The sequence below is a fragment of the Apodemus sylvaticus genome, chromosome 22 (assembly GCF_947179515.1).
Source record: "Apodemus sylvaticus chromosome 22, mApoSyl1.1, whole genome shotgun sequence".
Classification (NCBI taxonomy): Eukaryota; Metazoa; Chordata; class Mammalia; order Rodentia; family Muridae; genus Apodemus; species Apodemus sylvaticus.
The window spans coordinates 52427232-52715589 of NC_067493.1; the positions used below are offsets into that span (position 1 = coordinate 52427232).

A 288358-nucleotide genomic window follows, 5' to 3' on the forward strand; every position below is an offset into this window, starting at 1 on the left:
GCTGCTTTCATGGTCAAGAGAGAGATACCTCAGACCTGCCGGTCACCTCCTAACATGTGCACAGGTGTGCTGACAAACGTGCTCTCATCTGCAATTTCATGGCCTCTGCTTCAGTATCGCCACTTCCTCCTAACTCTCCTTCAGTGTCCGCATTTAAAGTGCCTCAGCCCATATGCAATCCTCAGCAGCTTCCAACGCCTCCTTGAACACTCCCTTCTGCACCATGCACTGGAATATCAGCAAGACTTTCCCCAGGCACAGGCTTTTCTTAGAAGATCTGTGAGTTGGAGTGGCTGTGTAGTAATAGGGGATATAACTGAAGAACACGTGTGGCACTGGGGGGATATGTAGGGATCTTACTCTCAAGCCAGCACTGATTCCTGCAAGCTCTGAAGACCAGCAGGCTAACTTCCAGTGCCTGGCTTGGCCAATAGATACACTGTTTCTCCATACTCAGGGCTTTTTTTCTTTAGACCTGGAAGAAGATAGCAGGGCGGTGAAAATGGTCCTTTCCCGTGAAAGATCAAGAGCATGAAGAAGAGAAAGAGGAAGGGATGCAGGAAGAGGAATAGAAAGAGGACAAGGAGAAGGAAGTGGGGGAGGAGGATGGGGAGGAGAGAGGGGAGGAGGGTGACTAGAAGGAGGAACAGAAGCAGGAAGAAGAGGAGAAAGTGGAAAAGATTGCTTGTCAACCTCAGTCTAGATGAAAGTTTGGTGGGGTTTTTTTTTTTGCCTCAAAATTATGTTCTTGGACAGATCCATCGAAATTAATCATCCCCTTCTCCTGCCATTGAGTAGAGTAAGAGTATGGCTCAGCAAACTTACGTCTACTTTTGATTTCTTCCCCCTATCGATCAAAATTTCCAGCCAGCCCAGCAGATTGTAGACACCTTGAAAAAATAAAACCGAATTCAGCAATTAGTTAGTACTTGAAAAGATAACAGATGCCCTCCCTGGGTATCTCAGGAAGGTATGTCTGCAGGGGATAACAAACTCCCTGGCTCTCCATGCAGTTGGGTTTTGTAAAGAGTAGGAGTTTCTCCAATGGTCCTTGTGTGTATGTGTTTTTTTTTTTTTTTCAGATAAAATTGCATTAGGAAAAGCTATTCACAACAGCCAAGGATCTAACAAGACTTCATAACCCGGAAAATAAAACAACTGTCTCTTTTAGGATGTCTTGGTGAAGCTGATTGCAGACTCAGAAATCACATGCTAGGAAAACATGCAAGAAGTAAGGCATCATACTACAGATGGGTTATGTAATAATTTCACTGCATAACGACCCCCACCACTGACAAGTGACTTGGAACCATAACATTTATGATATTAACATACCCAGAGGTCGCTGGGAATTTCACAAGATGGCCTGATGTCAGCTGGGTTTTCTTGTGAATCTGTGGCTAGACTGAAGTGGAGAGGAGGAGAGAAGGGGAGGAGAGGAGGAATTTCCCTGATCTCCTCACTCATACATCTGGAAGTTAGTTGGCTACTGGCCAAGTAGCAGGTGGAACTGAGCTGTGTGTTTCTTATCATCTAGCAGACTAACCTAAGCTTGTTTGTAAGAGAAAGTGGAGACATGCTGGACCGCAGCCTCTTAGGCTGGTACCTTACAGTGGGCACACATTCATTTCTGATGCGTTCTTTTAATTAAAATCAGTCACAAGAGCACTCCACATCCAGGATGTAACTTCTCGGTGAAAGGCCTTGCAAGGCTGCCTTGCAAGAGTTTGAAATGCAGGGAGAGCTGGTGGATACTTTTGCAATTGATCTACCACAGGCCCAAAGAAAGCAAATGATTTTTGTTTACAAAGGGTGGCAGAGGGTTTTATAAGCTATGTAACTGGCTGCATGGATTTTTTTTGACAGATCTATCACCTTTCTGAGGGGTATGACACTCGCCCCCTTCTCACTCTCAGAAGGCAGTGTATGGTGGGAGCACTCATCCTGCCTCCCACAAGCTCCTGCTGCCTGCACAATGCTATGGTGCTCCCCCATGGTGCTCCATACACCTTCAGTGCGTGTTGAGCAGAGTCAGAGAGAGATGAATTCCAACAGATGGAAGGAAAATGCTAAGATACGCCCGAGGTCACAGAGACACAAAAGCAAGAGTCTCATTCTTCCTCTGCCAGCTGCTCGTGCCCCCGACTCCTCGCCGATGAATCAGAGCTTTTCCAGAGGGCCCCGTTCACGCCTGCCATTACCACACAGGTATTTAATATGGGGAAATTTTAATCACGTTTGTTTGCCCATGTTTTCTTCCTCACGACAAATCATTTTTAATGGGAGATCAGGGGGTGGGAAGAAGATGTAGCAAATCTCGATGATGTTTTTATCACCAGCTTTGCATCTTCCGTCTCCGGGCTGGGTTTGCCACCAACTGCAAATCATCCTGACTGAGTGAGCTCCACGGGAAATGGAGAGAGGAGCCAATCCAGGCCTCTCCCTGAGAACGCGGGTGGCCCTCTGTCTCTCAGTTGCCTAGCATCCCCATCAACAAGAATCTGGGGACAACTATTTCTAGGGGTCATTCCATTTTAATCCTTACTAGAGTCAGAGTAGAGATCCCTTCTTGGCCCTGAAGAAACTGATGTTAGGGGTCTCTCAGGGTTCACCCAAGGTCAGGCAGAGTAAGCTGTGGATCTGTGGCTAACCCAGATGTGCATGAGTCATGGGCCTGTGTCCTTAATCATGGCCCATTGATGGCCCCTTTCACCCACCAACTTGTAAGGCATTCTGAATTTCTTGGTAAGCTTGATCTCCTTCAGAGGAGCCTATTTTCCTAGAACAAGCTTACATATACAAAGAGATTGAGCTCAGCCTAGGCAAATGTGCCATTTATGGGTCCTGGAGGGCCGAGTCACCAACTCAGAATTCTTGTTTGGGGAGTGGTGGGAATTAAACATAGGGACTCTGTGCACACTAGATGATACTGTCACTGAGCCACATCCCCAGTCCAAGAAGGCATGACTCTTGACAACAGCTCCTCTGGGATTTCTTGATTATAACATAGATTCCCCTCTGGTCCTTTACCTTCTATGAATGAGGCAGAGCCTAAAAGACCCTGCCTCTGAGTAACAGCTCACCTGGATCACCTGAGATACATTGGTCTTTGTGGTGGATTAGCTTTAGGCTTCAAAGATCTGAATTTCTGAGATGAAATCAGCGCAACAGCAAGTCATATACTATTTACCATTTTTCAACTATGCTCATTGCCTTTTGTAAAATTTCAACTACGTCTGGAGTATTTAAAAGCCATTTTCTAAGGCAGTGTAACCCTTTATGAATACTTCAGGGACGCTTTCAAAAGGAGATGTTCAAAAAAAAATCACACGGTATACTGTACTCACTTGTAAAGTGTAGTGCATTGCAGAAAAGGTTCTGTGAAGCGTCCTAGATGGGAAATCACAGTCAGAGATGTAAGTAAAGAGTCAGGAGATGTTGCCTAAATCAAAGGATCAGAGAAGGCCCTTCAAACAGTGATGGTTTGCACGTGAATTGCCCCCTTTAGGCTCTTCTGCTTGTATACTGTGCGTCTCCAGTCAATGCGGGTCCATTGCAGGGAAGGTTATGGAAGCTTTAGGAGGTGCAACCTTTCTGGAGGAAATAGGTCACCAGGTGTGACCACTGCAGCTCTGAGGGTTTACAGCCCACTTGTTTTCTCTGCTTCCTGTGAGTAAAGGAACTTAACCAGCCACCTACCCAGCTGCCATGCTGTCCCCATCAGTATGAACTCTCTCTCTCTCTCTCTCTCTCTCTCTCTCTCTCTCTCTCTCTCTCTCTCTCTCTCTCTCTCTCTCTCTCTCTCTCTGTGTGTGTGTGTGTGTCTAAAATCTGAAGCCAGATTAAATTTCCTCCTTAAGTTGCTTTTGGTCCTGGTGTTTTATTACAGCGACACAAAAGAACCAACACGGTGCTCAGCTGCGTTAAATGATTGCCAAGCGGGAAGAAAAGCCGGCAAACTGGCGCTGAATTTGGTGTTTGGAGGTTTCCAGGGCTTTGCCGATTGTCTTGAGGAAACCCTGTGTGCTGTAGAAATGTTTATTCTAGACCAGGGGTTTCAACTTCCCCCACCCCCTTAGTTAAACCAATTAGCTCCCCGATAAAAGACATACACAATCTTTATATTTACAAAATGCCTTAAACAGCACAAGAGCTGGGCAAGTAGCTACCCTCTATCTGTTAGAATCTACTTTCCTATCGCTACCCCTAATTTATTACTTACTATGTTTCATCCGGGCTGCTCTGAACTCCAATCGGCCAGCCCTCGGGGCCATGTTTTCACACCCCACTTAACCCGTGGAGGCTTCTCTCTCCTTCTTCTCTCTCCTTCTTCTCCCTCCTTCTTCTCTCTCCTCATGGTTCCTCTCCAACCATAAGCCCAGGGAAACCTAAACCCCACCCATGTCTCTTCTGCCCAGACATTGGCTGTTGGCATCTTTATTTACCAATCAAAAATGACCTGGGTGCAGGGTCACACAAGCCACTCAGGTCTGTGTGCAAACAGGTCTTGGGGGCCCACACATAGCATTACAATAGACACCAAGACCAGACCTCAGCTCCCGTGGACATCTACACTTAGAGGAAACAACGGGTGAGAGAGTAGAAATAGAGAGCACAGACCTTTGTCTTCTAGTTGGTTCACAGGGTGGGCACAGATGGCATCTTCAAGGCAGGGAACTATGAATGTCTTGTGAAGTGTAGTGCTATGGTAGCGAGCCTGGATGTATAATAGGGGAAGTTGAATGAATATACCTTAAACAGCACACAAGCGCTGGGCATATATCTACCCTCTATCTGTTAGAATCTACTTTCCTATCAATAACCCTAAGTTATTACTTCCTATGTTTCGTCTAGGTTGCTCTGGAAACCCAAACCCCACCCATGTCTCTGGATGTATAATAGGGGAAGATGAATGGCGTAGGGTCTTGCAGAAGAAATAAGAGTGGTTTGCAACAGCATAAGACGGTATCCTTAGAGAGGGAGAAGACCTCTTAAATACATGTTTATTGAGATCTTGATACTGTGCACGATCACAGGTACCTATTCTGTAGGGTACTGAGTGGGCATGTGAGATAGGAATTCCCATCTTATTTTCTTGGTTTATGTGGTTGCTCTAATGCTTATTAAGAGCAACTTCAGGCAACTAAAAGCTTGCCATCTAAGCTAGTTCTTCATAGATGAGCACTCACAATCTCCAAAGAAACGCTTGAGATCTTGAAAGCTGAGAAAACACAAAGGATGTTCCTGGCAGAAGAAGCAGTGTTTCTAAAGGAGTACAGACACCGAAGCAAATGGAGGCAGATGTGGCAAGGAAGGAGATACCAGTGTGTCTGGGATCAGGGATGGGGGAGATACAGGTGTGTCTGGGAGCAGGGATGGGGGAGATGCAGGTGTGTCTGGGATCAGGGATGGGGGAGATACAGGTGTGTCTGGGAGCAGGGATGGGGGATACAGGTGTGTCTAGGAGCAGGGATGGGGGATACAGGTGTGTCTGGGATCAGGGATGGGGGAGATACAGGTGTGTCTGGGATCAGGGATGGGGGAGATACAGGTGTGTCTGGGAGCAGGGATGGGGAGATACAGGTGTGTCTGGGATTAGGTATGGGGGAGATACAGGTGTGTCTGGGATCAGGTATGGGGGAGATACAGGTGTGTCTGGGAGCAGGGATGGGGGAGATACAGGTGTGTCTGGGAGCAGGGATGGGGGATACAGGTGTGTCTGGGAGCAGGGATGGGGAGATACAGGTGTGTCTGGGAGCAGGGATGGGGAGATACAGGTGTGTCTGGGAGCAGGGATGGGGAGGTACAGGTGTGTCTGGGAGCAGGGATGGGGGAGATACAGGTGTGTCTGGGAGCAGGGATGGGGGAGACGCAGGTGTGTCTGGGAGCAGGGATGGGGAGGTACAGGTGCATCTGGGAGCAGGGATGGGGGAGACGCAGGTGTGTCTGGGAGCAGGGATGGGGGAGATACAGGTGTGTCTGGGAGCAGGGATGGGGGAGACGCAGGTGTGTCTGGGAGCAGGGATGGGGGAGATACAGGTGTGTCTGGGAGCAGGGATGGGGGAGATGCAGGTGTGTCTGGGAGCAGGGATGGGGGAGACGCAGGTGTGTCTGGGAGCAGGGATGGGGGAGATACAGGTGTGTCTGGGAGCAGGGATGGGGGAGATGCAGGTGTGTCTGGGAGCAGGGATGGGGGAGACGCAGGTGTGTCTGGGATCAGGGATGGGGGAGATACAGGTGTGTCTGGGAGCAGGGATGGGGAGATACAGGTGTGTCTGGGAGCAGGGATGGGGGAGACGCAGGTGTGTCTGGGAGCAGGGATGGGGGAGATACAGGTGTGTCTGGGAGCAGGGATGGGGGAGATACAGGTGTGTCTGGGAGCAGGGATGGGGGAGACGCAGGTGTGTCTGGGAGCAGGGATGGGGGAGACACAGGTGTGTCTGGGAGCAGGGATGGGGGAGACGCAGGTGTGTCTGGGAGCAGGGATGGGGGAGACGCAGGTGTGTCTGGGAGCAGGGATGGGGGAGACGCAGGTGTGTCTGGGAGCAGGGATGGGGAGATACAGGTGTGTCTGGGAGCAGGGATGGGGGAGATACAGGTGTGTCTGGGAGCAGGGATGGGGGAGACGCAGGTGTGTCTGGGAGCAGGGATGGGGGAGATACAGGTGTGTCTGGGAGCAGGGATGGGGGAGACGCAGGTGTGTCTGGGAGCAGGGATGGGGGAGACGCAGGTGTGTCTGGGAGCAGGGATGGGGGAGACGCAGGTGTGTCTGGGAGCAGGGATGGGGGAGACGCAGGTGTGTCTGGGAGCAGGGATGGGGGAGACGCAGGTGTGTCTGGGAGCAGGGATGGGGAGATACAGGTGTGTCTGGGAGCAGGGATGGGGGAGATACAGGTGTGTCTGGGAGCAGGGATGGGGGAGACGCAGGTGTGTCTGGGAGCAGGGATGGGGGAGACGCAGGTGTGTCTGGGAGCAGGGATGGGGAGATACAGGTGTGTCTGGGAGCAGGGATGGGGAGATACAGGTGTGTCTGGGAGCAGGGATGGGGGAGATACAGGTGTGTCTGGGAGCAGGGATGGGGAAGATACAGGTGTGTCTGGGAGCAGGGATGGGGAGATACAGGTGTGTCTGGGAGCAGGGATGGGGGAGATGCAGGTGTGTCTGGGAGCAGGGATGGGGGAGATGCAGGTGTGTCTGGGAGCAGGGATGGGGAAGATACAGGTGCATCTGGGAGCAGGGATGGGGGAGACGCAGGTGTGTCTGGGAGCAGGGATGGGGAAGATACAGGTGTGTCTGGGAGCAGGGATGGGGAGATACAGGTGTGTCTGGGAGCAGGGATGGGGAGATACAGGTGTGTCTGGGAGCAGGAATGAGGAAGATACAGGTGTGTTTGGGCGCAGGCATAGTAAGTTCGGTAGAGATACTGGTGTGTTTGGGAGTAAAAAGCAGATTTTCCAGGGCACATGTTGAATGGCTCAAGTTTCCTTGAGGACTTTGATACTGGGAGATCGAGTGAAGGTGATGGAGACGCACTGAGGGAAAGCCACAAAGATGGAGAGGAGAAGGACCCATTATGTGTTTAAAGGACACACGGTGACTATGTTGTGGCTCCAATGTCATTTTTTCCAAGTGAGTCTTTCCTAGAGTGACTCACGCCGCTTCTGTCTGTATCCACCCATCCACTCCTGACTCCTTATGACCCCATCATCCACGCAGATCCGTCCATCCACGGTCTTTAAGGCACACCTGCACCTACCTTGTGCCTGTCCCTCAGATTACCTCCCCACTGCATTTAAAGGCAAGTCTAAACAGCCTTGCTACGTCTTACAAATCCCCAGGAGATGTCTCTGCCTAGTCCCTAGCCTCCACCTCATGTTCTCTTTGCTCTATCTCACCACCTGGCCTGGACGAACACCACCTCGTTTAACTCAAATGCATTTTTTGTCTGCATTGCCTCTGCTCTCCTGCTTCATCCCCAGCCTTGTTGGCAGCATAGGATTCGATCTTTAGATCTTAGCTTCACCATCTCTGAGCCCAGGCAGCTTTCTCTTATCTTGGGTCACAGGTCAAATCTTCCAGTTCTCCTGACAAGTATATCAAGCTTATTTATTGTGGAAACTGCACAGTGGGGGTGGGGGGATTTTTCATTTGATTGCCTGGGTTATTTGACTGACAGCCCTTTCCACTGTTATCACTGATTCAATGAGAGGAGAAATAATACCCGCCCCTGTCACCAATGAACCCAGGACTCAGCACTGGATCTGACACACAGCAGGCACTCAATAGTGACCTGACAAGTGGATAGATGATTGCTTGCATTTGTGGGTATTTCCAAAGACCACTGTACCCTTAGGAAATCCAGGACAGCCCCCCTGGACCACAAGCAACCTTTCTCTCCCCAACATAGCCACAGAATGGTTATCATTACTTTCGCATAAGCAGACCAATGCCACGCGACCCCACGTGCACAGGTGTACCCAGCCCCAACCCCAGTAAACACATCGTTTAGACACGAGACCAGACATACTCTCATCAAATCCTTCGAACAGGAGGGAAAGCAACCCTTGTTGCTTCAGCACACATGTTTATTGATGATGCAGATTAAACTTTAATCATATTGCACAGTTTCAATTTCCAATTGAAATTGAAAGTCTGAGCCGTGCGCAGGTTTTTATTACCTTCCACTTACACCGCTGATGGAAGCGATCGGAGGGGAGCCATCTTCTGGAGGCCTCAGGTGGGGTGTCTGGGCCATAAATCAAATTAATACCGTAATGTTGCTGAAGTGGTAATGCATAATCGGAGATGAGAAGGGTTAGGGGCAATTTAGAGAATGCGGTGCCTTGTTGTCAGGAAAGGATGGTCTATGATGGGATGGAGAGCGGGGTTGATACCTCCAGTTATCTCCTTGCAAGCGGCCAGCATTTTTATTTTTTTATAAACTATGGAAAATTGTATTCAACCATGCTTTCAAAACAATTGCAATGGCGGTAAGTCACTCCTGGGGAAGATCGGGAGGCTCTTACGTGCAAATATTTTCAGGTCGGAAATCCCTAAAGGCAACAGACAATGCCGAAGGGGATGGCAGCTGATTTTTAAAGCCAAAAAAATCTTATATTGCCATCAGTGTCATTGTGTAACTAGTATTATTGTGGTGACACCTGGGGCTAACAGTGTGCATCCGTGTCCCCTCAAACACAGAGCATCTTTACTTGTGACTCGTGGCTGAACTGTGAGCTTAAATACCAGACCTGTCACTCATCGGTGGGTCAGGCAGTGTTCACGAAGTCACCGTGGAGATCAGGCTGGTGCTAGACCAAGGAGTAGAACTTAAGGGAGCCTCCAACAATGTGTATTGTTCATTGAGTACTTACTGGGCCCAGCCTCTGGTTGAACACCTACTGTGTGCATAACAACAGATAAATGAGAAGCATTCGTGATAAAGCTAAGTGTTCCCTTTCTGTCAGTCCTGGGCACATTGTGAGTACCTGCCCTGTGCTGGTTCTTGCATGTGGTTGGTTGGTGTCCTTGCTGTGCTATGCACTTAGAAGAATGAAGAGACAGAGATGTGATGTATCTGGACAGAGGTCACACAGGTAGGTGGTTGGTTCCAACTGGCTTCAAGATGTTTGGCTCTTACTTTGAGACATTATACTCATTCAGAAATCTTCCATGAATTAATGCTGATTACTGATACCATACTATGTCATCTATGTCATACAATGTCAGTGCTTATAGTTCTTGGGGGATTATAACTGTTACTTACCTCTCTTGCTGTCCCCAGACTCTAGTAACTGGTATTCTATTTTGAACAGACTCAAAATATACATGATAAAAGCTTACATGACATTTACTCTAATTTGCCTGCATCAGCCACAGAGCTGTATGTACGTGAACCAACATAGTGCATCCATCACATCTCCAATTAGGTGTCGATGTTATGCAGCAAATATATTTTAGAAAATACATGAACTTTAAAAAAATTTTTTTCACTCCGAGGAACAGATGCTTGAGAAAACCCACCTGCACTGGGAGAGTCAAGGCAACTCTCAGTCGACTCAGACTCAAGGTTGATTCAGGGTTCCTGGCAATTGAAGACAGAGTGAATGGCCAACAGGTAGTTCTGAGACCAGGAACTCCTGTATACGCATCTGCATGACAACAGGCTTTGAGATTAGAAGCCTGGAAGGATGTGGCCCTATCTGCAAGGAACAAGGAATGGCATGTGTGTGCCAGGGCTTTGCTCAGTACTCAGTACTCAGTACTCAGTTGGCTTCTCTGGGGGCCTCCCACTTGTTGACATCTTTCTCCTAACATACATGGCAGTGAGTTACCTTCCCTTGTGTGGCTTCGAGCATGCTCGGGTCTGTCATGTGCACCATGGGGGAGGCTGCCTTGAGTTTTAGCTCATGCATCCGTAAAGAGCCAAACTCTCTTCTGTCACTCAGGAAAAAAAAATGGTTAACAACTCAAACCCAGAAAGTTCCAAACCATCAGAATGGGAAGAAGGAATTGGGGAGACACTCTCAGTGAAAACACGCCCAAATCTTGCAAACCAAAAGATAAGCAACTCCATTGGCTTGGGTTGTCAGAGATTGCGTGCTAAGAATTTCACTGTCATGTTAGATGACGGCGTCTTATTTGAATATCAGAAAAGGCTTTGAAGGGAGTTGGAACTAACCGCATTTTATAGAAGAAACCAGTCGGACAGTCACAAAGCTGGACTCTCAGGGCACAGATGTCCAAGATTAGTGGCAAAGTCCAGACTCTTTCTGCTCCAAAATGCCAGCTCTCTCCATCTTATGTGAGTTTTAAATTCTCTCCCCATTCGAAGGAGTAATGTACACAGCGCCTTGTAAGGGATCCATTTTACAGACAAGAATACTAAGGTCCACTAGGGGATAAAGACTTTGGAGATGGTCCATAGTGATCCCAACTTTCTGGAGCCCCTACTTTCGAGTTATTTCTCCATGTTGAGTGTGGACAGATAGGGAGTCAATCCCATGATCAGGTTACTACACATTGGCGACTTTTGCCTTGATGGTAGACACTTTCAGCTGCCTCCTCAATTGGAAAGCATTCAGAAGATGGCTGCACATGCAAAGGCCAAGTGACAAGGCCCAGAGGCTGGCTTCCCACCAACAGCCATGTCAACACTGAGACCCTCAGCCCAAGACCCCTCAAGGGTCTACTGTTGCCAAACTTGAATGAGTGTAGTTGCAACTTCTCCTGCCAAAATTCTTGTGTGATGAAAACTATCATTGACACATTGATGCTGTGGACTTGAGAGGAGGCAACTAGGCTGTGGGCGTTGTATTCCTTATCCATAGGATCTGTGGGATCGTAATATATATATATATTATATATAAGCTCTAGGATTATTTGTTATATAGCCAGAGATAATCAATACAACAAAACACTAATTGATTATCTTGCCCAGAACCTAGACCTGAAGGCAGGCAATTGACTCTAGAATAGCTTGTGTATTTACTATGCATTGTATTGTACGTCTTGATATTGTTCTTTACCCTTCTATTTAATTTTCATTTTTGGATTTTTGAGACCAGAGCTTCTATAGCTGATGATCATCTTGGATTTCTGATCTTCCTGCCCCGCCTCTTTAGGGCTGGGATTGCACGTGTGCACCACCATACTGAGGTTCTGCAGTGCTAGGAATCAAACTCAGGATGTTGTGTATAGCTGGGCACTCAGCCACTGAGCTACATCTCTTGGCCTGATGTGTTCCAGTTTTTGTACATGTATGTGATTGTATGTTGAACATATCCCTATCATGCTTTCCTGTCTCTCTCCCATCCACTAGTTCCCTTTGTTCTTCTGGGCAGCTTTACTTCTGCTTCCACAGTGTGTGTGTGTGTGTGTGTGTGTGTGTGTGTGTGTGTGTGTGTATGTGTGTGTATGTGTGTGTATGAGTGTATGTGTGTATGTGTGTGTGTGTGTATATGTGTGTGTGTGTATGGTATGTAAGTTTGAGAGAAAGAGAGGGAGGGGAAGAGAGGGGGAAGGGAGAGGGATGGAGAGGAAGAAGGAGAGAAAGAGGTGGGGAGAGAGCTTATTATTCGAAGGTCTTACTGTAAGACCCAAAACTGTTAGAGGAAAACCACTTCAAGATGTAGGTGGCAGCAAGGACTTTGTCAATAAGCCTCTAGTTGCTCAGGAGATAATGCAGCCATTGATAAATGGGACCTCATGAAATCAAAGCTTCTGCACAGCAAAATAAACAAGTGCAGGGTGGGCCAAAGAACAAGAACGGAAGGCCATCTTGGCTGACTACACCTCAGACTGGGGATTACTATCTCCACGATACCGAGAACACAGTCTAAGTCTTTACTGGAACGCAACAGTAGCACTTCTGGTTCGTAGTTCAAAGGGTCTCCTAAAAAGTCCATGGGTATAAAATGCTTAGCCATGGCTGTGCAGACTGTTAATTACTGTTATTACAGAAGATGGGGTTTGGGTACCTTCAAGACCTGGGTAAGGAAAAGAGAGAGCCCCGGAAGTAGGGGTTGGGGAATAAGATGTTCATGGTGGCTACATCCCTTCACTGAGAACCATTCCAAGGAGGGAGTTTAATAAAACAGTCCTGAGCCACTGTGTGCGCAGTTGAAGTGGCAGTCCCTAGGTGACCCACAGCTGCAGACTAGCCACTGTCTCTTTCAGTCCCTGAGACAGAGAGGGGAGGAACTGTCTGAAACTGATTAGACATTTTAGTTGGGCAGTCATTGGTTTGAGAATTCTAGACAACACACTGTCCAGCGGCTATTGTCCTTGGGAAGAGTGGGAATGGCCTGGGAGTTTGGACTTACTCTTCTGGATCTTTTGGACACTGTGTGCTGGCAGCCCATGACTTGGGGCCTGTGGGTGTGTTTGTCTCAACTGAGAGATGGCCACCTCCATCAGATTGGCCTGTGGGTATATTTGTCTTAGCTCGTGTTTCTGTTGCTGTGATCTCATTCTCAGCTTGCATTCCACCATCTCGGACATCAGGGCAGGAACCTGGAGACAGGAACTGATGGAGAGGCTGTGGAGGATCACTGCTTACTGGCTTGCTCCTTGTGGCTTTCACAGACTGCTTTTTTTAAATACAGCCCAGGACCACCTGCCCAGGGGTGACACCGACTGAGGGATGGTCCTTCCCATATCAACCATTAATCAAGAAAATGCCTCCCAGACATGTCCACAGGCCAATCTGATGGCGGTAGCCATCTCTCAGTTGAGACAAACATGCCCACAGGTCAATCTGATGGAGGTGGCCATCTCTCAGTTGAGAGTCCTTCTTCCCTGGGGTGTTTGGGTCTCTTTCAAATGGACAGAAACATTGACAGAGATCTAGAAGGAAAAGGAGGACATACTATTGCCTTCTGAGGCCTAGTTTCTGTCTTCCTGGTCATCAGGGTATACTATAATAACAGAATTGTACAATCATTACCAGAAATGCCTAATATTCCGACAGAATTAGAATTCCCCTTCCCAGCAGCAGACAACCCATGAAACATATTCCATTTCCCCTTTGTCTGTGTTGCTGTACAGCATGGAGCTGGGTTGCCCATATCTATGTAATAGCTTTTATTAGCTTTTCTTGTCTCCTTCTTAAAGTCTACCTAGCCCCCTCTGATGCCACTTGTTTTACCCCCTCCTGATAGGTGCGTCCTTCCCCCTTGCTGTGTGTAGACACTCAGAACACTTTAAGTCATCTGGTATGCAACTGCAGCCATTTAGGGAACTGTAGACACGTCCACTGCATTATGAGAATCTGATAAATCCCGAATGTTTGAAGACACCCGCAGCTGGTCTGTTTGGAGCATAGCTTGGAATGTCAAAACGTATATCCACAGAAGTCAATGCCTGAGTCTCTTCCTTATTTGTTGTTGCCTCTAAATTTTCATTATATAGTGTGGGTTGTTATGGTGACGGGGCAGCCAGAATACTGAGAGGCTCTTGGAGAAAATACATCATCTGTGTGAAGCGATTCGCTTCTCAGTCAGGTTGAGGAAGGCAAACAGGCTGTGCCCATGTTCCAATCAGTCAGGGAGCACAAGGTTAATAAAATCCCTAAACTAAATATTACTTGATGTCTTTAAAGAACTTGGAGCTTTAAGGGGTTGTGGCAGTGGGACAGGAAATGTCTTCTGTGTACGCAGGGGTTTAGTAAGGTCTCTGACCAATTATGAACTTCTTCTGAACACGTTCAGAATGATTTTTGCCTGCATGTGTATTTGTGTATTAGTACAATTGGTAATTAATCACAGAGGCCAGAGGAAGGTATTGGGTCCCCTGGAATTAGAGTTACTGGTGGTCGTGAGCTGCCATGTGGATGCTGGGAAACCTGCCCAGGTCCTCTGCAAGAGTAGCCAGTGTTCTTAACAGCTGAGACATCTCACCAGCCTTCAAATGCCTGGGTGTCTATCTGCAAGCTGATGTCTTATTTTAGAAGGGGGGGGGGGTTTGTAATTCTTCAACCTCGTCTTTCTTCCACTCGAAGCCAGCATAGTGTTGTTGAAACATATGTTCCCAGAGTTGAACAAATGCCCGTTGAATGAATATGTGTCTGGTATTATTATCTCACTGAATCCCATTAAGTTCAAAGGATACACCTATAGCCACATTTTGAGAAGGAAGGGGGAAATTAGACACCTGCACCTCTGACTTATCTGACAGAGATAAAGGAAACAGAACTGGTCCATGCGGTCTTCACCTCAGCCTTTGCAAGGTAGACTCTCTTTGTCTCCATTTGGCAGGGATAAGACGCCAGCTCCTTCAGGCTCCCTCCACAGGGAAGGAGCACTATTATTAGTGCGATTGTGAGCTGTAATTAGAACTGGGTGCAGTTGATACCCTAGGCCTTTTCTAAGAGCCGAGTCTCCTTTATTCTCTCTCATCCTTCCTCTTGTTCCAATTTTCTGTCCAACCCCCTATTCTCTCCTTTGGTCATGTTCCCAGTGCCCTTTTATGCTCTGTGAAGATTTGACTTATGCATGTGACACACACCCCAAACCCCAGCTCATCCCTTTCCCTCGTGTGCACACAGTTTCTCACCTTGATAATGCTCAACACCTCAGAGGAATTTGCTTGGCTGAGTATGTCTTTTTAGCCCTGACTGTAAAGGTGGTAAATCATTGGCCATATATCAAAACCAGCATTCTTGACCCATGCATTCCATACATTGCTCATATACCTGGCTGGGAGGGTCAGCGAGACTGAAGTTGTAGACATAAATGTACATTCTATAGAGCATGGCTACTGCTTGATTTTGGAAAAGAATTCAGCATCTGTGTGGCTTGTATCCCTAGTTCTTATGATATTACTCTCATTTGTTCCCTCGCTGGTTCACAGTTTGAACACTTTGTCCCCAACAGGTGTCACAGTGAACCTAGAGAGGTGGCCCTGACTGTTAAAAAGTAGGCCACCAGGGATGATCCTGAGAAAGGTGTGCCTCTTTCTACTCCCTGCCTCTGTCTGGTGTGCTGTGGTCTGCCTGCCGTGATAAAAAGAGCCATTGCCACCCCTTCCCGGGTACTGAGATAGTTACAGCTTCCCATCCCCGTGGAACCATGAAGCCACATAAATCTTTGCCCCTTGGGTTGTGTCTGTCAGATGGTAGGCGGTGTGAAACTAACCTATATCAGTTCAAGACAGAGGATGAATCTCACAAGCCTTCATGACACACACACACACACACACACACACACACACTCGTGAAAGAGAGACAGAGACAGAGAGAAGATGAATCATTTCTCTGAGCCCCTGGCTATCAGGCAAAGTCTTAGTTATAAGGAACCATACCTCACTCACTGAGAGCAATTGATTAAGACCAGCTAATTCACCTGAGGGTAAAGCTAAGCAACAGAGGCAGAAAAATGGCTTCCTTGGGCAGAGATCATCCTGTCAGCTCTCAACCACCACTGGAGCTTGTCATCATCAGAATTCCTCACTAAGTTTTCTCCCTTCCTCTTTCTTCATACTCATTCCATTTGGGTCTGTTCATTTAAAAAACAAGGCTCACTAATAAAGTGATAAATGACCCTGTCATCAAGAAAGAGTCTAGGGGTTGGAGAAATGGCTCAGAAGTTTAGGGTCCTTATTCCTCCTACAAAGGACATGGGTTCAGTTCCCAGCACCCACATCAAGTAGTTATAGGTCTGGGATCTGATGCCCTCTGTCTTCTGTAGGCATACATACACATGTGGTGGCTTCTGTAGGTATGCATACAGACATAGTATACATAAACTCATGTAGGCGCGTGCGCGCGCGCGCGCGCGCGCACACACACACACACACACACACACAATCTATTCTCAAAAAAGAAAAAGAGCTAGTAGCTCGTGTCTATCTTCCCTCTTTCCAACTCAAAAGTATCAGTTAGAGATATTAGATGTTTAGATTATAGAAACAGACTCAGGCTTATTTAGGCAGTGTTATGGTTTGTATATGCTTGGCCCAGGGAGTGGCACTATTAGAAGGTATGGCCCTGTTGGAATGGGTGTGGCCCTATTGGAGCAGATGTGTCACTGTGGGCATGGACTTAAGACCTTCATCATAGCTTCCTGGCAGCCAGTATTCTGCTAGCAGCCTTTAGATGAAGATGTAGAACTCTCAGCTCCTCCTGCACCATGCCTACCTGGATGCTGCCATGTTCCCACCTTGATGATAATACACTAAACTATGAATCTGTAAGCCAGTCCCAATTAAGTGATGTCCTTCTAAGAATTGCCTTGGACATGGTGTCTGTTCACAACAGTAAAACCCTAGCTAAGAGAGGCAGAAAATATATCTATTGGAAAAAGAAGAAGAAGAGTAAAAGGCTAGAGAGCCAAGCTCAAAGAGTAAAGGAATGCTTTGATATTGGTTTCATAGATTCTTTAAAAGACAAACAAGCACAACAAAAACAACTGTCACTCCAAAAGAGAGGAGACAATCCCTGTCCCATCCGTGTGACACTGTGGAGCCATGGGCATCCCAGCAGGAAAGGACTGGTCATCCACACGTGGATCATGTGTCTTCAGGGTCTTTGAGTTGGGAGGTCAATTGCCTGGCTTTTGATATCTGTACATTGAATGAGAGAAAATTTTTCCAAAGAAAAGTATGTAGCTATTATTAAACTTTAGGGGACTGGATACCAGATGCTGGACTGGTATCCAGCAAAACCACTTTTTTAAGGCAGGGGCTGGGACCACAGAAAGCTCACATCACAGAGCTGATGGGGGCCCTGTGGGCAGAGGTTCCCTCATGCAGATCCCATCCTATCAGACCCACATTGCATTTTGTCTGATCCCCCACACGCTAAGAACTGAGTGGTTTGTTCTTCACTCCCAAGACAGTGACTGTTCACTGAAGCCAGACCGGCATGTAATCAGAGCAGAGGACCATCTGCAAGCTGGGGTTTGGTGAGCTTATGGAAGAGGTCTCTTCTCCCATCACCATCGCTCTGCCCCTGGCTACTTGATATATGAACTCACAGCGTGCCTGGGCTAACTCTTTGGATTCAGGTTGGCTATCTCCATTTTCACATTCAAAAGCAAGTCAGACGAATGGCCTCTTACACACCCTGCGGATGAGGCTGGCCAAATATGTAACTCACTCACGTTAAAGGAAAGGGACACACCTTCCTTTTTTGTATACCAGATTCACTGGTGCATAACCATAAACAAACAGAGGCAGTCTCTGTACCCATGGACCTTGCAAACTAGCAGATAGGACAGATGTATCAGAAAGCAACTTCATCAAAGGCTAAAGGCTCTGGGAACTCTAGGACTCTGGGGGAAGAGGCAGAAATAGGCAGGGAATAAGGAAGGTGTAGGCGGCACCCTGGTCCTGGATCCAGCTGCTTCCTGATCCTGTAAGACAATGAACAAGTTCCATTGCACCCTCCCCCAATAGCCAGGGGTGAATCTCTTCCGCCACCACACCCTCCACAGTACAGTGGTCCCTCTCTACTGCAATGCTATGCCAAAATACACTTAAATGGGCTGTCGGGGATTTTGTTATAGTGATCGTGATCAGAAAAGTACCATTGGTGAGCCCACCGTCCCTGGGAAGCTGTTCTTCATTGTCACCTTCTGCTGAGCGCTCTCTGAGGTACTGAACCACCTCATGAACCACCTCATCTGTCTGCACAACCCTACCCCCAGTTGGAGCCCAGCAAAGACTTCCAGACCTGAAGCCTAAGATGAGTCCTTTTAGGCTTTGCACTAAGAAAGAAAGCCCTTCACTATCCCGTCAGCTGCCAATCAACCTGCAGTCAGCTATTCAAACAGTTTTGTTTTTGTTTTGTTTTCTCAGTTGTGGTCTCAGCATTTTTCAATCAAATATTAGTTTGGCATTTTTTTTCTTTCTACCAGATCATTAATTCTCATTAGTTTGTCATCTAAACATTTTTTGCATGGATATCAGACAACTGGCTTTCAGAGGGAGAGGCTTCGAAGAGTGAATCTGTCCAGGCTGGACACACGGGCTTAAATATTTTCTTGCCTGTGTTATTTTGGGGGGGGGGCTCTCTTGCCCCCTTTTTCATACTCTCTCAACCACAAAGCTAATGTGGTTACAATAACAAAATTAGCTCATCATTTACTAACTGTTAATTTAATTTTTAATTGTCCATTAAATCAAAGCACTGGGCTGTTTATATTTTAATTTTTAATGTCAGGGTTTTAAATTGCTTCCCAAATGAAGGTTAACGAGGGAGGGCTATTCCTGACTCTGAAAATGAGTGGAATCATAAATGGGGTGCTGTGATTTCCCAGGACCAAGCTGTGGAACAGACAAGATGGGGGGGGGGGGAAGAAGCAGGGTCCACATGTCTTAGTCCTCATAAGTATCAACTGTACCCGTGATTTAAATACAGCAACTCATTGATCCAAAAGAGTATCATCTGTTTGTCATGTTAGTTGAGATAAGTAAAGGTGTCCATGAGGGTAGGCTGGGGCACAGCCAAGGCAGGAGCTGGCTCTGTCTCCCCATCTCTAACCCCAGTATACACCCTGAGCTACACCATACCGAACTGTCTAGATGTTTTGCAGATATAAGTGTGAGAAGACAGAGCTGTTGTAAAGAGGAGGGTGAGACCTCAGTGGGACATTAACGCCTGGATATGATCTCCAGAGCAGAGTGTTCCCAAGCGTATGCTGTCTGACCTGTTGCCACTTCCTAGCAACAGATGAAGTCCAGAGAAGACACAGGAGCTGTGGGCATCACTGCAGCCAGCAACAGAAGGTGCCAAGTGCCTCTCCCTTTTGAGGAAATTTTTTCAGGTGCTTTGTAGAACAATAAAAATGATAGTGCCTTGGCTAGGTGAGAAGCTGCATTCTCTCTCTCTCTCTCTCTCTCTCTCTCTCTCTCTCTCTCTCTCTCCTCGCCTCCTCCCCTCCCCCTCTCTTGTTCTCTCTGTGTATGCCCGTGAATGTGTGTTTGACTTCATAACTATTGATACTGTTCAGCAGTAAATGTGCATTCTGGTAAAGCAAGGGGAAGAGATTTCAAGGGAAAGAGGCCAGAGAAGACACAGCTCTTATCCACTTCTGAAATTTTTATTCTTTTTAGAGGGTCTCTAGGTGACTTTTCTTAGAACATCTCTGCGGGCAACAGCACGTTAGATCCTTAACAGCTAAGCTTTGCCTGGGGATTACATAATGAACATTTGAGGTCTTCCCTCCCTCCCTCCCTCCTTCCTTCTCCCCTCATCCTTCCTTCCTCCGCTTTCTCTTCATTCCTCCCCTCAATCCTTACAGCCTTCTCTTCTCCTTCCCTCCCTCTCCTCTCCCTTCCTTCCTCCCCCCTCCTCCTCTTCCTCTCTGCTTCCTTCTCTGCTAGTGCATACCCCTCACTGCCTTAGATTTGGTAGACAGCACGAGTCACCTTTCTCCGTGCTGAGGATTCACAGCCTAGACATTTTAAAAATACCCCATGAAATATAGGAAATGCATTTCAGACATCCAACCTTTATCTCTGGTATGGTATCTGCACCATTCACCCTCAGAGGAGCTGAAACACAAAGATAGAGTATTCCACTGTCAGAGAGACTCCACCAACCTCAGGATTTGAACTAGGTCTGACTCTCTTGGAACATTGTATTACAGAAGGTCCACACTAGATACAGCTGCTGGGATTGGGTGCCGCCTGCCTGCTGTCTCTTGCTAGCCTGCCTGCGGTGGGTTCTTCAGTCTCTATGTGCTTCTGTTTCCTTGTCAGGGGTAGTGATTGTGCCTAACCACATGGCTGTCAGTATCAAGTAAGTCAATATTTACAAAGTTCTTAGGAAACTGTCTGGCACATACTAAATGTTAGACAAATGTTTCTTAAATAGAAAAGACATCTTTCGTGTCTCCCCTCCACAGCTTCTAGATCGCTAGCTGTGCGCACTGAGCCCAATGCCCGTGCTTTCTCCTGCATGCTACTGGTGGGCCTAAAAGGAAGGTGGTGGTGGTGGTAAAACTCCGCTAACCTCTGCTCTCTCTCCTGCCTCCTCACGAGCGAGCCCTGGCTACAACCAGCCTTACTCAGTCCCAGAAGGTGCCCAAGGACATTTGTTTTACAGAAATTCTTGGAAACATTGTTGGATGGTCAGGTTGCCTGGGAGACATGGGCCATTTATTTCCTCATAGGCTCGATAGTCATGAACCATATTTTAACTCCTGGGAATTAAATGTTTATTCTCTGGGCTATATCCCAAATGAAGAAGCTATATGAATGTAGATGTACCCGTTCGGGAGCATTAACCCCTGGTGGCATGTCCTCAGCGCCCCCCACCATGTCCCTAGTCCTTTCTGTCTTTACAAAGAGTACCAAGGCCGGACAGGAAGAACAAAGGGATGGATGGAGGCTCTTTGGTTCCCGTCTCCTCAAGTGCTTCAGGCCCCCCAAGGGCTTCCATTAAAAACAACGGAGTCCTAAAAGGACACAAGAGGAACTGTCAATAGGGTTTGGTGGTATTGGCTATATTCCCACTGTGATTAAATTTCATATTTTGCCCTGGGCTGGGATGGTTTCCAAGGATCTGTTTGTTGAAAACAGCTCTATTGAGCCAAGACTGTTTTTTCCTAACTAACTGTGGAAATCAGAGGCCCCTTCTCCTTTGGCAGGGGCTCAGAGAGGAAAGGGCTCACAATGAAGAGGCTCCAGCTGGAAGTCTGCCCCCACACAGCTTCCCAGCGTACTCCAGGGCACGCACAGAAGAGACATTTTCTTACACTAGAATGACGAGAATGTGGTTTAGGCTTGAAAAATCTGGAGTTCAAGTTCCTAGGGAAATTCACTTCTCTTGGTGAATCTTAGATTTTTCACATGTAAACTGTGTGTTGGTCAGCCAAAGCCATGTTTTATGTGTGTTGGTCAGCTAGGGCCCTATTTTGTGACTCCTTCCTGGGGAGGCACAGACAGATATCTACTCATCCCAATAAAGCATTGATGACAGACCGAAGACACAATGCTATCACAGTCAACTCAATGGGCCAACACATTTACTATGGTTGGTTATTGACAGGGACATGGATGATTCAACGTGTGTTAGATTGTGGGAGAGCCCATCTCAGCATGAATGACAGACATTCATAAGACTGCAACCTGGAAGGTAGCTGCATGAGTTGCAGGTAGCACCGCCAGAAATCATCTGCTTGGTTTTTAAATTGCATTTGTTTGTTCATATATCGTGTGTGTGTGTGTGTGTGTGTGTGTGTGTGTGTCACAGTAACAAGGTTTGTTTGTAACCCACACAGTGGTCATGCTTTAGCTCTCAGCTGTGGTTCTGTGACTCTGCTCCACACAGATCCTTCAGTCTTGGGTCCAGAAGTAGCTTTATTACCTTGGCTTTATGAAGAGGAGAATCAAGAGCAAAGGCAGTCATGCCCAATAGTCTTCTAAGCTCACACTCCATTTGTGCTGGGGAAAAGGAGATTATATCCCCCCCCCCCCCCCCCCCCCGCCACATACACACAGACAGCACAGTCTACATGGAGTAAGCAGGGTGTCTAACTCTCTTACAGAGAAAACAACAAATAATTTGAAATAATATCATAGACTATCACCATGGGGGAAATAATACTCCCTTCTTCACAGGGTACTTATGAAGCTCAAATGAAATCATGTGCATGAAAGTTTATTACAGACTATAAAGTACTTCCTTGTGCTGTTCACTCCCCAATGCCAGGGTCACTGTAGGTCCCATAGAGAGTGAACGGAGGTGGATTTTTTTTTATTTGCATTTCCCTGTTTGTATGGAAATCTATTTCTTATCAAATAGACTCCCACACATGCATTGAGAAAATGAATTGGGTGTGGGCTTCAGTCCACAGTTCTTATTACAGGGTCCCAGAATCCACTCAGCTGAGTTCTGCACGCAGATGAATATCCAGACTCTCATTTAAAAAAAAAATATTGACTGACTTTGTGTCAGTAAGAATGGCAGACTCTCCAAAAAGAAACTAACTGGGTTTTGCCAGGAGAAATGGGACTTCTCACTGGCAACCCCCATTAATAAATACTTGGTTCTTCATCCTGTGGAGGCATTTATAGAATCATGTGAGACATGGTGACAACCTCTATGGACAGTTTGTTTAACTTACATATCCCTATCCTATCATTAAGGGAACTCAGAACAGAGATCTGGAGGCAGGAACTGAAGCAGAGACTATGGAAGAGGAGCCCTGCTTACTGACTTGCTTTCCATAATTTGTTCAGTTTGCTCTTCTTGTACTGTCCTTGACCCACCCAGGGGTTGTACCACCCACAGTGAGCTGGGACCTCCCACATCCAAAACAAAGCAAAACAAGTTCACATACTTGCCCTGAGTCAATCTGAGAGAGGGATTTCATCAGTTGAAGTTCCCACTCCCTCTGCATGAGTCTAGTGTGTGTCAGTTTGTCAGATACCAACAAGTATGCTAAATAATTGATTAAAAAAAAACATGGTGAAAAAAAAACTTGGGTTATCAAAAAGAGTTATTTGAGGCTGGCTTTGTGGCTGGTTGCCTGGCATTCTCAAAAACCCTGGTTCTGCCCCCTGGCACTGCCTAGATGGTCATCACAGATCCCTGTAACCCCTGTATTAGGAAGAGAAAGTAGGAAGACCAGTAGTTCAAGACCATCCTTAGCTACCTATCAAGTTCAAGGCCAGTTTGAGCCACATGAAATCCTGTTTGAAAAACAAAAACAAACAGGAACACAAAAGTGACTTTATTATTAGATCCATTTGTGCAATATTGAGTGGTCACTATGATAGTTGTATTGGCTTCCCAGTTGGTATTCAAATATTTCACCTGTTCATTCAGTCATTCCCGCATCTGATAGACATACTGGACATCTATTATGGGTCAGGCACTGTGTAGGCATAGACATTTATCAAGTGCTCAAAATTCTGGTCAGTTGGGAGTCTTAGAAATGGAGAAGTCAGGAGACACATGAACAAACAGATAACCCTGTAATTCTCAACCCCATCATCAGAGAGACTTCTCCTAGCAGCTGATGGCAGCAAATGCAGAAACCCACATCCAAACACTGGGCAGAGCTCAGAGAACCCCACAGAAGAGGGAAGAGGAAGGATTGTAGGAGCCAGAGGGTTCGAGGACACCGGGAGAATACGGCCCACAGGAACAACTAAGCAGGGCTCATAGGGGCGCCCAGAGACTGAGGTGGCCATCATGGAGGCTGTGAGGGTCGGCAGTAGGTTCTCTGCCTGCGTGCTGTGCTTGTTCAGGGTTTTTGTTTTTGTGCCTCCTGACAGCGGGAGTGGGGGTGTCTCTGACTCTTTTGCCAGCTCTTACGATACTTTTCCTCTTACTGGGTTGCCTCATCCATTCTTATCTGAGGGTTTGTGTCTAGTTTTACTACATCTTGTTATGCGCTGTCTAGTTGATCAGCGGGAGTGGGGGCAACGCTCTTTCCTGAAACAAACTAGCAATGGATCTGAGGAAGAGGGAAACTTGAGGGCGGGTGGGAAGAAGTAGAGGGAGGGGGAGGCTGTGCTTAAAATGTATTATATGAGAGGAGAATAAGTAGAAAAAAATAGATAAAATATTCAAGGAAATATTTGTTATGACCCCACAAACATTAAGATAATAAAGGAGAGGTGAAGGTAAAGATTCAATCAGTCTTCAGAGTATTTGAGAGGGCGGATGGTCTAGTGAAATTTAGAATCCCTGGGGGAGGGGGGAGGAGACTCAGGGAAGAGGAACAGACAGCAAGAGGAACCTGCACCCACGCAGAGGTAAGAGGTACATCCCTGCTGGCTGTGATAAGATGCCTGCAAGGCCACTGGGCCTGGAGTAGCAGGAATTGGGAGAACAGAAGAAGATGTCAAGTAAGGATAAGCAGTCGGATCACGTAGGCGACTGCAGGAATGAAAATATTTTCCCGAGCAAGTGGGAGAGACATTTAAGGTTTTCAATAGCAAATCAACAAGAGTGGGTTGCGTTTTTAGAGGATCAATTTCGAATGCGATCTCAGCAATGGTGCTGAGGTGCTGAGGAAAGCACCTGCCAGAGGGTATGCGTGGCACAGTAGGCGTGGTGCTGGGTGAGGCCCAGTGGTGTTTTTATGTGCTTGTTCTGGGAACTTCGTGTAAAGCTAAAGGTGTCTGAATTTGCATAGGGCTGGGTTTGAGGTATGGGAGAAAGAATAAGGCCATTTGCACTCATGAGCCAACCAATGGAAAAGCAGATGATGATAATGACAGGAGATAGAGTAACATATGAACCCCATTGGGGTATCTCACGCACAAGTACTTATGATGCTTTGTCTGAGTGTTAACAGATGATCGGGGCCTTCTCCAAGAGGTCTTAAGATGATGTGAGAACTTGAACAACTCCCCATACCCTGCCACTCATGTTGAAATATAATGATCACACAGTTCTGTGAGTGAGCTTTGGGAAGTCTAGGTGCTAAGTAATCTATGCAGGCTCTTTCTCCACGTGTGGGATTGAGGGCTCTTACAGAAAGGTTTGGAACAGAGAGTTCACTGTCTCTTTCCTCAATACATTCTGTCATGTGAGGATATATTCAATAACTGATCCTAGAGACAAGTAATACAACCTTCATTTCTTCATAGGAAAACAATCGTCTTATTGGTTAGATTCAATCTTTTGACAATTTCATAAAAACATATAGTGTGTTCTGTTCACCCTCATCCCTCAATACTCTCTGGCCTCTGCCCAGCCCCTTCATCCTCCCTACTGTAGAGCCTTCATCCTCCCTACAAGGACACTTTCCCACATTCACACATGTTTAATTTGCTTGGAACCCTCTCATTTTATTTGGGACCATCTGTGTGGCCACAGGTTTAAAACTATCCACTGGAGCCTCGTAGGCTCAGATTTGGTTGCACAACTGAAGTAAATCACTACCCTTTACCCGGAATCCATCTGTTGTCTATGGCTCAGTGGCGGATGGGAGAGCCTATGAACCTCCACCTGATTCATGATTGCCTGTGGACCATCTAAAGGCAACCACAGCTGCTTAGGGACTGTATTAGTCAGGGTTCCCTAGAGTCACAGAACTTATGGGTAGTCTCTCTATAGTTAGGGAATTTGTTGATGACTTACAGTCTGTAGTCCAACTCTCCAACACTGCTCAGCAGCAGCTGTGGATAGAAGTCCAAGGATCTAGCAGTTGCTCAGTGTCCTTATGTAGGTCTCCAGCAGAGGGTGTGGCCCAGATTAAAGGCATGTGCCACCACACCTTTAATCCCATATGCCAGATGACCTTGAACTCAGAGATCTCCTTGTCTTAATATTCTGGAATTCATAGCCACTATGCTTCAAGATTTCCATGCCAAGATCCAGGTCAGAGATCTGTTATCTCTGAGCCTCCAGATTAGGATCATAGGTGAGCCTTCTAATTCTGGATTGTAGTTCATTCCAGATAGAGTCAAGTTGACAACCAGGAATAGCCACTGCGGGGACCATGTTTACAATGACTGTGTTATACCCCAAAGAGAACATCTCACATTTTGATTCTGTCTTCTCATTCTCTCTCTCTCTCTCTCTCTCTCTCTCTCTCTCTCTCTCCCCTAATGTCCTATTAGTTCTGAAACTAAACAATCATTTATCCAAGCGTCTTGAATCTCTCTATTCACTGCTGTTTGTTGCAAAGACTAGTTCCTCAGATTAAAACTGAGACTAGAAGTTGTCCATTGGCATAGACATAAGCATTTAGGCAGTGGTTTGGTGCCATATTCATTTAACAAAGCCACAATATTAAGGTCCTCCCTAAGGTCTGTGACACCCACCGTTATAACATTTTTAGTGGGTTTACATGGATTCCCTCCTGTGGAATGGGCCTCAAATACATTCTGAGAGTGGGTGATGTGCACCATAACAGCTGTGCCATGACTGCCCCAGTGAGCACAGCTTATGTGGTGCTGTTACTTCATAGGGTTTACAACTCAGTACAACCACTGATGTCTTATCTGCCCCTGTAGAAATGCACAGCACCTTGCAGAACTATGAAAATCAGTAGTGGGGAGGAAGGTTCCCGGGCAGTGCCAGCCTTCTGTATATCTTACAGCCAAAACATGTGGTGTTTTCAACAGTAAGGTTTTATCATATAGTTCTGGTAAGCAGCCCATAGTAACGGCAGTAGCCCGTACTCTCTTGGGGACCTCTGGGACCTCCTCTGATCAACAACTCAGGGGGAGGTGTGGTGGTTTGAATATGATTGGCCCAGGGAGTGGAACCATTAGGAGGTGTGGCCTTGTTGGAGTAGGTGTGTCCCTGTGGGGATGGGCTTTAAGACCCCCTGCCTGGAAGCCAGTCTTTTAGCAGCCTTCAGATGAAGATGTAGAACTCTCAGCTCCTCCTGCACCATTCCTGCCTGGATGCTGCCAATGGACTGAACCTCTGAACCTGTAAGCCAGCCCAAATTAATGTTGTCCTTCTAAGAGCAGCCTTGGTCATGGTGCCTGTTCACAGCAGTAAAGCTCCAACTAAGACAGGAGGTATTCTACACCAAGCACTGTGGCTTTGTTTAGTATTAAACACCATGAATAATAATAATAATAATAATAAGAATGACATTATCCAGCAATGCTGGACATCTTCCTCCTACTTTCTCACTAAGCCCTGCCCACAAGTGGTAAACCCTGCCCACTCCAATACTAGGATCACCCATTCACTGAATAAGCCCCACTCGCTGAAAGACTACGTTCCACCCACTAGTGCCTATGCCTCGCCCACTCTAAGACAAAGTCCCAACCCACTAGTGACTAAGACCTGCCCACTAGTAACTAGGACCTGCTCACTCTAACACCAAGTCCCACTCACTTGTGACTAAGCCCCACCCACTAGTGACTAAGTCCCGCCTGTTCTAAGACTAAGCCCCTCCCACTATAGCACTAAGTACCACCCACTAGTGGCTAAGCCCTGCCTACTAGTAACCAGACCACATCCACTCTAAGAATAACATAACCCATGCCCACATTAAGAGTAATTTCACCCACTCTAATACTAAGCCCACCCACTAGTGACAGCCCTGCCTACTGTAACTCTAAGCCCCTCCCACTCTAACACTAAGCCCTGCCCACCCTAAGGCACACCCACCATAAGACTTAGTCCCACCCACTAGTGGCTAAGCTCCACCCACTCTAAGTCACTTATGTTTTTCATTAGTTTACAATGGGTTTCTATATAGCTTTTCCATATGTCCTTTGGTTAACTTCTGTCCTTGTCTCTTGTCTCTCCTGTGTGCCCCTGACTTCAGCCCAGGCTTGACCCTTTCCATATCTACTATTCTCCATTCTACTTTCTGATTACCTCTATTCTAGGGCCTCTCCTCACCAAGGACACCCCACCCAGCAGCCCCTAGTCTCCTGGCTTCCATAGATATTACAAACCAAACATAAAAGTAAAGATTTGAATCTAGGATCCACATAGAAGAAAGAGCACATGGCATTGGTTTCTCTGAGCCCGAGTTACCTCATTTGGCATAATTATCTCCAATCCCTTCTGTTTGCCTGCAAAATTCGTAATTTCATTTTTCCTTACAGCTGAATGGAGTTCCATTATGCACAGTCCACGTTCCCCTCATCATCCACCCATCAGTTGATGAACACCTACGCTGCTTCCATGAACTGGCTATTGTTAGAAAAAGTGGTGGGCATGGATGAGCACACATCTCTACACTAGGAAGCGGAGTCCTTTGGATATATGCCAGAGAGTGGAACAGCTGAGTCACATGGTGGTCTATTCCAACTTTATGGGGACTCTCCACATTAATTTCTACAGCGGCTGTGTGAGCCCACACTCCCGCCAGGGGTGAATAGCTGTAGACAATTTGGAGGATTTTAGGTTAAGCCTGAGAACCAGGACGCCTCTTTGCAGGTGGCACACCTTGATTTTTAACTGGTCAGACGTGGGATCCAAAGGGATTTGGGCTCTGCAGTGTATGAGTTGACTGACTGGGCATGGATACAAACATAGTGACCCAGATGCAGGCTAAGTAAATCTAGAGGTGGGGAAGGGATGAGGATTCACTCAAGGTAGCAGAATTGTGTAAGCAAGTTTGCCATAGGATGAGGAATGGCCGTGAGAAACAGTGAATGAGAAAAGATACTTATTGGCAGCCTTGTTTTCCTCCACGTGATATGAGCTTCCAACATCTAGAATTCCCCAGGAGTTTGCACTAGGCAGATACATGCTGAAAAATGTGGAGGTTTTGGAGCATGTACCAAATCTCCCCACCTTGTTTAGTCATTGTGACCATCTGCTTGACAGAGACAGTGTGAGACAGTGTGAGGCTTATTCTGATTCATCGTTTCAAGGAATTAGGCACATGGTCGTTTGCCCCCCCCCTTGTGCTTCAGCAGAGGGAGGCAGCAGAGATGGTGGGGGCTGCGCTCTTGTGCTTTGTGAGCAGGAGCAGACCGAGGTGGAGTGTGCGGGTGCTGAGCCAGCTTGCTCCGTTTTCCCTTTGATGCTGCCTGGGTCCTAACCCACTGAGAGGATGCAACTCACATTCACAGGGAGTTTTCCTCTCCCTTGACATTCCCCGGAAACGCTGTGATAGACACACCCACAGGTCTGTGTTAGCCAAGCTTCTTTCTAAGTGATTCTCCATTCTGTCAAGTCACAATCAGAACCGACCGTGATGGAGAACAAAGGGGCTAATTTAAACCACAAAGTTGTGGGAGGATACAGGGTCAAGTTCAGATCTATACTTTTATCTGCTTCTCCCCTGTAGGAAAAAAAATGATAGTTTTCTTGAAATACAACTCTATAAGAAGTATTGCAAGACAGCTGTAGAGACAGCATAGTTGTGAGGAACTGAACTCTGTCCTCAGGACCCATGTGAATGCTGGGTACAGTAGACTTTGCACCTAGAACCACACTTCTAGGGAAGTTAAAACAGGTGGATGGATCCCTGGGGCTTGCTAACCATCCAACTTAGGCCAGTGGGAGATCCTGTCCAGACAGACAGACAGACAGACAGAGATGATATAGTTAGATGGATGGATAGATAGATAGATAGATGATTGATAGAGATAGATAGATGATAGATTAGAGAGATAATAGATGATACATAAATGATAGATAAATAGACAGATGTGATAGATAGATAGTAGATAGACAGATGTGAATAGAAAGAAAGAAAGAAAGAAAGAAAGAAAGATAGATAGATAGATAGATAGATAGATAGATAGGTTGGTAGGTAGAGATTGATGGATGATAGATTAGATAGATAATAGATGAGAGATAGGTAAACAGACAGACAACAGACAGATAGATGGAATATGATAGGTCTGTGGCATCTAATTAATGACACCTGAGGTATGCTCTAGACTCACTTTAAATCAAATGCACATACACACACACACACACACACCTGCATGTACACAGACTTGTGCACACATGCACACATACACACGTGCAAAAGTAAGACAGGTAAGATAAACGCTGTTGGCTGTGTTTCAGTCACATGATCAGCCCTGTAACAATAACAGTAACCAATTCATTATGAAATGCAATTGGGTGAACCGGGGTCACAGGATTAGCCCTGAGGTCCAGGAGGAAGTGCCTCCACAGAGAAAGGAAAGTTCGAGAGTTCACTGAGTGAAACAGGAACAGCGGCTTCAGGACTCCAGGGCAGCTTTCTCAGGAAGGATGGAGAAGACAGCCTGTCTGGCATCTCCAGGAGTCTTCAGCTATATCTCTTGGCTGAACACTAAGGCTGTTATCAGGGTTGGAACAACTGTCACCCAACAATGATCAGTCAACTCCAAGTGAAGACAGAAGTTCTAATACTGAGGAGACAGTCCTGGGTAACCCTCCATTGCTGGACACCCGAGCCCACGCAGACTTGATCTCCTCCCAGACTCAGTACCAACGTCCCCAGTTGCTACAGGCGAGAGAGAGTTCATTCCAGATCCGTGTGGCTTGTCTTCTGGCTTCCTGGGGACACTGCTTCCCACCTCTACCCTCGCTCAGGGAGCACTGCCTTCTCCTCAGCTGTGTGCTCTGTGAGATCGTCCGAGTCTTGTGTGTCTTGTATCCACCTCCTGTGGACAGTAATAGACACATAATAGACACCCGAAAATGATGGCTAAAAATGGTGATTGCATTTTCAAGCCTTTGAAACGGGTTTGTACCCAATCAGCATTTCTTAAATAGCTTTTCCTCCAGCATGAGGAAATGCTGCTAAGTGATTGGAGGGTAGTCACAGCTGTTGTCACAATCTAGATGATTCTGTGTCTGGTTCATTCCATCCAGTTAATCACACCACACCACACTTCTGGCCACAGGGGTTGAATCACCTGTAGGTCTGTGGCCTGAGGTGGTTCATTAGTGAGAAATGTTGTCTTTGCATCTTAGTTTGTAAGCTTAAAATGGTCACGGTCAAATGCGAAACCTAAGGATAATAACAAACAGAAGACAGGTTCTGGTAGCTGAGGAGAAAGGAGGAAAGGGAGACAAACGAGATTACACACATATGTAACAACACACATATGTAACAGACATGCAGCTTGGTCTCCATGTGGGTCCCGAACAGCTAGAGCGGGGGCTATCCCAAGCTGTCACCTGTCCATGGGATACGCTCTGCTAGCTGGGCTGCCTTGTTTGGCCTCAGTGGGAGAGGATGAGACTTAAGTGCAAGGGTGGGGGGCCACCCAGGGGCCCCTACCTGCTCAGGGGACAAGGGGAGGAAGGATGGAGGGAAAGATTGTGAGAAGAGGTGACTGGGAGGGTCACAGTGAATGGGATGTAAAGTGAATAAGTAAAACAAAACTTTTTAAATTATTTAATCAGCTACTTTTTGAAGCCAAATATGAAAAAAAAAACCAAACAACAAACAAAAGAAATGAGATTACAACCAGAATGGAGGACGGAGGGTCCCAGGAGGGAGCGCAGATGGCATAATTGAAACCCAGACCCAGTTAACTGGGAGTATATGAAATCCTAGGACTTCAAGCCATAGGAACCAATTCATTCTTGTTTAAGCTAGATTCTTCTCTAGGCAACTAAAATGTCATTTCTTATAGACTATAACCACTCCTCAGAGAAGCACAAATAAAAGACTCTGACAAGTCCTGCGGTACGGTGCTTGTTTTCTCTTTCGATTTTGTTGTTGTTGTTGTTCTTCTTGTTGTTTAGTCAAGTATCTCCCAAACATAAACACCAAATCCCTTTTCACACTGACAAATATTAATATCTGAAGGTCTAAAGATTTTACACGTTATAAAATATCCACAGGAACCTGTGTTATCTTGGGCTGAGAGAAGATATATTAACTAGTCTACTTGGGATTTGAACCCATGACCTGGGACAACTGAGTGGGGAGAACTGAGGGCTGAGCTAGGGAGTCCTCTGTCCTAGGACCATTCCTAGGCAATAACAGAACTGCACTGGGATTGCCTCTACCAGTTATCACTGCTATTTACTGAGCATAGCAATTAAAATATTAGTATCAATTAATATTAAATTAATGTAAAATACTGGATTATGTTGGAACCATGTTCTTTCTGTTGAGAGCTTGTGAAGGATCTAAAAAGCACCAGATGTAGCTGTAACTACTGCTGAACCACTCTTCGTGTTCGTCCAAGCATCCAGTCAAAGACCCTCCTCTCCTTACCCTCTCAGCCTATGCTCCCTTCTCCCTCAATCAACATGTATCTTGGGGAATTGTAACATAGGCTGTCACTGCTAAATTTTGATAGTATGGTCTCCATAGAGGTGCAGTGGGAAATAGAACCTTCAAGAAAACCAAACCAGCTTCCATCCGAAGCCTGCTCTGAGGAGGGTGGGCTGTGTTTCGAACACAGTGAGGGACATGGCTGGATCCCTTGTGTCAGTCAGGGGTGTTTCCCTAACAACACCTCACTAAAGTGGGGATGAGGATGTAACAAGCAGAGAGAAGGGACCAGGGCGGGAAGCAGGGACTTCAGATCTTGCCTCTGTCACCTGTGAGCTGAGTGGCTTTCTTAATAATCCATCACGTATCTCTGGGATTTACGTGAGTTTTCTCCTCAGGAAATTAGGAATGACAAAGCTTTTATTTTTCCCTTCACAAGACAAGGCACCCATTGCCACAGTGATTTAAAAAAAAAAAGCCACGTGAGACATTTCACAAACTTATGTAGCCTTAAACCACAAAGTAGCCACATGCTAGATTATTAATATTGGTTATTTGGAAAGGTCCAGGTGGGTTTTTTTTTCATATAAAACATGGGAAGCTTTTAAAATCAGCTATAAAACTGACATTAAAACATACTGTTTACATAAAATATCCAAATATGTGTTTCTGCATAGAAAATAAACGTGTTTTCCAAATTACTAGCAGTGGAAAGTGGCTTTAACCTTTTCCAATTTATTCTTTTATGCTATTCAAATTTTTATAATGGACACGGATTGTTGGTATGGTATTTAGAAAGGAAAAAAAAAATACCTCTTTTCATTCCGGAGTTATAGCAGACGAAGACATAATTTGCTCAGATCGCCCTTCAAAAGTGACCCTCCAGCCTGCTGTGAGGAAGTGGAGACAGCCAGTGCTCTCCCCCTGTCCACTCCCTCAGCACCACAGCTTTATTCAGCGTGAAATGCTAACTGCACGGACATCGATGGTACACCATGTTTGATCTATGCACACCCTGTAAAAAGATCCCACCAAGTTAATTAACATACTCATCTCCTGATATGCAACATGCAGCATTTTCATTGAACCTAAAAAAAATCTATTCTTTACCACTTCCAAGTACAAAGCCTATTACCGACATTGTTCTCGCCGTGCAGATGCACTAATCTCAGCCTCTGAGAGCCAGGGTTGTAGACGCTCTTGGCCATACCCAGCTTTTAAAGGTGTACTCGGGACCCAAAACTCAGGTCTCAGGCGTCGTTTTCATATTTCCAAAGCTAAAATGTCTAACTCTGAACCCATCCGTGACCCTCAAACTATAACCTTGACCTTCAAGGCACCCTCCTTCCCAGTGGTGTTTCTTTCTCCGTCAAAGTGAGCAAAAAAATCCCGGGCAGTGAACTCGCCTAAGCTGCTGGTGCAAGACTGTGTTTCGCTGAGGCTCCTTGGGTGCACCCCTTCATAGGTGCACCCCATATGTAGCTGTTTACCCTGTGTCACTTCCTTCTAACCCCTCCCTCCACTTGGCCTGAGGGGCTCCCCGGGGGTGGGGTGGGGCATAAGCACTGTTTAGGGGTTTTACCTGGATTCAGAAAGGGACTATATTTGAATATTAATCTACTGCGCCCTAGTCGCGAACCCTTCCCAGATGAATTCACCATCGCGGTTCATTCAGTAGGAACAGCAACAGCCACTTCACAGGGCTATTGTTAGAAACTGCCTGCGCAGGAATAAGGCGCCATTCTTGGCGTAGTCGCTTTTGCATTTTAAGCATTTAAAAGTTTTCTATCATTACTGTGATTATGTATAAGAGTACACGGGGACTGGCAGTTACAATGAAGAAATCACCGATATTATTTCTATCATGCGAGGCACGTGCGGTGGGCATGTTGGTGCCCTGCCTGGATTCCCCAGCTACTCCAGCTGCTCCAAGTGCAGTTGGCAACGTTCAACCAGCGCTCCCGGAACCGCTGCACTGCCGGGTGCTGCCTCACCCAAAGACAGACGCCTCAGGAGCAGCCCACAAAGAACTATCAGTCCAAGTGGAAGTAGGAATATGTGGCCAAGTTCAGAGAACTCTGAGGCCATTCCAGTTTCAAAGCGTTTCGCAGGGACCGGCTGTGGCTAGCTTGGAGGCTGCTTCTCAGGTCACCCCGACTCTTTCAGTGACCCAATTCCTTCCTTCTGGAGGCAATGCTTCCTCCACAAATCGTACCGGGTCCAGCTGAGAGTTGGAATCCCCCAGAGAACCTAACCTGTGACTATGTATATATGTGCATATGTGTGTATGTTATACGTGTATGTATGTATGTGCATATGTATGTGTATAGGTATGTGTACCTATTTATGTATATGGTGAGCTATCAAGATGGTAGTTTCAGGGGTCCATCCCAGCAGCCCGGAAAAACCAAGATGAAAAGGAAAGAGACTTTCTTGTGGTCTCAGTGAAACACCAGAGTCAAATCTCACTGGACCAGCCTGGTCATGTGCTCACTTCTGAACCAATCATAGCAGCCAGAGGAAACATGTGACCTGCACAAGCTGAGGTCTGGCACTCCTCCTTGGAAAGAAAGGAAATGTCAACTCCACCAGAAACTCCAGGAGGGTTGTGAAGATTGAGATAGAGAAAGAAATAACTTGAATTCTGACTCGGAGAACGTGTATAGGCCAGGCATGGCCAACAGTTGCCCAAGGACTATGTGTTAGGACCACGTGCAGAGAATGGAGAGAGTGATCGTGGGAGAGCATACTGCAGGCGCATGCGTGATTCTGGGAGTCAGCTGGACGAGAGAACAGGCTTTCATTTTTTCAAAATCAATAAGAAACTTTCTCCTTCACTTTCTCTACAGGAATATATTTCAGTATTTGCTCTCAAATTATCAATCACACATCTGTCCATAGAATCGTGTGTGTGTGAGTGTGTGTGTGCATGTATGTGCTGTGTGTATGTGAATGTGAGTGTGTGTATGTGGTATGGGTGTGGGTATGTGCATGTGTGTGTCTACATAGGTTTGTGTGTGTTGTGTGTGTGAATGTATGAGTGTGTGTGTATGTAGCATGTGTGAGTGTATATGTGGTATGTGAGTATGTGTATATATAGTGTGTATATGTAGTGTGTGAGTGTATGTGTGTACATGTGTGTGTCTGCATAGGTTTGTGTGTGTAGTGTGTGTGAATGTGTGTGAATGGGTGTGTGTGTATGAATGTGTGAGTGTGCATATATGTGGTGTGTGCATATGTAGTGTGTGATGTGTCTATGTGTTGTGTGAGTGTGTGTATATGTGGTTGTTCACACACGCACCTTGAGGATGTTGCACAAGCATTAAATTATATTCTTTTTAAATGGGAAACTTTCTACAATCACTTCTTGACTTCATTTTTTCTTGTCTGACTTTCCATAAAGTAATAAACTGGAGACATGCAAAGTTTCCCTCACTCCCGCAGGCACAAGACAGCGCTGCTGCACAGCAGACAGTAATATCAGTGGAGAGGGTTTCTGTGATCAAAGTTCAGGATCCGTGGACTCAGCAGAGTTCTGTGGATGTTTTTCCAGGGACTTCTCTGAGCCCTTAATATGTTCATCATCCTGAGGTTTCCAGGAGGGGTGCTAGGGATGACACAATTTCCTGCCCTTAATTTTTTTTTCCTCCAACACCAAACCCTTTTAAGGATGTGAACTCACAGGGCAAGCGTGTGAAGAAAATATTTTTGGTTGGCTCTCTAGTACCATCTTTCAAAACATTTCACAATTCTAATTTGGGAGTTTGATTGTCACCTCATCGGGGCTGTCAGAAACAGAAACTGATTCCTATTTTTGTTTGGCAGACACTGGTTGCTCGCGGGCACAGCTGTACAGCAGCTTCTTCTCGAGGAGAGTTTTCAGTGGGTTTGTGGGAGCATCAGCATAAACTCAGAAGGCAGCACATCCTTTCATGGTCCAGGAACTTGGCCCTGGGTCCCCAGCATCAGTAAATCCCCAATTTCTCTTCTGCTTCACATCCCAGACCACTGGCATCTCACTCTCTGTGCCTGCTCGCTCCTGCCCCACGCCCATCCTTTGCTCCCTCAGCCCGAATCACCTTTCTCTGCAGCTCATGAGATAACCCAGAGTCCACTCATCCCCCTCCCTTGCACCCAGGTCCCGTTTGCCCGATTATAGTTGAAGGGGGATGAGCTCAGCGTTGGAGAGAGCGGAAGAACACGCAGATGTGCGTGGATGTATTGGATGTATCCAGATGTTACTGTTTGGGAATCCGATACAGTTGCAGAACTGTCCAGGATAGGAAGGCTCCTGGGGCCCTTGCCTGAGCATCACACCCCTTTTTTAGCCCAGAGAGATACTAAAGCACACTTGAGGAGTAATGAGTACTAACTCTGAGGTAGCAAGGGGCTGCCAAGGTGGAGACCTCGGAGATTGCTCCTTTCCTTCTATTCCTTGGCAGTACAGCCTGAGTGAATTGGCTTTCTCCTTGTGTCTCAGCCTCTTCACTCGTAAAACATCTGGATCCGAAAAGGCCGGCCACCTCCATGTCCAGTTGCTCACTGCGGTCATCTGGGAAAGATAGTTAACAAACAAACAAACAAACAAACAAACAAACAGTGTTCTGGGCCTCTGGGGAATGCAGATACTCTTTGAATATGGGTTTGTTGCAGAATTGGGACTTAAATGATTTATTTGATTATGTGTGTGTGTGTGTGTGTGCATGTGTGTCCAGATGTGTACTCGTGGCGTGACATGCCTTTGAAGATCAGAGGACAATTTACGGGGCTAGATTTTCTCCTCTCATCTTGTTGAAGCCAGATCTCTCTCGCTTCTCCCACACTGACTGTGTGGAGTCTGAGCTTCTAGTAGATTCTCCTCTCTCCGCCTTTCATTTCCCCAGAGGAATGCTGGGCTTACAGATGTGCACCACACCAAGCGGCTTTTTAAAAAGTAACAAATGAGGTCCATAGATCGAACTCAGGCCATCAGGTTTGCGCAGCTCATACTTTGATGTGTTAAGCCATCTTGCCAGCCCCAAAATCTGGACCTTTAACTAGTTCATCCACATGCTCTATCACATTCTCTCTGCATACTCCTGCTGTGTAGTGGCTGTCAACCACAGAGTACCACTCCTGAGCCATTATTATCCAATCACAGAAGTACAGGAAGTCACATGGCCAAGCCAAACCAATCAGAGTTCTTCTCTGGGACTTTGTATTTGCAGCTAGAAGAGACATAGCCTGTTCTCTGGAAACGTGAACCTTGGAGGTCCCTAACCAGACCTTTCAGGTTCTGTGGGACCTCGAGAAAGCCTACTTGCAGCAGGAGAGTATGAGCATGCGCAGATGAGAGGTTAAAATTTGACGAGTCTTCAGTCTATCGCAGGGGCCTCCAGATGTGTATGCCCAAGAACTTCCCAAATTACTAGTCTACTGAGTGAGCTCTCCTCTGCCTGCTTCTGAGAACCACCAAGCCCCTTTTGCTTAAACCAGCCCAAGGGGTTATCTGTAACAAAGAACTCTATGACTACAGAGCTTGTGCTTGTAGCGACTGTTCAAACTTGTCTTCTAGACAAGCAAAGGCGCCTCCACTCCCTGCTAAGGAGAGGCCTTGATCTGAACCAGCCCTGGCAACTGTTACAGGCTCTTTCCTCGCCCTAAGAGTTTCCTTCTCCTCTTTTCTGCATTTATAGGACTTCCTTTTACTTTCTGATGCTCATTTAGTGCCACGGGCTTATAGCTCTCCACCTTTGTGATGTACGAGTCACTCTTCCATTGCGGTGAAAAAGCACTGCCCACGCCCAAGACAACAACAACAACAACAACAACAAAGGAAGCATTTAATTGAGATTACAGTCCCAGAGGGTTAGAATCAATGACGGCAAAATGAAGGCACTATAACAGGGACAGCTAAGGGCTTACATCTCATACAGCAAATGGGAAAAGAGAAAGCATACACCGGGGAAGCCAGGAGTTGTTTGAAACCTCAAAGGCGGCCATGTCCTTCAACAATGCCATACCTCCTAATCCAAACAATTATGCCAACTAAGGACCAAGTAAGTCTGCAAACATATAAGCCCTGGGGCCCATTATCATTCAAAACCACCACATACCCTAAGTCTTTAATTCTTGTCTTCAATAGTCCTGGTTCTATGCCTTCAAATTACAAATTCCTTGAGGGCAGAGAATATGAGTTATCAAACAAACAAAAACAAAACAAAACAAAAATTTGCTAATTTATCATTTGGGTCACAAGAATGGTCAGGAAGTATGTTGAATCTTAAACGTGGGAGAGCCTGGATCCCTCTCTAGGTTTTGCCAGTTCGTTAGTGGAATTTGAACCCCAGAAGGTCGTCAGCTCCAGAACACAGTTGTGCAGGATGGAGTCTCCACAGGGAGGGCACCCAGAGACCTACCTGTTCAATGGAGATAATTTGAAGGAAGCATGTAGCCTCTTGCATAAGCAACCACATCTGCCCAGCAGCAGGCAGACTCCCAAAGGGAAAAGGAGGCCTCATTTATAAGCCTGGCACACCGTCTGTGAGTGAAAGTCATTAACCTTGATTCCCTCCCCTCAGATCCCTGGAACACCAGGAGTGATGGGAGCTGTTCTCCCAAGATGCAGAGCTCAGGCCTCACAGTGATAAAATGTTTGCAGCTCTCCCAAGACACCGCCTGGGGACAGTCATTCTGCCTGGCTTTCTGCCCCAGCTACGAGGAGCCCTCACTCAGAGGGGCTGCACCTCATACTGGGGGATCAGAAACAGAGTCCCAATGAGAACCAGGGACCTGGTCCCTGCCCTCAACAAGTCTGGCTTTTGCTTGAGGACACAGCTCACATCTGTGTGTGAAAACCACTTTGGAATGCTTATGAAGCTGCCTTGTGTCCCTTGCAAACAAACACAGGGCACAGGATACCAGCAGGGACAACCTGTCTTACAGGAGGAAGGGACTTTGCATGTTGGCTGCTCTGAAGATCACTAAAACAAGATTTATGGGCTACATTTGACCAGGTGGTGTGTTATTTGATGCACAGAATGTATTTATTATTATTATTAAGTGCATTTGTTTTATCTTACGTTAGTTTTATCTTGCTTGAACGTGTGTTTGTGCATTATATGCACGATGGTGGCCATGGAGGTCAGAAGAAGACATCATACCCACTGCTTTTAGAGTAATGGATGGTTATAAGCTACCATGTAGGTGTTGGAAACCAAACCTGGGTCCTCTGCAAGAGCAACATTCCTTCCTGACAACTAGTCAGACCTAAAATGCCTACTCAACACAGGGCACCCATTCAACAGTTTTGATTTCTTTCTGTCTTAGGGTTTTATTGTAAAGAGACACCATGATCCAGGCAACTCTTATAAAGACAAACATTTCATGGGGGCTGGCTTACAGTTTCAGAAGTTCAGTCCAATATCATCAAGGCAGGAAGCATGGCAGCGTCCAGGCAGATGTGGTACTGGGGGATCCGAGAGTTCTTCAACTTGATCCGAAAGCAGTCAGGAGGAGACTCGATTCAACACCGAATACAGCTGGACCTCAAAGCTGGGTCCCCAAAGTAACACACATCCTCCTATAAGGCCACACTTCCTCCATCAAGGCCACACCTCCTCCAAGGCCACACCTCCTCCAAGGCCACACCTCCTCCAAGGCCACACCTCCTCATTAATGCCACTCTCCATAGGCCAATCATTCAAACACATGAGTCGATGGGGGTCAAATCTATTCAAACCACCATAACTGTAAAGATGGAGTAGCTGTTGGTTAAGTGTATACCATACACACATCTGTACTCCAACTCTGATTCCCCAGAACCCACGTAGAAAACCGGGATGTTGTGCCACATGCCTTGGACCCCTGCACTGTTGTGTCACGTGCCTAGGACTCCAGCACTGGGGAAGTACAGTCACGAAGATCCCGAGGACTGTTGCCCGCCCGGTCTAAATGACCGACTTCAGCAGAAGACTCCTTTTCTAAAATAAAATAGAGAAGGGACTGAGGAAGACAGACATCAGTCTCTGCCTTCCACACGTGCACACTCACCCCATATGTGTGCATTTACGCCAACACTTATAAACATACTAATGACTTAAAGTGGAGTAAGGCTTCAACAGATTACATAGCTTGCTCAAGATCACATGCTGACGACTCATGGGTTAGGCTTCAAGCTCAGTTTCATCTAAACGTGTACCTGTAAGGTCTGAGCCACTCAGCCTTGCCACATCTCAGGGACTCTCAAAACTGCAAAGCACTAAGCGAGCCATTTCTTTGTTTAGCAGGTTAGGAATGGGTGTGACTTTTCAAATAGGCAAAATACTATTCATCAGACTCATTAATTCACATATCCATTTCATAGATGTTCATGGGAAGTATTCTTTCTTTTGTTGGTCTTCTGGAAGCAAGTTGCACAGCTGAAATTCCATACCTTGTAAATGGGAGAATGGGACACAGAGCCTGGACCAAGATGCAATGCTTCCTGACCACCAAAGGTTGCTTTGAATGTTATAAGCCCCGAGCATCCTGATGTGGCTTCTCCCTGACTGAGAGAGCAGACCGCAGTAAGTGCCAGCTTCCTCCCTCAGAACAGCTCTGAGCCCTGGAGCAGACAAGCATTCAGACCTGTGAGGAAAGCTCAGCTGGAGCTCTGAGTCAGATCTCACAGCGTTGCTAATAATGGGCATCAGCTCTGCAGCCAAGCATGGGCCATGGGTGAGAGAAATGTCAGACAGGCCCGAGAAATGGTGCTGAGACCACTTAATTAATAAGGAAATGCAAGCCAAGCCCTACAACCAAATACCACCTCTCATCCATTAGCTAGTCTCCCTCCCTCTCTGTCCATCTCTCTCCCGTTCTCTCTCTCTCTGCCTCTCCTCTCTCTGTGTGTGTATCCTGTGTCTCTCTGTGTCTCTGTCTTATTCTTTGCCATTCTGTCTGTCTGTCTGTCCCTCAGACTCTTTGTCTCTCTGTCTCTCTCTTTTTGTCTCTCTTTTTGTGTGTATTTTGCTCTCTGTATATCTCTGTCTGTCTCTCTTTTTTGCCTCTCTCTGTCTCTGCCTATCTTTCTCTCCATCTTTCTGTCTCTGTTTCTCTGTCGATCTCTCTGTCTCTCTGTTTCTCTGTCTTTCTGTCTCTCTGTTTCTCTGTCGATCTCTCTGTTTCTCTGTTTCTCTGTCTTTCTGTCTCTCTGTCTGTCTCTCCCTATCTCTGTCTCTGTCTCTGTCTCTGTCTCTCTCTCTCTCTCTCTCTCTCTCTCACACACACACACACACACACACACACACATCCCAAACAGAAAGTACAAGTACTGGCAATCTTGTAGAGAACCTGGAGCACTCCTGCACTGTGGCCATACATGGAAAGTGGTGACATCCTAGAAACACATGTGATGAGGGGCTGGGGTGCAGCTCAAGCATCAGAAAGTCACTTAGCACTTTTGCATATGACCCGAGTTTGGTTCCCAGCACACACAAATCAGGTGACTCATAACCTCCTGTAACTTCAGCTCAAGGAAACTGACGCCTCCTTCTGTCAGGGAGCTAAGACGCGGAGACTACCTAATAAACAACAATGTGCAAATCATGGGCACATCCACAAGATGAAAAACAAAAGTCTTTCTTAAAAAGGAAAATTCAGAACAGAATTACAACACACAATTACGATCCAGCAACTCCACGTGTGAGTCCGAGCTTAAAAGGATTGTAGGTGGGATTCTCAGAGAAGTTATTTGTATACCCACAGTCACCATGACATTCTCCGCGATAGCTAAACCGTGGAAGCGGCTGAAGGATGAACGAAGCAATGGGACCTGACCTGTGTGTACAGTAGGATGTCAGCTCGGAGTAGCCAGGGAATTCTATCACCTGCCATCATATGGACCAGCCGACATGATCAATGGGGCAAGCTAGCTGCCTATAGAACACATGCTCACCTGGGGTGTTATTTAAAGTCACGGACAAGGAGTAACTTGCTTATTGTCAGGGACTTGGGGCGAAGGGGATGGGGAATTCACACTCAGGTACTGGATCAAGGTTTTACAAAAATGAAGAGTTCTAGAGACAGAAGTGGGATATAGTTTGTGTCACCAAACAAACACATGTTGCGTGAGCTTCATCACAGTGAGAAAGATATCTTATTGTGTCCTTGAAGGTCATGATGGAGACAGCCCTACTTGAGGAGACAGCTTATGGGGAAAGCTGAGACACTCCGCTGCTTACCCCGGACCACAAGGCTGGGAAGGGGCAGAGCTGGGGACATCACTGGCAAATCTTTTCTCCTAAGAGATAAAGCTGTGCTTGCTCCTGGATTTGCTGCCGCAGGGGAGGCCCAGGAACAGTTCCTGGCCACTACACGGGGCCACTACAGCACCTCATTAGTTACTGCATGCCTCTGGGAAGCAGTTGGCTTTTATGGTCTGAGATCAAACTGTAAAGAAGGAAGGCTGGCACTCCTTGATTGGGGATGTCAGAAACCAGAGCCACTGCCTGCTGGCAAGGCAGCTCGCTCTATAGTGGTTCAGCTGGGTGGAGACACAGTAGGGATAACTGTCTCGTCTGGGACCATGGAAAACAGTGTTTATGGTTCAGCTGATGCTGTCAAATATCTCCCTGCACCAACTAGGCCAGATTTACTCAGCTTTAAAAGCATCTCCCAAGATACTGGGGATTGTTTTTGTTTAATTTGTGGGGGAGGGATGATGTATGTAGCAGGATTGCTGTTGGGGGGGGGGAGGAACTGAGGCCTGACTGGGGGGTGGGGGGCTCTCCCCTTCTCTCTTTCTTGCCTTCTGAGTTCCTTGCTGGTCCACATCACCTGCAGCCTCTCACTGGGAGAAGTGACACTTTAATTCCCAGCCTGCGAATAGGAAGCCACTTTAGGCTTAATAGGAAGTGACCAGAGGACATGCCGGATTAAGCAAGGGAGATTGTAAAGCGCTGGGTAAATATCAGCTGCTGGTCCAGCAGGGTGAGGAGGAACTTGTGCCAGTCTGCAAGCAGCATAGATTCCCAGAGCCGCCAGAATCAGATACTTGCTGGAGGCTGTTGAAGAAGGACAGGATGATTCTGGGAGCTTCCAGTACTTTCTGGAGCAAATGGGTCTTACACTTAGAGAAATGGACCTACAATCATGAACAAAAAGAAGAAAATTTTTATTTGCAGAGGAGTTATGGGTGAAGATCTGAGTCATGTTTCCACCTTTGCTAGCTGATACACTGGAGCTACTGGAGCCTCCCTCGGGAGTCTTCTGATGTCCTAACTGAACTTGAATTTGGCTTTTGGCTTCTTTAAGCCTCAAGCTCACCATGTTTAAGAGGAACTAACAGCACCTACTTCATGGATCTGTTGAGAGAATCACAAAGGTTTGGTGGGATGATTTTTATAATGACTGTTCAACTCACAAACAGTTGTAGAAATACATCAGTGGACAGGCATGCTGTGTCAATAAAACTTTGTTTATAAAACATTGGCAGGCTACTGGATTGGCCTTGTGGTTATAGTGTGCTGATTCCTGTCTTATAGGAGTTTAGGAAATCTTGAATTCTGCATCATTTTATTTTACCTTTTATGAAACACAAAATTTTCTGTAGTATTTTATTTATTTATTCCCTGTACATGTGTATGCAAGAACAAACCCCAACACTGTGGAGTTCAGGTAACGACTTGCAGGATTCAGTTCTCTCTTTTGCTGTGTGGATTCCAGGGATTTGATCTGACCATTGGGTTTGGCATCAAATACCTTTATTCATTGAGCCATCAAACCAGCCCCCTTTTCAATCTTTTAAAGAAAGATTTGTTTATTTTTACTTTATGTGTACAGTGTTTTCCCTGCACATATATGTGCCCTGCATTTGTGTCTGGTGTTTGAAAACAGAAGAGTACACCAGGTCCCACAGAACTGAAATCACAGATGATTGAGAGCCTCCTGCTGGGGGCTGAACGAGGGTCCTCTTGAAGAACATTGAGTGATCTTAGCCCCTAGCCATCTCTCCAGTCTTTCCAGTGTTTGTTTGTATGTTTGTTTGTTTAAGCAGCTAGTGACAACTGTGTATGATCTATGTCAAGTCAATTTAACCTCCTTGGACTCAGAATACATTCTGGAAACACCTTTGTGTGCCCCCAATGTCTCCTAAAAGAATCCCTCCTGACAACAAGAAGAACTCAAGGGAAGATTCAGAGTAGTAAAATGATTCAAGGCACAGGGCTCAGAGTGCTAAATCCCAAGGCTCAAATCCTGGTTCCACATCGCCAAATCGTAATTTCCTAGATACAAAAATGGAGATGTTCAGAGTACCTATCCTATCGGGGGTTAGAAGGACTGAAAGAGGCAGTGCTGAAGTCTGAGCCCAGATCCTTCCACATGCTATGCTGGCTGAGACTCAGTGCTGAAGTCTGAGCCCAGATCCTTCCACATGCTATGCTGGCTGAGACTCAGTGCTGAAGTCTGAGCCCAGATCCTTTCACATCCCATGCTGGCCTTTACTGCTGAGTTATGCCACCAACCCCAACATGAAATGTTGTTAATGTCCTGCTTGGCGGGGACAAACACTTAAGCTCTAACAGATCCATCAGCTTAAGTGAAATGCTACGGATGCATCCTGTCTATGTGAAATGACTAATGGACCCTGAAGGAAAATATCTCTCTTCCCCCTGGGCTCGGTTTCCTCATGTGTAAAATGGCAATGGGATGTGTTTCTAGGTTGCTGGTGTTCTAGTGAAACCTTTGGCTAAGAACAGTCTGTCATTCAGACAGAGCTGTGCTCTCTCTCTCTCTCTCTCTCTCTCTCTCTCTCTCTCTCACTGTGTGTGTGTGTGTGTGTGTCCCAGCTCTCTTTCCTGTCACTGTAATACAATATTCTGATAAACACAAATCAGAGAAGAAGGATTTACAGTCCAAGGCACAGTTCTCGGGTCATGGGTGTCAAGGTGGCAGGAGGTGGAAACAGGGGTTGACATGGCGTCTGCAGCTGGGAAGCTGAAGTTGGGTGAACGAATGCAAGTGTTCAGCATGATTGCCCCGTTTACACAGTTAACCCAATCAGAGAATTCACACGCCCTCAGTGGGAGGGTCTTCCCACTGCAATGACCACAATCACGATAACCCTTACAGTCCTGTCTCCCAGGTGAGTCCAGACCCTGTCAGGTTGACAGAGACACCCATCACACCCAACACTTTCAACATCTTCTGCCTTCTTCTCCTGTCTCCCCAGTCCTGGCCCTGGCTTTCTCTTCTCTAATCTCTTAGAGGAGGGGGCCATGGATATTTTAAAGGAGTAGGGGCTGTCTCATGTACTCTAGGATGCTGGGAAGGATGCACGCCTTCTAGTGTCTCCTGTCCCCAACCACTGAGACAGCAACAACAAAATCATTACAGGGGTTGCCAAATGTCCCTCAAAGGATGCGATCTCTGCCTCCTGGTTAGAAAACATTACATCAGAACAAACAACATAAACGAGGGGGTAATGTTTGAGGGGGAGGGGTTTTGTAGATGTCTGTGGCTCTCTGTGCTTTGTAGAGACTATGGAGAGGGACAATGAGTGGTTTCGCATCCAGCAGCCTCAGTTTCCCCATATGTGTGTTGGGGTAAGAGTTCACGATGACTTTGAGGTTGTGTTGAAGCTGAATCGATGGCCAATCCCACGATACGTATCAAAGCGCCTCGATGCCCATTTCAGAATGCCGCGTTTTCATCATTGTCACTGTGGACACAGTAAGTTTCCCTTCGGCCTCTGCAGTTTCTGATTCTTCAAGAGCCTCATGGAGCGGCTTCCAAATGGAAAGGAGTGCACTGGCTTTGACCTTCTGGTGTGTTTTCTTTGGCCTTTGACGTGATTTAGACGTATTTGAATTCATAGCTTGCATTTTAACAGAAACCATGGCTGAGACTTCCACATCTGGAGTTTTCTTCGGAGAACCTGGCAATGAGCCAGTGCTGGGCACACTGCTATGTGGAACTAGAAATGCCGCCCACCCCCTTGTGAAGGATGTGCACTCACCTGTGCCCCCTGAAGCTACCCCAAGCTCACTTTGACAAATGATGTTTTCTGCCTGGTGGCTAAATGTATCTGAGGTGGAAACCCTGATATCTGAAATACTTTTTTTTTTCCAAGGCCCTTAAAACTAACGATTTCCCCCCAGGTTGTGAATCTCTTGGAGCCAGAAGGCTTTCCAACCTCTGAGGGTCATAGCCATCTCCCCTGCCACAATCTCAGTGTTCCTTTGACTTCTGAAGTCTTCACAGAGATTCGTGCAAGGCTGTCTCTGAGCCGTCAATGCAGTTTGGGGTGCTATTTAGGTCTGAGGCTCTGGGCCCCCAGCCCATTCTCCCCTTCCCGATCCAATCTCCCCCCAGAAAAGCCAAAGCATTCCCAGAAGCTTCTCAGCAGCCATTTATCAGACCCAAGGAAATAACAGCTTTTAACCACGGTTCTCTCACTTGAAGACAGTGATCAGATTCCGAACCGTTTCCAGAAGTGCCCCTTGGGGCCCAGGGAGACGTGGTTTCCATGATAACCAGCCCTTGCTGTCTCCCGTCTCCAGGTTCTGAGAAGGGACAAGTATCTTACTGCTCAATAATGCTAGAGAAAATGTAACCCCAATCCCAACCAGGTACGATACATAGAGACTTCTGCACCACCATGGTGGGCATCTGCAATCCACCTTGTTGACTGTGACTGCAGGTATAATAGATGCCCTCTAGATATCTCCTCCAGGCAGAGCTGGTCCAGTGTAAGGCAGGAGACAGAGGAGAGCAAAGATAATTTTGTCTGTGTGTGTGAGGGGTTTTGGGCTGTTCTTCTGGTGATACTGGGTTGTAAATACTTTCACAGAAAGAAAGGGCCAGCAATATGGTTCAGGGGGGAAAGCAGGTTGCTGCCGAACCTGATGACCTGAGATCAAGCCCTTCCCTGAGTCTTATACAGTGGAGGGAGAGAACTGAGTTCCCCAAGTTGTCCTCTGACCTCCACATGAACACTGTGGCACACACATATACCCTCATAAATACATACATACATACATGCATACATACATATAATAGATACAATAAAATGCAATAGAAGCTTTAAAAACTAAAGACAAAAAATTATACTAGAAAAAGGGAGGGAACAGAGAAAATACTTTTTAGATGTTAATAAAAGATCCTACACTCAAGCCATTGGGCATATGTCTACAACCTAGCACTCAGGAGGATTGCAAGTTCAAGGCCAGCCTGAGCTACAGTATCTGTCCCTGTCTCAGAAAAAAAGAGAAAATTGTATCTGCAAATTACTGAGAGTCTCTCATATACATAGAGCACTTTGCATTATCGGTAGTGATCTTTGTGACTGTCATTATGTCATTGGCTCTGCCATGGAGGAGGTGGGAGGAGCCATCATGAATGGCTGCCAAGTGTTTATGTCCATGCTCATTATCAAACCTGCTTTTCACAGCTGTCTGACCCAGGGATGAGCGCCGCCATTTTAGACACCCAAGGAGGCTGGTTATATGGCTTATCTCCTGTCACAAAGCCAGTCTGGGGCAGAACCTGAGCTAACATCCAGCTTCCCGATATGACCATCCACACTCCATACCTGGTTCAAACCATCACACTGGATCCAAATAACACGTATAAGTTAACCAAACACTAAATGGAGATCGAAGACCCTTCAGTGACATCTTCCACGCCACATTATACTCATCTGACCTCAGGTGGAACACAGGGTTAAGTTTATAGGGAGGTGTTTGTGAGTGTGTGAATTTCAAAAGGCAAATGTATACCTACCTGTCTTTCATTGTATTTTCTGGGCCTGGGATAGCATCAGGAATATCATAAGCACTCAGCAATTATCAGTGGGTTAAGGATAACCCAATGGGTAGCCCAAATGGTTGTATCTCTATCTGTGGGTTTTCTGGTAAGGTAAGTAGATGTGCTTTTCCTGTGATCATCTGTCTGATTTGCTTCTCCTGTCTGCGGTTTGTGAACAGCTGAGCTGTCTCTGGGATGGTATCTGTACTAGTTTGCACCAAACATGGGCTGCTACAATGTCTTAATTAGGGTTACTACTTCTATGATGAAACATGACCAAAAGCAAATTGGGGAGGAAATGGTTATTTGGCTTACAGTGCCACAACACACAGTCTATGACTGAGGGAAGTCAGGGCAGGAACCTGGAGACAGGAGTTGATGCAGAGATCATGGAGGGATGCTGCTTACTGGCTTGCTCCTTATAGCTTGCTTAGCCTGCTTTCTTATAGAACCCAGGACCATGAGCTCAGGGGATGATACCACCCACAAAGGGCTAGGCTCTCCCACATTAACCACTAATTAAGAAAATGCCCTACAGATGAAGTGGAAACACCTGGTTTATTTGGAAAGCCAGTTATGTCAAATGATGTTTTGCTGGCGAAAGGATGTTTTGCTATAGCAGACACGTGAAAGGACTCATGGTAATTAGAAGGACTGGAATATGACTCCACAGACAGTGGGAGCTGGAGCATTGGTTTGCTTTACTGCACCTCGCTAGCCTTTGCTAATGACACCACACACATATATTGCTTTGCCTTACATCGCATTGCTGAGCTCTGCTTTCAGTGATGTCATAGAGAGAAAGTTGCCAAAGAACTTCTCCTGAGGTTCCAGTGGCTTTTTGATGCTTCCGCAGCCTCAAGGTCCATTGGTGAGCCTAGCTTGAGGTTTCTTCTGGATTGAACTGCCCCTGCTGGTTCCTGTGTAGTGACTGCCAAGTGGACTGGTCTGCAGCTGCTGATTCACATTGGTGTTTGGTATTGGATTCATCTGTGGATATCCTGACAAAGAACATTGGACTCACCCCCCAAAGAACAATTTCTAAACAGGTCCACTTCCGTGTATCCTAATAACTTCTCTTCAACTACCTCTGGTGGGTGGTGGGCTAGAGGAGAGGTTGAACACTTATTAAAGTAGGTTGTACTTTGAAAAATTGTATGCCTACATATTGATTTGCCTACAACCCAATCCCATGAAGACATTTTCTTAATTGAAGTTCCTTCCTCTCAGATTACTTTAGCTTATGTCAAGTTGACATAAACTATCCAGTAAACACAGGAAAGGACTCCAGGCTCTGTGTTTAGCTTAAATAGTGGAAAGTTATATTTCCTTAAAGTTCTCCTCAAAGTCGCTAGCATGGCTGGACTCCTCCTAGGTCTCTCTCCCAGGCTTGCAAGTTGTAACACAAAATCATCTATGTTTGGTTTCTCTACATCTGTCCTAATGGGCTCCTCTTCCATAAGGATACTGATCATTCTGGATGAAGGCATACTCTGATGGGTGTGTGTTTCAACTTAATTGCTTCTTGCAGGTCCTGTCTTTAGCTACAGCCATACACTAAGTACCAGGTAATCAGGGCTTCAACACACACATTCATAGGGTATCTTGCTGTTTTCTGTTGCTGTGAATGAGTACTAGGGACTCGGAAATTCTAAAGAGGGTGGGTTTATTGTGACCATGGTTATTATTACTTTCTTCTTCTAATTATTATTTGACTTTGGGAGGAAGAGCGAGGCCTCACACTCCCTTCTTGTTTCTGTCCCTTGGTGATAAGAGGATGTCTGTCCCCTGAGTGAAGAGCTGGCCTTCCCCACTCGTCGGTCAACCAACCCACCTGCCAGTGTCTCCAGAGCTCATAGGCTTATCTGAGGAAGTCCAGCCATTCCAGACACCCATGCCTCCGTTTCAGCAAAGGGGTAAGCTCTGTGACTACGGAATCACCGAAAACATTTACCAGCTACCTGAGCACTCTTAATTCAGCCAAATTGACACCTAAAATAAACACCATCTTTGTGTATACATATTCATGTGTGTGCATGTGCACATGCTATGTGTGTGTGGAGGGTAGAGGCTGACTCCAGGTGCCATGTGTTCTCCATCTGCTTATTTGTTTGTTCTCCCTCCCTCCCTTTCTCTCCCTCCCTCTCCCCCCCCCCTCTCATTGGCCTGGGGCTCTCCAAATGAGCCAGGCTGCCTGGCCAGCAAGTCCCAAGGACCAGCTCATCTCTGCCTCCCCAGCCATGGGATTACAAATGTGCTCCACCACTTTCAGCACACCAGCTTATAATCCAAGTATTTTGGTGTTGTAATTTGCTAATTACCCATGTTGCCCAACTACATCCACGAGGGGAGGTCTTTTGTCTGTTTGGTTCATGGTTCTAACTTTAGAGCCTAGAAGGAGGCTAACACGCAAAGCAAAAGGATGGAGCTACACGTTAGCCCGGTCCTCTGGTTCCCGTCTAGCTCCTGTGAGGGCTGGAAGACAGGGCTGTCCCTTAAGATGCCCTCCCTGGAAATTCGGATGGCCAAGAGGCACCTTAAGAAGTGCTCAACATCATTAGTCATTAGGGAAATGCAAATCAAAACAACCCTGAGATTTCACCTTACACCAGTCAGAATAGCTAAGGTCAAAAACTCAGGAGACAGCAGGTGTTGGCGAGGATGCGGAGAAAGAGGAACACTCCTCCACTGCTGGTGGGGCTGTAAGATGGTACAACCACTGTGGAAATCAGTCTGGAGGTTCCTCAGAAAACTGGACATGACACTTCCGGAGGACCCTGCTATACCTCTCCTGGGCATATACCCAAAGGATTCCCCAGCATGCAATAAAGACACATGCTCCATTATATTCATAGCAGCCTTATTTATAATAGCCAGAAGCTGGAAAGAATCCAGATGCCCCTCAAAGGAGGAATGGATACAGAAAATGTGGTATATTTACACAATGGAATACTACTCAGCAATTAGAAACAATGAATTCACAAAATTTTTAGGCAAATGGTTTGATCTGGAAAATATCATCCTAAGTGAGGTAACCCAGTCACAAAAGAATACACATGGAATGCAATCTCTGATAAGTGGATATTAATTAGCCCAGAAGCCATGAATACCCAAGGCACAAATCACATAACAAATAACTCCCATGAAGAAGTATGGAGAAGGGCCTGATCCTGGAAAGGATTGATCTAGCACTGGAGGGGAATATAAGGACAGAGAAAAAGAGGAGGGAGGTGACTGGAGAATGGATGGAGAGAAGAAGGTTTATGGGACATATGGGGAGGGGGGGATCCAGGAAAGGGGAAATCATTTGGAATGTAAACAAAGAATATAGAAAATAAAAATATTTAAAAAAATAAAAGACGCCCTCCCTGGCCACTGGAATCCTCTATGACTCACTCTCCAGTTGTTAAATCTGCTTGGGGTTATCCATGTACTCCAAGCTTTAACACGACATTATTAAATGATGGATATACTAAAATAGCCTGTATGTCTATTACATACACTGAATCCAAATTTGTGAGGGGCAGGCTTCTAGACATCTTACCGCATATTCTGAATCTCACAGTTCCTCCGAAACCCGAGGCACCTGTGGAAAAGCAGACGTTAGGGGCTGGGGTCATAACTGCAAATTTAATCCAGTATTTTGTATCCTCCCCCACCCTATCCCCGTGAACAACCTCCTGGGTGTGTTACCGCACTTTAGCTTATGAGTTTGATTTCCTTAGATCTGTTCATGTGTATATGATGTCACATAGATACGATCTCTGGTTCCTGATGCTGAACCTAAAGAAGGTGCTGGAGCGTCAATAGGTTATAGGAGGCCCAAACTTTTTGGGGTTTCTGTTATAAAGTCTCCAGTAGTTACAGGAAGTAGGCATGAGAAAATTAGTTGCCGGGGCAAAGGTCCCAGGTGATTGATTTCCTTCCTCTGTCCCCTCTCAGCCCTAGCCCTGCCTATGAGCTTGCAAGGTGGGTGTTGCGCTAGGTTGGGAAGGGGCTAGTGGTGGAGAGAACTGTGGAATATTCCTCTTGGGAAAGACTATTTCTTCCTTGTTGTCTTAGAAGTGTTTTTGAATATTCAGGAGAAGTGGGAATCCCAAATCTTCCTATCATCTTACTTGATTGATTTTTATAAGTACCAAATAATGTTTAAATTGTGCACATTAGACCTGCCTACAGATGCTATCCCATTTGTGGACCACAGACGTGTGAGCTCTGCTTCAGATAGAGCAGAGTGTGCATCTGTGTGTGTGTGTGTGTGTGTGTTTATGTGGGTGTATGCATGTCTATGTGTGAACCCAGCTGCCTGGGTTCAGCTCCCCTGGGCACAGAGCTCTGTGACATTCATCTGCTGACCCAGGTGAATCTTGGCGTTCTGAGGGTGGCACTGCCCAGCAGGGCCCTGTCTCTTAATGTTCAATCAGCTCCCGCACCACATTACTGGGAGCAAGCCCCCAACATGTGGACCCCGTGAGGACCAATCTCATCCGAGCTACACATTCCCTTGACTCACAAACAGCTTGGCCACCACTGTACAGGAGGATGAGCCAGATACCCTTTGCCTGGTGCTGTGGAGAGCTGCATTGTCTACTATAGTAGCTGTGGGTCCCATGATGGGTCTCCTGTGACTATATTTACGTTACCTGAAGTAAAATGAAAACCTCAGCCCCCGGCTGCATGACTGCCCATCAAATGGCACACATGGCACATTTTAATCATCACAGAACAGTCTTCTGAGAGCCCGGTCAGCCATCAGAGAGGAGACGTGCCTCTTTCCTGTGCCCATTCCATGAAAGACCTCTTTCCGTGTGCTGTTCTAAGAAAATCTCTGTTAAAGCTGAGATAGATCACCCCAAGAGCAGAAGGTGAGAAGATCTATTAGTTACTGGGAAGAAGCCATATATGTGCAGCCCAGTTTGCGCTCTCGGTAAACGTGTACATGACCCTCTGGAGACTTTTGCCACCTTCAATTTGTTCAGAAGAGCAGTCCTTGGGGAGTGTTTCAGAATGGAGGCACACAACACATACTTCCAGAAGGGTGTTTTGGGGATCCATGCTTTCAACTGTCTACAGATTGTCAATTGTCTGGCACCCCTCATCCTGGTTTTGTGGCCCCCCATTGCCTCTGCAGAGATGTTGCTGCAGTCATTCAGCCACTGTTTGTCCTAGCATGGAGATGGAAAAGACAACGAGGCAAGTAGGCTTGCCCACAGCATCAAGGAAAATAAGAGTCCTCAGGTATGTGGAATTGCTAATTAAGAAAGATAGGCCTGGGGCTGGAGAGATGGCTCAGTGGTTAAGAGCACTGGCTGCTTGCTCTTCCAGAGGTTCTGAGTTCAATTCCCAGCAACTACATAGAGGCTTACAACCATCTGTAATGGGATCTGATGCCTTCTTCTGGTGTGTCTGGATAGATACAGTATGTGTGGGTGTATATATATTTATATACGATCTTTTAAAAGAAAGGAAGGAAGAAAGGCTTGAAATGAAAATGGTTTACAAAATGCAGAATTATGAAGTATTAAATTATTCAAAGAGAAAGACAAAAGTAGAGTGTAGAGGGCAGACCATTTGCCAGACTTGAGAAGCCAGGAGAAGTTGTTATCATCCACCACGAGGCAATTCAAAAAGAAAAGAAAAACTTGGATGAGCCTGGAAGTCTGCAGTTCCTGCGGGTTGGCAGAGGGCAAGGCACGCGTATGAAGTGAATCTGCCACATTGCTGTGTGATTCAAGACTCGAGTGGCTGGGAGAGTCAGAGCGTCAAGGGGAGAAGAAGCCAACGGAGGACCTATCTCTGTAGAACTTAGGCATCTGGGACACATGACAAGCGGCCTAATGATGACACAGAGGGAGCCTCATAAAGGGAAGGGGGTGCTTTCCAGTGTGGGAGAAGGGACTGGGAAAGGCACCAGCTAGGGAGAAATGCCAGGTCTGTGACTCCCCATACAGTCCGGATGCCATGGTAAAGTCTCATGAGGCCCGCTGGCTGGTGCAGTCCCCTGACCCAGCTAGTCAGGAGAGTGAGGCAGAAGACTCGCAAGCCAAAGCTTGCCTCTGCCTCCGAGCCAATACCTGGTTAGTCTGGGCAGCTCAGAGAGATTTTGTTACAAACCATTTTTAAAAGGGTTGTGTCTCAATGCTAGGGCACCCGTCTAACCCATGAGGAGTCCAAGAATCAACATTCTAAACACATATAAAATTTGTCAACAGATATTTGAGTTAGATGAAGACTAGATGTGTTATTTATCTGAAAACCTTTTTTTCCCTCTAAAAACAACAAAATTTCTGTGGCTCAGCAGTCTGGGCTTACTTTAGCTGTGGCCTCTGGTTTTGGGTTTTTCCCAAGGCTCAGACAGGAAGGGTCCATTTCCAAGATCACTCAAGTGGGGTGCTTGGCAGGATACCATACCTTGAGGATGGTTGGACCCAAACCTTCCTGAGCTGTTGGCCACGGTGCTTCCTTGGTTGGCTGCCATATGGGTCGCTCCAGAGAACATCTCACAACACGGGAGTCTGCAGAGTGAGCACGAGAGGAGGAGGCTGATGACACTAGCTAACCACTGGTGCGTTTGCCCCTTAGGTGAATGTTCCTGGGTACCACGAGCATCCAGGGAAGAGGACTGACGTCACAGGGTCGGGGATGACCAGGGGCTACATGGGCAACTGCCTGGCACAGCTAAAGACAGAAAGGGTGCACCAGGAAAGTGGTTCGGTGAGTTGAGTCCTTTCCACGAAAGCATGAAGCGCTGAGTTCCGATCCCAGAACCCACAGGAAAGGCAGACGTAACACAGCACACCCAGCGCTGTGGGCACCTATCGTAACAATCCTAGTGCTGTGGGCACCTAGCGTAACAATCCTAGCGCTGTGGGCACCTAGCGTAACAACCCTAGCGCTGTGGGCACCTAGCGTAACAATCATAGCGCTGTGGGCACCTAGCGTAACAATCCTAGCGCTGTGGGCACCTATCGTAACAATCCTAGTGCTGTGGGCACCTAGCGTAACAATCCTAGTGCTGTGGGCACCTAGCGTAACAACCCTAGCGCTGTGGGCACCTAGCGTAACAATCCTAGCGCTGTGGGCACCTAGCGTAACAATCCTAGCGCTGTGGGCACCTAGCGTAACAATCCTAGTGCTGTGGGCACCTAGCGTAACAATCCTAGCGCTGTGGGCATCTAGCGTAACAATCCTAGCGCTGGTGGGTAGCGGTTCAGAGGGTCAGATGGGTTCCAGAGGGCCCACTGCTCAGCCTGTCTGGTTGAAACAGCGATTTTCATGTTCAACGAGAGACGCTGCCTCAAAAAGTAAGGTAGAGAAATGATTGAGAAAGGGACCTCCATGCCAGTCTCTAGCTTACACACACACACACACACACACACACACACACACACACATACACACAAGGACTAGCACACCCACATCTAAGTGCATGTACTTACATATACAATGAGAATACGAAAAACAAATGGATAAAATGGGATGGGAAGAAAATGGGAGAAAAAAATTACGGGAAGAGAAAAATCAAAGGGAAAGGATGAGGGGGGTGGGGTGGGGAAGTGTAGAAGGGGGGCTGCCGGGGATGAAGGTCAGTGGTAGGGTGCTAACCTGATATGCATGAGACCCTGGATTTGAGCTATAGCACTGCAGAGAGAAGTGGGGAGGAGTGTGGGGAGGAGGGGTAGATGGAAGAGAGAAAGAGAAGGTAGGGAGGAGGGAAGGAGAAGGTAGGGAGGAGGGGGAAGAAGAGGTCAAATCAACAAACGCTGCTCCTGTATCCTCGAGTAAAGTGATGTAAAAGACACAAGTACCATGGAATGGTACCTCCACAGGAAACTGTCGGGACGGGAGCTATCCATATGTGAGGGGGATTATCCACAGGCTCGGGTCCATCTGCTGCAGGAGCCATGCGATTCATCCAAACCCTTGGGCTTGAGACTGAGGGGAAGACGAGCTCATCGGGTCTGTCTGGGAAGGGCAAAACTTGAACTCAGGGCTGTGACATGGATATGTCTGAGATGGGAAGATAGAGTAAGAGGCCCTGGAGGGGTGGCTGAGGAGGTAAAGTGCTTGTTATGCTAGCAAGAGGCTGTCTGTTCAATTCCCAGTGAGAAAGAAGGGTGTGGTGGTGCGTAGCCATCCTTACAAGGCTAAAATAGGGAGCCCTGGTGTTTACTGTCTGGCTGAATTGGTGAGCTCTGAGTTCAGTGAGAATCCCTACCTTGAAAATAGGGTAGAAAGTGACTGAAGACAACACCCAGTGTTAGGCTCTGTACTCCTCACAAAGACACACAGACAGACACTCAGACACACAGACAAAACAGTACCAAAGGGCTCGGAATAGGACGGCTGAGGAAAGAGTATTCAAAGCACCTGCCATGGAAGATTCCAGAAGTGCAGGAGTGGAGACTGATGAGGGAAGGAAAGGAGGCAAGCCTTTGAAGGCATCCTGAGGTCCTATGCGATTATTTGAATGCAGTCTGGTGGGCAGCTAGGGGGTGTTCAAAGTAACTGGGTAGGAGCCCTGAAATATTTAGAATCAGGAACCTGGTTTCCTAATTCCCAGCATGCATACACACACACACACACACACACACACACACACACAAGCACACACACCATAGGCACACACAGACACAGTCACACACAGACACACACAGGCACACACAGGCACACATAGGCACACAGACACACACAAGCACATACACACAAGCCCACACACAAATACACATGGGTACATACACACAGACACACCCAGGCACACACACATGTAAACACAGACATACACAGAGATACACATATACACACACACAGGCACACACAAACATACACACAGACACACACACACACACACACACACACACAGGCACTCGTGCAGTCGTGCACTCCTGTGTTGTGCCCTGCCCTGCTCTTCCCCTTCCACCTCACCCCACTCCCCACCCCACCCCACCCCAGCCTCTGCCATCAGAGGATCCTCAGAGTGTTTCTTTGTTTGTTATTGGGAAGACTGAGGAAGCACTGTACATAAATTATCCATCACAGTTCCTGCCACACAGTCAGTCCTCAGCAGCAATCCTCACCACTGTTACACGTCTGACATAAGGGCGGGAGACAGTCTCAGGTGGGGAACTTTCAATGTCAGGCTGCCTCTTGGTAAGAAAACATTCATTTGGATCCTTCTTTTGTGTCATCCTGGTTGTGGGCTGTGACAGATAAGCAATGGGGACTTAAAAGTGACAGATGCATCTACACAGAGAATAGGACAGAGCAAGGAACCTACAGAAGAGGGCAGGGCTGAGGATGACCTCAGGACATTCTCAATGGCAGGTCAATGACATTGAGGTGAGTTACAGACCCCTCTCTTCATAAACAGGTCTGAGGTGTAGTCAGAGTGAGGTCCTGGCATCTGTGTGGGGCCTTGGCCTCCAGTTTTCATTCAGAGAGAGGGGTCAGCCCTGATTCCAGAGACAGGAGGCCCTGCTGAAGCTGCAGATAGGTACCTGTCTGGTACTGTGGTGTTCTCTGAGCAAGGCTGTCCACCTTAGCAAGACCAGGAGGGACAACAGGCAGGAAGGGGCTGCTCTGGTCAAGCTCTGCCTTGGGTAGGTTCAGAGATAGGGGAAGCCCACTCCCACTGTGTGTATGTGTGTGTGTGTGTGTGTTCATGTGTCCATGTGTGCATGAGTATGTGGTGCATGTGTGTGTCTCTGTGTGTGCATGTATATGTGTGTTCATATGTGCATGTGTGTGCATGTGTGTGCATGTGTGTGTGTGTGTTCATGTGTCCATGTGTGCATGAGTACGTGGTGCATGTGTGTGTCTGTGTGTGTGCATGCATGTGTGTTCATATGTGTGTGAGTGTGCATTGTGTGTCTGTGTGTGTGCATGTGTGTGTGTGTATTCATGTGTCCATGTGTGCATGAGTGTGTGGTATGCGTGTGCCTCTTGTGTGCATGCATGTGTGTGTATGATATATATGGTATGTATGTGTACTGTGTTCATGTGTCCATGTGAGCATGTGTGTATTTGTGTGTGTGTGTGTGTGTGTGTGCGTGCGTGCGTGCGTGCGTGTGTGTTCATGCAGAAGCCAGAGGTCAATCTCAGGAGCTACCTAGCTTGTATCTTGAGACACGGTCTCTCACTGTCCCCAGGCTAGGTTAGGCTAGACTAGCTGGCCACTGAGCCACAGGGACCCTCTTGTCTCTGCCTCTGCAGTGTTGAGAATACAAGACTGCACCATTGAGTCAGCTTTGTATGTGAATGCTAGGGACTCGAACTCAGGTCCTGACTCTTGTACAGCAAGTACCTTGCTGACAGCTACCCTCCCATTCCAACTGCTTGAAAAAGAACCCATTATTGCACCTGCCCCCTCCGTCCGCCCTCCCACTCGCCCACCCCTCCACCCACCCCTCCACCCACCCCTTCCTTCTGCTATTTTTGTTCAGATGAAATTGCATCTGCCAAGCCTTTTCTCAAACATGTCTCTTTCCCCTCCGTTTCTTACCAACCATAGATTCTATTGCTCTAGTTCTCATTTTCACTCTGGGATCTAAGGGGTCCGGTCCTCACCCTTAGGATTCTCCCCCTCAGTGTATTTCCGGGTAGAAAGTTCCGTGTTGAGATGCAGACCCAGCGGCGGCAACGACACTAAGATGCCTCATCGCAAGGCTGCCGACTCTCCGCTTTGTGAAGAAAATGCCTTTTGAAATTACTCTCTAAATAGCAATTTTAACTCCAGATAAAGAAGAAAGGGAAAAAAAGTATCTCAAACAAAAGGCGGTCCTTTGAGCGGAAAAGTTTTTAGCTTTGTAGGAAATGCCCCTCACCGACCTCATGGTTCTGTGCTGTGCATTACCATTTGAAACCACAGAGGAAGATAATTTATACCGGAGTGCTAATGGCTTGATAGCATTTAGGAAACATGAAGATCGCCTCTTTCTAAGCCCCGTGCTGACTGTGGGGATGCAGGATGCTTCTAGCCGATGTCAGAGCGTTTATAACCCGGTTGGGAAAAATAGCCGTAAACAGAAATGGAGAAGCCTCGTCGTGTTTGTCAACTTGACCAGGTTGAGAGACACCTGAGAGATTACGTCAGCACACTCTTGTGTCTGTGGGGATGTCTTCAGGGACAATCAGATCACACAGACCCTGACCTCATCAGTGGATTGAGGATTCAAAATTTGAATGGATTCTTAAGCCATCACGGTGCCTCCTGCCACAATGGAGAAAGCAGGTGACTGAAGCCTGTCTGGAGCGGTATTGTCGTCTGCTGGCTCTTCCCTCTTGGCTTTCTCTTACTCCCTGTCTGCTTTGACGTGACAAAGCTCTTCTGGCCCATGCTCCCTCTCCCATGAGTTCAGGCCAAGCAAGGCAGCCATGAGCTGAACCTTTGAAACGGTGAGTCAACATAAACTTGACCTTTTAAGTTGTGTGTGCTCTATAACCGCCACTGTCTCAAAGTCTGACATAATGCCGCTGACAGTGTGAGCCCGTCAAGGCACCAGGCTCCTCCCTTGACCTCCAACCACCTGGGTCCACCCACAGAACATTCTCGACTGCCCTAATGACTGGACCTAGCCCCAACCCTATAGAGTAAGAAGCCCAGGACTTGAAATCCCACCAATCCTCACCCTGGAAAACTCCACCCTGGAAAACTCCACCCTGGAAAGCTCCACCCCCTCCAAGAACCCCTATAAAAAACCCACCTTCCGCTCCTCCGTTCTCTGCTACTTCTTGCCCGAGCAGAGAGAGCCACCCTCCTAGGTTCTTCCTTCCCAATCAATCTCTTATGTGAGGTTTGTTGTACATTGTGACTTTGTGGTATTCCTTGTCTCCTGACTGCTGGGATACCTTTCCCCTCGGAGCTGTAACACTTAGCGATCCCAGCAGCCTCAGAGCGATGCGGGTGTGTCTAGAGACAGAAGTCTGTGAAAGGTCAGAAGAGAACAGCGGGAAAAGACTCGCAGGTGGAGCAGCGTGGAGGGAGAGCATTCCAGGCAGAGGGAAGAACCCAGTACCTGGGGATCACTTGTAACATGGCTGTTGTCCGGGACCGAGAGCGCAGTTGGTTCTAAGTGTCTCCTCATGTAGGTGGGTATTAAGATTCCTGTTTTAAGCTGAGGATATACAGCTCAGTCAGTAAAGCCGGAAACTTGAGTTTGTTCTCAAGCACCCATGTCAAAGCCAAGTACATAGCTTATGATCCTAGTGAGAGGAAGAGGCAGGTGGGTCCCTGGCATTGTCTGACCAGCCTGTCTAACTGAACCTGTGGTCTCCAGCCTCAGTGAGAGGCCGTCTCAGAAAATAAGGTGAATCTGGGTTTGGAAGCACACACTTTTAATCGCAGTACTTGGGAGGCAGATGCAAGCAGATCTTTGTCAGGTCTAGGCTGGCCTGGTCTACATAGTGAGGTCTGGCTAGGGCTACATAGGGAGACACTGTCTCCAAAAAATGGTGGAAAACAATTGAAGAAGACAGCTGACATCAACCTCTGGCCTCTACATGTACATGCATGTGCATACTTAAACACAACACACACACAACTACATGCATACATGTATAGACATACATAGACACACATACAAACACATACACACAACACATATATACACATACATACACAACACTCACATGTGCACACCCTCACACAACATACACAAATATACACAGCACACACAGCACATATACAGCATATATGCACACATATACACACAACACTCACATATGCATACACCCACACAACACACAACATACACATATACACACAGCACACACAACACATAAACATATATGCACACATACATACAACACAAAGCACAATTACACATACACACAACACACATATACATAACACATACAACACACACATATCACATATACAACATATATGCACATATACACACACAACACAGAATACTTACACATATATATGACACAATCATATATATACATACATCACATACATATCACACACACACAATGTACATGTATACATACAACACATATCACATGTGCAATATATATGCACACATGCACACAAAACACTCACACATATACACACATACATACAACACACATATACACAACACATACAACACACACATATATATACAACACATATGCACACATACACACACAACACAGAATATTCACACATATACACAACACACTCATGTATGTATATATATATACACACACATATATATGTATATATATGTATATACACACACACACATATATAATGCACACATACCACACACACATGCAGGGAGTCCTATTTTACCATAAAGAAAAGAGCCTCTGAAGGAGGTTGTCATTTGTGGGACATAAAAGAAACAGGTCTATGGTTTAAATCTGGGGCTGAAGGGAGGACTCTGTTAAGGGTTCACTGGACATGGCGGCTCACAACCATTTGCAACGCCACCTCTAGGGGTAAATATGAAATCTGGCCATGCCTCACATCAAAACCCATGGGCCAAACCACTTTCGTGGCATCCCTCAGAGGCACCTGATCCAGTCTCTCCCTGCTTCTCACAAGTCGATTCGACCGGAAATGCAATCTGGGCTTAGATTGTCACTGGGCCAAATAAAATGGAAGATGTCCAGGTAAATTTGAATTACAGACTCAGAACGAAGAAATTCTCAAAATGTAAATGTGTCCTGGGTAATACTTCTGCCATGATATTTTTTTAAGTGTTCATCTGCAATTCAAATTGAAGTAGGTGTTCTCCATTCTTAGTTTCTGCCCAGATCACCAGTAAGCCAGCACAACCTCAACACTCCGTGGGGGGATATTCCCAAAAAGCAATTGTAATTTGGGGTAAAGGGATTCTACCTCCCATGGACACCCAACATGCCACCCCTGAGTTTTAGCAAAGCAGGATGGATTTAGGTTAGACTTCCCTCTCCCCCGGCCCTCCTGATAGCTTCCTGTGTAGACTGCTTTTCACAGGGATGAGATTCTTGTGTTTGGAGAATGTCACAATGGTTTCCAGTGTCACCATGTTCCTCATGGGAACATGAGGGATGCTAGGACACTGGAGAGTCCTGGAGGGTCTCAACCAGGGGTGTGGAGGGTTCTGTCATCAGCTGGGAGCCTTTCCAGGTCTCCTCATTCCCTCTTCCCATTTTATAACTCCCGTTCCAGTGTTTGAAGTCCAGTTGTACCTCCTGTCTGGTGGATCCCTTTGTGGGGTGGTGCTTCAGAGAACTTCACAGGGGAGAGCCCTCCTTTCTTCCAGCCTTCGAGCTACTTGACAAACAAGAGGCTTACTTAATCACAGAAAGCAGCCCCAAGTGGAGGTTTTTATCCTGTGCCATCCGCTAAAGGGATCAAATTCAGGCTTCCTTTGAAGTGATGGAGAAAGGGCTGCTTCGCCCCTTCTTTTTCTGTTCTGGCAGCTTTAACAAAAACAGCGCTAGACAGTCTGAAGGGGAGAAATGCTGGCACCCCGGAGAAGGCCTCACAAGTGTCCAATGGCAAAGGATGCATCCATCATCAAACCTCCGGGGCTAAACTGGATCTCCATGCCATTACACAGCGGGGCTTCCCCTGTTGCAGCCCTCTGACACGGACGCTTGTGGCTTTGCCCTGTGTCCTGATGATGCTTCTACAATCTGGAGCTTCAAATCTAGACCACATGACCTTGATGGTCCCTTAGTGGGGTAGGTTGATGGATAGGGAGAAGGGAAGTAGAAAGGGACACGCTTCACAGAATTGCTTTAAAATTTTTATCTGCCACTGGCTCTTGTCTCCACTCTGTGGAGAAAGGACATGAGGCCAGAAAAGGTGCAGGGCGGAGGAGGTCAGGTCAAGAGTTTGTGGTGTCACGGAATTTGGGAAGAGGTGCAGCTGATTCAGCACCCATGGGGAGAGAGTAAGGAGACGACTCCATCTTCCAAATCACTCATGCTCAACTTGAATACTATGAAAGCCAGATCTGTTACTAGAGTGTAGGTGTTTTCTTCTCTTCATGTGTGGGGATATGAGAAAAAAATACAAATTATTCCGTCTTCTTCCAAGATCTGGCGAGGTATCATTTGAAAATTTATGCTAGGATCTCAACAAGAAAAAGAAAAGTTGGGGAAAGGGAGGGAGAGAGGAAAGGAGGGAGAGATGGAGGGAGGGAGGGAAGAAGGGAGAGAGAGAGGGAGGGAAGAAGGGAGGGAGGGTGGGAGGGAGTAAAAAGGAAAAGAAGGGTATAGTTTCTGGTCAGTGATGGGGTTTGTTGTCTTCTTCACAAAGGTCCTAAGATTTGAGCACATCCCACATTCGCTAGGCAATTAAGAACATCCCTATATCAGTGACTGTTCTTTTTCAGACCCATATTGTGACCAAATACCCAACAAGAACCAATTTGAGGAAGGCTTTATTTTAATTTTTTGTGTGGTTTAGATTTATTTATTTTTGTTCTGTGTATGAATGTTTTGTCTGCACGTGTGTCCATGCACCTTGCATACGCCTGGTGCCTGCCGAGGTCAAAAGAAGGCACTGGATTCCCTGTGACTGGAGTTGGGATGGTTGGGACCTACCTACCGTGTAGGTGCTGGGAACTGAACCCAGGTCCCTTGAAAGAGCATCCAGTGCTCTGAACCACTGGTCCTCCACTCCAACTCCAAGAAAAGTTTTATTTTGGCTTGTGGTTTGAGGTGCTATGGCCTGTCATGTCACAGTAACAAGACAACGAGGTGACTCTTCATAGTGTATCTGACGTCAGGAAGCAGAAGGCATGTGAAAAGTGGGGTTGAGGCCAAAAGACCCACCCCCAATGACCCACCCCCAATGACCCACCCCCAATGACCCACCCCCAACGACCCACCCCCAACGACCCACTTCCTTCAGTGAGGTTCCCTCTCCTGAAGGTTCCACAGCCTTCCCTGAAACAGTGCCATCTACGCACTGTGGACACCAGCAATTCCATACACAGCTACTGGGCTGGCTTTGGAGTCTAGCCTCTTAGGGTCAGCTTTCCACTGGAACTGTTTCCTGCTGTGCCGTGGGCAATGAGCAGATGGCCTTAGAATCAAAGCTTCATATGTACAATGTGGCGTTGCCTAGGAGTTCAAGTCACCGTGGCGTGGCGGGAAGGATACTGATCAGATCCATAAACCTACTCATTAATCTGTTCACTTAGTCAAGTAATCATGTGACTGATGAGACCATTGTTGAATCCCTACTATGTGCCTGAACTGGTCTGCGAGTGTGAGACCCAGGCACCAGACCTGTCCGAGTTGTTTTAAAGTGTACTCAGTCTCTAGTCACTGAGTGACTAGAGTCACACTAGTGAGCATGAAGCCAGAGATCGTCCCTGTAAACCAGGCAAGCTGTGCATGCCACAGAGGCACACTTGCTCTCCTAGACGGGAGGACTGCAGAGAGCTGTGAGTGACAAATTACATCATTAGGCAATTACAGTGTGTGGAGATGGCTTGGGAGGAGCTGTAGGGTGTGGGGTGAGATGCTCTGACATCAGGAGTGAGGCAGGCTACTCTTCCCAAGACGGGTAGCTTTGGGATGCGGATTCGAAGAAGGGTTAAGAGTGAATTAGGTAGCTGGACAGTGGTGGCACATGCCTTTAATCCCAGCACTTGGGAGGCGGATTTCTAAGTTCGAGGCCAGCCTGGACTATAGAGTAAGTTCCAGGACAGCCAGAGCTATACAGAGAAACCCTGTCTCAACCCCCCCCCCCAAAAAGGAGTGAATTAGGTGATGTGCGGTGTTATCCTGGGGGTGAGAGCGACAACTGACCTTGTAAAGGAAAGCAATAGAGATCAGAGCATACAGGCTTCCTGGCGCTCACCCCGCCCTAGTGTTTGTAGCATCCCTCATCTCTACAGTGTAAGCCCTCAGCGGGAATTGAATCCCAACTTGACTGGATTTAGAATCATCCAGGAGTCAAATCTCCAGATGGGTTAGTGGGTTAGCTGAGCTCTCCTCTGGATAGGACACCACACCATAGACAGGGGTCCCAGTCTGAACAAAAGAGAGAAAAGGACTGAGCAATAATATTCCTGACTGCAGATGCGGTGTGACCAGCTGCCTCCCCTCCCACTACCATGAATTCCCCTCTACAGGGCACTGAGCCATCAAACCAGGGCTCCAGACAGACCCATCCTTCCATAAGATGCTCTTGACAGATATTTTAATGGAATGAGATTAACTCATCTAACCCTAAGCAATGGGAGATTTGGACGCTATCAACAGCTCCTAGGGGCTTCATACTTTACTGGGAAGCTTAAAATCCCTTGGAGACATTGCTGGAAACACATTAACTCCTGAATAATGCACATGGACCCAAAATGGCAACCTTTTCAGAGAGCTTCAGGAAGGCCATTGACTCCATTAACCTCTGGCCTCGAAAGCACAAATGCCTCAGTGGGACATTTGACACGCCATCTCCAGATCCCTGTCTGTATCCTCAGCTCCAAGCATCTGTGAACCTGACCATGTCTAGCAAGAGGCTGTGTTTTCTCTTGTCTCTTGCCTTACATAGTCTTGGATTCCCTGTCTATCTTGATCCTATCTCTGTCCCATCTGCTATGAAACTCTTGCTTTCATTCAAGGCTCAACTCTGCCATCACTTCCCCTAGGGATCTTTCCACGGTCACCCCAGGCTGAGCAAACCCTTTTCAAAAGCTTCTCCCTAAGAGTGCTGATGGTAAGGTTGGGCTGGGGAGATAGATCAGAGGTTAAGAGAACTGACTGCTCTTCCTGAGATCCTGAGTTCAATTCCCAGCAACCACATTGTGGCTCACAACCATCTGTAATGGGATCGGATGCCCTCTTCTGGTGTGTCTGAAAACAGCTACAGTGTACTCATATACATTAAATAAAGAATATTTTTGAAAAAGTGCAGTCTACTATTTAATGTCCAATCTTTAGAGCAGAGCCTAGGCTCCCAGTTAGACCCCACTCAGGTCCGGACTACAGGGTTGTTCTCTACCAGATCCTTAGCAGATATTTCTTGTGTAAACACATGGACTACCCTAGCCTTGCCCTGAGCATCTGTCTGCCCCTGAGCCCTGTAGCTTTGACTCTCATGCAACACAAACAAACCATCATGTGTGAACAGAGACTGCAGCTGGCTTCCAACAAGGGACTCCCTCTTGTAGTCATCAGCCCTTGATCTCCTGGTCCCCATCCCTCTAGCCTTGGGATCTCAGCCTTTGGAACAGTGGGGGGGGAGGGGAAGACACAAAGTAATAAATGTTTGATCCACTTCCATGAGCATCCAAAATCTGGAAACACAGAGTCAGGAAACAGGATAGATAGAAGTCCCTAACGGCTAGCAGGATTGAAGAGACGGGAGTTACTATTGATGGGGTACAGAACTTGGGGTGATAAGAGCATTCTGGGAAGCGATATGCATTTAAATTATGCAACGTGGTGAATATACTCAGTGCCTATGAATCATCTAAAATTATTAAAATTGTAATTTCTGTTATTTTTCTACATTGAAAACGGGAGGGGGTGGGGAAGAGGGGCTCGTAAGGTTAGCAAATCTGTGAGTTGAACCTTGACTTTCCAACCAGGGGAAGAAAGCCCACCAGCTCTGGTATTTTTGAGTGGGCTCATTCAGTGCCCGTCACCGGTGCTTGTGGAATCAGCTGCATCCCGAGCAAGGCAGTGCTCCAGAACGTAGTCTCCTGAAGGCCTTCCTCACCGTTTTCTTTGGCAGAACAAGGGGGAAAGCAACATAGAAAATGCAATGAATTTTTCAGCACATAAGATTTAGCCAATTTAGGAGCAAATTCTTTATTCAGAGCTAATGGGTCTCTCTCTTTCTTTCTTGTGCTTTATATTTAAAATGCACTTCTTTTGTGAAATGACCATGAGGTACCACAGCTGACTCTTAAGAGAAATACCTCTCTGCTTGACGGGGGTGGGGTGGGGGTGGGGGATGGGGGTGGGAGGGTGGGGGAGTAATCATTGGCCTCCGTTCCATCATTCCCACGTTAATTCTTTACTTGGTTATTTTAATTGATGCATGATGGCTGTGTACCATTCTGAGGCTCCATTCATGTTGCAATTACTGACAGCAAAATCAGGGTAACTGACTTATCCATCATCCCCAAGATTATCATTTCCTGCCGTGGGGATCATCTCCAATTCTCTCTTTTATCTATTTTGAAATATATGGTAAAGCATTGTTAAGGACAGTTATACTTTATCCTGCTGGCTGTTCCAGTTTGTACAAGCTGGAAGCTTCTTCCTCCACTCCTTTCCCTATCTGCAGCTTCCATAGCCACAATTATTCCTCTCTCAACCTCTCTCTCTCTCTCTCTCTCTCTCTGTCTCTGTCTCTCTCTCTCTCTCTCTCTCTCTCTCTCTTTCTCTCTCTCTCTCTCTCTCTCTCATATATGCAGTATGGTATATATGGAATAATGAGTGTATATGTGTCATATGATGTGTGTGTTGTTTGGCATGTATGTATTTGTGTGTATGTTGGTACAATGATGGTGTATATTTGGTACATGAGTGGGGGTGTGTGTGCACACGCACTGCACACAGGTTCCTGATTTTGGCTAGGCTTGCAAGCCAGCTAGCTCTCTGTACCCCCTCCCCCCATCCCAGTGCTGAGGTCACAGGCACACACAACCATGCCTGGATTTCTAGGTAGGTGTTGGGGATTTGAACTCAGCTCCTTGTACCTGCAGTGTAAATGCTCTTAGCCACTCAGCCGTCTCCCTAGACTGTTGGCTTTCTGTGCTTATGAGAATAATCATCTAGGCTCCTATGGAAGAGTGAGAACGTGTGGCATCTGTGAAGTTATATTCTCTGTGGAATCCCGACATCTAGGTGCCTTCAGTCCTAACTGGGAGAGCTCCCAAGCAGAGTGAGTGGGCAGAGAGACCCAAAGCTCTGTGTCACCTGCCTCCTTTCCCTGCCCACCTTCACCATGCACCCTTCTCTGCCGTGCCCTAACACAACCAGTCTGCTTGCTATGATCTGTGTGCAGCACCTCAAAGAGCACCTGACGCTTCCTTGGATCCTGCATGCAGCAGGGCTTGCTGGAAGGGTCTGGGAGCAGGTGTTTTAGTAGCAGCACCAAGGGAAAGGACTGATGGATTTTCTCCCATGAGAATTAGCTCCCCGCCCCCATTTTCTCTTCCTTAGGTACTATACCTGTTTTTTTCTTCTACTTCATCCTGCCCTGGTATGAAGCAGTATGAGTCTCCCAGCAAAGGCATGTGCATAGTGTTGGGTTTCTCTGCTTTTAGAGCCATTAACCAAGATAAAAACCTTTCTTCTGTAAATCACCCAGTCTCGGGTGTCCAGTCATAGAGCAGGAAATGCACTAAGACAAGCTCCTTGCACTCCACTTGGGTTGATCACTGAGGTCATTTTGGGTCTTCTTTACAATTCTTCCTTTCCTTTCTGTGCCTACCTTTACTCGATGTCCGGAAGAGAAATGTATGTCATCATATAAACGCGTCTAGAGAGGGCTTTCTGGAAGGCGTGCCAGGTAACCTTACCGGTGCAGCAGTCCTCCCCTCCCCCACTGACTGTGGGAGTTTCACGGTGGGCATTGTTCATCCTTCACCCACACTAACTTGGCTATTGAAGGCACTGACTATGGGCAAGGCACTGACTATGTGCAAAGTACTGAAGTTGGCGGTGGGCACACACCGGTAGACACACACACACACAGGATGAATGAGGCAACTGTTTCAACTCTTCCCCCCTTTTACAAAGATACATTTTAGAAGAGGAAGCCACACAAGATGGACACAATAAACAAGAGGTGGTGGTCAGAGGCAGCTATAAAAATCAAACACGCTGACGTTAGAGACAGGTTCAGAAGGACACCAGGAGTGAACAGAGGAAGCAGCCTCTGAGCAGAGATCTAAATAAGGACGTGCTCATACTTTAGAAATCAAGAACTAGAACGTTCCAGGTTAAAAAAAAAAAAAAAAAAAGCATCAATGCATCCCAACGCTTCGATGTAGGATCAGGTCAGCAGCAAGAAATTCAAGGGCGCACCCGATGGCAAGGTCTGTTCATTCCTCTCCTCTTCCCAAGCATCTGACCATGCAACCCCGATGTTCTGAACACCATGTTTCTCTGATTTAAACTTGACTTACAGTCACTGGAGAGTCACTCGATGGCTGAGTTCTAAACACATTGCCAGAGTGCTGAAGACAGTAAGTCTAGGAAGTTTCCAGAGCTACTGCTGCAGCTACTGCTGGTGGTCCGGGCTCCATATAGGCAAACACCACTAGAGTCTAAGCAAGGAGAATTAAGCCACATCTCTGGATCTTTATACACGGAGAGCCTGCTTCCTAACCAAACTTCTTCACTCCCCTTTCCCCCTCTCCCCTCCCCCCTCCTCCTCTCTCCCTCTTTCTTCTTTTTCCTCCCCCTTCCTCTTCCCCTCCCCATCCCGCTCCTCCTCTTCTCCCCCCCCCCCCCCGCCTTTTCCTGGGTGATTGACACTTCAGTCTTGTTTCTCCCCAGTTACCCCAACAGAGAAGACCGCTCCTTTAAGTACATCTTTATCCTCTGAGTTTAGCTCATTAGACCACAGATCACGTGAGCAGCTAATCTGTAGAAAATGTGTTTATTGAAGGAAGAGAGATTTTTCTTTCATGTTGGAATATCAGGTGTCGGAACAATCCCTAGCATATTGTCTGCACCAAAGAAGTTTTGTAAATGTGCTGTGGTAATTAGAAAGGCTTACGACTTGAATTATTTTTCTAGCAGTCAGCCACACTTTGTATAGCGCCAGGGCCTTGTTGAATGCTTATGCGGACCCACATAAGTGACTGTCCAGACCATTGCCAACTCCTCCTCTTACTGGTAAGTTTCCTGAAAGCAGAGTCCAGCTGCAGTTTCTGAGTTGTTTTCTGTTGTTGTTTTGTTTTTTGTTTGTGTGCTTTACCTTGGGAGACCTGGCCTCTTCTCTCAGGAGACCCCGCCTATGCTAAGGATCATCTGTCATTGCTAAAGTCTGTTCTATACCACATGCTGGTTCTAAGAAATGATTGATGTGCCTAGGGTTCAGTTGACAATAGAGTTGGAAGTGGCTCCCACTCAGCCAGAGCCTGTGGTGATGGGCACACGTGACGCTCAGTTTAGAAACACCCATCTCAGCAAACACCTTTTGATAAGATGCACCCACTGCAGAGAGCTGACCACATCCGCTGTTCTGAGACCCACTTTATACCCATCATCCATCTGACCAGTCATCCCCAACGCCCTGCTGGTCGCTGAAGACTTTAACTATCATTCTTGGATCCTGGACTCAGAAAGACCTAGATTCACAGCCGAGGCTCTCCATCCTACCACTGTTGTGTAGCCTCAAGTGACACATCTTCTCCACCCAAGACGCAAAAGTGATCCACAGTTGGATCCTGAGCCCTCCGGGGATTGGTTGGAGTCTGGAGAGTTGGAGGCTGTAGAGCGTTCAGTCCCCCGTAGGTACCGCAACGATTGCTTGACAGATGTTTGTGGCTGCTTTATAGCAGTGGATATTTGGTCTCCATGATTACAGTGGTTCTTGTAAATATTCTAAGGAAAGTATAAAGAAGCATAGGCTATCATTCCTGAGAGCATCCTTAGAGATCCCCAGGCTATGAGACTGCAGCAGGGATGGGTGTGTGCACATACATGAAGCCTTGATAAAACATAATTAGGAGGGGAGAGAGTCTTTGGTAAATAAATAAAGTATTTGGCTAACATAGCTATTCAGATTCCTTGTTTATATTAATGCAGTAAACTGACCTGTAGGCTAGCTTTCACCCTGTGGGCCACTAGCCGGAAGTTTGTGGAAGTTTAGCCTTCACCCTGAATCTGACCTCTGAGTAATATGGTTTCACTGCCTCATCTGAAGTCTTCTTTGAAGGCAACAAGGCTGGGAGATGTAAGCTTATTTCTCAAATTTTCATGCAGTGTAGTCAAGAGAGGTTTTTTTTTTAAAAAAAATAGCGTTTATCACTTTTCCAGAAACAAAATCCTGTGATACATGTATTATAATCCTCTCCTTTGCCAAAGAAAAGTCAGAGAAAGGTACCCTTGACACGCCAGCTCCCTGACCTCACTCCAGGCCCCCCCCCCCCCCCCCCGACTTCTAGCTGAGCCCACTTCAAAGGGAAACAGCGAGAACGAACAGGATTCTGCTCATAACGTGCTTGTTCACTGGGAAGATTAAATGCTCTGGACATTATTCTGAGCTGCTGGGTAGGCTGGGACCTGCGGCACATCCAGTCTGAATGTGACACAAACTAAGTTCCCAGGAGTGAAACTACGCATTACCAAGGATGCTCAGACCACAGCACGGACTATTGATTTGTTTGGTAATTACATCTGCAGTGTCCAACCCAGGCACAAGGAGGGAGGACAGGTTCTGATGCAGAGAACAGCCGCACAAATTCCTCCAGCTTCAGAGGACAGGAGTTTCAATTGTGTCCCCAAGATCTTTGGCTGTGTACCTGGGCATACATACAGACGTGGTTTGAGAATTCCGCATTCTTTTCTTTTCTTTTTCCCCTAAACCAAAGGTCAGTTGCCTTTGTCTTCTGCCTCAAAGCATTCTGGGAGTGATTTCTTTATTCTTTTCAGTGGAGAGGAAATAGCACACATGACCAAGCTAGCTGCATTCAGAAACTGCAGTCTGTCTATAGCAGAAGGCACTTGAGGCCATACAGAATACCTACACATGCAACCTCCCCTAACTACACACACAGAGGGAGCCAAAGACAAAATAGAAAGAAAGAAAGAAAGAAAGAAAGAAAGAAAGAAAGAAAGAAAGAAAGAAAGCAAAAGGAAGGAAGGAAAGCTTTTAAATGTAAAATTGAATTCTCATTTTGTCTCTGTCCATAGCAATATAGATTCATCCATCCACATTTAGATATTATGTAAGCAGATGAGATGCCCAAAATGTGGATATGCCCACCTCATGCTGTTTGGATGCAAAGGGAACTGGGCTATACACCTGTGTGCAAAACGCCCACTGAGTTGCAAGCTAGGAATATCCCCCTCTAGCCTGGGAAACTGCAGCATGGGGCTATAACACCCGGACAGATATTACAGCCCCAATGGTGATGGCTTTGTCAGGTTCACACCATCTAGAATCACCTGAAAGGAGTCTCAGTGAAGGATTATCTAGATCAACCTGGTCTCTTGGCAAGTGTGGGGGGATTAACTTGATACAGTAATTGAGATGGGAAGATCTGCCCACTCTATGTGTCACCATCCCGTGACTGAGGTCCCAGTGAGTGGAGTGGAGACAGTCAATCCTCGCTCTACCTGTAGGGACAATGGGAGCAATGCGACCAGTACTTTAAATGCAATCACTGTGGTCTCTCTCACAGGACAGTGTCATCTGGAATTTTGAGCCAAAATATACCCTTTCCTCCCTTATCTTGCCTTTCTGGAAGGTGTCTTAGTTAGGGTTCCTATCATTGTATATAACATCACCACCACAACAACAAAAAAAGATCAATTTTCGGGGGGGTTGGGGCACAGGGAGAGTATATTTGGCTTACACTTCCATATCATGGTTTATAACAGAAGGAAGTCAGGGCAGGAACTCAAGCAGGGCAGGAACCTGGAGGCAGCAGCTGATGCAGAGGCCAAGGAGGGCGCTGCTTACTGGCTTGTTCCCCATGACTTGCTCAGCCTGTTTTCTTATAGAACCCAGAACCACCAGCCCAGGGATGGCGCCACCCACAGTGGGCAGGGCTCTCTCTCATCAATCACTAATTAAGAAAATGCTTTACAACTGGATCTATCTCATGGAGGCATTTCCTCAAATGAGGCTTCTTCCTCTCTAATGATTCTAGCTTGCATCAAGTTGATATACAAACCCAGTCAGTACACAAGGATTCTTTTAAAGGCTCTCTCTCTCTCTCTCTCTCTCTCTCTCTCTCTCTCTCTCTCTCTGTCTGTCTCTGTCTCTCTGACTCTCTGTGTCTCTCTGTCTATCTCTCTGTCTCTGTCTCTCTGTGTATGTGTGTATGTAGGGGTTAGGGGGTGTTTGTGGGAATGCGTGCACATGTACATGGAGAGGTGGAAGACACTCTTGGATGTATTTCCTCCATAATTCTCATTTTTTGAGGCACAGAACCTAAAGATCATCAATTAATGAGGCTGACTCACCAATGATTATTAGTACCTGCCCTTGCCCTTCCCCCACCTTTAACTCCAACCCCAAAGCTGGGGCTGTAATAGCTGAGCCTACTGAGTCAGGTTTCACATGGATGCCAGGAATGAACCTCATATTGATCTATAGGGCACCTCATATCGACCTATAGGCATCTCATATCGACCTATAGGCATCTCATATTGACCTATAGGCATCTCATATTGACCTATAGGCATCTCATATCGACCTATAGGCATCTCATATTGACCTATAGGCATCTCATCTACTGAACCATTTCCCTGGTTTCTACTTCAGTTTCCAGGATGTCGCAAGCCTCAAGTATCACTTAGCACCAGCACTTTAAATCACAGGATCATTTTGAATCAGATGTAGTTCAATGGTAAGATGAACTACCTCGTGTAAATCACTTATCGAATGGGAGAAGCCAGAGTATTCAGGATGAGGCATCCAAATTTGTCTGAATATCATTTTAGGGTCATTTTCCCTTCATTCATTGTGCCTTCAATATTTTATATGACTGAAAAGATAAATCTCAAAAGCAATCCCCCTACATCAAAAGTAAATAAGCAAACTTTGGTGCGATCCTTTGAATGCACAACCAGAGCGAGAGACAAACAACAAACAAACAACCTTTATTTGATCTCAGTAATTATAGATAGCCATTATAAATGTGTTTTTGTGGTGTGTGTGTGTGTGTGTGTGTGTGTGTGTGTGTGTGTGTGTGTGTGAGACAGATGAAACTAGTGATCATTTTTGCCATGACTAACTGTAGCTCTCTGGTATGGCACGAAGGAAGCCAACTTTAACAGCAACCCACCCACAGAGCCGCCAACCCAAAATGTGTCCTGCCTACGAGATGTGCGGGGAATAAGATGAAGCACAGGCTGAAAGAAGAGCCATCCAATGACTGCCCTAACTTGAGACCCATCCCACGGGCAAGAACCGATCCCTGACACTTAATCATACTCTGTTACGCTTGCACACTGAGAGGCTCCACCCGGCAGCCAATGGAAAGAGATGCAGAGATACACATCCAAACATTAGATGGAACTTGAGTCTTTTTGGGGGGAGGTGTTGAGACAGGGTTTCTCAGGGTTTCTACACTCACTCTGTAGACCAGGCTGGCCTCAAACTCAGAAATCTGCCTACCTCTGCCTCTCAAGTGCTGGGATTAAAGGCATGCACAACCACCACTGCCCAGAACTCAGGGAGTCTTATGGAAGAGTTGGGAGAAGGCTTGAGGGACCTGGAGGGGGCAGGGACTCCACAGGAAGACCAACAGAGTCAACTAACCTGGACCCTTGGGGGCTCCCAGAGACAGAATCACCTACCAAAGAGTGAGCATGGACTGGACCTAGGTCCCTTACACATATATAGCAGGTAAGCAGCCTGGTCTTCATGAGGGTTCCCCAAACAAATTGGAAAGGGGCTGTCCCTGAGCCTGTAGTCTATCTGCCCGCCTGTGGATCCCACACCCCTAAATGGATAGCCTTGTCTGGCCTCTGTGAGAAAGGATGTGCCTAGTCCTGCAGGGTGGGGATTAGGGAATGGGGCAGGGGTGTGGAGGTGGATACCCAGAGGGGGTCTCCTCAGGCCCTACTTGTCGATTGGTGGACTGCTGCTTCTTGAGCTACCAAGTCATCAATGACAGATATTTCTCTCTGGAAAAGTTATTTCTAATACACGGGAAATAAGCGATAGCTTTAAATATCACCGGTGATGTAGTGTTGATCCCCGTTGTCAGCATCACAAGAAAAGACAAAACCCACACATTACTCACTCTGTGGTGGAACTTATTTTAAATTTGACCTTGATTGAGCTCTTACAATACTTCCCAGGATAGAGAAAATGGAGGGAACCCCTCCTGTCAAACCACAGCAGAACTCAGTGGAACAATGACACTTCTCACGAAGAGTAAAGGCGACCGAGGGATGGCTGTGCACAGTGGGGAGGCGTCCTGGTTAGCCTTCATTTTGTGGCACAATGTAGAAGCATCTGTGAAGAGGGAGCCTCAATGAAGGAATTGCCCAGAACTGATTGGTCCACGAGGAGCTATGTCTTGATTGCTAATGGTTGTAGGAGGGACCAACCCTCTATGGGCGGTGCCATTCCCTACACAGGTGGGACAAGCTGAGCTTCAGCCAATGAGCCAGTTCTCATGGCAACAGGAATGAGAACAGAACAGAGGGACAGCAGCGAATACTACAGACAGGATGCCTGTAGGGCGTGTCTTCATCAACAACAAACCTTGCTGTCAGCATTCCAGCACTGTGACAAAATGCCTGAGACAACCCACTTTTAAAAGAAGAAAGGTTTGTTTGAGCTCATGATTTTGGAATTTTCAGTCCATGGTTGATTGGCTTTATTGCTTTGAAACCTTTAATGGAAAGACGTCAGGTGCTGGAGCAGAAGAGTTTGTCTTACAGCATGTACACACATACACAAATACACACATGTGTACACACATATACACACATACAGGCAACACACACAAAGGAGAAGAAAGAGGAGAAGGAGGAGAAAAGAAAAAGAAGAAGAGGAAGAAGAGGAGGAAGAAGAGAAGGAGGGAGAGGAGGAAGAAGAGGAGAAGGAGGAGGAGGAAAAAGAAGCATCCAAGTATCCAGATCCCAGTCATCTTTTGAAGAGACCTAACATCATTCTGCTGGTGACCAGGCCTTTAATACATAGGGATGAGTCAATACCCATTCAAGTTACCAGATCAAACAATCAAATGCTCAGAGAACACTGGGGCAAATGGTTGTTGACTGAATAGTAGTATTAATGAATAGGTATCAATTTTGTCTAATCTGATGCTAAATCATATTTATACCAAGAGGACTTTTAGAAAGAAAACCCAGGATAAGTTGGGCAGCCCTAATACAAAACCCCAAATCTGGAATTTTAGTTTTAGGGTGATATATATATATATTTAAACTTTAGAGTTTGAGATGAGGGATGGATGCTCAGCCTCTAACATTTATGCAAACAATTAAGAATCTGAAAAAACTGAACTCTGAAACATGTCTGGTCCTGAGCGTTTCTGACCAGGAGCGTCCACCTTCCTCCAGGGGCTGTAATGGAAAGTCGCTGTAAAAGTTAACTCAACTCAGAGAAAACATTGCTACCTACTTCTAGCTGTCTGGTCAACTTTCTAACCATTTATTCAAATGAGACCTTTTAGGGAAAGTGAGGCTGGGAAGTAGAGTTTTGTGGATGAGTCTGGGGTGGAAGCACATTGGACAAACTTCTGGTTGTCGCTGTTCTCTTCCTGACAGTACCTCCAGGTGCTTCCAGGGTGTGCTGCTAGGATTCCAAAGCACCTGGCTTTGGGAATCAATCACTCCATTGTTGGCCGTCAAAACTTGCTGTGATCACCAGGTTGTGGTGGCCCATGCCTTTAATCCCAGCACTTGGGAGGTGGAGGCCACAGGTGGACCTCTGTGAGTTCAAGGACAGCCTGGTCTACAGAGCACATAGGACAGCCAGGACTACACAGAGAAAACCTGTCTCAAAACAACAACAACAACAACAAACCGTGGCTAACAGTGTGGCTCTCTGAAGGAGACTTGTTCGCCAATCGTGTTGCAGGGAGCACGAGCTTCCATTCATCCCCAGCTCCTTCACTTGGCTCTGTCCCTTGAGCACCCAGGCACCTCCCCACGTGTGTCTGCACCCTCTCTGTCACTCCACAGCTTCCCCTTCCCACCTGTCACCCCAGCTGAGAAGCCTCTGAACACAGAGGTGTCACCCTTTGACACTCAGCTTGGCGAAAGCCCCGGATCTCCAGGTTCACTTTATTGTACCGGAGACATGGTGTTGACTATTATTTCCTTAGCATTTAACACCTGTCAGTCATTGCTGGGCTGTAACTCCACAAGAACAGGCTCCAGCTTTGTCCCTGCCCACGTGCTCGGCTCCAAGCACACTCTCATGACAATCGATGACATTTGGGGACATAAAGACTCTATCACAGGCCATTAGGTCAGGGATGCTAAATCACAGGGCCTCTGCAAGTCACACTGACTGGGTTTAGGTGCAGAGTCTACCTTGTATGGCCATGTGTCACAGACAGCTTACAGCACCTCTCTGTGTTTCTGCTTCCTGATTAATAGTGGATTGTAATCCACAGGGGTGGGGTGGGGTGGGGCTTTTCCCTCACATGATGAGTCAGCATTTGCAAGTCATTTAAAGGATCCTGATACAGAGTCTCAGACATTCCAATACTATTCTGTATAGTAACTATCATTACTATTGTACATGGTCAAACGTGCATACAGAAGATACAAAGTTTAGTTCTTTTTTCCCAGGGATACATACATCATCAGTAAACACCATGGATGCCATACTGTTGTACCATAGAGGTGTGATGCCTCCTTCCTTCTCTTTAAGCTACTATGACTGGAATGTTTGTGTAGTCACTATCAGATATGGGATTTACTCATTAAACCCATGTTGGTGGCACAGATAAGAGACAAACAGGAGGCTACACACCAACACAATGGGGATGGGGGCTCCTGCTTCATCCATGTTCACTCAAGGGCATTGGAGGTCTAGAAGAATATGGTCAGTAAACAATAGAGGTAGGATTCAGATTAGACACAAAATAGAACTTCCCAGATGTGGCAATCAACAAACCCTGAGTAATAAGTACAAGCTTGACTTTTATTCTCCCCAAACCCCTGTCTGAGGAAATAAAGAGTCTCATCATCTGAATGGTTTTCATGAGGTCCTCTTTAAGGCCACAAAGACAGATTGGTTTCATTATCATATTTCCCATGGACTCTGTAATTATTTGACTTTTTCACTGTTCACTGGACTTTTGGAAATGAGTTTAGACTGTCAAGGTACCCGAAGTCCCCGCCATGCAGGTAGACCATGATCAGCTCTACCGTATTCAGAGGAGTACAGAGAAGTTAAGGGGTTTCCCCCAAGGTAACACAGCACCATGAGCAAGGCTGAATTAGAACCCAGAATGTGGGCAGCTCTCTCTGAGTCAGGGATGCTGCCTTAGGGACATGGAAGCGTAGAAGTCTCTTCAGCTATGGCTGGAGGGATACCTAGGTTACTGGACTCCAGAATCCCTTTTGCCCTGTGCTCCCACAACTGAAAGGATACCACCATCGAGGACAGAAGTGTCCAGAAGGACTGGATGGAAATAGATCTTTATACAAAGAGTGCTGTCTTTAACTCACTGGGGAACTCCATCCAGAAGTCAGTTTGGGGAAGGAATTCTGAGGTCTGGTCCCAGAAGTGCAAGTCATAATTAGCAATGTCTTTCAGTGATGGAACACAGAGGGTAAATAGCAGTTGTGCCCCCGGTGTGTGTTCATTGTTCACTAACCAACATGCTGATGCATATTAGCTCTTGATCTGGCTTATCCGCTGCTGGGGAAGCAGAGATCAGGCACACTGTGAGGGAGACAGAGATGGCTCTACTGTATAAAATGACAGAGGAATGGGGCTTTGAGTTCTATTAGAGAAGTCAGCCCTTAATGTTTACGTCATGCAACCCTCACAAGAGTCATGTGAATATGTATTAATGTCTCCATTTGAGTGGGGAGAGGTTGGGTAGAAAAATTGAGGCAGGAGTTAGTTGCTAGCCTGAGGTCATCCAACTAAAAAGTGGCAGATCTGAGCACCACACCCAGCTCCATCTGATTCTAGAGTCTGTGCTTTAGCCTCTGATAATAATTGATTTTCTTTACTAAACTTGTTTCCATAAACTGCTTTGTAGCCTGCCCGTCCTGTCGATTCTGTTAATACCCTAGCCAGTTTATTTAAACCAGAAATATTTGGTCTTTGTGGACTATCACGTCAGGCAGCTCTGGCGGTACTGGGTTATCATCCAAGAAACTTCATGTAAGATATTGAGATGGAAGCTTTGGCGAGGGTGAGGGACATCTTTCTATAAAGATCTCCAGACAGTTTAACCTTAAAGGGAAGACCCACTTTTGTGGGGCAAATGGATTGTGACACCAGACAGAAAAACTGTCTGGTTGAGCAAGTTTAAACCCCCCAGAAACCCCAGAATTGTGAGGGTATGAGGCCAGCTCCCTGCCAAACTACCTGATCTGGAAAACGTAACCATGACACCCCACTGAGAGGACCATGAGAATCGGTCACGTAGCATAAAAACCTGGAGTGCCCCATGCTAATAAGGTATCTAGATAGGTCCCCGGGTGTTTAGCCAATGAACTCCCCTTCCTGGGCATTCGTTCCTGCAAAAAGTATTTAAAACCCCGTTCACCCTGAGTAAGATGTATGCCTTCACATCCGCCATCAAATAAAGCAGTTTGGACAAGCAAGGTCCTTCGTCAAGATTGCCCAAGGCTGAGAAAGGAAGGTCTAGGTCATAAAGAGTCACACCTAACTCTTCCGGAGAAGACCTTCTCTCTTCAAGCCCAAGCTCTCTTGAACCCTTGGCATTCACCCAGAACCAGACTGGATTCCACCCCTGTCCTGGTACCCAGTGACCCCAGTTCCCAACTCCCTGAGGTCCACAGCAGTGTCTGGGCACACAACAACACAGCAGGCCGGGAACCACAGCATCCATCCCAAACCCCGCTGTTTCTCATCGTCATCTGGGAAAACACAGGCCAGGACCCCTATTACAGACTGTGTTCTGCCTGTCCTGAGCAGTTTGCCGGCTGCACTCGGGCACCCCAGTGGCGAGCCAGACAAGCAGCCCGACATGCTTTGAGTACAGAAGGAACTGTCCCATGGTCCTGCAGTTCCAGACTTTGTAAAAAAGGATCCCCCAAAGAAAAAACGAGCATCAGCTTTCGTCTCCCTTGGCTTCCTACCTCGATGTAACAGGACCAGCTCCCTCACAGGTTCCCCCACCCCCCAAGCCCCTGCCATGATGGACTCAAACCATGAGCCAGATAAAGTCTTCCTCCCCTAGTTTGTTTCTTGTCAGGGATTTGGTCACAGTAACAAGACAACTAATACAACAATTGAGGTCACTCACTGGCAGTCTGGGTGCCAAGCCCTGAGGAGCTTGGCACTACTTGGAAACCACAGCACCGTGTGCTTCAAAGCACAGGATCACTGGCATCTTGTAGACTTTGCCTAGTTCCAGCCTGGTATGCCTCCTCTGCCCGGAGTTCTTTCCCAGACCTGATTACTGTATTTTCTCCCAGAGTCTCATTACTCCATTTGAGCCACACGGACACGTTACTTGGCCATCCTAAACTTCTGTTTCCTCATCTGTACACAAGTTTAAAAAAAAAAAAAAAGCATCCCCTCTCACCTCACCTGGTTGTTCTGGGTTTCCTAAGAGGCAACTGAGATGCCCAACTGAGAGCAGACATAGTTGAGCTGAAGAGGTGGAGCATGGTTAGAGGACTTGCTGCTTTTCCCAAGGACCCGAGTTTGAATCCCAGAACCAACATTGTGTGGCTCACAACCACCTCTAACTGTAGCCCTGGCTAAGTCTAGCACCGTTTTCTGACTTTAGTGGGGCACCAATACAGAAGACATCTGTGTACTTACACACTAAAGGTAAAATAAACCCTTTTAATGAAAAGGCAGACAGACACACCTCTGCAAGGTGTTGGTTGATTGGTGGAGGTAAGGTCCCACCTACCCATTTCCGGAAAGCAACTCGGTTCAGATCCTACCCAGGATTAAGGGACTCTTTAAATAGCCAAGGCTAAGAGAAAAGACAACTCAACCGCTTCTAAAGTGACAGCTATCCAAGGGTTGCTAGGCCCTAAAAGCAATCTGAGAATGGAGAATTTGAATGCAGGAGATCAGGGAGAGGGAAATGGCAAGTCCACGCCCTAACTTACTTTTCTCTGTTCTCAAGTCTCCCATCCTAACACTTACTCTCTACTACTCCCTTTAAAAGCCAACAAATGCACTTCTAGTTATTGGCCAGAAGGGGTCACTGCGTAGCGAGCTCTGGGAGCTCCTAACCCGCTACACAGCCATCCACTACACACAAACTGGTCCTATGCTCACTCCTTAACCCTGTGTCCCAGCTTCTCTCGCCCCATCCTCTTCTCCTCTCCCCCACCTGCCCCACCCCTCGTACTTCTTATTCTCTTGCAGAGAATTTGCTAAGTTCTTACCGATGTTGGGGGTCTTCGCTCCACACTGCTACTAGGTTAACAAAAACTAGAGATTTTTCCCTCTTCAGGGTGGCACCCGGTGTCAGTGCTTGGAGGTCGGTAAAGACTTAGCAGAGGCTCCTTCTAGGAGTTTCAGTTTTAAACTCTGGAGGTAGGTGAAAATGGTCAGTGTATCAAGTATTCAAAGGCTCCAGAGGAGAAATGGGCTGGGGAGATCTTATTAGGAGATCCTCCCTAAAAGGACCCTTCCGGCGAAATGAGGAGACATTGTCGTCTACATCGCATCTGGAGTTTGAGATTCTGAGCCTCTGCTGAGATTGGGAGGGGAGGGGAGGAAGAAGATGGAAAGACCAAAAAGTTACTTGTAATCCTCGGAATCCGCCCCCCCCACCACACACACACACCCCACCGCGCGCTTTCTTTGCCAAATCGGACTGTTGTTTCACACACAGGCTGCGGGTTCTCAGGGGGTTGGGGAGAAGGGGTGGGGGAGGGGTGTTCTTTTGGAGGGCTTTGGCAGCGGGGACGCGAAGCAGGCTGGCTGCGAGGGACAAAAGAGATACCCTTTATAGCGCCGCGAGCACAGATGTGACGCTGCGCCCCTCTGCGGGTGGGGGCCGGCTCGACAGATGGCGAGAAACCGCGCTGGTGACGGATTGTCCATCAAATGGCATTTTCTGAGTGGGGGGTGGAAGAGCCCGCGGCCCCCAGGCGTAAAGAAAATCATAGGGGCGCCCCCACTTTGCAGACCTCCGCAGTCCATCCCAAAAGTGGGGCGGGTGAAGGCAGGTTGGCGTGAGTGAATAGGTGGGGCATATTTTAGTAGCTCCCTCAATGGAAGATACGCTCCAAGTCTTGCAAAAAGATAGGGAGGTGGCCCAAGCCGGGGGAGTGCGCACGTAAGGGTTGAGGGGCAGGCCTGCGACGACGGAGGAGGGGTGAGGGCTAAGAGAGAGAGGGTCTCCTTTTTGGTTCTGTTTGAGGTGTTGGGGTCGCTTCTCAGAGAGGTCAGAGCCGCAACTCAGTGGCCACGGGGCCTTGGAGACAAGCGCTCGCCCCTCCCTTTCTCTTCCTCAGACCTGCGGGCTTTTGTTATGCAGATGGCGGCGGGAGGCTGAGCCAGAGAAGGAGGGGTTGCTGGGGAAGGAGGAGACCAAGAAGGGGAGGGAGGAAAGTACAGCTCGCGCGACCAGCCTCCTCTTCCAACGTCATATTGTGCAAGAGACAAAACCCGGGCGCGCCGGAGCTCACACGCGCACGCACGGCAGACGCCCCGGTCGCCTCCTCTCTGTTCTCTGCGCGGTAGAGAAAGCCTGCCCAGCTTTCTTTGCCGAGGACGCTGAGCTCAGCCTGCTCCCAGCGCAGCTCAGAGCCAAGCCAAGAGGTGAACCCAACCTTTCTCCGCTGCCTGCCTAGCCGGAGCCGTCCCATTCTATCCCATCCCCCGCCCTGAACTCCGATCTCTCCCCACCCCACTCCTTGGGGGTTTCACTCGGACAGCGCCCCGGAGCCCAGGGCGTGTCGTCGGGTTTGGAATCCACATTTCAGCACTTCGGACAGCGCCCCAGGCTCCCGGGCTCCTTGGGCTGTCTGTCAGGATGGCGAGCCTGCAGCAGGGCGAGAAACAGCTGTTTGAGAAGTTCTGGAAAGGGACCTTCAAAGCAGTGGCCACTCCGCGTCCCGAGAGCATCATCGTCGCCAGTATAACAGCCCGCAAGCCGATGCCAAGGTAATAACCTCGTTCGTGAGTTAGGAACACTGGGAGGTTCCCCTTTTCTTGCCTGTGCCCCAGAATCTTGACAGGTGGATGCAGGCAGCTGGACCAGGGTGCCTAAATTAAGCCCGTCGTAATGGGTATCTCACGCCGGAACATGAGAAATTATCGCTTGTGTAAGGAAGAGGCTGTTGAAAAGGGACAGGAATTCTTTGCCGGGGAACAACAGACTCCCACAGACTCCGCACCTCCTATTCAAACCCCTTTGCTTTCTTAGGGTGGGCGGTGTGGCTCGGGGTATGTACTTGACTGAAAACTTTTCTAGCTATCGCCAAGTTCATAGGTCAAGGGGGGCAAAGCAGTGGTGGATTTGAGGTGGCAGGGGATGGCGTACAAAACATGAACTCAGCTCAGCCGGTGTTCAATACACACATTCTAACCCTCGGCCCAGAAACTAGTGGGCTCTGAACATTTCAACAAAAGCCCATATGTTGTTCCTCAGATACGCTCGCTCCAAGCAGCACCTTCCCCCGTGCCTTAGCCGGCTGCTGCTGGTGTTGAATTCTTTCCTTTCCAGTGCCCAGAACCAAAACTTTGAGCTCAAAAGTCAGCATGATGAGAATATTGAAAGTTTTACTTTATTTTATTTTATTAAGGATCTGGTGACTTTGAACTTTGGAATGAGTTGGGGTGCTGGAGCGGTAGTTTAAAAAAAAAGACAGGAAGATAGAGGAAGGTAAGATATAGGAAGGCAGGAGAAAAAGAACAAGGTGCAGGTGGAAAGAGAAGAGGTGATTGAGGGGCACAGAACCTTCCATGGTAGAAAAATAACAATATTTTCCTAGATTGTTAGATTCAGAAGACTTTGAGAAGGCTGTGCCCTCTGTCAGGGAAAATCAGGGCTGTATGAAAACTCATCTCTTGCTGCTGCCGCCAGCTGAGTGGTTATGAGAGTTAAAGGGACGATCTGGGGGAGTGGAGAGAGAACCACTTGCAGGATTGATTAATCCTGGCAGGCTGCATTAGGGACTAGATTGAAAACATGTCTGGGAAAGAGACGCTGACAGAACGCCTCACCCAGCTCCAACTCTGAACTTCCCAGCAAGTGTGGGGTCAGAGGAAGGCTGATTGGAGAAATAGATCTGAGACAAGTAAGCCCACATCCAGGAACTTTTCTTTGTTCTGACTGATGCTCGAACAGGTCTCTCAAACAAATGGAGCACCCAGGGTGGGGAATGGGTGGACAGGAAGCAGGAAGGACCACCAGAACGTAGATCCTGTGAGCAGAGTGGACTTGTGCACAGGAAGGCTGGAGAGGTGGGGGCTCTGAGGGTGCACGTGACATCAGATGTCATTAAAGGTGGCACGGTCTGCTTGCTCAGAGGTTTTTAGTGGAGAGTTTGACGTCAGCGCTTTTATGTCCCTGGTCTTCTGCCACCGGCTTCACCTTCCTGCATCTACCGTTGACACATCAGTGCTACACTGGCCAGAGAAAACGGCCTTGAGGGTGGAACCAGGGGAAATTTGTCTGGCGGCAGAAGTGTTTGGTCCATGGTCTTCTGTTTTATGGGCACACGGACAGGAAATCAGGTTCTTGCTGTTGTTTTAGTTTAGATGAGTGTCATGCTTGGAACCTTCATGGTTCGGCCTGTCTGCCTGCTTGTCTGTCTGTCTGTCTGTCTGCCCGCTACTACCAACATACCATTTTCTTGCTAATAGCAAGAAAAGATCATATGACTGGACTGAGAGACATCCTAGACTCCAGCTTTTGCTCATTTTAATTCAAGCTGTGTGTGACTTTACAAGAGTCTCATGGGCCCTCGGTATTTCCTCACGCTTGATACATTTTAACGTCCTGGTGTTTCTATCTGCTGAAAAACACCTTCGAAGTTTATGTCAGAGTTCTATAAGTTCTTGATTAATATTATACAAGAATACTCCTGTGATTGGCAGTTCCTCTCTGCAGAGCACGTCCTGGCTTGCCAATGTTTTATCTAATCCAGGGTAGAGATTTTGGGTCCCGGAAAGGACTGGGATTAGTCGCGTTTCAACAGACTGATTGTTTTAAGATCTGACCACGCAGCGATGGTCAGGTCCCTGTTCCTTCTGGCATTCTGTATTACCTGAGGGTGAAAATGTCAAGCTTCCAAAGTCAAGCTCTTAGGAGGAGAAGGGGAGAAGATGAGCCCTAGTTAGTTAGCTTCATCAGAACCCCGTGACTCTTTTTCAGGCAAGACTTGTTCTCATCAGAAATGTTAAGCTGTTTGAGTCAAGCCCAGCTCAGTCGGAGGACTGGCACAAGTCACTGTCTGGGCAGATGGGGGAGGGGCGGGGCAAACCACCAGCCAGTCTTGTCAGTTACACAATTAATATTTGATTGGAGATGGGGGTCTCTCCCTGTATATTGCAAGTCTGTGGCTGAACACAATTTAGCACTGGGGCAAGGTATGGATTTTTAAGTTGTTAATTTCACAGCAACATACGTACACAGCAGACAACTGCTTCCTAAGCAGAATCCCCCTTGGCTCCTCCCTTTCCCCACCCCCACCCCCGCCTCACTCCCCCTCCTGTGAGGCATTCTGATGAGGCAGAGTTTTGTCATGTGTCAAATTTCCAGCAGATGTCTGTCTGGCTCAGTCGGCAGGATGGCCGAGCGCTGTGAGACACCGTATACCATAGTGGTTGCTTAAGTGCTTCTGTGAGCGAGGCTCAGACAAACCCAGGTGCTGTCCTGGACCTTTTGAGCCTTTACCTCACCTCGCTTGTTTGTCAGTTTGAAAATATAAACTGTACCCATGACCATCTCAGCCAGCGCCAGGACTGAGCCAGGTAAAACTCTGCAGTGTGTGTGTGTGTGTGTGTGTGTGTGTTGTGCAGTGTTTGCTTGATAGACCTTGGTCCTGGAAGGAACTTCATAGTGGCTAAAAGGAAACAAAAAGTCTCCAGTTCTGTTTCATTTCTCCCTCAAATAATGTTAGCAACGGGCATTATGAAAGTTCAGTTCTGGACTGCGTTGAAACTAATACGCATCAGATCAAGTCGGGATGACTCCAGAGTTCTCCCTCCATGTAAGTGGCTTAGTTTATTTCTCTTCCTGGTACTCTGATGAAACAAACAAACAAACAACAACAACAAAAATAAAGACAAGAACCTAAAAAGCAACCCAAGAGTGAAAGGGTTAATTTCAGCTTGTAGTTCAAGGTGTAAAACAACATGGTAGGAGGTCATCAGGGTTGGAGTGTCAGGAAACTGATCACGTTGAATCCACAGCCAGGAACAGAGTGGTAACACTCAGATGCAGCCATTTTCTCCCCCAGCCCCAGCCCAGGGAATGGCACCACCCACAGTGGCGGTTTTCCCACATGCAGGTGCAGAAGCCCACCTCCCTGGCTGGCCGCTCTAGCTCTCCCCAAGTTAACAACTGAGATTAACCAGCACAGAAGGCTAACTCTTTTCCCATCTGGTTATTGAGTAGGGGTGTGGGGCACAATGAAGACGTATCTGGATTCTGAACTGATCCCCAAACACCTTAGATAATAATAGCCTTTGGTTTGTATAGGTGACATCAGGAATTGACAATCTTAAACTTTTTGATACCATAAATTTACTTTGAGTTTTATCAAATCATGAGTAATTATAGAATTTCTAATTCACATCAGGAACATCTTAAGAGTAAAATAGGAAACCCAGGCTTAATGGTGCACCCCTGCAGGCCCAGCACTCGGGACACCGAAGGAGGCTAGTGAGTTCACCATCAGCCTGGATTGCATGGTGAGATTCTGAGAGAGAGATAGGGTGAGGAGAAAGGGAAGGCACGTAAGCGACAAACCAAGAGAGGGAGAAAGAAAAGGGAGATTCTAGATTGCTTCCCTGCTGCTGTTATAAACCACTGACCATATATTACCTTGGGAAAAAGGGGATATTTCCTCTTACATTTCCACATCACACTCCATCCCTGAGGGAAGTCAAGGCTGAAACTCAAGGCAGAAACCTGGAGGCAGGAGCTGATGCAGAGGCTGTGGAGGGTGCTGCTCCCCGTGGCAGCTCAGCCTGCTTTTTTATAGAACCCCAGGACTATCACTCCAGGGATGGCCCCACCCACAATGGGCTGGGCTTTCCCCCATTAATCAAGAAAATACCCCCCACCCCCCCACCCACCCCACCCCCCGCAGACTTGCCCATAGGTCAGTCTGTTGGTGACAATTTCTATATTGGGACTCCCTCTTTCCAGATGACTCTGGGTTGTGTCAAGTTGACAGCTGAAACTGTATGGCAGTGGTGGTGGGGAGACACACACACATATATATGCATAGAGAGAAAGAAAGGGAGAGAGAGGGGGAGGGAGAGAAAAGGGAGCATGAACAATTATTTACAATAGAAATTCTAACAGAGATAATACTAAGAAATCCAAGAAAAGGTTCAGTAAGGTCAAACCTCACCCGTAGTACCTGACAAGGACCCCACCCCACCCCCAGGAATCAGTAAGAGCAACAACATTTAGGGAGCTCTCTCATCCCCACCAAAGAACATTGTTAGATGGTCCCTTACTTCCTTTGTTAATTTTCTGAGCCTTGGAGAAAGTTTATACCTAAGAAGTTCCTGATCAGCAGAAGCCAGCCCAACCAGTAATAATCATATCAATAAACAGTCAGAGCAGGGGACTTAATGGACGTGTAAAATCATTTTAGGTTAGCATACGAATTGTTTGTAGATGAGCATTTGCTGAGGGCTGGAACGGCAGCCCCTCCCCCCACTTAAATAGACTATTTCTTCTTCCTATTTGTTTGTCAAGCTATTTATTTTCTTCAAAAATCCCTTCCATGCAGAATACTCCAGAAGCCGACTGGAGCACAGTCCCTGTCCAAAGACTCATGAATTCCAAACTATTGGAGGTTTTACTGCATGAGGGGAAAGATGGCCAAATTGTAAAGCAGGAGGGGGGAAATGCCTCTGAACCAGTTAATCCGAGACTCCCCTTGGTGCCAGGCAATCAGCTCACACAACTGGGCTCACTCCATCTTTGGGATCAGGGTGAGGGGCATTTGGATAGCTCTTTACTGACAAGCCGTGTTTAAGAGCCACTGTTCTGAGGGTCACAGAAAATGCTTGCCTTGGCGGTGAATACATGTTCTTGGAGAAGGGAGTGACTTTGCTTGGGTCAAACATTTCTCCATCTGAAAGATTGAGATTTGCCAAATGGCACACAGGGGTTAGTGGCGGGGACCCTTTATGACATTTCCTCTGTTTGCCTGGCAAATGCGGTATCTTAAAGAAGCACAGCATGGAGATGTTCGAGGAACATTGGATGAGTTGTTAGAATATGCGAGGCTCCAATCTGGAGAAAGCTGAGCTCTGTCCCAGCCCCACCTCTATCTGACACTCTGAGGGTTCTAATCAATGCCATTGAACGTTATATGCTACAAACAAACTCTCCCTCTTCTCAGAATGAGGCTCCCCAGATAAAGATGTCTGTCTGGCTCAAGGAGTGGACATGTGACCCAGCAGCGGTCAGGAGCTTAGATCGAATGCCTTCGGACTTACGAGTCCCCACGGGCTTCCATTGGCAGGCAGCTGCATAGTGGGGAGCAACCCCCCAAATCCTAATTTCTGTAATAAGGCCCCAGTCATGGACCTTATACTCTATGAGTACCTCAGCTATGGTACAGGGTCACAATAACTAAAAACCTGTTCCTGTTTTCTGGGCAGCTGGATCTGTTTGCCCTTCAAGGCAGAATAGGCTGGGGTTTAGCGAGAGTTCTTCAATGGCTTGTTATTGAGACTCTTCTAAGGCATGGAAGGATGCTTGTGGGGTGCCCAGACTCCCTAGCTTTGTAGCTCCCTCATGCCAATACCCTGCCTGGTCTCTGTCTGTCTATATGTCTGTCTATATGTCTGTCTCTGCCTCTGTGTGTGTGTGTGTGGTGCATGTGCACATGTGTGTGTGTGTGTGTGTGTGTGTGAGGTGCATGTGCACATGTGTATGTGTGTGCACTCAGAAGCCAGAGGACTAAGTTGGGTATTATTATCCAGGAACCTTCCACCCGTTGTTTTTCATTTCTTCTTTTTGAAACAAAGTTTCTCCCTCCTCTAGAACTTACCCAGTCAGGTAGACTGACCAGCCAGAGTGAGCCCTGGATCTGCCTGTCCCTGCCTCCCCAGCACTGGGGTGACAATGTGTGCCATCAGACCCAAGTTTGCTATGTCGTTGAGCACCTTCTTATTTCTGCAAGTGACTTTGCAACTTTCCAAAGAGACAGAGCCCAGTGTCTGTGTGCAGAATCGGCCAGGCAACGGAACCAAACCACCCCTTCTTACTACCTACAAACAACAGTGGCTAGGAGGCTTCTGGCAAGCGACTCCACCTCAGTCTCAATTTCCTCATCCATAAAATGGGGCTAATAATAGCATCCACTTCAAAGAACCCTTGAGAGGACTGAATGAACTCATTTATGGGCTGCACTGCCTGCTTGGCACATGGAAAGGACTCCTTCTGTGGTAGTCCTTGTTATCAATAATAGATCACAGTTTTTATTATTCCTGCAAGCCAGGCCCATCAGGGAGGAGAAGTTGAATGAAGTGCGGCTTCTCTCAGTCAAGGGCTTCATAATTTTCAGAAAAGGAGACTCCCGGGTAGTCAGTCTTATGTCCTCCAGAGGGGGTGGGAAGGAAGGGACAGGGATGTGGTTCAAACAGGGAAGAGAGACCGCCAGCGTGGCACAGGCACACTTGCTCATGCCTACAGTTCTCCCTAAGTATCTGACCAGTTTAATGGATATGACTTTATTTTTTCCTTATTTTAATCTGCCAGTGAGACGTGATGAGGAGGAAGGAATGGGGTCTTTGTGCTCGGGAGGGTCTCAGAGAGTAAAAGCAGAGCCATCACCTGGGTGGGCATCACCTGTGGGGACATCACCTGCGGGAGGCATTACCTGTGGGGGGCACTGGAAGGGAATGGCTTATTTAATACAAAATCTCCATCTTCCCCGCTGTTGGCTCAAGGGCACTGTCTCTGGTGTGGGCCATTAGGTTTCCAGTCCTTCATGGTCTAGATAGCTAATATAAATGCATTCTGTGTTCTTTGAGCAACCAGGGATGGTTGGGGGAGGGGTGACAAGGAGCCCACAGACATCGAACATAGCACCGCCACCAGGGGAAGAGAATACACAACACAAAAGCGACTGCACTCGGCTGCGACACTAAGTTGTATTTCCACCCATGCAAGCCTGCAACGGTTTTATTGAAATACTACACAGTAAGGTAGCAATCGAGCAATGGGAAGTCCCTACTCTTCTGGAAGAAATAAAAAAAAAAAAACATGGAATGAAGAACCAAGGAAATAAACAAATAAAAAATCATGTGACGTTTCTGGGTGTAGGGGGAAGGGAGGAACCACTTTGTGGATTGTATTAGTTGTCAGGAATCTGGATGAGAGAGAGCAGGCTAGGGGGACAACTGGGAACAAAGTATCTGAGTTAGAGGAAACAGGGATGATCAGGCCCTGGGGAGGAAGTTCTTGGACCATCTGAAGAACAGGAGAGAGAGAGGAGGAGTCGCAGTTATAGATGCCTCCCAAGACGCAAGGGGAGCTAGATCAAGGGAAATGTTGTGTGCCTGGTAAAAAGTCCCTAGGCTCTCAACTCCTAATACCCCCAGGGGTGTCCATCCCATCATCCTGGGACCCCTTTTTAAGTTGGTCCTGTGGTCTTCTGCCCAGACTCTAATGCAGCCAGGGGTGACTCTGAGCAGCACAGCTTCTGCCTGTGTTGAAGCTAAGTAGTGAATTTGCCAGTCTCTCGGATCCTGATCATGACCCACCAAATTAGGACACTGGAAAAGATGTTATTTAGGCCTCTGAATCCTGGTGGTAAATCACATTCCCAGCGAGGCAGGGGGATGAGCCTTGTCTAAGTTTTATGCCCTGGTGTGTGAACCTCAGTGGTTCCTTACACCACTCAGAGTTCTCTCTCTCTCTCTCTCTCTCTCTCTCTCTCTCTCTCTCTCCTCCCCCCCCCCCCCCCGTCATCCCCCCCTCTGCCACCTTGACATCTTACACAGGGAGTTCCCATACACTTCAGTCTCTGCGTGGAGCTCCTTTGAAATAAAATTCTGAATTAAAATGTCATAGAAACAAAGCCAAAGCAAATATAGGAAAGGGCTGAAGCCTAAAACAGTTATTAAGTAATTTATGTCTACATGTGTCTGTTCAATACAAATATTAAGATCCTCCGGACACAAATGTGTCTCATGCAGAGAATCCCTTCCTTGGGGGATTCTCATAGCTCAGATCCTGCTTCACAGAGCAGACACCCACCTATGGACCACCGTTCACTGGCTTCATTAAAAGTTAAGCTTAGCCAGAGAGCTAGAAGTCTGAATGACAGTTACAGGCCCTAGGGAAGGGAGGCATGGACCTGCGAGATGGTTCAGTGGGTAGAGGCACTTGCAGCCAAGACTGATGGCCTGAGTTCAATCCCCTGGATCCATACTGTAGAAAGAGAAAACTATGAGCCAAATAAGCTTCTTCTGTCTGTGAGTGTGATTAACTCCGGTGTTTGTTACAAAGATGCCAAGGTTACCAACACAATCTCCAAAAGTCAGAAGTTACAATGTTTCTCTATGGGATTCATTAGAGAAGGGTTTGATCCAGAAGTCAGAGACTGGGTCTTTACCAGTCTTTGTGGGATCCTAGAACTTCCTACAGGGATTCACTGTATGATGAGCAAGGCTAACACAGTCAAAGAGAAAAACAGAAGCCTGCAGAGGGGCAGCCCCGGAATGCTAGGGCTGAGGGGCCCGGAGGCCTTTCCATGCCTCCGTTTCCAGGTTGTGGGGACACGGTTTAGAATTGCATAACAGGAGGCATATGCAGTGCATAAATACGTGTGTGTTGACGTTTCATGATTCTCCTGCTGAGATGTGTGTGAGTGTGTGTGTGTGTGAGAGAGAGACAGACAGACAGACACACGCACACACACACACACACACACACACAGAACAAACCCCTGATCTAGGGAGATGGCTCAGCGGTAAAGAGCATATATCGCTCTTACAGAAGACCCAAGTTCAATTTCCAGCATTCACATTGGGCAGCTCACAGGTGCCTGTAACTCTAGCTGCAGGAGAGCCAACGCTCTCTTCTGGGCTCTATAGGCACCTGCACACTCACAAGCATGCATCCCACCACACAGACATGTGCATAATTCAAGGGAAAAACTTTTAAAAGAGGAAAGCTGGGTGTAGTGGGACATGCTTTTAATCCCAACACCAGTGGTGTAGAGGCAGGTGGATTTCTGTGAGTTGGAGACTACTCTCATCTACCTGGTGAGCTCCATGTCAGCCAGGACCACATAGTGAGACTCTGTTGTGTGCAAGCACACACACACACACACACACACACACACAGTCAGTGCTGTGGTCACTGGTTTGAATGAACATCTCTGTTGTAGTCAGCTGACCAAACACCAGTCCTCTCTTACTCTCAGGCTTCGTTCCTGCCCTTTAAGGGTCTCTCGAGGCATATGCCGTCTGTCCACTGACTGAGCTGGGGATCCTGATGAGATGCCCACTGCCCCAGACTGTGCCCAGCAGAACAGATGAGCAGCTACGCTGTTTCAGGCATCAGGTTTCAGAGCTCCCAGGAGACAATGAGCTTTTGTTTGTCCAGTTTGCTTGCCCAAACCTCCCTCCCACAGCCAGGTGGCAGGTGATCCTGGGGCCCTGTCCACTTTCAGAGATGGGGTAGGTGTCTGAACGCTGATCCTGTGTGGCCTGGAGGCCGTGTTACAGGATATTTGGAACAGAAACGATGAGAGGTCATTATCCTCCTGGTGCTTTCTACAGCTCAACCTTTTATGCCCCACCCCCACTTCCCCCCTGTCACCTCACTGCGGCAATCAGTCCACAGCCAGAGGGCACATTTCAGGAACTGAAACATAGCCTCAGTAATGTAGGGACAGAGAGACCGAGACACCGAGCAAGTGCAGCATTTTAGGACACATCAGAAATTCTAAGAGCTACGTGCCACTTGGCATCCAGTCCCAAGACATCACGAGGCTCTGCGGTCCTTGGAGAAAGAGGCAAAAACTATTGATCCATTTTCCTTGTACAAATAGACACATGGAGCTAAGAGGTACTGGATGAGTTGCCTGAGGTCAGACTATGAAACGATGGCCGCGCTCTTCCTGCTGTCAGCACTGTCAAACCCCTACTGTGAGCCCCCTCAGTCTTTACATCAGTAGGTATCAATTTACGTCCATTTTACAGGAAAAAAACCCTGAGGTCTTATAATGTTTGTCCCAAGTTTGTTTTTCCATCCCTCCAAGTTACAAAGTATCTAGATGCATGTGCAGTATACCTTTAGTGCAGACCACAGAGCAAGAAATGAATGACCCAGACACCTCTAGCTATTAAACAGGCTGTATGCCAGGGCAGCCCCTGCAAACATCAGCGTGTCTGCTCGGGTCACCACGGTGAGGACCGGTATGTAATAAATCAATTCATCCATCCTCCTGCAGTGGTTTTAGTCCAGGAGCTGAGAGTGAAGATGGAGGTATTGCTTCCCCCACCCCCCATGCCATCTCAGGATGAAGAGGATGCAACGGAGATCCTAGCTGTGGGTCAGGTGACTTGCTACTAAGGACATCTGATGTTTGCCACCCACACTTGGGTCCCAGGTTCTACCTGCTACAGCCTTCCATATTGTGTGCCCTGTGTCCCCAGACCTCTGCACACACACACACACACACACACACACACACACACACACACACCGCCACAGGAAAGCCTGGGTGGTCCTTCTTCAAGCAGCTGTTCATTAAGTGCCTGGGGTAGGAGGGCATGTCGCTGGGAGAGCTCCAGTCCTCTGGGTAAAGCTGTGTGGCTGTGAGCATGTCCTTAGCTGCCCCTGAGCTGAGCACTTGAGTCTGTTACATGGAGATGGGGTGGCTGATTATTATTCCTCAGGGGCACCTGCGTATTGGGCGTGGCTGCTCTCTTCTGCTCAGATTCTTGTCCGAAGAGAATTTGAGTGTGGATTAGAGAGCTGTGTAAGACACAGCAACGTTTCTCCCTTCTCCCCCCATTGGGGTAAACTTTCAACTCGAGAGTTCTAAAGGTCTATCTGTGACTACAAAGGCGGAGAAAGATAGTCATGGGAAATGCCCAGGTCACACGGTATAAGGAAATCCCAATCTCCCCACTCCCAGAATTCATCCATCAAATAACATAATCATAACTACAGGGGGTAGTTTTTGAGTGTTTTGGTATTTGCCCAACCCTGAGCAAAATGCTTTATCTGCAGTCAGCCGTCCTTTGAGGTAGCTAAGTACTGTGACACTTTGTGACTGAGAAGATCAGAAAAGTGGGCGGTTTACCTAAGGTCACGGAGCTTTAGTGCAGCTAGGGCTTGAACCTTAGGCTGGTAACGCTGTCTGGAACACCTGCTTTGCTCAGCAGGCACAGGAAGGAAACTGGAGCACATATGGAAACACCGAAGCTCTTGACAAGCTGCGTTTCCTCTCCAGTGTGTGTCTCCATCCTGCTCCATCGTGGTACCACAGTAAGGCACGGAGAGAACACCGCTCAGGACACCCATCCGCTGGGCACTGCCTGCTGCTTCTGTCTGGGGACTTGTTAGTTTGATGCTACATTAATGTCGTAGCCTAAGCAAGCTTTCCAAGGAAATAGAGACAAGTAGAGTAAGTTTTACCCAAGACCACCTACCCCAGGCTAGCTCTCCTAGGCACAAGCACCATCTACCCCAGGTTAACTCACCTAAGCCCAGGCACTATTCACTTCAGGCTCGCTCCCGTAGGCACCATCTACCCCAGGCTAGCTCATCTAGACCCAGGCACTGGACAACTGTGGTAAGTTTTTCCATATATGATTCCTCACAATTGCTGAGAACTTGGCCCAGTCCTTATTTTATTTCTAGTACATTCATTCATGATACATCTTATATCCATTGATTATTTATCCATCATCTAGTTACCATCCGACTGTCCTTCCACCCATCTACCCTTTATCCACCTAGTCATTCATTCATTAATTCATTCATTCAATATGCAGGAGAATTAATTCTCCCTGTATTCATGATTTCAGACTACTATTTTTCTATCCATTCATTCACCCTTTCCTCCACTCACTCATTCATCCATCCAGCTACCCATCTCTTCATCTTCCCATCCAACTGATACTAATTGAGCATCTACTTTATTTAACTAATTATAAAAAGTTAACAGTTCATATCATCTGCTTCTATCTATCTTCTAATCCCAAACACTTAGCAGCCAAACTCAGTAGGACACGCCTGTAATCCCAGCGTTTTGGGAGCCTTGAGGGGGGACACTCAGGAATTCAAGTTCAGCCTGAGTACTGAGCAAGATGCTGTCTCAAAACCTAAACAGCAGCCTGAACGCAGACACACACACACACACACACACACCAGTTTCCTTTCTGCTCTGGGTTTATTTTTGCTCTGAAGATTTCTATTCCTGTCACAAACAAACAAAAAACAAACAAAAATCACAGCATTTGCCGTGGTCCTTTCCCTTAAACCTGTGTCAAGGAATTTCACATCTGGCTTCGGTTGCTCACCCACGCCTTCACCCAGTATTGATCTCCTATCACGAGCAAAGCCTAGCAATTAATAAAACACCTCCATTCTGAAGCTGCTTACACTAGGGTCCGGGAGACGTGTTTATAAATAATTAGCTGTGAGAGAACAGACTGGCAGTCACCGCTGTCAGAAACAGAGCCAAGACCACACCTGAAGCCAAGTGACTCCTGGAGCCTTGGGAGCCTTGAAGGTGACCCTTGGGCTCACGCTGTCACCTGGACACTCACCTGCCTTCACATTGAGGCCAGCTAGGCGTGGCCTTCACTAGGTTACTCAAAACCTCCGTTCTCACACATGGGCTACATTTTGGGGGAGGAAAAGGAGACAGATGGCATTAGCTGTGATTCATATTGGTTGCTTTTTAAAGACGTACTTAGCTTTATGTTGTACGTATGAGTCTCTTTCACCTGCAACCACATACCTTGTTCATGCCTGGTGTTCATGGAGGCCAGGAGAGGGCATCGGATTCCCTGGAGCTGGAGTTATAGACCTCTGTGAGGTGTAGAGGCCAGAAGCTGAACCCAGATTCTCTGTAAGAGCAGCAACTGTTCACTGTTTAGTCAGCTCCTCTATACCAGTGGCTCTTAACCTGTGGCTCGTGACCCCACAGGGGTCTCACAGCAGACATTTACATCACGAGGGTCACATTTACATTATAATGCCATAACGGGAGCAAAATTACCATTGTGAAGTAACAATGAGAATAATTTTGTGGTAGTGGGGGGGGGGGAGGTCACTTTGACACAAGGAACTGTATTAAAGGCTCGCAGCATTAGGAAGGCCAAGAACCACTGCTCCCGACCTTCATGTGTGTCCTAGACCAGAGTTAAACTTCAAGATGGCATCCCAGAGAGGCATAGACCCAGAAACAAAGTAGAGAGTGGGGCGGGTAGACATTTCTTAAGCCCCAGGGTTTACCATCCATTCACACTTATTTATATACACATTGAAAACAGCCTTCATATGGCAAGTGAAGACAGGTTCAGAGAGGTTATTCTGCTTGCCCAAGGTTGCCCAGCCTGGTCGAGCTCTAGCCATTGGCTATCAGTTGAAACATATTATGTTACCATGGTGACACACATCATCCCTGCCCCTGGGGCACCTGACTGGCTTCTCTCTCTCTCTCTCTCTCTCTCTCTCTCTCTCTCTCTCTCTCTCTCTCTCTCTCCCCCTCCCTCCCTCCCTCCCTCCCTCCCTCCCTCCCTCCCTCCCTCCCTCCCTCCCTCTTTCTCTCTCTCTCTCTCAGAAGCAATTTCTTTGTTCGGGGGACTCTTTCTTCCTTTGTATTTCTTTGAGCCTCTCTCCTAAGTGCCCCCTCCCAAGGGCTTCAGGGCTCCTGAAAAGCAAACACTTAGATGTGTTTACATCCTTACTGTCTGCAGCCTTGACACAGCTTCCCTGGGCAGAGAGGGTAGAGCCACAACCTGACTAAATGGGGAAAATAGAGAGAGTAAGAAATCCACAGAGGCTAGTATCTCAAAGTGTTATTCTGCTGCACATGCAATAGCCCCTAAGCCCCACCCCCAGGCCTCTGAGATTGCATCTCTGGTGTGCAGATAAGGATGCATGGATGTGACAGAGCTTGGGAGAAGAGCCACAGTGCAAAGCCACACCCCAGAGATGCCAGCCATCCTGATTCCCTCCGTCATGCAGTGATCTTTTACCTGCGAGGGGAAAGTAATCTGGAGAGGAAAAGTGACTTCTCCAAGATAATCAGCAAGTCGGCAGAATGGATGCATTTGTGCCCACCACAGTGCATGGTTTGGTGCCTGCCTTTAACTGGCTCCTCCTGTGCATTCCTGAGCCTGAGAGCTACACAGCTCAGCAGCTGGGGAGGTTATCCCAACACCCAAGGATTGTGCTCCAAGAGGAAGAGGATGTGCCTTAGAGTGACAACATACTGAACTCTGTGGCTAAGTATGGGATGGTAGAACTCTGCAGATGGTCAACAGCTACAGTCAACTTATGGCTGCCAGAAGCACTGTGTTGAGGTAGTTTCTGGGGTTGTATCTAAGATCGATTAGTGATGTCTGTCACTGGTGCAGCATATGGAGGCTGTTGTACACTGTAAGATCCATTAGTGATGTCTGCCACCAGCACAGGATAAGGAGGGTATGGTGCACATGATATGCATCTCTTTCTTGTGGAAGGGGGCATTACTTTGAGGGCTCATATCAACTGGTCAGTATCGAGGAGTCACTATGCATGCCATTGACGCCATGTCATGCTTACTCATTCAAGATCTTAATGTCCATTGCAGGATATACATTTCCCCACCACAACACATTCTACAGAGGAGCAAACAGTAACTCAGGAGGCTAGATCTCATTGGCCTTAGGCTAAAGAAGCTAGTCAGTGACTAACCAGCTCTGATAATTACTGTTAAATACATAAACCATTAGGCTGAGAGATAGAAGTGTCAATAGAGAATCATGGTGGAACGTCTTATTACTGCGAGGATGTATACATGTGGCCAAGGGTCTTTGCCTTATTTATCTCCACACTCCCATCACAGCACAAGGCTTAGGACACAGCTCACATTTACCAAGAACTGTGAATCTATAGTGTTCAACACCCCAGAGTGGGACCAGGGTGGGCGAGGACTCGGAGATTAAAGTACGTAGTATGCACACACCAGGAAAGCATCCACCCTGGCGTTTGGCACACGCTGGGTGGACGGTAAGTGTTTATTGAGCCGTGGAGTGCTGGAGAAGCTGAGTGCTGGGTAGTATTCAGGATCCTTGACCGTCTTGGAAGGGGGGAGGCCTTGTTTGAACTCTCTGGTAGGGTGGGAAGAGCTGGAGGAGCAAGCGGGGCACGGGCTGCCAAATGTGAGGACGCTGAACCGAGAAGAGTACGCATTTCACAATCACCTCAGGCGAGTGATGGAGGACACGTCCTGTATCCAGGCGCTATTCCTGGCTTGGTGTGCTGCCAGCAGGGTGCTAGGGAGCCGCAGAAGCTAGCCCCACTGCTGGGACCCTGGGACTTTGAGTCTAGACAGTGCCAGCTTTCTCTCACCTGGAGCACCTGAGTGTCACGCAGAAGGTGTGTGTGTGGGAGTGTGGGCTCCTAGGGCCTGAGTCTCTCTTGCTGTGTCTTTCCCCAGATGTGTTCTGCCTGTGTGGAGCTTAAGGGTGATTTATCTTATCTGCAGAGTTGTGCAGTGCATTTTTTTAAAGGGTCCCAAATTGGGAAAGAAGGAGACTTGTTTTTCCTTTCCATTTCCGAGATGAGAAAACTAAGAGTTATTTATGAAAACGGCCATCGCATCAAGCATTGTTCTGAGTATATCACGTGGGTTCATTCATTTAATTCACAATACCTACAAGGCATGGGGGTTCTTCTTGGGTTTTTTTTGTTTTTGTTTTTGTTTTTTTTATTTTCTATATTCTTTGTTTACATTCCAAATGATTTCCCCTTTCCCGGTTCCCTCCTCCCCACAAGTCCCATAAGCCCTCTTCCCTCCGCCCATTCTCTAATCAACCCCCTCCCATGTCTCTGTCCTGGTAATCCCCTACATTGCTGCATCAAGCCTTTCCAGGACCAGGGCCCTCTCCTTCCTTCTTCTTGGGAATCATTTGATATGTGAATTGTGTCTTGGGTATTCAGAGCTTCTGGGCTAATATCCACTTTCCAGTGACTGCATTCCATGTGTGTTCTTTTGTGATTGGGCTACCTCACTTAGGATGATATTTTCCAGTTCCAACCATTTGCCTAAGAATTTCATGAATTCATTGTTTTTAATTGTTGAGTAGTATTCATATATACATATATATACATATATACATATATATATACACTCACATTTTCTGTATCCATTCCTCCATTGAGGGACATCTGGGTTCTTTCCAGTGTCTGGCTATTATAAACAAGGCTTCTATGAACATAGTGGAGCATGTGTCCTTATTGCATGCCAGGGAATCCTCTGGGTATATGCCCAGGAGTGGTATAACAGGGTCCTCCAGAAGTTTCATGCCCAGTTTTCTGAGGAACCGCCAGACTGATTTTTTTATATATTTTATTTATTTATTTATTTTTGGTGTCCTTAGACAGGGTCTCACGTAGTCCAGGCTGGTATACTACAGCACCCTCCCCCACCCTTGCCCATTCTCACATAGAGTAACAGTAAATAAAAATTTAGCTGGGTGTGGTGGCATATGCCTTTAATCCCAGCACTGGAGGGGCAGAGGCAGGCAGATCTCTGTGAGTTCAAGACCAGCCTGCTATACAGAGATTCCAGGGCAGCCAGGGCTAGATAGCGAAACTCTGCCTTTTAAAACATTTTTGAAAATAACGCCAAGCTTTGGGAAGGACCTCCCTTCTGTGCTTTGGGCTGAGCTCTGTGCGGTGCTCTGGCACAGGACACCTTGCGCCAGACTCGTGGGACCTGACAGTACAGCAAGGGGGCCTCCACTGCGTCACATCACCCCCTCCAGCATGAGTTCTATCAGCCACAGAATAGGACCTATCAATCTCCTGCAAGGATACAGACATCAAACTGGGAATGAGCCCCTCGCAGGGACACATCAGAGATGTGCACTGCACCGTCAAGACCTAGCCTCACACCTCGGGCCATCTTCCAGGAGAAAACAATAGTTCTCAGACTGTCTCTCCTTAAAGATAGGTGTGAGAAATTGGCAGGAGACTGGCCGGAGTTGGCCTTGTCATCTGTAACCAAAGCGTATCCACTCATATTTATCACTCCACCCACCCCACCCCCCACACGCACACAAAGCCTAATGACTCCCTGGCAAAACCAAGCACTAGAACCAAGAAACCACACACATCCCCAAAGTATTAATAACTGAACGCTGTAGATCCCATGTTTTCAGTGGCGGCTTTGTAATCATGGTTCCAGGGTTGTTGGGCTGTATTTGTTAGAGCCATGCACAGACTCCCGCTGGGCGATGCTGTTCTAAGTACAAGAGACGTCTCCCAGACAAGCACAAAGGAAGAAGAGGGAAGGCGTGTGCGCCTTTCAAACAGATTCTGGGATCACAAACCATCCAGCCACATGTAGCCCTGTGCCCTGGGCTGTAATTACATTTGCTGTGAGTTTTCACAAGAAGCAGCTTGAAACAGAGGTGACGGGACTGACTCTAGCTAAATCAGGGCTTCATGTGATCCAGCCATAGGATCCCAGCCACCCTCACCCCCCAAACCTCTAACGTCAATTCCCAATGTTCCCATTCTGATGAGTAATATTTCCTTCCTCTCGAGGTAGCTCTTTCTTGGCTGTGCACACACATTTTGGACCTAAAGTGCACATACGATTGTGAGTTCTTTGGTATCAAGAGTAATAAAGGTTACTTGACATTCAGCCCTGTGACAAGATTGGGATCATCATCCTAATGACTCTGCCATCTATTAAGTGACTCACGGGGGTCCGGTAGCATATATGGCCTGGATTAACGAAACCAAGGAATGGTTCAGGTCCCAGGTAAAATTACTCAGTTGACTCTTCTGAGTGGGGACTGAATTGGTCCCTGAGGGCTCTGACGTCATCATACATTGATAATGCTGTGGCTGTTAGCAGATGGGTCTGGTTGGAGACAGTAGGTCTCAGAAAGCCAGGCTTTCTGGAAACTTGCCTTTCTGCTTTCTGGTCAGCCTGAGGTAAACAGTCTTGTTCCACAAGCTCTTCTCTGTATTAAAACTCCAACTTCACCCCAGGCCCATAACTACAGGGCCAGGTATAGACTAATGCCTCCGAAATATTGTCTCCTTAGAGACCTGGAGCTCAGATACACCTGTCTTCCTCTTTAATTTCTTCTTCTTCTTCTTCTTCTTCTTCTTCTTCTTCTTCTTCTTCTTCTTCTTCTTCTTCTTCTGGGGGGGGGGTGTTTGGATTTGTTTGTTTTTGAGACAGGGATTTTCTGTATAGCCCTGGCTGTCTTGGAATTCACTCTGTAGACCAGGCTGGGCTCAAACTCAGAAATCCGCCTGCCTCTACCTCCCAGAGTGCTGGGATTACAGGCATGTGCCACTACCGCCCAGCTTAATTTCTTATCATAGACATCTGCCTCTCCCCCCTCCCCCCCCCCCCGGGCTAGGAGAGTGACTGACAAATCTTATCAGGACACAGCCTTCGTCTCATCCAATTCTCAATGACGACAGCCAGTCGGAACTCGAGGACACTCAGGTGCAGTCTAGATTCTGAGACAGCTGATCCCCACCCTTGCCACAGAGGGCGACTGTTCCCTAGTATGAGAAGCCAAACTGATGGGAATATGAATGGTAATACACCCAGAATTTATTGAGTGTCTATTCAGCTACGCAGCTGTATCCTCACAGCCACCCTCTAGGGTAGCCACATCTTCAAGTCTCCCTTCTTCTGTAGAGAAAGCTTGTGCCCAGAGAGATGCCGCACCTCCTTCTGGACCACACAGGATCACATAGCTCCAGGCAGTCCCGCAGAGGGCTAACTTCCAGCCCTGGTTTCATAAGCACCATGTCACAGTGATGTTCATGATCTCTGTGCTTGCACCTCTGGACCAAGGAGGAAGGACACGGGGGAGGGTGAACAGGCTCCCAGTACCCATTGTAGCCAAGAATCAGACAAAGAAATGGAGACAATCCACTTGAGCTACTTCCTCGCCCCGTCCCCAAGCTACTGATGCCTTCCAATCACAGGCCACAGATAGTAAGCTCAGAACCTTCCTGATACCATCCCATCTTGAGTCCTAGACTCCAGGGCTCTGTGGCATCCTTAACCCTTGATTCATCACACATACTGTTTGAAGGATTCAAGTCAGCCATCAGGAAGCTCATGAGTTAAATCAAGGGAGACTTTTTACACACATCTCCAGTTCCATTTTCCCTATTCCCCTCCCCTCGTGGGTCTTGGATGTGTTTGGAGGCTTGTGGAGGTTGTGAAGTGGGAGTCACTTACTAAAAATGAAGTACCCCATAGCTAAGACTAAAGGTGCTGTCTTCCTGGGCAGTAGAAAGACAGAGAGGAAATTCTGGAAAGGCTGATCTTTCTGCAAGTTCCCAGAGGGCTCGAGTCTGCCTTTTTCACATGTCCTTCCGAATTTACTTCTCTATAGTCTTGGGACCTCCACCACCCTGTCCTTTTCAAAGCCTCCATTGTGGTGAATCGCTGAGGTAAGGGGGCCTCAGCCTCCTGTGCTACCAGGCCCTGGCTGTCATCTGCCTCCTGCAGAGCATCCTTCTATATGACATGTGATCCTCCTTTGTGTCCGCACATTGACAGAGCAGATGCGAGGGTCCCACAGAGGCAAACTCTCTCCCAGCTTGCCCTTTTACAAAGATGCGGTGGGTTTGAAGCAGCTGCTCCTGACAGCGGTGTGATCTGGGAGGCCCGACTTCCTCTGGATTTCTCTGTGCCACTCAGATTCCCTCTTTCTACCCCGTGGATAACAGATGTTGCCAGCACATCAGCTTTGGCAGAAAGGATACATTAGAGCCAGACGGGCTCCAAACGGACGGACCCGAGACTGTCCGCAGCCTGGTCAGGCTCAAACCCGCTTCACAAGTTGCTTCACACGGGGAGTCAGGACTGACATGCAAGATAAAGACTGTGTTCACTCTACAAGGATCCCCCAGACTCACTTAGCTTCCTGTCGGGGGCAGGGTGGGGTGCAGGGTGGGGCATAGAGCCTGAGGGGCAGAAACGGAGATGACTGGGGAAGAAGTTCTCCCAGTTGTCCCCAAACCACTATAGTTCTCCGGGTTCCTGTCTCTTCTTCAGTAATATGAGGAGTGTCCTCTCTATGGTTACTCTACTGAGTTGCTGTGGCACTTGGCATGTGCCCAGAGATGAATGAACCCCATCAGAGGCTCCTGTGGCGTGGCGCTACTGTCAACTCCACAGATCACGAGACCAAGGCTCACATGACGGCAGCCATCACTCACTAAAGGACACAGCTTTAAAACAGAGGTGGATCCATTGGCTTCCCACCTATAAATATGGAACCTTGGCTTCTGCAGTTCATGGGCTTCAAGCTCTCTGCACAGAAGCGTTCTTCCCAGAGCCCCTGGCATCCCCCACCCCCTAAGAAAGAAAAAGTTTGGGAAGCACCACAGCAGGCTCCCCAGGAGAACTTTTATTGCTTATTTATTCATATGCTTATTTCAAACTAGGCTTTAATGCCAACTGCCACCCAAGGCCAAAAATGGGTATTAAATGAAATATATCTATACATCAGGTGCCTAAAGCAACATTTACCACAAAGCGAGAGGCATGTGTTGGCTTTATTACTATTTCTGTGTCTCTTTTATCACTAGATAAATAAGTTAAGGGCACCAGATTAGCACACTAGAGGACTGGACTCCAAATACATGGCCGACTGGCTTTGGATTTGACCTGACTCTTTTGTTCAGTATCCTGACTACAAACGAGCTGTGTGACCTTGTGTAAGATGCTTAACCTCTCTGAGCTCGGTTGCCTCATCCTGCCAGATGGGTCTCACAGCCGCTGACCATCTACTGTCCAGGGAAGTCATGAGATTCTAATAAGGTAATGGATTTGAATGAGCTTTGGACACAGGGATGCACCAGAGGAATTTGGGATATTACGATTACGGTGGCCATTTCAACCCCCTGGTGCCTTGACTAGCCCATCTGTTCCGGGAGCTTTCCCTCCCCTCCCTCGCTCCTCTTGGCTGTCAGTTCTGAGCTGCGGGGTTGACATTTGGGCAGTTTCCAAGGTGTCCTCTTCCACCTGCCTCTCAGATTAACTCCTTTCTCGCCTGTCTCTGCGGGGCTATGATCTACAGGGCTCTGATGAAAGCCTGGTACTGGTGACAGCGCTGAAGAAGAGGTGCTAAACGCGGGCCCCGCCACCTTATTCACTTCCTGGGGCTCAGAGTACAAAAGCCCTGGGCTCTCCTGCTGTGGACAGAGCAGAAGCTAGGGCGGAGATTCGAACCGGTTCCCCGAGTTCCTCTGGGAATGGGATAAGGCGCTTTGCAACAACACCTCTGGCGTCTCTGCTTATTCTGAGAGAGTTTCTGCCTTGGGGGCGGGGGCGGGCGGGGCCGAGGGCGGGGCAGGTGAGGTATATGGAGTCTTAGGCCTTGCGTGTTCAGGTGGGGTGGATGTCTTTCCCTCAGGAGTCTGAACTCTTTCCTAAGAGTTAGGTCCTTGGGCAGACAACTGAGACTCAGGGACTTCATTCTATGACGAGGGAGACGGTGACCATTAAGCAGAGAAGCTCGGGTGACCCCCGTGGTGGTCGCAGAGGCCGATGCGACTGCTGGGGTGGGGGAGGGACGGAAGGGAGTCGCCAGGCGCCCTGGCGGCAGACACAGAGCCCAAGGCCAGGGAGCGGGTGGGCTGCTGTGTGGGCTGAGAGGAGCCTGCAGAAGGCGGGGTCTGCCCGTGATTGGCAGCAGGCCTGCTGGCAGATGGTCGCCTAAGTGGGCCACCCCAGGGTCAGCTTTATGGCTTTGTGGGTTAACCCTTACGTCCCCAGAAGCCCCTGGGCCTCTAAGAGCTTTGATTCCAGCCGGAACCAGACAGCAGTGGCTGGGTGTCCAGCTGAGCTGTGGACTCTGGTTTCCCAAGGTTCCCCGAGCCCTGGCTTGTGTGGGACACCCCGGGGGGTGCAGAGCCAGGCCCTGAATCCTCACCACAGGCAGCTGACCAGGACCTGGGAGGGAGACTGATGGTAGGGTCAGCTTTTGTTAACAGTTAGCTTTGGAAATGTAAAAGAAGGGTGAAAAAGGACATCGTAGTGTCACGTGACTCGGGACTGTCTCTTCTCCTTCACACTGCTCCTTAACCAACGCGGAAGTAGGCTGAGCACTTAGAATACTTTGACAATACAGGGAAAGGTATTGCTTTGTAGCCCTGGCCCCCTGATAGTTGTCATGCAGCCTAAGCTGGTCTAGAATCCATAGCAATCCTCCTGCCTCGACCTGCCCTCCCTGTTCATTTCACCCACCATTTTTAATGCCCACATAGTACTCTATGACACATATGTAGCAGGGGAAAAAAAAAAGTCTCCCAACCACCATTGCTACAGGACTTTCATCAAGACACAGAGGAAACAAACTCAGAGAGGCCAAGACATTTGCCTAAGGCTCAGTGAGTCAGTGAGATCAGCCTGAGCTTAAATTTTGGTCTCAGGATGTGAAATTCAAGTTTCTCTCTTTACTTGATGATTTTAGGGTAAAAAGTGAGGATTTAGAGCAACTATTTCTTTAGACCCACAGGGCCCCAATCCCATGCTAGGAGGGAGTTCTGAAAACCCCCGCGGTTTTGATTTGTGTAGCTCAGTCCTGAGTAAGAATGGCAGCCCATGCTTGATGGCTGTGTAGCTTTAGGCAACCCGACTTCCCTCTCTGGGCTCCAATTCCTTTGTCCGTAAAACAAGTCCCATCAGGCCACTGAGAGGTTTAAATGGGAATCACCAGAGTGCCTGGTCCACACGCCGTGTTCAACTGAGAGATTAATAGTAGTCTAAATTCGATGTTAGAATTTTTTTTAATATATTTTCAGCCGCAAGAATATGAAGGAGATTAATAAAACTAATGCCTATTAGTATTGTGTAAATCTAATGTTATTTAATGGCAAAAACATTAACAGCACCTCATAATATTCCAGCCGGAACAGGATTAGCCCAAGCCTCCAGCTGCAAGATGGAAGCTGGCCTTTCTCCCCTTGAGGCTTGTAGGAGAGGCAGGTGCTGCCCCAATTATGTAAGGGTGAATCTGTCTTAGCCCCCTCCCCCCCCCCGTGGGTCATGCAGAGTATCCCCTCCTCCAGCCAGCTCCCTGGCCCCTCCCCCACCAGCCAGAGACAACTGGCCGCCCCTCCCCCCTCCAGCACCCGGCCTTTGACACTAATTGATACGGAGTTTCCCCCTCTAATCCTGCCTGTGCCTCCAGGCCTCATTCTGAGGGCATCTGCTTGGTGAGGGGAGGAGGAGGCAGGGCTGACAGCCTCCCTCCTGGCTGCCATCTGCTCCTGTCCCCTCCCACCCCTCAGCGCCAGCAAGAGAAATCTGTAATGAACCCACAGGGTGGGGAGAGTCTGAAAGCCTGGTGGCCCTGTACGCAGACGGAAATGCACTTGTGAGCACGTGCACGTGTGCGAGCACACACACACACACACACACACACTTGCTTACTCCAGGTTGTAGACACAATCATTAGCTAAATTTTAGTGCCTCATGCCAGGTAGGCAAAAGCCTAACTCAATCCAGAGAAGAACTTCTGAGTTCTCCACCCGCCAGCCCCCAGCCTCAGCACCCTGTTCCAAGGGCCACTGTGGGGGTGGGTGGCAGGTAGTGGTAGGAGAGCCTAGCGGCTAGGAAGGTGTGGATGTGCAGATTGATTGGGACAGGGCAAGGGTTCCCAGGCTTCCAACCTCAGAAGAGCCAGGCCTCTCAAACCCTGGACAGAGTAACGGTTTAGAATTTGCAAAGTCCTTTTCCCTTTGTCCCCAGCTACACTCACTAACAGCCAGGAGCCTGTCACACTGCCTGGGCCGAAAACAAGTCCCAGAACTGGAACTCTACCATAACTGTAACCCAGATCAACCCGTAACCCCTGCTATGGTTACAGTAGAGTTCCGGGGCTCTGATTGGCTGTGTTCCTTGCTGGCTCTAAGTGACATTCTCTGCCACCTGCCTCACAGCTCTTTGAGCCTTGGGATTCCTCTGGACGAGGGTGATTGGACACCAGGTCTCAGGGAGGCTAATAAGGAGGGACATCCCACTGCAACAGCGCCTACCTGCCTATTGAGTGCTGGGATGAGAAGACAGGATAGGACAGGTGCTTGCTGGGTGCGAGCCCGAGGCTAAGCACAGGAGAAGGCGTGCACAGGGCCAGGACCCGGTTTTCACACGCATCCTTCCTGGGGTTGTCCAATTCCTTCTTAATTCTCCAGCTCTGCACTGCGGAAGCCATGGAGTCTTGGGCAGTGGGAGACTATTTTCTGTGTGGAGAGAAAGCCTCAGGACCTGTGCCTAGCACATAGTAGGTGCTCTTAAAATACTTTCTGAGACAAGTTGGTCCCACCCCACATGTGTGTGTGTGTATGTATATGTATACATATTGAGATACACACACACACACACACACACACACACACGTTGGTAAAGGGTGAAAAAGACTGGAGAGTCCTTCAAAAGTGAATCGCATCTTTGCCTTGTAGTAACTTGTGGTGGTTAGAACAGGTATGGCCCCCATAGACTCAAGTGTCTGCTTGGCACTTAGGGAGTAGCACTATTAGGAGGGAGGTGTGGCCTTATTGGAGGAGGTGTTGCCTTGTTGGAAGAAGTGTGTCGCTGTGTAGATGGGCTAGGAGGATTCCTATGCTCAGGCCCCGCCCAGCTGGGAAAGACAATATCCAGGCTGCTGGCTGACTTTTATTTATTTTTTTGTTGTTGTTGTTTTGTTTTTTTGGATTTGGTTTTTTCGAGACAGGGTTTCTCTGTATATCCCTGGCTGTCCTGGAACTCACTCTGTAGACCAGGCTGGCCTCGAACTCAGAAATCCGCCTGCCTCTGCCTCCCAGAGTGCTGGGATTACAGGCGTGCACCACCACCACCCGGCTGCTGGCTGACTTCTGATCAAGATGTAAAACTCTTTGCTCCTTCTCCAGCACCATGTCTACTTGCACGCTGCCATGCCTCCCACCATGATGACGATGGACTGAACCACTGAACCTGTAAGCCAGCCCCAATTAAATGTTGTCCTTGGTCATGTTGTCCCTGCACAGCAGTGAAACCCTAACTAAGACAGGGTCTTTCCTATTTAGCCCTCCAGACTGTCTAAAACTAGAAAGTGTGATAATATTCCGTTTTGATGGAGATGCGGCAACAGGCATACACATTCCTGGTTGGAGGATAAATTAGAAAGTTTGGGGTGATGGTATTTCTGCATTTACCAGTGTTTATGGCGGGTCTGGATGTGAATTCCAGTGGGAAACAGGGACTGCAAGAGGTTCCTGGAAGCTGTGTCTGTTGGGAAACCCAGACCACAAACAGTCCCAAGTGCTGTTTGCCAAATAAACAGAGGAATACAATGTATCTATCAAAAAGAAAGCATTGGGACAAAAAATGATCACTCAGGAGACCAGCAGCATTCGGCCTAGCAGGCACCAGGACTCACTAAAGGGCATCAGGTTTGCATGCAGGCCCACGTGGGCCTCCCAAGGAGAGGTGGCTCAGTGGTTAAGAGCACCTGATGCTCTTACAGAGGCTCGGGGCTCAGTTCCTAGCACCCACATTGGTGGGTGACTCGACTGCCTCTTACTCCAACTGGAGAGAATCAGATGCCCTCTTCTGGTTTCTGTAGGCACCTGCACACATACAACAACAACAACAACAACAGCACACACACACACATGTAAATACAAATAAATCTTTGAGAAAAGCAACCATCCCATAGAACATGCAACAGGCTACTGAATGACTTGTCTCTGTGAGTTGCATATTAATGCCAGTGCTTCACCATTCACCAACTTTCCCCCTATATGCATATAAACACATCCACACACAGATATATCTATATTATCATCTATATCTATTTAAAGCACATGTAGGGCAAGCTCTGATTCATCTTTCTGGTGAGACCCATGGCAAGAAATGGAAAAGTACTTGCTGTTGATGAGTGAATGTGTGTGTGTGTGTGTGTGTGTGTGTGTGTGTGTGTGTGTGTTCTTTTAAAAAGAAGAACTGAAGAACACACAAGTAACCACAGTCATCCTCTGAAGCCAGGGCCTTGGGACCAGGCCAGGCTCCCCATGGAGGACTGACTGTCCCACCACTGCAGAATCCTTAGCAGGATCCCACCTCGACTCAGGGGGTGTCATTAGCACCACCCTCCCTCTGGGTTGTGCCAATCAAAATTCTCTCTAGCCTGGGCCAGATATCCCGGGGCAGCAAGAGTCTCCAGCGTTGGCATCCACTGAGCTAGGCGTGCATTCCTGACAATGTTGGATGCTGGCCAGAATGACCAGAAATGCTGACATTTTCAGGTCTTTAAGACAAAGTGCACAAATAAAAGATGGCTGAGCCACAGGAAGTCCTGTCTCTCGGCTTGCCCTGAGCTTGGAGAGGTGTGTATTGGCAGACTGAAAGCGGCACAAGGCTGGAGTGCCGCAGTCCTCAGAGTTTGTGTGCGCTGAGCTCAGGCTTCTTATCAAATCTAGAGAAGAGCATACCTCACACAGGGGCACCTTTGTCAGCCTTTGTCTTGTTAGTGACTGCACCTGGGGGCTTTCCCAGCGCCACACACTTCTAGTCCCTGCTGAACACCCTGGAGTGAATTGCTATACCTTGAAAATAGAAACACCACCTCTCTCTCTCTTTCTCTCTCTCTCTGTGAGTGTGTGTGTGTATGTGTGTGTGTGTGTGCGTGTAGATGTTCATGCACAGAGTCCAGAGAGATCCTAGAGCTACAGTTACATGCTGTTGTGAGCGACCCAACCTGGATGCTGGGAACTGACTCCAGTCCTTTGAAGGAGCAGTCAGTACTCATAACCATTGTCCCATCTCTCCAGCTCCCTCCCTTACCCATTCCGTCCTTCTAAACCCTAGGGTCCCACTTGCTATGCTGGACTTAGGATTAAACTAAATTAATTGTGATTAAATGAGCTATTAATCCCTGAAGTATTTGTCACTGTTCTGAGAGTGGGTGGAGCAGGGGCAAAGACAACTTAAGTGGCCATGTTCGTTAGATGCACGTTAGCCATGGTCTGGTATAGCTGATAAGATGCATGGGGATAATCGGAAGTTATCATCTGCCCGACAGGAGGACAGGACCCATTCACTCATCTATAGCAAGTATTTTTCCATTTGCTCGCCACAGGTCACTTCCTCACCAGAGACATGAGTCAGAGCTTGGCCCACAAGAGCTCTGACACTCCCCCGTAACCTGGCATCCGAGCTGGCACTTGCCCATACATCTTTCTCATCAAGGTCCCCATGACGTAACTCTCAGGAGGATGTCCCCTGTCATAGCAACATCCCAGGGAGACAGAGCTTTCCTCAAACACTTCTCTCCTGACACAAGCCCTGTCTCCACACGCCATCTTTCCCCATTGTGTACTGATTGTAAAGATCACAATTTTGTTTTTCTTATTCTTTGACTTGTCTGTCAAAAAGAAAAAAAAAAAAAAGAAAAGAAAACAGAACTCTGCCAAGATCATCTTTGTTCCCTGGGACTCCTGTTCTTTCTTCTGAAATACCCCTATTTGCAGTGAGCTGATTCTCTTTAGCCCCATGGTGGCCCCTGTCTTTCTTTGGTAGCCCATGGTTCTTTGACAGTTCTCTGCAAAGGCCCTCTGTCACTTTTCTGGGTGCTTGCGTATTTGTATGTATGGAGGATAACACATGCATGTGTGTGTGGAGGCCAGAGAGGACACTGAGTCTCTCTCTCTCTCTCTCTCTCTCTCTCTCTCTCTCTCTCCATATCATTCTCTGAGCCTAGAGCCAATCTGGTAGCCAGCACACCCAGGTCCTCATCCGTGCACAGTAAGTACTCCTATACCCCGAGCCACCTCCCCAGTCCCCCACTTCCTGTTCATTGCCTCTCCCCAGCCCAAGAATCCCTAGTGTTTGGTTCCAATTGATGACACCTTCCCTGCTTTGAGATCTTCCCATGTCCATGAAAAAAGCAAGAAAGGATGAACCAACCAATGAGAGAGAGAGAGAGGGGGGGAGGGAGAGAGAGAGAGAGAGAGAGAGAGAGAGAGAGAGAGAGAGAGAGCAAAAAGCAATTGCAGCAGACAAGACCAAGGAAGAGACAGAGGACAAGGTACAGACACTCATACACACACATAGACATGGGGGCATCAACAAATGTGACTAAAAGAAGACAAAAGCTGAAATATTCCCTAAGTCTCTTCTGAATCTTACTGGAGACCTGGAATAATTTACCTCCCTTTAACTTTTGAGGAAGTCTCCAGAGAAGAGGCCGGGGGTAGATCATATCCACTTGGGAGCTAATGCTGTCTGCTCCCAGCGTGCACCAGGCCACAGGTGGGATTACAGAGGGACCTATGGAACCAGGACAACAGTGGGAACACCATGTTGCTTAGGTGTAATAGGCATGAATTCACGCTGCGGTTACACTATATGGCCAATGACCTAGTTTTTTTGTTTTTTGTTTTTTTTTTTTCCTGTAGTATTTTGCCCTCCTGACAGCATCAGGGACAGCTATGAGTGTCGTGTGGGTGTTGGGAACCAAACCTGGGTCCTCCACAAAAGCATCCAATGCTCTTAACCGCTAAGGCATCCTTCCTTTGTCTAATCTGTGTTCATTTAGTAATGACTGGAGAGCATACCCCATTGAGTGTTCTTGTAGCCATTTTGAGTTTTTCTCTGGTGGTCTTCTCACGTCTTTCATCAGTTTAGTAGATCAGGATTAATATTTTTAATTTGTAAAAGCTCTTTGTATATTAAAGAAAGTATTCATTTTATTACTTGTGGCTTAAAACTTCTCACGAATCCTTTCTGCTGAAGTTTATGATTGAGAAGAGATGAACTCCTCGTAGGTGCTTTTGGAGAAGGGACAGGAAGCTGGGGGGGAAGGGCATGTGAGATCTAATCTCCGCCCCAAGCCTCTCTCCCTTTCTGTCTCTTTTTGTGGGAACAGATGGTGGGCTGTGAGTCAGAGCAGGTAAGAGGCAATAATCTCTCCTCCTGCTGGACCCAGGATCAAAGGACAAACATCACAGGAGAGACAATGGTCTTTCAGGAGGACTGGGCTGTTTCCAGATCCAAGCTGCACTTGGCAGTCTGGTCCCCTTCCCAAAATGTCACTCCGTGTTTTTAGAGACCAGGCACACAAGGTGGCATATGGCTCTCAGCCTTGTTAAAAATTTAAATTTAGGAGGGCAGAGGAAGGAAGGAAGGAAGTGGGAAGGAGGCAGGAGGGGGATCCTTCTGACTGTCCCGCCGCAGAAAGGAAGGACAGACCCTTTTGCTTAGCAATAGACCATTCCTAGGACCCCGAGACCTTGGGATTGTGTGGTATAGACACGTACAGTCCTTTGAGAGCAAAAACACTCCGCACCCCAATTACATCCATTCTATTCTGGAAGGAACCTGAAACACATGCGGAAATTCTGTTCAATAAATCAAATAAGTGAACAACTGGATTAATATTTGGGTTCATGTTTGTTGAAACACTGATACAATGCTGAGAAATCAGAACAAACCTAAATGCTCAGCAGTAGGGGATTCACAGTTGTTGTCATAAAAATGTGGAACCTAATGGAGCAGCAGAACCGAGTGAGGCTAGATTATAAATGTAGATACTGAGGAGAGGACTAGACATCTGTCAAATGAAGAAAGAGACAGGTCAGATGTAATACTTGGGGCCACAGGATCATCATTTTTATCTCTCCAGTATAGAATTCAATCATCTACAAGTCTCTCAGAGATAGAGAGGACCCATCTTCTCCCAACTGCTTTGGAACTGGACAGACCTGACAGACAGCATTTCTCATCCGGGCTTAAAGGCCGTCAGCACACACCACTCTACTGTTTGCAGTGTTTTTCTCTATGGGGTGTGCTTCGCAGGGTGGCCAACGTGGTCAACCGTAAACCAAATCAGGTTCATGACGTTGCTCTGCTCCACCCTGGCCTAGCCCCTGGCAGCCCCTCTTCCTCCTTCTTGTTACTTCTGTCTTTATCGAAGACTAAGTCCTCAGGCCTCATCCTGGACCGTTACTCCTCCATGTGTGTAGATAGCTGGGTCAACTATGCCTTTAGGTCAAGAGAAATGTCACCTCCTCAGAGAGGCTGTCTCTGACAACCTACCCTTAACTGAGTAATTTATCTCCACCCAGAACCTCTGAACCAGATATTATATGTGCATAAAGTGGCTGCAGGTATTATTTAAATTAAAATGGCATCATTTTGCAGGAAACTAAACCATAATCCAGTATGACCGAAACCCTTATGAGAAGAATAGAGACACATGCACGCAGGGAAGCGGCCCCGGGAACATGAGGAGGAGGATGGAGGGTGTAGCCACAAGCCAAGGAGAACCGGAGCAGGTAGAATCTAGACAAGGCAGAGAAGAATGTTCCACTAGAACTCACTGCTGGGCAAACACAGAAGCTAATATGCTACCTGAGTTTGCAAAAGAAAGGGCTGGACAAAGAGGAGTTTCACATCTATCTCCCAGTCCCAAGTGCCCAGCAGTAAAAGCTGGTCACTAATTGGCTGTAGCTAGAAGTCCTGAGAGAGTCCGCCCCATCTCCATTCAGCCCCACCCCATCTCCACCCAGCCTCGCCCCTCTGATAGCACAGGTAGAACTTATGGGTACTTAGATGTTGAGATTTTCCGGTGCTTCCTGCAACTGTCCTGGGTGCCCCTTACTTCTGTCTAGGGCCATCCGTGAGGAAGTTCCACTCAGAACCTTTGGGTCCCAGGGACCTTTGGCTCTGCCAGGCACTTAAGGTCATCACAAGGCCAGTCACAGGCTTCTGTGCCCGCATCCCAAAAACTGAGTTTGAAACAGTTCGGGGGAAACAGAAACCACCCATCCTGTGTCTCCATTTTCCTGCCAGCGTCTTGATTTTAGACTTCTGGCCTCCAGAATCGAGGGTTAAATGTCTGTTGTGTTAAGCCACTCACTTCTGGAGATGTTAGGGGAGCAAGGGAAACCGATCCCGCCTCCCTCCCACAATGTACTGACCACACGCCCTGTGTGTCTCAGGATGCACTCCACAAACAGCAAGACACGGCCTTGGCCTGTAACAGTTGAGGGGGTGATAGACGGTTTGGTTTTGTTTAGAGAGAGCCAGCCTCATGGAGCCTCAAACTCACTGCTTAGCCCAGGCTGGCTTTGAACTCCTGATCCTCCTGGCTCTGGCTTCCTCCAGAATACAGGAACGAGCCACCACATCTGGCTGAATATTCTTTCTTTAAATATAAGCAGGATCAACGGCCGCACGTCTCAGGAGTAGCTTAGTTCTCTAACCAAGAGTGGTGACAGGCAGCACCGCTTGGGATGCTCTGTTTCTGTCAGGAGACTCATGCTGAAAGTTATGGTTCAATGCTGGTAAGTTTAGAAAAACATACACCTGTGGGTCTCTATCCTGGTTCCCTCCATCACTGCAGACACTGTCTTATTTTTTCCTCTTAATTCTTTTATTTTCAGCTTTTTGTTTGTATTTTTACCATTTCCTTAATTCCTGAAAATTGAAGAGCATATTTGTAACCCCCTATCCCAATGTCATGTCATGGACGTTTTTGAGGAACATAAACTAAATTTGAGTTCCCGCTGGGCAAGTTCTACCTAGTTGACCTTTTTCGAGTCATTTCATACCTCTGTGCCTCAGTCTTCCCATCCACAAAATGGATGGCCACAAACACTCAAGAGGTACCATGTGATGTTGTGGAAGATGGCAATCATAGGATCCTTGTTAAATTAACAAATTTAACATCCTCAAGGACCAAACTAAAATTCGCTGAAGGCGGGAACTATGTCATTGAACAACCACGAGATTAATGCATTTGTCTCCTGTGACTGACAAAGGACATAGCTGCTGAGTGGATGGATGACTGAGAACCAGGCCGTCCCCCTGGCAGGGTCATGGTGGCACAAAGCCATTTTCTGTCCCTGGACCTGTTCTCTCTTTTCCACACTGGTGTCCTTCTGTCTTCAAGTTCAAGGGTTTCCCGATCCCGTGTTTGACATCATCCCCACTCCCTTTCCTCCCCTTCAGCTGTCTGTCTGTCTGTCTGAGCTGTCCATTTCAGTCCCCCAGCTTCCCTCCCCAACTCTCTAGAGATGTAGTGCAGTGAGCCTCTGAGTATCATTCCCCTGCCTGTGTGTTCCGTTTCTCCACAAATTAGTGGCTCCACTCTGTCGTCTAGACTTGGGGACAAAGTCCTCATGGATCATGGCCTGAATTCCAGCCTGCACAGCTCACGGGTTTCATTCTCTTGGGCAGGTTATCTAAGCCATTGGAAACCCAGTGTCCCCATCATTAACACAGAAGGAAGATAACTAGCAGGTTTTGTGTGTTAGAAAGAAACAATATCATTAACAGATACAGTGTAGCGTATGGACATACTATGAGCAGAGAGAGAGAGAGAGAGAGAGAGAGAGAGAGAGAGAGAGAGAGAGAGAGAGAGAGAGAGAGACTCTTCAAGAGCATGAACCAGAATGAATGGGTTTGATTGCCAATGCTGGGACTGTGAGCTTTAGCAGAGTCCCATCATGCTTTGCAGCAATGGGAAGAATTTCTCTAACTTTGCACTGCTTTAAGTGGGAAATATCATAACCAGGATTCACCTGAAGTTGGATATTTCTACCTTAGAGGTTATGAAGATCTCACTGCGAGCTTTCAGTGGTTGGTGTGTCTGTGACCACAAGACCCAGAAGTTACGACCCCAAATGGGGTGACCTTGGCTCCCGGTTTCAGAAGTCTGGGGCGTTCATGATTGCTTTGGGCCCTTGTGATTGAGCGCAACACCACACAGCTCACATCACACCAGACAGGAAGAGGAAAATAAGAATAGCTGGAGGCAGCTGTCACAGTGCGGCAGGTCATCCCCTGGCCAATCTACCCCACTGAGACTTGCTTCCTCCAGCTAGTCTCCGCCTCCCAAAGTTCTCAGAACATTCGAAAATAGCGCCACCATCTGGGGACCGGGCATATAAAACCTGAGCCTGAGGGAGGACATTTCAGTCCAAGCTATAGCAGCTGGTTTGGGAGACCCTCCAACTTAGTCAATGAAACTGAAGTAAAAGTCGGGATGGGAGAATATTCTAGAATCCACCTGTTTCCGGTTAGGTTGCCACCCTTCCGCCGCCTTTCCGAGCTTCCCCCCAACAGCTGCGAGACTCAATCTCCTGGCCCCAATTTCACATTGACTGCGGAGAGGATCTGATTGGCAAAGGTAGTGTGTAAATCAATTTGACATAAATCAAAACCTAATTTAAATGCCCTAGGGACCAGCTACTTAAATATTTAATGGAGGCTTAAAAAAAAAAAAGCTGAGTGCAAATGCTGAAGGTTGGTGTGGGTGGGGTAGGGCAGGCTGCCTGCTAACCCGAACCTCTTCACTCCATCCCAGGAGTCGGTCTGAGCAAAGCCAGAAACCTCAGTGTGACCTCAGTGTGACTCTGAAGACTCGGAGTTTGAGTTTACTCTCCCTCCAGCTTTTCCCCTCCGCCCACCCACCTCAGCTGCAACTGTTGTAATTTTTGGCACTCAGCCGGAAACCTCAAATAACAGTGGCTTCTCGCCTCCCCTGTCAGCATCTCCCTGCCACCCCCCACCTCCTCTAAATAACACATCCCCCCACATACACACACACACTCTTTATCCCTCCCTTTCTTAGGGCTGCCTTCTCTGCTGGTGAACATTTGGCCTCTTTCTCCCTGGAGTAAGAGCATTTCACAAAGCAAAGAAACTTTTGCTCTGCCAGCCATCCCTTTTCTGTATTTTTTTTTTTTTTTGAGAGGAGTATGGCTTGGTGGCTATCGATCTATCTTAGGGTTTCCATTGCTTTGAAGAGACACCACGACTAAGGCAATTCTTACAAAGAAAACATTTCACTGGGGCCAGCTTACAGGTTCAGAGGTTCGGTCCATTATCATCGAGGCAGAAGCATGGCAGCATCCAGGCAGGCATGGTGCTGAAGGAGCTGGGAGTTCTACATTTTGGTCTGAAGGCAAACATGAGAGGACCGTCTTCTAGGCAGCTAGGAGGAGGGTCTCTTCTGCAATGGGTGGAGCCTGAGCATAGCCGGAGACCTCCAAATCCCACGTCACAGCGACACCCTTCCTCCACCAGACCACGCCCCCTAATAGAACCACTCCCCATGGGCCAAGCATATTCAAAGCACCACATGGTCACTTCAGCATTAGAATGGGGAGGGGCCTCGGGGTGGGGAGGGGCAAAAGGACATATTAACCGATATATAGAGTGTTAGGTAGTGTGTGACTTTTCCTGGGGTGGTAAGAACAAAAATCAGTTCACCACAGTTAAGGTACCAATGATAAGTATAAGAAATGATTCAACCAAGGTGAGTCTAGGAAAACAGTGAGCTTATTGGGTGGCTAATTAGGAGTATGGGCCAGGGGTAAAACAGCTGCATCCCTGAAACATCCCACACCCCAGCAACGGGACAACTCACACAGGCTGCCTCTCCAGAGCTCCCTGCCTGGCAGGAGGCTGGCCTAGCCTCAAAGTTTCTCTGCAACCATCGCTGCTGCTTACCTAACCCAGAGGCTAGGGCATCGTGAGTCTTACTGTTTTCAAAGAGTTGCCTGAAACTTGTAGCTTTTGTTTACTTCCTGAGCCTTGTAAGTTGTGTTTCCTGTCCGAGTCTCCGTGGTCCACCCTTCAAGAAGGAATGTTTCAATTTGAAGGAAATAGATTGGCAGCATTCTGGAAGTGTGGGGCCTAAGAGGCCACATCACTTGATACACTTCAATCCTTCCAGACCATGTAAATGCTTGGAGAAGCTGGAAAGCCCCAGACTGTCTTTTCATACAGCAAAGCAAATGTACAAACAATATGTGTAGTCTTCACGGTGCTGTGGTGTGAGTTAGGAAGGACTCCCTGCTCTGGGGGACTTACCTAGCTTGGTAAGTGCTGGCTCTGTAACCACGGCAGGAACATGTCGTTCACCATGTTAGGGAAGAAGCAGAGTCAGAGAGAGACTGCCCATTGAAGGCATGCCCCTGCCTTTCTCCAGTTGGGCCCCGTCTCTTTATGATCCCACAACCTCCCAATAGCTCCTCAGTCTGAGGACCAAGCCTTTGGTAAACATTCCAGATCCAAAAACCACAGCCGCCACCCTAGTGTGGCCAGGTCTTACAGAGTTGAGGCTGTTGTCCCTGGATGAGCCCTCCTCCCTAGAGTTTTCTTTCCCTAAGTTGGTTCACATTCCCTTCATTTCTCTGTTGGGACTCTAGAGCCAGAGCAGGGAAGTGACATTCTCAAGGTTGCACAGTAGGTCACGCACCTGGATTGAGAGCCTTGCTGCTCCAACCTGATTCTATCGCCACACCCTAAAGACTCAGACACCCTCACTTAGCTCCTGATTAAATCGCCCATGGATTATGTTCCCTCTACCCAGAGGTACCATGGCCAGGGTTTGAGATAAAAATCTGGTGTTTACATTATCTAAATTAAATCCTCATCGAAGATGCTTACACCGAACTGTTGGTAAACCCAGAGGCCCCAGGCAGGCAAGAGCAACTGCTCTTATCAGTGCCCTCTGCCTTGAAAATGATCTATTTTCAACAGCACACAGGGTGAAATCATGAAAAGGTTGAGAGTCCCCAATGGAGAGGGTGTGAGTCAGGAGCCTTGTAGCTTTGAAAAGGTGTAACGGAAGGGGGGCAGGCTGCCCTGAAGAGGATCATTCAGTTGTGTTAAAAGACAGCCCCAGTGTGAAAGCGTAAATGAATCTCCCGGAATAGATGAGATTTCTCTAGGTGGTAATTGCAAGTGGAACCAGGAAAGGTTTTATATCAGAAGTACCGGATGGGAAGAGCTGGGGAAATAAGGAGGATTTTATGTGGGAGTCAAGAATGAGGAAGGGCTTTAAGCAGGGTGGGGTGGGGTTTTAAACAGATGATGGTTCTGCTGGGTATGTGGGAAATAGGCACACTGGTTTACCTCAAGGTTGCGCTGGAGGGGCAGTGGGAAAGGCATTCCTAGAGACCATAGCACAAAGCCCGCGGGCTCTGATGATCAAGCTAGTGAGTGACCTTGGCTTGTGCTTGAGCCCTCTCTCGGAGCCTTCGTTCCTTCACAGCACGAGAGTAAGGGCAGCACCTTAGCACGCAACAGTGGCGGCCTGCAGAAGGTCTTGAATCAAAACAAACAAAAACTCCCACAAAAGCACCTGCTGTGTAGTTCCATTTATATCCATCCCTCAAAAGGCAAAATTCATCCAGAAATCAGAAAAGTCAGGGAAAGGATGAAGAGATCAAAGAGGGAGAGGGTGTAGAGGTCATGCAGCACTTCTAGGAGTCTTTGTTTCCCTCTCTCTCCCCTCTCCCTGCCTCTCCCTCCCTCTCTCCCTCTCTCTCCCCTCTCCCTGCCTCTCCCTCCCTCTCTCTCTCTCCCCTCTCCCTGCCTCTCCCTCCCTCTCTCTCTCTCCCCTCTCCCTGCCTCTCCCTCCCTCTCTCTCTCTCCCCTCTCCCTGCCTCTCCCTCTCCCTCCCTCCCTCCCTCCCTCCCTCTCTCTCCCCCTCTCCCTGCCTCCCTCCCTCTCTCCCTCTCTCTCTCCCCTCTCCCTGCCTCTCCCTCCCTCCCTCCCTCCCTCTCTCTCCCCTCTCCCTGCCTCTCCCTCTCCCTCCCTCCCTCTCTCTCCCCCTCTCCCTGCCTCACTCTCTCTCTCTCCCTCTCTCTCCCCTCTCCCTGCCTCTCCCTCCCTCTTCCCCCTCTCTCTGCCTTTCCCTCTCCCTCCCTCCCTCTCTCCCTCTCTCCCTTCTGAGTATTCCTCTGTATTAGAGCATGTGTACACGTGCATGTATGTGCCTACATGTGCCCACATGTGTGAAGGTGCATAGGAAGGCCAGAGGCCAACCTTGGGTTTCTCTGTTCAGGTACTGTCCACCTTGTTTTATTGAGACAGGATCTCTCACCAGACCTGAAAATCACCAAATAGGCTAGGCTGGCTGGACAGTGAATCCCAGGGGCCCTCCTGCGTCCACTCCATGCACTGGGATTCCGGGAACAATCACCATGACTTTCTTTCTTGGTTCCTGAGGATCAAGCTCAGGTCCTCAAGATTGCATACCAAGCCCTTTACCAACTGAGCCATGCCCACAGCTCCCTGTGTTTCTCAACCAAGTGGAAATGCATTAAGTTCCCATTTGATACTCTGGGCACTCTTCTGTAAGAATGCCGTAGCTTGTTTAAATGTTTACGTTAAGAAGTAAAGCATTTCCCCGTGCTCTTAGCGCTACAGCGCAGGTAACTTCTAGCTCTGAGACTGCAGAATCTGTAGACAAGCAACTGCCTACACCCAAGAAAGGCAGTTGGAAGAGGAGGGGGAAAAAGAGACACTACAAGAAGACATCATCTAGGGGAGGATGCCCCTTCTTCAGGGCTGGCTTTGGAGAACCAGGGCTTGTGAGACAACTAGACAGAGTAGAGCATCCCAAGGACAAAGGCTGAGGTGTGCACTTGTGCCTGGCCATGTGCCATGTTACCTCCTAGTGGTCCCTGTGAGCGAGTACAGTCTGAGCAAAGTCCTTGTCCAGATTTCTGAGAGTTCCAATCTGTAATCCATTCCACTGGGGAACCCCAATATCTGAGCTGAAGCTAGTAGACAGGGGTGTGTCTGTGTCTTTGTCAAAGAGCAGGATGCTGGTTTATTCTTCTTCCATTCGACCCTCTGGTGAAGATTTCATGTTCACTTATTCAGTTGGAAATCTTTACTCACAGACCACTCTACCAAGCAATGATCTAGATTCATTCAGTGGCCAAAATTCCAAGTGGTGCTTTAAGTCAAACAGGAAGTCCTCACAGCCTGCCCTCTCGTAGGGAGATGGTCCCCAAAGTAGCATGTGAACAAATGACACGTCCATATTCCGACTACATTACCAGCGGTCTATCTGATGGCCAGGAGGAAAGCTTTGTCAGACACAAATTTCACTCGGTACAGAGCTATTGGTAGGTGTGAATTACATAAATTCTGGTAGGGTAGTGTGAACTTCATAAAGTGTTAACAGAAACATTACCAATTTAGGTTCAGAGATTCTTATGCCAGTTACAATGTTTAGCGAGCCCATGCTAGTTACAATGTTTCTGGCTGCAATTTTGAGAGGACACGGTGGAAAAAATGGCTTAAGAATAAGTGAAGTGTATTCTCCCGCTTACCAGAAGTCCTGAAGGGTCGTCAGCTCATTCAGCAACTTAAGTAGAGCTTAAGGTGCTGATGCTGCTTCTCCTCACGGCTACAAAGGAGTTGCGGTGTCTCTTGTCTTTTGATGCAGAGGCAATGAGCCCACATGATCTTCTTTGTGTTCATCTTTGAAAGGCAGCCTCCCTGTAAGCTTCCTGGCTTGCATCTGAGCCAATCAACTGGTGTTGGGCGTGTGCTTCACTTGATCAATTAAGATTCACTGGGGCTGGAGAGATGGCTCAGTGGTTAAGAGCTCTTGTTTGTTCCTCCAAAGATCCTGAGTTCAATTCCCAGCAACCACATAGTGGCTCACACCCATCTGTAGTGGGATCTGATGCCCTCTTCTGGGGTGTCTGAAGACAGCTACAGTGTGCTCATATAAATAAAAGATTCATTACCTGGGACAGTGGAAGGCCCACTTTCTAATGAGGCATACTGCTTCCAATGTAAGTCCTTAAAGACAAGGAGGATTCAAGCAAGTGATTCCTTGATTCCCTTGTATAGTGCAGAGTCTGCTGAGTGGCCACGATGTGTGCCTCTATGTGATGCTTTAGAGCTCATGGGATGATCCCTAGGTCACAAAACACAAAGTAGTCTGCTTGGCGTAGAGGATTATGCTCTAGGACTCATTTGCCCTTGGGTGCTGTGGCCATCCATCCCTCCCCCAGACCAGCCTTCCATTGGAGGAAGAACTATGTCTGCTAAGGTAGCCAGGAACCCAAAAGACACACTCAATCCTCCGGGGACCACTGGGGAATCAGATGATAAAGGGAGAGCTTGTCTATCTCAGGTCACCTGACTAAGATTGGGATATGATAGGGCAGTTCTGAGTGCCCTCCCCATGGCATCCAACAGGCTCCGGGATCTCAAAAGCAGCTGGTGTTATCTGCTCAACATGTAAATCGTATCCTGTCACAGAGATGCATAAATCATCCCTGGCACGCTGGGTCTTAGCTCCTAGAATCCGGAGGCTCTCCATGGTCCTGAAAGTTCTGCCACCTTCCACCTTCTGCTTCAGCGGACCGGTCTTCCTATTGTTTCTTTTGTTTCTGCTCCAATGGGCTCTTTCCTCGCGGACCCAGACCCCAGCAGATAACATATGCTCATAAATACTTGCTGAATGGATAAATGTTGTTCCATAGTCAATGTCTTACCCTGCCCACATTCTAATTAACTCTTGCTCATGTTTCTTCCTTTCAGCCCTTCTCAGCTTACAAATGAACCCTTTTCTATGATCCCCTCTCATAGATCTCCTGACTTTCCTGTGCAGTGCTTATCACTGTTGTCCTGATTTATTTATGTGATTATTTGTTTCATGCCTACTTCCCCACCTATTAGTGCACTTCAGGGGGACCATTTGTCTTCCTGTCACATCTGTGCTATATTGCCTGTGTCTAAACACAGCTTCTGGTCCACTGTGGGACCTCAGAAATACTATCTGAAGCTCTCAGGAGGAAGTGATTCCCCCAGCACTCTTGAGCCTATTGGAGACACAGAAGGACCAGGACTCAGTTCTGTTGTCTCCTGCTTCAAGTCTTTCTCCAACACCCTTCTTATCCAAGATCATTGCTGGAGTCTCATGTGGCTGATGCAGTCTCATAGCTGAATTCTGGGTGGGATGTGGGCTGGGTTTGTGCAACCATTAGCTTCACTCTCCTCATCCCTCCATGTAGTCTACTCCAAACATCTCTCATATGTCCCGCTACCCCCTCTCTTAACAGACCGCTTGTCAGCTTTGATCTTTTAATCCAGGATTCACCAAAGCATGATTGACATCCTTTTAAACAGAGCCTCCCTGGGGCTGAGACCAGCTCTTGTCTAAATCCAGGGACAGACATGCTGGAAAGATCTCTATGCTCAATTGGGGAGTTTTTTTTTCAATCCCTCCATATCCAACTAGGTTGGTGTTGGGGGTGGATGCCAAACATGTCTTTCAGGGATCTGTTGAGATTTTCTGTATCCCCCACAGTCAAGTGCTGATGACACAGAAGGAGAAGGAACCATCAATGCATATGCCAATAATGTATGCTGGGCTCTCTTCTGAGCAGTGGGCAAATGGGGGGCAGGGGGCTGTGAGAATATTATCCACCCAACAAAGAGCTCACACTCCGTGTCAAGATACAAGAGTCAAAACTTGCAACAGACCAGTGAGTGCTTTGTTGTCGGCCTGGAAGCATATTCTGAGCTCCAGTGTAGAGACAGGTACCTGGGTATGTGACGACAGGGAGTAAGTGCTTGTTTGTGCTATGTGTGCATGCATGTGTGTGTGCCTATGCATATGCATGTGTGTGCAATTGTGTGTGCATGTGCAGATACACATGCATATGTGAGATGAAATTCACAGAGAAGTTGCAGTTATACTGAGATGTTGGAGTAGGGTGTGGTGTTCAGGCACCAAAGAGACACATGTAAATATCACCAAGTGAGGGGACACTGTCATCAGGGTAGCTGTAACTCTGAGTGTGAGAAGTAGGTGGGGATACCAGGCTGCACAGGGGACACCAGGCTACACAGGTAGGCAGAGCCAAGGCAGGCTATAGTGTTTTGAGACATGGATACAAACATAAGGATTGAAGTACAAACATGAGGATTGGAAGGGTGTGTTCTACACTCCTGAGAGCATCATAGAATATGCTGTAAATCTAGATGCTATAAACCAATCACGGGATGAATTCTCTTTCCCTATTAGTTGACTTAATTAGTCAACTAATTGGTTAATTTGTTTAGTGGAGATGGAGTTAAGCATGCTACCTAAAGGTTGTCTTGAACTCCTGGACTCATGCTTATCTTACTGCAGGCTCCTAAGTGATGGAGTCACAGGTCCACACTGCTGTGCCTGGCATTGATTTGTGCTCTTGTCTTATCTTTAAGATTTGTGTCTTTAGAGTGGGGAGAAGGGGGAGGGGAGGGAAAGGGAGAGGGGGAAAGGATGTATGTTTGTGTGCCGTATATGTGAAGTTCCCAGAGGGGCCTGAAGAGGTCATAAGGTCCCCTGGAATTGGAGTTCCAGGCTGCTCTGATCCGTCCAACAAAGGCACCAGGAATCAAACCAGAGTCCTTTGCATGAGCAACACATTTTCTTAACTGCTGAGATATCCCTCCATCTCACAATTTCTTCTTTTTATAAAAAAGTAAATCTTTCTGTCACCCTGGTGATCAAACTCAGGACTGGGCTGCTCCTCCACCATCAAGCTAGACTCCAACTACTGACATGGTCTTAAGAATGCCGAACAGATGTGGGAGGCACCTCTGTGTGTGGCACAGACTGAGGATCTGAGTTCAGAGTCCCATGCTCATATAAAAGCCACATGCATCTATAATCCTGGGGGAGGATCCTTAGGGTTTGCTGAGCAGAATCTCTAGCCACTCCGTGAGTCCCATGTTCAGTGAAAGTCTCTGTCTCAAAGCAAGCAAGCAAATAAACCAACAAATAAATATAACGGAGAGCAATTAGGGAAGAAACGCAACGTTGCCCTCCGGCCTCCCCAAATATATACCACACATACTTCACAAAAATAACAAAGAAGATTAGGAGCAAAGCTACCAACCCAATGTGCAGTTTGTCAGAGATTCAGCTGAGGGAGGGTTCACAGGGAGCCTAAAATCAAAGAACCAGTATCTGAGAGCAGGATGCAAACTCATCTTAGTATCCAGCCGCCCAGCCACTGACTGCAAGCAACCCGTGGGAAGTTTGATCTTCTGCAAGGTCGGGGCTCAGCTCTGAAGGTCTTTGGTCCATTAATTGCTCCTTGTGGTTGAAGTTCTGGGAGATGCATTCTTGTACCTACCACACCTGGGTCTAATTTGATTCTATGGAAAATGGGAGACCACAGAGGGTTTTAAAACAATTTGTTATAAAACGATCACTCTGGTGGCTGTAGCGGAGATGGGCAGGGGTGGATCAATAATAAATGTTAAGAAGATGTTGTGGGGAGGAACCTTTGTGGAGATTCAGGAAAGAAAATGTTGGACTAACTTGGAAGGCAAGAAGGTCAAATGGAGGGGTCATATTACAATTACATGGAAGAAGTGGGTGGGAGAACATGAGGAATGACCCCAAAGATGAAGATAAAAGGGGAGGGAGGGAGGGAGGAAGGAAGAAAGGAAGGAAGGAAAGGAAGGAAGATAGGGAGGGAGGAGAAAAGGGATAAGGGAAAGAGAACAAAGGAAAGAAGGAAGGAAGGAATAAAAGAAAGGAAGGAAGGGAGAGACGAAGGAAGGAAAGGAGGGAGGAAGGAAGAAAGGAAGGAAAAGGGAAGGGAGGAAGGGAGAGAGGAAGGAAGGAAAGGGAAGAGGGAAGGAGGGAGGAAGGAAGGAAGACAGTAAAGAAGAAATGATGAAAAGAGGGAAGAAGGATGGTGGTCATGTTTAGAAAATTATCTCATTTAATTGCAACAGAGATCCTGGTTACAATTTGGTAACCAGGGGAATGAGATATTCTGTTACATTCACACCAAACAGAATGATTTGCCTAAATTAACCTTGGTAATCTTGGTCTTATATCTGTAGTGGTCTTGGGACAGAGAGAAATGGGCTGAATAGATTTTCCCCGAGGGTATACTAGATTATTTTCTAGTTTTCTCTCTGGCCTTCCTGGTACTTCTAATTGATTCTTGGAACTACTACCAACTTGTAATTAGGAGAGGGACACCCTGAAGGCACAAGGGGCCAGCCATGGATGGGTGAGCAAGAAGGAACCTGGGCTCCTATTGACAGTGTCAAGCCGGTGTATGGAGCAGTAGTAGAACCACCCTGACCACGGAATTCCTTGGAATTTAAATCATATATATATCATTTTAAATTGCATGTGTGTATTCACATGTGCATGGAGACCAGAGTTCATTGCATATGTGTATACACACAAACATGGAGGACACAGGGTAATGTTGGCTGTCGCTCTCAACTGTTCTCCACCTTATAATTCAAGACAGTCTCTCACAGCACTTGAAGCTTGCTGGTGCAGACAGACACCTGGCTAATCTCTCACCGCACTTGAAGCTTGCTGGTGCAGACAGACACCTGGCTATCAAGCCCCGGACTTCACCTCCCCAGGTCTGGGATTATAACCATGCACCACTGAATTGGGTTGGTTTGTTTGCTTTTGTTTGTTTGTTTTATCTGAGTTTGGGGGAGCCAACCCACATCTCCATGCTTGCAAAGGAAACGCTTTACCCCAACAAATGACTCTATGGCTTGCACCAACTTAAGTCTGGGATCTTCCATCTATGGCCGTATGCAGTAGACCATCGCCGTATTGTGGATAGAGCACTGGAATCTTAAAGTCACGGGAGTACTGGAGGGTAGCAGAGTGAGGTCATCCCAGGCCATTCTGTAGATCACCCTCCATTCCCGGAGATTTGTTTCTCGATTCTGACAGAAGCTATCTGATGGTGATGAAGTTATAAATCTTAACATCTGGGGAACTGAGAGCCAATTCTACAAGTGTTAATTGTGCCTTGGCTGCATGTATGGAACAGTGCAAATCACCACAAGCAGTCTATCAGGGTTGGAAAGAGGGCTCAGGAAGAGCACTCTATGTGCTCTTGCAGACTTGTTTGGTTCCTGGCACCTAAGGCTAGCAGCTTACAACCACCTGCAACTCCAGCTGCAGTGGACCTGTCGCCCTCTTCTGGCCCCCATGGGTACTGCATTATATGTGCACATGGCCAGGGCATAACTGAGTTGAGAGGAACACACAGAGAGACTCTAATGATAGATTACTTGGGGTGAGGCACTTTCTGCCCATCAGACAGTAGATTAAATATTTCCCAGGTCTTATCTGCTCTGCTTACCACACACAGTGGAGCAGCCATTGCTCCTACCTACCACTGTCTCCATCTTACAGGCAGGGAAGCACAGAGAGGTCTTATGGTATACCTAAAATCTGAGACAGTGTTAGCCTGACTCCACAGTCTGGGAGTCTCTTTATAACCACTGCACTATATTGCATTCCCTAAGAGATTAATGGATGCAGGATACATGGCACTTGGTGGTGTGTATAGTTACAGGGATAGGAAAAACAGAGTCCTTCTCATTCTTCCTCCCCTCTCCCTCTCTGGGTGTGTGTGTGTGTGTGTGTGTGTGTGTGTGTGTGTTATGTATGTGTATAGTGAATGTATGCTCACACGTGTGTGTGTACCCATGTGTGTGTATGCACGTGTGTGTTCATGTGTGTGTGTATGTGTGTTTGTGTATGTGCACAGCATGTGTGTTCATGCACATGTGTATGTTCATGTACTATGTGTGTGCATGTACATGCATGCATGTACACATATGCATGTGTAGGTGTGCATGTGTGTATGTGCATGTATGTGTGTGAGCACCTGTGCATGCATGCGTGTGTGCATGTGTGTGTGTGTGTGTATGTGTGTGTGTGTGTCTGTGTATGTGTGTCTGTGTCTGTGTCTGTGTATGTGTATGTGTACAGGAGGGGTATAACTGGTATCTTTCTTGATCACACCCCAGCTTAGTTTTTGAGGCAGGCTCTCTCAGCAAACCTGGGGCTCATTGTTAGGCTGGAAGGCCCTGAGCTTCAGGAATCTACCAGCTTCACCTCCACACTGACGGAACTGCAGGTGAGCGCCATTTGTCTTGCTTTTGTGTGCAAGTGCTGAGGGCTGAACCCAGGTCCTCACCCTTGCACAAAACACACTCGACCAACTGAGCCATCTCCCCAGAAATAATAATATTAGGTTTGAAACAGTTTGCCCGGGCCCTTTGCTTGAATGGTTTCTGTTTTAATACTAGTTTTCAGGCTTGACCAATTCGAAGCCACTAAAGGGTTTCCTAAGACTCAGCTTTCTGTGCCCCTCCCCCAGCATTCCCAGACATATGCAGTGTGTGCCAGGGTTTGTACTTCTGTCAAGCCACCAGGTGATCCCAGATGTCCAGGGGACCTGCTTTGAGAATACTGCTTTGGAATAACTGCAGAGGGGAGGGCCTCATGTGCCCATTTGACAGATGTGGGAAAGAGGTCTAGGAACAGACCGCATGCTCAGGGAAGAAGCTCTTTGAGAGGAATAGGAGACATTATGGAGAACACATGTGAGCTGGCCACCCCAGGTGTTTTAGATAGGGTCCTGTTACTGTGGTAACACCATCATCAAAGGCAACTTAGGAAGTAAGAGTTCCTTTTATCTTATAGCTCAAGATAAAGGGAGGCTGGGGCAGGAACCTAGCCCAGGCTTGGAGAGCACTGCTCACTGGCTTGCCCCACATGGCTTGCTTGGCCTGCTTTCTTGTACCATGCACAACTCCCAGCCCAGAAGGGACAATGCCCACACCAATTACTAATTGAGAAAATGCCCCACAGACATGCCCAGGGGCCAGTCCTGTGGGGACAATTCTTCAATCAAGGTTTCCTTTTCGACTTTACTTTATGTCACATAGACATTATAAACCAACCAGCACACCAGGCTACAGGCCCGACCACTGGGCTTACCTTGATACAGTCCTGCAGACATCCTTGCTGTGGGATTGGAACATGATCCCCAGAGGCAGAGATGAGGACCAGGCTATGTCTTTTCGCACAAGGAGAGACACAAGGGCCTGCTGTCACTCCGAGGTGAGAAATGAGGAGCAGGACTCAGGTGCTCCCAGCGGAGCACTCCCTTATTCCCTTTTTAATTTTCTTAATCAAAGCAAAGGACAAGGACACTGATTTCTCCTTTGTCACCCAGTGAAAAAAATGGCATTATTCTAAGAGTGACAGAAAGCCGCGGCAAGGTTAAGCCTCGGGGAAGCACGTAATCAAGACATAAGCGTGATGGGTAAACACTTCAAAGGCCCTGTGCACACGAGGGAAAGGTTGTTCTGGGTGGCCGCGAGGATTCCAAGTTCTTGGGGGCTGGAGGGATGGCTCAGCAGTTCAGAGTGCTGCACTTGCAGAGGACCCAAGTTCAGTTCCTCGCACCCAGGTAGTGTGGCTCGCAACTGGGTCTAACTCCAAATCCAGGCGATTTTATGCTGTCTGCTGGCATCTTCAGGAACTGGAACATGTGCACACACACACATGCGCATGCACATGTGCACTTGTGCATGCACACACACACAAATTAAAAATAGGAAAAACTTTTTTTTAAGGTTACAAGTTGGCTCAACAGTTTAAAAAAAAATAGCAAAGTGTCTGTGGGGCATTCTTCATTTATATTTACTGTTAATCAGCCACTCCAACCATGACCTCACAGAGGCCCTACTCATTGCCCAAAATGGTCACAGGTGTGTAGTGAATCAACCAAACACCTGGGCTAAGCCGTGTTCTTACAACTTTGGGCTTAGCTGTGAGGCTGAAAGTATTTAGAGGGCTTTCTGGATGCAAGGAATACAAGGAGCATCTCCAGCTCACATGTCCCTGCCTTCCTGCGCTTCCGCCAGCAGGTACTGTGTGTGCCTTGATTGTAATGACAGCAGCTGTCACTCAGAGTCATTCTCCTGGGTGTGGGAGTCTTGGATTTAACACAGGCAAGATGTGGCTGGCAGAGTTGTGGGGAGCAGACTGCAGGGGATATGCATAGTAGGCATTCAAGCTGACCCAGGGCATGCCCTGTCCCTCAGTGACTCATACAGCTGTCCCAAGATATTTTTGAGGTCTGAGGGAAAAGAAAATATTTATTGGCCACTCTCAAGCTGGGGAGCCTTTCCGCTTTCTCATAGGGCCATTAGCCAAGTAAGGGGCGAAACAGAGCAGGGACAGGACAGAGCTAACCAAAACGGGAGAGAGAAACCGTGTTTTTTTTCCACGCGCCCTCAGAACACACGTTATTCCTCAAGGTCCCTCAACTGCCCGGCGTCATGAAATGTCAGAAAGCAAGAGATTTGGAGAGAGCGGCTCAAGGGAACAGGACTTTACCACAAGTCGAGGAGAAGAGGCTGTCTACACAGGAGGGAGATGGATTTCCAGATAGCAGAGAGCTAATCTACAAAACCGCGGAAAGGGGGGCTAACGCGCTGTCCGTGGTTCTGAAGCCTGGGGACTCAGGAAGAAGGGCTTGGGAGAAACAAGGCGGAAGGTTCTAAGCAGCGAGCTTGGTGTGGGCGTATCAGTGCAGCCCATTGCCTGCTTAAGCTATTTAACCTCGCTTTCTGATTTCTGTTACTGTCCCCCTCCTCCAGTAACAACAACAATATAATCTGAGGCGTAAACATACACGGTAAAGAAAAATCAGCGCAATCCCATAATTTGAATATAAACGTTATCACTTTTTTTTTTTTTTTTTTTTTTTTTTTTTTTTTTTTTGAGACAAGGTCTTACTATGTTCCTCTGCCTGGCTCTGAACTCCCTATATAGACCAGGCTGTCTTCAAACTGGCAGGCAGATCTGCCTGCCTCTGTTTCCTGCAGGCAGAGATTGAAAGTGAATGCTTCCATAGCTGTTAGCTTGATGGTTTTTCTTTTCCTTTCTTTTTCCTTTCTTTTCTTTTCTTTTCTTTCTTTCTTTCTTTCTTTCTTTCTTTTTTTTTTTTTGGATTTGTTTTTTTTTCAAGACAGGGTTTCTCTGTATAGCCCTGGCTGTCCTGGAACTCACTCTGTAGACCAGGCTGGCCTTGAACTCAGAAATCTGCCTGCCTCTGCCTCCCAGAGTGCTGGGATTACAGGCGTGCACAACCACCGCCCGGCTTGATGATTTTTTAAAACTGTATCTTTACCCCTCTTGAATTTTTTTAAATTGTACTTTCAAGCTTTTGTGATCTTTTTTTTTCTCACATAGGGGTTTCATAGAATTTCTTTTTAACCTGGTTCTAGTTGAATTCCAGGAGCACTGTCTTCTAATTCACTGTGCGAATGCATTAAAACGAAACATAAAACCACAGTGACCTTTTTCACCTACAAGGATGATTCTGTGGTTCACCTGTGTTATAATTGATTTCTTTAGCTTTTACCCATTGACATTTAAACTGATCCCAGATGTTCAAAATTAGAACAATGTTTTCGGGGAGCGTCTCAGTGTCCAGGCCTTTGTGCACATCTATCTGTAAGTCCTTGGACTGTGGTTAAGCATTGATGTGTATAACTGAGAACAGAGGCCCAGGGCGATGGCTCAGCAGTTAATGCGACATTCCACCATGCCTGATAACCTGAGTCTCATCTCAGAGCCCATACGGTGGAAAGAGAGAACAGAAACCTGCAGTTATCCTGTGACCTCTACACGTGCACCATGTGTCTGTGTCTACATGTATCACACACACACAACACAATACAACACACACACACACAACACACACAACACATAACACAGCACATACACCACACACACAGCACATACAACACACAACACACAGCACACATATAACACACAACACATAATACACACAACACACACAGCACACACAACACTCAGCACACACATAACACACAACACATAATACACACAACACACACAGCACACACAACACTCAGCACACATATAACACACAACACACACAGCACACACAACACTCAGCACACACATAACACACACAACACATAACACACAGCACATATACACCAAACAACACACATAACACATACACAACACACAGAACACATAGCACACACAGCACATATCACACACAACACACAGCACACATACAACACACACGACACATTACACAAACACACGACACATAGCACACATATCACACACAACACACAGCACACACACAACACACACAACACATTACACAACACATAACATACAACACACACTACACACAACACACATTACACACAACAGACAACACACAAGACAGAGAGAGAGAGAGAGAGAGAGAGAATAGTATGTGAAGAGTCAGTAGCTTGAACAGTACTGTCTTTTTCTTACAGTTTGTACAACTTAAATGTCTGAGTCCTCTGCTCCAGGGTATTCCTCAAGGCCAACATGTAGATGCAGGTCTCACTGGGAGACTCGAGTTGGGGAGAACCTGCTTTTCAGTTCATGTAGAGGGCTGTTGGCAGGATTCAGTCCCTTGCAGGCTGTGGATCTGCTGTCTAAGTCAGTTGGTAGCTGTTCACCTGAGGCTTCCTGAAATTCCGCGGCATGTGTGTTTCTACACGGGTCAGCTCGCAGGTGGCAGCTGTCTTCATTGAAGCCAGTGTGAGCTAAGGGTCATCCACGGTGTGAAAAGAAGTTAAAATCTCACATTACAGATGCCACTGTGCGATCTGGCGTCTCTGTTGATGGACGGTTCAGAGCAGGTCCTGTCTCCTTGACCTCGAGGGAACAGTGGCGTAGCAGAGTGAGCTCCAACAGGGGCAACCTATTATCGGAAAATCCAGGGCTGAGGACAGAGCTGTTTGTAATAATTTTGAGACAGGGTCTCATGTGGACCAGGGTGGTTTTGAAATCACTGTGTGGCAGAGGCTGAGCTGAGCTTATGATTTTCCTGTCTCTACCTCCTGGGTACTGAAGTTTGGGGTTTGCTGGGAATTTAAAATTTATTAGGTAAAAGTTCTGATGATGACCGTATAATATTTAAGCCCAACTTCAGTTCTGTAATAAGATTCCTTATTATATGCATTCATTTGTTCATTCTTGAGCCTGGGTTAGATAGGATGAATTGTCTGTTTGATAGCTGACTTTTAAAAGATATAATTTATTCATATATTCACACAAAACATTCACGTGTTTTTCTAACGAATTAATGTTTTCATTTCTTGTCCTCTGTTCAGTCTGATGTAAAAACATTCAAATTAAGAGGTACAGTGTAATTTCCATCTATGTACAAATATGTCTAATGTGTCTATATATTATTAGACATATAATATATGTATATAACTATTAACATTTTCACATTTTCTTCACCTTTTTCACTTTCTGAAATACTTAAAAGAAGTTCCTAGAAACCCTGTTGTTTTGCACACTTTTAAAATACATTTTAAAAAATCTCTGTCATTGTCTTTGACTGTTTTTCTTCTCGTGTAATTAAAGGCGTTTATAGGTGTGACTTGGCTTCTGAATTCAGAATTATCAGGTCCTATAATAAGTTTGATATATGATAGCCTCATTTACATTTGCATGTCTAAATTGACCACAGCTTTGTCCAATTACCATAATGAGTGAGCAGGTGCAGGAATGTGTACCCCTCAAATGCCACACAGCCTTGTTCGTTGGGAAGGGGAGGCCAGTTGTACAATTTGTATCAGGAATGTCTCTCATAGGCCCGTATGTTTGGTTTGGTCTGCAGATTAACACTCCTAGGAACCCAAACAAACATTCCTATTCTTGCACGGTGGTAGGATGGTTAGAAAACCTGGGCAAATGGGATCGAAGATGGGGATCTGCACGCAGAGACTCTGAGGTCAGATGACATTTGTGCAAAGAAGGAGAAACCGGACTGGATAGAGGAGGGGGTAGAGCTTCGGTGGAGCCTCAGTGGGTGCCTCAGCACACCCCATAGATAGCTGGAGAATGCTTCAGAATGGCCTTTGTCGGGGCGAGGAGATGGTCTTGTTCCCCTGTCAATCACTGCATGTGGGTAGCTGCAGGAAGGAGCCTTTCTGTTAGATGTAATCCCCAACTCGGCTGGTGGCTGGGTGCGGGCTGCTGGGTGTGATCTACAGGCCGAGGGAGGATCTGGGCTGGCTGTCTCTTGTGCTTTGAGGGGGAAGTGGACCCCAGGGTACATGGATGTACCAATGGATGTTCCAATTGATCTCCAGCAGATGGCGCTGTTCTGAAAAGGTCGTGGAACTCTGAGCCAGCAGAATGCGGCTGGAGAAGTGATCCACGAGGTCAGGCCTTGGGCTTCGTAGCCTGGGCTCATTTCTTGTGCTTCTAGACTTCATGTGACCTGAAGCCTCAAACTCCCGCCTCCAAGTCTTAGCCTCCGTGGTGAACTGTAGTCCCTCTAATTGAGCCAAATAACAATGTTTCCTCCCTTTAAGTAAGTTTCCTATTGGCTGCTTGGTCTCTGCAATTTAAAAAAAAAATTTTTTTTTTTTTTTTTTTTTTTTTTTTGGCTGAAGCAGAATCCACAACCTTGGTTAGAATTTCAACGTCTTCAGAGTTCGTTGTTTGTTTCCCCCTAATCACTGAGCCATCAATGTTCAGAAATCACATTTCTCTCTCAGAGAACTGAAAACCCCATACATTTTATTCAAAGTCGCTAATTTTTTACTCACTTGGTTTGTTAGAAGATGTTAACATTTATTCTAATAAAATTATGCTTTGGCTATTTTTCCTGGTGTCTTCCCATTTATAAAATGCCTCTCGCAGCTGTGACAGTCACTACCTAAATACAGTATTTTATCTTCATTACGGTTTGAATTTCCTGCTTCTGCAAAACGCTCGCTTTGAACCATCTTCCCACTTGCTTTGAATTTTATATCCATTGATATTTTTCATTTTTGTCTTATCTATCTTTAGCTGCACCCTATTTTCTGCCATTTCCTATCATTTCCGAGCCAAATCTGTTAAAAGAAGCGCATAACAGATTTGTAATTTTGTGTTTGACCTACAACAGAGAACACAGGCTGGTGTGCTAGTGATGGCGGTTAACCCCTTCCCCATGACAACTGGAGCCAATTTAACATCTTTTTTTGTGTATGTGAACATTAGTTTTCAGATTGTTAAAATATTTACCCCATCTCCTATTTATGGTTATGTGATCTATAGTCATTTTGACTAGTCTCATACTTGGAGACTGTACATTGTTGGCTTTTTTTTCAGAATGTACACATGTAAGAGTTAGTGTTTGGACTGTTATGTCATTTTTATTTATGCATGAATATGTTTCTCTCTCTCTCTCTCTCTGTGTGTGTGTGTGTGTGTGTGTGTGTGTGTACATGTGAAGGCAGTACCCATGGAGGCCAGAAGAGGGCACCAGACCCCTCCCCCAAACTGGAGTTTTAATAATCAGCTCCAGCTGATGTGGGAGCTGGGAACCAGACTCTGGTCCTCTGCAAGGGCAGCAAGACCTCTTGAGGGTGGAAACTATCTCCAGCCCCTGTATTTAAAAAATAAAATGCAGAGACTACTTTTCTATCAGATTATTAGTGTTTCTTTTTTGTTTTGTTTTGTTTTGGTTTGGCTTGGTTTTGTTTTGTTTTATAAATCTCAGATCACATTTTCCCCTCAAAGCTGCCTTTGTGTGTATGTTATAGAGGGAGGATTTGGGGGTTGTTGGTTTCTTGGCAGTAGCCCCACCGCCACCACCACTTGGTTTATAAAGTCTCTTGTCACTGAGACTGAAAGAATTCACCAACACAATAGCCTGTTCTCACTTTTTCCTGAAACTTGCTGCATCTGTTAGATTGGCAGGTGGATTTATCTAGATCAGTTCTTATGTGTGTCTTCTCTGTTACACACATGTCCCTGTGGCTCTTCTTTCCCAGTTTTATATCTGTATCCTGTGTGCATGGAGATTTTTCATAAGCATGCGTACAACCTGCTGTTCAGAGCCTCCATTGTACTGTTAGGGTTTCTTTCACTTGCTTTGTAGGGACAAGAACTCCTGTGATGGTGGGGCTTGAACACAGGGCCTTAGGTATGCAGGGGCAGGGCAGGTGCTCTCCCGTGGAACATCCTTCCCAGCTCTGCAAGTTTAATTTTAGTTTGGGCAACATTGTTTCCATTTCCAGAACAAATTCTCAGTTTCATTGCTACCTAGTTTAATGATATCACCTAGTTCTATAGATACAGTGTTCTTTTATATCTGGTGTGTGTGTTTGTGTGTGTTTGTGTGTGTATGTGTGTATGTGTGCCCATGTGTGCATGTGTACCTGCATATATGTAGGGATCAGAGGTTGATATCCTTTGTCTTACTAGACTGTATTTATTAAAGTAGGGCTTCTTGCTGAACTCAGAGCTCATCAATTTGTAGAGATAACCCCCTTGCCCTGGAGATCTCCTTCCCCCAGCTTCTGAGCACCAGAACTTTTATGTGGCATCTGGGGACCAAACTCTGGTCCCCATGGCTGTGCAGCAACTGCCTTATCGACAGAACCATCTCTCTAGCCCCCAATCACAAACGCTTCTAAACTTTTCTTCTCACGGTAGCTCTCCTACTGAGCCTCTTTCATCTTCTTCAAGCGTTTAGGACAGTTTTAGCTGCTTGCTCATGCCTGCAGAGCCTGCTCCGTCCTTCGTCCTTCTCGTACATCGGTAGCCCATATGACTTGTCAGAAGAATTTAGTAGATCTTTGATTGGCTATTCCAGTCCAGGGAAAAGAGAACGCTGATTGTATTGTAATTTTCCTTTCCCTTTCGGAGATTCAGCTGCTAGGAGAGATAAGAAAGGTGTCCAGAGCCAAAGCTATTTTTGGCGCCTGTGTGAGAGGTTCCCCTTTGTTCTCTGTGGGAAGCCAGATGTGGCCTCTGCTTTTGGTCAGCAAGAGCCCTGCAATGTCTCCAGTACCCACTCCGACGACATAGCCTTAGGCTCCACCTGCTGTGAATATTTGCTCCTGTTTCAATTTCCAGGATACCGGTGGGCTCCAAAACTGTCACTCAGTGAGTTTATAATGTGCCGCGTACCTCTGCCAGCTGCTTCCAGATCCAGCCAGGGTTGCCTCTAATAGCACCAAGACCATTGTTCTGAGCATATGAGGGCTCCCAACTAAGCCCAGGCCTCCATCCATGCTCAGCTCTACGTTGACAATACTTTCTGTGTTTCTCTGAACGTTAACCTTGCCCCGGAGCCCAGCGGAAGCGGTGTCAGGGGTTGCATACAGGAACAAGACATTCCCCTCACTGGCCATCTTGGCGGATATTTGGGGACCAGAAAAGGAGAGTGATGTGTGACACCCATGGGTTTGTTTTTTGGGGTAGCCAGGGGGAAATTGAGGTTAAGGGAGAAGGGACAGCTGGGTGCAGAAGAGACAGGGAAAGAGGAGAGAAGAAAGGAGACATAGAACAGAAGGCAGAAGGAGTCCTACCAAATGGTCCACGGTCCCCATGTGCACCGCCAACTGTGGAGAAAGCCACATGTCCTGCGAGGAATTCTGGGTAAATTCCTCACCGATCTTTCCCCATTCCTATTCCTTCAGCCTTCTTGTGAAAGGAGAGGGAACAAGGGATTTTTTTTGTCACTTTTTAAAAATTAATTATTTTATTTATTTACATTCCAGCTGTTGCCCCCTACCCCTACAGTTCCTCATCCCATTTCTCCTCCCCCTTGTCTCCGAGAGTCCAGGCATTTCAGGCCCTTAGGTCCCAGAGTGCTTGAAAGCAGTGTGTTTCTCCATCTTCTTATTTCCCAACTCTAGCAAATGTGTTAGAGATGCTCCGCCCACTCCACATCCCCATAGAGATGCTCCGCACCCCCATCCCCATTAGCCAGTTGTCCCCCTGGTGATCAAAACTGCAAGGCCTAACAGATATCCACAGTATGCGCGCACGCACACGCGCGTGCGCACATACACACACACACACACACAGATACATCAACCAGACTGACCCATAGAGAGATAAACACATTCCATGTCATTAGGTGGCCCTTGGCAGTGTGATCTTGATTTGCAAAGATCTATTTTCCTTAGCGGGCTGGGTATAATCTTTCATCTGAACTGTAATACCATGAGGAGGCATACAGACATCCATAAAAAACTCAGCAGACATCCAGCCTTCATTCCCAAGGCAGGGAAAGCCCGTCTCTCCTCTGCCTCCCAGCCTCCCGTCCAGCCCCACCTACAAGCCCCTCCCACTCGCTGTTTTGTGTTGTGGACAGGAAAATCTGTTTTCTGATAATGGGCCTTAACTCCTGTGACATTAGCTAAGGGCCTGAAATGCCTGGACTCTTTCTGTCGTGTTCAGGTCTGTGAACTTGGGTTGACTGTAGGCCCAAGTGTGTACTGAATCTCACACTCTTCAAATGTAAGGTGAAGGTAGCCATGTTTCCCACTGAGGCCATGAATCGTGACGGAAACTGAAGAAAGCTAGGGATGTTTGACATGGGTTGGAAGTTAAAATACCATTATATCTGGTTATTTATTTATTCAGCAGTTACTTGCTGACCAGCTTTTGCATGCCATTGTAGATGCCAGAATCAGAAACAATAGGTATACCTATTGGTTATACCCCCACCCCCACCCCTGCCGTGTTCCCAAACCGCCCGCAGAAAAGTCAGTCATCTTCCCGCCTTGCTGATAGAGCCACATCTTCAGCCTTGACACTCAAAACTCTCCCCGAAAATTCTAGGCATTTCTCGTTCTTCATTATTCGTTCCCGGAACTTGCTAAGTCTATTTAACTTGCTAAAACAAAACAAAACAAAACAAAAAAACAAACTAAAAAACATTATTTTTTTTTCACCTCAACAAAGTTTTCTCTATTAGTTCTGCGTGTTCTCTCATCTCTGTCCTCTGGGCAGTAACTGAGCATGCTGGATCCACACCTCCCGTGTCTCTATTTTTCCTCGTCACTTTCCCATCTCCGCGGATCAGTGCAAGGGGCTGGTATCCCCGTGCGTTTGCTAATGGTATTCTTGCTGCCCTGTTTGACCCAATTTATTATCTGCCCTTTATAGCAAGATGTGCCAATCCTCTCTCACTGCCTCTATCATCCGAGGATATAGTATGGAGAGGGGAGTCAAGAGGGTGCAAATGGAGAGCGGAGGTGGCCGTTAGACGCCCACTGTTTTGTTGATGTGTTACACGCTGCCCCGAACAGCTCGCATCCGATTCCATTCTACTTCTCAACACTCTAAGTCCAAGGGCACGGAACGGGAAGCTGAAGAGATGGAGCAAAAAAGGTGAGCACTCAGGGAGGAAACAGGCACAGGACATACTTCCTCTGTGTGTGTAGGGATTCCACACTCCCATGGCTTCTCCGCTACTTCTTTCCATTTGCTGGTTTGCTGGACTCACACCTCCAAGCATCACCGTGGAGTGCATTCATGAGTCCTGTCAGCTCTGCTCAGTACCAGCAGCGGATACCTCAGCACCTCCGGGATGCGGGGCTGTCATGGAGACTCGTCCTTCACTCCTGGGAACACAGAAGAAAGGCCAACTCAATAAGACAAGCAATGCTTTGGTTGAGGGCTGACACCACACAGTGTGACACCAAGCAGGTTACTTTCACACTACGGTCTAAGCAAGCGGTGTAGCATCAAGCACATACAGCAGTATCTTTGTGTGCCCGGGCCTGCCTGGGGAATCACTGAGTGACGGGATGGGGGGGGGGGGGGGGGTGACATCCATTTCTTCTCTGCGTCTTACATGATTGTTGGATATTTCATGTGACTTGCTGTTTTGGCATTTACCATGAATATTTCTTTTGTTATCATCTTGTTCATTACTTCAAAGTCTGAACCCATGGGCCCAGTGATAACTGTTCTTAGTTTATATAGATCTTGGGTTCTATAATGGAAAATTCCATAACCCGAATCTCCTTAGTCCTGGACAAATCATGGCTGTTAGATACTTAGATAAGAAACAGCACAGTGATTAGTCACCAGTGAGAATCCAGGTGCCCACATAAATACTCAAGATAGCCTTCGGAGAGCCGCCGTAGAAATGCCTACCGGCTCTAGGTCTGAATTGGGAAAGTCACCTTTGATACCCAGACCGCAGAGACAGGCTTTCCGATTGGAGAGTGGAACCTTTGATAGACCTCAGAAACAAGCTTTCTGATTGGAGAGCAGAGAAGTTTCCTTACCCACAAAGCACTGGGGGAGGAAACAGGCCCAGGACACACTTCCTCTGTGTGTGTAGGGATTCCACACTCCCATGGCTTCTACTCTACTTCTTTCCATTTGCTGGTTTGTTGGACCTTCCGCAGGGAAAGCGATGGGTATGGGGAGGAGAGAAGGCAGGGGTGACATCACCTTCTCAGGGTGGACAGAGATCGGATGGAGGTCAGCATCCCCCATGGACGAGATATGATGCAGGAGAAGAAGGGGAGGGGTCTGTAATAGTGATAGGAATATGAAAAATAGTAGTTTTTTAATTAAATTTTATTTTTAAAGATTCCACCCTCCAAACTCTCTCACACCCTCTTTTCTCTCTTTAAAATTCATGGCCTCTTTCTTCATTAAACATTAATGTGTGTGCCTGTGCATGTGTTGATATTTTTATATATTCCATATATTACTAAATACATAAATACAGCCCACCCAGGCTGCATAATGTTACTTGTATGTATGTTTGTAGTGTTGACCATTTGGGCAACCGGTTGGTTTGCTCCTTTCTGGAGGAGACCATTTCTCCTGCTCTCAGAGGCCCCTGAACTACAACTGAGCCAGCAGTTGTAGCCCCAGAGGAGGAGGCTACCTTTCATGGTGCCAGAAGTCACCGTGCAAACATCCAAAGCAGGGAGACAACCAGCAGCCCTACCCTGGTAGGACACCTATGAACCACAATGAACAGCACGGCAGAATAACCCTAAGAGAGTAGTAGTGGCAGCCACACCTTGGCTGTAACCCATGACTCTCAACTTGAACTTCAGATGGAGTCAATGGGAGAGAAAGCATACCTCACTCTGGAAACCTACACACCTACACAGAGGCAGTGGTCCAGGCACTGGTCACACTGCCTTCTTCACATGCATCAACTTGTGTTCTCTCTTGATGGTTGCATAAGAGGAACAGTCATGACATCATTATTCCAATTAGGGAACGTGGTGCTGAGAAGAGAAGCCACTTAGGACCTCCAACCAATAAGTGAGTTTGGATTCAAAGCCACTCCTGTGTAGGTCTAATTACAGACATGCCTCAGATCTGAGCTGGTGTCATTGTCTGGATGTGAAATGTCCCCTGACTCCCAACCCAACCCATACATCGCCCATGCCCAGCCCACATGTTGACAGCTGGGTGCTCATTACAGCAGGGCTCATCAGTCAGGCTTCTGTGCAGTGACTGGCTCTTGAGGATTCTGATTTTTATCAGCAGGTTAATGCACTCATGGACTTGGAATTTGGTAGTGGTTGCAATTAGAGGATGGTCCCCTGGTGGTACACCCTGAAAAGACAAGTCTTATCTCTGGCCAAATACTGTCTCCTCTCTCTTCCCTTGCTATCACGGTGTGAACAGTTCAGCCCCAGTCTAACCTTCTGCCTAACACTCTCCCTCACTACTGCCCAGAGACGGAACCAGCCCTCATGACCTCTGAAACCATGAGCTGAAATCTGCATTCTCATTAGATCGCTTTTTATGGTGTGTGTGTCGGAAAGGGGCGCTCAGGCATAGTTGGGTGTTCCGTCCTAGTAACAAAAAAAGCTAGCCAGGCTGGTCTGACTCTGGCTCAGCCCCTTACTTTACTAGTGAAGTCCCGGAGGCAGCCGAATCTTGTTCATGGTCTCATTTGAATTAGTGTGTGTGTGTGTGTGTGTGTGTGTGTAACACAATACAGCATCATGGGCATTTCAGGTTTCAAAATTTTAAGATGGATCACACAGGTTCAAAGCCCAGCTGGTGACTTGACAATCATGAATGTTTCTAGCCCACTGTTGGTCCTGTGATGAGAGGTGGGAAAACCACTAATGTCTTTTGTGTGTATAAAAGCCTGTGCATGATGGCTTTGTGCTTTAGGAGGAGCCAAGGTCTAGGGAAGATTCAAATGAGATTGTTGGTAGATAGTTATGCAGTGATGAGATGCCTGCTTGCAGAATGGGAGACAGAGCAGGTGAGCCACCCTGGAATGGGGAGGAACACAGCTTGGCTTTACCAGTGGCCTTGCTTGAAGGCCCGAGGAGATGCAAATGGCCTCTCCGGCACTTTCAAACTCTGGGTCTTGTTGATGCCCTTTGAGATTGGTGCTGGAGCTAAAATCACCTTGGGAATCTTTCAGTCCAGTGCTTTCCTGGGCAGATGATGAGGCTCAGAAACATCCCTGGAGCTTCTCCAGAGAGATGGTGACTGGGCCACAACCAAGACCTTAGTTTTGGGGAACCCCCAGGCCAGGGGTCTTCTCCGAGCAGCAGAGCAGACTATGAGTTGGATTCTAGGTTGAGGATGGCTGTGAAACAATTGGCAAGTGGCCCTTGGAGTGATGTCATCAGGAGTCATGGAGGGGGGGACAAAGTCAGAGGGTGGGAAGGAAGCAAAGGAAAAGGCAAAAGAAAGGAGGAAGGGGAGACGTGCGGAGGGCAGGGTGAGGGGAGGGAGGCAGACAGAGCCAAACAGAGATTTGCGGTAAATGTGAGGGGTGCTACGGAAATTACTTTTTGAATGGCGTTTAATTGGCTTATTAGTGTAATTCAGTTGCAGTTTGATTTGATTCAAACCTCTGATGTGTTTGATCTCCCGCCCACCAAGGGCATTGTCAGCCTCTACAAACAGCAACAAATCGCAAGCCTGGAGGGGTGGGGCTGGGAGGGAGGGGGACAGGGGTGGGGCTTGGAGGGAGGAGCAGGGGTGAGGTTGGATGGGGGCAGGAGTGGGCTGAGAGAGAGGGGGACAGGGGTGGGGCAGGGGGGGAAGGACAAGGGTGGGGCTTGCGGGGAGGGTGCAGGGGTGGGGCTGAGAGGGAGGGGGCAATGAGGGAGGAAGGAAGAGCAAGAGATGAGGGAGGGCAAGGAAAGGAAGCCTGAGAGAAAGAAGAGGTAAGAAAGAGGAGGGAGGGGGGAAGGAGGGAAGGAAGACGTAGGAGATAAGTATTAGGAAATAAAGATGTGGATGAAAGAAAGCAGCGGAGGGAGAGTCAGAGTGGACAAGAGACCGAAGGGAAAGAAAATCAGACAATAAGGAAAGATGAGCTGGGAAGGACGCAGAAGAATAGAGGCTGTGAGATATGGATGTGTGAAAATAAAGAAAAGACACAGACGGCAGATGAGAGAGAGTGAGAGAAAGAGAGAGAGAAGGGGGAGGGAGGGAGGGAGACAGAGACAGACAGAGAGACAGAGACAGAGAGACAGACAGAGACACAGAGAGAGGCAGAGACAGAGAGCAGATTCTGGGCATCTCCTGGTAATTTAATGGTCTCATCGTCTAGGTGTAACTCCTGACACTACAGTGGCATTAGGAGCCCACCACCTCCATTCTCCAGTGTCCTTCTGTGTCAGGGACGCTAACCTTACAGATGCCAGAGATGCTTGGTAGAGCAGCTCCCACTGGAAATCTCAGGATACTCAGAGGGTGGGGCTGAGGAAGCATCCCCAAGCCCCAAAGGTCTGAAGATTTTACTTGAAGCCAAGCCCTCTTCCTTGCACAGATAGATGTGAATATAACCAGAGGCAGCACTGTGTGGACAACCAGAGGCAGCACTGTGTGGACAACCAGAGGCAGCACTGTGTGGGCAGCCAGAGGCAGCACTGTGTGGGCAGCCAGAGGCAGCACTGTGTGGACAGCCAGAGGCAACACTGTGTGGGCAGCCAGAGGCAACACTGTGTCAACAGCCAGAGGCAACACTAGCAAACGTGCCCATCCAACTGCGGAGGTCCCACTGCAGGCTGTCTGTGGATACCATGATACAGTTGTAGGCACGTGATTTCTACCCAGACCTGCAGCATTGGCCAGGTCCTTTTAGCTGTCTGAGGTTCACTTTCTAGAAGCACTGATTGAGAGCGTATTGGGGCTGCTAGGAGGAACTGGACAAAACAGGAACTATCTAACAAAAACTTCCACACACAAACATGCCTGGTGATTATGACATTTTGCATTAAGGAAAGAAGGAAGCTGTGGCCTGTGAACCCTCGCTCAGCTCTTCAGCTCTAGAACCCATGTGAGAGTTAGCGCAGAGATTTGAGTCCCCTCTCTCAGAGAAGGAGAGACGGGCATTACCTGGGGGCTCACTGGACAACCAGTCTAGTCAAAAGGTTGAGTTCTGAGTTCAGGGAGAGATGGTTTCTAAAATATAAGGTGGGGTGCAGTAAAGGAAGAAATCTAACACCAACCTCTGGCTTCTAACTGGCTGACAAATGGCAAGTGTGCTGACAAACACAAGCATGCAATGTATGCACACACATGCACACCCCAACACATGCATATGCATGCACATACATGCACATGCACACACCCTAACAAACACACAGACACACATATGCACACACCTCAACATGCACTTGCACACACCCCAACATTCATACATGCACACACACATACACATATCCTACCACATGCACACACACACATGCACATGCATATGATACCCAGGAGCACACACACATGCATATACCCCAAAGAGCACACAAGCACACACACACATGCACACACACACATACACACACACATACACACAAGCACGCACACAAGAAAAGTCAAGACATCCACTAGAGTTGTTTGAGCCTTCCTGGGGTCTGAGAAGCATGTAGAACCCTGTGATTATAAGTGAATGTAAATCCTATAAACCAGACTTGCTGGGTTCAAATACAGCCTTGCTAAAGTGTCTTTGAGCCGATTGCTTCTCCCACTGTGCCTCAGTTTCTTCATCTGTTCACTAGGAGCAGAACTAGTGCTACATTCCTCGGGTTACTCATGATGGCCACAGGGTCTGATGTACATCTGTTGGCAGACCAGTTATTGTCATTGTTAAAGTCATCTCTAATTTCAGCTGCCTGGGGGTAAGGGCAGACAGGGGACTTGCCTAGAGTACAGGCAGTCAGTGGAAAGCAAGCTGCATTGTCAACTAGGTGTGTGCCAATTCAGAGCTTCTCCAGGCTCCATGAACCCTGTTCAGGAATCTCCCTACTTTGTCAATCTTTCCAAGGATGAGACATCATCACAGCCCTTCCCCATGGCTGGCACTACAAGGTTTGTTCCTTCTGTTCTAACCTTCAGTCGTGACCTTGTTGAAGAAGCCTCCTTTGCAGAAAGCGACAGGGCAGAGGGATCTGCATTGAACACCATTAATTATCCCACGACGGGTTCTCAAGGGTGAGAGGGATGAAACTGGGGCAGGCTTCACCTTCCTGGATGGGCCTCCACACAGACAGAGCAAGTCTGAGCTGTCAGTCAATGACGGGGCATCTTGTGGTTGCTCTATACATTGGAGCCCAGCTCCATGTTGGATGCTGGAACTAAGACCCAAGACTGGAAATCTTGTGTGAATTCCACCTGCCTGAGCTCAAGTCACTCGATGTCTGAGTCCTGGGCTGCTACAGATCCTGGAAAGATCACGGGGTGATGACTTGGGCTTAGGGGACATCTCAAGAATGGGTTTTGTAAGGTTCAGTCTCAGCGTTATTACTAAGCAGTTCAGAACCAGAGACGGAAGGAAACATGACCAAGGACACACAGCTGGGCTGGTTTACAACAAAAGCCTGCTGGTTGTTTACGTGTGCCGGGTGTGGTGCCAGCTGCTGGCGGGGGCAGCGGTAAACAGGATCACTCTGCTCTCAGCTTGCTCTCGGGGACTCTGTTTGGTGCAGCTAATCATGTCAACAAGATGCACCAGTGGGTGTTAATGAACTGCCCCCTCACACACACAACTCCACTAGCACCTCTGGAGGTGTCTCTAGGAAGCCTTCTCGCTCACTGGGATGCACGCAATGGGATTTGAAGGAGCCACATCCTCTTTGGGGTTGACTTGTTCATCTTGCAAGCTTAAAGCACACAATGCTTCATCTTTCAGCTTACTCGATAACATCCGCTAGTATGCCGAACACAAGAGCTGCCCCAATTCTTGTCAGTGGTTTTTTTTGATTGGCATATAGTAAATGCTTAGTTAAAATTTGGGGGTTGCATACATAGTTATAGTTTGAGTTAAATACATAGTATTTAAAGTATTTGTTTAGAACTGTGTTATCTAATATATTAGCTGCCAGGCACCTGCAAATTATCTGTCTATCTATCTATCTATCATCTACTCTCTATCTCTATCTGATAGATATGTTATCTATCTATATGATTATAGGTATAATAGATATGCTATATAGGTATTGATTATATATCATTATATATATATATATATATATATCAGAATTGTTTCCTGATATATATTTTTTATCTTTACATTATTATTATTTTTAAAAAGAGATACAGTGATTCCCACTGCCGCCACAGTCACATTTCAGGTGTGCTAGGGCTGTTTATGGCTACTGTACTGGAGAACACAGACCAATGCATATGGCCACAGAAAGATTGGTCTAGAACAGTGGTTCTTGTCTGAGAGCGATTTTATTCTCAGCCACTTGGCAGTGTTTGGGAGGATTTTGGTTCTCAGGGCTAGAGGTTAGCTACAGGCATCTGGTGGATAAAGGCTAGGAAGGGCTTCAATGGGATTCAGTATACAGGGCAGCTCCTCAAAGCAAAAGTGACAAGGTTGAGAACTGACGGTTTGCATGGTCTGTCTCCAGGAAGGTGGGTCCACGGGATTTCTAACTGGAGCATTTTACAAATACAGGAGATTGCGATACTAACTATTGGGTGGCAGTTCATGTATCAGCAGTTCAGGGTGCTTCAAGGAGAGTTCTTGTTCTCCTATGCAGTTCTCCAAACCTTAGGGGATCACTGAGGCCAGAGACTCTATTCCCCCCAGGAAAAGGAGAGAGATGTGTGTCAGGAGGGCCGGAAGTGAAATTGGTGTGTGTAAGTCCTGGGAAAGCCATTTCATCTTGGTCTGGGGAAAACTGGCTGCAGTTTGCTGAAAGTGGAGGGAATGAGTTCCTTCCCACTGCAGGTTTCCATGTGAGCGCACCTCACAGAGCCGTGCTCCCTGAGTGTGCTCCCCATGGGCACATGGAGTGTTGACCCAGTAGACCAGGGCAAAAGTTCTATAGTCTTTTTTTTTTTTTTTAAGAAAGCCAGTGAAAGATATTTCCATCCCAACTTCCAAATTACACTAACCTATGAAAAAACTCCAACAAGTGCAGCAATTAGCATGCCTGATTACTGTTTACTGTTTACTGTGTTGGTTCTTGGTGTCCTCCAGGTATGTAGCCCACCCTCGGTGCATGGCAGAGACACATTATGTATGGCAGAATCTGTGTTTAGCGGGACATGTTTTGGAAGTTTCTACCTCATGGTAGAGTCAGACATGGAATGTAATCTGTGTGTCTAATAGTCTCTGTGTACCCCCTGCCTCTCGAGCTCCCCACCCCGGGTCTCTCTATACTTTTGTGGCATCTAGATGGCCAAGAACAAGGAATGGTGTTGGGTAGGGACAGATAGGGTGCCTGGCTTTGGACCAAGTGAGTTCCCACAGCCATGCATGTGCCTTTGTAGAGCTTGGCCAGTCTCTGTGTGCAGAAAGGTTTTCCTCTTTCTGGTTCCTGGAGGACGGTGAGGATGGGCGCAAATCTTTCTCCTCAGGAGTCTGAATCACGTGCAGCGTGTGCTTGATTCTCCTGCTCGATACCACACTCCCAAGGAGAATTACATCACCTACCTTGTTTAGAGGAATCACCATGGCAACCGTCGCAGCTCTTGTTGTGTGGATACAGATGGCTCCTGCGGAGCAGGGGATGGGAGCTGGCTCACCCGGAAGAGAGGGAAGAGAGGGATGGGGCAATGAGGCTTTAGCTTTCCTGTGTGTCTGTCTGGTGACAATTAAATGTCTCTGAGAATATAGTTCAGGGTTTCTTAGACTCACCTAGAGGAAGACTCACAAGCTCACTCCTCCTCCTCCTGTTTTCTCCCCAGTGTGTGTGTGTGTGTTTAGCTTAATCTCAATCAAATCCCAACAGGGAGAGAATAGAAAGAATCCATCAAGATGATAGGTAGATAGATAGATAGATACATAGATACATAGATAGACAGATGATAGATGCTGCTGCTGATAGATAGATAGATAGATGATTGATAGATACATACATAATAATAATGATGACTAGATACATACATACATACATAGATGATACATAGATAATAATGATGACTAGATAGATAGATGATAGATAGATGATTAATAGGTAGATAGATGATAGATAGATGATTGATAGGTAGATAGATAGGTAGATAGATGATAGATAGATAGATAGATAGATAGATAGATAGATTGGTAGATTAATTGAGAGATTGATTGATTGATATTTGGGGCCCACTGTGTGCACAGAGAGATTCTTACGTGACTCCATAAACACAAGTAAGAACACCAAGGGACCGCAGGCGGACAGGAGAGTTCTGTTTTGGTTCACTTTCCCGATTGGTGGCATTCGCTCAGTTTGCTGTTAGGCCTGCCAACACCTGCTCATCCTTTATTAACAGAAGGGAGGCCAGGTGTCGGGCCTCAGCCTGGGGCAGGCAGCTGCTGGAGCTGCAGTTTCATGACACTCCTTTGTTTTCATCCTCTCCGTTTCCAAGGCTGTCTCCCCGCTCTGCGACTGAGGTGCTTCCCTCCCATTTACAACCATGATAAGACGTTCCCTCTTTAATTAAATCTCTTGGGTTAAGAAAGCAAGTCCATCACAAGAATAACGATAGGCAGGTGGAATCGTGGGAAACATGCTTTCGTGGACGGGAACTGAGCTCGGTCTGGGAGTGGCCAAGGCAAGGGAAGGGGAGAGAGAGGGTTGGTGTGATGGAGTGGAAGGCGTGTGTTTGTGCTGTCCTGAACATTCTTACTAGCCTCTGCTCATCTCAGGCTCGTTGTCAGTCAGAGGACAATAAATATCTCGCTGTGCATAGTGGGTGTGAGATAACCCTCCAGGATCCTGAATACAGGCTAAGTGAATGCCAACTGTCCTTGTGTGTGTTTTACAACCAGCATCGCCATGTGCACACATGGTGCCTCAGAGAGTCCCAAATTGGCAGAGGAAAAAAACCCAACAACTTGTTTGTGAATAGGCATGTCCCCTGAGTTCTTACTGTCAGCAGTCATAGCCTTAGGCACGTCTGATCTCACTTAAAGTCCCCCTTAGTCCAGTGACGCAGGGCTGTTCTTACAGTGCCATAGAGAGACACAGGGAGGAAGAGCGTTTACCAAGAATCTCAGATGGGAGAAAGCAACAGACAAGCCATAAACCAGAATCCCATACCTGTCTGCAAGCTGCTCTCGGGCACAGCAGGCTTGCGCCTCCCAAACCCACAGTGACATTTTATGGTTAATGATGATGACGATTTGGTGAGTAAGAGTCTGCTGGTTAAGACCTGGGGAGGTGTCAGCAAAGCTGGATGCTGGAGTTTGTGTGCCCTGCGCTCAGGAAAACAGCCTGGCATGGCAGCTCATGATGAAATCCCAACACAGAGATGCAGAGACAGCAGGGTCTCTGAGGCTTCCTGGTGTGCCAGTGCAGTCAATCCAGTGATGGACCATGCACCAGAAAATAAGGTAGGTAAGTGGTCCAAGAAAGCATGTTGAATTCAAGCTCTGGCTTCTGCATTGTTCATGCACGCACGCACACACACACACACACACACACACACACACATTCATTTATTTAGAAAGAATAACAACCACACATGGTGGCTTCAGTGTCGATACTTGTATGCAAGATGACAAGCGGCTTCAGGTCCAGCTGGATCCAGGAGCTTCTTGTTCCCTTCTCAACACATGTTCTATATGGCATCGGTGCTATCCTCAAGTAACCCCTCCAACTCCGGTGACAAGAAGATCCGCAGTCTCGTCCTTTGAAGCCTCTACCAAAGAACACCCCACCCTTTTCTCTCTGCCCATCCTCCCTTGGTTAAGCACCTGCCTATGAACCCGTTGCTGTGGCCAGGCAAATGTAATGCTTTAATGGCCAGGGCTAGATCTGGTATTCATACGAGGCAGAGGGCAGCTTCACGTGCTTGTTTGAGCCAGATACACAGAGAGTAGAAGGGACTAGTTTTCATCCTTATAGGAGAGAAGGGATGCCCAGCAGTGTGCACTCTGCACCCTGTGAAGACATGTTTATAATCTCCACGGAGGGGGTAGGATTCCTCTGTCATCCCTCAGTACTACTCTGTCGGTCTCAGGGTCTTGGGTATAGGATGAAGCACTAGCTTCCTCCCCAGACATCTGGCACCTGGCATCTGGAACCTGACACCTGACCTTCCCTAGACAACTGGCAGGACCATCCTAAAGATTATAGCCAAGAGTGTTATTTATAAGTGGAATTAACATTGTAGCTCTTGGTCCCTTGCTAGGCCTCTATAGGCACACACATTCGGGTTCAGAATTTTTACCCAAGTGACTAGAGATGCTCCTAAAATCGCAACTTCATCCTCCCCAGCTAAATTTAAGACCTGACTTTATCACCCACCTCCACACACTAGGAGTGAAGTCTGGCTGTGTTGTGGGCTCAAGAGGAGCCTTGGCATTGCCAAGCTAAGTATTAAGCACACTGTATCATGTGTTTGTCCTGTGGTCCTGCTCTGTCGTTCATGATACAAAGAAGTGGGTGAGCCATGGGACAAATGGCCTGGTGTCTGTGGGGAGCTGAGTCTCACACCTGCAGGACACTGGTAACCCACTTAACCTCTCCGAGTGTCAGTTTCTTCATTGGCTTCATCATAGCCATGGTTAAATTATCGGGAGGAATGTGTGTAAGGTGTTTGGCCATGTACCTGGGACCTGGAAGACACCTGCACAGGGTTACACAGCAGGTGCTGATGCTGTACACTCTCCTTCTAGGACTCGTGTTGTCACACTTACAATGGAGCCCACCTTCTCGCCTGGAGCCATAGAGGGGCATCCCTTAGCTTCCAGAAACTGCAGGCTCTCTGGGTCTCTATTCAGATCGGCTTTACACACCCAGGCTACAAACTGCTGGCCGATGTGTCCCGAAATAACTGTTCTTCCGGCCAAACCCCCTCCCAGCCTCCCTCCCACCAGGCCCGGAATAGCCTCATACATCATGGTGCCATACAGCCTGCAGGAAGCTCCCGCCCCTTTGATAATAGCTCAGCTTTGTCTGAGCGCTGGCACAACCCGTGGCCCCTGCAATGCCTGGTGCAGCCACAGCGAAGCCAAGGTATGTTACAGGGTCATGCAGAAATGTTCCTTGCAAGGAGTTGCCACCGTCTTTAGACGTGGGTGTGGGGTGGTCGGATAAATAATGCTGTCTTATCTTGAGGATGGAGGAAACCCAATGGTTAGTGACAGGCTGAAGGTTGTTAGCATTCTTCTGTGGTTTTAAGGTTTGTTAAAGAAGCTTTCTCCTGCCCCTACCTAGGATCCTATACTTTCTACAGTCCATAGACTAGCCTTGCTGGAGCTGCCCCCGCCCACTCTTTTGCTGGAGCCTTGCAGAAGTTGGCCCCACCCACTCTACTGGCCTCTACCTCTCATTTCCTTTAGACCCTTAAGTTTTCTCCACCCACTTCCCCATTTGCACCCGCTTCTCATTGGGGCCCAGGTGCTTTACCAACCCCCCTCTGTTCCCTCCTACCATTTAGAGCCCCAGAAAGCCTCTTCTAGTTGTGCTTCCGCCTCTTCTATATCACAGATTGTAATTCCGTATCTTTTTCTTAGCAACATTTATCTCTTTAATGTCTGCCTCCCACACCAAATTGTGACATCTCTTGTTGGTCATGTTTACTAAGATTTATCTACAATTCACTATGGTTGCTGTTCCTTAAGAGGCACCGACCTACACTTCTGCAGAAAAGGCGGCTCCGCAGCAGCGAGCGGGAGTCAGCCCGCTCATGCTCGGAACAGCATCTCTTCCATTTGTCACTTCTTTAGGCACAAAATACCAAGAGATCCCCATGGTCTCCACGGAACTGAAAATCCAGGTCTTGACTTCTTAGATTTAGTATTTTGTGTCTCTCCCAGCTGCTTTTAAGGGCAAAGACAACAAAACCTTGGTGATGCTTTTTGTCCCTAGAAAAACAAGCCTTCAGGCTGATTCTTGATAAGTGCGGGCAGTCATGAGGGAGTAATATGGGGAATGGTCTTCCAAGCAAAGGGAATGGAAGGTCCAAAATATGCAACTGCATAGCAAGTTCAGAGCATAAAGATCACTCTAATTTCCTGTTTGTCTGTCTCTTTATGTGGATCACATTTCTTTGGTATCCACTGTGTATAAGACATTTGAAGTCACCAGAAGTCAATAGATAAGTGATGCTTCAGCCACCAATCATGCTAAATTTATTTATATATTTGCCTCTTTGTTTATAGGCACGGTTTTATGTAGTCCAGGCTAGCCTTGATCTTGCTTTGTTTCTGAGGATAGCCTTGAGTTTCTGAGCCCCCCCCCCCCCCCCGCCCCCCGCCTTTACCTCCCAGGTACAAGGACCACAGACTATTACACCCATTTTGGGCAGTGTGGGGACCATACCCAGGGTGTTGTGCATGCTAGGCAAGCACTTCTCCAGCACAGCTGTATTCCCCAGCTCTCAACAAATATTAATAACAAACTAGTTCCTGGCTGATAGTGTTAACAGTAATCAACCCTTACTGAGCCTGTATCGAATCCCAGGCACTCTGTCCTGTGAAATACCCAAATCACTTTTAACCATCACGTCAGTGAGATGGGCACACCCTAAGCCTGGTATAGGATTTCTATCTCTTACAGAGGGCAAGATGGAGCCTTAACAAACTAGATAATGTTCCCAGGTTGCTCAGTTGACGGGTGATAAAGCTAGTCAGTCAGTCTGAGGCAAAAGTCCAAGTTCACAGCCCACCGGGCATCAGCTTGTTGCCTGAGGAGCTATTATGCTCTAGAACTCTTCTGAGAAATCTCTCCCGCCTCTACGCCTCCTTTCCCCCTTGGACTCGGAGATGCCCAGGGGCATACTTGGCCACCTCCATAATCCTCCTCCTCCCTCCACCCACCCTTCACCCTTCACTTTCCCTTAGGATGTCCCTACCCACAGCACCACACTGGGGACCATTTGCCCTGCCGTGAAGCAGTTTCTAGTGTCCTGAAACCTCTCCAGTGGGGAGGCTTTGAGGACTCCCCCCAACCTTGACAGAGCCATGGAAGAAGGCTGCCTTCAGCTACCACAGCGATTGTCTCCCTAGACTGAAGCCATTTGGCTGAAGGTTCTGCTCAGCTCTGTTCCGTGCATAGCCAACTCAGGGCCAGTGATGAGCAGAGCAGACATCTGGGTTTAACGGGGAGCTGTCCACCTGGAAGCTGTTTCTGTTCAAGTCTTGGCTTTACTTGATCAATCAAATGTTCCCTTTTCTGTTTACACTCTTCAACGTCACACTCAGTCCCTTGCCAGCTGTTGAAGAGGCTTCTGGAATTGCCTTTTCCTTTTTTCATCCATCCATGCATCCATCCATGCATCCATGCATCCATCCATTCCACTCATCCTCTGTGGCCCACATTGAGCTAGCTAGATACACCTGCTAGATACAAACTTGCCTTTGTGTATTTCCTTTCCTCCATGGCAGGCCCTGAGCTAGCTAGATCTACCTATTAGATACAAACTTACCTTTGTGTCTCTCCTTACCTTGTGAGGCAACAGCAGCTGTGAATTGATCAAAGAGTGATGATTCTGATAAACAGCAAGATAAGACAGCAAGAGAGATGGAGACCGTCTGGGTATGTGTAAAGACCAAGATGAGAAACTAGTTCACCCATACAGAGAAATGTCACCATGAACATACTGAACGTGAAGTCAAGAACCTCAAGGGAGCATGGCAGACAAGAAGGCATTGGTATGAAACACAGGGAGCTTATATATTTCCTAGAGGTCATGCCAGGAGGGCACAGAAGGTATCAGACAGTCACACCATCTTCATGTGACCTGTCACTGGCTCTTGATCGCTTTCTTATAATGTTTTACTAAGCAGATCTTCATTTACTGTTAGCACAAGATGACCCATTACCAGAAGGATCCAGATTCTACGAATGAAGTGTCCAGAATCTCTGGGGCAAAAGGAGATCTTCAGGCTCCTTTATGTCAAATGTCAGAATATCTGTTGATTGGCACATAGCCTAAGCCATTCCAATCCCCTGGGTGCTGAGTAGCCAACTACAGCTAGCAGCATAGAGAGTGAACTCTAGGGTAGGAGTCATAAAGTCTGGTCAAGGCGCCATTTTGTATGCCACATGACTTTGTGAAGATTTAACTGTTCACAAGCCCCAGTTTCTCCATTTGTGGCAAGATGTTGGAGGCTCTCCAACAGTTGGTGTCATGTGGGTACAATGTATATCTAAAATGAAGGTATTGTTCAGGAAGACTCGGGCCTGAAAACAAGGTGTGTGTCAATACAAGGTACAAAAAAATAAATAAATAAAACTCTTCTTGGACTTACCCACTTCGTAGACAGATACATAAAAATAAAATAAAAATAAATTTACCAGGTGAGCTAGATCCAAAGGAGTGGATACTGACATGTCACTCCAACCTATACTGCAGAAAGCACCAAGTATCTCCAGGGTATCTATGCATGCATTCTTAAATGTCTTGTAGTATAGCATTTTGTGTATGCACACACACACACACACACACACACACACACACACACACACACATTCCTTTTTCCTTCCCCAGGGTCATTCAGCATCAAGTGTTCCTACAGGAATGGAGAGACAGCCCTCATTATCAGTAACTTCTTTGACCAGACTTCCTCCCAAGCAGGACTCACAGGAACATGGGCGTAAGAGCAGGCACTTGAGCTTGTAGTAATCAGATCCCCATTCTGTCTTCAGCCTTGGAGGCTCGCCCACTGTGCCACGCCCACCAGTATTTACACTGTAAATTCCTGAAGGACACAGTGACCCCTAAAGACGGCTTTTTAGCATGAGATCAGCTTGCTCTTCCTCCTGTGACACATCAACTTAACTCATCCTGTGAGACAGAAGCGAGGGACATAATCCTCACCTGCCAATCATCTGGTCATTGGCGATTTTGCTGTAAGGATGGAGCTCTGAATCTAGAAAGATGGATCAGTGGGTAAGAGTGCTTGCCACCCAAGCATGAGGCCCTAAGTTCAAATCCCCAATGTCCACATTAAAGCCAAGCATATAGCCTCTCAGGCCTCTAATGCCCATAACTGGAGAGCAGAGACAGATCTTAGATACTAGTTTGCCAACAAGCCTGTCTGAAATGGGAAGCCTTGGGTTCAGTGAGAAACCCTGTCTCAAGGAAATGAGGTATAGAGTACTATAGGAAGACATGCAATGTCCTGTTCTGGTCTTTTCATATACATGTGAGTGCATGCCCTTGCACATTTACATACTTTCACCACACAGATACCATAGAACACACCACACACATTAAGTCAATAAATAAAATCACAAGAGAGTCCCATGCTCTGCCATTTTTCTGTTTTATCTTTTAAGATATCTTATATCCCAATCTCTTCTGAGTATGGCTATTTTCTTCTTGAACTGCTTGTGTGTGAGTGTGTGTATTTGTGTGTGTGAGATTGTGTGTGTATGTGTGTGTGAGTGTGTGTGTATGTGTGTGGGTATGCGTGTGTGAATGTATATGAGTGTGTATGTGTGTGTGTATGTGTGTGGGTATGCGTGTGGGTATGCGTGTGTGAATGTATATGAGTGTGTATGTGTGAGTGTGCAAGTGTGTGAATGTGTATGAGTGTGTATGTGGGTGTGCAAGCGTGTGAATATGTATGAGTGTGTATGTGTGGGTGTGAGTGTGTGAATGTGTATAATTGTGTATGTGTGAGTGTGTGTGTGAATGTGTATGATTGTGTATGTGTGAGTGTGTGTGTGTGAATGTGTATGAGTGTGTATGTGTGTATGAGAATGTGTGTGTGCATGTGTGTGTATGCTTATGCAGGCACATGGCAGAGACTCAGCAGCAGAAAAGACCTTGAAGGCTGAGGGAATGTATAATGTAAAGGAAACCGCCACCCTGTCAAGCCTCAGACAGAAAATCCTTTCAAGATGGACACAAAAATAGCAACACTTCCTGCATGTTAATTAACCTGTTCCAAGGGTGGGGGCAGAGCGTCCTTGAGATGTGGAGGTTAGAGATGGGGAAAGTGTCTCCCTGTGCGCACACTTGGTGTCCTCCCTGGTAGCCTCCAGGACTAGGCTGATTCCTGGTTCAGCACCACGGACAGTGGCTAGGGCTGCAAGACTGACACCACCTGTTACACTTCTGGGATTCTAGGGTTCCATCACCTTCCACATGGCTCGCTTTGTGAGATGCCTGTGCTGCTGAAAAGCCACCTGAAAATCTCTAATGTGGAACGTGATCAACTCAGAGTGTATTCATTTTCTTCTGACAGTCTCAGGCAAGATGGCACAGCAGTCTCAAAACTTTCAATTACAAGGTGGCTAAGAGCTTTCAACACGGGGTTGAAAGGCACTTCTAGATGGCATTGGGTGCTGAACGATTCCTCACTTTTGGGGGATGAGGTTCATCATGTGTGTTGGAGCACCACATAAAGTATCTGGGTCTATAGCTGCTCTGTGCCTGTCACCCCACACAGGAGGTCTCAAAGCATTGTTCACGTCCCTTTGGAGTCAGAATCTCTGACTCTGTTAAGAGCATGTGGGACGGACAGATTGGGGGTGAGTCCCGATTCTGACACGTAGTAATGGCTCTGGAGTGTGTCTTCACCCATCTGTGGCTCTGACTTTTTAATAATTCTCAATACCGAGATAACTCTAGTATTGCCTTAGCATCGAAACTGACTCGAATATTGTTGAATTACTTAGTACAGTGCTAGGCTGTCTGTGAGCCTTCTGTAGATGTCAATGTCATCAGTGAGGTTACTCTCTCCAGTGTCAGCATCACCACACCAACCCAAAGGATAACAGTCCACATTTTTAAATAACTCATTTAGTAAACATTATGTGTGGGCTGGGGAGATGGCTCCGTTGCAAAAGTGCTTTCAAACTAAGAGAAGCCATGAGGACTCAGGTTCCACTCCCATCATCCTTGCACAAAGCCAGGCACACTGAAGCATAGCCATAATACCAGCAGTGTGGAGGGAAAGATGGGAGGATTTCTGGGAATTGCTGGCCAACCTGGCTAGCCTTGTTAGTGAGGGAGAGACCCTGTCTCCAAAGTAAGATGGAAAACTCCCAAGGAGCAACATCTGTGGTTGACCTCTGGCTTCCACATGCAAACACACACACACACACACACCACATACACAAACACACCACACATACACATACACCACACATACACACACCCCACACAACATACATACCACACATATGCACACATACCACACAACATACACAACATACACACATACCCTACACAACATACACACCACACACATACACACCACAATACACACACTCACACGCTATACACACCACACATATGCACTCACACACATACAGTACACATACAACACATACAAGCTGAAACACACATACCACATGCCCACATGCACACACACACACACAGGAAAGACAAGGCAGAGGACATTACTAGTCTCTCCCAGTTGATGAGTGTTTATTCATCAATCTGGTAGGCAACAGAGGTTCGAAGAGGGACAAGACACAGGCTGGAATCCCCAAACCCCAAGTGCCAGCCTCAACCTGGTGGTTGTTTGAAATGTTCAACCCTGGTAACACATGTATAAGACTACGCCCTGTGAATTTGTATGGATAGCCTTGGCTTACAACAGTAACAGCCAGCCACCAACTGTCAGAGATTTAAACTAACCATAGTTTCTTTCCCGGCTTGTTTTTTGTGTGTCCACCACAAACTGAAGGAAGGTTCTGCTTTGTGCTGTCTTCTCTGAAGGGTCCAGACTGACTGAAACTCAACATCTGTACTCTATGCAGTTACTGGATCAAGGCGAAGAGAAAATGGCTGACCGTGCATCTGCCTTGAAGTGTTTCCTCTAGAACTTACACATACTGACTCCATTCCCATCTCTTTAAAGAATGCCATGCCACATGGGTGGGTGGAAGGCAGCCCTACTGTGTGCCTGGAGGGAGGTGCATCCTGTGGATTAGCCTAATACTTTCCTTGGGGCCACTGCAGTGCCTTCATGTTGCTGGGACAACAGGCTGCATGCTGAAATCACCACAAAAAAAGCCTGAGCCTTTCAGGGGAAAGTCAGCAGAGAAACACCACACATCTGGTTGCTCTTATTATCTTACAAAAATAATTAGCAAGGAAATTTTAATAGGAGCAGGGTGAGACCAACTCCACTAATTTGCAACTAAAACTGTACTAATTCACATCAAGGCTCCATTGGCCATTTCATTTTGGCTTCCAAGGGCCCCATTATTAATTCATTTCTAAAGCGATCTCTCTCATTCCCAAGGGGTACATCTTAGTAACTACGTGCTTACAATACTCTATTTGATTAAAATTTAACAAGCTATGTTATTGGCAAATAAACTATTTACTTCGGTGCTGTTGCCAATGCCAAAAGGAATGTTTCAAACAAAGGGACGGATTTGACACACTAAAGAGACTGTCATTCATAATTTACAGTAGCCCCAAACCTCTGCGCATACATATTTTTTCAGTGGTGGCATCAGGGAGTATAAAGAACCAGAGAAGTCAGCCAAAGTTTTCTGGTTTCCCATTTATTGAGAGACGGGAAACAGAGAAATTGAGTTTAGTTTGTGGTGTGGTATAGTGGGGGGAACTGGGAAAAACAAAACAGACAAACAAAAAACAAGTAGCTCCTGCAAGCCATTTACTTGTGTCACCTCCAAGAAGCTACCCAACCTTCTTAGGCTTCTTTCTTTCTTTCAAAATGAAGCTAATAACAACTTGCTTATTTAAAGCATGGTGTTCTGTCAGGATATAGTGAGGGGCAAGATAGAAATGTGCTTTGAAACACTAGAAGGTAGTGTATAAATGTTATGCTGGTAAACACTTCTTTCCCTTCATCCTCACTCAGGGCCGATCTGTCTGGCAGAAGGTGAATCTAATTAAAGAAATAAGGATTTCCCCTCATCTCAATTTAGGCCTGTATTCTCAGGGGAGGCATCAGCGAAAGTGTTGTTTTAGCAAAAGAGGATCTGAACAAGTTTTCCTTGTTGACAATTCAGTCCTGTATCCCAGTATCAGGCAAGAGTTATCCAGCTTTTACCTAACATACCAAGAATCATTCCAACTCCTTTATAAGTGTGTATAAAGATACTCATATTATGTAGTATCTGACAACTAACACTGAGGCGTCTACTGTTAACATTTCCATCTTCTACAAAAGGAAACCCAGACTCATAAGAGGAGGCTACTCATCCAATGTCACCCACTAAAGCCTGAGTTAGCCATCAGTGAGATGCTGTGTCAGATGCGGCTGGCAACAAAGCCTCAACTCTTAACCACCTCTCTTCTTTGGTTCTTGTTTTGGTTCAGGATGTGCCATGGGTTCTTGTTTTGGTTCAGGGTGACTTGCCTTCTGCCCACTTCTATGAGAGGTGTGGATGGTTCTAAGATAATTAGATCTCCTGGCTGGAAAATGGAAACATCAGCCAACACAAAGAAGGTTCAAATGCTAGGTCTACTTGACAGAAAATTTGCCGTTGAGCATCCTGGTACTTTATAATCAAGAGTGAAGCTTGAAAAAACTCTGGGTTATGTGGGTGGATGGACAGATGTGTAGGTGAGAGGGGAGAATGATAGATGGGTAGGTAGGTTGTTGAAATGATGGATGGATGGATGGATGGATGAACAGACAGAAGGGTGGGTGAATGAATGGGTGGGTGAATGGATGGATGAGTGAATGGATGGGTAGATGGATGGATGGGAAGATGGATGAGTGGGTGGATGGATGGATGGATGGATAGATGGATGGATGGTTGGATGGATCAGAGATGTATGAAGGCATGGATAAGAAGAAGGGTAGGTAGAGGGATAAAAGAATGAGCAGGTGAAATTGTAGATATATATGAATATATCTACATGAATATATGAATATATGAATAGATGCATGTATATATGAATAGATGCATGTATGTGTGTTTTTAAAAGTAGGTCAGAGTTGGGTATATGGATGGATAAGTGGATAGACATATGGGTAGGCAGAAGAGTAGACAGATGAATGCATGGATGGATGGGTGGGAGAGAAGATGGATGGAGACATGGATGGGTAGGAAAATTGTGTGTGTGTTTGTGTGTGTGTGTATGGATGTGTAGATGGGTGGAAGGATAGATCGATGGATATGGATGGATGGATGGATGGACGGATGGTTGGTTGGATGGGTGGATGGATGGATGGATAGATGGGTGGATGATGGGTGGATGGTTGGATGGATAAATGGATGGATGATGGGTAGATGGATGTGTAGATGGGTGGATGGATGGGTTGATGGCTTGATAAATTTATCAGTAGGTAGAGATGTGGGGAGACAGGTTGAATAATGAATGAATGGATGAATTTTAAAAGGCATTCCCCTTCTTAAAGGCTGTATCAAAAGGACAGGCTGGTTTAGCAACTGTAAAGTAAGAGCCTCCGATTCTTGTCTGCCTTTGATGTCTTGCTTGAGAAACCTAACCCTTCCACGTGTGCCTCCAAATCTTATTATTATTCACCTGCACATCACTGTCATGGCTCCAGGCTCTGAGTGCTCATTAAGATCCTGTTTTTCTTCTCATCTGAATGGGTTATTGCCCAAGTACAAGTTCAAGCTTTTGTCCGGATAATAGTAATAGATCTGTTATTTACTGAGTCTCCATTTCTGTGCCAGGTACTGGAATAAGGCTGCTACCTAACATACTGAAGTACACAGCCAACTAGCAATGTTAGTGTGACCACCCATTTTGCAGACAAAAGGGCATTCAAGAGGTCATCCCACTCTAACTGGGTTAAATAGGGATAGAAACTGGGTTCTGCTTAAGAGAGTATGGCTACAATTTAGATGGTTTTTCCTCTCTACTGTTGGCTCAGAAATGAGCTAAGACCTCAGAATCAGCATCATCTGGAGGCTTGTTAGAGATGCAAATGGTTGGGTCTCAGCCCAGGCATTAGCAATCCAGCCTGGCAATCTGCCCCACAGGCCTGGCAGGTGCATCCAGGCACCCTCCAGCCCGGGAAACTCTGTGCTTGTCTAGAACCCTGGCCTCCTTGGGTCTTGGAGAGGCACATACACCAAGCCATCCGTGTCCTTCACTGTGTGTGCTTTGGACCAGCTGCACCCATGGGGCTGGTTAGAAACCTCTACCTGAAGTCATCAGGTCCTCTCTCTTCATCTGCAGAATCAGTGTGAGAGTCTTCTGACCTCCTTCCTGTTGGATATACCCTATACTCTGCAGTACTGAACACACACATACATGTATGCATGTGTGCACAGGTGGGGAGACAGGTACACACACACACACACACACACACACACACAAAACATGCACACAGAGTAAAACCTGAAGAGCCATTCTAAAAGTGGACCTGATCATGCCTTTCTCCTGTTCAATAACCATAAATGGTTTCCCATTTCTCCCGACACCATGACCAAATACGAGGTCTGCAATCCAATCTTCTCTCTCTCTCTCTCTCTCTCTCTCTCACTCACACACACACACACACACACACACACACCTGTCTGGATTCCTTGCTAGATCTGTTGCATATGCTCGCCTCTTGTGTCTCCCACGGATGGTAGCCCTCAGGAGCACAGAACCAGGATGTTCCCCTTGATGTTTTATACCTAGTTCTTAATGTGACACATAGTAGGTATCTTAATTTATTTCACTGTTGGTGTGATCCAAATCCTCTGACAAAAGCAGTTTAAAGGGAGAAAGGCTTTTGTTTACTACACAGTTTAAGGGTCCATCCTGGCAGGGAAATCCAGGCAGCAGGAGCTTGAATGGACTGGTCACATGACATCCACACTCAGGAAGCATGGGCTGATCACATGACATCCACACTCAGGAAGCATGGGGCTGGTCACATGACATCCACACTCAGGAAGCATGGGCTGGTCACATCACATCCACACTCGGGAAGAATGGGGCTGGTCACATGACATCAACACTCAGGAAGCATGGGCTGGTCACATGACATCCACACTCAGGAAGTATGGGCTGATCACATGACATCCACACTCAGGAAGCATGGGCTGGTCACATGACATCCACCCACAGGAAGCATGGGGCTGGTCACATGACATCCACACTCAGGAAGTATGGGCTGGTCACATGACATCCACACTCAGGAAGCATGGGCTGGTCACATGACATCCACACTCAGGAAGTATGGGCTGGTCACATGACATCCACACTCAGGAAGTATGGGCTGGTCACATGACATCCACACTCAGGAAGTATGGGCTGGCCACATGACATCCACACTCAGGAAGCATGGGCTGGTCACATGACATCCACCCACAGGAAGCATGGGGCTGGTCACATGGCATCTACACTCAGGAAGTAGAGAGGAATTAATGGCATTGCATCAGCTCCCTGTTCCATTTCTGTATAAACCAGGATCTCCTGGCCAGAGAATGGTTTGGCCCATGGTTCAAATAGGTCTTCCCAGGTCCTCAACATGACAATCCCTCAAAAAACTTTGTCATAGGTTCACCCTAATCTAGAAAATCCCCCCACAGGTGCAAGAGGACCCATCTCTCAAGTTATCCCAGGTTCTGTTAAGTTGGCAGTTAGCATCAATATCACAGAAGATGCTCAATAAACAGCCATAAAAATAATATCTAGAAACCCAGTGCTTTTACCAGACACCGCATTGGAAGGGCCCCGTGTGGTTTTTAACCTTCAGCCTCCGGGTGGTTTTATGAGGCTATCGGATCGGAACCTGAACTCTTGAAGATAAGAAGCCTGCATATGACGCTGACCTCCTCCACTCCCACACTGATGTGATTTGCGGTCTCCATACCTTGCTCACCTGTAATATGGGGGCACACAGTAGCTCGGAGGGTTAAGTGAATCAGTGTGTCAGTTTGTTGCTCTTCTGCCTGCTGGTAGGGCCCAGCCATGCATTCTTATTAGCTCCGGGTCCTGAAGCTCACTGCCTGCTCCTTGAGCTCCTGGTGACTCACACCTTGCACAGCAGATGTGCTTCAAGGATGTTCAAATGAGGACACAGCTTAGAATCATGGAAGAGTAACCCAGTGTGTAAGCATCCGGCCCCAGGCTCAGTCTTGAAAGGGTCTGGCTCTTCCGCCCTCCAGCTGCATGGGGGCGGGGGCTTCCGAGTGTTTCTGGCTTCCCCATGCCTCCATTCTGCCATCTGAAATCCAGCTAAGCCAACAGAGGGCCCGTGTCACAGCTGTGACAAAGGCCAGATGTACCACGAATACAAACCGTGAGTGGCTTGAGGAGGCACGATATGTTTGCTACAAACCTGCCAGTTGTCAACTTCATCACAAACATCACCACTGTGGTGACCCTGGGGAAGCTGAAAATAACGATGGAGATACCTCAGGCACTGTGCACAGTGCCTCTGCCTCAGGCAAATTCTCCCTACTAATCCTCCCTAGTCCCCCGAACCCTCCTCCTTTTGTGTCTGTGCAAAATCACCTCCTGGCACCTCTTGTCCTGTAGCTTTGGGGGTCTCTGGTGTGATCTCCTCACTGGGTAACCTCTGGGCTTCACATTCTATACGCCACAGAACTTCTGGTGCGTTTACTTAGAATGGACACTTCCCAGTCACCTGCCACAGAGGTGCTGGGCACTGCTGATGATATCCAAAGCCCTGAGATAAAGCTGAGTTTGTTCCTGTTAATTGATCCGAAAATGGAGGTGAAGAAACAGAGGGGGTGGGGCTAATAGGAAAAGCAAGCAAGGTCTGAAGTGTGGAAGGAGCTGCCAGAAATAGTCACTGAGGTGGGGGACGAGAAAAGGGATGATCTGAGTGCCTTTGGTTCATATTTAAAGCTCCTTCTCTAAGGCTACCATCCTGGGGTATGCACTGGATAAGTTGGAATTTCGGGGTGTCTGTCAAAAAAAAGCACACCAAGATCAAGGGAAATAATTACAAATATCTGAGAGGCAAAATCAGAAAAAGAGCTATGGGGCTCCGGGAGCTATCCTTGAGGGAAGTTCAAGGTGAAATGAAAATAGAAGCAGGAGAGTGTCCCAAATAGCAGAGCCAACATTTAGGGGACTTCAAGGCAGAGCAGGTGGAGGAAAGAGAGCTTCTTAACTTGTTCCCAGTGGAGGCTGAGCGTGGCGAGCCCCTGCAGAGGAAATATAGCTGCTGGTACCTGTCACCCAAACCTGACAGTCTGAGTTCAATTCCTGGGCCCCACATGGTAGAAGGAAACTGACTCACAAATTGTCCTCTGACTGCCACAGCAGCAGCACGGCACATGCGACATCACTTGCACGCACATACATATGTACGTACGCACGCACGCATGCACGCACACATGCATGCACACTAGCTGGCCTGCATGCATGGACACACGCACGCACGCACGCACGCATGTTCCCACACACTCCATACCCCTCCACCAGGATGCTTTCTTAGAACAGAATCTCTTTCTCTAAGGGTCCATTCTGGGTATGTTCAAACCTTTCTCGATACCACTGGGTAGCTTAGAATTGGGGCGTCTGTGGTACACACAAGAGCCTGGTGGAGCTGAAGAATCAGTATTGCCAGGAAGGCCTTTCTTCTCTGGTTCTGAAGTAGCCCAAACTGCTTGGGCCACAGACACACGTGGAGAAACTGAGCTTAGATGATTAAAAATACTCAGTAGCTGAGAGCACAGTGGCAGTCTCCTAGTGACCTCTAAACTTGAGCAGGGCTCAGTCAACATTTGGGGGCCGGGGAACAGAGAGCTCTCCGGCGGTTGGCAACATGTTGCCTGTGTACAAGATGATACGGGGCGCTAACTTGTATGATGGTTCTTGGAGCATATCCCTAGCCAATGAGATTCATATCTCCTCTTGGTCCCGAGCTAGTTGCACAGAACAGTGACAGATTGCACATTCCTGGATCATCTGCATAGAGGTCAGGTTCATTTCTTCTCTGGTGCCAACATTTAAGGCTGCCCATGTTTCTCAGACCATTTAAGTCATGGTCTCAAGAGAGGACCTAGCCAAGGTTAGCTCTGTACATCTCCATACTTTATAAGAACAAGAAAACAAATAGACCTTTAAACCAAACTTAGCATGGTTATAAAGATTCCTCCAAGCAGATCAAATGAACCAGGCAGGGAACAAACACCCCCATCTTCAATCTTGGTTCTTGTCAAAACTTAAAGTTTCCAGGGCAGGGGGTGTCTGAGTAGTAAATCTTTCCAATGAGGTAGAGTTTTTGAGAAGTCTGTTGCAGCATACACAAAATGGATCTTCAGATACAATCCTTCCAATAGCTTCTTCACACAGGAGAAAAACTATCTGTCTGCTTCCTAAATTAATTGACTGCCAACACCTGTCTGCACAACATCTATCTATTGGGCTTCCCACTGCTGTAAGCAGGAGGGACTAGTTAGGAACAAATCAGACTCAGCCTGACTTAGCCATTCCTTGGATTTTAGAGCTGAGTAGTCTTGGGGTCCCTCTGTGTCTCCACTCTCCTAACCGTTCTGAGGGTGCATCTCAGAGCTCATGTGAGGAATAAGAAGCTGTGATCATTCAGCTTCCCACACAGCCAGGACCTGCTTCAAATGGAACTCTTCCATGTTGTTTTGTGTGGGGAGGTGCGGGCCACCATTACATCTGCAGATGGGCAAAGACAAGGACTTCGAAGGTGATGTGATACATCCTAGGTCACACGTAGGTATCACTCCCCGAATCACAGTGGTGAATCCCATTTTCCAGATTCCTAAAATCGAAGATAAATGGTTAGGCTGTTGCTTACATTCATACTCTGTGGAACCTGCCCTGAGCCAGGAGAGTCAGACTGCACTCACCCCGTATCGCTCTCCTGTCTGGAATAGGAATAGATTGAGTGTAGCATCTTGGGAACATCGCCCTGAGTTCAGCCATGTCAAAGCCCATGATGATGTCTTTGTGTCAGAGCCTCCCGGGTGAAGCAAAGGCAGAAGATACCGCAGCAAGCATTGAATGGGCTAAAAGCCCTTGCTGCAGAGTGCATGCCTAGCCCTTCTCTCTGGAGGCTCCGGAGAGTCATCCCCAGGACTGGGAGCCTCCAGGGTAAATCATATCACGCTGTGGCATGACGGATCATCCACATCCACATTTCTTCTCCTCTGAGCATGGACTCTTCAGCTCAGTCTGTAGTGTGTTTTAATCGTAAGGCCCTGAAACTTGCCTAGTGACTATTTGTGATATTATTCCTGGAGAGCCGTGAATACCCCAGATAAGGGACCCACAACAGATCAAAGTAAAAACACTTAACAAAGACCAGTTGGTGAACCAATGAAGGTTTTGGGATTGCTTTGGGAATATGGGTGAGGGGTCACTTATAGAAGCAGGAATGACTCAAAAACAGCTGCATCACCCAAATCTCAGGCCAGCGTGGGTGACAGTTCATCAGAGCTGGAGACCTGGAGCACACTGCAGAGCCAGCAGTCAGAAAGTGTCTTTTGCAAGTAAATTAGGTGGTGTGAGCCTCCTCCAGGCAGCTTGGTTAGTCTCCGCCTTGTCCAGGCAGCTCAGCTGGTTTGCAAGTCTTTATTCTTTTGTATTTTCTTGGGAAGGGAGGGGGCTAGTGAATCCGCTCAGTTTCAGGGACTTCCTTCAGCCTTTGAGTTGTTTACTTCATGAGCGTACTGGGATTTTTTTTTGGGGGGGGGGGGTGGGTAGAATGTTTCAACTTCCTGGAAGGATAGGATAGGATGTTTTCAGCTCACCTCTGAACATCCTGAGTCCTAATTAGCTTCCGTCCAAGATGGAGCGTTTTAACTCAGAGGAAACTAGTATACAGAATTCCGAACGTTAGTTGAGAGATGGAGGGTTAGGACAGAAATGGTTCTCCACCAAGAAGGAAAGCAGACGATTCTGGTTAGAGCAGTGGGCTGGGGCACGGGCTTCTCTCATTGTCTGACATGGTCCTGGGTTGGAATCCCAGCTTTGGCTCCTCCCAGCTCCATAATCTTAACTTCATCTCCTTTGCCTCTCACTAATGCTCTTATGGAAATGAAGTTTATCAATGCTGTATACACCACACACAGAAGGCCCACAGTACATAGCTGTTATCTAGGTAAGCTCCGTTTGTTTTCTCATAGTTGCCCAAAGTCTTTCAGAAAGGGTTTTTATTCAGTGAGATGCACATATCTAATTACCTCCCAAATACAGACACCCTGAAAACAACACCCCGAGTGGAAAATATGTTAATCATTCCAGAGAATTCCCTCTGCTCTTTCCTCAGTCAGCCCTGGGAGGTAACTAGTGAGTGTCCTGAGAATTTTCCGTGGTACGCTGGATTCTCCTGGTTCAGAACTTGATGAGAACAGAATCGCATTTTCTAGTGTCTGCCCTCTTGGCGTACAGCACTTGGGCATGAGTTTCATCTATGTAGTTGCCATGGTGACTACTTTCCAGAGCTGGTTTGTCTGCATCTACCCCATCACTCACTCTCACTCTCAGGAACAAGGCTCAGAGCCCTCCTACCCTGCGGTCTCACCAGCAACCCAAGCCCAGCAGACACTCAGAAATTACCTGAGGAGTGGATGACTGACTCTTAGTGATAAATTAGTGGATGGGCATGGCTGACACTCATTCCCAGAGAGAGAGGTCGGAAGAGGCAGCTGTCCGCTTGTATAAACCCAGCTCTTAGGGTCTACAAGTCACATAGAGTCTAGAAGCCTGGGGCGCTGGGTCAGACTCGTCAGCATTGGATCTTATGCTGCTCACTACCCGGGAAGCTTCGGCTGGTGTAAACCTCAGTGTTTTCATCTGCAGAATGGGTGCCAACGATAGAGCCTTCCTCGCAGATTTGGAAAGAGGGTAGACATGACACCTCTGTAGAAAGAGCTATAAATAAGAGTTCTGTCAGCGGTGACTCCAAGCCTCGGTCTTTAGTGCTTGCTCTAACCACCCTTTAAAAAACAGGGTTCTGTTCTTCCCGGTGCATTCACTGCAAATTCAAGCGACACCCAGGTTTATTTGATAGGAGAGTGACAGCTGTCACCAAATGCCAGCAGTGGCTAAAAATAGCCCTGGCCCACCTTCCCTCCTTTCCTGCCTCTCAGGCAGCCATTTATGTGCACAGCAGCATCATCAGTCTGGGTCTCTTCTTTGAGGGAAAGGGGATCAAAGAGGGGAGGGAAGAAAGATGTACTCCCCCCCCCAGCTGCTGGGGAAGGAGTGCGAGTGCTGTTCTCTCTGATTTGATTGATGTTACGCTTGGGGATCTGAACTCTCTGATGTAATTACACTGTGTGCTCCATGAGATAAGGAGATTAATCAGTCCATTACACCGGGGCTGTTTTACCCACAGACGAAGGTAATTGAACAGAGACATTGGGCACCTCCAGATCTTGCCGGGCAACCAGTCTGCTCCGGTTGCAGGCTATGGCTGGCCAGTGGGCAGCAGGGACATCTCCAAGACAGAATAAGGACCATTATTGTCATCTGCTAGCACGCTCTGAGGCCCCTTAGGTCCCAGGTGCTTGACCCACATCTGTCGCCTGTTGATCCATGAAGTGACCGCCATTCTGTGCCCGGTTACAGTTGAGGCTGAGATATCTTGAGACTTTGTCCAAAGCATGCTTCAAAGTTTAGATCTGAATCTAACTAACTTAGGTAGAGGCCTGGTGGGCAACATTCCTTGCATTTGAAAAGAACCAAGAAGAGAGATGGGGTCAGTAGTGAGCAGGCAACTTGGCCATCTGTAGTGACGTAAGCAAGCAGAGGATGAAGAAGCAGGGGCATCATGTCAGCCAGACACATGGACAAGGACAGAATGGATATTCAAAACAAACAAAAAAACAAAAAAAGAAAGAACAAAAATGTGCCTACTTTGCAAAAATGAATTTTCTGTTTTTGAAAATTAACCGAGTTCAGTGACATCTGTGAAAGATTTTGTTGTCACAGTCAGATCTGACCCTGGCATCTCCCCTCATAGCCCTGTGACCTTGCTCAGGCAAGCTCACTATCTTTCCCAGTAAACCCTATTTATAATACATACCTGCTGGGGTTTCCGTTGGCTTAATGAATATGGAATACATGGACTATCATAAATGTGCTGTTTCTCTCCACAAGAACCCAGCACAGAGTCTGGGTTTGTTATTGGCCCCAGCGCTGATGATGTTGATGGTGATGGAGGTGAGTATATGACAGCTTGGACGCTGTTTAAAATCTCTCATCTCAGCCGAGCAGTGGTGGTGCACGCTGTTAATTCCAGTGCTTGGGGGGCTTCTGAGTTCCAGGCCAGCCTGGTCTACAGAGTGAGTTTCAGAACAGCCAGGGCTATACAGAGAAACCCCGTCTCGGAAAAAAAATTCCCCACTCTGGCCACCAGCCATAGGTGTTAGCAACTCGAGAAGATGGGATGGGGTGATATATACATATACATATACACATATACACATATACACATATACAGATACACACACACACACATACACACATACACATACATATACATTAGACATGTCTTCCCTTCTGGAATCTCACACAAGGCTTACCATAAATAGCTCTAAGATACAGATGTTATTCTCACCTGTGTTGCAGAGACAGCACAGCAGAGACTCCGAGAGGTTAAAAAGATGGATCAAAAAGGCTCTATCTTTGAAGATCAACGAGGGTCATGGCATTTGCTTTAAAAGGTCATTTCAATCTGATTCCATAAACATTTATTGGGAGCCTGTTCATCTTACAATGGCACCACAGATGAATAGATAAATTCCTGACCTGAACCTGTGGACTTCCAGTTGAGTGGGCTAGAGGGTAGAGGCTTCCTATATATGTGTATGATATATAGGAATGTATATATAATATATATTATATAGTATATAATTATAAATTGTATTATATAATAAATATATATTATATGTGAAATATATTATAACATTTGTGTATATTATATTTATATGCATTATACATATATATATATATGTATAATTTAAATGGCCTAAAGCAGTAGTTATCACCCCTGACCCTATATTAGAAAGGACCACTAAAAAAAATGGGTGGCTGAACCCTTGACCTAGAAGTTGGCACTGTTTATGTGGTTTGGGGCCTGGACAATGATATTAAAAAAAATTCTCTGCTCTTACACAGTCTGATGGCTCTAGAGACTTAGCTGTAAAAAGGCAAACAGATGCTCTCCTACTATAAGGAAGGGCTTGGTGCTTGCCCTGTGACCCCCATGATGTTAAACAGGAGCACATGAGGATACCCAGCACACACAAGAGATGGAAGATAGACTTGTCTCTAAGGAGATGGGAGGGAGGACTGGGGGTAGGGGAGTGACACTGGAGTGAGTCCTTCTGGAGGAGCAGATGCAAAGAGTGGCCCCTCTGTGGGGCTCTGCAGGTCACAGGACGGTTGAACAGGTCACCACTACTGGGCACTCATTGAAACAAGTAGCAAACAGGTCAAAATCACAAATGAGGTTAACGGTTCTGAATATTTATTATTCAGTCACAGAACATCTAACAAATATTTATTGAGCACCTACTATATGGCAGATATCTTTTATGTTTTCCTTACTAGAAAAGGGTAAACTGTAAAACTATTTTCCCCCTAAATAGCTGTTTTTCACCAGCTTGTCATATGAACTATGTGATGATACTGATGATGGTGATTTCTTGGGGATGATGATGATGGTGGTGGTGATGATGCTGAGTATGAGGATGATGGTGCTTCTGCTGCTGAGGAGGAGGAGGAGGATGGTGATGATGATGGTGATTACAACTATGACAGTGATGATGATGATGGTGGTGGTGATGATGTTGAGGGTGATGATCATACGAGGATGAGGATGACAATGATGATGTAGCAGTGGTTAAGACATCGATTGTGGTAGGGCAATGATAACTCCTATTTAGTGTGCTTAGCGCTTTCCATGACTCACTTCCATTCGTCCTCCAGTAGCCCTTTGAACTGTACAGCTGAGAATGTGCGCTCTCAGAGATCTCTTCATTCACCTGAGGTCACAGGCTAGTGGGTGGCAGAGATCCTGGGAAGAACCTGGCCCCGCCTCTGAGAGGCAGATGCCTGCTGTGACCCTGCCACGCCACACCCCCCTGCCACGCCCCCATACTACGTGCCACACCCCACGCCACGCTGTGCCACGTTGCACGCCACGCCCCATGCCACGCCCCATGCCATGCCCCCACACCACGCGCCACACCCCACGCCACGCTGCGCGCCACGCCCCATGCCATGCCCCTCGCGTGCTTTGTCCTTCAGTTCCATCATCTGTGAAGTTAAGTCTCTGAACTTTTGAGTTCTAAAAGACCCAAGACGCAAAGCATACACGGGATTGGGGGTAGGGAAGGCTGGCTACCCCATGGAGGTTTATTTAGGGAGTTGTTGGAGTCTTGTCTCTAGCCACCCCGAGGAAGTGGAAGGTTCCAGCTGCGCCTTGCTGATTCATAGACAAGACACCACGGCTGTCAGGAAGCGGCGAGGCCAAGGCACAGAGAATCCGCAATCAGAGAAAATGCCTCTGTGATTTGCCTGTATCGTTCTTGATAACAAACTCTGGGACTCCGACATCAGGCCTAATAACTTGTTGAAAGCGCCGGGGGATAGGACTGAATTAAGAGCTTTGGTTTTTGGGTTTTTTTTTTTTTTTTTTTTTTTTTTTTTTGTTAGCTTCTTTTTGGTAAGACGTGAGGAAATATTGAGGCCTCCTAAATTTAAAGGGGAGCATATTTTAGGACCTGCAATCAGACTGACTTAGGTAAACACATCTGCTGGAGTGTGGGCAGGCGTCGGAAGGACTTTGCTGCCCTTGGACTGTCCTGGGCTTCCACCTCCCATGCTTTAATGAATGCAATAACTCCATATAAGATGAACATTTGTTGGGTATGCCGTCGGATTCCGAAGCTGGATTGTGGATCCCCCAGTCACATGTACCGTAGAATCAGATGCAGGCGATTGTGAGGAGGAAGACACCAGACTTAGCGTTCGGCAGACTTGAGCTAAGAATCAGTCTCCATCAAGACTTGAGCTGCCGTCCCTGTCAACTCTCTTAACCTTTCTGAGCGCCAATGCCCATCACATGTAAAATTGGATATTAATGACACCTACCCTATAACTTCACTGCGAAGATTAAATCTGGCATATTATGTTAACAGAGTGCCAAGACTGTAATAAATGACCCACAAATGTCAAGTATTCTCATTATTGGTTAATTATAACTACCCAGGCAGGTTATTTTTCTAACTCCTGGTTCTGCATCTATACCATGGGGATAATTATTTTTAATATTCCTAAATCAACTTAACTTTAAGGGCCAGGTATTAAATAAGGAAATGTCTGTAAAACCCTTAGCTCATCGCCTGGCCCATAGTTAAGTATCCCATCAATAGTCCTTCATAAATAATCATTTTGATCAATGAATGAGCAAATTCCATGATTCGCTCAGTGCTTGACTTCCACAAGTCTATACCATCTATAGATGGTAAAGGGATTTGGGGAGAAATTTCTCTTTCCCAAACATTCTGAAGGTGGCAGCTTTAGCACTGCCCCCACGTGTAAGACTGGTTGTCTTTAGACCTTCTCCTCTTGGGCTAGCCTGGCCTCGCAGCATTCTATGTAATGCTTTCCCATACTTCACTCTGGCCCAAAAGGACTGGAGCTGAGGGGCAATTCTATTGGGTCCAGATTTATTTGATGCCTCTGAAGATCTGCCTCTCCCCAAAGACGGTATGGGTTTTCTGAGGGGAGTCAGGTGAGATGTGCCCTATTCATTCATCAACTGAGCACCATCTTTTAAGGCCTTGGGAAAACCATGGCATCTGTCTATGCCTTTGTCTTCTCCATTGGAGACTGAATTTTTTAATACCCTTGTGCTCTAGATTTATTTATTTATTTTATGCGTATGACTACACCCTTGCTCTCTTCAGAGACACCAGAAGAGGACATCAGATCCCATGACAGATGGTTGTGAGCTACCATGTGGTTGCTGGGAATTGAACTCAGGACTTCCGGAAGAGCAGTCAGTGCTCTTAACTGCTGAGCCATCTCTCCAGTGCCCCCTTGTGCTCTAGAATATTGAGTTGGTCCAGTTGCGTGCCTGCAGAGGAGCAGGCCTTGGCTTGGTCAGGGTTCTGGTACTCAAGCCTGGCATTGTGTACATGACTGAATGGCTAGCAACTGGACCAGTGATATCTTCCTTTTTTTTTTTTTTTTTAAATCAAGAGCTCTGTTCACCGCTGTATGTATCCTCCAAGGGTCATAAGAACAAGAAGACCATGAGCCTTAGCAAAGGGTTTCCTAATCGAGGCTGGGAGGCATCTCCACACAGAGACGTGCCTAGGAAAAGCCTTCAAACCACTCAGGTGCTCACAAGCCACAAGTATCGTGCCATCAAATCTGGCTCACTCACTCACTCACTCAAAGGATTGCACACTCTGAGGATGACAGAGTGCTGGGTTCTGAGGAGAGAACAGATCAGCAGACTTGGCTCTGGACCTTACCGAAGCTCACAGACAATGTCTGTTCCAACGATGCTAGACAGTGCTGGAAGATGTCAGCTGTTCTGAAAACACAGAGGTCTGGAGGACCAGCCAGGTGAGCAGTGGTCCAGGGTCATGATACAGGAGTTAGTGGGAAGGAAGGATGCACGGGGAAGGGCAAGAGAGATGTAAGGAGCTCGGTCAGGTTAGATGCTCAGAACAAGGACTCGGGGAGCAGGGTGAAAGAGAGACGGATGGCTGAAGCCAGATCGTGTCTGCCCTCCCCAGCCATGGCAGAGTGCCTGGGTAGCTCAAGTCTCAAGAGGAAGCCAAAGGGTTTTAATCAAGGCACTGACTCACCGAAAAGCGGTTTATAAGTGTGAACCCAGCCGCCAAGAAGGCAAAAGATTGGTAGGGTGAGGCAGTAGAGACAGAAGGGGGCAATTAGAAGGCCCTACTCCATCAGCAAGTGGCAAGGAGGCTTGGAACAATCTCTTTGGGCCGTTTGATCACTGATTGCTGGTGATCTTCCCCAGCCTCCTGTGTTTGTAGTGACTCTGAACTGTAGAGAGAAAAAGCCATCTAATTACGCCGGCCTGCTGTAGCACGCTAAGCCCTGCCCAGGGGTCAAGTCCACTGCCAGAAGAACTGGGGCTCATGCAGCAAAGTGGAAATCTTAGGGGTGGACTGCTGTTTTACAGCAAAGTGTCCCACGTTGTCACGTCCCGAGAAAGCCCTGGATGTTATGCCCAATCATGTCTGCTAAGGAAGCGGTCAGGATCGCCTAGTCAATTACTAGTCGAGTGGAGTAATGTGATCTCGTTAGGAACCTGTCCTCATAGATGCGTGAGGCTGTGTATGAGATGAAACACTCCAGATATTTTTTTTTCAGCCAGTGATTAGGTGCCGTAATTAAGAAGCCATTGTACCTGATTTCCAATCTCCTCTCTTTATTTAAAAATAATTGATTTTTCTCCTTGGTTTAATCAAGCCAAATTCAGCTACCCAGAGCCCCCTCTCAGACTCTGATGTGGGAACGTTAATACTTAGAGATGGTGGGGTGCCCTCCTATGAAACATGGTGTTCTGTCCTAAGCCTAAACTTTGTTAGCTGAGGCTGAGAGTATCTGGATACCAGGAAGCAGGGTGTTTGTACTTAGGAGTAGAAAGAGGGGAAGGAGAAACAGCTGGTTTTAAATCTTTGAAATTTGGTTCTGCTGTGTTACTTTGGGTAAATTACATAACCACTCTGTGCTTCTGAAATAACGGAGAAAAATATGCCCTTGCTGCATCCTAGTCAGGACTGAATGAGGCATGTGCATGTTTACAGCAACCCTGGAATCCAAATCACTAAGTCTCAGCTGCTAATAATCCCACACCTCCGTCTACACAGTAATTCATTTACTTCTCCGGGTGTGAGTAGTTGTTATCATCTAGGGGGAACTGGAGCTGACAGCCAGGCCTTAAGTCTCATCTTAGTTCTGAGGGTTTTACATAAGTGTGTCTTCCCTCCTAGCCTGTGGCTTCTTCCTCTCTCCATATTGAGAAAAGATGGACTTTTTAAAACAAATTCCCTCAATCAAGGACCTGAGCCCAAATCACCCTGGGTGCAGTGACTGTCGCCTTGTTCCTTGGGTGTCTCAGAGAGGGTAGGCAACTCCTTCGGAGCCACACAGCAATTAGAAGGTCTGTGCTGCTGTGGACCCGCACAGTGGTGTTACTCTAGTCGACCTTTCTTCAAGAGTCTGAAAATGTATCAGACGCTGTTCACACACAATGTAAAGACCCATGCGGAAGGCCAAGGTCACGCAGTGTGAACATTCTTGACACACAAGCTAACCTCGTGGCTTTCTTTCCTGGGGAAAGATAAAAATCCATCTGTGTGCGGATAGCTGCGACGGGAGGCATCTTGAATAATCACATATTAGTTTATCATCCATCCCTTATCATTCATCAAGTCACTAAACGAGCAGGCACTCAGTCGTTGAGGCTGGGCGCTCAGTAAGGGGCTGAGAAACAGCTGTGAACCAAGCAGGCAACACCCGGGCCTTTGAGAAACTTAAAATCATCGAGAGGCAGGAAGAGGCGCAACACGGACCACAAACATGGAGGTGTCTGGATGGCCAGCTAGGAAGCGCTGCCGGCAGGCATGAGCAGGAGGAAACTGTACCTCGGGCATGATCGCAGTTTACCTAACACTGTCAAAATGAAGTGTGACTCAGTGCAGAAGAATGCAGAACTGGAGGGGTGACATCAGACAACCGCTGGGATAGCGCTGGCAGAGGGAACAGCGTGTGCAAAGGCCCTGAGATGAGAATAGAACGCGCACATCCGGGAACTAGCGAAGAGACCACGAGAGATGGGACAGAGCAAAGAAATTAGAGGTCCAGTCCAAGCGGCAGCAAGCCAGACTATGGGCGCTTAGGGAAGTCCTCATGGATGTCTCTAAAGGGGAAGTGTCAGGATCCGCCCCAGTATTTAGTGGGGTCCCTTTGACTACTCCACCAGAGCGGTTTGAGGGAGGGCAAAGCAGGGAGACCTGAAAGGAGGCGTGCCTTAGAAGGCTCTGGCTATGACGTCAGTGAAAGGAGGTGAGGGCTGGGACCGAGCCCTGTCCGGGATCTGTGTAGAATTGGAAGAGCAATTGGTCTCCATATATATTCTGGAGAAAGCGTTGAGATAGCCTGAGAGGTTTAACAGAGTAGATGAAGGGTGACTGTGTTGAAGCTTACCGAAGGGCGCCGCCATCAACTGAGAGGATTATGTTTACTTCTCTGGTTATTTATATTAGAAACCCTTCTAGTTTCAGATCAATAATCAATAGCAACCCCATGATGGCGCTTACAATCGACTATGGTGGACCACGGCATCGCAGACAGCCGAGTCACTCTGTCTGGGCCTCTCCTTCCTAGGAGATTGTAGCATTCCTGGATCCGGTTATGGACGGCCATGGGTGGTTTTCCTGAATGACCAACAATGAAGATCTGTAGCTCCATGGGACATGCGCTGAGCCCAAGGGAAAGCACACTGTGTCACATGCGACCTCTGTCCCTCACTTCGTCCACTGCACATGAGCCCTCTATCGCGGATAATTTCGCTGCCATCCCAGCCTCCTGGCCTCTTCCCCAGCCTCAGCCCGCCTCCTTTCCGCTTGTGTAATCTGGAGAAATGTGTTCCTGCTGTAAGGGCTTTGGCTGAACACGTCTGATTGATTTTTCTTAAACGGGCTACTCTCCAGTGAGAGGGAGAATGTGCTTTGTGATTTTTCTCCCTTCTTTTAAATGACAACAAAAAGAAAGACAAAATCTGGTTTTTTCCCTGAAACTGTTCCGGCGCAGAAGGATGCATTTTTAAACCCGGAGCCAAGCCTGCTTGGCTTGGTGATCCAGCCTGGGGCCGTGGAGAGTTGAAAGCCTTACTAATTGCCGGTCTTGCATCCGGCATCTAGATGGACTTCGTCCTCCAGGCTGGCGGACTGAGTGGAATTTCCAAGGGAGCACTGAGCAGAGTGTGTTGAAGCACGAAGCATCTGGAACCACGTTCTGTGTGACTTGCCTGTATGACCGGGAGCCAGTGGCATCCATCCCTTCTCTGGACCTTATAAGAAGAAAGGTCTATCCTTTGTCTAAATCTGAAGCATCTCCCCAAAGGATCATTGCATGATGGGATTGATCTTCAAACTTGGAGCTCTGAGAGGTGGCAGAGTCTTTATAAGCAGGAGCTTCATGGGAACCCTTCAGGTCATTGGCTCTTGGGGAGGAGGGGGCATCAGTTTTTGCCTCCACCTCTCACTTTGCCATCCTGGCCACGGGAGGGGCAGCTTTGCTCTGGTACCCTCTCTCCCCAAAGCAAGGGAGACAATGGATCATGGATCGAAGTTCTGACCGCCCATATACAGCCCCTCTCTTCATATGGTCATTGTATCAGACATTTGCCATAATGTTGGAATCTGACTAACATGGACCTGGAGGGTCTTAGCCTCTTAGTTGATCTTTCTAACCCATGAATGTTTATTAGGATAGAGCCCAACACCGGGAGAAGACTGGGACAAAGATGAGGAAGCAGAAGATCTGATAAGCCAGGTGAAGTTTGCATCCAGACTTTAGGACCCATGGGAGAAAGCTCTGGGCAAGCCAGATGTTTGCCCATGGTTATATTTTCTGGGACACAGGCACACAGCGCAGCCCTCTCCCCAACTCTTTTCAATGCTCCTATGCATCCTCAGTATCTGGTGCTGTCACTTTTTATACATCTCCTCTACACGCATTTCTGAATGTGCCAGCCTGGTTTCCAGTGGAGGAGACCAGTGGTTTCCCCTGAGCATTTCCTCTGGCCACTGTGAGTTGACTGCCTGGCCACAAAATGGCAGGATTAATGTCCCTTTGGAGCACCTGTCCACTCACAACTAACATGAGCTGATGGATCCATACCCAGCTTCTTCATGCATGGGTGGAGAGACTTAGTGAGTGTGAGCTACACTGGCTCCTGGTGTTCCCCTGGAGAGTTAGCTTTGGTTGTCTCTGTGGTGGTAGCCGGATGTTGTCCCTGTCTCTTGTACTTCCCTATAGAGTATCTTGTCACAGACAAGCTGACCCTCCATCCTTATCCCTAAGGCTAAATAAAAAGGAATAGCCCCATAGCTAAGATGTCCAGAGACATTTGCCAGTTAGGTGATGATTCTGTAATCCGCACTGTACGCAGCTGAGCTGAAGGGGCAGCTGCCTGGCATGTCACAAGGTATTCCCCTGTCTTGGGCCAGCAGACCTAGATAAGATTGGAATGACTGAAGCATCTAGAGACACAGAAGTGCCTGAGCTGTAAGGCCTGGACCACAAAGAGACATCCGGGAGAGGCTGTGCAAGAATAGTGCAAGGTGGGGAGGTGGGACTTGCAAGGGTAGAGGGGCGTGGCTTGCAAGGGTATAGGGGCGGGGCTTGCGAGGGTGAAAGGGCGGGGCTTGCAATCATTACTGTTCCAAGGTGTTAAAGAGCATCTCCAAGTCTTGCAGTGACCCACGTGACAGGGACCACCTATGAGATCAAAGAATTATCACAACCAGGGAAATTGGCATCATCTCAAAAATCAAGGCAGAGAGCACTGAGATTGCTCAAGGTCATATAACCAGTATACAGCAAAGGAGGTATTTGAGCCTGTGATATTACGCTCGTGGTGGAGGACACACAGGGAGGGAAGGTGGTGTGAGCAAGACTCTTGGCCACCGAATGAAAATACCTGGTTTGTCCTCTGCACCTGGCGCTGAGGAGCTTTGCTTTCTTGATAGTGAGAGGCAGGGGAGTGTCTGCATAGGGCAGCAGGAGAACCGGGAGTCACATTCCATCTATGTGGGCGGGATTCTTGCCCCTTGGCATGTGCCCATCATGTGGAAACATCTGTCCCAATTAGCTGTGTCCTAGAACCCGGGGGACGATCCCAAGCGGACTCTGGCACTGTTGAACGATCTACCGTGCCGTGACTCCACACTGTCACCTATACGTTGTTATCTTGATGGATCACAAGATGGAAAGATGGATGCCTTTCTGATCAGTCCTTTTACTCAGCTAATGCTTTCTGAAGACCTGTCAGGAGCCCAGCACTCTCCTAGATACGAGAGCCCAGTGGAGCAGACACCCCAGAGTCATCTTCCATGTGGTCCATCCTGCTGTGAGAAACAAGAACTAAACAGACAATTCGAAAGGAAGAGAGATGATAACTTCGAAGAACTAAGTGATGGGTACTGGGGATCAGGGAAGGCTTTCTGGAGGAGGTGCCTTAAGCAGGATATGACTAAAACACTAAGTGACCCAACGGAAGAAGGATCATTTAAAATAAGTTGACACAGAGCATGCGCTTTACGCCCAGAGCTGTCTGCCAGTCTTTGCACATATTCGCTTACTCTTGCCCATAACCCTAAAGGCGGACAGTACTATCAATCCCAGAGAGCTGATCAGTCAATTACTGGAGAGCGTTGGACTGGGTTTTGAACACAGCAGTCTGGGTCCGGGCCACGCCCTTGAATTCCACAGTGTGCCACATGTGACAGGAGAAAGCCATCCAAGTGCGGGGTCTGTCTGTTCAGGGCTTGGAGAGCCTTCGAGGTGGTCAGAAGACAGTAAATGAGAAGCAGCGCAGCTGGAGCGGTGTGGGCTTAGTCCCTGCAGACTTCCGGGACGGTGCCTCGCTGACAGCTTCCGGTTGTTTCTCCGAGCTCTGCCGAAGTAAAAAGTCCATTTGCAAGGACAGCAGCCCTGCTGTCTGCACAGAGTTGGGACTGGACAGGGTCGGGGTGAATCCCAGGGCATCCCATCGGTCTGGTTGAGCGATGGAGTGAGCAGGAAGCAGGAAGCAAGGACAGGGGAGGAGAGGGGGTGGGGCCGAATTGCCTCGTAGCAGAGATGGGAGGGAGCCTGCTTACATAATCAGAGAGTCACAAATGGTGGCGCCCCTGAGTTTTGACTGCCGACACCCCATTTGCTTGGTTCGATGAGTTATATTGTCAGTAAGTACCTCAATATTGAAGCCATTTAGGACTGGGCTCCGGCGTCTCTGGTGCACCGAGCATTCTCGTCTACATGTATGTAGCCATTGTAATGTTCAGTTCCCACCGAGGAAGTCACACTCGGGCTGAGACTGTGCAGTTGGGTGAGTTCCTCTTGCTGTGCCCTGTCTCTGGTCTCAGTCCAGTCTCCTCAGACTGCAGAATGTCTGTAGAGGAAACCACGGCACTGTCTACACCTAGCAGTCAAATAGGCAATGGCTGGGAGAAGAAGTATGAGTTCTTCTAAGCAGGCTGGCTTTCCCGGTTCAAAGCATACATTCAAGGCCTGTGCAATGTGGCCATGTTTCCATTCACACACAAGGAAGGAGGCCTCTCGGCATACCCACAGAGGTAGCTCTACTCAGGAAATACGCAAAAAGATGTCACGGGACCTTTTTGTGGGAGAGGATTGAGTGGGGCTTCACGTACCATGCTAGCTGTGTTTTTCTCACCCTTAGCAGCAGCACAGAGCAGAACTGTTCTGGATCGATGGCTGGTCCCCAAGGGCAAAATGTCACTGTCCCCGAGCAGAACTGAAGCCTAGAGATGTTGTGCAGACTCCTTTGTACTTCCTGTGTGCCTCCTAATCAGCAGCGCTCTTCAAAATGGACGTCTGTCCATCTAACTCTGGTGGCTTCCCCACCCACACATAGAGGACTGTGAAAATACCTGGTCCTACTGTGTGATGTACTATGAAGCCCAAAATTGGGGGTGTACTCTAATGGGGTATGAAGGAAACTGCCACCCCTTCCAGGGGTGACGATCCCAAGAGACATGGCGGCAGAAGGCTTGATTAGGTTCTGGCTTAGAATCCCATCTCTACCACCCATTAGCAGGATCCTCCCTTGCCTCAGTTTCTCCCCTGAGCTCAGTTGACACATGTGCTAGCCTGCAGTCACAGTGACAAGGACAGAGGAGAATAAACCCATGCCGAGCTCTCGGCACAGCATGCAGCACACACCCGGCAAGGGTATCCGCTGTGGCTACTGCTGATGTTAGTGGGGATGATGGTGGCACTGTCAGTCACAACCCCGGTGTGGAGGTGAGAGCGGGTGTGACCAGGGGGAGAGACAAAGAGGAAAGAGGTGAGAGCATGGCCCCGTGACAGCTGGGTCCTTTCTTGGGAGCCCACAAGGGTTTGCACAATGTCATTTCATCTAGACTTTTTTCTTTTTTTAACCAGAATGAGAAATATAGGGTCTGTGTCAGAAATCATTGCAAATTCCAAATTAGTGAGGTTCCATGGACCTCTGAAAGGCGCTGGAGGGAAAATTGGTGGACTGGGTGTTTTTTAGCTGTCAGGGCGAGCCGGCCGATTGATTGAATGACTTGGTCAATAGACCAAGCAGACAGCAGCGGGGGAGCTGGGCTCAGGCAAGAAAATTGAGGCGAAACCGGTAGATGCCATATGGGGGAGGGGAAGGAGGTGGTCATGGGATGGGACAGTAGTAGAAGTGGGTGATTACTCCAGACAGACACTGTGGAAACGGCCATCTGGGTTGTGGGGCCATGCTCTGTCTAGAAGTCAAATGCACCCAGCTATAGTTTGTTCCCTTAAGATGCTGGTGTTACCCCCAGCTTACCGTGCATCCTTAAGCAAGCCACTATACCTTTCTGAGCCTCTTGTAGTACCGCCCTCAAGAGCTTTGGGGATTTGAATGATATTGTGGGTTTTAGATACCTTGATAGCATGCTTGGCCCTTAGTAGGGTCTTGTTCAATATGGAGACTGTTTGCTCTGGTACTGCAGTTGGAGATGACGGCTTGAAGACCAGTGACTCAAAGTGTCACCCCCAAATGTACTGAGAAAGGGGCAAAAAGATGTGGGTGACTTAGAGTCTGAGAAGAACCAGATCTGCAAAGGTTTCTGCACCGGAAAGTCTCTTTGGAGGTCACAGAGGCATGTCTTGGGCTCCCCAAACTGGTCCAGGCAAACAGGAAGTAAGATGCTACTCTCAGAGCTTGATGGTCAAGGAGAGCCACAGGACTCCTTGCCACGTGGAAATTCTTTTTCATATTGCATTCAACAAGCTTCTATAGTAACAATAAGACATTGTACTCAGGGCTGGAGAGATAGCTCAGCGGTTAAGAGCACTGACTGCTCTTCCAGAGGTCCTAAGTTCAAATCCCAGCTACCACATGGTTGCTCACGACCATCTGTAATGAGATCTGATGCCCTCTTCTGGAGTGTCTGAAGACAGCTACAGTGTACTATACATATGATAAATAAATAGAGAAAGAGAGAGAGAGAGAGAGAGAGAGAGAGAGAGAGAGAGAGAGAGAGAGATGTGCTCAGCCTAATAGGCCTGTGTTTGCTATAAGCATCTAAACACATGACAGATTATTAGCTCTGTCTTTAAAACACAGAACAGAGTTGAATACATGAATACCCTTGTCCAGCATCCCCTGGGTTCCAGAGCAAGAGGAATGTGAGAGAAGTCAGAAGTGATGGCTGCCCTGAGCCTAGAAGGATGAGCGAGGCCTCCCCTGGCAGAGCCTGGGAGAGAGAATGCAGTCTAGGCAAGGAAATGGGCGGCTACAGCAGACAGGAAGGCTCCAGTTGCCTGGGTAGCTATTAGCAATGAATAATTGCTACCACAGTGACAGCTAACACTGACCGAGTGCCTTCACTGCACCAGCTAAGGTCGTAGGCACCCGCCTGTGTCTTCTCACAGATACTGTAATCATCCCCATGTTGCCAGGGACGTGAGAGGGCTCATCCAACATCACAGCCGGCAAACAGCAGGTCCAGCTTTAAGCTCCAGTCAGCTTGATCCCAAAGCTCTGATGGCTTCTGACTGTTAAATTCCTACCTGTTATCAGTTGAGAAACCACAGAGCTTTAAGAGATGGCTGTTCATGTGTGTAGGAGAGAGCTTTCCGAAGGTGTCCCAGAACACACATGCACACATGTACAAACACATACGCACACGTTTGAAGCCCCTTTGGGCCAAGGAGAGCCCATAAAAGTCAGTGAGAGGCGATTGTGAGTCTGGCTGCCTGATAAAGATGAACTTCCCTAATAAACTCACAATCCTCGGATAATGGGTTTGACTTTTAAAAGGCTGGTAAGACGTCTCCATGGAGGACCAGACCTTTGCCAGCAGCTGCATCTTCAGAATCAGTGCGGAGGAGCCACTCCCAGGAGTGAGAGGACCAGACGTCTGAGCTGGAGTTGAGAAATGGCTACTGCCCTGCAAAGCTAGACACTGGCTTTCTCTGGGGTTCCCACAGGGAGGAGAGAGAAGTGTAGACAAAGGATGGATTGGGGTAATCCTAATGGGTAGTGGGAGAAAGGGTGATTGGTTCCCGGGCTATGGAGATAGAATCTTCTGAACGCTTTATGCTGATTGGTGGGGTTGGTATGGAGTGGCCCCTACATGTGTCTATCCTGCCGTTGTTGTCACTGTCAGCATCAGCATCAGCATCCTCCTGGTCATCATCACCCTCACTACCACAATCACCACCATCATCACTATGACCACCATCATCATCACCACGATCACCATCCTGATCTCCATCCCCAAAAGCAACAGGAACAACAGCAGCAACAAAACCACGCATTGGTCATTTACTCACTCTTCAGAAATGTGCTAAGCTTTTCACCACCACCTTAGACAGCAAGTAATCCTAACATCCAGACCAACACGTCTCATCTATGACAGCCCCAGACAACACAGGCTTCATGTTCACTTTGCATTCAGTAGAGAAGAGCCTTTGGTTTGTGTCTTAGAGCAGAGCATGCCTGCCTGCCTGACTGACTGATAGATGGATGGACTGATGGACGGCGTGAGTGACTTCAGGACAGAAGTGTTGTGTTGTGTCGGCATGACAGTGTGGGAGAAGACAGCTTAGGAAGAACCAGGAGTCTGACCGAGCAGTGGCACCCACTCCATTGCAGAGCTGATGAGCTCAGCTTTGGCCCCTGACCCCGCATGCCCTGCCCCCATCACTGTCCCTGCTGACTCCATAAGCCTACTGTGCTTGGGCCCCGTGTCCTCAGAGCCAGCCTGGCTCTGACAAATGCTGACACAGGGATCTAGTGATACAGACAACCCAGGGACAGGGACCAGCGGTTCCTCCGGTGTCTCCAGCGTGTGAGACACAGTATCTGACAGCTTCCCCCAAGGAAACCCTTTATCTTGGTTCTTTGCCGTGTTATTTTAAAACTAACGAGCCCAGACCTAGGAGCTCGCTGCCTGCTTGCCGCCTGCCATCGAGATTTGTGGCTTGTCTGTTCTGTCCTCTCTGTAGATTTCTGCTGCTGCTCATCCTCTGCTTGTTAAGAATGTTGTCCCCAACTGCATGCAGCCCGGAGCAGCACTAGTGTATGTGTGTGAGTGAGGAGGTGGGTGTGTGATATACAAGTATATGCATGCACGTGTGTCCACATGTGCATGCATGTGTGTGTGTCCATGTACATGTGTGAGTGTGTGTCCATGTGCATGTGTGTCTGCGTGTGTCTGCGTGTGCACATACATGTGTTTCTGTGTGTATGTGTGTGCGTGAGTGTGTATGTGTATATATACATGTGTGTACACATGTGTGCATGTGTGTACACATGTACATGCACATGCATGTGTCTCTGCGTGTGTGCATGTATGTGCATGTGTGTGCATATGCATGTATGCATGTGTATGCACATGTGCATGCATGCATGTGTATGAGTGTGTACCTGTGTGTGCGTGTGTGTGTGCGTGTGTGTGTGTGTGTGTGTGTGTGTGTGTGTGTATCTCAGGATTCCTCTGCCTACAGGTCAGCAGCATGTATGGGCACATATGTACATATGCATGGATATGTGTGTGTGTGAGTGTGCATGTGTGTGAGTGTGTATCTCAGGATTCCTCTGCCTGCAGGAGCTCAGTCATTAGCCCTGGATGGAGAGGACAGTTCCATCCTTGAATTATTAATGAGGAAACCTGGGCACAGTGAGGAATGGGGACATAGTATTGATGGGCGCTGAACCAGACACCCTTCTTGGTGGGTGCCAAAGCATGAAGCTTCTCGACATAGCCCCAGGGGCACCCCAGCCTTCCTCCTTCTCCTCCTCTGCCAAGAGTCCCTCGTCTCAGGCTCTCTGGGGGCAAAGCCTCAGAATCAGCAAGGAGTGTGTCCCCAGAGGGAGGCTTGAAAGTGCCGCCAAGAGCCAGGGGTGCCTGAGCTCTGAGCACACGTTGTCTCTCCTGTTCCCGAGGCAGCTCTGCCAGGAGACTGCACTTTCAGCAGGAAGGAAGGGACCGGGCCGGGCCACCCAGCTGGTGAGAGATCAGGTGGGTTATCTGACAGCTCCTGCCTCGCCTCCTCACAGCCTCCAGGACCAGACCCCTGCACCTGCTGGCTTTGCTTCCTGCAGACAGACGTTTCTCCTCCACGTTTCGCCCGTGTGGGATGGTTTGTTATATGAGTGGCCCTGTCTCTTCTGCTAGACTTCAGACTTAAGGGAAGGACTCTTAACTGGCTCTACTGGAAGGGAGATGACGGGATTAGCAGAAGAGTGAGGGGAGATGTTGCTAACGAATGAATGAATGATTGAATGAATGAATGCATCTAAACGGGAAGGTGAGTCCTTTCTGTGCTCTGTGAGCGTGTTACAGGAGCCAGCTGGTCCATCTGGACGGAGCACCCCTACAGAGACATTTTATTATTCCCAAATTCCTCTGAGACATACTCAGAGCTGAGCTGCCTCCCTGTCCAGTCCCCTCCAAAGTCTAGCCCTAACTCCAGATTGTCCAGAAACTTGCTTTTACTGAACTAAACATGGCATCTCTCAGATGCCTTTCTCAGTTCCTGTGAGTTGTCTGACATCCAAGCTCCTGTATCCTGATGCCCAGCCAGCCCTGTGTGGGTATCTAACTAGCATCTCAAAACAACATTTGAAGGACTGGCTCACAAGGGTCACCCCTCCATGAGGATCCATACGCAGTTAGCAGCAGCCAGGGAAGGGAGAAATATTTTTCTTGAGTGGTGTGGAATAGTGACTGGCAAGAGGCCCACGCTTCTGTAAGTAGCCGTAATGAAACTCGGTGGGCCGCCAAAGGAAGTAAATAAAGATATGAGAGCGCCCGAGTGGCTGGCTGAGAAAAGGATCAGCCAGACTGGCAGGAGGTCGAGAGATGGCGACGGCGGTGAACATAATCAAAATGTATTATGGACATGTATAAAAAATACCACAACGAAGCATGGTGTGGCATGCCGTTCATAGATCCTAATAAGAAAGTGTTGTCTCTAAGACTGAGCTCCAGAGGAACCTTCACACACACCTGTCTTTGCCCTCCCAGCCCGGTGAGAGACAGAGACACTTTGGGGTGACCTATGTCCATGACCCTGTTGATTCTGCCTTGTCAGTCTGAGAATCTGGGCCCTGCCAAGCATGAGGGCAGCAACAGCTCCAGCTCTGCTAATCATCCTCCCTCTGTCTAGCCCCGCCCACCGTTCTCCCTCTGTCTAGCCCCGCCCACCGTTCTCCCTCTGTCTAGCCCCGCCCACCGTTCTCCCTCTGTCTAGCCCCGCCCACCGTTCTCCCTCTGTCTAGCCCCGCCCACCGGTCTCCCTCTGTCTAGACCCGCCCACCGGTCTCCCTCTGTCTAGACCCGCCCACCGTTCACCCCCCCTGTCTAGCCCCGCCCACCGTTCTCCCTCTGTCTAGCCCTGTCCACCATCCTCCCTCTTTCTAGCTCCGCCCACCTCTCCCTCTGTCTCACTGTGGATTCCCGATCCCTTGCTGTCTCTACTGAAGGACAGCCAAAGGAGATTTTATTTTTTTAAATATCGGGGTCAGATCATGACGCCTCTGCTCAGAGCCCACTGAAGTGAGAATCTAGCTCCTTGCCAGGGCTCTGCCGACCCTTATGGGCCTATCCCTCACTGTCTGAAATCACGCCTCCTACTCACCCCTCCCTCGGCCAGCTCCATCTCACTGCTGCTCCTCAGTCTCTGGTGTGCTCCCACCTCAGGACCTTTGCACTAGCTGTGCCCTCTGCCTGTTAGACTCTCCCAGGCATGCTCCGGGCTCACTCTCTTAACACCTTCAAGCTTTTGCTGGAATGTCACCTCCGATTAGCTCATTTGAAACTGCAGTGTTCTCCCAGGAGCACTTCACATCCCTCCTGGGAGCACTCTGCCTCCTGCGCTCTGTTATGCTTCCTCTCTCCGCGTCTCTCACCACCATCTGATGGTCTTCGCGTTTATCACGTGGTTATATCTGCTCTCCCCACTCTTCTGCCCACCTCAGTAGAATGAATAAAAGCTACACACAGCACGGGCATCTTTGTCATTGTGCCCGGCTGCCTCCTGGGTACTGACAACATAGATTGCAGACAGGAGGCGTTCAGTCACTGTGTCCCGAATGGAGAAGAGTCTAATGGTTGAGAGGGATCAGGAGTTTCTCACTCCCAGCTCTTGTGCCAGGTCTCGCCCCGCCACGCTGGAGCCCCCACGGAGGGCTACCTCTGCTCACGTCATGCCTCCTCCCTGTAGCAGCCACGTGATCCCCTAGAGCAGGGGTTCCTAATCTACGGGGTCACGAACAACGCTTCACAGGGGTCACCTAACGCCATCGGGAAAACACAGATATTTACATTACGATTCATAACAGCAGCAAAATTACAGTTACGGAGTAGCAATGAAAATAATTTTATGGTTGGTGGTCACCACAGTTTGAGGAACTGTGTTAAAGGGTCGCGGTATTAGGACTGGTGAGAACCATTCCCCCACTGTCTCGGGAAAGCAGAGTGGAAGACTGCCTGTCTCAATAGCTCCCAACCTTCCTAACGCTGTGACCTTTAACCTTTAACACAGTTCCCTCGTGCTGCGGTGACAACCCGCCCCCCCCCAGCCATAACATGATTTTTGTAGCTACTTCATAGCTGTAATTCTGCTACTATTTTGAATCACAATGTAACTATGTGACCTCTCTGCTGTCTTGGGCGACCCCTGTGAAAGGGGTTGCTTCGCCTCCAAAGGGGCCGTGACTCACAGGTTGAGAACCACTGGCCTTGTCTACGCAGGTCAACCTAGGATCAAGCCTAAATCCCTTGTAGATTCTGCAACCTGACTATTCCAAGCGCATTCTAGGGATGGGTGAGGATATAACCACCCCAGCCCTACTGAATCGGCATTCACCGGGACAGGATCTCCTAGTGGCTCACAGGCACACGAATGCCCAAGAAATAGCTGTGCACGTGGCTCTGAAAGAGTCTTCTTCCCCTTTCCCGATGCTTGCCAGCCACCCTCCCCTCCCCCAGCTGTCTCCTCCCACACGCCGTGTCCTGTGTAGTTCAAAGAACTTTCTCTGCTTCCCTGACCAGTTTCCATTCATCCTTCAGGAAGCTCACCTCGGTCTCCTGCCCACGTTTTCCAGGCTGGTTTGGGTGATGGTCTGTGGCATCACTGCCCCTTGCACTTTGGTCCTCTGGCTTTTGTTTCCTAGTTTAGGGGTTCCCTCTGCCTCTATGATGAAGCCTCCCTGAGGGACTGTGTTGTGGTCTGGACTTGTGTATTCTTGTAATGCACCATCAATTTGGTGTTCGGTGAACATCTGTGGAGCAATGAATGAAAGGCAGAGGGAACATCATCTTAGGAAACTTTCCTTGTTTTTCACTCAGTCTTTACTAAAATGAGCGTGGCTGTGCCTGCATCCAAATGATACTCGCTACCACAGAATCCCCAGGCTTGGTTGCTGTCTTCCAGCCACGATAAGAAAGCTCGAAGGGTCAAGATTCCTGTAGATTACCTCCAAGCGGGCTTCATTAACTAGATTAACCTTGAAAAAGACCTGGAGTTCCAAGACTCCCGCCAGAGTCCCAGGAGCCGAGGCACAAATTAGCCACATTCATCTTATTGCTGGGCTGGGTCAGTTCTGGGATGGATTCTGGGACTTCCTGGGGCCTCAGGAGCCCGAAGGTCTGTGCTTCTCAGGAGAATGGAAGACAGAAGATGCCAGGACAGGGACAAGGGTGGGTTATTCACAGCCTGTAGGCAGAGCAAGCGTGGGGGGCCTGGGTGCTGCCTGGGAAGCGACTCCCTCTTCCTTGCCAGACCTGTGTCGTCAGCGGTGGGACGGGGAGGGAAGTTCACCTTGCCACACTGTGGTTTTCAGCATCCTCTGAGAGGCCGGGTTAGAAACACTACATGCAGGCACAGCTATGGGGGAGGGGAGGGGGCAGTCAGAGTCAGGAGTATCTCAGAGCCAACAGCCAAGGGCTGCTTCTCCTTGTGAGGCATAAGATGCATGCCCATGTCCCGCAGACACCGGAGGAATTATCCAGCATGTTCTGTTCTTCTGTTCAGCACTTCCTAGTAGTTTTGAAGCATGTCTCAGAGTCTTGGAGTACTCCTCTCTCTCTTTCTCTCTCTCTTGCTTTCTCTCTCTCTTGCTCTCTCTCTCTCCCTCCCTCCCTCCCTCCTTCCCTTCCTCTGCCATGCTGGCTGGGTATTTATTTCCATCTCTATCCCTCAGTTTCTCCTCAGTGGAACTGGCTGCATCTGCTAGCGGGTTTCTTTAGAACGACGATGTGCTGAAGGGTGAGAAAGAACTCTCCTTCCCAGTGTCCGGCATTCAGTAGGTGCTTAATAGATGCAAACTGCTGTCATGACCCAGGGATTGCAGAGAGAGCACTGGCCGGGGGGGATGGAAGGCCACAGTTCCAGGCTTGGCTCTGATGAGGATGATGACACACACTTGGGCAACCCCTGTGTGTCTTGAGACCCCGGTTTTTCCACTCTCCGTGGAGGTGGCTTGACTCTGAAGCTCTTGCGGTCAAGCCTTGTTTGTCTGTTTCTAAAAACGGTGTTTTTAGAACTCTGCCTAGGGCTACGGTCAGGAGGATCTGCCTCTGGCTCCAGGCCAAATGAGCGTGTTGTTGTTGTTGTTGTTGTTGTTGTTGTTGTTGTTGTGAGTGGCCAGAAACTCTGCTCTGTCTGTGGATGCTTTGACAGAGAGAATCAAACAAGCAGCCAGAGACCCAGGCATCTGAGAGTTCTTTAGAAAGTTTAGCCTCTACTCGCATCAGAGGCTCAGAATCAGCTGTTCGTTGCCATGACTACAGGCAGCCTCAGTGCCAGGGCCTCTGATTAGCAGGAATCCAGAGAGGAGGAAAAGCCTGAAGGAACTGAGGGACCCCCTCCCTGCAGTGGAGCATGCTGGCCCTTGACTCTCTGTCTCAGCTGTCCCCTGAAGATCTTGCCTTCTTTTAAGTATTAAAAAGAAAGAAAAAGAAAAGACATTACAACGTTGAGTAACTCTGTGGTACAGTCAAAGCAGCTGTGGGCATGCTTCAGCCGAAATGGAACGCTGAATATTTTTCCTAAAGCCCTGAAAAGATGCAAGACTGGAAAGAGAAAGACATGATGCGGGCTGCAGCTGAAGCCTCGCTCCCTTGAAGGGCTGTGTTGCTTTGCAGTCAGGTCCTGTCAAGGCCCCTCACCTTGATTTGTAAGAGAGGGTCAAGCCTGATCTACAGTCTGCACGTAGGATCAGCCACCAGAATTCCCTCTGCTCATCCCTCCGTCCAGCAAGAAAAGTTCCTACCACGGGTGAAGAGGGGACAAGACACAGACGTCAGGGACAGCTCTCTGTAAAGGTGACCCTTAAGAGAGGATGAGGAGATGGCCAGGCAAGGTACTGCAGGAGCTGCATGCCAGGTGCACAGAACAGCAAGTGCCAAGGGCCTGGGGCAGGAAAAGCTTTTGACCTATTTGAGAAACAGCAAGAAGACCATATGGCTGGCTCGGACAATAGAAAGATGTGGAGAGAAGCAGGAGATGGACTGAGGCCACATCCTTTGGCATCTTTGGATTGTGTGTGTGGTCTGACCAATGGCTGCTTTATCCGGGATGCTTCTTTAGCGTGTAGCTTCTTGGGTGGACCCCTCTGAAACGCTCATTCATTAAATCTATAAGAAAGCTGAGCGGGGCTGGGAGATGGTTCAGCTGCTCGGGTGCTTGCGGCACAACCGAGTCGGATCTCTTGTGCCCATGAAGGGAGCTGGGTGTGGTGGCACACACTTGAAACCATGGGTCTGCAAGGGTGGAGACAGGAAGATGCCTAAAACTCACTGGGAAGCAAGCTGTGTGAGTCCCAGAGACAGGCTCTACCTCAGAATGGTATCTGAGGTTGGTTTCTGGCTTACACGCATGTACACGTGTGTATGCGGATCCATAGGCAAGAGACAGAGACCCGGGGGCAGGGAAGCTGAGCCACAAGATGTTAGTTTGCCTGGAATTGAATGTTCTATCATGGAGGAGCCTGTGCCGCCCTTCAGCACTTTCTGTAGAATTTATTATAGTTCTGTTTGCTTTGCCGCAGATTTCCCAGTGGGGTACCCCGTCCAGAAAGCTGGAGCTAGCACTATTGGGGAAAAAGATCAAGCTAGGCGAGCACATCTCCCAGTGCATAGCTATAGACATTTCACTGTAAAGGGCTCCTCTCTTGCCATTCCTGCAGGTGCCGAGGTCTTTCAACTTGAATCCTTCTGCCTGGCACACACCCTCCCCCTTTCTGCAGATACCTGTACAGAAGGGACTCATTGTTGTGGAAAACAAAACAAAACCCGCTCCTAATCTTTGCTCTGGCTGAACTGGGAAGGGCGGGGCGGGGCAGGGGCGGGGCAGTAAGCAGTTGTGTTTTAGTTTCGGTGAGTTGAGGATGTGGCTGTAAGGTATGGTTCAGCACATCTCATGAGGTCTGCGGCGGCGGTGTCATTGTCCTCGTTGTCATCATCATCATCATCATCACCGACGGATGCCACAATAATTGCGTGCTCCGCCAAAAGTTTGCTCTGTTCCAGAGAGCTCGTGACCACACGCTCGCTTGCATGGCTGGGTGTCAGTGCCGGCTACTGGCAGCAGGCCTCCCCGTGGGGCTGAGTGTTCTTCCAACATGGCAGATGGTGGGCCCTAAGGATGGGTCAAGGAGAACAAGGCAAACGGCGTCTAGTGACGTCGTCTGAGAGTCATACACGATCATGTGTCCCGCTTACTCACGGCAAGCAAGTCGTTGGCTCCGCCTGCCATTTCCAGCAAAGGGAATATGGCTGACAAGACTGTCGATCGATCTGTGGATACAGTTTAGTCCACCTCGTTCTGAATGTTCGCCTTGCGAGTTCCCTCTCCCTCTGTGGCTCATCAAAGGAGTCTTTTCTGACTCTGAAAATAATAGTCACCCTCCCATCTTCCCAGTCCTCTAGGCTACTTATCCTAACTGGTCATGTTCAATAAGTCACATTTTTCCATACTGTCTTAGGGTTTTATTGCTATAACCATGACCAAGGCAACTCTTATAAGGACAACATTTAACTGGGGCTGGCTAACAGGTTCAGAGTTTCAGTCCATTATCATCAGAGCAGGAGCATGGTGCGGGAGGAGCTGAGAGTTCTACATCTTCATCTGAAGGCTGTTAGCAGAAAACTGATTTCCAGACAGCTAGGGTGAGGGCCCTAAAGCCCACGCCCACAGTGACACACCTACTCGAGCAAGGCCACACCCACTTCAACAAGGCCACACCCTCTAATAGCACCACACCTACTTTAACAAGGCCACACCCACTCCAACAGGGCCACACCTACTCTAACAAGGCCATGCCTACTCCAACAAGGCCACACCTCCCAATAGTTCCACTCCCTGGGCCAAGCATATACAAACATCGCACATACTTAAGTGGCAATGATCACCTCTGCCATCTGGATATAAACCTCATGATCATAGTAGCATCCCTGACTGGGTCACTGCATCCCCGCACTAAAAACTGGCACCAAGGTTGGAGTTAATGAACACAGGTTGGCCTGGACCAGGCAGGAGGCAGCCTTGATTAGAATTTCCATTCCTCCTTGGCTGGCAGCGACTTGTGGCTCTGCTTCTGAAGATACACCAATAAGCGGCTGGCAGAGATGGATGTGTTATTCTTTTCCTGCTTCTCCATGGACTGGGCTTGGCTCACACCCTGGAAACCCTAAGGATAGTGGAACTTATCAGATCTCTTCATTCCCTGGTCATAAAACCAGCGTTGGTGCAGGAGACGCAGGAGATGATGCAGGAGCCTGGTGCAGAGGAGCGGGTGACTTCGAATGATGTTTGCCCGGGAGTCAGGAAGCAGGATGAGCTTAGATACACTCAGGACCCTCAAGCTCCTGGATCCTCTTAGTTTGGGATCCAGGACTTTGAGTAACAGGATCCTCACAGGCTTGAGTGACCAGGCCACATCTCGTCCCTTCCTAGGGCTCAGACTGTTGAGGCATATTAGTGACCCCCAGGTGTTGATTGGCAGGAGGAAGGAACCTTAAGCCTTCATGGGAGCTGCTGTTCCACGAGGCGGCCCCACCCCTGCAAGAGACACCGGACTGTCTGATTTACAGGAAAGCAAAAGTATTATAAAATGATATTTTCTAGATCTTTTGGTTGGCATAAGTTATCATTTTCCTCATGCCACGTGAATGGTCCAGGGCCCGAACTCAGGAGTGGAACTCAGGAGTCTAGTGGCCGGGTGTACTGCAGAGGCCGAGTGAAGAGCGTAGCACCCACGTGCATGCATCCAATCTTCCCTGCATATCCGATATGACTAATACCAAAGATCACAGTGGATTCCTGGAGCCCAGGATAACAGCAAGCTCTGTACATAGTGTGATACTTGTAGTGAGAAATATTAAAATAAAATAAAATAAAATAAAAAGACCATCTGGCCAACTGTCCTGCCCCACCATGGTGCAACAGCATGACCTGGCAGGGTCCCGCTCCGTGTAACCCCAGCTCCCCAGAAATCTTGTCGACCTGGCCATATCTCCGGTGGGGTCCCGCGGGTTCCCGTGAGTTCGTCTCGCTTCCACCCAGTGCCCACTCATTCCAATTACCTGGTAAAGCACGACTCTTAATCTTAAATAATTTGCCAATTAGATTTATGTATATTAAACTCGCAAATATAAGATGTCAATTTACAATGCTAAAAGTCTTATCTCAATTTCTAACCTTTCTAACGTCTCGATTTCTAACGTCTCATTTCCATCTTGATACTCCAACCTCTCACAGCCTCCCCCCAAGCCCTCTTCCCCCCCCTCCCCCCCCCCCCCCCGTGCTTGAGCGAGCCTCTGCTCTCTGACCTCCCAACTCCTAGCTCCGCCTCCTCTTTCCCGTCCAATCACTGGCCTCTCACTGCCTCAATGTGATTGGACAGGAAATATCCTGCAACAGATACTATGTGGGTTTTTTTCCTTTTCAGATGAGCCTATGAATAGGTTTTATTTATAAATCAGGTATAGTGTGAGGTTAAGAATGATAATTAAGGAAATGGGGAAATAATATGCTGCAAATATGATCTCTCTCTTAAAACACCGTACAGTGCTTTTACCTTCTCGTAAAATGGAGACACCTATGTGTTCCCTTTGGTGTAGTTCAGATGTCTTCCTTTCCCCAAGTGGTTTTAACGTTCAGAGTTTGTAGCCTTCAAATCACCAAGGCAGAAAGAGAACCATGGTGATGTCACACAGATTCTGGCTGCCTTGAACTAGAAATGCCCCCCCACCACCTCCCAACCCCGACCCCGCTCCACTCAGAAGGAAAAAAAAAGTCAAGGATAATCTAATGATCTCAGTCTAGCAAGGAGCTAGAAAATCATAGATCTGAATACTTAACGTATGATTCTAAATGCCCTAACAGGTCTACCGCCTTGTTTCTTCCCCTGCAGGACAGAGCCCCAGAGCAGTCTCCTGCTCCCAGATCAGGATGGACCTTCAGAAAAGCTGGGCCAACATCTGGCCACTGAGGCCCTTGGTACCAACAGCTGGGGGAGAGAGAAGGCCTGCAGGGAGCTGGGTCCTGCTAGAGCACACAGGTGAGATGCTGTGCCCCCTCAAAGCAATGGCAAGCCAGAGCTGAGTGTGTGACGGTGAAGCCAGAGCTGAGTGTGTGATGGTGAAGTCAGAGCTGAGTGTGTGACGGTGAAGTCAGAGCTCAGTGTGTGATGGTGAAGTCAGAGCTGAGTGTGTAATGGTGAAGCCAGAGCTGAGTGTGTGACGGTGAAGCCAGAGCCGAGTGTGTGACGGTGAAGTCAGAGCCGAGTGTGTGACGGTGAAGCCAGAGCCGAGTGTGTGACGGTGAAGTCAGAGCTCAGTGTGTGATGGTGAAGTCAGAGCTGAGTGTGTGACGGTGAAGTCAGAGCTGAGTGTGTGAGGGTGAAGTCAGAGCTCAGTGTGTGATGGTGAAGCCAGAGCTGAGTGTGTGATGGTGAAGTCAGAGCTCAGTGTGTGATGGTGAAGTCAGAGCTCAGTGTGTGATGGTGAAGTCAGAGCTCAGTGTGTGATGGTGAAGTCAGAGCTCAGTGTGTGATGGTGAAGTCAGAGCCGAGTGTGTGATGGTGAAGTCAGAGCTGAGTGTGTGATGGTGAAGTCAGAGATGAGTGTGTGACGGTGAAGCCAGAGCTGAGTGTGTGACGGTGAAGTCAGAGCTGAGTGTGTGAGGGTGAAGTCAGAGCTGAGTGTGTGACGGTGAAGTCAGAGCTCAGTGTGTGATGGTGAAGCCAGAGCTGAGTGTGTGATGGTGAAGCCAGAGCTGAGTGTGTGACGGTGAAGTCAGAGCTCAGTGTGTGATGGTGAAGTCAGAGCTCAGTGTGTGATGGTGAAGTCAGAGCTGAGTGTGTGAGGGTGAAGTCAGAGCTGAGTGTGTGACGGTGAAGTCAGAACTGAGTGTGTGACGGTGAAGTCAGAGCTGAGTGTGTGACGGTGAAGTCGGGGCTCAGTGTGTGACGGTGAAGTCGGGGCTCAGTGTGTGTTGGTGAAGTCAGAGCTGAGTGTGTGATGGTGAAGTCAGAGTTGAGTGTGTGATGGTGAAGTCAGAGCTGAGTGTGTGACAGTGAAGTCAGAGCTGAGTGTGTGATGGTGAAGTCAGAGCTGAGTGTGTGATGGTGAAGTCAGAGCTCAGTGTGTGATGGTGACGTCAGAGCTGAGTGTGTGATGGTGAAGTCAGAGCTGAGTGTGTGACGGTGAAGCCAGAGCCGAGTGTGTGACGGTGAAGTCAGAGCTCAGTGTGTGATGGTGAAGTCAGAGCCAAGTGTGTGATGGTGAAGTCAGAGCTGAGTGTGTGACGGTGAAGTCAGAGCTGAGTGTGTGACGGTGAAGTAAGAGCTGAGTGTGTGAGGGTGAAGTCAGAGCTGAGTGTGTGAGGGTGAAGTCAGAGCTGAGTGTGTGATGGTGAAGCCAGAGCTGAGTGTGTGACGGTGAAGTCAGAGCTCAGTGTGTGATGGTGAAGTCAGAGCTGAGTGTGTGACGGTGAAGTCAGAGCTGAGTGTGTGATGGTGAAGTCGGGGCTCAGTGTGTGTTGGTGAAGTCAGAACTCAGTGTGTGATGGTGAAGTCAGAGTTGAGTGTGTGACGGTGAAGTCAGAGCTGAGTGTGTGACAGTGAAGTCAGAGCTGAGTGTGTGATGGTGAAGTCAGAGCTGAGTGTGTGATGGTGAAGTCAGAGCTCAGTGTGTGATGGTGAAGTCAGAGCCGAGTGTGTGATGGTGAAGTCAGAGCTGAGTGTGTGACGGTGAAGTCAGAGCTGAGTGTGTGATGGTGAAGTCAGAGCTCAGTGTGTGATGGTGAAGTCAGAGCTGAGTGTGTGATGGTGAAGTCAGAGCTGAGTGTGTGACGGTGAAGTCGGAGCTGAGTGTGTGACAGTGAAGTGTGCCCTCTCTGACTCCTTCTTGTTCCCAAGTTCCTCTTTGGGAGTTTGAGCATGTGCTAACATGTTCTGCTGTGGGCCAGAGAGCCAGAGGTTTAGGTTTGTGGACTCAATGGCTGTTGTCACAACCCTTTACGTCCAGGCACCGAATGGGTATACTGGAGTCCTAATGACAGTGTATTTATAAAAATAGGGGCAAGCTAGGCTCATCTCTAGTGAGTTAGCTTCCCCGGAAGTGTGACACATCTTATGGGGGGCGGGGAGAGTGAGGAAGGCTGGTCTTGGCTCTTGGCTTCAGAGTTTTTGCTCCGTGGTCACTCCTTTCTGTGATTGGTGTGTGTTGAGGAAGGATGGGGGGCAGGGAAGAAAAGGAGGGGGAAGGGGAGGGGGAGATCAAGGAGAGGGAGAGGGGAGAAGGAGAAGGAGGGGCAAGAGGAGATGGAGGGAAGGAGGGGAGAAGAGGATTACAGGGAGATGGGGAGGAGGAAGAAGAGGAGCGGGGGAGAGGGAAATGGGGAGGGGAGGGGGAAACGAAGGGGAGAAGGAAGGGAGGGGAGAAGGGGGCAATGGAAGGAAGGGGAGATGGAGAGGAGGGGGAGAGGGAAGGGAGGGGGAAAGGGAGATAGGGAAGGGGGAAGAGAAGATGGAGGGGAAGGAGAGGCCTTCACTCCTTCCCTAGTTGAGCCTCTTCCTTTTTCTACCTTTGTTCCTTTGAAAGCCCCCCAAATATCAGATCATCACAGTAATGGCAGGTCTTCCCTCCTCACTGGCAGTTCTATATGTCAGTCATCTCAGGAACACCCACACACACACACACACACACACACACACACACACACAAGCATACTTTACTGTCTCCTGGGCATCACTCAATGGAGTCAGTTTGATATTCTAGCTTCACCCCCACCTGGGTCATTGGTCAGACAAAACCCTGACATTTAATATATGGTTCCTCCAGACACAGAGGTTCTAGGAGCCTTGGACTCTCAATTCATAATTTCCCTTTTGTGTCCTGTGTTTCAGACCTTCGTACCTATTCCTTAAGTCAGCTGTTCAGCCACTGTCCCTTCTGTCCCTGAGGACAGGTCCTGTGGAAGATGCCCATAAGTGGCATTTTACTGAGGCTCATAAAGGGGACACAGTGACCAACATAGGATGGCCAGTAATTAAAACTGGTTATTTTGAATGCCAGCTGGGGCCAGCAAGATAGCTCAGGAGATAAGGATGTTTGCTGATAAGCCTGATGCCCTGGAGTAGATTCCCAGGTCCTACATGGTAGAAGGAAAGAACCAACTCCCAAAAGTTGTCTTCTGACCTCCACATGTGCACCACGACACAAGTGCCTGTGTGCCCATACACAGACATGCTAAATAATAAACACTAATTAAATAAATAAACTCCAATGTTTTTACCTTAACTAAACCAAGCCTACAGTTGACAATGAAGGACCCAACACTCTCCACCTCCTGGTTTGTAGTCTTCTACCTTACATACCTAAAGCCTGGTCCATGATTGTCCCACATGAATATACTTACAACATCATTGTTTGTGTGAGCATGCATGTACATGTGTGTGCATACATGCATGAGTGTGTGTTCATGCATGTATGTGTATGATTGTGTGCATGTGCAAGTATGAGAGTGAGTGGGTGTGCATGCATGCATGCTTTTGTGTGTGCATATATGCATTAGTGTGTGTTCATGCATGCATGTGTTATTAGTGTGTGCATGTGCAACTGAGAGTGTGTGGGTAGGTGTTCATGTATACATGCACACATGCTTATGTGTGCATGTATGCATGAGTGTGTGCATGTAGGACTGTGAGAGTACATACATGCATGCCTGCATGTGTGTGTGCACACGTGTCTGTGCATGCATGCATGCTTGTGGTTCTTTCATGTGTTGTATGAATGTGTGCATGTAGGAGTGTGAGAGTGAAAGCATGTGTGCATGAGTGTGCATTCATGCATGTGTGTATATGTGAAACTGTGAGAGTTAATGGGTGTGTATGCATGTTCTTGTGTGCATGTGTATGTGCATGTGTGTGTGCATGTGGGAGTGTGAGAGTGTGCACATGCATACATGCATGGCTGTGTGTTCATGCATGTTTGTGTGTGTGTGTGTGTGTGTGTGTGTGTGTGTGTGTGTGTGTGCGTGCGTAGGTACACGTTGGGGTAGTGAATGGCTGATGGAAACCAGAGGTCAGCCTCAGGTGTTACTCCTCAGACACGGCTTGTTTTCCATGACAGGGTCTCCCACAGGTACCCAGTGCTCAGCAGTTAGACTGATTGCCCAGCAAGCCCCCGATATCCATTCATTGCATCCCAGTGTCATGACTGCAAGCACACATCAGGAAGCTTGATTTTCTTTTTTTAATGTGGAAGGTATGTCTTTGAGCTCTGGTCCTTACCGTAGACAGCTGTGGATGGGAATATGGAGGCTGAGGCATGGATTGGAAGAGGTCAGGCCCTGTGGTACCTGCTCTGCACTGCTGAGTACCTGATAGAAACAGGGTATGGGAAATGGGAAGAAAGGTTTATTTCGGCTCCTGATTGGGGGAGTATTTCTAGTGACCAGAGTGAGTAAGGGCTAAAGGAATTGCACCTCCTGATGGCCAGGACAGAGTGCAGAGACAGCATAACCCAAAACCAGGGCAGGTGTCACCTAAAAGACCCACCCACCTCCAATGACCTACTGACCTACTTTCCTCATGGACGCTCCAACCCTTAAAGCTCACATGGTCTCCCTGAAGTTACTACACTAGCCTGGGAGGCAGGGTTCAGACATGACCTGTGAGGGACGTTTCAGATGCAAACCGTAGCCATGGGTGTAGGACACAGGAGGTCCTCAAAATAGAAAACTTTTGGTTGAGAGCATCAGAGAGCCCAGGAAGAAGATTCTGGAAACACAATGGGCTACATTTTTTCTAAAGGAAAAATAGATGACAGTGTGTTATCAGCTGAGACATACAGTGAGTCTGGGCTTCCTGTCTTCTGTCTATGACTGATTCTCTGAGGAGTTAAAAGCCACAGTAACGACAGTAATTAATAACCATCATATTGGTGATAAGAGAAGTCATACTGATTACATTTAACAATGGGGACACTTTCTGGAGCATCTGTCCTTAGAAGATCTTGTTGTCCGAGCACCTGAGAGGGGACTTACACAAACCCAGAAGACATAGCACAGTCTACAACTAAGCTGTGCATCACACCTACACAGTTCTTAGTGTAGCTGACAGCTCTGAGGGCAGTGGTGAATAAAACAGCCTAGGTCAAACGGAGCGCAAAAGCCAACTGTGAAGTCAACATATGAAGCAGACACCAAGGTAGATCGGCTTCTGCCTAAAGCAAATGTTCTATCCTCTGATAATAAAAAGATAGTGGCTACACACCCTGGCCCTTTGTCGGCATGACCAAGCATTAGGATCGGCAGATAACTGTTTGTTCTGTGTCTTACCTGACTGAAAACACAGTGGCTCCAGCACCACACACACACACACACACACACACACACACACACACACGCTTGAGTGATGCCCTCACTAGGAGTTTTTCAGCTCCATTATCGTCTAACAGGGCAACTATCTCATAAATCAGAGCGATGTTATATGGCCTGTGACTGTCACACAATTCTCTTACCTGTCAACATACTCAGTGCCAGGCTGGGACATGTGGCAGCAAACTTATGACCCGGGTACCTGGTTTAATCCCCGCCTCTGAGATGATGACAGACAATCCAAATTTAAAAGAAAATTCTCTGAGCTAGAGAGGGAGCTACAGCCTACATCCAGGTCTGTGCATTTCAAGAACAATCATTTCCTATGCTATTTTTCTTACCTTTGACCTCTGCACATTCAGCCACAATACCTGGAGCCACGTTTAGCACCTCCGTAGCCACTGTGCATTTCAAAACAATACGTGTAACTGAGTGGTTCCCGCCCCCCAAAGAATTATTTATTTATTTTATGTATATGAGTACATTGGAGCTATCTTCAGACACAGCAGAAGAGGGCATCAGATCACATTACAGATGGTTGTGAGCCACCATGTGGTTGCTGGGAATTGAACTCAGGACCTCTGGAAGAGCAGTCAGTGCTCTTTTAATTTTTTAAGATTTATTTCTTTATTTATTTATTATAGCTGTCTATAGACACACTGCAGCTGTCTTCAGACACACCAGAAGAGGGCATTAGAGCTCATTACAGATGGTTGTGAGCCACTATGTGATTGCTGGGATTTGAACTCAGAACCTTCAGAAGTCAGTGCTCTTAACCACTGAGCCATCTCTCCAGCCCCATGACTGAGTTCTTATCTTCATCCATGTGTGCTGAACCTCTGCAAATTCATCCTCTGTTTCCTCTACAGTGTGTGTGCACCTGACCATGGTGGTTTTGTATCGTGGCCCCTTCACAGAATAGGTTTGACCACTACACACTTAGCCACTTGGGGTGACTGTCTACTTCTGTAGTAGCTGTGTCACTGACCACTGTGCTTGACTATCATACCTGGAACTCCCAATGTGTACAAGCACTGTAGACCCAGCCCCTCTCTGCACATAAGGCTAACCACTTGTGTGTCACTACTAGTCCGTGATGCATTTCATAGAATGAGGGTACGGAGAAGAGATGGAGAAACATAGATTCTCATTCATGATGGCTTTAGGACATGGAGTGACTGGTTAATTATAATCACCTCACAGATCTCAGGTCTACTAAATTGAAAGACTTCTCAATAGCATCCTATGATTTAAACTCAGATTTTGCCTCTTAGACTTCAGAATTCTAGATGCCAGAGCTCTTGGTCCTAACAATGGGATCTCCCCTTGTTGTTGACACACCTTTAAACTCCCCACACCACCCCCCAAATTCCCAGCAGCAGCTGCACTGAGATGTGCTCTCCTGAGACAGCGCAGCATGCGGCGGCCAGGATCCTTCTTCACCCACCACTTGGTTATCTGGCAAATGCTCCGGTTCTTGCTGTGGGTCAAGTACTCTTGGAGGGGGAGAGAGAGAGGGAAGAAAGTTGGATGCACCCACTGTGCCTCTAAAAGCAGCCCGTTCATTCACTGGATAGTCTATTGTGCTTCGTGCTTTTTAGATGTAGGGGTGATTCGATAGCCAGAGATTTGATTCTTAGGATGTTTATTTTTAACTTGTTAGAAGTGGCTTTCTTAAGTGTGTGTGTGTGTGTGTGTGTGTGTGTGTGTGTGTATGTGCGCGCGCGTGCGCACACACGCATGCAAGCACACGTGTGTTCATGCACACACATTTATTAGTGGGTCAGAGGCCTTAACATACATTCCAATTCCTTACCATCCCTTCCACCAACCCTGATGATATAAATTCTTCAAATGGAATTAAAGATGACAGAGTTTTAGGATGTTTAATGAGTTGAACCACTGCCATCTGACTGTCTGCACAAATAGCTCTAGAAGGCAGCTGGGGGTTTTGTTTGTTTGTTTGTTTTTGGTTTTGTCTGTTTTTGTTTTTTGTTTTGTTTTGTTTTGAGGCCGCTCTCAGAGCAGGAAGCACACAGGTTGCAAATCCCAACTTAAATGATTCCCGGCTGTGTGACGGCCGATGAGTGAGCTCGACTCTCCAGAGCCCATTTTCCTCACCTGTGAAATGAAATGATAAGAGTCCCACTGGTCTCACAGAGAAGGGCTTTGTCAACAGATGTCCTGTCTAATAAGTCTAAAGACCGGGCGGTGGTGGTGCACACCTTTAATCCTAGCACTTGGGAGGCAGAGGCAGGCGAATATCTGAGTTCAAGGCCAGGTTGGTCTACAGAATGAATTCCAGGACAACCAGGGCTACACAGAGAAACCCTGTCTTGAAAATCCAAAAGAAAGAAAAAAAAAAAAAAGACCAGAGTTCAATCCTAGGAGCTGGGCTTAAAAAACGGAAGAATGCGGTGTGGTGGCCAACACTGTGACCCAGTGCTGGGGAACTGGGGACAGGAGGTCTCTCAGAAGAACAGTGATGATGGCTTTGCAGAGCGTCTTTCTCTGTGTGTGTCCACCCCGCAGATTTACAAATGCCCGTCCTCAACCACTGATTCTGTCTGCTGCTGTCTGTAGATGGAAGATGTCTCCACTGCCATCTGTTGTGCTTGAGGTTTGCCCTGCCTTTTAGCAATTTAATTGGCAGAGAAAACGAACTGGATAAAGACCCCTAGACTGTATTACGAGGACGTTGGAGGTAGAGGTGCATAGAGCTCTGTGTATTCAAGGCCAGCGTGGTTTATATAGCAAGTTTCAGGACAGCCAGGTCTCATAAAATGAGACCCTGTCTCAGAAAGAAAAAAAAAAAAAGAAAAATGTTAATGAAAACAAACAAACAAACAAACAAAGAATGGTAGTGATGTCTAATGCACAAAACCCAAAGTTGCCCTCTGGCCTAAACGCAGTGCCTTCTAAATACTTTATATCAAGACATATAAACACACCAGTGTTGGTTTTGGTGCTACCAATAATAAGAATAAAAATAATGCTAGCTGATCCAATAAAGGTGAACTGGGTTCCCACTCTTCTGTTCTCAAGTAGTTTCAATCCGCAACCATCTCTCTTTGCAATAGGATAGCGTTATTTTTTTCTTTTTCTTTTCTTTTCTTTTTTTTTTTAATCCCGGGAGCCTGCCCCAATTATAAAAAGGAGATAACTTGACTTCATTTAACTGCAGCCTGTGCGTTGGAATTTAATTGAACGGGAAATAATTATTCCTGAAGAGCGGAGGTTTTTGAGGTTCTGCGAAGCGATGTGAGATATGTATCTTGTTACATTAGACCCGAGCAAATACACTTTTAATAATCTGTGTCTACTTAACACAGTTTCTGCCTCCTGAAATTTACAGCGGGAAGCGTAGACGGGGCGGACTGGGAAGAGAGTGGGCTGGACTGCCAACTCATTATTTTTAAAGTGATTTATTTACCGAGGTGAGCCGTTTGCAAATTCAATAATAAATCTATTAAGGGGCAGTTAACCTCTATAAACCTTGTTTTAAATAATCAATTGGTGTTTGGGTAACTACAGTGTCTGTCTCATTAGGCGTGCATTAAGTCTTTGAGACATTTAATCTGAGGTGTGACCAAATCAACCACGAGGTGACAATTAGATGTTCACCATGGGTCCCTGACTCTCCAAGGAGCTGGGCCCTTTCCCTTTCTCTGGCTGTGACAGCCCCGGAACAACGGACTCTCTTAGGGATGGCTTTTCCTTTCCCACAGTGCCTCTCAAGACAGAGACCCGACACCACCACCTTCCTCCAGGGGGAAAAAGAAAAAGAAGAAATCAACCAGGAAAAAGAGGAGGAGGTAAGGGTCCTGAAGAGAGATGAGACCTTAAAGACCCGGGCGGGAGACAGAAAAGGAGTAATCAGTCCAACTGGGACTCCACCTTGGGTTCGAATCCCTTCTTGGCCTCTTAGCTACCCGTGTGACCTTAGACCTTCTTTCATTCCTGGCCTTGCTCCTCAAGGGAAGCATTATACCCATTTCAGAGATGAGAAAGATAAAGGCTCCTAGTTTGGCCTGACAGACTCTGCCTTGGACTTGATTCCTAGGATCCTCTCTTGACCCTGGGGTCACCATTTCTCATCACTACCAGCTCGTGGCTCTTTTAGGCCTCGTGAATGTCTTGGTAGACACAAGTCCTTTAGTAAGTTTTCATTTTTTAAAAATATTTCCAGATTCCCTCATCGACTTCCAGTAAAACCTTGTGTAGAATTCTGGCTGCAGGGAGCAGGGGTCGCACCAGATCTCCGGGGCGGTGTTCATAGACGCCTGCAGGGGGCAGCAGAGAGCGCAGCTGGACCGCTCGGGGCCTGGGTTCAGGGTTTGCAGGGGTTTCTCCATCACCTGTTTGGCTAAAGGATAGACGCAGATAGGGCTCAGGGAGAGTGCGGTGATATCCGGTGTCCCAACCATTGTAAGGTTGGGAATGGACTGGGGTGAATCGAGTTTCCGGATTTTCGAGGTGTGCAGATCGGAGAGGAGGAAACAGCGCATGCGTGGGGCTCCCTAATTATTCCCCCAGATGCACTTCCCTAGGTACGGAGTCCCTCAACCATTTCTCCTCGCTGATATTTTTGTTCAGCCTGCCAGGTCTTATTGTTTTATTTTTTTATTATTTTTTAAAAGATTTATTTATTATATGTAAGTATACTGCAGCTGTCTTCAGACACACCAGAAGAGGGCGTCAGATCTCATTACGGATGGTTGTGAACTATCGTGTGGTTTCTGGGGTTCGAACTCAGGGCCTCTGGAAGAACAGCTGAGCCATCTCTCCAGCCCTGTTTTTTATTATTATCATCATCATCATCATCATCATCATTTTTATTAATATTATTTTAAGGAAATAGATTTAGCTCTTTGAGATTTGGGGAATTTTATATGAAAACATGGACTTCTGGAATCTTCGATGGGCAAGGCGGGTGCTGTGGAAAGCAGGGCTGCACTCTCACAAGCCCCCTCTGAGAGGCTGCTGCTCCCTCTCCTCAGTACTCACCACTTCCAACTGTCTGCCAGGCAGCCTGCTCCCTAGGCCTGCCATCTTAGAGAGGTTCAGGCTGGCCCTGAGCTAACCTGCTAGAGACAAGCCAAGGACCTGGGCCTGTAGGTCAGGCTGAGTCAGCACCATGGCCCCAGGGAGGGTAACTGTTTCCCAGGTGCCCCTTGGTGGTGTCACCCATGCTATGACGTCAGGGAGCTTACCCAGGAGAGAGCATAGAGCAGACCATGGAATACGGAAGAGGCAGAGGTTTTTAGGAAAGCCACAGATGAGACCAAGAAAGCCCTTTATATTTAGCTAAGAGGATAGCCATGGGCCGATGCTGTTATAATGAACAAACCTCGGGAACAGAGAGAACTCTTTGAATCTCAGACCATCCCTGTCTGGGCTGTGTGTCTTTGGGCAGGTCACTTTACCTCTCTGAATTCCCCCCTCTTTTTTTATCTGAAAAGGGAGAATAGCAATTATATCTACTTAAGTGTAGGGCACATAATATCCAACACAAATGCAAGCTACTATCAGTATGGTGGCCAGCCCTGTATACCGTCCTCCCAAAAGTCAAGGGATTACGTCTCCATGGGGAAGGAACCCATGGCAGCCTGTCCCCCTCCCCACAGGTCCCCGTCCTACAGCCCATCGCCAGTCAAGAAGAAGAAGAAGAAAAGCTCTAAGAAACATAAGCGACACAGGTACTGTCTGTCCTTCCTCCCTGCAGACAGGGATGTCCTAGATGTGGCAGAGGCCAGGGGCCCAAAGGTCGCCGGATGAACCTTGTGTCCTCTCTGCAGCAGGCTCCCTTCATCTGTGTTTGATCTCTGCCTTCAGTGTGAGCTGTGAGGAGAAACAGATCCATCAAAGCTAGCTAGGACAAACAGAGCCAGTCGGTCGGTCGGAAGGACTCGGGAGGCTTTGGGAACCAGCCAGGCCTAGAGGAGAGGCCGGGGGTGAGGAATGGAGCACCGAGGGGACCCAGGCAGTTCCTCCTGTGTCCTGGGCCTGGTGGGTGGGCAGTGCGTTCTGCCCAGGTCTGCCACATCACAGGCCAAGCCAGAAGCAGACAATGTCTTGGTCATTATTTCAAAGTCCAGTTGTATTCTAGAAGTAGGGTCAACATCCAGGGTGGGGAAGAGGGGGAATCATGGGATTTGGACTCTCAGTCCTGGTGTTTACTCTACACACACACACACACACACACACACACACGTGCATGCACATATGCACACACATACTTAAACACACTCGAGTGCACTTGTACATGTACACACATCCATAGACATACATATGTGCACACACATGCACATGCATACTTAAACACACTCAAGTGTGTGTGCATACACACATATATACACATACAGATGCATGTACAAATGCATATACATAAACACACTTGAGTGTATGTATATACACAGAGACAGACACTCATGTGTATGCACACATGCACACACATACTTAAACACACTCAAATGTGTGTGCACACACAGACACGCATGTGCATGCACACACATACTTAAACACACTTGAGTTTGTTTATGCATGCATGCGTGTGTACACACACACGGAGTCAAATGCACATGCATGCTTACAGAGGAGAAAAAGACCAAGAGCCAGCAAAGCCAATGGGCCCAGCCAACATGTTATAATTGAGAAATTTTGCAATACAAAACTTGCATGATACCTTTCTTCTGCAAAGAAAGCCATGATCAAGGAGCCCCTTCCCGTGGACCGCCACCAGCCAGCTCAGAGGAACCTCGTGTCTGTGGGGCAGTCAGCTTGCTCTCCTGTACACATGGTCTGAGTCTTTGCAGTTGGCTGTTGATTTTAGGGAAAGAATGGTTTGTGATTTAGTCTAGTTTATCCGTATCTCTGATGCCCCTATACGGTTAAATTGTGTGCAGTTATCAGAGGTCATTTTGATTTTCCTCATCTTCAAAATGGCACAAAATCAGAGCCTTTTCAGTCCAGGGGTTTGGCCACATCTCACCCTGTGTTGCTAGGATGTCCTCCAACTCGGTTTGGTCCCACTGGCTGCATCAGCCACCCGTCCTTAGTCTCCAGTTAAGCAGAGATTGTGGGTAATTGGTGGCATGTGGTTAATTTAGAGTCATAAGTCATTCCCAACACAGAGCCTGATATAAGGCAAGGGCACACCCTTGAGTGTAGACAGACACTTGTCACCTGCCTGGGCTGAGCAGCTGGTGCCAGTGTCCAGGACTTTCCCACACCTGGATCCTGAAAGCCAGGTGGCTTCTCACTCAAAGCCTGTACTCCAGCCACTTATGAGGCCGACGCAAGCAGGCCACAAGTTCAACACCAGCCTGGTCAATTTAGTGAGACTCCGGAGAGAGAGGAGGGTGGGGAGAAATAAGAATGAATAGTCTGGCCCACCCTAAAGCCCCCTCGGGGCGCCTCCCTCCCCAGCCCATCTTCTCTGAGTTTGTGCTCCTGAAATGTTTGGTTAATGACTCTTGATGCTTTTGGAGGTAGTAGCAAACATAGGAGACCGTTGAGCCTTTCCTTTCCTTGATATCAGAGTTTGAGACCTTTTTAAACACTTCATTTTGACCTTGATAAACACTCAACCTTCTGAGCCCCAGAAACAAAACGGTGAGCAAAATCCAGCTTCTGCTCTCAAACTGTTCCCAACCACTGGGTCAATGGTGACTATTGGGTAAAGAGGCCTGCACCCCACTAAGGATGAACTGCTGGATTCAGAACCTGCTGCAAACTGCTGTGGGGAGGGCAGTGGAAGGGGAGGGCAGTGGAAGGGGAACCTGGGGGAGGGAGAAACACAGAAGTGACCAGACAATGAGTTTTGAGGGAAAGGGAGAGGAGCAGGAGGAGGAGGGAGAGAGAGGAACAGAAGGAGGAGGGAAAAGGAAAGGAGTAGGAGGAGGGGGAGGGGAAGGAGGAAGGGGGAGGGAGAGAAGCACAGGGAGGAGGGGAGGAGGGGGAATGAACAGAGGGAGGAGGGGGAGAAGGAGGGGAAGGAGCAGGGGTGGAGGGGAGAGGAGAAGGAGGGAGGGGGAGGAGGAACAATAGAAAGAGAAAAATTAGAATAAGGAAGAGGGGAAATCTACAATTAAGGAGAGAGATGGGAGGACTGAGGAGCACTGCACACTTTCCCATGCCCTCCTGGTCCAACTTCATCTTGGAGAAGCTTGCTGGAAATTTTTTATGAGCATTGACTGAGCATTAAGGTTTGGTATGTAAGGCAGCATTTCCAAGGGAGGTCTTCATGTTCTTCAAAATCTGATGGGGAGAAGGTTTAGCGAGGAGTCCTGAGTCCCACAGACCCCATCACACTAAGTAAGGCACTACCCTGGAAGAGATATCCACTCACCTGTGTTTATTCTCTCCGCCCACTACTCCCTCTCCTCCCTTCCTTCTGTCTTTCCTCCCCCTTCTCGTCCCTTTGAATCAGGTCTTTCTCCAAGAAAAGGAGACACAGGTAAGACTCCTGCTGCGTCTGGTCACACGCTCGGCCTTCTGAGTTCTGTGGGCTCTGGGTAGCTGCCAGGGTGATCGCCCAGCTTCCATCACTGTGTTTCCCTGGGGCTCCATGGGCCTCAGTTTCTTCAGCAATGAGAACCCATGTTGATTTTCCAGATCATTTATAGCCAGCTCTGAACTTCCATGGGCTTCTGTATGGCTCCTGGACCAAGCTCTACCCAGACACTGGAAGTCAAGGCCCTTAGGAGACACAAACCCCATTATCCGTCCATCGTAACTTTCTTACATTGTAGAGTGGTGGCCATACTTATGGTTCCCATTTGACAGATGGAGAAACTGAGACTAAGGCAAAAGAGGCTAGGACCACAGCCAAAATTCAAAGCCACATCTGTCAGAGAAGGGAATATATACAGGCAACAGGGGTGCTTCTTCTGTAACCATAGCTGCATCCAGAGTAGTTCAGAGACAGCAAAGCCCTTGTGTGTTCACTAGAGAGTAAATGGTCATTAACAATGCCCTTGGTTGCCAGTGAGTAGCATCCAGTCAGCCGCCCAGCCCAAGCTGTGGCTTCCTCCTTCCCTAGTTAAGGCAAGCAATGAAGTCGATTGTCTGATGGCACGTGAGCAGCAGAGGCAGGACTCAAGTTTGGTGTGGTGCCACTAGATGAAATTCATGCTCACGCCCCATTTCCAGGACCTCAGTAAGCAGCGATGGAGTCCAGTGAACGTGTGAAGGCAGTCTGGCTTGAGCTAGCAGGCTCACTGTCCCAGGCTGGTGTACACTGGGATCCTAGCTTGTCTCATTCTGACCACACCCTGGGGCTCTGGTACTTGAGTATTCGTGGGTACAGTGTTTCTTAATCTACCAAACCCCACCAGCCTTTGCCTATCTCAGTGGCATTCTACTCCCTCATAACCTGATTGACCAGTAGTCACAGGAGACCGTGGTCTGGGCCACACCCCAGCTCAGCTGTGAGATCCTGCCCAAGCGTCTCAGCCCATCAGATGTTTAAATTCTACATCTCTAAATTGGGTTCTTCGTACAAGCTGTGCCTCCACCTATAGGCAGTGGGAACAGTAGAGCGAGATCGTTCACAACAGAGTGTTTAGCACAGACCTGATGCATACTAAGACCTCAGCATAGCAGGTGCTGCCGCTGACCTTCACGGCCATCGCTGTGATTAGCCTACCAGAGTGAACTCAGCCTCTTCTGGCGCCTTGTTCTCAGGGCGCGTGAGCCAGGAACCCTGGCCTAACTCACTTTGTAAAGATGCTGGCATCTGAACAACCTGCCTGTGTTTAATCTTGAGCTGTGCTCAGTGCGTTAGTTTATTTTTATCATTCAATTAACTGGCCCGTTTCTCATTTAGTTCCTGTAGCCCTAAAAGCAAAAGACGGGAAGAGAAGAGGCACAAAAAACAGTGAGTACCCAAACACCCCTGGAGCACCCTCTGCTGTTTGAGGAAGCAGAGGCCTGGTCTCTCCTCAGCTGGATTGTTAGCCACATAATAAACAGGGACAGGGAGGGAAGGGATGGTGGCTGAGAGGGAGGAAGAAAGAGACAGAGGAAGAGAAGAGAGGCCTTTATGCAAGGCTTGGGGTATGCATGGAGAGACGGATTGCATAGGACAAGTGGGTGTGTGCATGTGTGCTTGGGATGCGCAGTGTATTTGTTCATGTCATGTGCTCATCATATGTGTAACATGTATGTATACCATGTACCTATTTGTATGTAGCTTGTATAAGTGTAGTGTGCACATCATTTACAAATGTCTATATATTTTTACTCCATGCAAACTTCTGTGCCCATGGTACGCACAGTGCATGTCACATAGTGCATGTATGCATGGGATCTAGCTGGATGCACATGAATGTCTTTGTGTGCCTGTGTGTGTATGAGCATGGCGGCAAACAACATTCGAGTTTGGGCAGTGTGGGCCCATGTGTATGAACTGCTCACTCTGCATGAACACTGTATGTCTGCATTCTGTGTAGGTTGTGTATTTGGCAGTCTTTACCTATGCTCATGTTGTGTGTGCATGGATTATGGGGTGTAATCATGGTCTGTGTGTGTGTGTGCGTGTGTGTGTGTGTGTGTGTGTGTGTGTGTGTGTGTGTGTGTATGTGTGTGTGTGTTTGTGTGTGTGTACTAGCATCTACACCTATACTCTGATGATGGTTTACATACTCTGGCTTACAGTACAATGCTCCCTGTGAGTTCCAAGTCTCAGGCCCAGCTGTTTCACAGTTTATAGCTGGTAGTAGAAATTCAAATCAGCCAGTACTGCCTGTGGAGTTCAGCTCCCCATCAAATTAAAAGTAAATTTGGTTACACCCTGTAAATGTTAGTGCAATGTGTTTTCCAATCAACTAATATTTTATCTCCCGCCAAGAAGCATCTAAAGAGAGAGGATCAAAGAGGACAGAATGAAAGGAGACAGCTTCTGAGGAGGGAGAGAGGAAGAGGCAGGGTACGGGGGAGGGCGCTCAGCGTGGCTGCCTCAAAGGCTCCCTTCATTCAAGGTCATCACAGAGAAGGACATTTCAGTCAGAACCACAGAGACATGGACCGTGCTCCAGAAGGAAAGAGGAAAGACTCCAGTAAGATCAGGGAAGGACCTCCCCATTGGCCAATTCGTTTAAATGAAGTCATCAAGAGAAACCCATCCCTGAAATAGACTCTATTACCACCCCACTATGAGGACGAAGAAACAGAGTCACTGGAACTGGTGACCTGAGTGTGTTGTAACCCTGCAGTTTGGCTCTGGGGTTCTCACTCTCGGCACACATCACATGTTCTTGGGGACCAGTAGCCCTGGGTGGGACAACCTCAAGAGCATTGGGAGGGATAGTGGCAGCCCTGCGATTGTCACCCTCTCTGGTGTGAAAAGCTAGAGGAGCTCCAGCAATTCCTGATAGTTGATCATCAAAAAGCTAGACAAAGCACAAGAGGTAGACCAGAGAGGGAGAATGCCAGGGACTTCCAGGAAGCAATGGGTTGTTCTCTTACCAAGCTGATGGAGAGTTGCCTTCCCTGGCACATGACAGTGGGCACAGGGCAATGGCATGTGAGAGTAGTGAGGGACGCAAGCTTGAGACATGCAGTAGGGACACCATGGGAGAATGGGGCTTACTGCTAATGGTGAGAGTGGCTTGCTGCTAGAGGGAGGCTGTGTGCTAGAAACATAGTTTCAACTCTTGTAGAAGGGAATCCTAGGCTGCATGCTAGAAACATAGTTTCAACTCTCTGGAATCAGTTTCCTCATGTACCATGGAGGGGGTGGGGGTGGGGATGCTTAGAATGTAATGCCTGGGCCTGAAGGATGTGTTAGATATGGGTGACCTGAGGTCATTGCCATCTTCCTCCAGAAGGTCTCTAGAGCCAGAAAACCGAGTTACACATCCATTGTAGCTTGTGTCTGGCAGGTCAGTGTAGAGTGCGTTTAATGGCTAAGTCAGATAGAAAGCCAGGCAGGGCCAGCTCCTGCAGGAGTTAGGGGTTCAAGAGCAGAGTCTGGACAGAGCAAGCATAAAGGCATTGAGGAGGTTTAAAACAGGGAAATAATGTTGCCCAATAGTTGTAGCCAAATAATCCAGTTCTTTTGCTGAGATAAACAAGCAGATTCCTAAGTCACCAACATTCCACATGCCCTTCATTTTGTGTTGTCTTAATTGTTTTGTAGGGAGGGTCTAACTATGGAGCCCAGGCAAACGTTGAACTACATAGTTCAAGGCTGTAGGGTTAAGGGGGAGGTGGGGGGGGGAGGTGTCCTGTGTCTGCTCAGCCACAGGGCTCAGGCCCGCCCCTCGTGTTGAGGCGGGGCATGAGGCGCACAGTCTGAGGTCCTGGGGAGGATCCGTAGAAGAGCTGAGAATGGAGTTGGGGTCCGTGGGCTGGATCTAGCCCCGGGCCGAAGGGGAAAGGGGGGAGTTCCGGCTGGATCCTGTGAGGTTAGAGTCCTTGGCTTGTTTGGTGGGCAGCTTGGCTTAGTGGAGGTCATGGCCGAGAGCGCTGAGAGGCCTTCTGCAGGAGATTAGATGGCTGACTCCATGGCTCCCCATGGTGGATACCGATAAAAAGAGGCACATGGTTTTACGACATTTATTGTCATGGTGGAAAGTGGATAAGTAAAACCATACCCCACCTCTCAGGGTGGGCCTGAGGTTAAATATTTTTTGCAGAGAGGAGTGTCTTCAAAGGGCAATTTATTGGCTAAGCCTCCAGGCCTTTAGGTACCTCATTAAAATAGCTCTATCTTGAGGCTACATGACCACAGGTTGTGTCCTCTACCTGTGGAGGGGCTTGAGGCATTGCCCTTACATGACTGATGGTCACAGATCTATGGAGTGCTGCGGCCTCGTGTCTGAAAACCAGGCAAAATGCCTGCTGTCTCTCAGGGTCACCAGGGTTTCAAACCTTAGCTCAACCAGGAACCAGGCTGCCTTTCACGGTCCTACAAAGGCAGCCTCTAACTCATGATCCCCCGCCTCAGCTTTCCAAGTACTAGGATTCAGGTGTGAGCTACCACACCTGATTTCCTTGTTCATCCTCAGGCAGATTGAGACCCGTCCTTGGGAGTGGTTGAAGTGAGGCAGGGTGAGCTTGCTGTTAGTGGAGGGGCAGTGGCTATGGATGCTGATGGTGGCCGCCTGTGTTGACGGGGACTCCTGACTCCATTCCAGGGGCCTGGAGCTCATGTGATGAGTCAAAGGTCACCAGCCAGCAGCTGAAAGGCCCAGTAAACTCTGCAAAAGTGCTTTGTGTGCGTGGAAGGTTATCTTTTTGTTTTAAAGGAATGTCTCTGTAAGATAGGGATTATTTTACATTAAAGAGTCTATACTAGTTTCTCCATGTCCTTGAAACATCAAGGATCCAGCAGGCAGAAGGCTGGAAGCTCAACAGACCCTTTTGCTTCAGCCCAGGCCATACATAGATCAGTATTTTGCTAGAACCTGGCTAGCCTTTGGAACTGAGTGAAATGCAGATCCAGACCCTGGGAAGAGACAGGGGAGACTTCCTGCCTGGGACGCCATTTGTACCAGGACAGCTTGTAGCAGGAGGACAAGTCTCGTGTTAATCATCATCCACATCTTCACAAAGGCCCTTTTCTGCTTCCCTGTGCTCAGTGTGGTTGGGCAGAGACACCCCCTCCCCCCAAGATGCCAGCAGGAGGCTGAGGCTGAGAAGCTGGGAGGTGTGTCCCTCTGGGATCCACTTAGACTTCTCTTGGGTAGGAATTCAATAAGAAGCTGGGACCCTCCCTCACCCCCACTATAAAAGGTGTCACTGACTTGTCATAGAGCATTGGAGTGACTGGCAAGTGGTATGGGGAATCACAAAGTGACAGAGGCATTATGTATTACAAGATCTGTAATCTACAATGTCTCACCTCTCTCTCTCTCTCTCTCTCTCTCTCTCTCTCTCTCTCTCTCTCTCTCATCTCTCACCACAAGATCTCGAAGCCGGAAGTCGAACCGACATAGACATCACCGTGGCCCCTCAAGGTCCCAGAGTTCAGAACTGCGCTCCCCCAGCTGCGAGAGCAGGTAACCCCTTTGTCCCTGACCCTTATCTTCCAGCCACATGGATGCTTGATGCAACCTCTGTCCCACACTGAGTAGCTCTTAACTCTAACCCTAACCCTAACTCTAAGCCTAACACTAACCCTAACCTCAACCCTAACCCTAACCCCTAACCCTGATCCTAACCCTAACCCCTAACCCTAATCCTAACCCTAACCCCTAACCCTAATCCTAACCCTAACCCCTAACCCTAATCCTAACCCTAACCCCTAATCCTAATCCTAACCCTAACCCCTAACCCTAATCCTAGCCCTAACCCCTAATCCTAATCCTAATCCTAACCCTAACCCCTAACCCTAACCCCTAATGCTAATCCTAATCCTAATCCTAACCCTAACCCCTAATGCTAATCCTAATCCTAACCCCTAACCCTAATCCTAACCCCTAAGCCTATATTTAAGCCTAACCCCTAACCCTATCTTAGTTAGGGCTTTACTGCTGGGAATAGACACCATGACCAAGGCAACAAACAGGAGCCATTCTTACATACACAGACACACCCAGGAACAAAATCATACAAGCATACAGAAGCATACTCTGACACTCTCCAATGAGTGTTGGTTGCCCGACCGTATTTCCACTATACTCACTTCAAAACGCCTTCAGGTATCTTTTTCTTGATCCCCAGGCACCGAGGTCGGTCTCCTGAGGAAGGGCGGAAATCCCGCCGAATGCACTCCCGCCGCTGCTCCAAGAACCACTGCAAGGTCAGCCCGGAGGCCCGGTCCAGCCACCTGCAAGGCCAGCCCCTCCAGAGGCTCGGCTTCCTGTCAGCCAGGGGTGTAGTAAGTATTGCACACAGCCCCTCTGCCAGCCTTGTCATGACTCTTGTGGGAGGTGGAGGTCCAAGCTCAGGGCAGTGTGTGATAACTTTTAATTCAGTTTTGGGTAAAATTCCCCCCTGATTCCAGATCTTGTTATTGACTCAGCAAACACACAGTCATTCGACAGCCTTTGACAGCACTTGGCTTGGGGACTCGGGAGGCAGAGGAGGGAAAGCTAAAACACCTCGTATTTCAGGATGGGTGTTGAAACACAGATACTGGCCTCTAGGTGACATGTGTGAGATGCGTATAGGTTTCTTAGGGTTGGGCAGGAGAAAGGGGCCTTTGACATTGGAAAGACACTATGGCTTTTATTTAAAGTGTCCATTTCTCATGCCAGTTGGCCGGCAGCAGCGGCCGACAGCTGGACTCTGACTCCTCCTGGCCGTGTGAGCTTGCAGTACTTGACCTGCGTCTTCTTATGTGTTCACACAGAGAATCTCAGGTGTTGAGAGCTAAGCTGCTATCACTCATCCCTCCCACAGATGGGGCAGAAATATCAAAATTCAGAGAGGTTGGGAACTGGGGAAAAGTCACAGAGTGAGATAATGCTGAATCTAACTTAGTGAGCCAGCAATGAATAAAAGCTGGCATAAAACCCTCCTCCCTCCGATCAACAAGAAGTAATTGGTGTGACTGCAAACACTTGGTGTGGGATGGATCTGAATCTAAGGCCCAGCTTCATCCTAGCTATGGGGTTTTGGGCAAGCTTTATCATCTCAGTTTTCTCACTGGGTAAACTGATTCCATTTAAGGCAGCTGGATCTCTTTGGTAAGAGGAAGTATGTGAGAAGGCCTTTTGCAGACGCTAACGGGACACAGAGAAAAACAGGATGAGAGTCAGCCTTGACATAGCACAAGATTGTAGCCAGCAGCACGAAGGTGTCTGCCTTCCAGGTCCATGAGAACTTGGACATTCAAGGAGGTGCTCCCCTTAAAAAGGCAGAGGTGGAAGCAAGGAGGAGTTCAGGGGTGCTTGTGGGAAGATCAGGGTTAGGAATTGATAATAAGCAACACTGTCGCCTGGTGGATACAATAGGTATTTGCAATGCATTCTGGGAAATTCTTCACATCAAGGTACCTTGTGTCACTGGGTCTTCTGTATGGCTGGTAGTACTCTGCCTAAGTACCTCCTTTTCAAGATGTCTGTGACTACTGAGAACATGCAGGTGTCAAGTCCCTACCAGCATTCTCTCACCTCTAAATGCTCTAAATCTCATGTGCTACAACTACATGGCTGAAGACAACTACAGCAGCCAAGCTCTGAGTCTTTATAATCAACTAACCCAACTTCCACAAGTCTCAGCCTTCCCAGCTGGGAAATGGGTGTGATTATTTCACTTATAGAAAAAGCATAAGTAAACTTGAATGATGAGCAGCGAGAAACAGAAAAATGTTCCCAAGTGAGTCTCCTGAGTCTCCCATGTGCTTGTGCCTGTGGTAGCCTACCTAGTAGCCCCAGACCTTAGCTACAATGTGCCAGTGGTGAAACCAGACTTATACTCTCTCACCTATATGGAATGGTTTCCTAAGAAGCTCATATGTGTGAAGATGCTACTGAAAACTATCTTTCCTCACTTACCAGTGATGCTACCAGACTAGCTCTTCACTGTTTCTTTTCTATAGCACAGTCTCTTGGTGTCTGTGAAGTACAATGCTCCATGAACCCCCAGAACTCTCCATATCCCCCAGGAGCCTCCATATCCCCCAGGAGTCCAATCCCTGTCAGAAGAACAAAATGCCGGGCTTCATCTTTATATGCAAGGAGGAGGCCTTAAGAGCTCACCTCTTTCCCACAACTTGGTTGTGAAAGACAAAAAAATGGAGAAGTATAAGAAACTAACGATGGCTTTGGCAAGGTGGAATTGTTAAAAAATAAAACAGGGCATTATGATTGTACAACCATACACACACACACACACACACACACACACATAAATGCATGCATGCATGCATACGTGCACATTTATATATATACAGTGTCTTCTTCAAAAATTAATCATTTAGCCCAGTGCTTGGTCCAGGGACAAAACTTGGATAATATTCTAAATTCCTGCTGTGGAACCTTGAGCTAGTCACATTACCTCTAGTGTCTCTGTGTCCTCAAATTCTGAAAAAAACTTGACAACTAATGAGACCTATTTCATAAGCTTGTCATGGAGTCACCGTGATTAGCTGTGAGTAAACATTTTATAATGCAATTGGTGAGAGGCAAATGCTATACAATACTTGTTGGTGGTACCAACAATATCACAGGTACAACAGCAAGGGTTTTAGAGGCATTACCAGAAGACATGGTAATAACAAAAGTACACTTCCCACCTTGGGTAAGCCAATTGGTAAACTAGAACAAAAGTCAAAATCCTGCTTTCTGCAGGATTACCTTTCTATATAAAAACTGGTTAGATCCAATATGGCTTCACTCACCCCATTTGAGGTTGTCTGGCTCCTGGAAGTATCAAATACGCTCCCAAAGCCTAATTCCATGTTCCCTCTGTGCTTGGCCCTTTTGTCTTCTCCATTACAAAGGCAGAAATGAGAGAAGATTCCAGGTACATCCCAGGTGTCCCAAGAGTTCCAGAACCAAGATCTTTCTCCATTAGATGGAACAGCAGGACTATTTACATGGAATCACCTGCCAATTATTTCTTCAGGTCCGCCCGTGTCTACTGAGCATCTGTAAAGGATTAGGCTCTGTTTTTTGCTCTGGACATGTGATGGACAGGGAAGGAAGTCTGTGCCTGATAAGAGAGAACATAGATGAGGTGACAAGGAAAGGATCAAATGTGGCTAAGGACAGGAGTTGAGATGAGGCAGAAGGTTGGCTGACAGGAAAAGGTGTTAGGATTGGGGCAGATAGAATGTAAACTCAGAAAACTACGAGCAGGATTTAGCCAGTATGAAGAAAATGGAAGTTCTATAAACTCTAAGAGCCTCCTTTGCAATGTCCCCAGTGTTCTGCACACAGACCTCTTTTGAAAACAGCCAAGAGCAGGTACATGGAAGGAAATTCTTTGTATCTATGCCTGTGCAAATGAAGGCCTTGACTCTGAACTGGTTCCTGGTTCGTTAAAGGTGACTCTTTAGCTTGGTCATGGAGCATCTCAAGGACCCAGTAGTTTAATTAGAGCAGGATTGTACCTGTGGGCACCATGCCTTCCTGTGCTTGTTAAAACAGTCAAATGAGTGCACACCGGATTGGTAAATAGGTTATCTTGCTGCCTCATCCCCTCCCCTGCCAACCAATTATCCCTCCCCTGACACTTTCTCTACATTCCCCTGGCCTTAGAATACAATAGCTAATCCCTTTCGGTGCCAAGCCTGCCTTCTGATGGGGTGTACTTAACACTCAAGCAGTTGGTTACTGTTCAGAGTATCACTCTCAGCAGCTGGGGAGCAAGCACACTATGCCGTGGAGGTGTTACACTTCTTGTCTTGATGTCTGAGGGGAATTTACAATAAGAGGTTGTCTGAGCTGGACACTGAAGGATGGGTGGGATGCACTGATTTGAAATGTCTCATGTAGAGAAGGAAACAGAATATCATTAAGTGGCAGGTGCCACCGCATAAACTGCAGAGTTATCCCCCAACCTCCAGTTTCTTAAAGACACACATCGTTATCATCCCCATTTTGCAGATGGAAAAAGTGAGGCTCCGGGACCACCATGATCTAGAAAGGTAACACAATTGGGAGGGAAGAGAGACAGCAGAGACCAGATACTGTACACTAGAAGCTGTGATATCAGCAGAGAGTAGACAGGACAGCGGGGATGCCAGTGGCCCTGGATGCTTCATGGAGGCCTTTCTATTTCTGTTGTGTGGTCATTCTCCATCAAGCCTCTCATGACTGCAGAGGGGATCTGGGAAAAGGACTTAATCGGAACCAGGGAGGAGCCAAGCCACCTCTTCCCTCCTTCTTGTACTGTAACCAGGGTCAAAGGCAGTCCTGTATCACTTATAGGCCACGGGTTACACAGAGGCCAACAGAGGAAAGGAGAATGTGAAAACAGCTTCATGTGCTTTGTAAAGAGTGTCTGTGATCAAATGTAGGCTTTGGGGAAGATCTGAGTTCTGGAGTCCCTGACCTCATCTTCCTGTGACATCTTGGATGGCACCAGTAACTAATGTTCTCTAAGGACCTACTATGTACCAGATGCTAGTGTAGATGGCCGACCTGTGACACTGCCTCGTGCTTTTGTTATAGCTCAACAGAATAAGGATGCTGTGGTCCAGAGCAACAATCTCCTCACTGTAGAAACTCAGATCTGAAGCCAGAGAGTCTGAGCAGGGGAGCCAGGTACTTATCCATGTAAATGTCACCTGTACCTTGGCATAATTATCTTAATCTATTTACATGATCGATATGATGATGGCATGAGACAAGGTATTTATTCACTTATTCAAATATGCATCAAGGTCAGGCGAGGCAGCTCAATCCGTTACCCCAAACCTAGGTTTGGATCCCCAGCACCCACGTAAAAACCAAGCACAGTGTTGTGTACCTGTGACCCCAGAACATGGGGAAGAGAAAGAGACAATAGGGTCAGTGGGGCTTCTTTCAAGACAGTCTAGCTAACCTGCTGACCTCCAGGTTCATTGAGAGACCCTATCTTAAAAAAGTAGTAATCAATTAACTAATAAGGTGGAGATTGATGATTGACATTGACTTCTGGCCTCCACATCCAAGCTGTGAACATGAACACAAATATATAAATAGCAATAACAGAACAACAACAACTATGCAGTCCTGCCATGCGCCAGGCATCTGTTGTACGAAAACTCATGTCAAGGCTTGGAATCTGATGTCACACACATGGTAGCTACTAACGTGATTTATTTTCATGGAAGCTTTTTAATGACTCACTCCCAGTAGCCCAGCAATGTCCTCTGGCCTCAGTAAGGCACCGGTGCACCTGGCAGCAGCCTTTAGGGGAAGGTGAGATGGAAGGATGCCTTTGACTCTATAGAAAGAGAAGCCTTAGCACCCACGTTCTTCACTGCCGTGGAGAGGCGACACAGTCCCGAACAGGGAGGTGACACTTGGGGACTCGGGGATGAGAAATGGCACAGCATAGTCTCTGATGTATAAGAAAAAAAAGAAACAACCATCTTTTTTTTTCTTTTTATCAGCCGAGAGACATATCGCCACCAGAAAAGGTAGAAAAAACACATTACTTTGGCGAATAAAATAAGATGCATCTTTAAACTGAATGGAATTTACCTTGGTGCAAAACTCATTTACTGTGCTTACTTTTATTCCTTTCAACCTGGGGGGGAGGGGGAGAAGGACAAAAAATTCTCCAGCCAAGTTTATATGGAGCTGGTAGACAGGGACACCTCGGGTGAGGTTTCTGAGAAAGGGGGAGCTGGGAGTGGTCATTTCTTTCAGGGTCCTCCTGAAAGAGAAGGGGCACAGAGGCCAGCTACCTCCCCCTACCCAATGTCACAGGCACTGCAGGGCCTGGCGGTGCCTCCGTCCTTCCTAGCAGCTCTGTCTTGCCTTTATCCTCAGGAAATCAGTCTCTTCCCATCCAGCCCCCTCTCCACCTCCCCCGCTTCCCAGACGGACCTCATCTGGTCACCAAGTCTATTCTTTTGCTGCGTTCTTAATTAGTGTCAAAGAAAGAGGAATGTCACCGAGGGAAACAGCCCTGCTCTCTTAGAGAAACAAAGGGATCGGTGTCTTAAGGACTGAACAGGACCCTGGAGCTGCATGCTCCGCCTTGTAGCATGTGAGATTTCCCAGCTCCCCATATGTCAGGGAAGCAAGAAGGAATTTATAGCTGCCGCTCTCCATGGGGCCATTTGAAGCCCCGTAAATGGACTTGTTCAGTTTAATTGAAATTCTCTTCTTGATTGTATTTTTGTAACCTATTAGACTGAGCTGCCTCTTGATCTCGGAATTCAGCCGAAATTAAATTTTGAAGTGTAAGTGAGAGGTTGCCTTTCCCCCTCTCCATTCTTGATTAAATAATGATTTGAAACAAAACAATAAATAACTCTGCCGGCTCCCCTGGAGGGCTGAGGTATTCCCAGAGAAACTCAGGGGGAGCTGGAGCTCCTGGTGAGGGGATTTAATTAATTATTAGAAAACCCCCAAGTTTTAACATCTAGTGTGTTAGGAAACATGGAGATGAAGTGAGCTCATGACTCCTAAGCTGAAAGAAAGGAAAGAATTTGGAGGGTTTATGTCATCAAGACTGATGAAAGGATAAAGGGGAGACATGTGTTAGCCTCTCCCTGCAGTGGCTGTGAATTCATGAAAAGCAGTTCGTCCTGATAATGTTAACAAGCGAGGGCTGGGGAGGTGGTTCAGTTGGTACAGTGCCTGCCGTACAGGCGTGAAGTTCCAAGTTTGATAGCCAGTACCCACGTGCAAAGCCGGGTGCTACATCGACTTCCTGTGACCCCAGCACTGGGGAGGCAGCAACAAGAGGACCCTGTGGGCTTGCTGCTCAGTCAGTGTAGCTAAACTGATGCTCTCCGTCCAGTGAGAGACCCTGCCTTCTAGTTAAGTTGGAAAGTGATTGAGGATAGACTCTCGCTGTTGACCTCTGAGTTTTGGCAGCACGTACATTTACAGAAATAGTAGCAATAAATGAGTAGCTGAGGTTACCTCATATGACCCAGAGTCACTGCAGAGTCTGATTGTGGCTTAGTGCCTCTGGTCTCCTGGTTCCTTTGATTGGCAACAGTCCGACAAGGGTTTAAAGGGTTGAGATGCAAGAGAAGCATGATGTATGTCCCAGCTCTAAAAGGGAGAAAGGAGACAGAGCAGGTGTGTGGTGTTCATCTTTCTTCTGAGACTTTTGGACTTTTAGAGTAGAAGGTCTCAAATATCTCAAGGGCCCCACCACTAGTATAAGTGGGACCCCCAAGGACCCAGCACACTGTGGCAATTGCTCTAGAGCCAAGTATTTCTGGAGAATATGGGCCCAGATCTATTTGTCCAATAAAAACCAGAAGTGGGGTTGCTGTGTGGACCCTCACTGCTCAGCATGCATTGGAAGTCCATTCACATTTATTTTCAAACACACTAAATGGGCCTAGCTGTGTCACAATGCAAGTTGATCTGACCCATCTCCATGACCAATTTGATACATTGAAGCAAACACGTTCCACACATACCCCTCCTTCTCCCTAATTCAGGGCACACAGCTGACTTGCAGCTTCCAGATGGTATCCTCTGGTTGCCAGGGCCCACTTTGCCTGCCTATGTGGCAGTCTGAACACAGAAGGGAATTGGCATCCCTTAGGGACAGTCTTTCCCATGAGTATTGAATGGTAGGTGCATAAGTCCCCAGCCCACTCCCTCTTGGGTCAATGTTAAGTCTGTGATATATATTCTACACAAATTCCCAAAATTTTCTTTAGGGCTGGGCTCCACCTGCCCACTGTGTATTAACTGTAGACCTTTTACAGACTCTTGATCATCCAATTCTCTTTCTATCTTCCCTACAACGTTTTCTTTCATCTTTCAAAATAAACCATTGGTCCTCAAATTCTTCCCTCAGTTCCTGGAGTTCCAGATTAGATAAGACTGTCTTACTTGGTAATTGGCCAACTCTTGAACTCAGGGTTTGTTTGTTTGTTTGTTTGTTTGTTTAGTTGGTTGGTTGATTGGTTTTGTTTTTTGTTTTTGCTATTCGCCACAGATCAGCTTTTATGAAGACAGAACAGGAAGAATTAAGGTTGAGGTGGAGGACGAGGTGAGGGCAGCCCAAAGATGAGAACCCCAGTATGAGGGTTCTGGGGATCCTGGGCACTATAGGGATATTATTACCAGACTGTGATGAATCCATAAGAGACTTGAGGTCATTGTACAGGCAGAGCAACTGAAGAGGGAGCCACCCCTACCGGAGGAAGAGGTCATCAAAGATGGGTTTTAAGGGGGCTATTAGCTCAACCATGTGCCAACAATGCAAAAATAGGGTCCATCCAATCATGATGACGTTGAGCAGGAAGTGCTTGCATCTTGAGTGGCATGGGGGATATCTGGTTATGGAGATGTTCAGAGATGAGAGGACAAAGGCCAGAAGACAGGTGCCTCTGTTGTCACTCATCACAACATTCAGTCCCCCTATGCCACCTGCTCCCACCCCAGCACTAGCTCTGCCTTTGGCTGTTCATACTGTGACTTCAAACCCTCATCTCCCAGAGTGAACTGAACACTCTGAAAAGATGGAGTCTGGGGCTGTGGGGGGGGGGGTTCTTAAAGGTCACAGATGTCCCCAGTGGCATATTTATTAAAATATTCCTCCTACCCAAAAGTGTACAGTCCACCAAGACCTATAGACGTAAAACGGAGCAGTGTCCCTGTGAACCAAAAATAGAAATGTCTTCAGATGGCCCCTTTCTCCCTGCCACAACATCCTCTAAAAGGGCATTTGGTGATGCAGGCAATGTCATAAGAAGCACATGAGAAATGAGACCCCACTGAGCCTCCACTCACTAAGCCCTCAATGATGAGGTAAGCCGGCCTGCTTTAAGTTCAGAGACCAGTATACAGTTTCTGACTTGTCTGGCTCAAAGAGATGACTTTAAATTTTTTCCTTAGCCTCAGGGACTTAGCCAAAATGGAAGCTAGCTAACCATTTGTATAAAGTTTCCAGGCTCCACGCCTCCTCTGACCTGACCTTTCAAAGTAGCAGCACAGGGCTAGAGAGATGGCTCAGAGGTGAAGAGCACTGGCTGCTCTCTTTCAGAGGTCCTGAGTTCAATTCCCAGCAACTACATGGTGGCTCACAACCATCTGTAATAGGATCCAGTGCCCTCTTCTGGTATGTCTGGACAGCTACAGTGTACTCATATACAGTAAATAGATAAGTAAGTAAATAAATAAATAAATATTTAAAACAAAACAAAGTAACAGAACAAGCAAAAGTCTGAGAGAGGCCCTGGTAGCTTGTCTCCTGCAGAAAGCTCTATACGCTTCGAAGTCCTCACCGTAGAGCAGCAGCGCATGCGCAGGTGGGAAGCTCCTGGCAGGACCCTGTAGGCCGAGGCTCTGTGCATCTCCTGCAGCCCTAGGAATCAAAAGAAGAGAAACACCTGGTCCAGACTTCATCCTTGACCCCGAAGGTTCTCTCTGGCTTAACACTTGCAGCCTCGCGTTGGCTTCAAAACCCCGGGACTTCTATGGAGCTGTTTTTATTATGATAGAAATCAGTTCTCTAAAGTTGGCAACTCTTTGAGCAGATTTGACCATTGCTTGGTCACACAGGCGGCACCTCTACCAACGACTGAGTGCCTGTGGTACCCAAGGGACCATGGAGGAGCTTAGATTATTTAACATAATTTGCTGGTCAGCCACACTGAGGCAGGCGCTAGAGGGTCTCCGGCTGTATAACATGGCACCAGGCACTGTCTGTGTTCTCAACAAGCAGAAAAAGAGACCGACAGTCGAATAAGTCCCTAGGCCTTCTGGGTAACTAGACATTTCATCTGGAGCTAGCAGTTGGTTGAAAGACTGAATCGATTAATTACAGAGTGTTGTACTGGCTTGGCCTAAGTGATCAGAGAAGGTGATGGGTGGGAGAGAAGGGACTAGGATCCCCTCCAGAGGGAACAGGATATGCAAATGACCTGGGGATGGGGGTGTGGCCTGTGTTAGCAAAATCTAGAAAACACACTACTCAGTGTGGACTATGGAAGGCTATTGGGGGAAGCATGGACCAGTTGTAGGTGAAGATCTTGGGTTGGTTTATGAAGTAGGTGAAGGAGATCTGTAAAGAATGCTATAATTCACGTCAACCAAAGGAATGGGACTGTTCGACAAGTGGGAGGAGCCTGTGTACCCTGGCGCTCTTGCCCAATGAAAGCACTCATCTCTGCTTCCTGGTGATGAAAAGCATTAGTCTATGTAATGCTGTCAGGTCAAACACAAAAGCCATTATGTGCATTACGTTATGGTCAGGGAGAGAGACTCTGCAAACATCCCTGTGGGCTCGGGTTGTGGGGCTGAGCATGCGCAGAAGGTAAGGTCCCTTCTCGATCCATGCACCAGCCTAGAGAGACTTAACATGCTCAACATCTTACCTCACAGAGAACCATAGCACATCAGGAAAATAAAACACTTCTAGATTGTAGTTGATACCATGAGAAAGTTCCTGAAAGAGGGAAAAAATGGTCTAGATGCGCCCAGGGAGCAAGCCAAAAGATACCAGACAGCACTGAACTCCCAGGTACCGCCGTTGAACTCTGCCAGCCTGGTTCCCTCTAAGATTGACTTCCTTTCTGATATGCTAGTAACCCCACCATTCACTTCAGGTTAAAAAAAAATGCCTTGATCCTTTCCCTGAATCAAACCCCAGCCTGAAAGCTCAGATCCGGCTCCCCGTCATGATGGCTTCCCATTCCCGGTAGAGGTGATAGAGGTCATGGAACCATTGGACATCAGAGGTGGGAAAGAAGTGACATCCGATCTACCAGGAGCTGAATGGGAACAGAGCCTGTATATTCTATTAAAAAGAGATCTTGCTTCTACCTGGCCACCTGATTTTGAGGTCTCACCTTCAAGGCAAAACTAGCCAGGTGAATATGATGTGTTTAAGGCAGGGCTGCACTGTACCTATAGGATTTACGAAGGCTAAACTATTACCTTGCTCATCCGCAAAGCCTTCTAGGAGGAACAGTAAAGAAAGTCCTACCTCCTAGCCCCAGGACCTAGTATTTCAAACTGTTGGGGTTCTCGCTTTGATTATCAGTTCCAGGTACGCACATCTCCCCTCAAGGCAGAAGTGGTTTCTTAGGAAAGCTCAGGTGGCCCTTCTCTAGCAGGTCTTCGAAACAAGGGATTAAGTTGGGGGAAAGTAAATTTTTATTTTTAAAATAGGAAAATACTACATAAGGCCCAGGGCCAGACAATAGGACATCTATACTAGTCAAGATGTCTAAATGCTCATAAATAAAGTAACAATGCCCTAATAAGTATGTTAGCAAATATGTCTTCAAGGTGATACGAAAGTCACCTTTGGATGCAGAATCTCAGGGTCTCTCTGCACTAGAATGGCAGTGAGAGAGAATCTGATCCCAAGGTCACAGGCTTCCCATCTCATCACTATCTAACCGTGTGACTGGCCCCAGAAGGGCACTTGGACACCTTAGCATTATCATGCAGATTCTGGCCCCAGATTGATCCACCTGAGGCACAGTAACTTCTGGGAAGACAGAACTGTGGAGGAGACATAACCTCAGAAGGAGGCTCGGGAGCCATTTAAACAGAGAATTCTGGAATCCCAGGAGCCCGAGAGAGGTTTCCAGGGAGTGCCCACACATTTCTCTCCTCATAGAGATATATTACTAGCAAAGTCAAGTCCAAGGATACATCTTGCCCATAGCAACTAAACGGCCAGGAGCCAGAAGCAAACCCACCGTGTCCTCTCAGCCACAGCCTAACCTGAATGTTGAAGAAAAACATATTCTCGGCATAGAATTCCCTTCCCAAAGGCTCACTGCTCACAGCCTCCTAAAGCCTCGGTCTTCCTAGGCCAGTCCCCAAGCAGGACTCTGAGGAGCGAGCGATCCCTGAATCCCCCATCACGATTGAGTTCTCTTCCGGTGTCCTCTAGAAATAACGGGCAGGTCTCTATAGTAGCTTCCGGTACCCAAGCAGCGAAGGTTTCCCCATCTAACCTGGGCAGGAAGGGAGTGGCAAGGTACAGCTATCCACTCCCTCAAAGCACTGAGCGCCCCAAAGCCGGGCGAAGGTTGACGTTGTGCAGGAAGGTGTGTGTTTTTTCTTGTCATTTACGACTCTGATGATGGACTCACGTTGCCCGCTCTTCCCTTTCTCTTACACCTTTCCTACTAAAGGAGGAGTCCTTGCTTGGTAAGTGGATGTAATCCGCGAAGACACGAGAGATTTCATTAGAAGCCACTCAGGGTGCTTAGCTGCCTCCTACGAGGGAGAAGGACGCGCACAAATGCCTGTAGAGACTTTTCTTTTTTTTTAAATGGTTATTATTGTTATTATTTTTGGTTTGTTTGGTTTTTTGTCAGACCATATGGACTTTACATTTATTTTGCCCCTCCCTCTTGACTCCTTTAGTTGGAAACTGCCGAATTGTCAGCTTGTGACCGTGACTTTATTTTTTTTAAAGAAAGAACGAGGGAAAGAAAGAGAAAGAAAGAAAAAAGAAAAAAGAAAGAAAGAAAGAAAAAGACACCAACCCTCATCTTTATTTCTTTGACCCATGTGACATTTCTTCAGGATTTTATTCAGCCAACTTTTAAGAGAGAGAGGAGAGAGAGAGAGAGAGAGAGAGAGAGAGAGAGAGAGAGTTAGCTGAGAGCTCTGGTTAAAATATAAACCTTGGCCTTTTGCATTTTTTTAATTTCCAAGCTATAATTTTTGAGGCCTGTAGCCCCTTCTTTTTCTTCCCCGTTCCCCTTTCTTTTGTTTATTGTTTGAGGTTAAGGGTGTCTACAGCCCTCCCCTTTCTATTAATTTGTCTCTTTTGTTTGAGTTTAATGAAGACTACATTTTTGTATAATTTCCTTTTTTTTCTTTCGTTTACTCTGAATCGCATGCCGTTTCCCTGCATGACTCCTAAATCTTCCAGTTCTTCTAGCAGGGGGTTTAAAAAAAATCAAATCAAAACAAAAAGATCTAGAGATCTCCTATTTCTGTGGAATTCTTTCAGGAATTTGTGCTTTTGTTTTTTGGCGTCTCTTCTCTCCCCTCTCTCTTTGCTTTCGTTACAGTGACTCATGACGGTTAACATTCTAGGTTACTGACACACAGCCCGGGAGCTCAGCAGTGTCCGACGGGTCTTTTTGCTTTCAGATCTCTGGGTCGGGGTCCACGGCTGACTTCTTTAGCAAATCGGCCAGCCCGCTCGCCGCCTCCCGAGGGCGCTCGCAGGAGTACGACTCGGGCAACGACACGTCCTCGCCTCCCTCCACGCAAACCAGTTCGGCTAGGTCTCGGGGCCAGGAGAAGGGGAGTCCCGGTGGGGATCTAAGCAAGAGTCGGGACCTCAACAGTGGCAACACCTCCGATTCAGGGAACTCCTTCACCACCTCCTCCCCACAGAACAAGGAAGCTGTCTTGGAGAACGTCTCTCCTACCTGCAGGAGCAGTGAGTCAAGGTCAGTGTATTTGGGGTGGGCGGGTCTTAGCGGCAACATTTCGCTGTCTTAGTATGGTGCCCTTTTCTTTCCTTTATTTGCAGGAGACAGGACATTCTATTCATGTATGTGATATGTGTATAGCACAAACGTGCACCTGTATACGCGCACACACACACACACAGGCGTGCCACTCCAGTTATGTGAAATTTGAGACACTGTCAGTTAAAAACATACCATAATACTGACCAGAATAAATTAAAAACATATCCACACCAAAAAACCCTTGCATATATATATATATATATATATGATTATAATAGTTATATTCATATTTCTAAAAGTTGGAGGCAACCAAGTCCTTTGTGAATAAGCTGTGGTATATCCAGGCTCTAGAATATGTTTTAATTCTTTTTTAATAATTGATTTATTTTTATTTTATATGCATCAGTGTTTTTTGCCTACATGTATCTGGGAGAGGGTATCAGATCCCCTGGAACTGGAGTCACAGACAGTTGTGAACTGTTCTGTGGGTGCTGGGAATTGAACTCCAGTCCTCCAAAAGAGCGGTCAGTGCCCTCAACCACTAAACCATCTCTCCAGCCCCTCGGACTCTGGGATATTATTTGGCTCTAAAAAAAAAAAAAAGAAGAAGAAGAAGAATTTGTTATCAATGTATACAAAAGAAACATTTAAGCATGGGTGCACGCGCATGCACACATACACGCGTGCACACACACACACACACACGCGCATGCACACAGGCATGCAACTCCAGTCATGTGAAATTGTGGAAAATATGGAATTTTCATATGAAATATTGTTGTGCATGGTTGGGGGGTGGGAGATGACTGTTAGAACATGACATTTTTTGGGCCATGAAACTATAACACATGACATAGTCATGATGAATTATCATCCAGGGATTCGCCCTAAGTCATAGGATGTATAACTCCAAGGGCCAGGGTGGGCTTTGGATGCTGATGTAAGATGCTGGCTCCTCAGTCCTAACACGTGGACCCCTTTGGGGAGGGATGTTGGGTACAGGGAAGCAAGGCTGAATTTTAACACGCTCCAACTTAGTTTATTCACGACAACACACCTCCTGCCACTGTGAAGTTCAGGCCTTTTTGTTGGGTGCTGTGCTTGCTGCCTGCGTTTTTCCTTCAGAAAAGGCAGCTTCGTGTTTGTTCAGAAGCCAACGAACAGGGCCATCCCTTCTTCACCAACTGCTCTGTCGCCCAAGCAATCACAGCAAATGGCAACCGGGGCAATAGTTCGATGATTAAAATGTTCGCCAAGCAAGCAGATATAAATGCCAGGTGGGCTCAAAGGCCTGTCTTGTATCCTCAGGAGGCAGAGCCAAGGGTTCCCTGGAGCAAGCGGCCTAGTGAGCCAAGGCCTGTCAGCCAGCTCTGGAGTTAACCGAGAGACCCTGCCTCAGAGAAGAAAGAGGGGAGTATGGAGAATGATCTCTAGCACACACGCAGGCACACACACACACCACACACACACACAGTTAGCACACACTGCCTAGTGATCAGAGGCCTGTCTGCCAGCTCTGGATTTAACCGAGAGACCCTGCCTCAGAGAAGAAAGAGGGGAGTATGGAGAATGATCTCTGGCATCAGTTAGCACACACACACACCCATATCCATTCACACGTGTGCACATATTACACACATGTGCACATGTTGCACACATGCCCAGGCACATGAAGAGAGTCTAGAAAAAATAAGTGAATCATAGCGTTAAGGACTCCATGTGCTCTCACAGGAGTAATTGTGTAGTCCGCACCATCCGTTCAGTTGCAGACGCCTCAACTTCTTACCAGGAACACCCTTACGGCAGCACTGGGCTTGGTAAAAATGGCGGGCCCCTGCCCCGGGTTTATAATTTACTAGGCAGATACCCAAGTAGGGAAAGTCTGCTAGCACACTCTACCCAGAGAAGCACTGGGGCTCTCCTCCAGCTGGGGCTCCAAGTCCACCTTTGTTCTAAGTGATCAAGTCTTCTAAATGATGGCCACATGCTACTCAAGCGGTAATAGCAATAACAATGATATTAGTATTGATTAAGTTAAAAGCCATTGACTTAGTCAGGGTTTCTATTCCTGTACAAACATCATGACCAAGAAACAAGTTGGGGAGGAAAGGGTTTATTTAGCTTATACTTCCACATTGCAGTTCATCACCAAAGGAAGTCAGGGCTGGAACTCAAGCAGGTCAGGAAGCAAGAGCTGATGCAGAGGCCATGGAGGGATGTTTCTTACTGGCTTGCTTCCCCTGGCTTGCTCAGCTTAGTTTCTTATAGAACCCAAGACTACCAGCCCAGGGATGGCACCATCCACAAGGGGCCCTCCCCACTTGATCACTAATTGAGAAAATGCCCCACAGCTGGATCTCATGGAGGCACTTCCCCAACTGAAGCTCCTTTCTCTGTGATAACTCCAGCCTGTGTCAAGTTGACACACAAAACCAGCCAGTACAGCCATTAACATTTATTGAGCTGGATAACATGCTAGACACTGTTAAAAATGCTTCCCATGAACAGCTTTCCTCAGGTCCTGTTAGTGTCTCCACAACTTTATGTCTATATCACTATTAAAACCTTTCTGTGAAGTGGTGGTGAAATTGAGGCACAGATCCGCAGACTTAAATTCAGTTAATAAGCAACAGTAGCGGCATTCAAATGCAGACCCCTCTCTTTAAAACTAGATTCCAAGTCCAAGAGATATATAGCCGTTACCTGCTTAATTTTGATATACATGGACAGCCCAATTAAATAATTTAGAAGCAGCCTTTCACGGCGGAATGTAAATGATGGTGAAATCATGGGTATTTATGCCCTGCCAGCTCTGGACAAAGGGCTCAATAAATATGGGCTAAGTGGAAGAGATATGAGCCGGAAACCAAGGGCAGCACAAACACAGAGGGAAAGGGATTGGAGTGGTGACGGGCGTGTGGCTGTGCCGCCAGACAGATCCAAGTTTGGAACTGTGAGTGACCTTGAGCAAGTCACCAGTCCTTCGGAGCCGCCTCAGTAAATCAGCCGTAAAAAGAGGGCCAGCTCTGCAGCTCTTGGGAGGATTAAACAAAATGATGATTGTGACGAATCCAAGACATAGAGGATGACTTTAAGGTGACACTTGACAAGCTGTGTGTGGAGGGTTCACAGAGGAGCACACGTCCTTTCTCCAAAGACCTCAATATCCAGAGCAAAAGTCACGTGGAATTATATGACTGACCAGAGGAGTCGTATAGAAATGGGACGAGGTCTAGGCAGGAGTAACCATGGCAACACAAAGGGGACCCTCAACCCAGACTGGCAGTAGAGAGAATGTCCTAAAAGGCTTTTCAGAGAAGACAGGGTCAGGTCAAACCAGAATCACGTATAGAGGAATGGCTAGGTGACAAGGACAGTGACAACACTGTCCTAAGGTCTGGAGATAAAGGACAGAAGAGGACATTTTGCTTAGGAGGGAACAGTCTGTTAGGGTCAAGAGCCAAGACAAGAGGTGAACAGAGGTCGGCACGAATCTAGAAAGCTCTATCAATGCGATCTGAAGTTGACTCTTGTGCATCTTGAAATGAGCATGCCCGAGTAAGGACCTTGGAAGGAGTCCAGTAAATCCCTAGACAAGAGAGACTGTAAGGCAAAGCCCCCTACCCCTTGTCTGATTATGAACAAGCCTCTATTTGTTGGGGGGGGGGAGTTCTCAATCTCTCCATCTGCAAAATGGGCTACGTCAAAGTTGCCCAAACTTAAGCTAATCATGGATCACTTTCTTGATTAAAAAAAAAAAACCCTATATTCACACTGATTCGTTTATTGTAATCATATCATGTCTTTTCTGTACTGAAATGTGTATCACTTTCTGAAACACAAAAGCTCCTAAATAGAAAGCACCTCTGATGATATGATTAACTCACTAACTCTGTCTTTAACTCTGGTCAGTTACAGTTCCCTTCTCGAGGCCCTGACCCCAAGGCCTGTTCCTTTATCTTGGGGAGATTACAAAGTGTTAGAGAGGTGCTAAAAACCCAGGAGCACCCAGCCAGGGCTTTCTCATTCATGCAAGCAGAAGGACTGGACAAGGGCAAGGGAGTGGGGGATCTCTCACCGCACATTTGATGTCACTTAATTAACACTGTGCCCAGGAAGGCTGCCTGGGACCCTCTGAATCAGCCCCAGGTCATGATATGTCTCCCTTACCTGGGGGAGACAGAACTGTACTAAACATCCATCTACTTGTGAGGGCTTCTCTATCTCTGCTCATCTAAATTCAGACACCTGGCAGGCCATCAGTCACTGAAAGGAGGGAAGGTGGAAAGCAAGCGGAACAGAGGAAGCTGTGGCCTGGGCAGATGTGGGGGAGGGAGCATTAGGTTGGAGTAAGGCAGAGCAAGCAGGGTGATGACAGCTGTGTTTCTTCCTGCAGAGGACTTCAGTCTCCATGTCTCCAGTGTGCAGAGGTGAAGAAGTCTAGTTTGGTCCCATCCACAGCCCGGAGCTCCCCTATCAAAGAGTGCTCCCGTAGCTCCTCCTACACCAGCACTCGATCCTCCAGTCCCTCATCCAGGTCCCCAAACCCCAGAGCCTCCCCCAGATACACACGGAGCCGGTCCACCTCCTCCGAAAAAAGGTGGGTGTGTCTTTGACGTTTGATTCACTGTATGTCCTTCTTCAGCAGGGAGTTTTGGTAACTAGAGATGCCCAACCCTGACACACACACACACACCATGGACTTGACTTTGAATAGCTGCTCCAGCCATTACTACTGACAGCTTTGGTTAAGCCAAGTTCTCTGAGATCCTGTTTCCTTCTATGGCAAATAAAAAGAATAAGAATGCTTGGCTCAGCCCCGTGGCTCCTCCCAGGGGCGGAAGCACTTAGAACACAGGAACATTCCTTGTTATTGTTTCCCTTGGCATGAGGAGGAGTTAAGCATCAATTAACTCGTGCTGCGTGAAAAAGTAACCAACACCATCCTTCAAATAAAAATGTGTTTACTTAGTTGCTGTAACTCTGTGGATTAGCGATTTGTGCTGGGCTCAGCAGGCTGGCTCAGTTGTCAGCCCCCTCGTGTGTTTTTTGACCAGATGGTAGGTTGGCTGGGGGGCTGGGGATTGAAAGTCATTCAGTGATTAGTTGTCTCTGCACTCTGTTGTCTCTCATCAACCAGCAAGACTATCTGCTTGTACACATGGTAGTGACAAGGGAAGGGGGGGGGAGAGAGAGAGAGAGAGAGAGAGAGAGAGAGGGAGAGGGAGGGAGAGAGGGGGAGGGAGGAAGGGAGAGAGAGGGAGGGAGGAAGGGAGAGAGAGGGAGGGAGGGAGAGAGAGAACTACAGCTGGTTTTATATTCTCACCCCCCAATTTCAACAGTCATTGGTATTGCTTGGTTACCTTATATGGAATAACTGTGTCATGGAACAGTCAGACACAAGATCTCAGGAACTGGAACACCCCATCAAATACAACCCCCATGCCTCCTTGGTCCCAGCTTCCCTCTTCAAACAGAAACCCCCAGACAGCAAGCTGGCTGTTCCTCTTCGACAACTATATAATCACAATGCAGTTGCTTCCTTGGTTATTTCAAAACCAGCACTTGCATTTTTTTTTTTCTGTACGATTTCTCAATGTGTGTGTGCAAAGAGCAAACCTGTAGGACACTTTTGCAGGAGGTGGGGGCACCACCATACTTGATAGGAATGAGTCGTTCATTCCTCCGTAGTATTCCCTAAGAGTGGGACGTCAGTTGTGAGAGAGGTAGAGCTTGGACCACAGAATGAGTAGCTGAGATGCACCATGAAGAATTGCTCTTTCTCTCCTGTCCGCAGGAGATACAGTCCTTATTCTTAAAGGACGGACAGACAGACTCCTGTAGCCAACTCCTGGATCAGTGCCAACCCCCATAATGTCATTACCCATCTCCTTTTGTAACTAAGTACCTATCTTGCACTATGATGGGAATGTGTTCAATTCAAGGTTATCATAGCCAAATTAACGTGAGTTCTGCTCTCGTTCAGTTGCCTGGAGACCTCAGTTCTTACCACGGTCTCAGTACCCTCTGCATCCAATTGTTTTCCTGAATGGGGGATGCTTATCCTCTCTTCTTAGGGCAAGCATGTCCCTGAAGCTTTCTGACATGTAGGAGTAATTAGCATCTCTGCTCATTTTTGTGAACCATTAGTAAGTAGCTATTGCTGGCACACAAACAATGCAGTGATGGTAGATCTGACCACAAGAAGGCTATTTAGTAACAGGCAAGTAGTCCACACACTGTGGATACTCTGCACAAGGAAACAATCTATTTCCTAACCATGCACCTCAGAATGATCTGAAATGTAAAACTTGTGAATTACTTGTTTCTAGAACTTTCCACTTCTTTATTTTTTTTTTTCCAAACCATTCATGAAGCCACAGAAGAAGCAAGGCCGTGGACAAGAGAGGAGGGGCTACTGTAATCTGCCCAAGGCAAATCATTTTGCAGCCAGAAACTCATGGATTCATGTGTCGACTAGCTGTGTGACCCTGATCAAATTACATCACCTCTCCCTGCCTTTGTTTCTCCATCCATAATATGAAATTAATAATAAGTGAGATGCATGCATGAGTTCATTAATAATAAGTGAGTTCAATGCCTGGCATGCACATAATAAAATGTATAACAGTCATAATATTTCCAATGTATTGGCTAATTAGATAGATAGATAGAGACAGACAGACAGACAGAGAACTGATTTATTCTAATTTAGATTTACAACCAACTTTGTAGGGTTGATACTATTACTCCATTTTGCAGATGAGAAAACAGAAGCCTAGAGTAGTGGAATTACCTACCCAAGATTATACAGACAAAAAGTGGCCAGGATAATAAGCGTTCACTAAATAACAGGGTATTGTCCATATTGTTATCAATCACTCAAAAAGGAGGAAATTTCATCCTCTGGTAAAGGGACAGGTTCCTTTATGAGACTTGCGCAAAGACAAAGAGCGCCACCTGGGGACCGGGTACACAGAGCCTTAGCCGCTGTCCCACCCCTAACAGGCTGCAGGCTCCTCAGGGGCTCTTCTGTCTTCCCCAGGTCCTACTCCCGCTCCCCCAGCTATTCGTCCAAGTCTGGCAAGCGGAGCCCACCTGGCAGAAGCTCCAGGTCTCGTCGAAGTCCCAGCTACTCCAGATACAGCCCCAGCAGGTATCACCTCACCCCACCCCCAGGGCGGATCCCGCCCCTCCCCTTCCTGAGCCTTCTCCTTTGACCTCGCCTTTCTGTACCAATATCCCAAGCCCTGCCCAAGCCCTAACCCTGCAAAAGTAGGGACAGGAATTCTTGCAATCCTTTTTGTCCAATCAAGAGTGGCAACAAGGCCTCAATGCGCCCCTTATTCTACTATTCTTTCGCATCCGGGTGCTCGATTTCCTTGCTTGACTTGCTGCAATCTCTTGCCCCCATGTTCACAGCCCCGACTCTTGCCCACCCCAGGGCCTTCTGATATGTTCCTCCTCACCCACTAATATCTGTGCCTCTGCTAAGGGGCACACACGCGCGCGCATGTGCGCGTGCATGCGCATCCACAGAGGCCACTACTCTGGCTCATGCCCAGTTTACCCCATACCTGCTTCCCATGGTGCTCACGGAAGCAGATTCTTCCCAGAGTGGGTCATCTTCCCTTTCCTGTCTTGTTTGGGGCCCCTGACAAAGCCTAGCCTCAGTGAACACAGCTAAGCGTCTCACACAGCGTGTAACTGTAGAAAAGCCACTCCAGCCCTAGTTACCTAGCAACATCTCCTCCCCCTTCCCTCCCCGCGCCCGCTGTTGTACCCCTTCAGGGAACGAGATCCAAAGTATGGTGAGAAGGAACCACAGCCCCGAGAACGGGCGCGCAGGAGGCGACGGTCCTACTCGCCCATGAGGAAGCGCCGAAGAGACTCCCCAAGCCACCTAGAGGCCAGGAGGATAACCAGGTGAGGCCCAAGAGCTGGCATTACCTGCTTCCAGACTTCTCCCCACTGTCACATACATATGGACGATGGCCTGACTAAGTCTTCTTTTGCCTCCCTGAAACTGGACTTAAGGACTTGGGGGGTCCAGAATGCCTCGTCCAAGCCCTAAAATGTTGATATTTGGTTCAAAACCTTCCCTAGTATGGAATCTTATCAAACTAGGCTAGCAGTGAGGCAGGGACCGGGATAGCATGTGGACCGAGCTTGCCCTGGAGACTGGAGGGAAGACAATGGGCCAAATTGAGGAATAGTATGTAGCTAGGGGGTGTTTGTTCCCACAGGGCAGGGCATTGGCCTGGTAGTACAACCTGGCCTTGTCCTATACCCTAGAATACTCAGATGCCAGGTTAAAATTAAACTATTTGTGATCACACCTTTAACTAAGTTCAGAGAATGCAAATAATATTCCTGAGATTTCCAAGGTTGCTTAAATGGTGCTGTGGCGAGTAAACTTTTGAGTTAAGACCTGGTTCTGGGGCAGGGTGGCTAGAGACTTTTCCTCTCCTTAGGCTGATTCTTGCCCACAAAACAAGATATCACTCCCAAGAGTATCACGTGGAGGAGATGAAAGGGAAGAAGAGGTGACCTTGCTTTGTAAATTTAAACTTGGGACACAGTGTGTTCTAACATTATTGACTCAGTGGTCGGAAGCGGTGGAAGTGTGACCTGTGACAGCTAAGGTCTCTGAGGAGAAGTGCAGTTGGCAGAGAGAGCGGGCAAAGGCTGTGAGAGAAATTGAATTTCTCAGGCTTTGAAAGCTGGATTGGCTAGATGTTGCCCCCTCCCCCCAGATAAGGTTATCTTTCTAGACATCTCCACTCACCCCAGAGACCAGCAAGTATCATGGAAGCACACTGTATCCTTCCTGGAGAGGACCAGGAGGCAGGATAAAAACAGGGGGCCCAGAGTGACAGATGGAGTTGCCTGCTCAGATAGCCCACAGTGCTCTCTTCCCAACATCTGGGCATCCATTGGCATCTTGGAGGCTGGTCACCGATGCTGCTGGCTAACTGATCAAGGATGTAGTTCATTTTCTTAAAAATCAGTGTGTTCTTTTTCACAGAACTCCTGCCCCTTACACACACACACACACACACACACACACACACACACCATGCACTTGTTTTGAAAAGGAAACGATACACTACAGTAAGTGGAAAACCAGCCTCTCCTGCCTAGAAACAGAACCTACTAGGAATAGAAGGTTCTAGTAAAAGTAAAAATAGCAAAGCAAAAACTTCAATTAAAGTGGCAAGGCAGCACTGTTGCTAGCTGGGAACTCTGAGCCCCAAACCTGATTTGATTTGTTGATTTTTTTTTTCTTAAGTGACATTATCCCTTTTTCCAGCTTCAGCAGGAATTTTTTGGTTTTGTTTTGGTTTTGTGGGGTTTTTTTTTTGGTTTTTCGAGACAGGGTTTCTCTGTGTAGCCCTGGCTGTCCTGGAACTCACTCTGTAGACAAGGCTAACCTTGAAATCAGAAATCCACCTGCCTCTGCCTCCCAAGTGCTGGGAATAAAGGCATGCCACCACTGCCCAGCAGGATACAGCAGGATTAAGCTAGGCCTTTACTAGTCTCAGAACTACAGGGGTGGGGTGATGGCTTTTGTTTGTTTTGTTGGGGTTTTTCTGGTTTGCTTTTTCTCACTAAGAGACTGGGGGATAGAAGGATATTGTTTTCCCTGAAAGAGCACTGGGGCTCCCTGAGAGCTCATTGAACCTCACACTTCCTATCTCTGATCTCTCTCCAGTGCCCGCAAACGCCCAATCCCCTACTACCGACCCAGCCCCTCCTCCTCCAGCAGCCTCAGCAGCGCCTCCTCCTGGTACAGCAGCAGCAGCACCAGCAGCAGCAGCAGCAGCAGCAGCCGCTCTGCCAGCCGCAGTTACTCCCGGAGCCGGAGTCCCAGTCGGAGCCGCAGCAGCCGTAGCCAGACCCGGAGCAGGACGCGAACCAGCCGCAGTTCCAGCTCCCGCAGCCTCAGCCTGGGCTCCAGGAGCCGCAGTCGGAACCGGAGCCTGAGCTACAGCTCGGCAGAAAGCTATGCCAGCACGAGGCGCTAAGGGAAGGCCCTCCATCGAGCCAGCTGTCTGCGGGGAGGACCCTCTCTGTCCACCGGGAGGACCCCTCTGTACTCTGCAGTCTCCTTTACTACCTGCCCTTCAGACCATCTCCCGGGTGACAGATACTAAATGCTCCTGGCTCCTGGCCTCCATGATTTCCTGGGATGGTGGCATGGGATACAGGGACTTCTATTCCTTTGCCAAGCTGCTAGGAGCCTCTCTACCAGCACCATCTTGAGGCTCACCGGGGCGGATGGAGAGGGCCACCTGTGGAAAGCTATGATCTATGATTCAAAAGTTTGGGCCTGCCCAAGACATGTGACAACAGACGACTCTGTTCCAATCACCCACTGCTTACAGGATATCTCCTAGAGACCAGGGTTAATCCGTCCCTCCTGCACCCCCCTCCTTCCCCCTTTATTCTGTCTCATGGCTGCACAGTTTGGAACCAGTGCTGGGAAAAGAGGAGACCAAGGGTGGTTTAAATTCAACATAAGAGCTCAGAGCTTTTACCTCCAGCTCCCGGGTCCTGTTAGAAAGGTCAGACGCGAGCAGGGGAGGTAGATGTTAGTGTCTTTGGTGGTAGGTTTCAGGGAAGCTTGGAAAGGAACTCTCTACAGCTGCAAAGAGTCAGGTCATCTGCTCTCCTAGTATGCCAGTGTGGTCAGGGAAGGGACCCCAGCGGTTCCAGCTCTGTGGAGGCCCGTACACAGGGCCCTGTGACACCCCAGGGATAATAAGGAGACAGTGGAACAGTCAGCATACCTTGGGCTACAGCCCTACATCCCCGGGAGCTGGCACAAATTTGATTCCACGGGACCATCTGCTGAGCATTCCCAGTGCTGTGGCCAGCAGCCAGCCCCAGCGCCAGCCAGTCTGCCCTTGCCCTCCAGTTGGCGCCTGCCAGCCCCCTCCACATTACCCAGTCTGCCACACCCTGGATTCTACCCGGGCAGCCTGGCATCTGCTGTCCTACACAAAGACCACTCCTCTTGTCTCTCAGGAATTTTACCAAGACAGGACACTGCATTGTAAATCAGTGTTGTGGAGAAAGACTCAGATACAGAGAGCCTGTGACAGAGGGACTTACACAGTTCCTGTCTCAGGCTCCTGCTAGCTTCTGAGTTTGCTGTCAGCTTAGGGAAGCCCCATCAAACTTAGTGAAGTACCACACTTGGGAAGGGTATAGAAGTACCCTCCGCCCAGGACTGGCCAGCAAGAGTAAGCGGCCCTATAATACATAGCTGCCACCAGCTGCTTTGTCTGCAGAAGATATTGGGAACAAGCAGGCAAGAGAGATACTCCTTAAAATAAACCCCTGGGCATCCCCCTCACCAGCTGCCTGGCTTTCCTGAGCCTTGTGGGTATCAAGTTTGTGATGAGGACATTGAGCAGAGCCAGGGCACACAGAGAAAGTGCTTCTCTCCCAGCTTTGGATAGTTGCAAAGACAAAACAGCATTACTTAAGTCTCCTTCCTTGCCTCAAGGAAAGCATGGGGGGGGGGGGGAGCCAGGAGTGAGGGCGGGATTCCCATTATTAAAGCAGTGGTCTCCCCCAATCTTTCCCAGCCTATCATGGTGCCCGGGGGCATCTAGTGAGCACCAGGGAAGTTCTTCATCCATCAGGAGAGGAGGAGTATCAGTGACCACATCATGGCTTCTGGCCCAGATGGAAACTCCACCCACTGAAACTCACGGATGCCTATGCTGCCACCCCCGGGGGCGGGCGGGGGGCGGATGGCAGGTGCCTGGCACAGGAGTAGGTGCCCCGGGAGGGCATGTGCAGCAACTGTAAATAACCCTCATCCCCACCCAGGATGCCACTGAAGCCAACCAAGCCTCATCTTTTTCATGGAGACAAAGGCTTCCAGGAGCCACCAAACCCTCCTCAGCAGGACAGCATATGAAGGCAGGAGAGCCTGTCCGGAGGACACAGACTATCTTCATTCAAACCACCCTAGGGGGACCATTTTGCCTGGGTCCTCCTAGCAACCCTTTTATTTATTAGATCTATTTATTTTTATTTATTTATTATTTATGTGATGAGCTCTCTTCCCTCACCGTTAGCAGTATTTAATTATTTATTTATGTATTTATTCAGAGAGATTGTGTACCTTGATACGTGGTCGTTCGTGTATTTGGTGGGATCTTCTAAATTATTTGTGTACCTTTTTTAAAAAAATCCTGTTGCTATGGCTGCAGTGGGTGGGGCCAGAGGCATCTTGGTCTTTTTCATGAATGCTCTAAGCCCTGAATATCCTGGGACTGACCCGGAAGTGTGCTAATCCCAAGGCTAGCTTGATGCCAGTGAGGTTTGGGCCTGGGCCTCCACCCCATATACACCCGCTGCACCATTGCTGTCACAGAGGTGTCAGAAAGATGAAGTCAGCCACAGAGCTCCTGTTCAGTGTTGGAGCCTGACATTAGCATGTAAAGCTACACAAATTTAAAAGCGCTGCGAAGAACTCCCTGAATGACTGCCTAGTGTCAGAAGTGCCATGTCTTGGCCAGAGCTTGTGCTTGGGGAGCCATGTGGGTAAGAATAGTTTGATACTAGCATGGCTCTTGGAGACAAAGTATCATTCTGATGTTTGACTGATGCTTGCACATCCACTGGGAGATAATGGTAGGGAGGGGCTAACCCAGGGAAGACATCGTGCTCATCTCCATATTACTGGAAGAGATCTATTCCTTCCTATGAGCAAAACTGGTTGGCCTCGTGTAAATTACCCCTACCTGGTTCTCCTTCACTCCTAGCTTTTGTGATCAGAAAGCTGTCCTGCTTTGTCCGCAGTTGACAAACACTGTTCTGAGAAGAGAGCAGGGGGGCCATCCTGGGGGTGGGGGTGGGGGGACCCACAACCCCAAATCAAACCTCCTTTTGCTATGATCAGCAGCTGTTCCATTAGGGACAGCACCGAGCTACTTCTGAAACTAGACAATAAAAGGCAGATGGAAGGACAGCCAGATGTCCCCCCCCCCCAAAAAAAAGGTCACTTCTAAGCTCACACTGGGATCTAAGACCTGGAGACCTTTCTCGGCCCAGCCTTCCTGACCAACTGGCCATGACTTTCTGCCTGCTGGCTCCAGAGAGCTCTTGCCCTTTCAGAAGTCATTCTCCGCAGCCGCGCGGGTGCCGGATTGCCTGGTCCCGTTGTAGATTCACCAGCACATCCCTGGCTCTTCTCATAAATGTGGCTGCCATGCTTTAATCTAAGCAAGGGGATATTTTCCCCTGGGAACAGTTTTCAGGAGGTTGTTTAGATCCCTCTAAGGCTAGGATACACTGCTCTTCTGAGTCTCCCTCCTCTTCCTCCTCTTCCTCCTCCCCCCCTCCTCCTCAATCTCTCTCCTCTTCTCCTTCCTCTTCCTCCCCTCCTTCCTCCTTCATCTCTCATCTCCCATTTCCTTTCTCCTCTATACTGCTTCTCTTTCCAAGCAAACATAGACCTCTTTCTGGGACACTGATAACCTTGGTTAAGTAGAACCTTTATACTCAGGTGTATCTACTCACTGTACCCTCGTAACTTTCCACATCTGGGGAATAACACCAGCTGAAAGTGGGTTGCAGCTGTGTTTGAACAGCGGCTGGCTAGCACTCTCTGTCCATAGGCTATTCTGGGTGATGGCTTGGTTCAACCACCAAAGCCCAAAATGGGTAGAGCATCTAGCCTGAGCCTAAGCAACAGTGTTGCCAAAGCCCCTGGACCTCCTGCTGCGGGGTCGGAGCTCTACAGGAGTGAAATGAGGCTAATTGTTACTTTGTTGTGAGTCAGTGTTTCCACCTAGTGATGTGGAGGAGTTGACAAATAATTCCAGGCATTGGCCTGAGGCCTGAGAGAGAGTCAACAAACACAATAGGTGTCCCGGAGAAGAATCTTGAAATGCTGCAAGGAGGGTCCTGTTCTTGAGAAGGAACAAAAATAGCATCTGAATTCCTCTGAGAACATAAACTAACCCGGAGTTGCCAGCAAAGACCATCATGTCCACCCAAGGTACAACACATTCCAGGCTCTCCTTGAGACCTCCTTGGGACGTGACTCAGCTTTTCAAGAGCAAAACAAAATGGAGATGTTAGAAAGGAATTTGGGTCACAGTCTCAGAGCCCCCCACCCCATCCCTACGTTTCTCCCATCCACTCTCTTTCCCAAAAGTGTTTAAAGAAGTATGGATCTGGGATGCTACCAAAGGTTGAAGAAAACAGTGAGTTTTGTCTTTCTCTAGACGGACTTCCAACTTTGGTTTATTTTGTTGTTGTTTTAGGATTTGGTTTGGTTTGCGTTTTTTGTTTTTGTTTTTTGCTGCTGCATTTTTCTTTTTCTGTGGTGCTGAGGGTGGAACCTAAGACCTCATGCACATTAGACAAAGATTCTATCAAGCGCCACACCCTCAGTCCTGTGCTAGAGTCCCCTGCCCTCATCCTCTTCTGTGTATATTATGCACAGTCTCACGGGTGTCTGTGTCCCACCCTGGTTTTCCCTCCGCTGAGTAGAAAATTGATTTGGTGATAAATGTAGGACCCATGCCCCGTTCCGCTGGCCAGCCCACCAAAGACATTCTGGCCAAACGCAACATCATCGGACAACACTTTAAAGAACACTACATCTCCGTTCTGCACCGATGAGCCTATGACAGTGACACCATGGTCACCATCCCTCTGTAATGAATTTTTATTTTTGTTTGTATATTTGGTTTTTATTTGTTTTGTTGTTATTGTTTTTTTGGTTTTTGTTGTTTTTTGGCTTTTTGACTTTTAGCTTTTGGTTTGTTTTGTTTCATTCATGATTCATCTGTTTTGATTTTTGTGGGTTTGTTCTTTTCTTTTTCTCGGCGGGTTGTCAATTTTGCACTGTAGATACCATGATGTGAGCCTGACCTCGGAACATGGCTTACTTAATAATTTATTATTTCCTATTTATTGAGTGGTATTGGCAAGTGAGGGGGACCAGCTCTCCTGCTGAGTTGCTATTAGAAACCCATCCACCTCTCAGTTCTGGGTGCTGCTGTCTGTGGTGGGGAATTATCACCCAGGTAATGAGTGCTAGACTTACCAGAAGAATTGGAACCACAGAAACAGAGGCTTCTGTCATACAAATTAAGTCCAAATGGATCTAAAGCACTAGTTCTCTCTGGGAGAAAAAAAAAACTCATTTAGATGGAAATTAATTGGGGAACTCAAATGCCTGTACTCAAACCAACTTCTATTAAAAAGTCACAACTGAAACACCGAGAGAGAGAATCCTTTTCCTGTGGCCATGAGAAATTTCATCTGCGAATTAACAAGCTGAGCCAAAGAGAAAGCAATGGTATTCTTTTTGGTTCTCTTGCCTTTGGGGACAAAAGGAGTGGGTTTCAGGCCTCAGTTTTATCTTGGAAACCCAAGGGACTTGGCCAGTATGTTCTGGGAGGGAATGGGAGAGAGCTCTGCTCTGATGCAGTGAACTCCATCCTGGTGCATATTGTGGATGTTGTGGTAATTTTTAATCCCAGCCTGAGGTTTCTACCCCACCTTGGACCATTTAGTTCCCGGAGAAAAGACACACACTATCTTTTTATTTACAATAAGCCTTAAGCAGCACAAGAGCTGGGCAGATCTCTCCTCTCTATGCTATGAGAATCTACTTTTCTATCGATAAGCCCGAGTTATTACCATGATTTATCTGGGCTGCTCTTAACTCCAATCTGCCAGCCCGCAGGGCCGTGTTTCTTGACTCCTCACCCATGGTGGTTTCACCCTCCTCCTCCTCCTGCACCTTCTCCCCTGTGCTTCTTCCTCCAACTCTGGGGAAACCTCAACCCCACCTATGTGTCTTCTGCCTAGCTTTTGGCTATATTTACCAACCAGAACTAACTGGGGGAGGGGGGGTCACAGGTCTACATGCAGACTCCAGGTCTTGGGGTCCCATGCTTAGCATTACAATAGACAGCAAGGCTGCTGGATGTTAACCAAGGAAGGAAGCAAAGGGATGTAGGGCTTGGAATTTCCTGCAGGGCAAAGTAGGAACAGCTGGGATACAGGATGCACTAAAGTGATGATAATCCCTGAGCCTGACTCCAAGGCTTCTGTGTCCAATTTAAACTCTCAAGTCCAGTTTCCCTGGAGTCACGCTGGGGGAAAGCAAAGTGGTTCTGCACTGCCCTGGATCTAATCACGGCCCATTGTCAGGCCATATCTTCTACAATTATTCTGATGAGCTGGCGACAAAGGTCCTATTGCTACTTTTCAGATGGGAGGGGCTGAGGCCTGTGGAAGAGGACTGTCACTCCCAGCTCCCAGAACTGGCATCTGCCTGACTCCGTGTCCCTTGTCCCTCGGTGGAACCTTTCTATGGGGACCTAAGCTGTGAGGACTCCTCACAGTGTCTCTTTTCTCCAAGGCTAAGCTATTTCCTCTAGTGGCCATCAGCCAAAGACCTTGCCAATTCTGCCCACACATACCTCAAAGCCTGTTCTCTACAGTAGGGGCTAGGACTCCCATCTAGAAAAATCCCAAAGCAGAATACTCTCAACTATCCCTGCTCAGCCTGACCATGCAGCATCTGCCCAGAATATCTTCACTAGAAACACATACTGTGTTGTCCCCTAGCATCCTGGGAGCCTGTCTCAGCATTACAGGGGCCACAGCCCAACAAAACCTTCCCAAGGGTTTCCAGGCTTTCAGCCTGTAGGATTCACACCTTTGTTCTAGTTAAGGTCTGTGCTAAGCTATTCTCATACATGTCCCAGTGTCTTCTGTGTATGGGATGTTCAGAGAAGGAAGACAGGGTGTTTGGGAGCTCTTATGGCCTGCCTGCAGTGTGTCACACATAGATCCACATGGCTCAGCACATTTGTTCAGTTGTGTGTGTGTGTGGGGGGGTGTGTCTTAGTGTTTTACTGCTGTGAACAGACACCATGATCAAGCCAAGTCTTATAAATGACAACATTTAATTGGGGCTAGCTTACAGGTTTAGAGGTTCAGTCCATTGTCACCAAGGCAGAAGCATGGCAGCACCCCGGCAGGCATGGTGCAGGAGGAGCTGAGGGTTCTACATCTTTATCCAAAGGAAGCCAGGAACAGACTGGGCATCCTCAGGCATCTAGGAGGAAGCTCTCCAAGTCCTTCCCCACAGTGACACACTTCCTCCAACAAGGCCGCACCTTCTTAATAGTGCCACTCCCTGGGACGAGCATATACAATACAAACCATCACAGTGTGTTTTCACACACACATGCAGAGGCTAAAGGGATAACTTCAGGTGTCATTGTTCAGGTGTCATCCAATTGCTTTTCTGAGGCAGAGTATTTCAGCAGCCTGATAACCAGTGAGCCTCTGAAATTAGCCTGTCTCCACCTCCGGCAATGCTAAGGTTACAGGTATGAGGCACCTAGCCTAGCCTTTCACATGGGTTCTGGAGAACATATTTGTGAATCAGGTGCTTTATCAATCGTGTCATCTACCCTGCCTGGGTTTGGGATACCCGTGGTACCCAGAGGGTAGCAGCTTCTATGTATTTCCTCAGGAAACCTACTCCAAACCATCTCACTGTACACCCTATGTTAGCCTTCACCGCTATGCCAACATTAGATTTTCTTCCTAACAGAAACTGAAGCATAGAAAACCAAAGTCACAAAGAGCCACAGTCTCCAGAATCAAGGACAAAATTCAAGCAAACTGACTCAGAACCCCAGGTTCCCAGCTGTTCTCTATAGCTCCAGAGTTTGTACACATCTAACCTTTTCGTGGTCTGACAAAGATTTTAGATCCTAAACATCTAGGGCAATTCTACTGCCTCCTGTGTAGCTTTGGACAAGGGTCGCACCTGTAGGTGACTGGTTTGTTGATCTGTAGAGTAAGTTAGGAGCAGTAACCTCCCTGGGGTTCAATGGGAACAAAATTCGATAGTCAGTTCCTTAAATTCATGAAAGTAAGGATAACATTTGGTTAATGCTAACAAGCAAAATTATCATTTCCAGTACTGAGTCTGAAGTGGGCTAGAGGGAGTCCAGGGATCAGCCTAACAGAGTCATCTTGGAACACAGGGGTTTTCTAGAAATATTCCCATGATAAAATTTCACATCTCTTCCCTTCCAGGACAGGTTGAAAGCACTCATGGGATATGTGGGTGTGGGTGGGGTTAGCTCTGGGGATATGGAGAGTACAATACACACATTTCCAGGCAAGAATCTCAACTCAGCGCTGTCAAATCCTCCAGTTCTCAAGGGGACATTTCAGGGTAAAAGTCTTATATTTAAAGTGTTCACAGCATCAAATGTTTCAAGTATCATGTAAGTCACTACTATTACTGCTACTCTTACACACACACACACTCATTCACACACAGACACGAGTCACACACACAGAACTAATTATTCTCTTCACTCATCCTGTCTCTTGTCCAGTGAAAACTTGCCTTGGGAATCCTGAGGATGGGGTAACCTGCCTTGGGTAAGTCTGTGGTCACCTGCCTGCCACCCCCTCCCAACCCCACACTGATTTCATTCTTCCTAAATAGGTCAGTTGTGAAGCTGTACCCAATGTCCTCTTCTGACGTTCTCTAGTGACTAAGACCCTTTGATGACATAACGGTCACATGCCCTTTGCCCACACTGGCACATCACCTTTGGAGTGCTCCATTTGACAGAAGATAGAGTTAAGGCCCCAGGGGCAAACTTACATAGCTAGTGGGCATCTGGGTCCAGATCTGAGATTTCCAGGAGCATTTCTTTTTTGTTTGTTTGTTTGTTTGTTTTATCCCCGAGTGTATGGACCCCATCCTTGCAGAGCTAGACCACCTCACTCCCCCAGTAGCTCCAATTAGATGACTTGTCAGAAACTGTGTCTTTTAGGAGGCCGTCCCTGTGACTAATGTTGTCACTCTCTGTGATGACTCAGGGACAGGCCCTTCACCTTTGGATCTTCCGCCCAGACTCCCAGTTACCAGGAATCTTGCCTATTTTTTTATCTTGCTATCGGCCTGGGCAGATGCCCCATCCCCTCACCTCCTTCCCCCATCCCCCCTCTAGTGCCAGCTGTCCTGGCTGTAGAGAAAAAAAAACCCTGCTTCTCAGATGTCTTCTTTCCTTACCAGATTGGCAGCTGCCCAAGTATGGAGCAGAGGCAGCATGCTTCCAATGCTCCTGCTTCTGATGATCAAGAGATACGTGCAGTCTCTCTGCTGGGTCCAATCGATGAAACAATTCAGGCCGTGGGAGGAATGTTGGGAAACAGAGCTGACTTCCCAGGAGATGGAACCCAGACTCCTGTCACGGTGCTTGCAGCTTGAACACTGAAGCAAGTCAAGCCCTTCTTTAGGACCCAGTGGCTCTACCTATTAAGAGGGGTAGGAGGGTTACACAGAGGGTCTCAACAGCAACTAGTATTAAAATCACTTTGAACTGTTAGCCCGCCGCAGATTATATATGTGTCCTAGGGAGAATGCCAGGCACCGGTGCTTCTAAAAATCTCCCTAGGCTACTCCAGTTTGAAGCCAGGGTGGAAAACCACGGAAGAGGATGGCACCCACATCACTACCCACAGCTGGTAGATGTCCTAGGGTGAAGGACACACATCTAGGTGGGCATAAAGCCAAAACTAAGATCAGACAGCATCTCCACGGTGCCGATCACAGACCGGGCAGGTGTCTGGGAGCTCCACCTGTGTCGACGTAATATACCTACATATTCATCTCCACAACATCCACAGGAGATAGACGCCATGTTAGCGTCAATTTCATAGTTGTAGAAACTGGGGCACAAATGGTTGCTGTAGGTCTCACTGGTAGTAAGTGACACGGCTAGGCAGCCGGTGGGAGTGGGGGAGGGCGGGCAAGGCAGGAGGAGGAGGAGCAAGGTAGAATAACTACACTTTGGAGGGTGAAGCAAGACTTCTCAGGGCTGAGGAATGTGCCCTCCAGGCAGATGCTGGGTCAGGAGGGGAATTAACCAAGAACTGAAATGAAGCTTGGGATGAACCACAGGGGGAAGCACGTGCATGGGGTGGGGGCAGGGCGGTGATTCCATCAGCTCCCACCCCTCTCTCCCTTCCTGCTTTTTTTTTAACCTCAGTACTTACTGATAACCTGTAATTCTCTTGTTTAGTGCCCATCTCTGAGGGGAGGGGCCTTCTCTGCCTGTGTGTGTGTGTGTGTGTGTATGTGTGTGTGTATGTGTGTGTATGTATATGTATGTGTGTATATGTATATGTATGTGTGTATGTATATGTATCTGTGTGTAAGTGTGTGTGTGTATGTATGTGTGTATATGTATGTGTGTATATGTATGTGTATGTGTATGTGTATGTGTATGTGTGTATGTATGTGTGTATGTATATGTATCTGTGTGTAAGTGTGTGTGTGTGTGTGTGTGTTAGAAGACTACAGCAAGGTAGTGACATGTCCCCAAGGTAGTGACATGTCCCCGAAGCAAAGTCGATGATCTACCCTGGGAAGAGAGAAGGGACCACAGGTGGTTGGGCAGACATGAGCACCTCCCATCCACCTGGCCTTACTCAAGGCACAGGGACACCTACCCTGGGCTACAGAATGACACAGATCTCAAAAGGAGCGGTTGGAAGTAAAGACTATGGTTCATCGTACCTCTGAGTCCATATGTGGGTTTCAAGGTCTCTCTGAGCGGCGAGGTTCTTACTGTCCGCTGAGAATAACAAAAGACCATCTTCACAAAATGACTGCAGAGCTTAGAGGAGCTGGTGTGTACCAGGCACTCAGCAGAGAGAGGGATTGACTTAGAATCCCATCCCACCCCGCGCCCCCATCCCTGCCCAACCCTCCCTATCCCACCCCACCCTTAAAAATGAGGAGCAGGAGAACCAAATGCCGAGATATGCTCACAAGAAGTTTCTGGAAGATTCCATGCCACCTAGGCTGGGAGAGCAAGCGCTCCTACCTGTTACCTTCCATAGTGTCTCCTCCACCCAGAAGAACCCAGAGTCTCCAGAGAGCTGGCACCTCTGCCACGCCCCAGCCCTCGGGCACTCCTTCAAAGCTTTCCATCCGGGCAGGGCCTTTCAGTGCTATTGTGGAGAGACTGTGGGCTGTCCACGCCTGTCAATCAATGTGGAAGGACAGCTCTACTTTACCACGCCCCGGGACTCCAGCTCCACATCGTGGGATAGCCCGGAGCCAAGCAGCCCTCGGTTGACTCACAGTCAGCTTTTCTTTTTGCTTTGTGTTTCTTTGCTTTGCTATAGAAACTTATCCGATGCTTTCTCGAACTGCAGCAAACACTAGGCCTCTTTGGCAATAGACTCTTGCACAGCTAAACCTGAAATGAGTAATACCAACCATATTCAATAGAGTCACATCACCTAACAGAAAGGGGGCTGGGGAGGTAGCTCAGACACTGAAGAGCCACACCCAACGTTGTCGTCTGGGTTGTTTGTGTGCGTGGATGAGTGTGCGTGTGCGTGTGCGTGTACGTGTGCGTGTGCGTGTGTGTGTGTGTGTGTGTGTGTGTGCATGTGCCCGCGTGTGTGTGCATGTGTGTGCGTGTGCATGTGTGTGTGTACCTGTGCATATGTGTATGCATACTTTCTCACACATATACATACTCTCCTGCACTCACACACACACACTCATAGGTACACTCACACACACACTCAACACTCTCATACTCACACCCATACCCACTCCTGTACTCTACACACACACACACACACACACACACACTTATACATACCCTCACACACATACACTCACACACTCTCCCACATACTCTCTCACCATACACATACACACACACCCATATACAATCTTGCACACTCCTTACACATACTCATGCACACTCACATGCACACTCACAGACTCTCATATGCTCACACATGCTCATACTTACACACACACACATACCTGCAATAACAGACTTGAAGAGGATAATGGGATGGAAATGGTACACACACAGAGGGAGTGAGAGAGAAAGTTTGTTTTGCCTCTCTCTCCCTCAACTCCTATTTCTACATTAAGGTATCTTTTTATTTATTTGTTTGTTTGTTTGTTTGTTTGTTTTGGTTTTTTGGATTTGTTTTTTTTCGAGACAGGGTTTCTCTGTGTGTAGACCTGGTTGTCCTGGAACTCACTCTGTAGATCAGGCTGGCCTTAAACTCAGAATTCCACCTGCCTCTGCCTCCCAGAGTGCTGGGATTACAGGCATGCACCACCACCGCCCGGCTACATTAAGGTATCTTAACCAAAGAGAATCCATGACTCCCGCACTTAACTGTACAGAGTCTCTCCACCATTTGACGCTCTCCACAGAGTTACTGTGTGAAGGTATCTGCTTAGTGGCTACGCATTCCTCACCCACTTTCTGAAAGAGCTTAACTTAGAGGAAATTTAGGGTGGTTGGACAACATTTCCCCTCTCTTAGGAAAGTGAAGATTTCTCCAGTGCCCCTCCCCTCCCAGTATCCCTTTCTCCTTCATCCATGATAATACAGGCCCTTCATTTTAACTAGACTTATAGTCACTGAGAAAGAAAACAACCATGCCTTCTCTAGGCTGGTTCTGCCCCAGGTGACTACTTTTAGCCAATCAGTGAAGGGCAGAATCTTCACACGGGTTTCTAGAGAGTGCCTCTCTAGAGTGTTTGTCTCTCATTGTCCTGCTCATCTTTCTTCAGGCAGAGATGCGGATGTGACTCAAGTGGCTCCCTGGTTCGTGAGGTGATGATGAGGGATGGGGACAGAGTCAGTTCACGTGTGACAGGTGCCGAAAAGGTCTCGTTTTCATGGGGTTTTGTGGGCATCGGACCAGCACTGGATAGACATCCCTGGACTTCCGGCAGTGGCAAGAAATCAGCTGTCCTCCAGTTTTCATGGGTGACCCTTTGCGTGATCGTTGTTCATAGACAAAGCTAATTATCGTTCATCCAGGGTGAGCCTAGGGCTGCCACGCCAACAGAGCCATCTTCCTGGTATTCCTCTCCTCTCTCCGCATTATCCCAGGCTCTCTGTGCCCTGTCCCAAGCACAGACTCGGAGAGCTTCCTCAGGCTGCACGCGCCCAAGAACTGTCACTCCCAGTCCCAAAAAAGAAATTTCCAAAGCTGTTGCCCGGTGTCATGGTCACCAACTGGTCAATCCAGCTCCTGTTCTACCACAGTGGCTTCTGGGAGAAGCGGCCCTATGGTTATAGACCTCCTAGGTCTCTGTTTCCCAAGGAACTTGCTTTCCGCTTAAGGGCCAAACAGTATGCATCATAAATGTCCTGGACTGAGAGAAATGGGCACCAGAATACCAGACAAAACCTTCTCGATGAGACCACTGAAAGCTTCGCCCATTTAAGGGTCATTCATATTGCGAGTGATCTTGTGAATAGAGCTATTCCCACACATACAAAGGGAGCATCGCAAGGACTGCCTGTCAGAATCAGCTAGGTTAGGCTGCCGTCTAGGTTTGTGTCTCCTTCATATCCCTTTTTGAGAGCCGGGACTATAACATTGATAATCATAGCAGACAGCTCAGGACCCTGCCTGCAGATTAAATGCTTTGAAAGGCATTGACGTTTCGATGAGTTTTGAAGCGGTTGGATATGAAGTGTTCCCACAGGCTCATGCCTGGGGACGCACAGCTGGTAGGGTGTTTGGGGAGGTTATGGAGCCTTTAGGGGCTCTGCTGGAGGAAGCACTTTCCCAAGGGGGCAGGACTTGAGTGTTATGGGTGGAGTCACTTCCTGCTGAGCTCTCTGAACTTGCTGGTGTGCGTGCGCTTTATAGCACGCAGCTTCCACGAGTTTCCATTGTCTTAGCCAGAGCTACTCCAACCACCTTAGTGGATGGCATCCCTGAACCGTGAACCAAAGCCTAGCTCTGTTCCTTTGCTTTGCCTCTGCTAGGAAATGGGCGAAGCGATGAGAAACCAGCGACCACAGACGGAGAAAACTGGAAATGCCCGACAAACACGCCCAAGCACAACCACAACACGTTTTCTTCAGCACTGTGTACCAGGTCTTGGTGACACAGCCATGAACGATTGGATTAAAGTCCCCTCTCTCCTCCCTCCTACCACACCCATGCCGAAGGAGGGAGAGAGATAAACAGAATTAGAGGTGAGAAATAAAGATCTCAGTTAGTGTCAAGTACAGGAAAGAAAACGAAACCAGCAGACAATAGAGACAGTTGCCGCCAACGGTTAGGGAGGCTCCCCTGAGCAAATGAAATGGAAGGAAGGGTCTGAATGAGTCGGGAGGCCCCGGGAAGCTGTTCCTGTCGATGGGAACAGTCGCTGCAAGGGTCTCAGGCGGGAGCATTCTTGACTCTTCTGTCTGAGAAGCAGGAGGCCTCTGTGGCTAAAGAGCTAAGATAGTGGGAAACTTGGCAGCAGAGAATCAAACGAGGTTGCTAACTGAGAGCTTGCTTGTCGCCTTCACAAAGCTTTACGGCACTGGCAGCCATTTTAATTAGCAGTTTGGTTGCTTCTGGAGACTCAGGAGAGCCAGGGTTTCTCCCTTCCCCCATCTCCATCTCTACCCTTTAGGCTAGATGGTTGCACAGAAGCATACAGAGAAAGGAATGATTGAGACACAGAATAGGCCACGCCCCCTCACCAGAGCAGGCCACGCCCCTCCTCACCGGAGCAGGCCACACCCCTTCTTCCCTTTCTAGTGGGTTCTCCTTATTTGTAGCTCACCACTCTCCCAGTAGCGAGGTTTAAAATCCAAGTCCTTTGTCTGATGGCTCTTTCTCGACCCTGGGATCCTTCCAGTGACTCTATCCACATCCGGTTCCTTTATCTGCAGCTCAGCCTGTTACCGGAACCACTACAGACTCCCTCTGCTGGTTTCCTGGGAGTGGGACTCCCATAATACATACTCCCCAGTGTGTCGGTGATAGGGCTGTGTTCTCCTTCTTTTCCAAACATTTTCTGGCTCTTAAGCCAACTCAGGACAAAGTCAAATCGAGTTCCTGATTGGTTCCTCTGTAGGCCCATCAGGTCCATAGACTAAGGTCCTCTTAACTGTCATCCACATTGACAATGCCAGGTACTGTATTAGTCAGATTTTCATCACTATGACAAAATGCTTGAGACAACCTGTTAAGAAGAAAGGTTTCCGAGGATTCAACCCACTATTTGCCTTTGGGCCTGTGGCGTGGCAGCAAATTGAGGTAGGGAAAACCGCTCACCTCAGTTTCTAAGAAGCGGAAACAGGCCAGAAAGGGTAGGGTCTCAATATCCCCACCAAGGCCATTCTCGAAATGATGGTGGGGTGGCAAGCGTCATGACCTCACTGTGCAGACCAAAGAGATTCAGGCTTGACGTTCACATAGACTGGGATTGAGAATCTACCAAATTAGTTTTCTCATCTGTAAAATGGGGGTTGCTCAGAAACCTTCCCTTCCGTTCTACCCATTATGGATATTTCCGAGTGCTATGACTTGTTCATGCTATGCAGGGTGGGGCAAACCAAACCCAGAGAGCATCCGCTGCTCACACAGGCTCTGCTGTGCCCCCGGCATGTTACCATCAAGAACCCAGATGGAAGGGACACCCAAGTGTGGTGCTTATGTGCCTGAGGTGGGGGGCGGGGACTGCAGATTCTATTAGTGTCATCTTTAAGGCTTCTGGGAAAGTGAAGAGAGGGAAGATAGAGACACAGGTCGACAGGTCACCCTGGACCTGGTGTGTCAGTGAAGGTGGAGCGCCCCAGGAACCCCCCCTCCCCACTTCCCCAGAAAGTCCTGAGCCCCGGGGCTGTGCTGGAGCAGGAAGGAAAATGCTCACTGGAAACCTGGCCTTTGAGAGACTCTCCCACAGTCTTTGATGATGGTGCTGGGATTAAGGAATGGGAAGATGTCAGACAATTACCCTGTCAATACCTGTGTGACTACAGGCCCTGCTTCTGCCTCCGGGCGTGGGGGTGGGGTGGGGTGGGGGGGGTGGGGGTGGGGTCCAGATCTGGAATGCAGGATGATGTCACCTTCTCCCTCAACTGTCTCTTGGAAGATTAGCTGTGGTATTTCCCGTGTGAAAGTTTTAAGTAGCTGGCAGGCAGGTGAGACAACGTTTGCTCTGGGTCCTGGGATCTAACAAAATGCACACACTCACATGTGTACACACACATTTATACACTCCACACATATGTACATGCACATACATTCATACACTTACATTTACACAGTCACACACATATATATACACATAAAAAACACACTCATACATACACACATGTTCACACATTTAACACACACACATTTATATACACATACATTTATATACACATACACAGTCACACACATGTATATGTACATAAAGACACACTCACATACACACATACACACTCACACAAAAACACACATTTATACACTCACACATGTATATACACACATAAAAACACTCATATACACATATATACACAAAAACTCACATTCATATACACCCGTGTACACATTTCTACATTCACACATATATATACACTCACACACATAAATACACTCACACACATATACACACAAAACACATACTCATAGGCACATACATACATACATTTATACACTTACACATATATACACTCATACACTCACACATTCATACACACGTGCACACATATATACACACACACACTCACATATACACATGTGCACACATTCACACGCACATGCACACACACACATACACACACACACACACACATCCAGAGTTTCTTCTTTTCTGGAAGAACCAGCCCAGGCTTCCTCCCTCTCCAAAGCCTCTCAGAGTCTGACCCCATGTTTTTGGCTGGTCAGTGATGGCCTAAGGTGTCTACTGACCGCTTTTCCCACAAGTCATCTTACATCTCAGTCAGCAGGCTTAGCAGCTGCCTCGCTTCTCAATATCCTCAGGCAGAAAGCTGACCTGACCCAGGATGCAGTAAGATTCCAGAAAAGCATGCCATGCCAGGTGGTGCAGAGGAGCACTAGGCCTGGGTGATATTTCCCCTTCATGGTTATTGTGAGCAGTCTACATCCCATTGGCTGTGTGACCTAGAGGAGGTGTCTTCACCTCTCTGGATTATGTTGAATAAATATGAAGGTGGATGTTGTGAGCAGGAGCGGTAACCCCAGCAAATAAGAAGGCTAAGGCGGGAAGATATCAAATTCCCACCCAATCTGAGCCACATAGAAAGACCCACACAAAGGGACAGGAGACCTGCTGAACTAGGGCTTGGTATGTGGTCAGTGCTGCGCAAACACGAACTGCCACTCTTATTTCAGAGAGCATGACAGCTGGGTCAGAGCCAATGGCCTAGGCTGCAATCCCAGCTCTGCCACTGAAGGTCACACAGAGTTAGGCAAGGAGGAGGAGGAGGAGGAGGAGGAGGAGGAGGAGGAGGAGGAGGAAAAGGAAGAAGAAGAAGAAGAAGAAGAAAGCCTTTTAGAGCACATCCTTGGAACAGACTCACCCATAAACCAATACAGCCCAGTGGCACATTAAACACACAACGCAAAGCCCGCCCAAATCCACAGGCACTCAGCCAGAGACAGTGCTGCCCCCATCCCACCCATCGTAGAGCCTCGCCCCTGCCCCCCCCCCATGGTCCATCACACAGGATGACTTCCCGCATAATTAGCTGCAGGCTCACTCTGCCCCTCCCAGCTGCAGCCTGTGCCCAGCCGTGACGTCAGCTTAGGTCTTCTGGCATGATGAGCTCATTCTGTGTCGTATTGAGGCCACCCAGGCACTGGGGGACACGTCAAGTTAGGACAGGGGGACCCTCTCTCTACCGGAGCAAAAGCCAGGGGTCTCAGCCCACCCACTCAGTACAGATCTAAGATTCAAACAATTAGCTTTTCCACCAGGGTTCCTGGCACAGGACATCTGTGTGCATTTCCTCATCTGAAAAATGGGTTGACGCTACCTAACAAAGACGGCTGCGAACATTTCCTGCCAGGCCTGCAGTGGCTTGCCACAGTGAAAGACACACAGGAGCAATCCCTCTCAGTAATTGTTATTTTGAGTGAAGTACCTCCTATGAGGACGGCTTTCTATCAAAACGGTTTCTCAACCTGGAACTCAAAGTCCCCGTAAAAGAAAGCAGCGCTGGGACCCCAATACTCTCAAAGGGAAAATGACAAGTCCCAAGCTATCTACCTGTTGATGATTGGAACCCCAGACCCAAGGCACCTGTAAGTTAAAATATTCTGAATTCATTTTCCTAGCAGGATGGAGGAACAGAAGTTTCTAGAAATGGCTCTTCCTAGAGCTGGACTTTCAAAATATCCCACCTGGAGAACAGAATAAAGATATAAGCCCAGCCTGGTGCTGCTGGTCTGTCGTCCAGCCTGCACAGGAGGCTGAAAGAGGGAACTCGCAAGTTCAAGGCCAGCCTAAGCTGAGAGTGAGATCAAGGCCAGTCTAGGAAGATTCATGAGGTGCTATTTGAAAATAAATACAGAAATAAAAGAGACTGTTTACCTGCTTACATAAACCCACTTACACACACATCATTCATCACACATACACACACACAAACACACACGCACACACATCATACATACATCAACACATGTGTACAAACACACACACACACAATTATAGATTAGGATTGCCCCTATGAGGAATAGCGTAGTTGAACAACATAGTACTATTTAGAAAGAACATCAAGGGGGGGGGGCATATTAGGTAATGAGGAAGGACAGAGCGTAGGCAAAGGACACAAGTCATGAAAGACATTAGAAAACATCTTTTTTCCTAGTTTCCATCCCATCACAGATTTTTGTTGTTTGGTTCTGTGTGGTGGATCTGTAAATAAAGATGTGATTGATAGTTAAAGTGTAACACGCATAGGAACGCTCCAACATGGCTGTTCTGTGTACGGGGTTCACAAAGGGGGGTGGGGCTCTAGGGTGCTGTTGTTCTGTGTACGGGGCTCACAAAATGGGGGCTCCAGGGCGTGGCTGTTCTGTGTACAGGGGTTCGCAGAGATAGACAGCATTTGGGACCGGGCAGGTGTTCGAGTGGCTAGCTTCACCCACTGTGTGATGTTTTTATTTGTGAATCCATCACATTAAATGCTTTTACAGAAGGAAGAGGATTAGAGGTGCAGCTAGCTCTGTGGTGAAAAGCTTTCCGGAATGTAAAAGGCAGTCAATGCAAAGAAAAAGTTGTCTGATGACTTCTGTTAACTCTCCTGCCGAAAGAGACAGTCGTAGGGCTCACGGCTATCCGGCTATCCGTGCGCAGAGGGGCAGGGTTCCACCGGCTAATGTTTGTGAAGCACTTAAGAGCAAACATTATGCAACCGATAAACAGAAAGTTGAAAGCTTGAAAGCACAAACTCCCCTGCGAAGTTTATAACGTCATGCATTCCTGATGACAGGTCCCAGAGCAGGCTCCTCTCCTGTCCCATTCCATAGGTGGAAAACCGGCAGCTCAGGCATGCCTTGGAAACTCTCATAGAAACTCTCATAGAAACGGCAGGCATGCCGCTCATAGAAACGCTCCCCTTGACCAAACTTCAGGCAGACTCCTCCTCGGAGGCCCAGGGGTGCGTTCTCTTCACCCAGTTCTAACAAGAACAAGTCAGTTTAGCCACAGCCCCCATCATCCATGTATGATCAACCCCTCCCATGCCTGATCGGCTGCTCTTCCTCCTGTGGCTTTCAAAGCAAGGTCTGATCACCCCAGTCTATCCGTACAGGAATCCAGTTAGATCAGTTTATCTGGATTTCCCTCTGGTCCCTGGATCCCCCTCGGTCACTTCCCACCCGTTGACCCCCATTCTGCCTCCAGGCTGTAAATCCCCAGTGGCTCAGGCTGTACTGGGAGTTGTGCCCGACCTGTTTTCTTACCCCAAGTCCTACCTATCCCAATAGATTCTGCCTGGCAACGTCCCTCTCTTCATAACTTCAACTGCCATTTTTAACAAAATCATTCTCAGAAGTCTGAGGCTGTAAGATTTGGGCCCTACTGTAAGTGGGGATTCCGTGTGCTTCTCAATCCAATGAGGGGGTTGTCTCTCTTCTGCGAGTCCCTAGAGTGGGAGGCAAGACAGAACACGCTCTGAGGATGGTATTTCCAGAGTGTGACCTGAGCCCTCAGCCAGGCGGAGGGTTATTAATAGTCTGGCTTTAGTGCCCTGTGGGGCACTGGTGCCTGGAGTGGACTCTGCGGGAGGCAGAGGGAGGGCGGGGCGGAGCAGAGCAGGAGCAGGAGGAGGAGGAGGAGGAGGAGTAGTGCCTGACAGGCTGGCTGGATTCGGACGCCGCGGCCACTCCCAGCTCCCCACCCGCTCCCGGAGCCCAGTTGTTCTCTCAGCGGATTCTCAGGGGCTGGTTCATCACCTTCGAATACTCCGGTTACAGGAGGCGCTCGCAAAACCCGCCCCCAGCCCCCAGCAGCAAATAAATAGAAGGCTCCCAGCCCAGAAGCCAGGAGAAGTTTCTAGGCGCACGCCTCCCGAGCTTTATTAAACTCCTGGCTGCACTCAAGACCTCAGCAGGCTTTGGCTGGGAGCCGCCGGGGCAGCCTGGGAGGAGGGCAGCCGGTGGCTTGCCTGGTGAGGTGGGACTGAGAGCGGCCCTCTGGGATTCTGCTGGGCCCGCTTAGGGGAGTCACCCTTGGGAGCCAGGACCCCAGCTCAATTCCGGGCAGCCAGCGGATGGTTGGACTCGAGGCTAAAGGAAGATCAGCATTTTCTGAAGTGGAGGACTGAAAGCCATCTCAAGCCACATCACCTTGCAGTGTGACCTTTGGGCAGGTGGCTCCGTCTCTCTGAGCCTCTGTTTCCCCCTCTAAGCTCAGCAAACGCCATGGCTGACGGGCAATTGCCTTTCCCATGCTCCTACCCAAGCCGCTTGCGCCGAGACCCCTTCCGGGACTCGCCGCTCTCTTCCCGCCTGCTGGACGATGGCTTTGGCATGGACCCCTTCCCAGACGACTTGACAGCCCCTTGGCCCGAGTGGGCTTTGCCTCGGCTCTCTTCAGCCTGGCCTGGAACCCTAAGGTCCGGCATGGTACCCCGAGGGCCTCCAGCCACAGCCAGGTTTGGGGTGCCTGCTGAGGGCAGGAACCCCCCACCCTTTCCTGGGGAGCCCTGGAAAGTGTGTGTCAACGTGCACAGCTTCAAGCCAGAAGAGCTGATGGTAAAGACCAAAGATGGATACGTGGAAGTGTCAGGTGAGTGAGGGGCAGACAGGGTCCTGTGTGTGTGTGTGTTGCGTGTTGTGTGTTGCCTGCTCGCATGTGTGCATGCGCACACAGGTTCAGCCCAGAAAGAGCTTCAGTAGAAAGGACCTGTGACAGGCAACATGGCACAGGTGACCTAAGGGCCCAAGAATGCAACCCACAACGTTATCTTCAGAGACAAGTGTTTCTCATTGGGCAACAGAATGATTGACATAATGTGATGGAATAGCTGGGGTCCTCAGGACACTGTGTCCCACCGACAGCTGACAGAAGCCAGGCTAGATGTTTTGAGGTGGATAAATTAATATAAATAATACATGGATGTGCCTAGGACTTCTGAAGCCGCCGGGAGAGGCACCACGACCTCAGCATCAGACAGCACCTGTGTTAGCCCAACCAGAGGACATGGCTTGTGTGCCCACAATTCCATTTTGTACTTTAGGAAATGGAGGCACACAGAGGAACTTGCTCTTAGTGTAACTTGCACAAGGCAGCAAAAGGTTCCAATCCAAGCTGCCTTGAATATATGTGTGTGTGTGTGTATACATACATATATACATACATGCATATATATATATATACATATATATATGTATATATATATATTCTTCCTCTGGCCCTTCATCCCATGACTGTCTACTCCCCTCTTGCAGATGAGGAGGCCTAGTCCCAGGACAGACAATGAGTCAGCAGAAAGGCCAGAGCAGAGCTTTGGCCTGGTCACAGCAGCCGTAGGCCCAGGGCCTTCCTTACCCCATTGCACTCTGGGAGAAAGAATACACATGCAGGGTGGGAACAGACTGAGGAGAGGAGACAGGAAGCTTGGCCCCGGGTAAGCTGGGCCTCGGCAAAGCTTTCTTCTGCCTCCCTCCCAATTAACAGGCCATTAAAAAGAGCTTGTTCTTGGCGGAGACCTGTCAGTCAGAAAATCAATAACAGCAATGCTGTGAGCCCTGGCTGGGCAGGGACAAGCCCCAGCAGTGTGCGCGGCCCTGTTCTAGAGTCACTTGGAGTAGAATTGTAAACATCAAACGCTGTGGGTGTGGGTGTGGTGGGCAGACAGGCGCTCAGGGGCGCGTGCTGACATGGGTGTGGGCTTCCCTGCACTGGCTGGCGAGCCAACACTGGTTCTGCTGCTCGCTAACCAACCGGACGGCAAATTATTTCTTCAGCTATTTTGTTCCTTTTCTGGGCACCGAGGTCCCCATGGGTCCTCAGGAAGCATGGTGGTCGCCCCTCCCCCAACATATCTTTATCTGCATGAGAAATGCACACATGGTGCCGTATTAACAGTTAGTTCTTGTTAACAGCAACCACAGCTCTGGCCATGGTATGGGCACGTGGGAAGGGCCTAGTAATAATAAATGATAGATGCTCTTCAAGACCTTGGGTTCAAATCCCAGCCCTCCCGTGCAATAGCAGCATGGTTGCAGACTGGGAAGTCTTTGCATCACTCTGAGCCTCAGTGTTCCTGTCTGTGCAATGGGAGTTGTAACCATTCCTGTCATGCAAGGCTAGTGGGAAGGTAGTAAATGCAGACAATGTATCCAGAGCGCCTTGTAAAATGTAGTTGATGGCGCATCCTGCTGACAGAGCTCATCATCACCCCGCCCCGGTTCTCTTTTAATTACAATTAAATTAATTATCATCCAGAGGCTTCCAGATCGCCCACACCCTGTAGTCTCTTGTCCTCATTTGCAGCTACTCCTTAACAGGTGGAGTCTGGCAGACACAGGCTGAGATCTCAGCCACGGGCCTTAGTTATCCTGAGGTTCAGGGCACGCCTCGGAGCCTTGATGTCTCTGTCTGTGAAATGGGAACACTGGAGAGTAACGCAGAAAACAAACCCGTCCACGAGCAGCTAACTCGTGGCCCCAGCTGGACAGACTTTGAGCCCACTGAGAGAGGGCGGCAATGCTTTCTCTCCTGAAAGGGGTTTAAGAACTAAGATCCAGGGCCCCTACAGAAGGGAGGTCAGGGAACGGAGCCAGGAACAGCTACCCCATGATTAAAAACCTGTCCTTCTGCAAGCAGTTCAGGCCAGACCTTTGCTCAGTGTCCAATTACGCTGACTTACTGGTTACTCACAATGGTTTTTTAAGGAGTGTGGGTAGCTTTGTAACACCACCTCTGCCCATTTTACAGATAGTGAAACTGAGTCCTAGGAAGGCCAACTCAGCCAGCACAACCAACCACCTGCTTCTTCTCTGGCAGTATCTAATACTTAAAGCCAGGCCTGCCTGGAGGTTCATTGGCTGACTCTAGCTGGAACTGTGAACCTGCCTAGACACCCCACCCCCAACCTCTGACCTCTGCTTCAACGCTGGTCTCACAAAGGGGTCAGGCCAGATTTGCCTCGTCATCTGCTTCAGGCTGTCTGGGGAGGGGCGGAGAGGCTATTTGGAGTTTGGATGATGTCAGATGAACCAAATTCATGAGTAAGCTTCCTCCTGCTGCAGGGCTTGGAGCTTTCCCCGAGTCCGTGTAGTTTTCAGATCCAAGGCACGACCCTCTCTCATCTGACCCCATATGAATACCTCACTCCAGGGAAGCTTGCGGAAAATGTGGGTTCATGATTTCCATCCGGCACGTGCGCCTTCTCCTGCAGCCACCAGCCAAGAACGATCCCTTCAAGGGCCACTGGGCCAGGCTCTGGCCTCGTGGGGAGCCCGGGAAGGTGTTTGTCTTGTCCCCAGGGCCTCTGCTCAGCCTGGGAACAGCACCTCGCTTTGATGGGTCGGTTCGAGGGTCTGATCGCTCCCCCCAACACCAGCATCTTTCTCCCAGAGCCACAGATCTCTAGGCCATATGAGAAACATGACAGCCCTGCTGTCCTGAGATGGCAGAGACGACCTTTCTGGACAGGCAGCCAGCCATCTTTCCTTCCTTCTGCACACAAAGATAAAACATTGATGGTATAAAATGTAAACCAGAGAGCAAGCTAATAAAGTTACACTTTATTATACAATAAGTAATTATATACTATACATAAATAAGGTTATTTATATAATATTTATTTTATGTTAATCATATTATGTATAAACAATTACTTAAAATATATTTATATTAATATATAAAATAAGTGTGTTAATAAACAATAATACAAATAAGTTATATAATAAAACATAATAAGTTATACTTGCTGGTATAACATCATTCTTGCAATAAGCAAGGCATGCATGCAAATGCTATGCAAACAACATGCAAATGATATGTAAATGAGGCGCGAGGCTGACCTGCCTCTTTTAACTCTACTGTCCTTTCCCCCAGTCTGCCAGCCCTCAATACCCATTTCCTTCCAGGGAATCTTGGAGTATTTCCTGCTCACAGACCCTCCCTCCCGTCAGCCTGCACCCCATTTTCAGAGCATAGGCAGGATTCATCCACTTCTGAGACTCCCCATTTCCCTAAAAATATTGATGTGAACGATAAGGTTCACCCGTGCAGCCCGAGGGTGGTGCGACTCACTCCGCTGCTGCTGCGCCTCCTAGAGCTTGAGTAAGGCCATTTTCACAACATTTTAGAGAATACATGGAGGCCCAGATGAGGGTAGAACCCAGACAGGAAGTGTCTATGCAGGGGCTGGCATCTGGCTCTCGGGACCCTGCTACCCTCTGCTTCCAAATCTTTGCTCCACGACCCTGCTCCTCTGCTTCTGGGGTGTTTGGCCTCAGGCAGGTAACTGGATCTGGCAGACATGTTCAGGGTGATGTGGTCACAGATTTACCAAGCTTCTCTGAGTTACAATTTCTCCATCCATTCTGCTGGCCATAAAGTCCCTGCTTAAAGGAACTGGCATAAATAAGTTGCTGAGAACAGAGGCTGACACTGGGCCCAGCCTACACAGGTGTCCCTTGGCTTACTATCGGGCCAGGGCCCCTGAAACCCCATCTGAAATCCAAAGTATCCCGAGTTAGAAATGCAATCAATATGCCTGGCCTACCAAATGCCACGGCGGAGCCCTGCCGGTCTGAAACTGGCCTACTGTTAGGCAAAATTATCTCACCTCATGCTGACTTTGTTACAAAGCATTGACTACCTCTTGTCATTTATTGAACCAACACATGTGGTGGACAGAGTGGAGAAGAGTCAATTCAAAGACTGTAAGTTGGTGATGTCTGTCGAGCTGGCTGTTAGCCAGGGCCCTTCATCTTCTTCATCATCGCCTCCGGCAGAAGGAAGACACAGGGTGCAGAAGAGCTGAGTCAGAGGCCCTGGCCTGTTCCCAGTGGATTCAGGCTCCTCCGAGCCCCAGGCCTCAGGGAGGGGACCTGAGAACAGACCACATGCTGAGGCAGGGCAGGTAACTGTCACAGAGTTGAACCAAATGACCTCTCTGTTGATAGCACACCCACAGGATGGAGAGTTCTAGCCTCCAGACACTGCAGTTTTAGAAGTAGATTCTGGTCAGTATACCTTTCCTTCCTGTACTGGAAGAATAAAGAGTATGGCTTTCCTAAGGACCATGTAGCTCAGGCCTTAGAAGGTTGAAAGTTTGTCTCAAACTCCAGAAATCACTGGGCTTGGTGTGGAGATCTGTTTGCAAGACATTTTAGTGCAGAGGGGAGGCTTCCAAAAGGTGAGAGGCAGACTGAGTCAGACATTATGGAGTCCCAAAGTAGAATATGATGCAGCCATTAAAAATGACAAGGTCCTGAGTTCCAGTCCTCAGGACCTTCATAAAAGCTGGCACAGCAGCCTGAAAATTGGAGAGACAAAGGCAGGAGGATTCTGGCTACTTTCTGATTAACCAGAATAGACTAATCAGTGAAACTCCAGGTTCAGTAAAAGACCCTCCCTCAAAATTTAAGATTAAGTTCCCCACCCACCCGCACCCCCACCCCCTGCTCCAGCAAGATGTCTCAGTTTCAAAGGCAGCCTGGCCATCTACATTTGACCCTGGGGAATCTACAGGTAGAGATGGACTGACTCCTGAAAACTGTCTTCTGATCTCTGTGGCACGAGACCCATACCAAGCACACAATTTTTAAATGAATTAATAAACATAAAACACAATAAAATAATAAGGTGGATAAAGCAAATGAGAAATACATTCAACACACACACACACACTCATGCTGTTAAGAAGTATTTGGGGAAATGGAAAAGTAATCAGAATGTCTTAGGGAGATGAGAACAGATTTTCAGCCAGTACATAGAATGATCCCTTTGGTATAAGGTATGATGTATGGCCGTATCCTAGAAAATCCATACATTTCTAGGAAACATTCTCTATGTCTGGAGACATAAACACAGTATTTATGACAGCCTGGGGGGTGAGGATGAGACGATGGGTAGTTGTGCTTTTTGTAAATTTATTTCCCACACTTTCTAATATGCATATGCATTATCTTGTAATCAGAAAATGTTATTAAAGGGATGATTAACCGGTACAAAGTATCGCTAATGCAATCACCTGTAAATGACGAGTTGAAGACACTTTGGACCTCCACATGATGCTGTAATCCCCTGGGTATTTATAGTCTGCGTTATGAAGAGCCTGGTGTGGAGGTGGCGCCTGGGCTCTGGAATGTGGCTTCAAAGGGGAGTGGGAAGTGCCGAAGGGTGGCGGCTGAGCCAGGCACTAATCCTGTTTGTTCAAAGAGAAATTGAAGACATTTTACTGGAGGAGGAGGAGGTGGAGGAGGAGGAAGAGGAAGAAGAGGAGGAAGAGGAGGAGGAGGAAGAAGAGGAGGAGGAAGAGGAAGAGGAGGAGGAAGAAGAGGAGGAAGAACAGAAGGAAGAGGAGGAATGAGGAGAGCTGAGAGGATCATAATTTTGCCTGTGAACTGCAGTGTAAAAGCCAGCTTGGTCCCAACCTTCTTGTAATTTCATCTTCTCCTTCATGATTGGGAAAAGGAACCCCTGGGAAGTAGGGCTGTGGAATCTCTGCCTCTCTTATTCTGAGGCTCCCTCTCAGAGGACAGCAGCCTTAGCAGAATCTGGGTGTGTCCAGCACCTTGAGGCATTGAAGAAAGGCTGTCCTTTCTTTAGGATAAAGTGGTACAGAAGGCTCGCTCTCTACACGTCTGAGAGCAAGAGGGTAGGAGGCCACAGCATTTGGCCTTGATCCAGTGAGAACCAATCAAAGCCCTGCGCAGCCACACACCTTTCCAGGTGAACGCCAACTCACTCTGGGATCTCAGTTCGTACCTCTATAACAACAGGAGAAAGAAGCTGGTTGGCAGACCCAGGGCACGGTGCCGCGTGGCCAGGAAGTCCCAGCTGTGGTTTCGCTTCTTCCTTCCACCTCATTGACCCACCTGTGATGCCGAGCTCCAGGGACCTGCGGTGGCTGCCGACGAGCGGGTTAAATGGGAGGCTGGAAGTTGGGGAGTAGGTGTCCCAGTCTAGCACTGAGTTGTCAACAAACCATCCTCAAAGTCCTCTTTCCTGCCCTTCAGATTAGCTCCTCTTCAGCCAGCCTGGGAAAAGGCCTTGAGTCTTTCCATCAAAGACCTCAGACTCAAAGCCTGAACCACCCCGAAGCTACGTAAGACAGGAGCAGATCAGGATTTGAACTCAAGTCCTTATTCTGAATGATGCCCAGGGGATACACACTCTAACCAACAATGATGTTCTTGTCTTGCAGGCAATCATGAAGAGAAGCAGCAGGAAGGTGGGATTGTCTCCAAGAACTTCACCAAGAAGATACAGTAAGTAGCCTTGCGGGTAGACTGAGGGCAGCCATTGCAATTGTGGGTAGAACCCAACTTTCTTGGGAGACGCATCTGGGCAAGGAATTGAGCTCTCATGCGAAAAGGGAAGATGCTGTCATAGTAAACCTTCAATAGCAGACCCCAACTAGAGGGCTAGATTGTCGTCTCATCAGCTCAGTGCCCTGTGAGGAGGGCAATGACCCCATCAGGGAACAGAGAGGCAAAATGACTCACGCATCTTACACTGAGAACTACAGTGCCTGTCCACCCAGGAGGATAGACAGGAGGGGGTATCGCCATCAAAGTAAGCCCCACCCACACACCTCCTAGTTGCTGTGATAGGATCATGTGTGTGTGTGTGTGTGTGTGTGGGCGTGCATGTGTGCGAGTATGTGTATGTGCCAGTGTGTGAATGTGCATGCATATGTGTGTGCATGCATGTGTGTGGTGTGCGTGTGTGCATGCACAAGTTTGAGTGTCCTTGTGTATATGTGCATGCATGTGTGTGAATACATGTGTATGCCTGTGTGTATGTGTATGCATGCGTCTGTGTGTTTGTGCATGCATACCTGCAATGTGCGGGCATGAATGTGTGTGCATGTATGTGAATGTGTGTATGTACATGTATGTGTGCGTGTTTCTGGAGTGCATGGACCCTTGTGCTCAAACAGAGGCCAGTCGCAGATGTTGTCTGTTTTGCTCCATCACATCCCACCTTACTCCCCTAAGACAGTCTCCCGCTGACCCCAGAGCTGGGCTAGTGGCCAGAAAGCCCACGCCAGTTCTCCTGCCTCCCCCTCCCACGGCACAGGGGTGCGGGGTCACAAGCATACATTGCCAGGACCATTTTTTTTTTCTTCCACGAGTGCTGGGAATTTGAACTCAGCGCCCCCCCCCCCCCAATAGGTGCTCTTCTCCAGCTAAAATCCTACTTGCGTGCCTCACAATCATTGATTTCCTGTTGTCTGGTTTCCTGGGACTACTCTGGCCAGCTGTGGAGGCTTGGAGGCTGAGACACTGCTCTGGAAGAAGGACCAGTTTGACTTATGGGAGGGATTCTTGTTAGCTTTGGTCCTGTGAAAGCAGTAAGCAGGCAGCCAAGCTGAACAGATGAAGCATGACCACACCCCTAACTGGCAGTTCCTGTAGGGAGAGAAGGGCCAGTGGAGGATGCTGCCTGCACTGGAGGCTCGGGTGTCGGTCATGCTGTCTCGCAGGTCAGCATAGCTCATGTGGTGTATGTCAGGCCCTGAGGTCTTTCTCAGCCATCACCGCCCCAACCTCTGCAGTGAAGTCAGAGGACAGGAAGAAGATGTATTGCAAACTTCCCTCAGAGTAGTCTGGAGAAAGTCAATCTCCAGTAGATTAAAGGGGATCTATAGTAAGGATTTAGCACCGCCCCAAACAGGTCTCTGATCTGTTTCCTCCACCTGCTAAAGGGGTGTGCTCCAGTATCTTTGCAGAAAAATGGTAGGTAGATGTTTCTAGGGGTCCAGGGTCATTACTAGCCCCGGCAAAGATGTCCTGGGTCAGAGAGACTGCACCAGCTGAAAGAAGTTTCTTTCAGCGTGGCTGTGAGTCTGCATCTTCTGCCCTTCCCTGATTCCCACCCCCACCGCCCCCATGGTTCTTGGAAGCCCTTGGAAACTTCCTGATAAGGCAAATACCATCCAGTTTCTTCTGGCAGTCGCTGGCTTTGCCTGAATCGGTGACCCTCGCCTCTCCCCAGCTTAGCCTCCAGATCAAAGAGCTAAGAAGAGAGGGAGGGAGGAAGGGAGGGAGGGAGGGAGGGAGAACACGCGTGCCACCTTCCAGAGGTTCAGACCCAGGTTCAGGACAGAATCACAAACAGGGCAGAGCTGAGAAAAAGAGCCACCAGGGACCGAGGTGACAATCAGTCACCTTCAGAAATGTCCAGGCCATGAGGAGGGATGCAGAGGGCAAGCGCTTTGCTCTGTAAGCATGAGGACCCAGGAAGGCTTCTCTGGCACCCATGTGCAAAACCAGCCATGGCTGTAGAGAAGCACCCGTAGCCCTACTGTGGTGGAGCAGAGAAGGGCAGGCTCTGAGCAGGCCCTGAGCAGCCTGCCTTGCTGGAATGGTGGAGAGCTTCATGTGCTCGATCCTGCCTCAAGGGAACAAGGCAGAGAGTTCCCACCATTGCATGAGGAAGATACCCAGTGTGGTGCTCTGGCCTTGCAGGCAGAGAGAGAGAGAGAGAGAGAGAGAGAGAGAGAGAGAGAGAGAGAGAGAGAGAGAATGAGAGAGAGGAGAGAAGAGGTCCAAAGTGGGACATGGTGGTTCACACCTATAATCCCAAAACTCTGAAGGCTGAGACAGGGATTTTGTCATAAGTTTGAGACCAACCTCAGCTATGTAGGCTGTCTAGGGCTACATAGTGAGACCCTGTTTCAAACAAAACTAATCACGCCCATTTCCTGCGGATTTCCCCTCCTCTGAGGCCACGCTGGAAGCAGCTCTCTGGGAATTCAGTGAGGAGATAAAAAAGCCAGAGGTTGCTGAAGATGGCGTAGCTACTTGGCTGCTGGTGGGTGAGCCATTTACATGTCGACTGGCTGCAGGCACCGTGCCCTCCGCCCCCAGTCTATGGGATGGTGCTGTGCCTGTGTCAGGCTCTTCCCCCCACTCAGTTAACCAACCCTGCAGTCTCCTTCTCCCCACTCAGTTAACCCGCCCTGCAGCCTCCTTCTCTGAGGACCAGACACATTGATGATCAAGGCTGAGCCACAGTCTGTGTTGCTGGGACCACCCAAACCCCCTTCCGTTACAACTGGAGGTTCCCAGGGTTTTCCTCTGTCAGAACAGCATGCCCCACCTACTGTGAATGGCCAGTGCCCAGCGTGCCCCCTAACTGTTAGAATTTTGATTCCCATCCCTGGCGTAGAGCACCTCCATGTTAAGATACAATGGTTGGGTCACTTAGAGCGACTCAGAAGTCACGCTGAGATTGCACCCCCTCCCACGTGTGGCTGTGTTAGAGGGTTGGAGGACTACACTAAAGTGTTTAGTGTGTGTGTGTGTGTGTGTGTGTGTTAATGTTATGAACTGCCCCCTCCGAGGTTGGAGTTACACAAGAGTGGATTTGACAGATGGGGGACATCAAGGTGTCTGGCTGGAGACTAGGATAACCTTGGGCCAGATCCCGTAATAGATCCCACCAATGGTAATGGCGATGATGGTGGTGGTGGTGGTAATGGTGATGATAATATTATTGTCACATAACAACAACAACACTGGCAAATTCCTGAGGAACAACACACAAAGTTGACCCCCTGACCTCCACATGCTTTGTATACAGGGAACCTGACTGTCTTTAGACGACAGAAATAATAATATTTCATTAGTCATGTCCAGCGTCCTTAGAGGATTCCCACCTACGCAGAATGGGATCTCACCTAAGTACACGCCTTGGTCTTGCAAGTACGACCCTGAGGCCTGTTTGTGTTGGGTAGGAGAGTCAGTTTGGAGGTGCCTAGCTGGTCGGAGGCGGGCCCTTTTCCACCCCCAGCTTGGAGGAGGAAACAGGAAACAGGATGCAGGAAGTCATCCGGGAAGGTGTTCTGCACAGCACATGTTGTTCTCCTTGACTCCTGGGTATCTGGTCAGCCCCCATCAACGTCTGCGACTTGGCAGTGGCCACGTTATGAGGTCTGCAGACTTGGTTCTGGTTTTCATGGAAAAACTCCCGTGGAGCCAGGTTCTTAAACTCACCTTGTCTGTGAGGGAGTCCGGAGGGGCTGGTGACAGGGTTGAAGAATAGACCCAGACATTTAGAAAACCCTGAAGGGGAGAAGAAGGAGAAACCTGAGCCTGCCCGTGGTGCTGGAAAGTATAGAGCTGACTAGACAAAACACAAGAACTCTGCAGGGCTTGTGCGCATGCTCGAATCACCGGGCTCTTCCGGGGAGAGAGCATAGGACGCCAGGGGCTGGGAATGGAAGGGAACCGGGAGCTGGAGAGATAGCTCAGTTAGTGCAGTGCGTGCCACACAGGAGGACCTGTACCCCAGCCCCAGAACCCATGAAGAAATCCCAGCATGGTGACATGCTCGTAATCCCGAGGCTGGGGAGGCAGAGGCAAGAGGTTCCTTGGGATTTGCTGGCCTGACAGCCTAGCCTAATCAGGGAGTCCCAGATCCCCGTAATAGATCCCACCAATAATGATGATGATAAGATCATTGAAATCCATGTCGTCGTTGTCATCGTCGTCATCTTCATCATCATCACCACTACCATCAGGCTGGTGAGGAACAATACCCAAAAGTTGACCCCTGACCTCCACATGCTTGTGTACACGTATGTGATCATATCCACATGAACATACACGCACACGCACACACACGCACACACACGCACACACTTTGATAAAACTGTCTCTAAAAGAAAAGAGAGCCAGACAGTGGTGGCGCACGCCTTTAATCCGAGCACTTGGGAGGCAGAGGCAGGTGGATTTCTGAGTTTGACGCCAGCCTCATTTACAGAGTGAGTTCCAGGACAGCCAGGGCTACACAGAGAAACCCTGTCTCGAAAAAACGAGAGAGACAGAGACACAGACTGTGGAATTTAACCACAGGTCCCTCTACCTTTCTGCTGGATCAAGGAATTTCAGATGACAGCTTTCACTGTCCTTATATTCTCAGACTCACATAAACTTCCCATTTCTCCCACCCCCAATTAGGCCTTTACCCTCCTCTGTGGTCATCTTACTTTTAATAACGTTAAATTCTCACCACCAATATGATCCCTACAAAAAAACAAACAAAACAAAACAAAAACAAAAAATCCCTCAAAGACTCATTCCTGGGCCAGTTCTGAGATAAGGCCAATTGCTCTGGGGTCCACGTTTTAAGTCAGCTTTTACTAGGAAAGAGAAAGCAGTTAGTGGAGGACCCTAGAGGCATTTAGCACTAGGGTATTTAGCGCTAGGGTATTTAGCACTCGGCCGGGGCTGGGGGGGGGGGGGGCGTCATTCTGATGCAAATGGAATCCTAAAGGGGAACTTTTCCCTAACTCTGGAATCCAGCTTAACTAAGGGGAGACCCAAAACCGGTCTACTCCTGTCTCTAGGCTTCCGTTTCTCCCCGTACAAGACAATCCTTCAGGGCCTCAGGAAGGTCTTTGGACTCTGATATCAGTGTACCTTGCCTTTAAATGTCAGGGGGCCAGCGTGCGGGGCTAGTGACGGCAAGGCATCCTCGCACCACTCAGTCGACTCCGGGATACTATCCCGACATTCTTTTCCCTACAAGGAAGTAGGTTTGGAAGAGGTCAGTTCATCGTTTCCCTTCTGCTGGCTGGAGAAGCGTCAGAATGTAAACTCCACTCAGCTTGCGGAGGCCCAAGCTACACTCGGACCAGGTGCCCACTCAAGGGCCAGCACACAAGGGGTTAAACAGAACCAACTCTCGCCCCTCCCTCACAGTGGGAGGGGCGGGAGGAGGGAGGTCCACAGCCAAGGCTTTGTCTACTCCCGCCCAAAGCTTGGCTTGGCGATTATCCAAGTCTTCCAGAAGCACCTTTGTTGATCTTCATAGTTCCTGTCTGGCGAGGTGGCTTTGGGTGGATGCGGCTCGGAGGGCTTCTGCTGTTAGGACCACCCCACCCCCACCCCCACGGAGAGTCCTGCTCACAAGCAAGGGAGGGCAGACAGCTCCCTGCGAGTACTAGCCTGGCCTGTGGGAAGGTCTATGGTGATCCTGGCTACTCTGTCCTTCCTGCAGGTGACTGGTACCAGGGGAGGCAGGAGAACGTGCTCTTTGGAGCCTAGGATTTTAGTTCTGAGCCCATCTGCTAATGCCAAGAGTAACCACCCCGAGGCTCAATATCTTTGTAAAGTGGGTACAGTAATAGAACCTCCTTGGCAGGATTCTTAGTAACTGAATCTGAGGTAACACCCGAAATGCTGAAAGGGCCCAGCTGGGCACGGCTTTTTGTATTCTTACTAATATCTGCATTCCAGGGAGACCATTAACATGCCCTCGTGGTTTCAAGTTTGTTGAAGAAGAAATCATATCCTGGGTAGCTTCTCTTCCCTCCAAAAAACAAAGAACAGACCTTTTAATTCTTAGGGCTGGGTGGGGTGACACACGCCTACACTCAGAGTCCTCAGGAAGTCCAGCTGTTAAGGTCATAAGGCCAGCCTAGACTCTGAGAGAGACAGCCTGGGCTCTGGGAGACGCTGCCTCCTCCCACCTCCCAAATCCTTCTGAGTAGACTCATATTTGCGAACACAGGTCCCACCTTTGATGCTCTGTGTCTCGAGTTTGTCTGACATCTCTCCTGGGTCTCGTGATCTGTGAAACAGAAACTTGGATTTACGTGATTCACTGCTCGAGACTTAAAAGATGGCAACGGGAGGCCTGAGTTCCAATCCGACACCTTCATAAAGGCCAGGCGTGACTGTGCATGTCTAACCAGACCTCTGTGTGTAGTCAGAGGTGGAAAGACGGGCTGTCCCTGAAGCTCAATGACTGGTTAGCCTCACCAAATTGACAAACTCCAGGGTTAGTGAGAGACTCTGCCTCAAACAGTAAGATGGCAAACTATAGGGGAAGATTCCCAACATTGGGTTCTGATGGGCACACGTGCACGCACACATACACTCACACATGCACACACATACACGCACAGATACATACATGCACACACATACACATGCACACATACATACACACACTCATGAACATACATATTCATGCCCATTCACATACATGCATACACATACACATGTATACACACATACACACATATGCACACACATGTACTTGTACCATACATACCCTTGAATGCAAAAGAACATTTTCTTCCCAGTGAATACAGGTGTATTAGAAACAATCAATAGGTAAGATCTTGTGTTTTGCTCTCCCAGGCTTCCGGCAGAAGTGGACCCAGCGACCGTCTTCGCCTCGCTTTCTCCAGAGGGTCTGCTCATCATCGAGGCTCCCCAGGTCCCTCCTTACTCGCACTTTGGAGAGAGCAGCTTCAACAGTGAGCTTCCTCAAGACAACCAGGAAGTCACCTGTTCCTAAGATGTCAGCCTCGGTCCTTCTTTGATCCCCTCCCCAGCCCCAGGGACTCTCTGATTTGAGGGTACACTACTTTAGCAGCACTCAGATTTAAGGCAACTCAGATGTTGGGGGATGGGAGGGAAGCTAATGCCCCCCTTCCCCCCTCCCCCACCTGCACACCCAGTCCCTGGATAATGTAGTAATAGATTTCTCCACAGGGTGACGCAATGGGCCAGCCTTGCTTGGTTGCGTTAGGTCAAAGTATTGGGAGGTTTTTCTTCATCTTACCTGGGTGAAGATGCCTCTCGGTCTATAGTTGCAAACAAGCAAATGAGGACTGGAGAGTTCGTGTTACATTCTTACCTTGCAGCTAATGCGAGCGCTGCTTTTCTCTGGGGACCTTCCCATCACCCAGACCCCTGCTCTGGGCTCTCCTTATGTGTGTGGCTTGGTTGATGGGACTCACTGGCTCACCTCCGTGTTTCTAAACTCTCTATCTAGAAGAGTTTATAGGCGGGTCTTATATCTCAGTATGGGGTTTATCCATCACTACACGACACAGTGCCTTTTCCTGCAGCATGACCCCATAGCTCTCAAACCATCACCACCAAGGACTCTGGGAGCCCCTCAGTTAATTCTCTGGCTAAGGTCCCCTTTTATTGTGTCCCCCGTGTCCAAGTCACATTTTTACAGAGAGCTGTCTTCGAGCAACTCCGCCAGGAACCAAGCAAAGCCCAGACAGCCTGGCTCGCAGGCTAGTGGCATTGTGTATGTGGGGGGGGGACGTGTGTGTCTTTGTTGTGTGAATTGTGCTGTTGTTTAGGGGGGAAATAATGGTAAATAATAATGATAATAAAGGAGCTGATGTTCTTAGCCTGTTGTGCTTCACTTAGTGAGAACAACTAAATGTTCTGTCACCAAGGTACACACTGTCAGGATGTTACTGCTTCAAGTGACGATTCCTGAGTGAATACTGGGCTAGACAGCATAAATGCTTTCAGCCCACTCCACAAGGCGTTTAGATGTGCCAGCAGAGCTGTTTCTGCAGCTCTGGTTCCCGTATTTGGTCTATGCCCTTCGTGGTGACGCCACACTGTCATAGTCTTCTCTCATGGTTAAAATACAGAAGCAAGGATCTCATCCTCCCATGACAATGTAGGGAGGAGAAGGCCGGGGCAAAAGGTCAGAGGTTTATTTGCATGGTTTCTCATTTTCCAGAAGTCCAGTCAATGTCTCCTTTGATGTCCTTGGACTAAAACAGGTCACACGTCTGTCCAGAGTCCAATTCCTGGCAGCCCCGGGGAGCAGGGTGATGTCATAGCTACTTTTCTGGCTGCTGTGAAAAATGATTCTGACCAAAGCAATTTAAGGAAGGAAAGATTTGCTTTGGCTCATGGTGGAAGGGTACAAACCAAGTATCTCCTCCTCCCCGGGTTAGGTTTGGTTAGTGGTTTATTGCAGCAACAGGAATCAAGCTGGGACAGTGACCCTGAATCCTTACTAGGTGTTAGATGTTCCAGCTAATTGATTTTATATATTTGCTCAGACTAGGCTCCTATGGGCTAGGGCCAAGTCTTAGCTCCCCCTCTACAGATAGGGAAACTGAGGCCTGCACCAACCAAATCACACACCTGGTAAGCAATAACCCCAGGCAGCCTGGGATGTTCACTCAGCCCCTCTCCACTCTCCCAGCAAAGCAGAAAGCTGAGTGGTAGTTATCGAGTCAGTCCCATGCTGGGAAAGGAGAGGTGAGATTTCAGATCAGGCTTTGACCAGACAAGAGTCAGGCCAGTCAGGGTTGAGGAATCAGGCACAATTCTAAGGTACGAACAAACAGTGTGTGTGTGGGGGGGCGGTATGTGGGATGTGTGTGAGGTGCCTGAAGCACCAGAAAACACGTGAGCCTAGGAGAAAGACACGCTGTTCCTGTTCTGAAAGACCAGAGTTCTTCACAAGACTTACAAGCCCGCCAGATCCCTCCTTTCTTCCCTCCCTCCCTCACCCCTCCCTTTCTCCCTCCCTCCATCTACCTATCTATCATCTATCTATCTATCTATCTACCATCTATCTATCTATCTATCCATCTATCTATCATCTATCTACCTATCTATCATCTATCTATCTATCCATCTATCCATCTATCATCTATTTATCTACCTATCTATCATCTATATATCATCTATCTATATATCTACCTATCTATTATCTATCCATCTATCATCTATCTATCTACCTATCATCTATCTATCATCTATCTGTCTGTCTATCATCTATCTACCTCTCTTTCTGTCTCTCTTTGTCTATCTGCCCCCCCCCTCTCTCTCACACACACACACACACACCTTTCTCCCCCGTGTCCCAAATCTCCATTCTTCTGCTTCACCTAGCTTCTCTCCATTCTTTAGGACAGACTGGCCCTTAAAGCCACCAGGACTTTGATTACAGCTCTGTCTCCTCCAAGGATGACTCTCCTACCCCATTCTCCAGTTGATTCTTTAGGCTCTCAACTGAGCCCCTCCTATGCCGTCCAGAGCCTCAGTCATTTACCCCAGTCCTAACACAGGACAACCTGTTCAGCCAGGCTCAGTGATCACAAAGCAAAACAAACAATGACGACATCAATCAAAACCCAAATGATCCTAGCTGGCCCACTTTCAAGGAAGAAAGCCGGAAATGGCCTCAATTAGAGGAGAATTTCTACTCATTGGATATTTGCTCAGCAAATATTCTCTAAACATCTAATGTGCCCCAAAACATAATTAGGTAAGAATAATAATGAAGTGTTTCAACTGTCTTCTTTAAGACAAAGGAAAAAAAGAAAAGCAAAAGTGTAATTTCTAGATCCAACATTTCAGTTCCAGTTTTACCTGCAAAATGATGAGCTGTCTACAGGCTGGTTGATCCCGTGAGGCCAAGGGCACGTAAGGCCACAGTGATCTTCCAGGAGGACTGGAGGGAGCACCATAGTAAATGAAGATAGTGAATTACTGTACATTAATGTAAAGTGACCAGTGAGGAATTTGAGGCACAGGCATACCTGGATACAGGCATACCTGGATACAGGCATACCTGGGCAAAGGGCACACCTGGGCACGGGCACATCTGGACACAAGCACACCTGGGCAGGTACACACCTGGGTACAGGGTACACCTGGGCACAGGGTATACCTGGACACAGAAACACCTGGGCTTAGGGAACACCTTGGCACAAGACACACCTGGGCACAGGGCAACCTGGAAACTAAAAATATAGTACTCAACATTGCATGTAAAATTCTTTGCATTGTGATATAAAACACGTGTCGGTCCCACCTGTGGGATGATTTGTGCATGCATAGGTGCTTCACAGGAGTATGCTTTGGGTGGGGTGGGATAGGGTTTGAGGGCAACCCAAAACAAAGGAAACAGAATTCCTTTCAGGAAGGGACTGGGAGTCTGAAGGGGCCATGAGAAAGGACTTCCTGAGACGGAAGACCATTCATGGAGGGTGCTTGACAGAAAGTCTACACGACTCATGTTCAGATATCTCGGGAGAGTTTGGATTTCCCAGGTTTCTAAATTGCCATCCCACCAACCAGTCTGAGGTCTCATGCTGGACAGATGGACAGACCCATGTCTTGGTGCCTCTCCACTGAGTCTAACTCTTAATACACTGCCTGCTGTATAGAAGTGGTTCATGCTCGCTAAATGCATAGACCAACAGACTGAACAAACAAAATCCAAACTCCATTCTACTGACTTCAAAGTCCTGTGTCCCCTGGTTGTTGTCACCACTTCCTTTTTCTCCTGTGTCCCCACTGATGTCACTTCCTCTCCCATGTCCATGCCCTCTGATGTCACTTCCTCTCTCCCCTCACACACAATGAGCTCATTCTCACCCCAGGACCTTGGCACTTGCCATTCCATTGGCTGTGAATACTCTGCCCCCAGCTCTTTTTCTCCTGCTTCTTGCTTGTAGCCTCCTCCGAGCTCCCCTAGTATCTAGCGGTGGATCTGTACTGCTTGCTCAAGTCCTGCAGAGACTTGGGACCTCATAACAGGCCTAGCCAAGTAAGCCCATCTCTATGTTACTCCCTACAAAGCAAGTCCCACAATTGTGCTGCATTGGTGGCAAGAACACATATGCATTAAACTATCCGTTCCCTCAGCATCTTTAGATCTGTAGATATAAAATAAAATCCAGTCCCAAATGAAACATTTTTGTTTTTCTGTGTTGTCCAAAATGTTCAACATAATGTTGGTATGTTGGAGACAATATATACTTACTGGATGAGCAGAATAGATGGGAGGAAGGGGTGGATGGATGGAAGGTGAAATAGATGAGAGGATGAATGGGTGGGTGGATGATGGATGGGTGGATGGATGGGTGGATGATGGGTGGATGGATGGGTGGGTGGGTGGGTGATGGATAAATGTATAGATAAAGAAGGGGAAGAATTGGTGGGTATTAAAGGAAAGATGGAGAAATGAATATGAGGGCAGGATGGATAAAAGGATGGATAGATAGATGATAGATAGATGATAGATGGATAGATGATAGATGGATAGATGATAGATGGATAGATGGATAGTTGGATAGATGGATGGATGATGGTTGGATGGATGAAGAAAGACTCTGAAGGATTGGTGGGTAGTAATATAACAAATAGACGGAAAGGTGGATGGATGGTGGGGAAAGGAATGAACATCCGAAGAAGGAATAGATAAAGGAGAAGATGGATACCGGGAGAAATGGGGGGATGGGAGTAGAGAGAGATGAAGTCAGGGAGGGATGCAGGGGAGGAAGGAGGCAGAAGAGAGGGAGAGCAGTGGGAGGGACCCTCCTCGAAAATGGAGCAAAGGTCACAAGCTTCAGAGATTGCTCCGTTTCACCTGAGAGCCACCCACACAGGAGTTGGCTGGTGACAGGGGAGTGTGGCTCCTGTATATGCTAGCTACTTTTCTTGATGCTGGCTCACAGTGTGACCATCCAGTTCGTCACAACGGAGGAGGCTCTGTGACAGGAGTGTGAGGGGGCGAGGTCACACATTTTCCACCCACAGTCAGAAAGCAGAGAGCGGTGAATACTCTTGCTCAGCTTTCTTTCTTCTTCTTATTCCATACAGGGCTCTAGGTCATGGAATGGTCCAACCCGTTTTTTAGGGTGGCTCTTCCTTCAATCAGTCTAGTTAGATAATCCCTATGGGCATGCTTGGGGGTTCGCCTGCTAGGTGACCGGTCAAGTTGACAATCCATCGGAGCACCACACTGACCCTTCATTTGGCTGATGCTGAGACAAGGAATGCCTAGAGCCCATTCCTTCCCTCTTCCCTGAGCCAGCTTCCAGGATGTCTGGTCCATAGAGCACCTCCACCCTCCCAGCTGCCTTCGAGCCAGCCGATTGCGAATGCTGATATATGGAGATGACTTGATTTGACCTTGAAGGGAAGAAACAAATTAATGTGTCTCAAAATAAATTCCCAGAATCGGTGGCTGGCTTCTCCTCCACCCCTCCCTCCGGTGCCTTGTGAGCTATGCATCATAATTTGAAAATCAATACCGTAATGAGCCAACACCTGGAGCTGCTTGGGGGGTCCCCTCCTCCCCGCCAATGTCCTGGGCCCAGGAGTTGTTAGAAGCTATGAGAACATCAAGGCTCACACTGGCTTTGCTCTCTGGCTGCTGAGGGTTGACCAAGTCTCCTCATCTACAGGGAGGCCAGCCCGCCTGCTCTCCACCCACCCCCACCCCAATTCAATAGCGTCCCAAGTGCAAAGTGTGATTACATGTGGACACCAGAAGGGAAAAAGGAGGGCAGCTGGGTAGGCAGGGAGCATCTCCAAAGACACCTGTGCACAGGATGGAGAAACCAAGTTTCTATCCAACAGTTAACATGTATGCACTAAGTTCTTGCTCAGCCCTAAACTCAGTTGGGTTACCTGGATACAATGATACATGTCCCAATACTGGAATATTTGGCATTACAGCCCTGTATCCTTTGGGTTCGGTTCACTGCTTGGCCATCTAAGGTTTATGTCTGAGTTTGGCATGTCTTTCTATTCTGGTGCTTTGTCTGTGTCTTAGTCGGGGCGGGTGTGTGTGGGGGGGTTCTATTGCTGTGAGGAAACACCATGACCAAAAAGCAACTCACAGAAGGAAAGGGTTTATTTGGCTTATGCTTCTACATCACAATTCATCAACAAAGGAACTCAGGACAGGAACTCAAGTAGGGCAGGAACCCAGGGACAGGAGCTGATGCAGAGGCCATGGAAGGGTGCTGCTTACTGACTTGCTCCCCATGGCTTGCTCAGCCTGCTTTCTTATAGAGCCCAGGACCACCAGCCTATGGATGGCCCCACCCACAATGGGTGGGGCCCTTCCCCATCAATTGCTAATTGAGAAAATACCCTACAGCTGGATCTCATGGAGGCATTTCCTCAACTTTCTTTAGGATGACTCTTTCTCCTTTCTCTCTGATGACTCTAGCTAGTGTCAAGTTGACACACAAATCAAGCCAGTACAGTCTGTTTGGAGCCTAGCTAACCTTGAGATGGTCCATCCAGGGCTACCAGTCCCTACAAACAGCCAAGGATGGTGAGTGGGCCTTTTACGCGCACACTGGACAGTCCAGAGTCCGGCCTCCGTGGCCCCCTTTTCTGTGTTCTGGGTCCACTATCTGCCAATCTGCATAGTCCCAGAGTGAGGTACCAGACATCAAGGGACCATTCCTGACCTTCCACACCTGCCAAGATTGTTACTTCAATCATCCCTGAGTCTACTCCCTGTTCTTTCCTGTGAAACCGCACTTAATATTCCAGCCACCTCACGACTTCTTCTGTCTCCTGATACATCTTAGGGTTAGATGCCACCCTGGTGCCACCTTGCATGGTCCCAGTGGATCTGTCTTATGTCCTCCTTCATGGAATCTGTGACTATAACGAGCTATGTTTTCAATGCCAATGGTCGAAATGCCTAATAAAATGTATATACATAAACGGCCTCCACCCTGCTACCCAAATCCTCATCAGAACCAGCAGATGAGAGCATCAGGCCTCCTAAGCAGAAGGCCTTTGGAGCAATGACCAGTCTGAATGGGTGGGTGTCCTGTCTCTATGTATTAAAGGCTTTGATTAACACACCCACCAACGCCGCCGCCACCACCACCACCCCTACTATTATGTGTCAGGCACAGCAGTGAAATCCAAGCAAGAGGACTAGAGGTCTCTGCTTTGTCCATTTCCCCCTCTGGAGTATTATGGGGTGTCATGAAACTAGCAAACAAATACTTATAGCCAGATTTGAGGGAGGACAGGTGTGAGGTTGCAGAGCTTCTTGGGTTCTGATCCTGACTCTGCGGCTTGCTGCTGGTACGACCCTGACACTCTGTCTCTGTGGCTGTTTAATCTCCTCATCTGTCCTAACTTCAGTTCTGTTGCTGTGACCAAACATCCCAACCAAAAAGCAACCTGAGTGTTGATTTTAGCTCACAATCCCAGGTTACAGTCCTTCACTGTGAGGTAGCCACAGTGGTGGGAGGCTGAGGCAGCTGGTCACATGACACCCACAGTCAAGAGCAGGCATTGTGCTTGCTTATTTAGACGCAGGTCAGTTTCTCCATCTTATAGAGCTGGGGGACCCTCTGCATGGGGAATGGTGCTGCTCACAGTGGGCTGGGTCTTCCCACACCAATTAACATAAGACAACTCCCTACAGATATACCCAAAGCCGGCTCAAGGTGGATAATTTAATTCCACATTAACATTCACTTCCTAGGTGATTCTAGACTCTATAAAGTTGGCCATATGTAGCAATATGGACGCTATAAAGCAAACTATATGTAGGCCTAACATAAGGGTTATCACACACACACACACACACACACACACACACACACAGGGCTCAGCACACAGGTGCCAAAGCAGAGAAAGCCAATAATAAGGCATTTTGTATTGGCGGAAGACATCTCTTTGACTTGAGTGTGCTAGAACCAGACTTTCTCCTTCCAGAAAGGGAAAACCCAGGATCTTACAGGGACCAATGACATCTTGATGGATCAGTAGTTCCAGAGCTGTACTTGGAGTTGATACTCTGCGAATGTCTGCATCCCAACAGTCTTTGTCTCTGAGAGAAGATAAGGTTTAAAAAAAAAAAAAAAAAAAAAAACCTCTAAGCAGTCTTCCTAGTCTTCATCGTTAGAGGCTTAGCACTGACCTTGATGACACTACTGCCACTGTTCCTAACCCCTGCCCAGGACTGGACCTGTGTTGGTAGATTAGGATAAATCTGAAGATAGTGCTTGGAGATCAGAATTGTGTGTATTTCTAGAAAAAGAAAGACAGAGTCATTGATAAACAGAACTTAGCAAGAAATACAGTGTAAGATACTACCAGATTCACTCTCTTACAAATAATAAGGAGAGTTGGCTTAATACATCCAGACCCCTGCAACTAAGCAGCACGAGCCGGAACTTACAAATCACAGAAATGTATTTCTCATAGTTCCTGTAGCTCAAAGTCCGAGGTCAAAGGGGTGGCAGATTAGCGATCTGGCAAGGACTCCCTTCCTGCTTCCTAGATGGCAGCTCCTCAATTGGTTGTAAAACTCTCTAGGGTTTTATTTCCAATCCCGAGAGCTCCACTTTCATGGTCTTAATGACCTCCAATTGATTCTGCCTCTGCTGCTATCGCTGTAGGGATCAAACGTTAATCTGTGAGTTTGAAGGTTTGAAACACAGACTCAGAAGGTAGCAAAGGTTCCTATAAAAACAGATCACACTAAGAGAAGGCCAGGCAGGAACTGGCACTTTAATGAAACAGCTTCTTCCACAAGGGTTAAAAACACAAGGTGAATCACCAGGCCATAAGGCTTGGCAGAAGTAACGCTAGCCTCGTTGTGTTACTCTTGAATGCTTGGGTTCAGGTGGTATTTCAGGCTGCATTTCAGATGCTCAGATTCTAGAACCTGAACTGGCCTGGGGTAGGCGTGAGACAGGAGATCCCAGTGAAAGAGCTGGACCAAATCCCCATATCCAGGAAAGCTCACAGTTTAGAAATACTGCGAGATTGGGAGAGGCTTGAACACTGTCTTAGTCAGGGTTTCTATTCCTGCAAAAAAACATCATGACCAAGAAGCAAGTTGGGGAGGAAAAGGTTTGTTCAGCTTGTACTTCCACATTGCTGTTCATCATCAAAGGAAGTCAGGACTGGAACTCAAGCAGGTCAGGAAGCAAGAACTGATTCAGAGGCCATGGAGGGATGTTACTTACTGGCTTGCTTCCCCTGGCTTGCTCAGCCTGCTCTCTTATAGAACCCAAGACTACCAGCCCAGAAATGGCACCACCCACAAGGGGCCCTCCCCTCTTGATCACTAATTGACAAAATGCCACACAGCTGGATCTCATGGAGGCACTTCCCCAACTGAAGCTCCTTTCTCTGTGGTAACTCTAGCCTGTGTCCAGTTGACACACAAAACCAGCCAGTTCAGACACAAATATTTTTTACAAGCCTCCCAAGGGAGTCTATATTGTAGTCAGGACTGAAAGAATCAGTAGGGACTTGAGGGTGTTGTTATGAAGGCTACAAAAGAGAGCCACGCCCAAAGGCAACTTGGTCCTGGGCAAGTTGTGTAATAGAGGCTGAAATGACAAGTTGAAACTTGAAGGGTGAGCATTGGTGACATTATTGACTGTTCATTTGCTGCAATGCCCTGTCCATGCTCCCAACACCCATCCTAACCCTTGGTGGCCAGCCATCCCTGCAGTGTGGCACCAAAGTGACACAGAAATGTACCCAAGGCTTTAAAGGCTGGAGATGGCAGAGTAACTGTGCCAACTTCAAACTGGGACAGTGTAGTACCAGACAAGTGTCCCTGGGATGAGGCCAGAGCAGGCAGGAAGAAGGCTTGAATGTTTATGGTGTCTGATACTCATTTTTCTGAGTCTGGTTTATTTCATTTAACATGGATACCTCTAGTTCTGTCCATTTCTTCATAGCTAAATACAAGTGTGTGTTGAGAGTGTGTGTGAGTGTGTATGAACGTGTGTGTGAGTGTGTGAATATCTGAGAGCGTGAATGTGTGCAATGTGTATGAGTGTGTGTGAGAGTGAGTGTGATTGAGTGTGTGAGTGTGTGAGTAAGTGTGAGTGAGAGTATATGTGAGAGAGTGAACGTGTGAGTGTGTGAGTATGTGTATGCGTATGTGAGTGAGTGTATGAGTGTGTGTTAGTGAGAGTATATCTGTGAGAGTGTATGTCTGAGTGTGTGTGTGAGAGTGAGTGAGTGTGTGTGTTAGTGAGAGTATATGTGTGAGAGTATGTGTCTGAGTGTGTGTGTGTGAGAGTGAGTGTGTGTGTGTTAGTGAGAGTATATGTGTGAGAGAGTGTGTGTGTTTTCTTTATCCATTTATCTGTTGGTAGACATTGCAAGCTGGTTGCATAACTCAGCTATTGTGAACAGTGAGGAGATAAACACAGGTGTATAGCAATCATCTCAGCAGTGGATGATTTAAAGTCCTTCAGTGTGTTCTCAAGCGCGGTCTGTATAGCTGGATGCTATGGTGATTATATTGAGTTCTTTGTGGTCGCTTTGTTTTAGAAGCCTTCATACTGATCATTAATAGTGGCTGTACTAATGCACACTCCCGGCTTAGTGTACGAGAGTTAATTTCTCCAGATCTTCATCACCATCCATTTTCTCTCATATGTGGACTCTGGGGGCAGGGGAACATGTGATGGGGGGGGATCCTTAGCAACATAAGAGAACAGAGGAAAGGGAGTGGGGGTTAAATGGTAATGTGGGGGAGTGAACATCATCAAAGACACTACACATGGGCATAGAAATGTCACCACAAAGCCCATATCTTTATACGATATAGGCACGCTAATCAAATATGGAGACAGAGAGGCTGGAGAGGCAGCCTGGCAAATAAGAGGGCTTGCTTGTTCTTCTTACAGAGGGCTGGAGCTCAGTTCCCAGCACCAGCGCCTCACCACTGCCTGTAACTCCAGTTCTGGGGCATCTGTGCCCTCTTCTGGCCTCTGCAGGTGCATGTACACACACACACACACACATATACACACACATGCACATACTCACACGCACACTCACACACTCATTCATATACACTCACACGCCCATACACACACTCATACACTCACACACACTCATACATCCACTCTCACACACGCATACACACACACACACACACACACACACACACACAGCCTCATGCCTGTCCACAGCACACCATCATGTCTGCTATGGATTTTATAGCTGTCACTGTTGGATGCAGGACAAGCAAGTGTGTCCTGCAGCTTTAAAGGCACAAGAGCAGGCTCGTGGAGGAAGGACCTGCCCTTCCCATTGAGTAACTCCAACGTTTTCAGGACAGCTGACCCTGCTCTGTGTCTCCCCTGCTGACCCTGCTCTGTGTCTCCCCTGCTGACCCTGCTCTGTGTCTCCCCTGCTGACCCTGCTCTGTGTCTCCCCTGCTGCCCCGTGGTCTGCGCTGGCCACTGAGTGGGGCTGGCCTGGTACCACAATTTCAGGTTCCCTTTACTCTTCAAACTCTGCCTTTTTTTTTTTTTTTTTTTTAGTTTTTTGGATTTGGTTTTTTTCAAGACACGGTTTCTCTGTATAGCCCTGGCCATCCTGGAACTCACTCTGTAGACCAGGCTGGCCTCAAACTCAGAAATCTGCCTGCCTCTGCCTCCCAAGTGCTGGGATTACAGGTGTGCGCCACCTCCGCTGGTCTTTTTCACCTTTTAATACACACCAAATCTGTGAATGATTGTGGGTATGAGTGTGTGAGTGTGTGTGTGTGTGAGTGTGTGTGAATGTGTGAGGGAGTGTGTGTTTGAATGATTGTGTATATGAGTGTATGTGAGTGAGTGTGTGAGTATGAGTGTGTGTGTGTGTGAGTGTGTGTGAATGTGTGAGGGAGTGTGTGTGTGAGTGTTTGAGTGATTGTGTATATGAGTGTATGTGAGTGAGTGTGTGAGTATGAGTGTGTGAGTGATACTGTGTGTGTGTTTGTGTGTATGAGTGTGTGTGAGTATGTTTGAGTGAGTTGGTGAATGTGTGTATGAGTGCCTGTGAGTGAGAGTGTGTGAGTATGAGTGTTTGTGAGTGCGTGTGTGAGCGTATGTGAGTATATGTGTGAGTGTATGTGTGAGTGTGTGTGTGTACTGGCATTCACTTTCATCTCAGATCCAAGCCAGCAAAGACTAGGTTACCAGAGCCTGGGGCTGGGAGATGTGAATGTAAAAGAGCAGAAAAGGAGAGACTCAGGATGTGTCTAAGGTTTCATGCAAGCTCAGTCTTCAGAGTGGATGTCACAAAATGGCATGGAGTAGGGAGTGTGCTGTAGTCAGTTTGGAAAGTGCTAGGTTAGACCAAGGAGTCGTCTTTGAGCTTCTGTGTACAAGGCAAACTTCCAGGAATAATGTAAAGCTGTCAGCAGTGGACGAATATCGAAACCAAACCAAAGGCCTCATATTTAGAAGGTCAGAATGATCCAGCCTTTACGGTAGCTTTTAAAGCCCAAGCATTTAGCTGAGACTTCCCTGGAAGCTTTTGGTTCTGGGTGTCAGAAGAGGTTACAGGCAGCACATCAGCTCAGGCCGTGGTCAGCCAAAGGCTCCTGCCCCTAAGTTCATTCTTGTGGCTATCTAGGAGGTTCCAGGTTTTCACCACGTGGACCTCTCCAGGACACTCAGTGCTGGAGTATCCTCGTGACACAGCAGTCATCTGGATTCCCCCAGAGCAACTTGACCTAAGGGAGCAAACCTGAAGCAAGCAGCAATTAGCCTCTGGTGATCAGCTCTGGAGCACATCAAAGAGCATGGGATGGGGGGGGGGCGGGGGGGGGGAGGGTGGAAGAGAGGGGGAATGGGGGGGAGTTTGTTTTTGTTCCCACCTAGGACCAGGAAACTGGGTTTTCATTCAACTCCAGTCAACATTTTCTGGTTCTTCTCTCCCTTGGGGATAGAAGGGCATGCCAACATCCCCTTATAGGGTCAGAAACAGCATCACACTCTGACCCTGTGACTCTAGTGACCTCAGGATTCCGTGGGAGTCACAGTTAAAACATATAGTCACAGAAGCACCCCAGAAGCCAGCATTGCCCACAGAATCAGCAGACTGGGTCTGGGAGAGGCGGGCCAAACTCCCAGCATTCCTGGCTCCCTTACTCTTACAAATAACCAAAAAGGATCAGTTTGCTCCACGGCGGAGGTTCACCTCGACAACTGACTGACCGCTCAGGCGTCCATTCAATAGCTCGTCTCTGAAGGTGATTGCCAGTCAAAGCAGAGGGAGACCAGACTTCAAACGGTCAGTATGCATGCGGCCCCATTTTGAAGCAAATGTAAAATAAAATTTCATTGTTTCCTAAACTTAGGGTTTAGGGTGATCAGTTTTGAGGGGAGAAAAGGTCGGGATTCGAATCTGAGGGGGCTTGTACTTGTTAGAAATTTGTGTATCCTCAACCTCCTGTGTCGACATCTTTAGCCCTATGGGTGATGGTTTGAGGAGATGGAGGCTCTGGGAGAGAGTTAGGTTGTGAGGGTGGGCCCTTAGGCATGGGATCGGGGCCCTTACAAAAGAGACCTAAGCACATCACCATCTATCTACCAACCACACCAAGTCATGAGATACTGACAGCACGTGACCCTGAAGAGAGACTTCGGCAGCACTAATGGCACTCAGTGCCCCCATCCCTAACTTTCAGTCTTCACGGCTGGTAGAAAGCAGTTTCTACTGCCCACAACCTGGAGACTTGGATGCTTTTCCTATATGTGCCCCAAATAACAAAGGTAAAGATTTTTTCTGTTGTTCACAGTTCTTCTTCAGAGACATAATTTTTTTTCTTGGTTTTTTGAGACAGGGTTTCTCTGTGTAGCCCTGGCTGTTCTGGAACTCACTCTGTAGACCAGGCTGGCCTCAAACTCAGAAATCTGCCTGCCTCTGCCTCCCAGAGTGCTGGGATTACAGGCATGCACCACCACTGCTCGGCTTCAGAGATGTACTTAATGTACATGTGTACACATCACTGTGTAATTCAAACAATCTAGGCTTGTAGCCAAGGCTAGCCCCACACTCTAGATCTGCCTGCTCAAGCTTCTTAGGTGTGAGATCTACAAGGATACCCTGTTGTGGGAGGCCAGGAGTGGCAACACTTCAAACGGGAAAAGTTCCCCAGCTGTTACATGGAGGAGTCTCGCAGAGAAGCCTTCACAGTGACATCACCCGATAAAGATCCCCCACCTGACCCCACCCCCACCTGATCCCGGCCCTGCTGTCACCTTCTGGGTTTATACAGACACACTAGAGAGCAGGGATGGCCCAGTTTGGATCCTGATCCGTCATTTATTAGCTGGGTGACACTGAGCAAATGTCTTAACATCTCTGCGCCTCGGGCTCTCCCTGGCAGGCATTCAGGGGTGGTGACAGGAGAGCATGCCAGGCTGTGGGGAGAAATAAATGAGCCCAGGTATGTAAAATACTCAGGGCAATTTTTAGACCATGCAAAAGCCCTCTGGCGGCCCAGATACCTTCTCCCAGCTCCTTCCTAATTAGTCTGAAGGACTGAGGTCGTTTTCTAAAGTATCTTCTCTCTCTCCTTACAGCTGCAGGGTCCCACCTGGTACCGCATTCCTCGGGGATCCTGCCAGACCTAAAGCAGTCCTGATAAAATCGTTAGGTCAGCCAAATACACTCAGCTGCACCCCTGACTTATGTCCTCAGGGGATGCCCTCGATCCCAGTTTCCAAATCTCCAGGGAGTCACTCATATGGGGGGAGGGGGGCTCAAGGAGAAGAGGGGAAGAGGAGATTGTGGGGAGAACGCTTTTGGCTTCTGCATTTTGCTATCTGTGGCCTTTTTTGTTTTGTTTTGTTTTGTTTTTTGTTTTTGTTTAATGTTCACAGCTCCTCAGAAAAACATTTGAAGTAGAGCCATGGAGGTGGCTCAGTTTATAAAGTTCTTGCTGAGTTTGATCCCCGGGTCCTTTTTTAAAAGTGTATGCATATGTACGTAGTGTGTAGTGTGTAGTGTGTAGTATGTAGTATGTATGTATGTATGTATGTATGTATGTATTGCATAAAAAGGCAAGACCTTGCTTTGTGTGAGAGGCACACACTTGTGGTCCCTATGATGGGGATGTGGAGGCAGTGGACCCTCTGTGCTCTCGTCAGCCGGGGAGAATTGATGAGTCATGGGTCCCAAGACAAGATCCCATGTCAGTAAACAGGGTAAATAGTTCTTGAAGAACAACCCCTGTGGTTGTTGACCTCAGGTGCACCCTCAAACCCATCCCTCACACCCGCACCCACACCCACACCCACACCCACAACCTGGTAGGGCCTCCTTTTCATGTTCAGTGCCATTTCATGGGGACTTGCCACCCAAAGGCCCCATTCTCCCTCACCAGACACAGAAACCTGATCTAAGCTAAGCCAGCGAGGCCTCTTGTTGGTATCAGGACTCTGTGCAAACAGACCTGAGCACAGACAACAGATGAAGCCAACTCATCCCAGAGACAGAGCCTGAGATGTCCATCTTCCTTCACCCTCCCAGAGCATGGGACCCATTCCTGTCCTCCCCTGGGATGGGGTGTTCGGCTAATCCCACTTCTTTTCCTGCCCCGGTAGATCCAGCCCCTTTCCTCCAGAGACAGAGACAAGAAGTAAACAGAAATTAGCTTCTAGAGATGGACAGACAGACAGACAGATGCTGGGCTGGGTAGCATCTCCCACA

General features: G+C 47.9%; 2 protein-coding genes across 2 annotated transcripts; both read left to right on the forward strand.

The window, feature by feature from the left end:
- Nucleotides 1-82606: 82606 nt before the first annotated feature.
- On the forward strand, nucleotides 82607-237840 carry Srrm4 (serine/arginine repetitive matrix 4). Its single transcript, XM_052168917.1, has 13 exons — nucleotides 82607-82737; nucleotides 194360-194506; nucleotides 203559-203645; nucleotides 205458-205529; nucleotides 208262-208288; nucleotides 209660-209710; nucleotides 213744-213836; nucleotides 214501-214657; nucleotides 227484-227788; nucleotides 232209-232412; nucleotides 234858-234968; nucleotides 235604-235738; nucleotides 237528-237840. The coding sequence occupies exons 1-13, from the start codon at nucleotides 82607-82609 to the stop codon at nucleotides 237838-237840; spliced, it is 1833 nt and encodes a 610-aa protein (XP_052024877.1).
- A 20192-nt stretch (nucleotides 237841-258032) lies between these two features.
- On the forward strand, nucleotides 258033-273497 carry Hspb8 (heat shock protein family B (small) member 8). Its single transcript, XM_052168496.1, has 3 exons — nucleotides 258033-258929; nucleotides 265531-265594; nucleotides 272486-273497. The coding sequence occupies exons 1-3, from the start codon at nucleotides 258563-258565 to the stop codon at nucleotides 272643-272645; spliced, it is 591 nt and encodes a 196-aa protein (XP_052024456.1). The 5' UTR covers nucleotides 258033-258562; the 3' UTR covers nucleotides 272646-273497.
- Nucleotides 273498-288358: the final 14861 nt, after the last annotated feature.

Excerpts from the sequence above, each read along its gene's own strand:
- Srrm4 (XM_052168917.1), top strand. The coding sequence starts at position 82,607 with ATGGCGAGCCTGCAGCAGGGCGAGAAACAGCTGTTTGAGAAGTTCTGG. Across the intron at positions 82,738-194,359 it reads GCCCGCAAGCCGATGCCAAG|GACAGAGCCCCAGAGCAGTC; the intron begins GTAATAACCTCG and ends CTTCCCCTGCAG. Across the intron at positions 235,739-237,527 it reads GAGGCCAGGAGGATAACCAG|TGCCCGCAAACGCCCAATCC; the intron begins GTGAGGCCCAAG and ends ATCTCTCTCCAG.
- Hspb8 (XM_052168496.1), top strand. The coding sequence starts at position 258,563 with ATGGCTGACGGGCAATTGCCTTTCCCATGCTCCTACCCAAGCCGCTTG. Across the intron at positions 258,930-265,530 it reads TGGATACGTGGAAGTGTCAG|GCAATCATGAAGAGAAGCAG; the intron begins GTGAGTGAGGGG and ends CTTGTCTTGCAG. Across the intron at positions 265,595-272,485 it reads AACTTCACCAAGAAGATACA|GCTTCCGGCAGAAGTGGACC; the intron begins GTAAGTAGCCTT and ends TTGCTCTCCCAG.